Source organism: Gorilla gorilla, chromosome 22 (genome assembly GCF_029281585.2).
Source record: "Gorilla gorilla gorilla isolate KB3781 chromosome 22, NHGRI_mGorGor1-v2.1_pri, whole genome shotgun sequence".
NCBI lineage: Eukaryota > Metazoa > Chordata > Mammalia > Primates > Hominidae > Gorilla > Gorilla gorilla.
The window spans coordinates 16,827,296-17,115,653 of record NC_073246.2 but is presented as its reverse complement, the minus strand read 5'-3'; the positions used below and the strand labels follow the sequence as shown (position 1 = coordinate 17,115,653).

At 37.3% G+C, this 288,358-nt stretch overlaps 1 protein-coding gene across 7 annotated transcripts; it reads left to right on the top strand.

The window, feature by feature from the left end:
- The first annotated feature begins 56,897 nt into the window (after positions 1-56,897).
- Positions 56,898-273,792, top strand: NRIP1 (nuclear receptor interacting protein 1). 7 transcript variants are annotated; one of them, XR_010132420.1, is made up of 5 exons: positions 57,908-58,171; positions 79,347-79,426; positions 108,132-108,254; positions 265,378-265,544; positions 269,634-273,792. XR_010132420.1 is itself a non-coding variant. In XM_055373974.2 (4 exons), exon 4 carries the CDS (start codon positions 154,737-154,739, stop codon positions 158,211-158,213), a length of 3,477 nt encoding a protein of 1,158 aa, XP_055229949.1. In that variant the 5' UTR covers positions 56,898-57,179; positions 79,347-79,426; positions 108,132-108,254; positions 154,403-154,736; the 3' UTR covers positions 158,214-161,692. The 7 variants fall into 7 exon arrangements, 6 of the variants coding, with proteins under 6 accessions (XP_055229949.1, XP_030861086.1, XP_055229945.1 ...); XM_055373974.2 differs by lacking the exons at positions 57,908-58,171; positions 265,378-265,544; positions 269,634-273,792 and adding exons at positions 56,898-57,179; positions 154,403-161,692; XM_031005226.3 differs by lacking the exons at positions 265,378-265,544; positions 269,634-273,792 and adding an exon at positions 154,403-161,692 and having other exon boundaries at positions 57,911-58,171.
- The last annotated feature ends 14,566 nt before the right edge of the window (positions 273,793-288,358 follow it).

Genomic DNA, 288,358 nt, shown 5'->3' with positions numbered 1-288,358 from the left:
TATTATTTCTATTTTATATTATAGATGAGAAAACAGAGCCTTCAAAATTTAAGTTATTTGACTGATGTCCCACAGCTAGTAAATGGCACAGCTATCATTAAAACCCAAGTCTTACTGCCTCCAAAGCCACTCTCTTATAGACTGCAACTTTAACTGGTTTCATAATTGATTCTTAAGTTTCTAGTTCTATGACCTTCACTGTGCCTAGCTAAGCCATCACAGACCATGTGCTATTACTATCCCTCAAACATCTCAAACATCAGCCAGCCTGTGGGCATATATATTTAAGCAAGTTGGAAACAGCCAAGTTGGGTACCCCTTAACAGGCATGTTCCTCATGCCTTATTTGAGGTTGATAAATCACCGATATCTTTATCAACTTAAATGATTCCAATGTCCTCTCGAAAAGAGATGACCTTACTAAGTGTCATTTCTTGGTAAATAAAGCTCTGCTGCTGTTGACTTTTGATTCATCATCACACTGATATTTAGTGTCAGTGAGGAGTATGCTGGCCCGGGCAGCAGTCTTGAGCTCTTACAAAAGGAAACAGGTGGCTGGTCACTTTGGACATATTCCCTCTGGCAGAGGTAGGGAAGCTGCAACTTGTACTTAGCATTTTAATTGAGGTTGGCGGTCGGCAGAACTATTACACTTTTCTCTTTAAAACTCTTTTCAAATGAGTAGAAATCAAAATAGAAAATATTATAACTTTTTCCTGTGTCATGTACATTTAACTTCTTCTGATGAGGCTTCCCTTTTTTTACTCAAAAATAGCATTCCCATGCTCTTGAGCTAATAGTCATCAAAACTAATGCACACAGGTGTTTAGCAGATCAGGGAGAGTAGGTGTTTTTGTTAACTTTTTAAACAACTTCCCCCCACAATCACAAAGCTCTCCAAATAGAATCTGCTGACTTCAATGGCAGGGTCAGTGTTACAGTGACTCATTGCCAGATAGAACAAACAAGCTCAACAAAGCCTGCTTCAAGATGTAAATGCTGTTTCCTTGTTGCTGGGAAAAGCTCTGTTTTTCACAAAATAGAGCTAAAAAGTCTGTATTTGGATCCTGCTGAGTCTCAGATATCCCTGGGTCTCAAGAAATCCCTACACCCTCTAACAACTGTTTCCCCACCATTCCTCTCCCAACTCCTAGAGTGCACCAGATGCATTCAGTTCCTCAGTGAAAACGCTCCTGAACCTGATCCAGTCCTGCTCTAACCCACGCCACTTCCCAGAAGCCAGCCTTGCCAAGGTCTCCAGTAACATACTCACTGCCAAAACACAATGGCACTTCTCCATCTTGATGCTCTTTGACCTATGTACAGAATTTGACACGGCTGATAACCAATTATACAACTCTCTCTTCTTGGCTTCTGAGCCTCTTTCCTCATTTAGTCTCTGCCTCTCATCTCATGTGCTTTAGAGGCCCTTCCACCCCTCATTCCATTGGGCTTCCGCTTTCCATGGGGCTACCCCCATTTCCTTGCCACTTAGCTGTTTACTGCATGGCTGCCTCACTGACTGCAGAGGCCATGCTTCACTCATGTTAGAACCCCATTGCCTAGATAGTGTTTGCAAAATAGCATGGACTCAAAAAAAAAGTTGAATGAATGCACATATCTCATAGGTCAATTTCTCTATTCACCTCAAACCTGCACTTGCATCTGGCTGTGAGACAAGTTGCATGACCAACTCCTATTACACAGAAATTTTTCCTCTGTCTTTAACTTTTACCACCTCCAACTTCTACGTGTCGGCAAAGAACACATAAATAATGAAGCTCCCAAATAAAACTCCTCATGACACTTGGTTGTTTTTCAATTTCTATTTACAGTTCCCAATTAAATCTGTTTTTTTCACTCATGACATTTTTTGAATCTGACTTGCCTTCCTTTCAACACTTCGATGGATTTTTGCAATATTTGTGCAAAATAATTTTTTAAAGTACTCTGTGTTCAATTGGTATTTTGTATGGTAACTATTTGTTCTGATGTATAGCAAAGAGTAGCCAATTAATATTTGTTGAGTGATAGCTGTACAAAAGAATTTGTGTATTATTGCTTAATTTGATCATTAAGGTGGTCCAACAAGTGAATTTGTTGTTTCATTGTCTTTTTTTTTTTTGTCATTTTCATGACCAAATCATACTAACTTGGAGGATATAATTGGAAGTAAGGCAATGTATTATTTCAATGTAACATTACAATTTGACTTGTTAAACTGTGAATTTTGTCTTATGATGGTTTATGTGTAATCCTCATTCCCTGTTTGGATATGAATCTCCCTAGAATCCCAAGTTACAGCATTGATTTCCTGTAAGTGTTCAGTTCTTCTGCCAAAGTTATCTTTTTCACCTGTCATTTTGTGTATGCCAGATTTTTTTGAGGCCATATAATTTTTTTAATTTGTCCTATAATTCATATGTTAGATTCTCTCACTCAATTGCAAAGTATTCCTTTATAATATTTTTAATGCCATACTATAACCATTTTCTCCCTTCTTCTTGAATACCCTCTGAATGAATCACAGTCATGCCTGCTGAGGTACAACAATTCCATTTATGCTTACTCCCCTCTTCCTATCGCTATTTCACTTTACATCTTCTCCCATTGGATGGATAGATAGATAGATAGATAGATAGATAGATAGATAGATAGATAGACAGACAGATAGATAGATAGATAGATTGATTCACTTCTCATATATATTTAAGAATTTTTCAATATATTATGTTAGCACCGAGAACTTACTTCATAATAAGAGTTAAGGTATTTTCTTTCTATCCCCTCATTATAAGTATATATCTTCCACATTTGTAATGGACCAAAAGTACTTATATTTGAACATTATTTTATTTGTGGTTTACAACATTTTCATGCATTTGTCTGTATCATTGTCATTAGCCCCTTATTTTAAGCTCCTAAAAAGAAGAATTAATAATTTGTTAAACATATCCTAAACATTGTCTAGCACTGTACTATGGGGATATAGGCAATTAAAACATTATTTCTGAGCCTACTAACAAATTGTCTAAAACTATGTATATATCTAAAACTATGTAAGTATCTGAAACTATAAAAATCCATTCTTCCATGTTTCACTGGCATATTTATTCAACCTTGCTAGAGGGAGTAACATATAAAAATGGACCCCTTTCATTATTCAATGGATCTTGTTAGATCAATAGTATTTCCCACTTAGTAAAATGTGATGTCTCATGATTTTTCATAGCAATCTGTATAATTGGAAGAGATTCACTTGATTAACATAGAAGAGTGTAAGTCATGTGAGACATCATAATGAGATACCCGAGAAATCTCTGTTGATATTTCTAACCCATCTGAGTTTCCAAAATACATAATTTTAGGAAACGAAAGAGAACACTTTAAAAAAAAATCCTCATGATGCTTATTGTTTCTTCTAGTTGATTATTTCAGTTATAAACCACATACATTCCAAATTTCTTTCTGCTTGCTACAGCCACACTCTTTTGCCCAACATTTTAAAACTTTGATAAAATATAAATGAGCAACAGCTTCCTGCAAACCACAAATTCTCCTTCTTGTTTTGCTTTGTCTAAATGTTCTTTTTGAATGCCCAAAGGACTTTCTCTTCCTGCTTGGCACAGTCCTAAATTAGTTTCAATCACATTATTCTTACATTCAGTGTATGTACCTGCATTATGATTCCAAGGCTAATCGTGCCCTTTAACCATAGTGTGCTTATCATCAATGCTTCAAGGGACTACAGTCTGGCCTTGATCTTGCTCAGTTCACCAAGGTTGCTTGGGGGTAGATCTATTCACTGGCACAGTATTGGTTTCATGCCTATGACAACTCAGAAATCTATTTCTCAACCAAGCCAGTGATTTCTAACAGTGTTTTGTTTTGTTTTAATCATATTTGCAAGTTGGTGCTGATACAAAGGTGTGCATTCTTTTTTTTTGAGACGGAGTCTCGCTCTGTTGCCCAGGCTGGAGTGCAGTGGTGCAATCTCGGCTAACTTCAACCTCCGCCTCCTGAGTTCAAGTGATTCTCCTGCCTCAGCCTCCTGAGTAGCTGGGATTACAGGTGCACACCACCATGCCCAGCTAATTTTTGTATTTTTAGTAGAGACAGGATTTCACCATGTTGCTCATCTGGTCTCAAACTCCTGACCTCATGATCCACCCACCTCGGCCTCCCAAGCATTCATTTTTTTTTTAGACAGGGTCTTGCTCTTTCACCCAGGCTGGAGTGCAGTGGCGCAATCATGGCTCGCTCCAGGCTTTACTTCCCAAGCTCAAGTAATCCTCCCATCTTAGCCTCCCGAGTAACTGGGGCTATAGGCACATGCCACCATGCTGGCTAATTTTCATATTTTTTGTAGAGATGGGGTCAAACTCCTGGGCTCAATGGATTTGCCCACCTTGGCCTCCCAAAGTGCTGGAATTATAGGCATGAGCCACTGTGCCTAGCCATTTTTTGTTAAACTATTCAGTTTAAAGCAAGCAATTCTTTCTACCAACTCGTCTATTGTGACCTAAAAATTCAACCCATGAGCATCAACTAAAAATATTTTTCTGCCTTTATTTTTAAGGTTGTATGTCTTATTTTCAATGTCTCATTAAAATATTACAGTGTTTTGTTGAAATAAATGAGTAAATTTTCACCATGCTTATGGCTTGTTCCTGCTTTTGTCTTCTAGCTAGGAGAAGATACCCTAATGCTAGGTTGATTGATCTGCAAAAAGTCTGATTATAAACCTTTGTTTTGTACAACATCCCCACTGTCTACAGGGAGTAGTGCAGAGACACTCAACTGTTCCTGAGCTATTCTAGCGTTACTATACTTCTTTTGTGAACAAACAGATCTCCTTTAAATAATTATTTGTGATCCGCAAGTTTGCCTTTATAGCTGGAGCCCCAACTACTTTCTATGCAGTTTGTTAGTTTTTGTTTTTGTTTGTATATTATTATTATTATTATTATTATTATTATTATTATTTTTATTATTTTAGAGACAGGATCTCAGTCTGTTGCCCAGGCTGGAGCACAATAGTGCAATCATGGCTCATTGTAGCCTCAGCCTCCCAGGATTAAGCAATCTTCCCACCTCAGCCTCCCAAATACCTAGGACCACAGGTGCGTAACACCAAACCTGGCTAATTTTTAAATTTCTGTGTAAAGACAGGGTCTCTCTATGTTGTCCAGGATGGTCTCAAAGTCTAGGCCTCAAGTGGTCCTCCTGCCTCAGGCTCCCAAAGTGCTGGGATTACAGGTGTGAGCCACTGTGCCCAGCCTATTTTCCGTGTTTTTTTCAGGGCACTAGCCTAGTACCTATCCTCTCAGCTGAAAGGCTTTGCCACAAACACAGCTGCCTTAACACCAAAGATAACTAATATTCTCCTATGTTCTTTGAAGTTTCTGGTTCACAGCGTCTTGCCTTAAGTCTATGTAAATCCGAAACAACTAATTACAAAGTAAAAATAAAAAAAGTATCAAAGCCTTAATTTCACATCATGTCTGGGAAAAATATGTTTTCATGAATTCTACTTTTTATAGGCTAAATTCACCCAAGACAGTTTTCATGTGAAGACAGCACCACAGAAGTAGAGAGGTTTTAATTCAGAACGTGTAAGTGACTAAGCGCAATCACCTAAAACAGTGGAGGCAAGGGTTTTCTTGACACCCATCACGGGTCTCACTGCCTTATCTAAAAGCTTACATCTCCAAACACTTCAGTTCTATATCAAGTTTTGCTACTTTCTAATGAGCTGGATGACAGAAGCCAAGTCAGCTAACCTCTTTTGTCTCAGTTCTCTTTCAGTAAAATTGGGGGATTGGACCAGAGCAGCAACCGTCAGTTCCATCTGGCATGTCTCAGGGCAGAGTATGGCATTCCAATTCTGGCACAAAGTGCATCGCCAGACCCCTAGGTTATATCTTTTATCATGAGCTGCAACAGCCAGAGAAAGTATGTGGCACAAACGTGTCAACCTTCAGGTGTGTTACAAGATATAAAGAGGTTGAGAAGCTCTGAAGAAGATGACCTCCAAGATAGCATGTAATTCTTCCACAGAAAGAATAAAACATTTGAATAAAAAATTGAATGGTTTTCTTTCAAGAGACTGAGATTCTAGAAACTAAATCTGGGGTTATGTCACATATCTTGGTCTGTAAGCCTGTTTACACTGCTATAGCAAAATACAATACACTGGACAGCTTACAAACAACAGAAATTCATTGATCACAATTCAGGAGACTGGGGAGTCCAAGCTCAAGACACCAGCAGATTCCGTGTCTGGTGAAACAACCATCTTTTTGCCGTAACCACACATGGCAAAAGTGGTGAGGTGTCTTTTCTTTTTTTTAGACAGAGTTTCGCTCTTGTTGCCCAGGCTGGAGTGCAGTGTCACGATCTCGGCTTACCACAATCTTCACCTCCCAGCTTCAAACGATTCTTCTGCCTCAGCCTCCCAAAGTAGCTGAGATTACAGGCATGTGCCACCATGCCCGGCTAATTTTGTATTTTTAGTAGACACAGAGTTTTACCATGTTGGTCAGGCTGGTCTCGAACTCCCGACCTCAGGTGATCCGCCCGTCTTGGCCTCTCAAAGTGCTAGGATTACAGGCATGAGCCACTGTGCCTGGCCAAAAAGTATATTTTTACAGAACAAACTAAGGAGTCTGGGTTTTATCTGATAGGAATCATTGCCATTGTTTATTTTTATAGTATTTATTTTTAAATTCATGAATGTTCTCTTCTTTATGACTACATCTGCTTTCTATAGACAGAGGAGCAAATCAAATGGAGAGCCACTTTGTGCCTTGATGGGCTTTATTGTACACATTGCATGGGCTTTGTTGTACAAGAGACGGGAGAGAGGTTTAGCTGAATGACTCTGAAATATAGGAGAAGAATTGGGAGTTCTTATTTAGGAAGGAGATCAGAAACAGAGAAATGAAATACAGGGAAGACCCAACAAGATAAAGAGAAGCAAGAAGTAGGTTCATAAACAAGAATAGTGAATGTCCACGGTGTAAGGGAAAAGGAAGGCTATTTTAAGAGTAATTATCTCTCTGCTCCTACAGGTATATTTAAAAGCCTGGGGGAAGGTTTTGGTCATGAGCAAGCCATGGAATTGAGGGAGAGGAAAAGTTTTTGCCAATTTCTCCAAGTCAAGTGTGTGAAAGGAGACACCTAATCTCTGCTTATAGTAAGTTTTCTAAATCAGACATTGGCATGACCAAATTATTTTTCGACAGAGAACTTAGCAGCATGACATTTGACACTGGGGGGTGATGAGGCAATCATCACTTTGAACCTATAGAAAGTATTGTTTGAAGCAAAGATGGGTGTCAGGAAGTGCACCTACGTATTTGGGTTACTAGATCTGAAAAATGATGCTTGCAATAGACAATATAGAAGGGCAAGGAGGGAGCAGGAGGGGTGAGGAGTTAGTTTAGGAGTATGCTGACTTTGAAGTCATTGAGCCGGAGCCCGCTAAGAGATTGTGTATATGGCTAAAGATGGTTTGTCATCAACAGTATGAGATTTAGTAAGACAAAAACATAGACAGTACACATATTGCCTTTTATTGAGTTATGTGGTTCTCTTCCACTCTCCTTCCACCTTTCCTCCCACCCTTTCTTCCTTCTTCCCTGCTTCCTTCCTCCCTCCCTTCCTCCCTTTATCTTTTTCCTACTTCCCTTTCTATCCCTTCTCTTTTGGCAATCAGTTATTAAAGAAAGTAAAAATGTTCCACTGTTTGCAACTTTTTCTAAAATATATATTTTATTATTTCATACACACACACACACACACACACACACACACACACACACACACACATAAATATATATATATATTTGAGATGGAGTCTCACTCACTCTGTCGCCCAGGCTGGAGTGCAGTGGCATCATCTCGGCTCACTGCAACTTCTACCTCCTGGGTTCCAGTGATTCTCCCACCTCAGCCTCCCAAGTAGCTAGGATTACAGGTGTGCGCCACCACGCCCGGCTAATTTTTGTGTTTTTAATAGAGACAGTGTTTCACCATGTTGGCCAGGCTGGTTTTGAACTCCTGACATCAAGTGCCACCAATCTTGGCCACCCAAAGAGTAAAATATATTTTTAGAAAAATATTTTATACCTTAATGTGAGACTTGATGAAAACAATTTGCTCTCATATATATTAAATGAGTTGTTACAGTTTTGATATGGTGATATCTGTCTCAGTTTATAATTTTTATTGTTAATATTAAAAGAAAATTACTTCTGTCATAAATATTTTATAAACATCATATTTCTCATATTCTTTCTGTCTTAAGGAGAAATTATTCTTAAAGCTATTCCTCTAACCTTATCCACTCATGTTATTTTTTTCCCTAAAGCTGTCTTCTTTTTTTTCTATTCTATTTGCTCTCCCCATATGAATTAGGGCTTTCCCAGGTCCTCTTACTTTGAACTACACAAATGTAAATAGCCGATTGGATGATGTCACTCTGCATTTATGAAGCTTTAATTACTTTTTGGCTCTGTTATAGTCATTTTAAGGTTATGTAAATGCTCCATTAGGATCATTTAAAATTTAATTTATTAAGCCAGTTATTTTCTATACTTAAAGAAACATGGAAGAGTTTATGAGAACCATTGTCAAAAGGAGTTGAAACATACAACATAATTATTGCTTCTTCTTTAAGTTATACAAGAAAAATATTTTATTAATGTATTTTAATGAAAAATTTTATTGAAAACATTTGAATTTGCAAAAGCAATTAGAAATCATTTTAAATTATCTTTCAGAAATGAGATTATTTCAAAGACATGTTTTTTTTACATATGATATATACCTATTGGAAAGATAATACAATTATGACAATTACTAGTAACCAAACTATAATGCTTTTATTAAAAACATAGTAACGTTTAGTGAAAAGAGCTAAAATGCAGAATTTGGTGGCAGACAACAAAGATTAAATGTTGTTAAATAAAAATAAGGTTCACTATCATAGTATTAATGATTTATTATGGAGGTTAATGTTACTTCCACAGAAAGTTTGACTTTTAAACATTATATGTCAATACTTTTTTCAAAAAATTTATTTCAAAGTACGCATTCCAAACATTTTTAATACTAAAAATTCATATTGATTTTTTAAAACCTGAGAAGACATAGGGTTTATTACAATATTTTTATCTCTTCAAATGTCTAACTAAAATGTTTTTTAATTATGTAATTGAATCAAAAATAGGAAAATTGATTATTGAGATAATTTTTTCTAACGTAGATTTTGAGATGAATTTATTCTGAAAAAAATAGAAAAATGGTAGTCACTGCTTAGAAGTTACGTTTAACCTTAGTTACAGTTACCTTTACCTTAGAAGTTAATATCTTTAGAATAGCTAAATTTTGAATATCATTTATTTGCATTATAGATTTCATCTGAAGAACTCAAGGGTTTTTTTTAATATACATAACATACACGATATAGAAATACTTATTGAGACAACAGATACTCACAGAATACCCAGAGATAAAATAATGGAAGTGGTTATTCCCATTAAAAAAGGGTCTTCAAGAAATTTTCCCAAAGTCTCTGTAGTACAGATGAAGCCAGTAGTTGAACTAAAAAAAGAACATATGCAAGTAGTCCAGTAGAGTGAGCCATTTCTAAGACCACACTATTTTCAAAAGTTTTAAAGGATATCTAAAATTCCTTTTGGATATTCTGGTAGGGAGGTCTCACCTGTTGCTCAGTGGTGAACGAATTCTCCAGAGTGCAATGTAGTGTCTTACAACGAGTACCTCTTCCATAAACTGCTCCCGAAAACGTCACTGCCATTGGAGCTCGCCCTTCCTTCTCACTTATATATTTATATGTGTCACTCAGCCTCCTTCCTTCTGCTTGGAAAGCTATCAAGAATTTTTATCTTAGGAGTCAGTTGCCAGTTCTGTTTAATGAACAAGTCAGCAGGATTCTTGAGAATCATGAGAGTACTGTTGTCAGTGCCCTTTTTCTCAGATGAAGAGTGCTGTTACCTCAAAAGCTAGCAATTGGGAAATAGAAGTGATACAGCCTCAGGGCCCAGCTGGCAGCCTATATACCTGGGTACCCAGACATTCTGTTTTAACTATTTATTTAAGTCTATTCACATGTATATAGGTTTATTGATACCACAGAAATCACTGAAAACATTTCTCTTTTGACTTTTATATTCCCTACTCCAGAATGTGAATACTGGAGGTATTGAAATGTTTTGGTTAGCCTCCCAAGTGAAGAACATAAATTCACAGTGCCTTCAAACATCTTCTGTTGTTCCATTCTTCCCTCTCTCCCTCCCTCAGGATATTAGCATATTTTGCAAGATGGGGTTCAATTCCACTTAAAATGATGGGATTAAACAGTCAGCCCATCTAATGAGTGGAACCTATATGCTCTTAGAAGCATAGTTAAATTTAATCGGATATTAAGCCATAAAATTAATAGTTCTACATTTGGAACTAAAACAGATTTCTGAGTTTTATTTGACATTTTAAGAGTGACTTAAAATAAATATATAGTAGAACACCAGGCCCATTAAACCAAAATATTTTGTAGTCATATATTACACTTTATGGTTTTACAGTATTACAAACTGCCAAACTATATTTCAATTTTAGTGTATTTGCATATTATATGTAAAATGATAGGAAACAAAGAAAAGAAAGCATTTGGAATATAGGAAGAAGTGATTATGCCACGAATAAAATGTACTGCTTACGGATTGAAGAAAATATATGGAGCATAGAGTTGATACTGTGGTGAAGCTTTTTGGAGGTCAATCATCTCTTAAATTATAGTAAGAAATTCTGGATTTTTCTATATCGACTTCCTAACAAATGGAATCTGTATATATTCAGATGGGCTATACCTCCAATTCTTTCTATGTTATATAGAAATACCTATATAGTAGGTATACCTATATAGAAATGTAGGTAGAAATATAGGTATACTATACAGAAATACCTATATAGTAGGTATTCATATCACTGCTTTGCTTCCCAACTGTCAACGAAAACTTATTCATACCTTCACGGTTTTCTAGAGCAATGTAGACTCTACCTTACATTTTTTTATGGTCTCTGGAGAAACGTTTTTGTTTTGTATTGTATTTCATCATAGCGGTGTGTAGAATTATCATCTGAGGCTCCATGATTCTCTCAGACATAGACTGAGAAAAGAGTATAAGAAAGATGTAAAAGGAGTCCATCTTTTTCTATTCGGATCTAGGTGAACACGCATTGCTTTTCACTCAAGCTCACTCCGTACAAATTGTTCTTCAATTTGTTATTTTCACTTACCATAATATCTTAGACATTTTTTCCATTTCAGTACATACAGACCTAATTATTTCTTTTGAATGACTAAATAGTTTTCTATTACATGGCCACACCACAGTTTATGCATCTAGTATCCATTTTAAGTTGCAATTATTTTTCTCTATTATAAAGAATGTTACAAAGAACATCCTTATACATAAATCTGTTCACACTACAAGTATAATTGTGGGATATTTTCAGCAGTAGAATGGCTAAAGAGAGGCTATATGCATTTTAAATTTCGGTATATTATTACCTAATTGCCTTCCAAAAGAGTTGAACCAATTTCCATTCCCACCAACAGTATTTGACAATGCCTGTTTCCTCACATGCTTTGCAACACTGAACGCTCTCAAACTCTTAAACCTTTGCCAGCCTGATAGGATCTCATTTTATCCACAAGCATTTTTGCTCACTAAAACAACCTGGAGGGAGTTCAGCAGAAGACATGTCACCAGTTACAAAAGGATATGCAATACAGCAGGAGACAAATTATATGTCATGAAGTCTCACAGTCAAAAAATATATCTTGAAAGGTCCTTAGAGGTCATATGCTTCAAATTTTTAATATATTATTAAAAACTTACATCTTATGAACTCAACAAACACATAAATAGCCATTGGAGGATGACAAGCCACTTATGTTCATTTCACAGTTAAGAAGACAGAGATCCAGAAAGCTAAAAAGACTTTCTAATGTGAGAAAACTGTGTCCAGGAAGTACGTGAGCTATAACAATTGCAGATACACCATGATTTTCAAGGCAACATGCAGGAAATGCGGGAATAATGCGGCTTTATATACAATATGATGTTGACCCTAGTACAATAAAACTGGCTAATTTATTACTTTACCAGTGGAAATCTCTTCTAACTAGCACAGTAATAATTGGGTTATATAGCTGATAAAACATTAACTGCTGTTCTTTCTAGTTTTTAGATTTACAGGTATTCGGTATTCAATGTATTTTGTTCTAATTATTAGAAATTAATCATAAGTGTCCATTAGATTTGGAGCCCAGGATGTAAATTTCCAAAACAATCCCCTATTTTCCCATATGCAAACAGTTTATTGCAAAAATACTAACAGATGCAGGAAGGGAGAAGGAACAGAAAAGAGCCAGGATTCGACAGTCTGATTTAAACAGGGTAAGAACTGTTGTGGGTCTTCTGCATTCCCATTTTTTATTACAACATGAGTATTTTCTGATGTTGTTAAATATTCCCTCAATACTTAATTTTAATGCCTGCAAAGAAATTTATTAATTTATTAAATTCCTCTTCAGATCATTTCCATTTTTCTATCTCATAAATAATGCAGCAAATAATCCTGTATGTAACTTTTTGTCTACATCTCTAGTGAATATTTTAGCAGAGATCCCTAGAAGTGGGCTTATTGGTTCCAAGGATATACAAAACTTATAAGAGGCTGGGTGCGGTGGCTCACACCTGTAATCCCAGCACTTTGGATGACCAAGGCAGGCAGATCGCTCAAGGTCAGGAGTTCGAGACCAGCCTGGCCAATATGGTAAAACCCCATCTCTACTGAAAATTCAAAAATTAGCCAGGTGTGGTGGCACACAACTGTGGTCCCAGCTACTCAGGAGGCTGAGGCAGGAGAATCATTTGAGCCCAGGAGATGGGGGCTCCAGTGAGCAGAGATTGCGCCACTGCACTCCAGCCTGGGTGACACAGTAACACATCATCTCAAAAAAAAAAAAAAAAAAATCTTTCTTTTGAGAGTCCGAATGGCTTTCTTCAAAGATTAGTCTCAATTAAAATACCTATCAAGACTGTATTGCCATGTTTATTTCACCTGAACCCTCTAAGGTTTGAGCATATTTATTACATTGAAGAGTTTTTGGAAGAAAATATATGGGTAATGATATTATGTGTTTTCCACCCCACCACTACCCCCCACTTTTCAAGCTTTATATTTTGTTATTTTACTTTTACATTTAAGTGGAAGAAATTTGGTTGGACATCTATGATTAAGGAATGCAATAATTGCACAGCCAATAAGTATTAAGGGTACTTACTGTACTACCTAGGGTACCCTTAGCTGTACTACCCTAGCTCTGTGACAGGAAATCAGTCAAGAAATGTATCAGCGTGAGGGCAAGTTTCAAAGAAGAATAAGCTCTAGATTATACCTTGAAGGATTTATAGGATTCTGATTGGCAAAAAGGAACTGAGACAGCAAACTAGGAACAGGAAAACATAGGCAGAGGCCCAGAGGTTCAAATGAGTATAATATCCTGTAGGAAAAAACTGTATTGATAAGTTGGGTTAAATCGGATAGGGCTGATTTTATTCTAAAATCGCCTTGGTGGTTTCCGCCTTTCACTTCACATAACGTGGAACTCATACCTTGCATTTGGTGGCAGACCTGTGACTTGGATCAGAATTCTCACAGCCCGTTATGCTATATGTCTGCTGATTTAAAGAAAACCCAGTACACTCATGCTTTCTTGATTTGTTTTTCTACGTTCTTCATCAACACACCAGTAGGCAGAATCTTCCTTAGATTGCAGAATCTGAGCTGACAGTTTTCAATTTGGTGCTTCCAATAACATTCTTATGCTAAATATAAGTCTTTTCTGAGTGAACAGAGGGAAGAAAGTTTTTACAAGCCTGTTTTTAGAATTATGTTTTAATTAGCTGTCCCAAGTATAGAGTACCCCCAATCCATCTGCAAACTAGTATTCAAATCTGACCACCTCATTATGTGCAAACAGTTAGATTAAAAAATGGAAAATAAAAGGCAGCCATCTGGATACTGATATAACACCAAAAGTCAGAGTCCTTAAAACACTCCGTGTTTACATTCAGTTTCCTCTTATTTATTCATTCATTTTTGTACTTTTATAGTGTACACCCAGAAAGGATTTGTGGCTTTGCATAATTTGGCCCCCAGCAAGCCTCATTTTGTGTGTCTTTTTTCCCATTCCTTAAAATGCATTAGGGTACAAAAGTGTTAATGTCAGCTTTATCTGTAATAGCCCTAAACCAAAAGTAGCCCAAATGTCCAGAAATGAGTTAAACACGAAGGCACCCATGCAATGAAATACCACTCAGCAATAAAAAAGGAACAAACTATTGATAATACACAACAACTTGGATGGGTCTCAAGGACATTATGCTTAGTGAAAAAAGCCAATCTCAAAAGGTGGCATACTGTGTGATTCCATTGATATAACATTCTCCAAATGACAAAAATCCATCTCTATGATAGAGAACAGATTCGTGGTTACTGGGGGATAGGGACAAGAATGAGGGGTTGGTGCTTCTCCAAAAAAAAAAAAGCATAAGGGAGATCTTTTGTAGTGATGAAACAGTTCTGTACCCTGATTGTAGTGGTGGTTATATGAACCTCCACAAGAGGTCAAACTGTATAGAACTATAAAAACACACGCACGTGCACACACACACACACACACAAGCACATTGCATGTAAAAGCTGATCAAAACTGTGTAAGACTGTGGTCTAGTTACTAGTATTGTACCAATGTCAACTTTCTGGTTTTGATATTATACCATAGTCATAGAAGATGCCACCATTTGGAGAAACTGGTGAAGAGTTTACAGCACTCTATGTGCTATTTTTGTCATTCCCTATAAGTCGATACTTATTTCAAAATTAACTGTTTTTATCTTAATGCATCAGGGTCTTCACCCATGTTTTCCCCTCTGCTCGGACCATCAGTCCCTTGCCTCACCCTTTGACCCTTGCCAGAAAAGTATTCCTTGTCTCCCCAAATTAACTTTGTTTGCCACTGCCGTATGTTCTCAAGGTACTTCACATTTCTTCTTCTGGTCCATCACAATAGCTATTACATAATTCCACTGGTGTAACATAAGATTTAACCTGCCCTCCCCAGACTAAATTTTAAAAGGCACACCTTTGTGTTCACCACTGTGTCATTAGCACCTGGTGAATTCTCTAAAACACAGTAGGTGCCCAGTCAATTTTTGTTGAAATAAAGACCAAGAATGACAGAGCACATGAGCAAGCATTTCTGTAAGTCATAGCTGGAGAAATTTTGGTTGGAATATGAAGATGAGATCATGGAGAAAGTCAGCACATAGCTAATAAGTAGTTCATCACATTTTACACAGATGTCTGGAACCACAGAGTATAAATATTAATGCACACCATGCAAGACAGTCAGTTCATTTAAAATCGATCAAAGGTGGTTATTTGATTATTTCCATCTTGTCAAGAACATTTTGACTACTTTATTTGGCACTGGTAAAATGCAGTCTACATCCATCTTCTCTGTTCTCTGGGGTATTTCCCCAATAACACACATTAGAACAAGTTTGATCATGAGGACATTTCATGTAAAGCTACTTGGGAGTCTGGTTTTCGGTGGCTGTTATTGCCATGGGGGCCTAGATAAAGCATCAAAGAAACAAGTGATCACTGATAGTCTAATGGTTTCCTTTTCCTTTTCAACTTCTCTCCTATCTTCTTGTGGAACCTACATCTATCAACTCAAAATATTTTATTATTTAATACTTTCCTCTGGTTGTTAAATACCTTCACTGTGCCATGCATTCATGTTCTCTCCCCCTTCACACACACACATACACACACACACACACACACAATTCTCCCTCCTTCCTTTTCTCCCATCTCCAATTCCTCCGTGTTCAAGTAAACCTATAGCAGGAAGAATCTGACTACACTGATTAAAGTAGTGAAAAGCATAATTCCCTAAAACAGGGCAGAGAAGATATTTTTGAATAGAGGTGGTGGTTATCTAATCCATCTCACTGTCCACACTCCCCCATCAGACACCAGAAGAACAGGAAACGTGGGAACATGGCAGCTCATTTCTGTAATTTTTCCGACCCTTCAGCCACAAATCAAATGAGAAGTCTAGGAGACATCTGGACATGCAAAGTTTTGCAATGCTAATGTGCATGTTCTGGAAGCAGGCACACAAAAAGACGAGTATGTGATCTCAGTCTCTTTCACGAAATTAGTCCAAAGATACATAGTGAGGATAAGGCTAGTAGCAGAAACCAAGTGCCAAACAGACCTGGGGAAATTCTATAGGAAGCTGAAGTCAAGGAGGGCATCGAAATATTTTTAAAGTAAGTTCTTAAATAGGAAGATTTTATTTTACTTTATTGGTGGTTTAGAGTAATTAGATAACAATGGCCATTACATACTACTGCTTTCTCAGATATCATTATTTTAACATCATCAACTGAGCATTTTGTGATATATATTTGTTTTGTTTATGAGAACTGTACAATATTTTTATTTCCAACTACTTGCATAGTCATTTCAGACAGTAGTAGAACCTGGTAAAGGCTAAAGTTAGAGTAACAACATTGTTGAATCAAAACAAATTTGCTGGCCAGGCGCCGTGGCTCAGGCCTATAATCCCAGCACTTTGGAAGGCCAAGGTGGGTGGATTACTTTAGACTAGGAGTTCAAGACCAGCCTGCGCAAGGTGGTGAAACCCCGTCTCTATCAACAAAAAATAATAATAAAAATAAAAATTTGCCAATTAAGATTTTCCAGAAAATTCTTTTTCCTCCTAGAATAAAAAATATCCCTTTATGTTTCATTGTTCCTTGGCATTTTTCTTCTGAATGTGACAAAGATTACATTTGAAAGTATTGCCATGTACTGACCCACTGTGGTAGCAAATTAAGGAGAAAGGAATAGACTATATTCCTCTGTTTTATTTTCTGCTTTCGATTATATGCAAACCTCATCACTCCAATTTGAAGGCACGTACTATTCAAGCAAATTAATCTATTTTCAAATATAAACCACCCATCTGTCCCTTTTGCTCTCCTTTAAGTTGTTTTGGAACTTACTATGGAAAACAAAGTTACTAGCTTTAACCTATGTAATAACTACCCATGAAAAAGTAAGCGTCAGATACAAAAAGAAAATGAAAATTTCAACATCTGTTCTACTGCATTCATGGCACTCATTATCAGAGCCAGAAAATTATCACAGCAATAATAAAAATACAGACTCCAGCAAATGGATTGTGCTCTAAAATTTTATTTGCCAGTAGGTTTGTTTAGAGTATTAACACTTATAATAGAGATAATGTTCTATGTCATCGTTAGGGCCCTCAGGCATTCTGTGGATGCCTATTTAGTCCACCTCGAACAGAATCACGGGAATCATTTTACATAAATGTGGTTCGGGTTCCGGGATGAAAAGGGAAGAGGAAGAAGAGGGGGTGAAAAAGGAAAAGTGTATTCCCATCTATTAATACATTACAGGCCTGAGCACATTTTAAAAAAGTTCACCTTTGACCTCCTCCCACTGCCCTTGGGGCAGCCCTTGCCTGCACATTGATAACTTTAGTTTTCGGTTTTCAGGCTCTTGGCACCCTCGCAGTTTCATGAGACCCACATTAACGAAAGCTGGACACATTTGTCCTCAAGAACCACATGCTCCATGGAAAAATATTACCTACCGATTGATTAAAAGACCCGTTCTTTCAGGTAATGTTTATTCACTATTATATCCCCTGGCATATATTAGGTGGTCAATAGATATTTGTTGAGTGAGTAAATGAGTGAGAGATCACTGGTAAGTCCATGTGAAAGAGGAATTTCTAAATTAGGGGGAACCTACATTTGCATTGGTTTGGAGTTCTTAGCTTCATTGGAATTCATCCATAATTAATTTTGCTTTCGTTGCATTGTAGGGAGCTCATATGCAAAGCTATTAATATTATATTATCCACATTTTAAAGTGGAAATTTAGTGGCTTTCTCAAATTCTTTTGTCATATTAATAACCGTAATAATAGGTAACAACACATATATCACTTTCTAGGTGCCAAGCACTTTAAGTGCTTTTTATATCTTAATTTATTTAATCACCTCATTAACCCTAAGTGTATGTACAATTACTATTCCCATTTTAGAGATGAGCAAACTGAGGCACAGAAGATTTTTCAGACTTTCCCAGAATTCACACAGCTATGTCTAGCAGTCAGACTCAAGCCTGAGCTCCAGGTTTCTCTGCTATCTTTAGGGTGATCCTTCCCAGTGACCATTATGTCAGACAAACAAGCTGTGTTCCATCTGTCAGAAGCGGTGGTGGTGTAACCACTGTAATTCTGACAATCCCCAAACAATAAGAGAAGTAAATAAATAAATAAACTAACAATAAGAAAAAAGAAAGTGGTAGAGTCGTGTGCAAAAACGATTGCTGTCATGCTTTTTAAATTTCTTAACATTTTTCTAAACACCAGATGGAATTAAAATTTTCTCACCTTTACAATTGATAATTAATATAGGAAAATTTCCTTTGAAGTGATTTTTTTTAATATTGCCCACTTATGTGTCATCAAAGTAAGCTGCTTGGAATCATGACTAGTTAATTTTTTTCCATACCGGTTATATCTGCATGCTTGGTCTAATATTGAGATAACTGATTAGCTTTGGACTTGACTGTCAAAACCAAATCGAAACTTGCACCTGACATTACTACATACTTTTCAACACATATTTTTTTTCTTTTGTTTTAATCCCTGGTCACTTGCAGGCTACATAATGAAATAGAATAATCGTTTAGTGGAATCTTTCTTGAAAATAAAATGATTTGGTGACAAAACCCAGAAACCGCAAATGCTATATATTTTTTCTGCAACAAATTCCTTTATGTTATTTACCTCACTACATACCATCTAAGTCAACTTTTCAATAATCTTTTGGTAGCATCCGTAACCCTCTTACTGTCAGTATATCTTTTCCTTTTTTAATTTTGGTGTTCTACTTTCTCTCCGTATGAAAGAAAAATAACTATCCACTCAAGCCCAAACAATTATATTTAACATACTTTTTTTTTTTTTTTGCTATTTAAAAAACACTGTCTATTCATTTTGGAACCTGGTCTTACCTGTTGGCTTAATAATTAGCTTCAGTGCTTCCTACCTGATACTTTTTCAAGTCACAGCTCAATTCCACATCACACTTTTTCTATCCTGAGAGATTCATATCAGTTTGCCGATTTTCTTTTTAGAGTTTAATTTTTTATGACATATAATAAATCAACTTGTGGACTTTTAAAAAGAATCCTAAATGCAACAATAAACAAAAACAACGTATTCATAAGCGCAATGATGACCTAGCATAATTTCATAAACCTGAGTTCACAGAGCTTTAAAATAAGAAAGCAAGAAATTGCATAGTTTCTCACTGGATTTAGAAACATTGGCCTACCAGTAATCACTCTTGAGTTATCCAAATATTAGTGTGATCTTCAATTTAGGTTGTACAGTGATGTCTCTCATTTCTCTTTTTGCCAGTTTAGTATGAAAACCAAAAGCTATAACAAATTGATTTCGTCTTCACCAGTTTTCCCCTTTACAGCCTTAGAAAATGTAATGTATAATCTGGAGAAAGTTTCCTGAAGTGTTTTCTAGGATAAAAAAAAAAAGACAGGAAAACCCATGCTAAGAAAAGGAGAAAGGAAAATTGTATTATACCCTGTTTCCACTACTTTCTGTCTCTTAAAGGCCGATGAATGACATAAGGAATGCACCTTATACACTGAAGATCGAGCTCACAACCACACATAGTACAATGTGGATAACTGGCATTTAGTTGATGAATTAAATCAGCGTAGATACATAATCTAAATGAGTCCAGTGGCTCTTGGCTAAGATGTTTATTGCTTGGAAATCTGCAAAACTTACACTTCACCTGGTCTAAAGGAAAACAATCAACGAATTTGACCTCTTCATCAAGTGAGATGCTCATATAATGGGTTATTCCACTTTATTTACTCTCTGGACTCATGGATCCTTGAGCCTTTCTTTGATTGTGCTTAGTTGGCAGCACTTTTGCATCACTATTCTGAGCAACAATATGTATTGAACACCTACCGCAACAAATGAAAGTGTGGAAGATTAATCTAACTATGGACTGATCACAGTATATGACTGAAATGGCCTCACTGGAGGGGCTTAAAAAATAAATTGTTGATAACAGCTTGTTTTACCTGTCAAGTCTAGGATACAAACTCCTCCTAACTAAGATATCTAATTAATCAATTGTGTGCTTTTTAACCCTAAAATGATATGTTGGGTGCCTTCTATTTCAATGGATGAATCTTTGGCATTGTTTCAGTGTTGGGTCTGTTTAATGAGTAAGCAGTGAAATACCTTTGGCTGATAGTGTCATCTGTGATAAGTGTTATGGTATTTTTTTTGTTTTTGTTTTTGTTTTTTTTGAGGCGGAGTCTCGCTCTGTCGCCCAGGCTGGAGTGCAGTGGTGCCATCTCAGCTCACTGCAAGCTCCACCTCCCGGGTTCACACCATTCTCCTGCCTCAGCCTCCCAAGTAGCTGGGACTACAGGTGCCCACCACCACGCCTGGTTAATTTTTTGTATTTTTAGTAGAGACGGGGTTTCACCGTGTTAGCCAGGATGGTCTCGATCTCCTGACCTCGTGATCCGCCCGCCTCGGCCTCCCAAAGTGCTGGGATTACAGGCATGAGCCACCGCGCCCAGCCTGTTATGGTATTTTAAAATGTAATCAGTAAGAAATAATGAATCACATGCTTCTAAAGAGTAACTATAAAATAAACAAAATTTAAAAATCAAATCAGAAATTTTCGTGTCACTAAAAGGTTAGTGTGGAAAGAGCTTGAACTCAAATTAAAGCACCTATTTAAAAGTAGGTGTAAGCACTGAATGTTGTGAGAAAGCACTGAGTTTTTGTTGTGGCCCACGGGACAGGTGGACCAATCTGTTGGCCTGGATGTTGACCTAGGCCCCCGAGGACCGTATGTATAACTGTTAATAGTGAAGTTTGAGATTAAAAGAAAAACACCATAAATGAAAGTCACAAACTGAGGGTGTTGAAGAAAAGAGATGTGTTTTTGGAGGCAATGACCTTTTCAAGTTCGAGGATTTGTTTATGTGTTTGTTTTGTTATTACTGCCTCATATGTCAATACGCCACATTAAAACAAATGTTTTAGTACTCAAAAGAGTGCTTAGTGAAAGATGAATGGTGTATGAGAATTCATAAATTCCTCATTAAATGCAAAAAAAGCAGCCCAACTTTTGAATGACAGTGTTTATAATACTGGACTTGTATAACAGTAAATCTTTTATTCCTGTCTTTTGGGTTTTAATTCTTAGTCTTGGTTATGAAAATGTAAACTGGGCAATTTAGAAGTCCTCAAAGGAGTAGTTTTGTTTTTTCCCATCTCTGTTTTTCTATATTTATATAATAAAATGGAAAATATTAATCTGAAGTCTAATCAAAGACACAGCACAAAAGTCTTCCTAAACTGATAGCCATAAAATTCATTTCATTAGCTACAGTTGAATTTGTGAAACATTTTCGTTGGTATCTTGGGCCAGTCTTCTTAGTATTTGATCTAATGGAAGTAAGTGGACATTGGATCCTGCAATAACCAAAACTTTTAGGCTCGCAGCAAGACACTGCATCATGTATCTAAGTTTTGTAAATGAGTGCTGTTGTTTGCAAGGTGAAGTTTGGAGAATATGCACAGCTCAGAGTGGCTTTGCATGCATGAGGCAGCCTACCAAGGGTATGTAGCAGGTGATGAAAGCCATCCACATTTTACTATCCAAGTGTCAGCCCAGAAGGCAAGTTGCCTTTTTCTAATTCATCCACCCAGAGAGGCCCTCTTGCTCTGAATGATCTGTCCATAGGTCAAATGTGGTGCCTTTAATAATGCATACACAAAGATATTTTGCCAATCATGGCCTTGGATGGATGCAAATAATCATTTCTAATAGAAACACAGTTCAAAAATGCTTGTCATAAAAATAACAACACCTCCTTTGCATTGAAAATATGGTAAATTTTACTTATTATTGAAAATTACAAAATAAATTTTGGGGTTTACAACTATTTAAATCTATTATATTTGTCCATATGAGATAATATAACTAATAATAATAACATTACATATTAACAAAATGTAATTGACATTTTTATGTAAGTTTATAATTTGATAATTTTAAAGGTTACTCTTGGGAGATCAAAGATACAATAACCAACAAGGGAGGCAATTAAGAGTAAAATCCTGAAAGCCAGGCCTGGGTTCATATCCTGGTACCACTTCCTGCTGGCTTGTCATCTTGGACAAGGATTTAATCGCCCTAAGCCTGATTCCTTATCCAAACATGGAACTCACAACAGCACCCACTTTAAAAATACTATAGGTGTTAAATAAGGTAATCCATACAAAGCACCTAGCAAGCACTTAACAAGCACTGAATCAATGCTGGCTTGTAGTAGTAGTAGTAGTAGTAGTAGTAGTAGTAGTAGTAGTAGTAGGCAGGTGATAAGCAGAATATCTAAAATGGTCCCCAAAGATACCCTGTCTTCATCTCTAGAAAGGCAATGAGTGTTCACTCCCATGATTATGCTATATTATATGGCACAGTTGACAAGGAAGGGAGATGATCTGGGTAAGCTTGATCTAACCACATGAGCCCTTAAAACTAAAGCACTTTCTCCAAGAAGTGGCACTTAAAAAGGTCAGAGAGATTCAAAACACGAGAACCAACTCATTGCAGCATTGCTGGCTCTGTGATGGAGGGAAGCACATGAGAAAAAATCTGGAACAGTCTCAAGGAACTGGAGTAGCTCCCAGCTGAAAAGAGAACTGGAGAAATGGAGACCCGAGTCCCACAACCACAAGAACTAGATTTTGTCAGCAACCTGCATGAGCTTGGAAGTGGATTCTTGCCCAAAGACTCCACGTAACAGCCAAGCCACTCAACACCTTGATTTCAGCTTTGGAAACCAACCAAACAGAGAACCTAACAGAGTCTGCCTGGACTACTGAGCTTTATAAATGTGAGATAATAGATAGGAATTGTTTTAAGCTGTTAAGATTATGATAATTTGTTACACAGCAGTAGTAACTAATACAGGCAGTCTGAGGGGTGGCTTGATATCTGGAAAGGATGACTGTTCTAATTGCTGGGATGGATTTTCAAAAAGAAAGGACATTTTTGTGTTCACATGGACAGAAATCTTATAGGAGAATTTTAATCCATAAATAGGAGCACTAAAGGGCAATATTTTGATTTTCCTAACAGCATAATACAAAGACCATTTATTATAAAAATCAAGTGTCAACCATTCTGAAGATAGATGGCTGTGCTATCAGTGGCCAACAAGAATAACAATAGGGATTACCACTAGAAATCACTTTTCAAAATAAGGGCATGGGATAAAACTTCACTCTGAATCCCTATGAAAAGAATCAATTCTTTTGCATTTATATATTGTTTGTACTTGTCAAATATGCTAAAAGATAGAATAAGAAAGTTATTACATTTGTGGTAACACCTAGAAAATTACTTCTCAAGTATACTTCAACACAGGGAACAGCTAATACTTTTGATTTGCATAGCGCTTTTTTTTTTCTTTTTGGGAGCTGCCCATCTCCCTGATGGCACAGCTTACAGACACAGTCTCTTCTGCCAAAGGGTTGACACATGGGTTCATGCTGGCCAATCAGAATGCCCCAGACTTCTACACAGAGTGACTTCTGTTCATGGAGGTTGGTTCAGAGCTATTTAGAGTGGCAAAACACTGTCAGCCAGGGGATTAATCAGAAAGAGAGAAGAAGCACGTAAACAAAAGAGAAATATCCTTAGTCTCTGTTGGGTAAAAGTTGATGGCATCATATATCAAATTCTTAATTATCTATCCACTGCTTTATCTAAGTTATGTTCTCTTTTTAAATTTTTTTCCTGCAATTTGCTTTTTAGGATTTCAATAAGCATTTATCAGTTTACTTCTTTGTGAGGTTGGGAAAGGACAGAGAAAGGGAAAAATGTATATTTTTTGCATGGCTGTTTTTGGAAGGGTGGTAGATTGGGGAGCAATAACTTGGGAATTATCTGTGGATATTATACCCAAGTATTATTTCTACATCTCATTTCAAAGTAACTTGAACTTACCAGGTTACCCCTTCATTTACTCAGTGAAAAGACTCTTCAAATTATGTATATTCCAGAGAGCAGAAACTTGGGGTTCAGCATCTCTGTAGGATGTGATTTGGTCACAAGTGAGGTGACTAGCTAATTTGGCAAATTGCTATTTGAGCTTATTTTCAGTTGTACTTCTGCTGAGAGAAGAAAGAACAAGCAGGCGAGCAGAGAACATACTATATGCATCACTGAAACTTATTGCTTATCTTTATTGCATTTCAGTAAATGCTCTTTTTTTTGCTGTTGCCAAGTAAGTCATCATATTTTAGTTCTGCACTGAATCCCTCGGCAGGAGACGAGATTTGAATAGATCCAGAGTGCAGGAAATAAAAAGAATGCAAACTCTGGCTAAAACACTCCTCTCCCCAGGCCCTCTTCCACTGCCTTCATTGGTAATTTGCACAATTCATACTAATCCATATAAAACATTTTATAGACACAATATTAGAATTTTATGTTAAAATTTTTAGCTAATCAAAAACATATCTTTCTCTGTTCTACTGATGTAAAAATAATGCGCTGATTGTAAAAAAAAAAAATTACAAAAATGTGAGAAAAAGAAAAAAATTTACCTAAGGTTGCACCTCTTGGAAACCCATGAACATTTCGGTAACCATCTCCTAACATTTCTGTGTTTATATAGACCTATCTATATGGTATTATTTAAATATGATCATAGTCACATGATTTTTTTAAATTTCATGAACAATTTTATTTTTAGATATTATTTACCTCCCCTCCCTTTTCCTTCTTCCTTTTCTCCACATCTTTCTCTTAATTAAACACTTGCAAATATATATACTTGCAAGTATATAAACATGCTCACTTGCTACCAAAAACAATGATGCAATCAATACCTTTATATGTCGGTGCTTTCATTTCATTTTTATTTTATTGTATTTATTTATTTATTTTGAGACAGAATTTCACGTTGTCGCTCAGGCTGCAGTGCAGTGGCACAATCTTGACTCACTGCAACCTCTACCTCCCTGGTTCAAGTGATTTCCCACTGCAGCCTCCCAAGTAGCTGGGATTACAGGCTGGCAGCACCACACCCAGCTAATTTTTGTATTATTAGTGTAGACGGGGTTTTGCCATGTTGGCCAGGCTGGTCTCGAACTCCTGGCTCAAGCGATCTCGCCTTGGCCTCCCAAAGTGCTGGGATTACAGGCATCAGCCACTACTCCCGGCCAGTGCTTTCATTTTTATAGCAAAGTGTCTCAAAGTAGGATTATTGAGTAAGAAGTTCATACAGCAAAGTGTCTCAAAGTAGGATTATTGAGTGAGAAGTTCATACATGTAGGTCTAAAAACAAATATATTTGATGTGAATTGATAGTGCCAAAGTGTTTCCCAAGATAACCGAAGCAGTTCACATGTCTACAGCAATGTCTAAGGGTGTCCTTTTTCCCACAACCCAACTGGCAACTGGCCGTAAACCATTTGTTTTTATAATTTGATGATGTTATCTCCCTTACTACTAATTTGGTTCATGAAATATATTTTCCCAAATTTGTTGGTCATTTAGATTTTCTAATCTGTAAAATGCCTACTCATTTCCTTTACATAGTTTTCTCTGGGCCACCTTAATTTTACATTACCGTTAAGACCCACAGTGATGGTTATTTGACGAGCCTGAAGGATACTGTGATTCCTATGTTTGTCTTTCTGGATGTTATCTTGTGTTCTCATCACTCCTTACACATGGCACCATTGGCCAATTGCTGCTTTTCAACTACGTTTATTCTCTCACTGAGGGCCCTGCAAACCCTCCTATTGGGACAGCTTGTTTGGGTGAAAATGATTTTCGCTTCCCTTGGCTGTGGAGACTTGCTCTGTACCAGTAGTCATGAATAGATTACAACGCTTTTGGGAAGAAAAGGATTATTTGCTGTATTTAACATTATATTTCTTATTTATCTGACTATGCATTTGTAGTACAACAGAAAAATAATTTCTTTCCCCGAAGTCCTAGAATAAGCGGTGAATATTTCCTTGATCCATTCCCAGCCTGGTGGTCTTCGGTACTGTCAGTTTGTTGCAAATAGACTGTGTAGAAGACATTGCATGACCCAGTTCTTTTCATTTATTCCAGGTCATTGGTAACTAGATGAATTCTAGTTCTGTAGAAAGTTTAGTATTTGTGTAGACATGGGTTATGCTTCAGGTCTATAGCTTTGTTTGAAAGTGTTAAGTTTCTCAGCAAAGTAGGTGAAGGCTTGAGGGTTATACGGGCAAGAGAAATATGTGTATATTTAGCTCTGTTTGTACTGGCAAACTTCAGATCACAGATCTGGCTATCTCAGCTCCTAGCAATGTGTGGCCAGCCTTTACCTGGGCCTATAATCATACTTGAATTTTTGCTTATCTGTGAAATAAATGACAATCTGTGCCTATAATCACACTTGAATTTTCATTTAATTTCATTATCAACAGCAAAACAGTTGAGCTCCTCTTCTGGGGAAGAAGCTCACTTCTTATCTCTCTCTCTTTGTCTTTGTTACTACTTTTCTTATTGTTAAGATTGGGGCAAAACCACTGCTTGTTCCTGTGCCTATAATCACACTTGAATTTTCATTTATCTGTCAGATGCCTCATTCTCATCATTTCATTCAAGATGGGCTTCATACCCACTCTCTTACTGACATAACTAACAACGTGGCTGATAAATATTCAGTCTAAATGCCAGATTTAAAACAATATAGCTAAGACAAGTACATCAGAGCTGGAAATATAATACGCTCTCTCTTTCTCCATGCTCTCTTGCAAAAGGTGGTACACACATACGCTGACAGTGGAGCAACTTTTAAGAAACTTGGAGCTCTGCACCAGAAATAAAATGAGACTGGTTTGTCTCTGAAGCACTCAGGTATGCCTGTGAGTCACAGAAGAGCCTGCACTCCTAGCTACATACAGCATGTGGCACCTGAATCCTGAAGCTCTCCTAATTTACTCATAAATCTTGCTTTTCTTGAAGCTATTCTTTCCCTTGAAGGGATCTTTTAATTACCATCTTCTGGACTAACCAACCAAGCTGCAAAACCCTTAAAGCAGCTGAGAGAGTCCTCCTTCCACAATTGTCCTGCAGCCTCAGCAGGTTTCTCTGCCTATGGAAGCAATTTCTTTCAGCTACTTCCTGCCAAAGCACCAAACTGAATGGAGTATGTTGTTTCAGATGCCACTTCATTATTATCCATAAGAACAGAAAACTTTAAAGGGAACATTTTCAGAATCTGAAAATTGACATAAGGCTTTTATTTAACACAAAACAGAAGATACCACAGGCCCTTTTGGGTTAATGATATCCTTTTCTTCTGAGAGATAATCTTTTTTCTTCTCTAGCGTGGTGTGATGTTACTATAAGAAAAGCCATAATGTTATTTGTTACGCACAAGCAACCATGAGTTTCCTGTGTTCTGTCCACACTCTTGCTGTGTGCCCCTCCTAAGTAAAGGCACAGTACAATCGTAAATGGCCAAAAATAAAGTAACAATACCCAATATTAAACTTCAGTTCATGAGCACCCTACTCTGACCTTCCAAGAAACAACCATGTTGCTGCTAAGTACAGATAAAGAAATTAAAAAATTGTAAATAAACGTGATTGTGTTTTTTCATGGTTTCGTCAGTATAAGCTGTTAATACAAGGCTGTATTGTCTCCCAATGAGATGCAGTCAGCTGAGTCCAAGTCTCATTCCCATTAAAAAGTTGCACCAATCACTTGGAGGTTTAAGCTTGGTGAAAGGTGGTGATTACAGTTTCTAATGAGTCACTGCACCAAACTTAGTCATGAAATAGTAGAGCTAGAAGAGGCTTGTAGATGAGATCCAACTTTTCTGTCTCCATGTTAAGTGAATGAAACTATCTAAGGCTACATTTTTCCAAAGTATATTTTACAAAACACAAGCCAAATGAGATACTCTGCCAAAAAGAAGAAAGATTCTGGAAAACATGGAGCTTCACAATAAATATTATAATATTAAAAGTTTTATTATGACCTTTAGTATAGAAAATGATTTAACTTGGTTTAACCTAGTGTTTCACAAAAGGATTTGACCGCAGAACCCTATTTTCCATGTGATCCCTGTTAACATTCCATGGAACCACTTTGAACAATGTTGGTCCTATGATTGTAATTGCCAGAACTCTCCGCAGGAAATTTTAAATTGTCCTTCGGAGAGCCATGTCATTCTCTCAGAAACATTCAGCATTAGTTTTGTTTTCAAGAGAAATCTTCCTTTTGGAAAACTGGTTTATGACTGAGAAAATGGAGATCCCCCGGATCCTGTTGTTTTGGAGGGAGTGTGATGCTTGTTACACAGCTGCCTATTATTTCTGTAGATAGCAAAACAGCTGAGCTCCTCTGCTGTGGAAGAAGCTCACTTCTTACCTTTCTCTGTCTTTGTCACTACTTTCCTTATTGTTAAGACTGGGGCAAAATCACTGCTTGTTCCTGAGCTGCTCTCTTGGTTCTCTCTATTCCTTGAACCACATGTGAGGCAGACTACAAGCATGCACGGGCCATTGGGTAAGCATCTCACCTGCTAGACCCAGCTCTCTCCTTGATTGGGCCCTGTATTAAGATTTGTGGAGTTGAGTAGCAGAAGCAGAGCTGTGAGTGGAGAAAAGGAAATAAGCAAAGCAACAGGAAACCTTACTTGGATCTCAGGCCCAATTTGCACCCTCTGACATAGAAACCATGACTCTTTGGGGAAGGAAAGTTGATTATATCCTTGATTTCTCACCTGGTCGCTTTGACCTGTTTTGAATTTGGTTCTAGAAATTTGGAAACCAGAAGTCAGGAGAGAAATAATGAATTGGCTCCCTCAAACCCCAGCACCTATTATCCTTATGATACCCTTTTATCCATTGAAAGTGATTATGAGGTCACCCTGCAGCAATTTCTTCTTCAGCTCAAATAATTCCAAGTTCTTTTCCCTTTTGTTCCTCATAGGTCCATTTGCCAACACTAATTATTTTTGTTGATCTTCCCTGGTTCATTTCCAACTTTCCAAATCACTTAAAAAATATAGAGCCCCAAATGGGACAAAGCCTTCTGTGGACCTGGCTTAGTTTTAGCTTCTAGATGGTTTGCTGGCCACTGCAGGATGTTATGCTTAGTAGTATATCCCCATGTTATATTAGCTTTCATAACAGTAGACTGGCACCAATGACCCTATTCTGTGGCTTCCTATAATCTGTACTCCTGTACTGTGAGGATGCTTAACAACCATGATATCATGACGGTGGTGCCAGCTAAGCCTTTCTCACTAAGTAGTATTGATATTGCTCATCTCTATCTAAATGCTTCATATTATATGCTATTCATATTGGATCCTAGTGGGTTTCTTTTTAACCATATCTCAAAAATATTGTTTTTTTGACTTTTCCTTGTAGTGCAGCCTAGGAAAATTTCTTGTTCATCTAAACACCTCCAGAAGATTTAGTCAAATTTACAAATTTACAAATGCTCATTATAATCTTGAGTTTGTTACTAAATTCCTACATATTGCATTGCATTGCTAATACATGCTTAATGTTGAGATCTTTGCACATATGAAATAAGGAATGCTTACTTTACAGCACTTTGCAGTTTGCAAATTGCTTTTACAATACATATTCTCTTTTGCTTATGCACTCAACAAATATTTACTGATGATGTGTCAGGAATTGTGCTAGGCACTAATGGGATAAAGGAGAATAAAACATAAACAACCTCAAGAGTTCACAGTCTAGTGGATGTGATGGGAAAATTATATTGCAATACCAGAGGCAAGTGCTGTGAAAGAGGAGACTGTGCTTTTTACATAGTTGGAAGAGGGTTGCAGGAAAAGGAATAGGTGAATGAAGTTCATGGAAAAGGCAGCCCACTGGGCTGCAATGGAGGGATTTGAAGGAGAGCAAGCCTAAAACAAGAAATAAGCGCAGATTTCAAAGGCCTTCATATGCTGACTGCTAATCCAGCATATTAACTCACTAGGTAGGGTATGTATTATGGCTCAGTTTTACAGACGACAAGTTTTGGGACCAGAGAGACATACAAAGCAAATGTTACAAGAAAGAAAAGATCTCGTATTTGGACTCCCAGACCAATTCTCTTTCTACATAAAATGTCTGTTATAAAAGTGAATGGAGGACTACAAAATGTTTATTATTTTAGTGTCCAATTGTCTTCTAAATTTTTTTATTAAAACATGTTTATTATAGGACACATGCAAAATATAAATAAATGAAGAATAAATAAAAATCATAAGGTAATTTTTGAAATATTTCCTCTGTCATTTGCACATATAAATATGCAAATATATTTTGTTAAATTTTCATTGTTATGTATATTCCATTTTGTATTGTGATTTTTTTCTTGAACAAAATGTATCGTGAATATTTTCCTCATGTAAATAAGTATGTTTCAATATTATGCCTTCTAGTTTTTTTAAGAGACAAGTTTTCACTCCATCACCCAGGCTAAAGTGCAATGGTGCTATCACACTTCACTGCAACCTCAAAGTCCTGGGCTCAAGCCATCCTCCTGCCTCTACCTCCTGAGTAGCTAACACTACAGGTACATGCCATCACACCTAGCTATTTGTTAACGTTTTCTTTTGAGGATGATGGTCTCACTATGTTGCCCAGGCTGCTCTCAAGCTCCTGGTCTCAAGTGATCCTCCTACATTGGCCTCCCAAAGCACTGGGATTATAGGCATGAGCCACCACACCCAGCCCAATACTATAATTATTAATGGCTGCAAAGTATTCTATTATTTGTAACAATTGTAGAATGTTCCATTGTATTGCAGTAATGACAATAATTTGTTCATTTCAATATTGTCAGACATTTAAGCTGTTCTAAGTCTGTATTATGAATAGTACTGTTGTGAACAACTCCTTCACATTTCTGATTCTTTAGAATAAGGAATCACAAGGTTAGAAAGTTATGTGCTTTTAAGGTTCATGACACTTATTGGCAAATTGTCCCAATTTGCAATCCCACTCGTAGTGAGCAAAGTGCCAGTTTTACCACTGTTGCCAACATTGCGCATAAAATGAGCAACTTCTTTTTTGCCAACAAATAACATTTGTCTTATATTCTTTGCTAACTTTGTGTGGGCATGTGTGCCAGTGGTAACAGGTTTGAAAATAGGGTGTCTTAGGACCCAGAAGAATGTAATTTCCAATAGCATTTGCATGAAACAACCTGGGCCTTTGTATTTCTGGCCATCCTGGGGCACTGTGGGAGATGTCCACCTGGCATAGTCAGACAGACAAAGACTAAGCAAAGTCCGTGCCATTCACACCTGGCTTTTGACAAGTGAAAGTGTCAGTACATATGTACTCTCCAGTCCTGAAGAGATGCCAATTTCGTGTGACAGACAGTAAAGCTTTTCCCCACCATTTCCCAAGTTTTCTCAATTTCCACCTTCCTACCTTCCCCCCGGCACCCCAAAACAAATGCTTAAGCTCTTCTCCCTGACATTTACAGTAGAACTTTTAAATAATATTTAAGCACTTTAAAATCATAAAACATTTCAAACATACAGAAAACTACAGAGACGAATATAACAAATATTTGTTTACCCACCACCCAGATATAACAAATGTTAATATTTTGCCAAATGTGCTTCTGAAATTGTATTCTTTTTAAGAACTAGAATGTTAGAGATATTATTGACATCTCTTTATATCATCCCTCATTCTATTCCCATCCCTCTGTGCTTCCCTCCCCACCTCCTCAGGGATAACCATAATCCAGAAGTGATATTGTTTTTAAACATTACATGAATGGAATCATCGTGCATACTTCCGCAATTTACCGTTATCATTCATCATGACTTTTTAGTTTTGTCCATATTGTTGCCTACACATCTAGTTTATACCTTGTAACTGCTGTACGGAATTCTATTATACAAACACATCATAATTAGTCTATTCTCTCATTTGTAGTTACTTAGGTTCTCCAAATTTTGCTATTATTTATTTTTTGCTATTTTTTCAATTTTTTGTTATTTGTTATTTGCTATTTTTATTGTATTTCTTATTATTTGCAATAAATTTTTTATTTATTATTTGCTATTATTTATTATACAATGCTGAGATGAACACCATTAATATATTTGGCTCCTTTTTTACCTGACTGAGAATAGGACTGATGGTTATAAAGAATGTATACCTTTAACTCGAATAGACATCATTAACTTCCAAAGCTGTGGTGCCAATTTATATTCTTCCAATGGTGTGTAAAACTCCCATCTTCCCATGTCTTCCCAACCCTTGTGTAATGTAACCTGATGATTCATTAAACTTGATACCAGATCATAAGAAACTGAGAAATTGCGTTTTCCTTCTCTTGAGGGGAGGGAGGGATTAAACTTCCAACAACAGTCCCAGAAAAGAACCACCACATTTCATTTTTCTAATGCAGAAAAAGACAAAACCATATATATATATATATGTATATATATACTGCTTCCATATTAAAATAGACTAAACTATCATAGCCTTTGGCAGATGTTTTAATGTTCTATAAACCAGGTAACAGTAAAGGAAAATGCTAATTCTTTTTTCCTTTTATGGGTCAATCCACTTACTTCTCTCTTGTATAGTATACGCAGATTGAAGATTCTTTGTTGGGCACTAAAGAGAAAAGAACGTTTTGCTTGGAAAGAAGAGTTGTTTTCTTACTGATATATAGAGTAATCAAAATGAAATGACATTAGAAAGTCCCCTCACTCTGGTCCTGGCCAGATGACTACAATTAAGGAGACAATAGAGCCATTAAATATAATAAATATGAAGATTAGGATGTAAATATTTGGTTATGGCTGCAGAATTATCAGATATGTAACTCTGGAGCAGTCTTCAAAAATGATGTGAATTCTAAATGGAAATGCTAATATTCCATAATAAATACGTTAAAAATATCGTGAATACTTTGATGATATTACACAGACTATATAATTAGATTTTTGAAGACTACTTAATAAATATAGGGACACGCCCATGACACTGTATTGAAATTTTTTTAAAGGAGTAAAAGAAAAATAATAAACTATATTCGTAATACAATGCATATACATGCACATACATATCCATGTATGCAAACAGATAAACATGCATAGAGAAATGCGATAGATAGGAGACGTTTGTTTGTATTTACATGTGTGTGAATATGTTTATGTGTTAGAAAAAGGTTAGGATAAAAAACAAAGTAAAATATTAATGGTCATTTTATGATTACAAGTAAATTTTTTTTTAATTTCTCCCAAGATTTGTATACAGTTGTTGTATTAGTCTGTTCTCATGCTGCGATAAAGGAATACCTGAGACTGAGTAATTTATAAAGAAAAGAGATTTAATTTACTCACAGTTCTGCATGGCTGGGGAGGCCTCAGAAAACTTACAATCATGGCAGAAGGCAAAGCAGAAGCAGGAACCTTCTTCTCAAGGTAACAGGAGAGAGTGCGTGCCAGCATGGGAAATGCCAGACACTTATAAAGCCATCAGATCTCGTGAGAACTCACTCACTATCGTGAGAACAGCATGGGCGAAACCATGACACGTGAGGATTATGGGAACTACAATTCAAGATGAGATTTGGGTGAGGACACAGCCAAACCATATCAGTTGTGCAGATATTACTTTAAATAACTTTAAACATGTGTATGTAAGAAAGAAATGAAGTTACAGATAGATTGAATGGTTAAATGTAATTTAATAGTAAAGGCAATTTTGCATTTCTTTGGCAATCTGAGAGAAAACTAGCTTACCTGAAATCTGTACTCTATAGTCTGCAGTTATGAAAACCAGAGACATTTTGGTAATTTAAAATGAATGGATGTAAAGTGTACCTTTGTCCTGTGTTTATATGAAGGAAGACCCAAGGGGAAAACAGCTGACTTTGAGATTTTGTGGTCTTTTCACTGAGTCATTCATGTTGAATAAGTTACCAATGTGATTAGCTGGTCATGACTGAATGATCAAGACGGCATAAAAAGAGATTTGACTAAAAGTAATTGATCCAGTAGCCACCTATAGACACAGAATCAATTTCAGGGTGAAGATAATGAGAAAATCAAGGGAATACTTGCGTAATACCTATTTAAATATGCTTGGGAGCAATAATAGACAATCCTGATTTTTCAATATAGCAACTACTCTATTTTAAACTGGCTATTTATTTATAATACTTCGTGGTAGTTAATGTATTTTTGTAGTTCTAATTTTGACAGGTGGCTTTAGTTTCATTTCTTCACTGATGAGTGGTTGCAGATTGCTAATTACTTCTGAACAAATAGCATCTCTCCTCTCTTCCCTCCCTCACTACATAAACCAGGAGAATTCTCAGCTGGGTCACAAATGCCATGTCTTCAAAAATTTCCTGTAAATAAGGGAAAAAGTATTGCCCTACATTTTTTTACTTTTATTGACATTGAGATAATTTTTGTTCACAAAATTTTCATTTCTGCCAACTTTAAGTGAAAGATTACATTAGCCAAAACTGAGTCAAAATAGTTATTCATAAAATGAAACAGGCTGAAAGTCATGATAAAAGTTATCTCACCTTGGATGAGAAAGAAAATGCCTCAACAGATGAACACACATGAACTATTGTCATCAGTAACATATTAACAAGCATTAGTATGCATTAACAAAATCACAGCATCTTAGAGGTAAGAAAGGAATTAGACATTATTAATTCAATTCCCTCCTCATTTTTCTAGATTAAAAAACCGAGGGTAAAAAAGTGGCCTTCTCAGATTCTGGCCAATAATTTCTAAATCTCAATCTACTCTTTTTTTAAAAACAAATCCATTTAAAAAACTGTGGGTGGCTATCCATTTTGTTCAATTTGCATATGAAATCCTGGGCACTCGGCACCAAGCAGATGCCACAATCACATAAACCAACAGGGCTTATTGGAATAGACACCTCTCTGAAAGATCTTCTAACCTGGGGACCTTCTGGCCACCCAGTCCACAGTGCAACTGACCGAGACAATTTAGTCTGGACAGTAGGTGAATCTCATGATGTTAAAACAGAGACCACGTTAAAGTCAGTTGCTTTCAGAAGGGCTTCTTTAATATTGGAGCCCACTATAAAATTGGTGATTATTGTATGTCATTAGGAGAGGCCAACTTTTATGTGAAAGATCTATTTTGTTGATTAAATGAAATTCTTTTTTGTGCCATTGGGTCACATATAACATATGCCCAGCCAATTATTTTAGGAGTAGTTGAAGATTTCTCTTTTCACAGTAATAGTTTTTTTGGCAATCAATAGAGCTTTGAAGAACCATTTTTCTTAATAATGACCTACATCTTTTCTATAGCTTTTTTTTTTTTTCACCTCCAAGATGGATAGAGCTGGGTCATGGAAAAGGGTGATCAAACATGCCTAACTGTAATTTTTCCAGAAAGATCGATGGTTTTGCATTCCAAAATGATAGCATAAAACAATAGTTTTTAATAACTTAGAATGACTAAAAACAAATATGGGTTTGACTTGACAGAAGTCAAATAAAAATATTGATACTAAAGAAATAGTCATCCTTTTTCCAGGAAATTTCATCTCCTTTTATCTTACTCGATCAATAAGATAAATTTAAGCCTTATGATGGTCAATAATCTAGCCAGGTAAAAGACTCAATATTGGATATTTGGGGGTTTAGTTTCAGGTCTATTTCTGATGCACTAATTTTCTATAGAAAAGTTATTTAACTTTTAATAGCTTTATAAGTAAACTGTTAGCTTTTAGCTACTAATGTGTTTTATGAAAAAATACATTTATGAAAATAAACACTTGTACTTACAGATGATTTTTTGCTTCCAGTTTGAGCTCAGATTAAAATATATAATTCAGGGTGTCTGTTGACCTGCTCTTTTGTCCTTAAATGCAATTTACACTGAGTGGTATTATGTCCTGAAATGGTTGAAGAACTTGTGCCGAATGCTTAACTAGCAACCCGTTGTTGACATAAATAATACTTAAATTAACAATTGGATTAAACATCTCTGCCAATCCTGTGTGAGCATCATCACCCATTCTGTCCACAACCACTGAACCTTGCTGACCTAGCCTCTCCCCAGCCTTCCAAGATACCTGAGGTCATAGCCAGTCTTTATGCCTGGTACCTAAGGACTGTGGCTCTAGATGACAAAATTGAAAGGTTAAAGAGTGCTGGCTGCATGCAATGTCTAAGGTAGAAGGGGTGAAACTATGATCACGGGCATCTTTGTATGCAGGGGCCCAATCTAAGAGCCACCCAGCCCGCTGAAGAAGAGAGCAGGCTAGGCTTTGTTTATATTCTGGATGGGGGTGTGGTGGGGGGAGGCAAATGTTCTGCACCCTACGGAATTAAAGGTGGAGTGGAGTTGCATCCTATTCTGATCTTGATAGATTGAAAGGCATCAGATAACTGCTTTTGCCAAACACTGATCCAGTAGACCTAGCAACTGCTCCAAAACCAATCCATTCCCATGTGATAGGCAATATCTTGGGGGCTCCAAGGTGGAAAACCTGGTAACACAAACTGGGAATCAGGACAACTCTGTGCAGGTTCTTTTGCCCATATACAAGTGCCTGTTCAGCAAGAATCTTCACTTTCTAGGTACTCAAGATTATATAGAGACATATTCTGTATTGAAAACTCATTAGGCCCCATGGTACCCCTTTTGAAAAAGAGCGGAAAAATCTGTTTGTTTTCCATGTCTGCCAAACCATTATGAGATCCTCTTTGAGGATCATCACCTATACCAGGATTATCTTTATAGAGGTTGGGATCATCTGACTCCATCTGACTTTTGAGTCTTTGCAGGCTAAACATTTGATATGAGAGCATGGCAAATTGACAACAGTTTTCCGAACTTTTGAATGCACTATAATTCCATTAAGTGTCCCAAGAGGTGATTCTACAGATTCTGAACCAAACAGAATCATAAATGTTGACATCTTCTTGATACATATGAGCCCATTTCATCAATTCTAAACATCAGGACTGTTCTAAACATAATACGAATATACGATCTCTGCACTAATGCCAATAAAACATATTAAGTTTTGAGGTGCAATTTCTAGAAACACAAGTATCATGGAAAGGAAGGGTGATCAAGGATGTTTAACAATTTCTATGATTTTCTACATACAGTGGTTCATGCCGTACTTTTTCACTCTGACCACCCCAATAAAGATATCCGGAATTAAAATGAGTAATCTGGTCCATGAATGAACCTATAGCATCCTAACAGTTGAACAGTCTGATTCTTATGTTGATATCACCATTGAAGCTGATACTTAAAGAGCATCCTAGCAAACAAAATCTCCATGCCCATATCTCTAGAAACTTTGTTTCACTTGAAATCAATACTGCTCAAGGAATAGACAATTCTGGCAATCGATTCCAAATTTCAGTCACGTCTTCAGGCAAGTGATGACAAGGCATCTAAACACTGCGGACTAGGAGAGCCAAACCAACCAGAATACATAGGTGAAATGGACTATGTTCTTCAAATGCTTCAACCTGCAGAAGGTCTCAGTCCTGAGCAGTCAGCACCACGAAGATACCAGATCACACAAACCAGCAGGGCTCAGTAGAACAGACACCTCTTTAAAAGCTCCTCTGACCTGGCAACCTTCTCTCCAGCCGGGCCATACTGCAGCTGACTGAGACCATTCAGTTTGAGCAGCACATAAATGCCTAATTATGTCAGTGCCCAGCAGAGGTACTACCCAGAATCTTTCCCAGACTTTACAGGATCCCTATTATCTTAGAGAAGTGGCAGCATATCCCAGCAGAACCATTAACAATAGCTCCTTATTCTAGGCATGTCCTGGATTCCTGCCCAACCCCTGGTCTACTGTTCTGCTCTTTGTCTCTCTGGCTCCTTTTTCTAGGTTTGGTATCTGTAACCCTTATCATTTGGCAACTCTCCTTTTTTGGCATTTTGGCCTGAGGTTCCTTCTCACTGTAGAAAAATGAGGGAAAGAAACAAAAAGCAAAAATACAAATCCCACTTTTCCTTTTGGAGATAATCACTGTAAGCATTTTAGTGACATAACCTTCCATATACATATTCCAAGTATGTAGATCAGTGTTTGGAAAAAGCAGCTATCTGATGCCTTTGAATCTACACACACACACACACACACACACACACACACCCCTCTGGATATGCTATACATATGACATCACACACGTAAGGTGTGTATCACAGTGAATGGCATACACTAAACAGTCAGTAAACAGGACCTATTGTTATATTTCTGATTTGTAACTTGCTTGCACCACTCAGCCACATATAGTGAATATGCTCTGTGTTAATGAATATTTTTCTATACCATTATTTTTCATGGATACATAGGATGCGCCGTAATTGAATACTCTATTGTGGGACGCATTGTTTACACTATTCTGCTATTATAAACACAGTTACAACAAACTTTATTCTAGCTAAATTTTCATATTCCAGGATAAGTTTCTAACAATGAAATTGCTGGGTCAAAGAGTTGGCAAAATTAAGATCTTTGATATAAAAGTGATAAACTCACTTACAGACAATGAGCTTACACCAGTTTACATTTTCCCATAGGCAGTAAATCCAGAATATCAATTCATTTATTTATTCTTTTATTCAACAACTGAATTTCAGGACTATAATAAATGTCACAGGTATTTTGGGGACCAAATACACAAGATTCTTACTCTCTGGCGTATACATTTAAAAAGGAGATAATAAATATCACAGCAATCAATGACAGAGTTTAAAAAGTACCATAACTAAAAAAAACAAGGTGCTATTAAAGGTGTATTGGTTACATATCATAGTGAAACAAATTAGCTCAAAGCATGGTGGGTTAAAACAGCAAATATTATTATCTTACAGTTTCTGAGTGCAACTCAGCTATGTCCTCTGAGAAAATTAATACGTATATTTTAGAGGATGACATGGGAGGCCTTAGTGAAAGACTAAATGTGGATGAAGCAGAGAAAGAAATCAGAAATGATGCTGAGGTTTCTGTCTTCAGCAATTGGCCATAGGCATTATCGATTTTATATTGAAATAACAACTATTTCATTGTTGTTATTATTTGCTTATTTGATAGGTAGCAATGATTTTCTCATTTGAATTTGAATTTACATTTCTTTTCATATGTTTATTCCGGGGGCCAAGGGGGTGTTTTGGCTTATTTTGTGCCTACTGTCATAGCAATTACAATACTACTCTTCAAAATGTCCGAATTTATATTAGAAACCTGGTCCTCAACATCCTTGTTTGTAATTTAACCACTAGAAATTTCTGACATATGTTAATAAGTGAAAAAGTAAGGTGCTTAATAATGTGTTACTAGGTATGTATATAAAAATTCATTTATGTTTGTAGAGGTACACATGTTTGCAAATGCTAACATTGCCTGTAGTAGGATACATAAGAAACAGGTAACAGCAATTTTTTCTGGAAAGGAGAACTGGGTAGCTGAAGGACAGAGAGAGACTTACCTTCCCTGTATGCCTTGTCTATCTCTTGAATGTAGCACCATATGCAGACATTATGGGTTTCAAAAACTGCATTCTACTAACAATAGGTATATATGATGGTTTTGTTGAAGTAAAAACATGACAGATTTTAGTATCCATTCTATTGTTGTCTAATGGCTATTTTATCAAGTGAAAAATATATATCCAAAGGCTTCCAGAAGAAGTTATTTTAGAATCTGCTGGCTCAAAAACATGGACTGTATTATTGTAAGAATCGATTATAAAAAGTCATTATTGGTGAAAGGCAGCTGCTAACCTGAGACTATTGGTAACAATAGTGTTTTGCCATGTGTATCAGTGTCCTGTTTGTGTATTGTATACACCTGTGTATCAATTATTTAGCGCTCACTATTGAGCTTGTGCATTATCCAGCCTCTTTGATTCACATCCTTAGCTCCTCTGCCGCCTGCCTCTTAATCATTTTCCTACTCAGTAACAGCTCCAGTGGGCATGGTCATAAAGAGGAGGCAAAATTCAAATAAATTTATTTGTTATTAATTGCACAAATAAAAAGGCTTTATGAAGAAAAGGTTGAGTAGAGTAATTAAGATGTTTCAATATTTTTAATTTATTTTTTTCTTTTCATTCCTAATTCTTTCACATCTGTGCCCTCTACTTACTACAAAACACTGACTTTTCTCCTTTGCTATCAGAAAAATAATATTGTCTGTGTAAAGGAGTACTTAGATGCTAACTGGCCACTCATTCAACTTTTCAATATTTATCCCCAAATCCAGGTAACATAATATGAAGAAATGAATACATTAGCAGATGTTGAAATTAGATGTTTCAGGACAGTAGCCAAAGAAAACAATGATAACAAAATTTAATAATATGTAAAAAGGACAAAGCAAAATGTAGGCATGACCCAAGAGTAAATATAAAAAAGCCAGATGTAAGATGACAGCTTCAAAGCAAACAGGCCCAAAGAAAAACAGAGACCGAATGTTTAATATGCTTGTTAAAAGAACTAGAAAGAGAAAGAGAAAATATCCAAACGTATGAATAAGTAGGATGAATAACTGAAATGGTGCTGTTTAGTAGATGCCACTATCCATTCATCCTATTCTCATAACTGTTTCTAGCTGATCTATTTGGGAACCGGCTCCTCCAGTTTCAGTTCTCATGGCCCCTGTGGAGAAAACACTACCATGACTCCAGAGGTGGCCTGTAAACCAGAACTGGCCAATCAGAGCATCACACTTTCCTGGCCACAGTAATTGCTTCCCAGTGAGCTCATGGCCAAGTCAGGCCAATCAAAGCCAGTGACATTGATTTTGGGGAAATTTTATATTGTCCTTATGAGGAATATCATTTGTCCTTTTCTGCTGGTCTAGGAATTTGGGGAATTTAAAGGCTGGAGATTTCTGCCACTTGTCTCTGTGAATGAAGCTGAGAATGATGCTAACATACCAAGGGTGGAGAGCTAAGTCTACCACGAAGAGGACTGAGAAGAAGCAAAACCAGGGTACTGCTGGAGCTCTTGCCTACACCAGCCCCACATGAAGCCATCCCTGAAATTCCTGGACTTCTCACTTACGGAAGCAAATCAGTTCAATTCCCATTCCCCAAACATCCAGACCAGTTTGAATTGTTTGGTTGTACATAGAAGAGTCTTAATTAATAGGTTTTACTCACAGAAGGCAATGAGAGTAAGAAAGATGGTCTCGTTTTTGCCCAACTAACCAGTAGATATAGGTAGAGATAGTGTCTTATGGAGATAATTTGCCACCCATTCTCTATGAAGACCCAAGTTAGTTCTGGTAGGGCCATGAGGAGCATCCTCTCTTGTTGGGCAGGAAATGCCAGTGGTTCCACTTTTGAAACTTTTGAAAGTGGTACAACTCAATTATTTGTAGGAGATCTCCAAGAAAATATCTGACAATAGCTTATCTAAAATTCTGTAACGAGAAAATATTAACCTGTAAAAGAATGTAGATTGGAGACAATAAAATGATGAATAAATTTGGGGGGCAAAAAGATGGGACAGTGAAATTAAGAGTAGAACTGTAAGAAATCCAAAATTATTTCCATCCCTAATATAATTGAAATCTCTCGACCTGGCAGTGTAACTGATTCTTGGAAAACGCGGTAAATTTCACTGTGACATTGAAACTCGCTGAACTGAAACACTTCGCTTCCATCACACTTTGAAATCATCATCCTAGACTCGAACTTTTGGGAAAAGTTGAATAAAATAAAAAACTCTGAGTCACTAGCATGATAGCTCAATGCCAGAAAACGATGACCTCTTCAGAAAAATGGGACAGTGATATCAGTTTGCAATGGATCACTAGGTTTTGCTCAGGGTGGCAAGTTTTTGTGCACTAGCCTGTAAGCAAGATGCTTCTTGCTTGAAATATGAGACCAGAACACTAACAATATTATAAACAAACCTATGCAATTAAGGCCTAGTGCATGACTGGAAGCAGAGATAAGCTAATAAGATTATGAAGCAGCTAAATAGATCCTGAAGCCATACAATGACATCATGAAATTTTAGAAGATACAGCTGGCTTCCCATGATATTTTTGCAGTTGAAAATATGTAACATCTGGTGCTTCACTTATCATTCTTTGCTGAAGTAGTCGTCATCTTAAGTTTCTTTTTATCATGTAGATATGTTAGGTTTAAAAATAATGTTTAAAAAATTGATAGCGCATTCCATCCCAAGTACAAAAATAAGTAAAAATTAGTTACTGTTACCAAAACAAATTGTTTATAAGAATGGGCAGTGCCCTGCATCTTTGTACTCCTAATCAGTTTTTTATTCTTGATGCACAATTAACTCAGAGAATGATTGTCTCTTATCAAGTATGGGACATTCAGTCATTCATTCCTGCCTGTTTTCAGTATTGGGAGATAATGTAGTATACAGGTTAAGAGTTATGGCACTGCATGTAGGTTTCTTTGGTTCAAATCCTAATTTTACCACCTACTAACAATGCAAGTTAGAACAAATTAGTTACGCTCTCAAGGTCCAGTTTACTTATCTATCAGATAGGAATAAGAGTACTATTAAATGACACAATATCTGTAAAGTATTTTGTACCATGTCAACATACATAAGCCCCAAGTAAATACTATTTACTGTTAGTCACTCATTTAAATATTTATTGACACCTATATGTGGGGTCGGAACTGTGCTAATCACTGAGAATACTTGGTTAAAAGGAGAGAAATAGTCTGTTAACAATGAACTGATGTGTAAGGATATTCACTTACATTTTACTTGTTTAATAGCAATCTGCTAGAGTTCCTTACCCTCAACTAAGAAGATTCCTGGGAGACTATTTTCCTAGAATTCAGTGTTAGGGATGAGGAAGGATTTACCCAGAGAAATAACATTAAATAATAAAGTTTACTAATAAAGAATACATCCTAAAAGCACACGATTGCTGTTACTGTCAAAAATTTAATTCTAGGTGGTGCTGTGGGAAGAGGCATGGGAGTGTATTTTAGCATTCGAGTCTGCTCCTCACGGAAGGACCCAGGCCAATGTCGCTGACTACTCCTCTGACTTCACAACTATTACATCTTTTCTGCTTGTTCAACCCCTGCCACTGTTATGGCTGCTAACAGTGTGTCCTCGGCTGTAGCCCGTGCTCCTCCTGTCATGGGTCAGCGCTTCAAATGCCGCCTCTACTGACACTGCCTCTTTAGCTGCTCCCAGATTTGTCAAAAGTCCCTGCCTTCCAGGACCTGACAGTCCAACCGAGTAAAGGGCATCTGGAAATGTGACCATATTCAAGCCTGGATGAAATGCTAACAAAGAAGTATAAGAGAAATATTATACCAGAAGAAAAGTTTTATGTAGAGAGTGGTATTTGGCCTGACTCTCCAGGTAGATAAGAATATTTTTATAGACAAAGAATAAAAGGAAGCCCATCTTGAGCTATGGTAATGGAATAAGAGACTAAAAAGGTGATCACTTTGCTCTTCTTTTAATAGTGCAAAAACTCAAAGCTAATGAAGGGTTGCAACATAATGATCTAGACACATATGTCTTCTGGAAGGGCATTTCAGGTCAGTTCTTCCAAGTATACATGGACAACTAAGGCTTTGGTTTTGCAGGATGCAAGACAAAGCTGAAGGTATACTTTGTGTTTGTGTGTGTGTATGTCCACTAGTTACTTGCCTAATTGACTATGAGTAGTAAATGTTAACATGAAGCACATTATGTGTGTGGAGTGCAAGAGTGCTGTGTGTGTGTGTGTGTATTGTATACATATATTTGCAAACATACACGTACATAAAATTTAAAACAGTAATTTAGAAACAAGAACCAATTTGAATTTGAAAACACTTAGTCTAATTTCTATAAAACAATAGTATGTCGTGATAAGTTATTTCTATTTTCTACTGATATTACCTGCTGGATTTATTTTGTTTCACATGCCAGCAATATTATGTTTCACATGAACTCCCATAGGCTAATCAAAAAGCATTTCTACAGTTTTTGTACATTAATTACTAACTCTGTTTTTGGTGACTTGACTAATACCACTAATCCTCATTCCTCACCTGAGCCTTATGGCCATAGTGCCTTTGATTCAAAAGATATACACAAATGAGACATGATGAAATGAGACAGTTCAGGCTCATGGTATTTAGATATGTCAATGAGAAACCTTTAATGCCATCAAAATAACGTTTCTTATCTCTCCTCACCAGAGGAGAACACAACCAAGCATGAGAAATGCATATGTCCAGGTTTTAACAAAGAGCCCATTACCATAGTAGACTTAGCTGTGCTCAGTTAACTCGGAAGCCTCAGAATACAGGCAAATGATCCAATGAGTGCACTTTATTGCCAAATGTTGTCCAAATTAAAGAGATTATTTTAGCAAATGTTTCATTAGTGTTTGACTTAACAGACAAACCACTATTTTCCCTGTGAGCATGTTTTAATCAAAATGGAGAAGGCAACAGATGCTGTTTGATAGTTTTCAAATCTATACTAAAATTTCTCCCACCATCAAATATATTTCAAGTTCTTTTAAAGGTGATATTAAGAATGCTTATGCCCAAATTATATAGCTCAGTTCACTTCAGAGCTTTCTTGCTATTTTATGTCAATTCTCTTTCACTTATCTTTCAAACAAGATTAAATTATACATGCTTTAAGCATACAATGCGTCGAAATAATGAGCGTCAGCCTGGCTTGCTGGAAAGATTAATTAAGTGCATCAGCTCTTTCCTGGGTAGAAAGAAGCTGTAAATTTGATTCTTTGATGCAGGATTGAGCTACTCCCCCAAAAATTAGCTGGAAAAAGTGTTGGTCACAGGTAAGGCTGTCCTGAAGTTAGAATATCTTGTTCACATTATGTAATTAAAGAAATTTGAAAAAGGCTGACTGGCAAAAAATGACTCCTTTGTCTTATGAAGTGTCTCAAATTCCCAATCTTCAATTCACTCTGTATGAATTTTCTAAGGACTCTTCTGAGGAGTCTGACAAAGTAACTTGCCAATTAAATAGCACAGATCTGTGTATTTGAACCATTAGTGTATCTGTGTATCTGGAAGACAGCAGGCTTCCAGAAGAATGAATAAAATCAAGGGTTTTCATATTTGTTCAAGAAATGTAACATTTGTGGAAAATTTTTTATAATACCTTGAAATGTTGCTGTGGTAAATGAAAAATGATCATGTTTTGTGTAAATTCAATACCATATGAAACAAGATTCTATTATCATCAAATGATAGCAGAAACTAGGACTAAACAAAAAATATGGAAAATTTTTGATTTAGAAGACCATTTGATAGTTGAATTTTTCCTGCAAATTGAGAAAAGATGACTGTTACTTGATTTAAAAACAGAAACTCTTGAAACAACAGTATTTTGGGGGACATAGTTTGTGAACTGTTGGATTAAATTTTTCAATCAGCAAGGACAAGTGACAGAGAGACTGAGAGTTGCAATGTAGGTTTATGAATATCTAAGAAATATGATGGGAAATAGCATAAATTGGGGTGCTCCAAGGATGCAATTCATTAGTGTGCATTACTTTTATGGCAGAAATAACATGAATTGGTGGAAAAAGCCTTGGATTATAAATAAAATACGCCAGTACTATCAAGCATAGTACCAAATCTACTGTTTGTTTTCTTTGTGTCATTGGGAGCAGATTACTTAATTTGGAGGACATCCAGTACCTTGTCTGTAAAATAAGAACCAATGACTACCTAACTTGGCTTACATTATGGTAATGATAAAGAAACATAAGGTCTGCACTAATACTTTGGAAGTTATCAAGTAGTGTCATATCTCTTTAATTGTATGTCATACGCCGTTGATTCATCATTTGATATTTTAACATCTCGGAAATGGGAAGGTGTCTTCGTGTCACTGTCTGTGGGTGTCATTTGCTAGTGCATTTGCATCAAAGCCTGTACAGTGGAGATCAGCAGCTTGGAAAAAAATTTACAGACATAGTAGAGGAGCACTCTTTTAAGGCATGCTGCATCAACAACACTGCTTGATGGCACAAAAGAGTAAATTGTGTTTTGTTAAAAATAAACATTGATGATGAAGTCAAAAAGTGATTCTTGTGGGACAAGCTCAATGTGAACATGTTTAGGAATATCTTAAAGAGTGTGATTCACTCATATTGTCCTTTTATTTTTATATATGAGTGATAGAGGATTAAAAATCTATGTATAAATAAGTTTAAAAGGGCCCTTTCAATAGGTATAAAATTAGAATTCTATGTCATAAGAAAGCATTGCACCATTATTTGGTTGGTTCCAATCTTCTTTCTTAACAGTACATGAAACAATTGATGGTGCATTAGAGGAAAAAGATTTGGTCCCTAAATATACAATGTTATTATGAAGTTACTGGGCATTGCACTAAAAGTGTGTTAGAGAAAGGGCATGTATTGGTACCAAAGGTATGGTTGGCACATTTCACAACATTATTTAAGGCTGGCCTTGATACCAAGGAAGAGACTATGGAAATGACAATCACCATCACTACTAGACACCTGAAAAATTCTCACGTTCATGAAAGCTATGTTATTAGAAAACGATTTTTCAATGCCTATGAAAAGGGAAAGAAAATTACAAGAAGAAAGAAAAATAAAACAATTTTACCCCATGTGAGGAAATCTGAATTTACTTTCAATTGACAAAATACAGTTCTAGCTCTATATATTGACACATTGAGAATCAACAAAACTTCCCGAAAGGGAAATACCACCTGTAAAATATGATTTGATAATAAGATGTTATAGTAAGTATATAAACGCTAATCAGCGATGACCATAAGAAAAAAGCACACTGGTAAATTCATCATTCATGATCTAGTTCAAAAATCATTTCCTTGAAGGAAGGAACCTTCCCTTCAATCCCCTATATATGAACCAATGCCTCATTTCCCCATAATATTCATCTTTATGCCTGTATTAAAAAATACATCACAGTAAATATTAGCTGTCTCCTCCTGTGGTGCCTCAAAGAATGTATCCATGGTTTGTTCATTTGGCATCAAGAGAACTTGATACACTGTGCCACAGGGTACTTGTAGGCACCAGTAAATAATTAGTGAAAGAATGAATACGTTTAATGTATTTTGTATATAAGAATCGCAAGCATTAATTTGCAAGCAAGCAGTTTGTAAATAAGATTAATGATGCTGTTACAATATTACAAGTCTTAATTTATGTGGTGTAAAAGATAATAACTGTACTGGAGTCATTAGTTTATTGATCTACCACACTCGTCTTACCCTGCTAGTTTTACCAGCCCTATTCGCAGGCTTGGGAATGTCAATCCTTTGAATTAAGTGAACTTGCCCTCACCTCCATTCAGTATCACTGGTTAGACAAGGGCTGGACACCTGACCATAAAAGAAGTAGTCCACTGGCTGGCCAAAAGTCAATCAAATTTTCTCTTTGGAGAATTGAACCAATAGGGACTGAATAAGTGGAGAAAAAATGCACATTATTGGTGGAGCACCAGTATGAAGAGCTATGGTCTCCTGAGGATTGATGGGACAGCACTTCCTTGGATTTTATGAATTAGAAGTTCCTTTTCTCTCAAGTTAATTGGCATAAGTCGCTCTTCCTTACAACCAAAAGTGTTTTATCTACTTATCCAAGAGTAAGCACATTTTTTGTATCCCAACAAAATCAATATATGATATACCGGTTAACAGTGTTAGCCTACTTTCCAAGAACTAGAATGCAGTGAAATACAATTAATGCAAAATTTACCCAAATTTAATGATCATTGGGTGAGTTATTGATCATTTTACAATCTACAATACTTCCTGTGCTTCAGAAACTTGGGTTTTGCTCTCTACTGGATATTTGACCTTTCCTGCTCCCTTAATTTCATGCCACTTTTAGCTCCAGCTAATATTTTTCTCTCACCACTGAACAGTTCTGATCCTCAGGCATAATTATTGCCACACTTCACTGTTCACTATTGCTCCACAACCATGTTCCACTTCTGTGTCTTCACCAGGGAAGGGCCTGGAACAAAGACATGCACCTGACTATGAAAAATTGTGGAGATGAACTGAGCAGTTATTGATTTATCTGCATATGGAGATATATATCAAACATTTCTGGAATCATATTAGTGGCTTTAAAATAGACAGGTAGGCCAAACAAACTACAACAGCAAGAATGCTGCTATGGCTTAGATATGGTTTAAGTTTGTCCCTATCAAAATTCATGTTGAAATTTGATCTCTAGGCCAGGCAAGGTGGTTCATGCTTATAATCCCAGCACTTCGGGAGGCTAAGGTGGGCAGATCGCTTGAACCCAGGAGTTCAAGACCAGCTTGGGCAATGTAGCAAAACCTCGTCTCTACAAAAAATACAAAAAAGTTAGCGGGGTGTGGTGGCATGCGCCTGTATCTTAGCTACTTGTGGGGCTGAAGTGAGAGGATTGCCTGAGCCCCAGAGGTTGAGGCTTCAGTGAACCGTGTGCCATTGCACTCCATCCTGGGTGACAAAGTGAGACCCTGTATCAAAAAAAAAAAAAGGAAGGAAGGGGACAGAAAGAAAGAGAGAAAGAAAGAAAGAGAGAGAAGAGAAGAGAAGAGAAGAGAAGAGAAGAGAAGAGAAGAGAAGAGAAGAGAAGAGAAGAGAAGAAAAGAGAAATTTGATCCCCAGTGTAGTGGTGCTGGGAAGCAGGGCCTAATAGGAGATGTTTGGCTCATGGCAGCAAGTCCCTCTTGAATAACTTGGTGCCATTCTTTTGGTAGTGAGTTTTCCCTCTGGTAGGACTGGATTAGTCCTCCTGGGAATGAATTAGTCCCCAAGAGAGTGCTTTGTTATAAAGGTGAGAAGCTCCTCAGGTTTTGTTTCTTCACACGTTTTTGCTTTTCCTTTGACCTCTGCCATGTTATGACGCAGCATGAAAACCCTCTCCGTAAGCCAGGGCCATGCCCTTAAACTTCCCAGCCGACAGAATTGTGAGCTAAATAAGCACCTTTTCTTTATAAATTACCCAGCCTCAGGTATTCTGTTATAGCGACACAAAACCGACTAATACAAACGCTCAAACCAAGAAGAATCCTACAGAGAAAAGGAAACATAGTAAGTCAATGTAATTCATGCTATTTATTAATTTTACTATATATTTCATCGTAACTTTTCTCAAATTTTAGTATGTCAGTTAAAATATAATGAAAACTCAAAAATAAACCTTTGGCCGCTGTGCCAGATACTGCAGAATGACACACACTAAATACTACTCTAATCTCTTCCTAGTATACTTTCCAGGTTACTGGAAGGCTGAATATGACATTTCTCAGACTCAGGTGAAGCTAAGGTTTCACATGTGACCTGGTCTCCACCAACAAAATGCACCTACATAAGACATGGAAGCCGGATATGAACATTGTAAGGCAGAATCTATAGGGCTGTTTGGCAAATAAAGTGGTTGGTTGAAGTGTATGGTTATTCTGTAGAGTTTTAATGAAGGTTCTAGTATTTAGTCTGTATCCTTATTGGTTCCATGTGGCAGATGGTAGGTGAGTGGAATTTCCACACAGCAGTCCCTTTGTGCAACTGGATGTTTCTCTCAGGTATTATCCAAGCCTGGTTTCTGGGTCCTAGAAGAAATGTTGTTAACTATTTTGTTATAAAACACGCACACACACACACATTCTGCCTAAACTAACAAGAGTAAATTTTGTTTCTGTAACCAGTAGGTACAAGTAATGGTATGCTGCATGGTACAAGTACCACTGATTTAGCAGAAAGATTTGGGCAGTGTGTGATAGGGCTCTGTTTTTAATGTGGTAGCAAACTATTTGGTTAAGCTGCCAACTGCTTACCTTGAAAAGCAGACTCTTTGCTGACTGAGGCCATAATGTTAAGGGAAATAAAAGATAAATTCATAGTGTTTGTAGGTGGTGGTATAGTTTTGCTATTTTCAGTAAAGTCTTTTGAGTTAGGTGAACTCAGAGTAGAATCAAACATTCTGAAAACAGAGGTGGAAGGAAGCAAAGATTTTCTAAGGGAGACATTCTCTGCCGATACTTGCTAACAACTGATGAAGAGTCCAGTGATATGGGCCTTGCAATGTTGAAAAAGTCATCTACTCTGTACTTGAAATTGAAGAAGTTTTAAGCTGTGGCCATGTAACTGCAGGCTTAGCAGGAGGTAAGACTTGTGCTTTGTCATAAAGCAGCAGTGATATTGTTAGCAAGAGGTGATAAATTGTATTGCCTCCCCACCTAAACCTATTATTTCAGATGATCTCAAGGTAGACACCATTAATTTAAGGGCCAGAGGGATGGGCAGAGTACAGAGCCCAGTAAATAAAAACTGAGAATCTGCAGCCTTGAAAACCATGTCTGGGCAAGACTTTTGGCTATGGTAACCTGTACAAGGAATGGAATGGAAACAAATCAAGCCTGCTAAGTGTCTGAAGAAATTAACATCCCAAAGAAATCCCCAACTTGGTTTGCAATAATCTCATTGTTAAAACTTTAAATTAACCCCTGTGCTGAAATATTTCAAAATCCAAGAGGTCTCCAAGAAGGACAGCCTCCCCCGTGTCTGTCTCAGATACATTTGTTGAGGAAAACTGTCAAATGTGAAACTTCAAAGGCAGATCCAGGAACAGCAGAGGGCAAGGCACGAGGGAGAACATTCAGGAGAAAGAATCAGAGGCTACCAGGTTGGTCAATCAAGGGACTTCCTGTATTGCCAAGGAAAGGAGTCCTGGCTATTCCTGCTTAGTAGGTTTTGATAATTACTATGGAACGGTGACCAATGTGTGTTCCTCATTCTTCCTTTTCCAAATGGACAGATTTATTGCAATGATCTTGTTCCTTCTTCATGGTTGAAAATGTAAATGTGCTGTGGCTGAAAGCACGCCTGTTTACCAGCCTTCAAGGGGCCTCATCGGGGCGTCCTGGGAGTTCTGCATATCAGCCAGAATTCTTAAGCAATAGATTTGATGCAGTAACCGAAGACGCTTAAGTCTTGTTCCCTTGAGGGAGGCAGTGAGCCTGTTCAGTGTATGGAAACAAGGACATGCAAGTTGGTTTAGGAAACCAAAGAGGCAGACCACAGGCAAAAATGTCAATTGCCTGCTGTGGTGGTTTTAAAATCTGTTCACAAATTATTTGCTACTCCTCCCTTCAAGATGACTTCCCATTTTGAGTGTGGAATGAACTTAGGGACTCACTTCTAATTAATAGAATAAAATGGAAGTAACCATGTGTGAATTAGGAGACCAGATCAGAAAGGACACTGTGGCTTCGCTCTCACCCTTTCTTGGATGGCTTGCTCTAGTGGAAGTTAGCTGCCACATCATGAGGATACTCAAGCAGCCTGAGGAGAGGCCCATGTGGCAGGGATCTGAGGCCTCCTGTCAACAACCATGTGAGGGTGCCTTCTTGCAATTCGATCCTCCAGACCTAGGCAAGCCTCGCATGACCACAGGCCCTGCCAACACCCTGACTGCAGCCACATGAGAGACCTTGTGTCAGAACCATCCAGCTAGGCTGTTCCTGCATTCTTTGCCCCCAGAAACTATGAGATAATAAGTGTTTCTTGTTTTAAGCCACTAAATTTTGAAGCGATTTGCTATGCATCAATAGGGAATAACAATTGAGTGTTCCAATGACTCTACATGCTTACCAACACTTGTTTTCATCTTTTTTTTTTCTATTATAGCCATTTGCCTTGAGTGTGAAGTAGCATCACACTGTGGTTTTGATTTGCACTTCCCTAATGGCTAATCCTATGGAGTAACTTTTCATGTGCTTGATGTACATCTTCTTCGGAGAAATGTCTATTCAGATACTTTGCTCATTTTAAAAACTGGGTATTTGCCTTTTTATTATTGAGTTATAAGAGTTTTTTATATAGTCTAGATATGGGTCCCTTACCTGATATATGATTTGCAAATATTTTCTCCTATTCTATGGGTTATCTTTTCATTTTCTTGATGGTATCCATTGAAACACACAAGATTTTAAGTTTGACTTCAGTCCAATTTATCTATTTTTTGTTACTCATGCTTTCAGTGTCATTGCTAAGAAGGTTTTGCCTAACAGAGGTCACAAGGATTTACTGCAATATATTCTTCTAAGAGTTTAATAGTTTAGTTCTTACATTTAGGTCTACATTTCATTTTGAGTAAATTTTTGTATATGATGTGAAGAAGGAGTCCAATTTCATTCTTCTGCATGTAGATATCCTAGCACCATGTGTTGAAAAGATGATTCTTTCCACCGTTGAATTGCATGAAATCGTGTGTGTGTGTGTGTGTGTGTGTTCAAATTCTTTGTGAAAAGAAAAATTACACGAGATTTTCATGTTTCTTAAACTAATCTAAAACAGATAGGTCAGTGTCTATGTCTTCTTTTGAGAGCCAAACAATTATACAAATAGTAAGCATACATCATGCTTTCTTTGTATCTTTCTTCCCTTTAGAACCCTGAATTATTTGGAAAAACAGATGTGTACTTCACTTTTCTTTAGTTGAAGTCTATCTAAATATATCTCTAAAAATAATAGGATCATGTTTTTACTGAATTGATTCATAACATGGTCCTATGTTTGTGAAATCCCTTAAATGAAACTTTCGTATGCATTTACGACAGGACTGCCTAATGAGAGCTGCATACGCCATTTCTACATAAAAGGAAAGGTTTCATGTAATATTTACTCTCAATCATTTAGACATATCAAACTGACACATTATTAAAACTGACAGGTTTTCCTTGCTTCGTTGGGACTTCTTGGCTTTTCTAACCCTTTAAGTATACTAGACATTTTCTTGTTTTGAGACGGAATGAGACGGCATCAACCACATATGCATTTCATTAAAGTATCTGCCTTTTCCTTGCACAGGTTTGGCTACTTGTACACAATCATTCTCCGACTTTTTTTTAAAAAGATACAGTTTTCAAGATTCATTTTAGTGTAGAAAATGAGTGCCCTGGATTTGCCAGTCTTCGGCACTCAAATCCCAATGAAACCAAAAGGGCTCCAATCTCATTAGGGAAAGCTGCACAGTAACCTGCAGAGAGGGTGTCTCAGCATCTTCCGGTCAGCTCTTTAGACCTTTCTTGGTACTCAGGGAGCTGCAGCAAATCCTTACTGCAGCTTCAGGTAAGTGACTGCCTCAAACAAAGGTCGGGGTGGTTTTTGTCATCTACAAGTAACTGGGTATAAAAGAATTAGAGAGCAAAACCCTGGACTTTTACAGCTAGGAAGATGCTTGGCAGTAACTGCATAGAAGAGATAGCTTCATATTGTAGAGAGAATTTTTTTTAAAGCTTAGTCAACCCCAAATCTATAGCGTTTTATTTCTGCCATAAAGACAGTTTACATTTACAGTCCACCACCACAGTTAATAGAGATAGAAGTAGTTGTAACTACAGCATCATTAATGAAGACACAGTACATAAAATGCAAACTTTGCTGATTCTCTAATTGGCGTAAAAGTCTAAACACAGGAAGGTGGTCTTTATAACCTAGCATAATCCAACACTAATAATTGGCATAAGCTTTTAGAGTTAACAAGATTTAGATTTTCCTCTTAAGAAACTTTTCTTAAACTATATTATTAAATATTTCCTACATTCTCTGGAGCTGCACTACCGGATATGGCAGTTGTTAGCCACATGCGGCTGTTGAGCCCTGGAATAAGACTAGTCCAGATGAAGATGTGCTATAAATGTAAAAGACACACTGGATTTTGAAGACTGTAAAAGATTGTAAAATATCTAATTAATAATTCTGTATGTTGTATAGACATGAAAGGGTAATTTTTGATGTATTGGGTTAAAGTGCATTATTATAATTAATTTTACCTGTTCCTCTGTACTTTTGAATATAACTACCAGAAAATTTAACATTCCTTATGTGGCTCACATTTGTGGTTCACTTTATGTTTTTATTGGTCAGTGCTGCTCCAGAGGCTAAGGGACTGTGGTTAATAAGGTAACTGCAGTGTGGTTCCATTTGTCTGTGATCTATTATATTACACATATTTCCCCCCACTCAGGTGTCATAGTTCACTCCATAGTGTAAATATGGGCTCAATACTTCTCAGTGCATATTTTTGTCTTCTCATACCTCTCTACTGTTAAACAGTCTATGTCCTCTCCTGAGAACCCCTTTTCCCACTTTGCCTACATGGCTAATTCTTTTAACCTTTTAATGGCCAGCGGAAGCATTATTTCCTCTGCAAAATGTTCTCTGAACTCCCTTACATCACAGCCAGGACCCCAAGAGAAAGATACATTCTGTCCTCTGGGGTAAGACAGTATGTTGGCCAATATCTACTGAATGTCTGTTGTTTGCTGGGCACAGGGATAGGTAGCTGGAAGTCCCCAAATGTGAATGAGAGGGATATGGACCCTGTGCCTGTACTGCTTGCATTCTACAGTGGGATACAGACAAGCAAATACCCACTAACAAAACGGTCTTTGAAAATGCTATACAGGAGAGATTTAGAGAACACACCAAAGGCTACAGAACCAAAGGCTAGAGAACACACCCAGACTACATCTTTGTGGCGGAGAGGTATACTGAGACTGAACTAAAGGCATGTGATCCCACAGGAACCCTGGATATAAAACAATAATTAGGTGTTTAAGTATATAAACCCAACAGCATTGTTTTCACATCACAAATGATTCAAATGAGACTTGACTTCAAAGTACAAATTACCAAATAGGCATTCTTATATTACATATAATGCCCTAGTATCCTTGCAATGACTCTGTTAGCCAGGAAATTTAGGTATTGATTTACTTAAAAAAACAAAGAACAACAACAAACAAGTCTCCACATAATTAGCATGATTAAGTGAAAACGAATTCCACAAGAGGTGTGCAATTTACTTAACACTCATGCCACTATCAAAAGAGTTCAGGATTTCAGTGATTGGATTTTTGTGGGGTTGAGAAAACAGAATAAGAAGAAGTGAGCAGCTTTGGGAAGTCACCTAACATATAGTAGTGGACTTTTTAACAACAATGTTGGAGGGCTGGAATATTCTCGGCTTGTTGGGCAATCTCTGTGGTCCAAAACCTGGTTAAGAAGTAAGAGGAATGTATTTAAAAGATAGACTTGAGTAGTCCAAATATCTTCCCCAAAGTCGATGCACTAAGGTGTGTGTGCGCCCTACTCCTTGGTGAGCCCATTAGTCCCTTACCCAGAACCTATTAAGTTTACTTTAGACAGAATTGTGACAAGTGAGGCTATCTGGATTCCCAGTCCGCACTAGACTGGAAGTTACCAATCAGAAGATGAGGAGAATGTTAGTGGCAGCTATGGTAGTAACAGTAAGGACAACAGATTGTCAGTTAGTGAAGGGGGAGAGAGAGAAATTACAAAAGGCAGAGATAATCACTAAGTCATAGCATCCTAGAGTCCTTCGGTGCAGCGACTGATTAGCTTTTGTACCTCCTGGGAGCATCCCTAACACCTAGAAAGAATATAGAATAAGAACTGGATATATTTACTGAATCCGCTACAACCTACTACAATAATTACTTTTAATAAAATTGACATTGAATTGTCAAGAAAATGCTAAATGACGTTCAACAAACTGCTTAAGAGAAACATTTGCAATACATTGTAGAAAAATCTTTGTATAATGGTTAAAAATAATTTTCATAAAAAAAAGTTTGACCCCCACTAAGGGCCAAGCTCCAATTATGCTGGTCATCATTGAATTGAAACGGTTTGCTTTGCATCAATTCTGAATAAATGATGCACTAAAAAACAGCAGACTTTACTAATTTGCCTAGAGCAGATTTTGAACTGTGGTATATGCAAATAATATGGTATTATATTATATGAAGTTTATATAAAATGGCAACAGATTGCATGGTTCAATCACTGGGGCGATGTAAAATAATTGTTTTAAAATGTGCCATTGCCACTAAGGAAAACATTGGCACTATGTGCCCGGCACTGTGCTAGGTGCTGAATTTATTAAGCATTAATTTGAAAAATTGCTTTCACTTTCAAGACTGTGACAGTATTCTAAAACTCTCATTCATATTTTTAAAGGTTAAGTGAAATTTGCAATACACAATACAGCCATTACATAACAGGCACAGAATACAGTTTCATGACTTGGATAGTTTTTGTTTTTTAAGCGCATTAGCAACTTCATTTCCAAATGCTATCAAATTCTTCAGGATATGAAAACCTACATATAAGAATGGAGTGCCTCATCGGCTCATTTGTCTTATGTAATAAGTGTTTTAACACAGGCATGCCGTTTCAGAATTTCGGGTGAGACTAAGCTGTACTTTAGCTTTTTTGTGTCAAGCAAAAAACAATTTCAGCAACAACACTCGTTTCCCCTGGTAATTTTTTTCATGGCGAATTACTAAATGTTAGATGCTCAGGTCAAAAAGAAACCTGACATCTGGGGAGGTGTTGAGGGGGTGTTAATAGTTCTAGTGAGATGTCTGGGGAGCGTTGAGGATACGATTTTTCAAACAGCAAATACAAGGATAAGGGGAAATTATGGTTTCGTATGACTCTCTCCTCCCTCCACTTTCTCCTTTCAACAATCTGTAGCCCCCCCAATTTAGAGGCGGGTTCAGTGAGATTAGGCTGCAGGAAAACGAGAGGCTCCACCGCGCTGCCGCCCCGGCCTCGTGATGTAATTGTTATTTCTTATTCGGAGACTGAACCGAGGAGAGCTGCTGAAGAAGTAGCAGCCCTGCTCCTTTTCCCTTGTCTTGTTGGGTCAGATCCTTCCCGGGGATGATGCAGATTGGCTGACAGACTCCGCTGGAGACTTCGCAGTGACAAAGCAGCCGAGGATTAACCCTGCTCCTGGGTCCTACGTCTGTCCAGGGAGCTGAGCGGGGCGCTCCTCAGGTCTCCTTCCTAGTTTTCCTCCCAGAGTCGCTCCACACGAGTGCTGGGCGCCTACTACGTGCTGGGCATGGGGTCAAAGTGACCCAGAGTTCGCGCCCGTGCCCCCCAACATTAAAGCAGGACACACAGATTACAAGGAGATAGAAATTGGGGGTGGGTGGGTGAAAGGGGGCCCAGAGAGCGCGTGTTGTGGGGTGAAGGGGAGGAGGTAGACGCTTAAGGCAGGCGGGGACCCTGGAGCGTCTGGGGCGCCCCGGCCCCCAGGCTGTGCCCAAACGGGAGCATTCGGCCTGGGTCCCAAGAGCGCTTTCCCGGGTCCCCAGGAGGAGCTGTCCAGGCGCCTGCCTCGGTCGCGGGCAGCTGGACAGAGCTGGGAGCCCTGGGGACGGCCCGGGCGCGCCGTGCAGCCCCTCTCTCGGGGACGCGGTCCTCTCGTTGCCTCCGGGTCTTGCAGTCCCGTCTGGGCCACCCGGAGAGCAGGCGAGGAGGAAATCCACGAAACAGAGGGGGTTCCGCAGCTCCTGTGAGCCGCCCGGATCCGCGCGGCTTCCTCCTGACCGGGTGACAATGGGAGGGAGGGGGAGAAAAGGGTTAAGAAACTTGGCTGAAGAGCTGAATGGCGTGGGGCGGCGAGGGGAGGGACTGGGCCGCGGCGGACTCGGCGGCGGAGGGAGGAGCGCGGCTGCGGGCGGGCGGGCGGGCGGTGAGCGAGGCGCTCAAAGTCAGCCTCGCAGACATTGCAGCAGAGCCCCGAACTCGGGAGGCGGCGGCGGAGGAGGCGGCGGCGAGGCGCAGGGACGACCCGGCCCCACGCCCGCCCGCCACCCGCGCGCGCCCGTCCACCCGTGGCCTCGCGTCCGCCGCTGCGCCGTAAGCGCCGCTGGTCGGAGGGAAGAGCTCGCCGGGGCGCCGGGCCAGGACGGGGCGGCAGGCGCCTTCGCGGACCGACCAAGCCTGACGGAGCCGGAGGCTGGGAGCCGCGGCGGCCTGGGGTGAGTGACGGCCGCGGCCAGGGCGCCAGGAGTAGCGGCCGCCGGCGCCGCCGGAAACGGCCCGGGAGCGCGGCCCGCGTCGGCTCTGGCTTGGCGGGCAGGGCCGCGGGGGCGTCGGGGCGGCGGGGAGGGCGCGTTTCCGGGGAAATCCTGCCTCTGCTGCCTGGTTCGAGTCTCCGGGTTCTCGCGGGGGGCCGGGGCGGCGTGCCGGCAAGTTGTGGAGTGGCCCCGGGTCGGCCCGCCTGTCCGTGCCAGTTCTGGGCAAGGGGGCGGCCGTCGGGTGGCCCCTGCGCGGGGCCGGACACGGGGGCACGGGGGGCCGGGTCGGGGTTGCACCCGCTCGCTTGCCCTCTCGGTCCCGAACCCCGGGCACCGCTCGCCTCGCCTCTCTCGGTCCTGCTGTCCAGCCGGATCCTGGGCGGCGCCTTTCGCCTGGGTGCCTCCCTGCTCCTTGCTCGCTGGATACCCGGCTGGGAAAGTGAATAGGAAAAGGGACAGCTCGCCCGGCCCCCACCCGACCCCGGGCCCGCTCTGCCCGCACTCGCGGTCCCCTCCCGATGGCGAGGCTCACGGACCCGAGGCCTCAGCCATCATTTTACCAGGAACCAGGGGCCGGCTCCCATTTAGGGTGAGCCCGGTGGAAGTCCGGGAGGCTGCCTTTTCTCCCTTCTTCTGTGTCCACCTTATTACGATTGAATATTGTTTTATGAAGGTTTCCGTGGACGTATTCTGCAGACCCTCCCATCCCTTCCAGAGTAGTTTCCCAATTTTAATCAGGAGTTGGTGTTCAGTCTGAAGGAACAAAGGAACCAACTGTGTCTTAGAGGCGGACAGGCTGGGAGTCTGTGACACATGTTGATCTCTGAAGCATTCCAGGAGTTTCTACCTTTTATCACGTCAATAATTGGCTGCTGAAGGTAGTAAAAGAAGTACGGAATGATAAGCACTTTTGCGTTTTAAAAATATTTTTTAATGGCACATTTTACTTTGGGGAAAAAAGACGTTCTTAGGCACAAGGATTTTTAAAAACCCAGTTGGTGGAACTGAGTTGGAGTTTGTTTCTGGTATTGTAAATGATTACATGTGGGATTGTGAAGGAAATTGTGTCCTTAGAGGAAGAGAAGCCATCTGTAGGTGTCCATAGTAAAAATGGTTGTCGGGTTATATGTGATGAATGCTCTTTCTGTTTCTTGGGGGAATTTGTGAAGCAAGGGGCTTCGGTAATTCATTCTTTAAAGTTATGAATTGCATTGAACCTGCTTATTAGTGAATCATAGGTTTAGTAAGTGGGTGGCATTATTCAGTGTTTAATCATCAGTTTTCCACCTTTGTTGAAGAGACAGTGAAATAATAGACTTTTTAAACAAATGGTGTTTCATCTGCCTGGCCCCTAAGTGTCGGTTGCCGCCTGGAGTATGTTGAAGTGTTTTTCACCTTCCAAGTAAGTGAGTTGCTCTGGTTTTGCCCAGCAGTTCGGTAACGTCGATAGGGTTTATTTGGTTCAGGGAGCACTGGCTTCATCACCTACAGTAACTTTTTTTCTGCCTGGGCATAGTTCCTAGAGACAAAGAAGGAGAATCAATTAGTGGAGCGGCTACTGCCCTGCAGGTTGTAGGATTGGTTGCTCTAGTCTGTTTCATACTCTGGTGGAGAAGGACCTCTTTCCAAACTTACCTTTAAAAGTGCCCTAGGAGTGTGAGTAAAATATACATCAGAACATAACAGAAAAAAAAAAAGGACTGTTCGTTGTTGATTTTATTCAAATGAGTTAGTTGAAAAACCAGGTTTAATGCCTGTGGGAAGTTAGTTGAAAACCAGGTTTAATGCCTCTTTTATATGCATTTCTAAACTCTGCAGAACTTGGATTTTGCTAATTTTAACACCCTAAAATATTGTTAACTTTGCACTAAAGAAGTGTGTGAAGAAACTAAAGGCTTTTCTGACTCTTGCAGTTATAAGTGCAAAAACATCATGATAAAAAATAACCTATACCACCACCTAGAGTCTGTTTGTTAGTTTATTGCTCAGGAAGTTTGCTTAAATTGACATGTCTGTTACAGTTCTGATATAGTCGAAAATGATTAAGAAGTACTAGCTTTCAAAAGGCCATCCAAGAGAACAATTATTTAAGTAATAAATAGCAAGTGCCAATTTAAATTATCCGTGCCACCTTTAGAATTGAAAATTATGACATATCAAGTTGAGTGGGCTATTCTCCAAAAGATGTTAATTCAGAAGATTTTAAAACGGAGTTTTCAGTTTGTGTGCCAAGGCAGTTCTGATTGCTTAAAGACTTCTGCGTTGTTATCAGAGGTTCAATAAATCTTCCAAATCAGATGCCATTAGAACTTTTTGAAGTCCAGATGAAACAAAAGCAAAAATACAGGAGAGCATTACAACTACAGAAATTCTGGAAATTCAGAAGTTAAGAGAGAACGCAGCCCATGACAGAGTTGTGATTCAGAGATATGAAAAGTAAAATCAATGTGAATTAAAGTGATAATCTGTTTTGCTGGTAGTTTATATGTGATAAAGCAGTCTATTAAATGAGAGACCTTAGGGAGGCAGCTTTGTTGCCATGTGGCTTATCACATTGTCCATGGAGGAAGTAATGTTCCTCCTTTAAGTGGTGTAGCCTGAGAGAAAGATGGCCTCCAAGATCTTTAATTAAATACCAGTTGAACAGAAAGAACTAGAGCACTGTATTAATTCTGTCAAACATCACTATTTTAGAACATTGAGGACAACTAAAAATGAATTAACGCATATCTGAAAGCAGAGTTTGATAGAAGGTGACAGATGAGGCAAAATATGCCAATCTAATGGAACAAATAAGATAAGGAGATATGCCATCCTTGACTCTAGAAAGATCAGAGGGAAGAAGATTATTGTTAATTGCACAGATTCTATTGCAGACCAATGCTAGAAGACAATGACATAGAAGTAATTTTAAATCAGAGTGACTTAGGATATATGAGGTTAAAGGAATTTGGCTTTTAATTTTAAAACGTAAAGAATGTAAGAAACTTAAAAGCTCATGTTCTAACTGTTGTTTGGGAAAAGCAGTAATAGTTTGGTGTATCAGGTTAAAAGATAATTTTGCTCAGAATGAGTTTAAAATACCAAATTTTTGTCAAGGAAAACATTATTCACTTTAAATTGTGCTAGGGTCAGTTTTGCTTTTCGCATTTGAGATTGCTTGATACAATTAGTTTTTAATGTAGGTTAGTAAGAGAAGAGGAGTTCTAGTCCCTTCCCTACCATTTCCCTCCCTCCCTTGCCCTCTTCCCCTTTTCTAAAATAAACAGTGTCTAGATCTTTGGATATTTTCTTCCATGAAAAGTGCCTTAGTTGCAGCGTTCCTTCTTGGCTGTGGTTGGGGAGAAGTTTCTTCACTCTTGTACTTTTCCCTTCTGCCCCTTCAGGTGATTGATACACAATCAGAGTGGGTTTTGTTCTGTGTGTTTGTTTAATAATGATTTACTGTTACACGGATGAAGACTGGGAAAAAGCATTTGCCATTCTAGCAAAGTCCTGTATACCCATGTCTTCCAACTGGAGAAATATTTTCATTAAAATAATCTTGACTACTGTTAAAAAGTCAAAGAAAATTTTCAACAAGATATGCTAGGGTCTTGCAGGATATGAGTTTGAATCTGTGAACTAAAAAGGTTCAAGTTGCATTTCCTTAAGTTGTAGTTTTTTCAGGGACTTTTGCGGGAGGGGGAATGAGCAAGCTCATCCTGTAGTATTTAGATAACACAACAATTAGAGAAATGTAACACCACTATGGCCACTAAGACTTGAGAAGGTAAAAACCAGGAGTGTCAGATGGTGAAACAGGCCATTGGAATGGAACTGAAGATTATGTCGAGAGGTTGGAATGAACAAAAAGTAAATGGAGGAGAGAGATCTAGTTTCTGTATCCTGTTTGCGTCTGATGCTGAAGCAGAGACATGAATTGCTGATGGTAATGGATTCTATTCTCTTTTAGGAGGCCAGCAATATTATATAAATAGTGGTTGTTTGAGGGAGAGAAACGACAAGTTCCCCTTTTGTGCATGTTCACACTTTGTTTTGAATGTCTCTGAGATATCTTTAAAGTAGAGGATCAAAATTGGGTACCAGCATGGAATCAGGAGTTATACTTTGGAGGAAAATGAATTAATATTAGATCACATTTTCTTTAATCTTTTAAGATCTGGAATTTTCCAAGGGTCTTCATCAACAGGGAAAACCGTGTTCTGAGTGCTAAAGTTTGGGTGGTGAAGTGGATAATTCTTTTATAGGATCTCTGATAAAGATAAACATGTAAATAACTGCAGAAAGAATGCTTTATTTAAGCACATTACCTATGATTCATGGTAGGGGGAAAATAGAGACCACAGAAACTCCTGAAGTCTTATCAGGGTTTCTTTGCAAACTATTATATGGATGCCCATCTGTTGTTTTTTCTTGAAATTCAGTGTTCAGGTTGATGGATACTGAATGTATAGGATTGTGAAGGTTGGAGTTTGTTTAAAACAGAACTTTCCTTTTGTTTTACTACGAGTTATGAAATGCAGTTTTAATTTGTTGCAATAAATATAGAAACTGAGATGAGTAGGAATTTATACTAACTTTTCTCACTGTTATGGTGCATACTCTATATCATGAACCTTGACATTCAAATTGATCCCTACACTATCTTGCAAATATTACAAATGAAGAATTACAAAAGTTGTGGTATTTTAGCTTATCAAAATGCACCCGAAACAAAATAGTTTTCCTTAAGTTCTTAAAACGGAAGAATAGGAAAGAGTTAAAAATAAATGTGATACATTTTATCATTATATTAGTATTTTGTTGAAATTAATACCTTGAATCATGCTACGGATAAACATTTAGCCTAGAACTCTAAAAGTAGTATAATGTGAATCAGATTTAAAGAATTGAGAAGGCTGGCAATTCAAAAATAGAGGAAGAAAACACTCTTTGGGGTTATGAAAAAAAGGATCCTCTTAGTATTAAGATTTTTTAAAAAGCTATACACAGTTTTAAGATAGATTGTTCTTGAAGATAATGGGGCAAATAATTACCTGCTAAACAAATTATGAGTCCTGTGATTCTTTTTTTGGTTGAAATAATTTCAAGAACTCCAGCATATGTTGCAATTTTGGCTAGAAAGGTGATTGTGACATACATCCATTCATCCATTCTCCCTCTCTCCTTCCCTCCTTCCCTCCCTTCCTTCTTTCCACTTTCAATACATAGGGCTGGGGTAGCAATAATAATAATAATAATAATAATAATAAACAGTTTTGTAAAACTTGATAATAGAATTCTCTGACAGGGTTAATAGTTGTGTTTGAAATTCAGAGCTAGCATGGTTCACTCTCCCCAGAAAATAAAATTTTAACTTCTTACACCTCAGGGAATAAAAACTCTAAATTAAAACCCATCTTGCCTCTTTAACTTTGTGTCACTTAGCAAAAATATCTTTAAGGATGGAAAGAAGAGACCCCATGTGCCTTAAATTCCAAGTCACTGTGTGACTAAGCTCAGAGTTTCAATAAATATTAAACTAGAATCCTGCTGGGAATTTGAGTCATCAGCTTAAGCTACTCCTGGGACCAAGACAACTCTGGTTGACCTGATGTTGGTGTTTATTCAGAGCTTTGGTGGAAAGGAGCCTCTCACCCTTGGACTTCTAATTAACAAAGTCATTCCTTAGTCACTTGTTAAGTGATAGAGCTACTCCTTGTTTTCAGGCCTGTAATTTGCTAAAGGATTGAGCACAACAGAGAAACTAAGGAGTTTGGAGCTTCTGCTGTTTAGAGTCTGCTTTCATTATTTTACTTTTACTTTCTTATCTAGCTATGTGAGGGTACTAGGTAAAAGTCTGGTGATTTGCTTTAGATACTTAAGAGAAAAGCTTAGCTGTAGTCACATGCAGTGACTAAGATGGCTTTCCTTATAGTTACATGTTTTTAATAGTTGAGTTTGCCTGTGCTCTTCATAACATGTGCACATGTTAAATATGTTACTGCTTTAAAAAAGCATTTCATTGGTAAGATGGGGAATCGTTTATGTACAATATTGAAATGAGAGTAGTATAATGGTGTGTTTGGTAACTAACAGGACACAATCAAAATTTGAGAATTAGAAGTTCAGAATGAAAAAAGGACTTCTCTCTTGAGGAATCTATCTAGAAGTTGAGAGATAGCAAGTGTTTAACAGAGTGTGATGATTTCTGAGAGCATGCTTTTAAAGATTTTTTTTTAATTCCTGAATTTCTGAGTTTATATTATAATAATCTATAATACAGCAATAGATTTATACACTGGAAAAGAAACAAATTAAGGGAAGGAGAGAATACACAATGACATGGAGGACATCAAGAAAATATGTTTGGAAACATGTGAAACTCTCCAAATGGGAAATAAATATTCTTGAGAGAAATTAATCACAGTTGCAGTTTTTCTCCTAAACAGACTGTTTGCACAATGGGTTATGTAGGCTCAGGTTTGATTTTTGAAAAACATGTTAAAAAATAGTATTCCTGTTATTCCACGTTTATTTTTCGAGTTTAGGTTCTGCTACTAAATCAAGATGATACAGATAAAAGGAAAGCCCTTTTATCTCCCCCGGCAGCATCTGTTGAATAAGGGGGTTATATTTGATTTCTAAATTCTAAAATTCTGACTATACAGCAGTATATGCCGTTGTTGACAGTAAACAGTAAAGATTTCAAGCCTGTGGTTTTAAAAGAAGAAGAGATGATTGGGTAGAAACTTGGAATATTAAGAAGTTGTTTAGTTCCTTGGCTGTTGCCTTTTCCTGTTTTGTTGGGAGGGGGAGCAGGGAAAGGAAGAGTATTGAACTTTTTGGGACAACCGTTTTGTGCCAGACATTGTACTGGAAGCTTTACACACATTTTGTCTTTTAATCCTTCCAGTTCCCCTGTGACATATAGGTATCATTTTCTCTAGTTTAGAGATAAGGAAACCTAGTCTGAGAAATGCAAGAATAGTTAACTTGCCTGTGGTCACATGGCAAATTTCATTGATAATTTGATTTTCTTAAAGAATATGCCATTGTTTGAAGAAAAAACCAGTTGCCATCTGATTTTCAGGAAGCCGTTAAAAAACCTTGCTCCCAACCTGGTAGCCATAAAACTCATGCAGCATTTGCAAGCCTCATAGCCTGGATTCTCCAAGACCAGGCTCTCTGGGAAGGCACATTGTTGCCAGTCGCTTATGCTAGTTCTCAAAGCGCTGATGTCCTGCTGCCTGCATCGCACTGGAGGGAAATGTAGTCACCAAGGGCTGCCGCACAGGCTCTTTTCCCTCCAATGCTAACTCTTCTGAAGTGTATCACAGAATTACTGCAGTGTTATTTGAGGCAGTGAAAGCAACTATGTTTCTTTATATAATTCATTGAAATAGCTTGTCATGGTCTTAACCTGAGTGTTCCCAAGGCTGGTTATGTTTGTCCACTTCAAGGAGCAGTTGTAGCAAATTCAGAACCATAGCTCTTCCTGGTTGAAAAGTTACAACTCTTGACTATTAACAGTTCTGAACATGATTTTTTTTTAATTACCCTATCTTCACTCACAACAATTTTGTTAAAGACTATCCTGTGCTGATCAACTGGTCTCTGAAATACAAAGAGGAAATTAACAATGTATTTGTGAATTGGAAGGAAGTGGAAGTAGAGAGATGAGGAGTAGCTGACTTTATTTTGAGAGTAGACTGTGTCAGGAGGGAGATTGTTGAGTTGGGGAGCTTTGTGGCACATAGTACATTTTTAAGTACATACCAGGTACGTGCTTTTATTGTTAAAGCCATAAGAAATGGAGTTATGAGCTTCTCCACCTCCTTTTACTTACCTCATTTAAAATTTATGGAATTTTGAACCTAAAAGATTCAAGCTGAGTGGTTCCCTGTACACTGAAAGGTATAGTCAAATTGAAACTATATTGGAGACACAAAGATGAATAATAAGACGTGTAAACATAATATTTTCTAGGGTGCTTTGGATTTTGAGTTGCCAAATCACGTTGGAAAAGCAAGAGATTTGTATAAAAGCTGCAAAGGAAACATCTGTGTTTTGTTTAGAGAATACGTTATATTTTGGCCAAATAAGAAAAAAGAGAAATTGTCAAAGTGAACAATATGGGGGGAAGAATGTCTTTCTAAAGATCAGAATGAACTTATATTATTTCCTTAACTGATCCATGCTTTTTTAAAAAAAAGAATTAAAATACGCTGAATCTATGTGATGCCAAATATAAGGATTGAAAACAGTCTTTTTTAAATTTACCATCTGATTCCTTTCCAATATCTGGATGTTTGCTATTATTGTGGCAAGACCCATTGTTAACTGTATTGCTAAAAATCTACTTTTATCTATCCTGGTAATACTTGACTGACCTGAGTCAAAGTCACATTTTCTTCCTTTTAACTTTGAATTTCTTTTGCTTGGGCTTTCACAAATTGAAGTGATTTCATAGAATCGTTAGATTTTTCAGGTTGGAAGAGAATTTGATAAAAGCTATGGCTGCTCTGGATTTAAGCACACCTATCTTAGAGGCACCTTGTCCTCCCCGCATTTGTCAAACAAGTTGGTTTTTAGATGCGTCTTTTGTATGGAAGAGCACACAGTTAGTGTAGACTATAAATAAAATAATGATAAAATGCTACCATTTAGTGCTTATGTGCCATTTTCTTTCCTCTTGGGTTTCCTTCTTTATTTCTGTTTTGTCTTTACTCTGTTTTCCTTTTTATTTCTTAATATCTCATTCATCTTTTTTTTTTTAATTGTCAGGGGATCCATGTGATACAATGGGGTCAATAATTACTTATCTTCCTGTAATTTTTGTTATTGCTGTTAAGTTAAAATGCCCAAAACAGTTACTATCTGCATTTTACAGAGGAAGAAATTGAGTCCTTAAGAATTTAAAGACGTTTTGAAAGTCATTCAGCTAGCAGTTGGGTAGACCTAGGATGGTCAGTCAAATCTTGATTTATTTCACACTTTTTTGTTTATTTTTGTCAAAGCAGTCTCAGAAAGAGGGGTTTGTGTACCAGGTGTTAAGGAATAGTTAATAACCTTTGGTGATGGATCCTGCAGTAAAATCCAAGCTAACCCCACAAAGGGATCTATAATAATAATAACTGGGTCTTGAGACATGAAATGAGAATTGGCTGGCTGCATCACTTTTGTTCTAGTACCGTATTTTCTTCTCATGGTCTTCATAAAAGTCTTAGGATTTGTTGAATATTCTAGTACTGGAAATGTAATTTCCAGGCTGAGAATTTAAAAAAAGAATAGTACAGTTATGTACATGTTCATGCAGTGGCATTGTTGTACATGTTACATACATTTGGAATTTTATTTAAAAAGAAGTAGGGAGACTTGCTGTTTATTTGTAGACAAAGAGAGCCAGATACCTTTAGTTGACCAGAACACTCACAGGCCAGCTCTACTTTTTACTGATGAGTAGTATTCCAACACCGTTAATGTAGATGGTTGGGTCTGTTGGTTCAACTGGAAACATATCTCAAAGTTTATGGACCCCATTCCTCTATTCTCTTGAGAAAGGTAACAAATAAGATGAGGGGGCACTTTGTGGACCAGTGGTGATAATGTGCCATGAACCAAGTGCACGTTGGTCTACACCCCTAGAAAAGAGAGCAAGAGAGAAGAAACCTATGTATAGACCTTTTCATGGACCACACACTGGCCACGTTCCTGATGTTGGTGAAACAAATTGGAAAGGAATATTCTCCCTCATGGGACAGTGGGCAAGGGAGTTTGTAGGCTTACTTCTGTCCCCAAGCCTCTAACAAGATCAGATTTTCTTTCACAGTTTTGTGTACGCCCTGATTGTAAAAGTTAAACTTGTGTTATAGCTGTCTTCCTTGGTAGAACTCCATGAATAGGAGCTTATTCATCAGTGTACTGTTGGTCCTGTAAGTGTCTGGCACACAGAAGGATGTCTATAAGCATTTGTTAAATTGAACTGTACCAGTCCCAACCACTGGCAAAATTTGGCACAGCAGTAGAACCTTTATGTATTTATGCATAGCAGTTGTTAATTATTATGTGTAACTTATGAATAATGGAAGCTCTTCCACATTTTTTCTTTAGTCTGTTTAAATTAGGACTTTTAAAAGGAACAATATTTTTTCCTTAAAATGTATCTTCTTCTTTCCAGGCATACTAATTATGAGGGAAAAAGTGAAACTGACTGTTAGTGACATTATAATTAATTGGTACTTGAAATAATTTGTTTTGTAATATTACATTTCATCAGTAATACACAAATTATATTAGAAAACATGTTTAGGAAAATCTTTGGGGGCAACATTTTTTTTGTAAGGAAATGAATAAAAATATTTCTGGAGCCTACTAGGCAGTTTCCTTAGCATCACTTCCTGTAGTCAAAAGGACCCACCAGCTGGGCACACTTAACTGCCTTGGATTTGACGGCTTGGTAAGGTGGAAATCTTAACATTTCACATCCAGAGTTAATTATGGTGTGCAGTAACCTTAAAAGTTAAGAGGGTATCAAGAACAGTTGATGATTCAGAACTTGGTAAGTTGTGGGATTAAGTAGTATATGAAGCCCTTCTATGTTTTAAAAATTAGGATTTGCTCTTCACTAAAGGTGAATTTCCTGACTCTTTTCTAAGAGTCATATTCAACTACATTAATAACTGCTGGTAAGAGACAGGAAATAAAATTATTTTGAAATGGAGCTCAGAGATTTCTAGACGAGAAATTTATTTTAAAATGCTAATAAAAAATAAATTATATGGATATATATTTATAACACTGATTTTTAACAGATGCTCTTAAAATAACTTTAACCTAGTTTCTTGCTTTGTGAAGACAAAGTTGTTTGTTGTTTCTTTTTTGTTTAACAAAGGTAACTTTATGAGTATTTGACAGTATATTTCTTTTGGCTCATATTTCTGTGTATTCACCTGCTTGTAAATCATAGCAAAAAGGAACAAACTAATGGACTAATGTATGAAGTAAAAGGGCAGAAAAATGAGCACATTTACTATTTATGCACTATGTTCTACTGTGTGCTTTCCTCCAGCACTTACTTATCCTGAATTCCTGAACAATTTTTTCCCTCATTGTTCATTGGTGTCAGTCGGTATGTTATAGAAATGTGTGAATTTCTATAAATTAGTTGTGAGTGTGAATTTCCCACTGTTGGTTTCCTCAGCAGACACCCAAACTTAATTTCTATTTCATGAACTAAAAGTTGTAGCTAAGGCATGACGTCTGATCAAAATTAACACTATTATCCTTTGCAATGAAAAGGGTGAATAAAACTAAAGTTGCTGGTAGTTGCCCCTGATACAAGTGTTTGCTTAGCTTTGACCATACATCGATCTATTTATTTTACATTTTACACATCCATGGGTATTCCTCCCAATAATGCCAAGGAATGCTTTCCTTTGCAGGCATCATTCTAACAACACAAACACATTCACTGTGAATTTTAAACTCTCGTTCTCTTTTTTCCTCCTTTAATAAATTATCTCATTGAGATTATTCATTGTTTTGGCAGTACTCTAAATGATCTTGCTTTTGCAAAATCATCGTATATTCTGTTTAATGGCATGTTACTTTAAAACTGTAAAGTTTAGGGTTACTAAAGGCAAAAGCTGACAATATTTGTTAATATCGAGAATAGGTAAAAATGGGCCTTTGGGCAGTCAACAAAAGTAAAAATAAAATCTGACTTTAAATCTTTTGAAAATCTAAAATTAATATGGATTTCTTTATACCAATCAGAAATTCAAATTTTGTTTTATGTTACTGATCTTTAAGTTGTTTATGTGTCACAGTAAGAGTGGTAGGAACCTTTTTTTTAATTGTATGAAGTAAATGGAAGGAAAAATAACAGTATACATCACTGTGGTAAAACTAAAATATCTTTAATGATAGCATGTTACTTTGAACTACGTTTTGTTTTATTTTACAGTGAATTAGGAAGTGTTTTTCGTTCTGTTTTTTGGAATTCTGGTAAATGTGAACAGCAATTCGTATGCATATAGGTGTAAAAAAGACGTATTTGAAAAGATATGCTGCTTGAATTTGTCCAGTGAGGATAAGTAGCAAGTTGTAATTACCTTCTGTAGTTTAAGTCATTGGCTGTATTGAATACTTCAGTGAAGTATCGGGGGGGAAAATTGTGGTTGTACATACTACCTTGTGAGTGTTGCAGGATTTAGTAGTTCTCAATGACCATTGTTACTTTTAAAAAGGAAAAAAAGTAGTGAGGGGATAGGATAGGAAGTTTTGATGTGTGGGAGGGGAAAGGAATCATTACTTCTCAGCTGCTGAAGTCGCAGTTTATTTTGTTTTAGGCCTCTTTGCATAGCATATTCTAGAGGATGGCGAAGGATAATACTTCGGGGTGAAAATGTTAGTATCCTTAACATACTTCCGGGTGGTTTAACTATTAATCAGAAGCACCACGGAGATTAAAGAATTGGAGCTAGGGATTAGATAGGTTTTAGTGAGGCTTTGCCACGGAAAAGCTATGAAATGGGTGAGTCATTCAACATCTCCTTGCTTCAGTATCAGCGTTACTTCGCAAGTGAGGTTTTACTTTCAAATGTATTGAGTATCAGGGTGAATAGAACTTAGGGCTGAGAGGATGTCCCTTATGATTTTTTGAGCTTGGCATTTAATATTTTACAGCAAAGTTTTTAGCTTAACATAATTGAACTTGTACTAGATAGGGTTAATAGGCTAGAACAAAAGGTCAAAGCATAAGGCATTAGGCTTAATTAAGGGAGAGCAGGAGTGGCAGGAGTGTGTGACAGTTAAATGGGTTTCCCACAGACTAATGTCGGTTACAGTGCAACCATGCCTCAACTTAAGTGGGTTATTTTGTGCAAAGGGCAGCAGTGATTAGCAGTTTGACATGCCAGACACTTCTGGCCAATCCCATCTGTTTTAGAGGTTAAAAAAGCACACCTTTATGAGCTGATGGATTGATTTGTGTGCCCGTCTGGTAAAGATTAGAAGTCCAAGGCCAATGCAGTAAATGTCAGTTATAGAATATTATACTTTCTTGGTTGGCTCATTGTTTTAACCGTCAACTGTTTTATAATGGGGGATAAGTGCTGTTTATGGTGTTGAATGCAAGATAGGTGGGGGAACAGGTGAGGGAGGAAGAAAAATGTTTCCTAGATGGACTTGTGAATCAAAATATTCTGTAGCAGGTGTTCACATTTTAAATGGAGTGTTTTTGACCTGTTCCTTACAGTTTCAGTCACATTGTTCTTTTCTGAGTGTTAGCAACACTGCCAGTCCAGGATTTAATTTTCCATACAGAATTGGTAGGTTTGTTTATTTAGGTACCTCTTTTTAAAGGTGTAATAATTTTTATTGACCGCCTGAACAAGGGAAAATAAAATGAAAATGACACACACACACGCGCACACACACACACGCGAACACACACACAGAGTTCTGTGTTCTTTTATGTGGTCAGTCAGGTGCATGTGAAAAGGAGACACAGGAGGGGCTCAGGAAAACAAAGTTTATTATACTCATGAGTTCTCAGAGGCACAGCATGCCATTCAGGGCCACATGAGAAAGCCCCAGTGTTGGTCTAGGGGCCAAAGGGGCAGGAGCTAGAAGAGAGACCAGGTTGCAGCCATTTCTGGAGTATCTGTGGGAAAGGCAAGGCAAGGCGGGTAACCAAGTTTAGGATTAGCTAGTTTGCATTAGCTGTAGGTAAATGCTACTGCTACTACTACTAATAAGCCATAGGTGTATAATAATAGTAGCTTTGAATAAGTTATAGGTATACAGGCTCTAAACTAAGAGTGATCCCTAGTTTGCCTGCTAGATACCAGGCAGGGGAATATTGCCTCCTAGGTGTATGGGTCAGGTAGAGGAGGTATGGCTGTGGATTGGTTAGTTTGCATGTGAAAGGCACGCTGAGTCCTTTGCCTTCTCTAAGCATTGGCTGGCCCCTAGAGGGGCAATCTCTTCCCAGCTAGAAAGGAGTCAAAACCATCATAATATACAGAAAATAAGAAACATAAACAATACACACATATGTACTTGCTTTAAGGGTAGGATTTACTGTGGTCACGTGAGTTTGAAGTGTGTTTGAACTTAGACTCTAACCTATTTCTTTCTTCATTGAAAGTTGTTAAGTGCGATGCCATTAATATAGTTCATTTTCAGTTCTGGATTGTAGCTCATTTAAAGATACACAAATACTAGGTTTTGGTCATAGAAATTGGCTCCAACATATTCTGAAATTCAAGGAAAGGAAAGATCCCAATATTATGTGTATGAAATCTTCAGATATTGTCCTCATAATCAGTGAACTTAGGAACATAAAGCATTGATTGATTCTTTTGGGATAGGCAGAGAGAGAATGTTTGAGAAAAACAAAAGTTATCTTAACAGAAGATTATATTCTTCCTGAGGTTTGAGTTTAAATAGAAATGTAGCCAAGAACATTGGAAACACATTGGAAGGTTCTGATTGGTCTCAATAGCTTATCCTTGTCAAAGAATGTGAACCAAAAATTGCCTGTTACCTAGTTACACACATTATATATTTCATGTCTGACCCTGAATTGTTTCTTATGGAAAGAAAATTAAAATACCAAGATGTGGTCACTGAAAGTTATATGTAGATAATAATAGGAATTAGTATTTTATTATGTATATGTATGCATTTATTTTAAAACTAAGCTAATCCAAAGTGAATTGGCTTAACTTATAAAAAGACATTGAGAAATTTTATTTCTCATTTACAAAGGACAAAGTGACATCATGTATTGAAGTTTATTTAGGAATATATTAATTAAATATATGTCCATCCGTGTGTTCTTTGTGGAGTAGCATCACTTGAAATGATTTGGATCTAATATAGATTTACGTAAAAAAAGGTTTTGCCCTTCTCTATAGGGAGAGAAAGTGAAGAAGCATAAATTTTATAATATTCTTGCTTCTTTTTCATTAAATCATTTGCAAGTTGCAAAAGATTGGCTTGAGTAGTGTAAAAGTGCTTGGACAGTAAATTAAATGTGAGAGATTTACCTAATTTAATGGGTGGAAACTGCTTAAATGAATCTTTTGGTGATGTTGTATTAAACCTGAAACAAATACTTCACAGTCTAATATTATAAACATTTAAAAAGTACCCTAAATCCTGTTCTTTTGAGTTCCTTCCCTTTTCTCCGGTAACTTCAAGTGCCAATAATACCTTGTTTGTGTTACAATTGCATTTTACAAAGCTAAAGGGAAGTAATTTGTAGGGTTAACTTTTTTGTGTGTGTGTTTTGATATACTCTTGAGGTTTTGGAGAATACACATTATCCCCTGTAATCTATGATTGTTAATCTGTCAATCTATTGTACCTCTTTTCTTTTATTAATACAGTATTATTGGATTTGAGACATGTAAACTATGCTTCTCTAAGCAAATTAGTTGAATATATTCTTGTTTAGGTTATAAAAAATGAAAGCAGGAACTCTTAACGTACTTGGCATCCTGTGTTTTAAATTCTTGTCCTAAAACTGTAGCTTTGTAAACTGAATATTAGGTGTTAGAAAGTTTATAAGACAATGGGAAAATAATGGCCCTATATTGTATTTTGATTCTAAATGCTATTAGGGTATAGAATTGTTCTTTATTTAGGCAGATTAATTTTAAGAAGAAAACCATAATATATGATGGACTTATTCAAATATATATTTTAGTGTTATTTATATATTTGTAAAATGAATATGTGTGTGTGTGTATGTATTTATATGATATATTTTAAATGGAGATGTCTACACCTGTTGATTGCATTAAGCATTTAGTATCCCCTAATGAAGGATGGAAAAGGTGCTGCCACACTGTCTAAGTGGATCATTTCTCCTTGGTAAATTACACACATTTTACTTTTTTGTATTCTGTGACCTTGCAGTCAGTGACTTCAGCCCAGAATAGTTTCAAAGTCATGTAAATGAATGCAATTAAGGTATTGCCTATCATCTTACATAGTTCAGATGGAACCTTATTGGATAGAGAGGTTTATTTGCTTTATGAGAAAGGTCAAAATAAGGTTAAATTTTATTACATAAAATGATTTGGTAATGTTTTTATTTAGCTCCTAAAAAAGTAATGTCCTAATAGGAAATGATAATGCTTTTTTTTTTCCTTCATCACCTGGAGGTCTCTTCAGGTTCTGTTTGTTTTTGTCTGATAGTTATAAACTCTATTTTGAGGAGATGCCTTCTGTCAACTAAGATTTTGGGAACATCCTGCCTGTAGTTAAGATTCTAGGCATCTTTGACTTATACACTTAGGTGACATACCCTGTTAATGATGTAGGGTAGCTTTGGTTTTGCTGATGTGTAGGCATACTTCATTTTATTGTGCTTCACTTTATTGCTCTTTGAAGATAATTTTGTTTTTTTACAAACTGAAGGTTTGTGGCAGCCCTGCATTGAGCAAGTACCATTTTCTCAACAGCATGTTTTCAGTTTGTGTCTTTGTGGTCATGTTTTGATAATTCTCACAATATATAAAACTTTTTCATATTATTATATATGTCATGGTGATCTGTAATCAGTGATCTTTGATGTTACTATTGTGATTGTTTTGAGGTACCATGAACTGTGCCCATATCAGCCGGCGAACTTGTTCATTGTGGTCTGACTGCTTTACAGACTGGCTGTTCCCCCGTCTCATCTCCCTTTCCTTGGGATTCCCTGTTCCTTGAGACACAACAATATTGAAATTAGGCCAATTAATAACCCTATAATGGCTAAGTATTTAAATGCAAGGAAAAGTTGTAGGTCTCTTACTTTAAATCAAGAGCTAGAAAAGGTTAAGCTTAGTGAGGAAGGCATGTCAAAAGCCAAGCTCGTCTGAAAGCTAGGCCTCTTGTGCCAGTTCACCAAGTTGTGAATGTAAAAGGAAAAGTTCTTAAAGGACATTAAAAGTGCTACTCCAGTGAACACATGAATGATAAGAACACAAAGCAGCCTGATATGGTTTGGCTGTGTCTCCACCCAAATCTCATCTTGAATTGTAGTTCCTATACTCCCCATGTGTCCTGGGAGGGACCCAGTGGGAGGTAATTGAATCATGGAGGCAGTTACCCCCATGCTTTTCTCGTGATGGTGAGTTCTCATGAGATCTGATGGTTTTTTAATTTAATTTTATTGATTTGTTTATTTCTGAGAAGAAGTCTCGCTCTGCCGCCCAGGCTGGAGTGCAGTGGCGCGGTCTCAGCTCACTGCAAGCTCTGCCTCCTGGGTTCACGCCATTCTCCCGCCTCAGCCTCCCAAGTAGCTGGGACCACAGGCACCCGCCACCACGCCTGGCTAATTTTTTGATTTTTAGTAGAGATGGGGTTTCACCATGTTAGCCAGGATGGTCTCTGTCTCCTGACCTCGTGATCTGCCTGCCTTGGCCTCCCAAAGTGCTGGGATTACAGGCGTGAGCCACCGCGCCCGGCCGAGATCTGATGGTTTTATAAGAGGCTTTTCCCACTTTGCTTGGCACTTCTCCTTCCTGCTGCCTTGTGAAGAAGGTGCCTTGCTTTCCCCTCACCTTCTGCCATGATTTTAAGTTTCCTGAGACCTCCCCAACAATGCGGAACTCTGAGTCAATTAAACGTCTTTCCTTTATAAATTACCCAGTCTCGGGCATTTTTTCCTAGCAGTGTGAGAACGGACTAATAGACAGCCTTATTGCTAATATGGAGAATATTTTAGTAGTCTGCCTAGAAAATCAAAGCAGCCATAACATTCCCTTAAGCCAAAACCTAATCCAGAGCAGCGCCTCACTCTAGTTCCACAAAGGCCGAGAGGAGATGAAGAAACTGCAGAAGAAAAGTTGGAAGCTAGCAGAGGTTTGTTCATGAAGTTTAAGGATAGAAGCTGCCTGGATAACGTAAAAGTGCAAGATGAAGCAACTAATGCTGATGTAGAAGCTACAGCAAGCTTCCAGAAGATCTAGGTAAGATCATTGATGAAGATGGCTACATTAAACAGCAGATTTTCAGTGTAAATGAAACAGCCTTCTGTTGGATGAATATGCCATCTAGGACTTTAATAGCTAGAGAGGAGAAACCAATGCCTGGCCTCAAAACCTCAAAGGACAAACTGACTTTCTTGTTAGTGGATAATACAGCTGGTGACTTGAAGTGGAAACCAATGTTTGGCCATTCCAAAAATCCTAAGCCCCTTAAGAATTATACTAAATCTCTTCTACCTATGCTGTATAAATGGAAGAAGAAGCCTGGATGACAGAACATCTGTTTACAGCATGGTTTGCTGAATATTTTAGGCCCCCTATTGAGACCAACTGCTCAGAAAAAAAAGATTCCTATTGAAATATTACTGTTTATTGACCACACACCTGGTCACTCAAGAGCTCTGATGGAGATGTACAAGGAAGTTAATGTTAATTTTCATGGCTGCTAATACAACATCTATTCTCTAGCCTGTGGATCAAGGAGTAATTTCAACTTTCAAGTCTTACTATTGAAGAAATACATCTTGTGAAGCTGTAGTTGCCATAGATAGTGATTCCTCTGATGGATCTGGGCAAAGGCAATTGTAAACCTTCTGAAAAGGATTCACCATTCTAGATGCCATTGAGAACATTTGTGATTAATGGGAGGAGGTCAAAATACTAACATTAATAGGAGTTTGAAAGAAGCTGCTTCCACCCCTTATGGATAACTTTGGCGGGTTGAAGACATCAGTGGAGGATGTAACTGCAGGTGTGGTAGAAATTGCAAGAAAACTAGAATTAGAATTGGAGCCTGAAGATGTGACTGAATTTGTATAATCTCATGAGAAAACATGAACGGATGAGGAGTTACTCCTTATAGATGAGCAAAGAAAGTAGTTACTAGAGATGGAATCTACTCCTGATTGAAGATACTGTGAACATTGTTGAAATAACAACGAAGGATTTAGAATATCGTGTAAATGTAATTGATAAAACAGTGGCAGGGTTTGAGAGGATTGACTCCCATCTTGAAAGATATTCTACTGTGGGTAAAATGCTATCAAACAGCATTACATGCTACAGAGAATTATTCTGTGAAAGGAAGAATCAGCCGATGTGGCAAACTTCATTGTTGTCTTGTTTTAAGAAATCATTACAGAGACCCCAACCTTCAGCAACCACAAGCCTGATCATTTGGCAGCCATCAACATGGAGGCAAGGTGTCCACCACTGAAGAGTAAAACTCTCTAAAGATTCACATGATTGTTAGCATTTTTAGCAATAAAGTATTTTTATACTAAGGTATGTACATTGTTTTGACATAATGCTTTTGCACACTTAATAGACTATAGTACAGTGTAAACATAACTTTTGTATGCACTAGGAAACCAAAAAACTTGTGTGACTTGGTTTATTGTGATATTTGCTTTATTTTAGTGATCTGGAATGGAACCCACTATATCTCTGAGGTATGCCTTTATGTGCTTAGAGACTTGTATTAATGCCTGAGTACCATGCTGGTTGGTATAGGACGTCAGACAACGACACTAGAGTCCCAACTCATCTGGGTAGAAAGGACACCTACCACCCAACCAGGCTGATTGTCTGGGCCGGGGGGATTAGGAGAGCATTGAAATAAGATACTGGAGGAGTCTTACTGATGAAGAACTGACAGTGAATGAGTAGATGAGAGAGAGAGTGTGCATGTGTGTGTAGTAATTAAAGGCATGTATTTTTCATTGTAGTTGGTCCATATAAAACTACCGTCTTCTCTTTTATATTTGTACTTAAGCCTGGCATATTAATTGATTAAGGCTCTGTGATTAATTGATGTCATTTATCAGACATTTACTGAGTATCAGCTGTATACCTTGCACCATGCTGGGTATTGAAGGCTCGCAGACACAGGGAGAATAACAGTAAGCAAGATACAGACTAAGTGACCTACAGGTATAGTGGTGAAGAGCTGGATGTTGGGGAAGTGTTACTTTAAGCAATTTGTTATCTTTAAGTGGTTTTAAGGAGATTGAAGGGCCCCCAGTAAAATGAAATGAAAATGAAAAATAGCTACTTTATTTTGGGAGGTTAGAATTCAGGTTTACAGATGTATTTTTATTCAAAGCTATAATCTGTGAGAACTGATCATAGGTTATAGGCTAGGAATTGAGAGTTCTAGAAGTGTAAGTCAGATCTAAGTGGCGTGGCTGATAGAAATGGAATGCTGCTATGGTGGTATCAGGGAGTTCGCATGGTGCCTCCCTTATCACCGCTAGCTTCACTGTCCATTGGCCTGTTGACCAAAATAAATTTTCCTCAGCCACCACAATGTTAAATTGTTTGCTACATCTCTTGCTGGCCAAAAACTTTGATCCACTCTTTTGTTCCTGAAAGTATGAACTTTTCCACGTCAGTGTCATTCTATATCTAGTATGGTTCTAATTCTGAGTTTAACATTTTCTGTTCCTAGTGGTACAGAAAAGAAATGAGGTGTTTCAGACTCTGCACTGACTGTTAAATAATTCTAATACTTTTTCTCCCAGAATCCTCGACTGAAATTCCTCTTTATCTTTGTCATTAACTTTTTACATCATTGACAATAGGGACAATCTTTACAGTAAAATAAAAACAGATGAGTAGTGGGCCGGGTGCGCTGGCTCCCGCCTGTAATCCCAGCACTTTGGGAGGCTGAGGCAGGTGGATCACCTGAGGTCAGGAGTTTGAGATCAGCCTGGCCAACATGGCGAAAACTCGTCTCTACTAAAAATACAAAAACTAGCCGGGCGTGGTGCTGGGCACCTATAATCCCAGCTACTTGGGAGACTGAGGTGGGAGAATTGCTTGGACCTGGAAGGCGGAGGTTGCAGTGAGCCGAGATCACGCCACTGCACTCCAGCCTGGGTGACAGAGGGAGACTCCACCTCAAAAAACAAACAAACAAAAATTGGGTAGTGTATTTTGGCAAATAATTCTGTAATGAAAGCTGTTTTGTTACATGTGGTCAACAACTATGTCCAAAGAAAGCATGTATCATGAAGAATATGAATACTTTTTTTTAACCTTGTAATACATCTTTTTTGTTGTTTTTTGAGATGATTTAGTTAGTAGTTAAAATTCCATTGTAAAACAAATCTTTGAGATAAGGTGCACTTGAAGTAACACTTATTTCTCTTAATTTTCAGGAAGTGTTTGGATTGTGAGCTATTTCAAAACTGTTCTCAGGACTCATTATTTTAACATTTGGGAGAAACACAGCCAGAAGGTATTGTCTTTTGTCTCATTGCCCCACTTTTAAAAATGTTATCAAGCCTTTCCAATTGTAGAAAAGTAAAACTGTTATGCCACATTTTGTTATTTTTCTTTAGCTTTTAGATATGGATAAACTACCTTGCCATTTGTCACAAAGAAGGTTATATTTCAATTTTGGTAAATCAAAATTTTGTGTAAGCGAATAAAACGTCTGGTTTAGAGTAAACCAGTTTTACCTATTTTAAACACTGAGGTATTTACATTTTACTTAACTACTATAGAACTATTTTAAAGAATGTCTTGATTTGAAAATGAGATACTTAAAGTTCCTTTTTATCTAAGACAGTGTGAAGTATACCTGAAACATTCAGGCAGTCTTAAAAGTCTTCCTGCCTATGACAGCTCTACCTTCTAGTGTAGGGATCAGCTGCCATCTGCATTTGGATCAGTCTGTCATCAGGGTCTGTGGACAGACTCAGTTAGGCCACCTGGTTTTGCCTCCGAACATCCATTTGCGAAATTCTCTCTTTGCATTATCATTTGTGGATAGATTGGTATAGCATAATAATTTATCTGCTTGTAGGCCCAGAGTGTCAGGACATGTGACATATTACTAGGAAAGAAGGTTATGTTAAAATTATCTGTTGAGAAACTTACTCACTTTGTGCTTTGTCTTTTGTACCTTATCTTAGTCCATTTGAGCTGCTGTAACAAATACCATAGATGGGAGGCTTATAAACCATAGAGGTTTATTTCTCACAGTTCTGGAGGCTGGGAAGTCCAAGACCAAGGTGCCAGCAGATTTAATGTCTAGTAAGGGCCTGTTCCTCATAGATGGCTGACTTCTCACTGTAACCTCACATGGGTGGAGGTGGCCAGAGAATTATTGGGACCCCTTTTATAAGGGTACTGATCCTGTTCATGAGGGCATTGCCCTCATGATCTAATCATTCAACAAAGGCCCCACCTCCAAATTACCCTCGCATTGCAAATATGGTTTCAATTTATGAATTTTGGGGAGACACAACATTCAGGCCATAGCATACCTCATAGACCACATATGGATATGCCAGCCAATTTGACTAATGTCAGTGGTGAACATAGTCTTCTTGATCTATATCCAAGGCATCCTTCTTAATATTCGACCTTATACCTCCTCTGTATCTTGTGTTTTCCTTCTCAAAAACTTTTGCCAGCTCTCTTGCTTGGAATAGAAACAGATGAAGGAAGGATGCGTAAATACATTTAATAAAATAATGTATTTGGTAAGATTGTAGTGAATTGGCCACCTTCTTTGACTGTAATACAGATGTAACTTTATTAGCTGAATATTCATGATTTTTATTCATATGAAATAATATAAAAATTGGTTTTTACCGATTTTCTTAATCACTGTCAAGCAGTGTGAATTTCTAGGGTTGGTTGAATACAGTCTTTTAATAAGTCTCCCCAGCATGCTGCATTGAACTTTTAAAATGGAAACTCTGTGTTTAAGATTATTATTTATTGGCAAACCAGCATATTCTTCCTCTTCTTGTCGGTTACGGGGGAAAGGCAAAAGCAAATAAGAAATGTAAATAAGCAAATTAGGTCTGTGAAAGAACTTGTAAATGAACCCAAAAAATTAAATTTAAAATATACTTTATCAGTAAAATAAATTATATGATCAGAAACTGGATTTTATGGAATTCAGAGTTATCTTTTCAAATTAAAGATGAGAATGAACTATTATAAATATTTCGTATAAACATTCACACTTAGCTATAAAGATGGAAGTTATAATTTTAATGCTAATATGAATTATCAATTCATGAAAGGTTATCATATCTCAAAATTAAAGTTATGTTTCAATAGAGTTGATAGTTATTCTTATTAAAAAGAAACTGCAAAGAAATTGAAAGTTTAGCTGAAGGATTAAATCGACAAATTCCCATGTATATTCAAGATAGGAATTAGTTTTAAGTAATTATTTTGAAAAGAAATAATGCATAAGGTCCTTTTAAGAAGAAGTTTCTTATTTTTATACAAAACCTCCTGAAGTGTAACTTCATGTAATCAAATAGACACCCTTATTTGCTAGCTTGATTGTTGTTTATGTAAGTATAGTCTGAGTAACTAGCACCCTACTCCGGAAAGCTTATTGTATTTGTGTATTTTCTAATCGATCCTGCCTCTACCTAACAGGAATAGTCTTTGGCGTCTTTTATTATAGATTAGTTTTGCCTGTTTTAAACTATATAAAGTTGGAACCATGTCGTATGAACTCATCAGTGTCTTTTTTTTATCAACATTATGTCTGTAAGAGTCATCCATGTTGTGCATGTTATTTGTTTTTTCCCCCTAAATTGTCTATGTTCTATTCTATGATTATACCACCATTTATCCATTCCACTGTAAGTGGACATTTAGTTTTCTTTCGAGTTTGTGGCTGCAAATAAGGCTGCTGTGAACTTTTTTGGGTCTTTTGGTAGAAATAAGCCTTCATTTCTCATGAGTACAGTGTAAGCATGGGAGTGGAACTGCTGGGTGGTGGGATGTGCATGCGTTTAGAGTAATAGGTACTTACAGTGCTTTTAAGAATATTTAGGAAATGTCAATCAGTGTGTCTTTTGTTAATGGTAGGTTTTATAATTAGAGAGACTTATTTTCCTTTGACTTAATGTAAACTCCAAAGTTGTGTCTTAGGAGTTATTTAAATTTTCCCATCTATTAAAAAATAAGTTACCTATTTTCTGATTCCATTATAATATGTATTTGGCTCACAGAACCTGGGTTTGTTCTAACCCTAGTGAATGAAACTAGGACACAAAACCCTCCTCTGTGTACTTATGATCGTATGATTGAAATACTGAAAGTGGATTTTGAAGCAAATCAGGCATAACATATATTGAAGGCTTTTTTTATTAGTTGAATATTTGGACACCTCTTTGAATATTTAAAGTAATAGATACTTTTGAGTTACAAAACACTTATTTCAGCATTCCTGACAAGTGTTTCTTGTGACCTTTGTGTTTTTATTATTCTAGTGATTAAAATTGATATTATTCATTCTAGCATATAAGTATTTGAAAAATTAATCTTTTTCTAGGTCTTTCCTATAGAGCAGTGCTGTTCACTAGAAGTATAATGTGAGCTACATTATGTAAGTTTAAATTTTAAATGTTAAAGTTTCTGGTAGCTATGGTTAAAAGTAACTGGTGAAATTAATAATATATTTGATTTAACCCAGTATCTGCAAAATGTTATCCTTTCAATGAATAATCAATATAAAATTATGAGATATTTTGCATTCAAAAAGAATGTAAATCTGTACTGAATTTTTGAAAGCTGGTGTGTGTTTTGACGCACAGCTCTCTGAATTCTGACTAGTCATCTTTCAAGTGCACAGTAGCCACATGTGTCTAGTGGTTGCTATATTAGACAGCACAGCTATAGAGTTACATTTTGGGTTTTTAAAAGACAGTGCTTTAGTCAAGTTCAGGACTAGTTAAAATTACCCTTAAAAATCCAGTAGAAAGGTGCTATGTCAAATGCTGAAGTACTGTCTTTCAGTAAGTTTCAAACAGCCTATTTTTCCTTCTGTTTTGGAATAAGTAGCATTTTCTTTGGTTGAACATCAGATAAATCAATTAGCCAGTGTTTAGGGGGCATGTTGAATGACAGATACATATCTTTAAACTAAAAAATCAAAATCTGTAACAGTAGATTCGTATCTTCCATCTTATTCCAGCTTCTATTATATTAGGTAGAATTTTACTTTTAGGGGAAGTGTGTTTTTCTTTTTTCAAAAGCATGGCTGGCTTAATTGAATGTGATAAATTGCTGTATGCTATAACTCCACCATATTTAATAAAATAGGGAAGTTTACAGATAGTTTGTATGTGTACATATAGATGTGCCTATGACTTCTCATTACTTAGGATATTTAAAGGTTACCTAAATTTTGAGGGTTAATGTTTCTTCATGTTTATTTTTGCCAAATGGGATAAATCAAGACTATAAACCATCTCACATTAATGTGGGTTTGATTTTGCCACCAAATTGGGTTTTAAAGCTTCTTGGTATTCAAAATTGGGAATGTTGATAAGGGACTATTGACCTGTGAAAACAGTCAATATGGAAACTTATTGTGGAGGGAATAGCCCTTTGAGAAATAAATGGCATAATCACACTTTAGTGCTTGTTTTAGTTCCCAGATCTGGGATACAGTGGTTGTTTTATAGCCCTACCCCCAGCACATTTTTGATAATACTACCTCCACACTCTTAAATGAAATTGGTACTCTTTTTGACACTCAATTCTTATTGGGTAGTAAGAAAAGAAAATCATTCCTCTGCTTAAAAGCCTTCACCTCACTTGGTATAGAACTAAAATCCTTGCATTAGCTGAAAAGGCATCTTCTCAGTGAAGCCCACCCTGGTGACCACACAATTCAAAACGGAAGCCTCCTTTCTTTCCTCTCTCCTTTATGCTGTTCTCTTTTTCCAAGCACTTAACACCTTTAAAAATACAATGAAATTTGTGTTTATTTTTAAAGTGTAGTTTATTGTTTAATCTTTCTAAAATTGAGACTCCCTGAAGGCAAGAATTTCTGTTGCATTCATTACTAATAAATCTGAAGAAGCTAGTCTGAGGCTGAGCATCTAGAAGGACATACCTGTTTATAGATTAGTTATTTATTGAATGCATGGAGAAGATACACATTTTTTTTATTTCTGAAAATTTGCCTTTATAGGTTTTCTGGGGCAGGGAATATTTAAAGGAAATGAAAACAAAAATTGTAAGTTATAAGCGTAAGAATACATTTGGATGATTTGAATAATTTGAAAGTAGTTTTTTTCATCAAACTGACATACACATCCCTTTGAAAGGTAATATGTAAATATGAAGTTTTCAAAAAATAGAGTTTATTATTATGGTCAGGTAATTTTTCTTATAGGTATAAATATGTGTTTTTTTCATTTGGATAATAAAATTGAGAAGTACATTTATAAAAGATTTCTTCTGTTTCTGTAAAATATAGGAGACATACATTATATTTTGGTATCTTAGTATAGATCAGGCAGAGCTCAAAAGGTTTTGGAAAGTAATTTTTCCAAATTTCCTCTTTGGAAAGATAAGTATAGTTTGGCTTTCATTTTATACAGGTGGTATCTAATTGTAGTTCTCAAAGTTTTATTTTTAGGTCAACTACAATAAATGTTTTTAAAATAGTACAAAACTTTAATTAAAGACATATCAAGTTATGGTATATGGTACCCTAGAATACATTCAAAGGGGACATTATAATGTTTATTACATTGTAGGATAAATATGAGATGATAAATGTGATCAAAGTCTTTCCTAAAAGTCTATTGGCAGGTTCTTGGTTTTATATTACACCTTTACATATTTAACATTTGATTGCAGTCAACCCTAATTATGACTATGTCAATAATCATTTTCATTGGAACAGGAAGAATTATAAGTTTTGGTTTCTTTGTCTTTCCACTGCCATTTTCCAAATTCAGGCTTTATTACGTTCTGATTATTAGATAGTTATTAGATAGTTACTGCAGTAACTTTCTATTTGGTCTTTTGCCTTTTAGTTTTTATTACCCAATACATTCTACACAGCAAAGTAAAACTTTCTGCAGAAAATTATTATTACCCTGAACAAAGACCTTTGCTCACAAGATAAGACAAGTCCTATTTCTACCTGGTTCCTTGCATATCTCATGATCAAATATTTGGTTTGCCCCTTCCTTAAACATGTTAATTGCACATTTCTTATTCTGCCAGATTATTTTTGCTATCTTCAGCTCAGATGTCTTTTGAACCCTACTAGTTTTCTTTTACCAAAAGGCCATCCATCCTGTGATTTGTATGACCACTTGGACAGAAGGGAACATGTGCTACCATCTACTTTCTCATAGTGGTTGATGAATGCCATTCACACTGCCTTTATTTTTCATAGCGTTTCATTCATCGCTGCAGCAAAATTATAAACTTCTAGATGGAGGGGGTTGTATCTTTTATAAATTTGTGACTTACAAAGCACTGAACTTGATGCCTCCCACATATAGGGTGATAAAGTATTGGGGAAACAGAACTCCAGAGTATGTCCTGATATAATTTTAAAGCTTAGAAACGATCAAAAAAGATAAAAGTTCATCTTTATTATATTACGCAAGTTACTTACATTTGTGCAACAGTTTTTTCATGTGCTTTGTATGAAGATGAGATGATAACGTGTGTGTTAGAAATTTACAGGTTGCAAAGTGTGATATGGGTAATTATGACAGTACTCAGACTTTATTTTGTTGAATATGTACATTTCTTTGACTTAACTTACTGTGATATGTAGAATGCTCTTTTAATGTTCCTTACCTGAATAAGCAAAATTTCTTTAATATGTTAGAACAAATTTTGCTTATTATTTTGCTTACATTTTGCTTATTATTTCCTTAGAAAGTTACTATAGACTTAATATTCTTTGCTGTTCATCAAGAGAGAAAATACAAACGCTTTTGGTGAAAGTAATAAATTACCTGCTTAGAATGTAACAATTTCAAAGATAAAAGTTTTGTTAACTTCCCAAAATTTATCCTTAGTTTTTCATATTTAATTCACATTGGGGTAAAGTATATTTTTTAAAAAGAATCATTTCACAGATTTCCCTAAATTTCTTCAAGATAAACCCAACCTTTTCAATTCTATTTCTTAAGAGTATTTTTAAAATATTGCTAAATAGCCTGCCTGGCTAGTGGAGATTCTAAATGGGACTGAATTGGGGATAGTGACTTTTTTTTAATTTGATAAGGGCATGGTTCTCGTGCTAAGAACAGTATCTAAGAATGAAATAAGTTTGACTTTCAGAGATATCCCCCCCTCCAAAAAACCCCCAAAATCTGAAGATCATGTATATCTGGGTAGTGGGTGTAAATTTAGTTCACAGAAAGAAATGGTAAAAGGTTAAATGAGGAAGTGAGTTTCATAGAATCAGCAGCATAAACAAAGATGAATTCTGTAATCATACATAGACCCTGAACATTTGGGCTGACTGGTTTTATGTATTTAAATGCTGAGATGTTGGTGACACGGAGTAGTAGCAGAAACTGAATTTGGGAGGAGGAAATGATTATAGTTTCTCAATCTTCCTTACTGTAACAAAATATGATGTGCAATTGGGATACCCTTTTGGCAGCTGAATAGGTTTGGGAAGTTAACTTTATTGGCCATCTAGATTATGTGGGCAGCATACACAGCCCTTTATTATCTAGGGCATAAAGTTTAGAAAATATTCAGTATTTTTTTCCAGTGTAGGTTAAAAAAATATTGATCTTCTGGCTTTATTCATATCACAAATAAAAATTCTGAAAGACAGCCTGTTTATTGTCATAGAAATGGATATAACCTCCCAAGGAGTGTTATTAAAGTTACTTTTGTAAGTGTTTTAAAAACATGGGCATGCAGTTTGTATTAATAGTGATACTCCTCTACTGAGTTACTGCTAATTTGCCATTTTCACAGTAATTTCAGAAAATAAGAAATCGTTAACATTATTGTATTATTTAAATACTCCCATGGATTTCTATTAAGGATGAATAGCATCATTACAGTATTTGTTAGAAAGTCATATACATCACGATGCCTGTAATCCCAGCACTTTGGGAGGCCGAGGCGGGTGGATCACGAGGTCAGGAGTTTGAGACCAGCCTGGCCAGCACAGTGAAACCTCGTCCCTACTAAAAATACAAAAAATCAACCGGCTATGGTGGTGCACAACTGTAATCCCAGCTACTCAGGAGGCTGAGGCAGGAGAAATGCTTGAACCCAGGAGGCAGAAGTTGCAGTGAGCTGAGATCGCACCACTGCACTCCAGCCTGGGCAACAGAGCGAGACTCTGTCTCAAAAAAAAAAAAAAAAAAAAAAAAGTCATATACAATTTAAACTTAGTCTGGTGACCACAGAAAGCTATTTTCTTGGTTTTAAACCTTTTATTAGTGTAACCTCTCTTCATCTTGGTTACTTTAATGTAAAATGAGAATTATACAGACTTTATTTTTATAGCAACATTGTATGAAAGGAATAAATGTGAACTATTTAAATTGGCTCAGGCATTTAGGCTTGTTTCTGATAAACTTATCACATGAATACTACTTATTACCTTGTAAACTTGTATTTTAAAAGAAAACATTTATTTGAGATATAAGGATTCCTGTTTTCTTTTCAGAAAAAGCAGAGGTAATTGTGATTTTTTAAAAAAATTTAAAACAAAGGGTATATTTCTCTTTTACCTCTTGAGTAGGCATTAAGAGCAGCTACTGTCACAGCCACAGTTAAATAGAATAGTATGGAAAATGATGGCTTTAGAATCCTAAGATTTATATTTGAGCCCTGCATCTTCACATATACTCTTAGTAAATCATTTAACCTGAGCTTCAGTTTTTTGATCTGTAAGATGAGGATACATCTTACATCATAAGAATATTATGCAGAATAAATGAGGAAATACATAAAGTGCATTGATATCAGTGTAATGCTATAGAAAGATAATGTGTTATGGACAATATTGTTAATTCTAGTGTATTTTTCAAAAGAAAGAAAATAGGTTTTTGGATGATCACTGTTTTACTTAATCGCATGTCCTTCTAATTAGAACCTTTCTTCCACACATTTTTATTTTTATTTTTATTTTTTATGTTCATTTACTTTTAAGAGTTTCCACAAACCTCGGTCCATGCTTTTAGGATTCCTTTCAAGTTTGAACCACTTAACATCTGCCACCTACTGACCTAGTTCTTTCCACTTCCTCCAGCTCTCCTCTCCTCGTACACACTTGTGTATTATGTTTGTTGGATGATTAACCTGTCTTTCATTTCATTTTTGCAAAGATCTAGATCAATACTGGGTTAGGAAAAACAGTTTCTGAATTTGTTTGAACTATAAAGCAAGGTGGTACATAGAAGTCAATAATAATATTCATTTCCCCCCGCCCCCAGGAAAACAGTTTTCAGGGGAAACAATTAGTAAACTCCCACATGGACTTGCTTTTCCTTTCATAGTATGGCTGTGATAGGTTTTAAAAGTGATTTCTGCCTACATATCCAGGTTAAAAAAAGTTTTCAGTATAAAGCATGAGTTTGGAAGTGACTCACCACATATGGAACTACTTCAAAATGCATGCCCCTTAACTACTATTTGAATTTTTATAGGTTTGTAGTTTTGCTGACTGCAAGAAAATAAAAGGCTCAGTGCCAGTTCTTACTGGGTCAGGATTTATTTTAAAGTACCAACATTTCCTCAGCTTTTTGATACCTAAAAAGTCCTAGAGATTTTCCTGCAAAAAGTTTTAACAGGCTTTATTCCAGTAAGGGAAATTCAGAGTGTTTATGCTGTGGTAGTAACAAAAGCAAGGGATTTGTTGAATTTGCAATAGAAATTGCCAGAATCTAGATTACCCTAGGAACATATTTTTATTTAAAGAGTCTAGTGGGGTCCAGCAAGGACTTGTAATTATATTTGTGTCTTTAGCATAGCTCCAGGAACAAGAAATTTGATGAATGATTTGTAAACAGATGGTTAATTTTTCATGAAATGATCAGACCAGGTGACCAAGGCAATTGATCTCACACTGTTGAGGTTTATTGGGGAGCGATTGTGGAATGCCTTACTGTGAAACACACTGACTTGAGTTTGAATCCTAGATTTACCCCTTAACTGAGAAAGTCACTCAACTTCTCAGCCTCATCTGTAAAATTGGATAGTATCTATTTTACAATTAATGATTAAGTGAAATAATGTATGTCTTAGCAGTATTGTAACAGGTATTTACTAGTGTCTAATTAATAAAAGTTAATCATGATAACTGACAATAACCCACTCGATAATTGTTTTAAAACTTACGTTCCATGTTGAAAGTCACCATTAGAGTATAGAAGTATACTTCAGGCTACTTAAAATCTTTAAGAAACTGCATTTCAGCCAAAGTAGTGTTTATGGGTAAATGGATTGAAGTTGACACAGGCTGTGATGTGGTGGTTTTGAACAAGACCAGATAATCTAGGTATGAACCCCAACTCTGCCACTTACTTACTATTGTTGACTATGGGCAAATCACCTTACCTCCCTAAGGCTCAGTGTTCTCATCTGTAAAATGGGAATAACTTCATAGAGTTATTTGAGAATTACCGTATAGGAATTAAGCCTGCGTTAAGCATTTTAACGCAGTCCTGGCACATAGTATGCAGTATTTTTTTTTTTTTTTTTTTTTTTTATTGAGACAGAGTCTTGCTCTGTCGCCCAAGCTGGAGTGTAGTGGAGCAGTCTGGGCTCACTGCAAGCTCCGCTTCCCATGTTCACGCCATTCTCCTGCCTCAGCCTCAAGAGTAGCTGGGACTGCAGGTGCCCACCACCATGCCCAGCTAATTTTTTGTATTTTTAGTAGAAACAGGGTTTCACCATGTTAGCCAGGATGGTCTCGATCTCCTGACCTCGTGATCCACCCGCCTCAGCCTCCCAAAGTGCTGGGATTACAGGCGTGAGCCACCGCGCCTGGTGATCATTTTAATTTTTCAGCTTTCTCAGTGGCCCATTATTTAAAAGAACCATATTTGAAATCAAACAGACTACTTTATATTTTTGTAAAATCATTTTTACATCACACACATCTTTTGGTCCTTCTGTGGCTTCAGACTTTTAATTCCAGTCTTAACTCACCCTTCTGCTGCATCTCCTGCTTCATTTCCTGAATGTAGTGTGACCAGGGGAGAGCAGAAGGAAGCAGGGATTGGATCTGAGATCAGTAGACCTCTGTAGTCAACCTTACAATGAGCAGACATCCTCTCTGGACTAAAGTCCTTAGTTAAATTGATTCAGTTGCTGCTTTTTGAAGTTTTACCAACAGAATAACTTTAAGCCTTTGTTTACTATTAGAGAATATGGTGAGAAGGTTTTTGAAGGAAATCCCTACTTTTTTTCAGTGACTTCGAATGGTTTTTTTTTTAGGGCCATCATTCATCCAAATATTTTTTCAAAAATGACAGCTACTAAAACTACTGATAACTAAACAATTACTGTATATTACAGATACTGTGTTAAGGATAGAGTTAGGTTTATCCTATAGGAAAGTTTTAAAAAATATCTTCTATTTTGGTCCTATTATGTCTACAGTAAGTTACTTGATAGTACAAGGAGTTTATTAGAATTTTCAAAGTTTTTAAGACTTTTATAATGAGGCAGTGTGTGGTTTGTTCGGTGGTTGTAGTGAGAATTTGAAGAGTTCTTGTTTTGGATAGTCATAGTTCTGGCTTTGTTATTAATGGCTTGGCTTTGAGCTAAAAATCAAAACCCTTTGACTCAAAATTACCCCTTTGGGTCAAACTATCACTGACCTACTTACTTCCTCCACTTTGAACTTAGGATTACTTCAGAGATGAGTGGGAGCATCTCAGATGAATGATGGTGTCCTCCAAGCCCCTTCCAGAGTATATACACATAGAAAGGGAATGTGGTGATCCTCCGAGTGCCTTCCAGAGTGTACACACGTAGAAAGGGAATGTGGTGTCCTTTGAGCACCTTTCAGAGTGTATACACATAGAAAGGGAATGTGTTGAACCTCCAACCACCTTCCAGAGTGCATACACCTAGAAAGGGAATGTGGCGAACCTCTGAATGCCTTCCAGAGTGTATACACATAGAAAGGGAATGTGGTGATCCTCCGACCGCCTTCCAGAGCGTATACACATAGAAAGGGAATGTGGTGTCCTCTGAGCACCTTTCAGAGTGTATACACATAGAAAGGGGATGTGGTGATCCTCCGAGTGCCTTCCAGAGTGTATACACATAGAAAGGGAATGTGGTGAACCTCTGAACGCCTTCCAGAGTGTATACACATAGAAAGGGAATGTGGTGAACCTCCAACCGCCTTCCAGAGTGTATACACATAGAAAGGGAATGTGGTGAACCTCTGAACGCCTTCCAGAGTGTACACACATAGAAAGGGAATGTGGTGATCCTCCGTGCGCCTTTCAGAGTGTATACACATAGAAAGGGAATGTGGTGAACCTCCAACTGCCTTCCAGAGTGTATACACATAGAAAGGGAAGGTGGTGAATCTCTGAACACCTTCCAGAGTGTATACACATAGAAAGGGAATGTGGTGAACCTCCAACCGCCTTCCAGAGTGTATACACATAGAAAGGGAATGTGGTGATCCTCCGAGTGCCTTCCAGAGTGTACACACGTAGAAAGGGAATGTAGTGACCCTCCGACCGCCTTCCAGAGTGTATACACATAGAAAAGGAATGTGGTGATCCTCCGAGCGCCTTCCAGAGTGTACACACATAGAAAGGGAATGTAGTGACCCTCCGACCGCCTTCCGGAGTGTATACACATAGAAAGGGAAGGTAGTGATCCTCCGAGCACCTTCCAGAGTGTATACACATAGGAAGGGAATGTCGTGATCTATTTTAACTTAAATCATCATTTCCTGAATTTATTTGGCCTTGGGACCTCCCGTCTTCCCTCCTTACCACCCATCCTCCTCTCTCCCTCCTTCCATGTTTTCCTCCCTCTGAGTGAGCACTTATTCTGTAGAACATTGTTAAATATGTGGTCATTGGGAGCATAATTTTACCATTTAACTTATTAGAACTCTATATTTGTACTGCCTTTGCTTTGGTAATATGTTTATTTTCAATTCTTAATTAAGAGGAAACCCTGTTTGTAACATATTATTCCTATGAGAAAATATGATTTCCATTGAAATATCTTGTTTCATTGTCATGTGACATGTTGTCTAGGCATGCAGCATGAAGAAAGGGAAAACCCCTGACTTCTACCAGATGAATCAATCCAACTTCGTGTTAGTTTGACTTAATCCATTGTGGGAAACTGTGTGAATATTCGTAAAAACTTTTCTGTGTTAATAAAAATATAAGTAATAGAAGGCCTTACTACAAGTAACGTAAACAGTAAAGGTGTATCTTCTCACTCAACAAAAAATTTGGAGTATTGGCAGTTAATGAATTGTCATAATGATCTTATTAGTGTCCCACATGGTATTTTCTGTTTTCTACTCTGCCATCTTGAGTGACTTCGTGATGTCACTCCTCACGGTTGGAAGATGGCTATTTTCCCACATTTCCTTGTCACCTTCACTGCTCATAATTACATCATATACCCATGCCTAAGCCCTGCCTCTTACTATCAGAGTAGACATTATTTGTCACAAGTGGCTTTACTTAATTGGGATTCACCTTCTGAGGGGAAGAGGGTGAGTTTCTACAGGCGAATAAGGAAGAGGACAGTGTGTTTTTGAGGAGGTCACTGCAGTGTTTGTCACAGCTGGTGAGGATATGAGTTTTGCTCATCTCTGCAGACTCTCTGGTGAGATCACAAAGTACAGACATGTTTATTATTTATTTATTTATTTGTTTTCCTTTATTGGAGACAGGGACTCACTCTGTTGCCCAGGCTGGAGTGCAGTGGGGTTAGCATAGCTCACCACAGCCTCAAACTCCTGGGCTCAAGCAATCTCCTGCCTCAGCCTCTCAAAGCACTGGGATTATGGGTGTGAACTATGCACCCCACCCAGTCATATTTATTGAGTGCCTGCTGTATTTCGGTTATTCTTCTAAGTCCTGGGGATAGAACAGTGAACAAAAGAGAAAAAAAAATTGCTACCCTCCTGGAGCTTACATTTTATTGGTGAGATAGACAAAGCAATTCAATGTATGGTATCTTATTAAGTGCTAAATAAAAATTGAAGCAAAGAGAGGAGAATGGAGGGTCTTGAGGGCAGGGGCAGGGGAGATGTCCAGGAAGTTTTAGATGACACCCAGGGAAGGCCTTACTCGGAGGGTGACTTGAGTAGAGGCTGAGTCAGCATGGGAGCGAGTGATGCAGCCCTCTGGGAAGGAGAGTATTCCAGTCGAAGTTCCTGTGGCTGGAGTGGGGTGAGTGAGGGAGGGTCACAGGAGATGAGGTCGGAGGGGGAAGCCCCTAGAAAGTTTTGAGCAGAAGAGTGGCCCAATATCATGTTTTAGCAGAATCACTTCAGCAGTTGTGTTAAGTAGACCAAAGAGGTGTCAAAAACAGAACCAAGGAACCCAGTGAGGAGGCCATTATGATAATTCAGGAGAGAAGGAGATGACTTGAATGGGGACAGTGAGAAGTAGCTGAATTCTGGATTCTGGATTCCAAGGTAAAGCCTGCAGAATTTGCTAAAAGATTGTATGTGGGTGTGAGAGGAAGAGAGGCATCTCGGATGGCAGCCTGAACAGTTGGAAGAATGGAGCTGATCTGAGATTAGGAATAACAGGGACTCAGTTATTGACATATTAAACTTGGAATGCTTGGAGACCTCCAAATGGGGATGTCAGATAAACACTTGTTTATATAAATACTTTTTGGACCAATGTATATTTTTTAAAAGAATGATATTGACCATTAATAATAGGAAATGACTTTTAAAAGAATATAATTTCAGTAATAACAATAAAGAATAGGAAATAGAAAAATTAAGTGTTATATGGAGTGGATATTTTATGTTCCATTGAACAACACAGGGAAACACTGGAAGTAATTTTAAAATAAGAGTATTCAAATAAACATTTGTACACTGTACATTTGTTTAGTGCCTACGTTAGTGTTAAAAATTGCATATTAAATCTATTTATTCTTTGAATCACTGCCTGATTTTCCAACCCCAAACCTTGTAAAAAATATACATACAAAAAGAAATACAACACAAGGACTAATGGTGTGGATGTAGTTTTATGTCTGTTTCCTCTGTAACGTGAAGCAATGATCCTTCTAAAGGAAATGTGTTATTAAATAGGCGATCTTACCCCACTCCAACTTCCTCAGTATTGTGTAGCCTGTAGTTAATGTGCAAGCACATCATTAAAAAGAAATCCAAGCCCAGAGAAAGAATCAGTACAGTATATCTTATGTGAGTTTATCAGGATGAATGGCTTCTCACTCCCTTTCTTTTGAAGAGGAATTAGTGTAAGATGTCTTTTAACGAGATTATTGTACTCATTTGCATTTAGCAAGAATGCAGCACGTAGCTAAGATTTTCAATCCGTGTGCATTACATAAAATGCCAAAAAGGCACCTTATAAAGTACCTTTCACATGCTAGATACTCAAGAAGTATTTGGATAGCAAATTTGATTTAGAGTATCATTCACATTTCTAACTTATTTAAAATATTTTAAGTATTATACTGCATGCAGTGGTTATTGCTTAACTGTGTGCTTTACCTGTAATGCAAGGTTGTTGAGAAAATTGAATTGTATTTTTTTTTAGATGGAAGTACCATATAATAAATATAAAGAGTTATTTATTGTGCGAGTAAACTTTGCTCTTTAAGATGGATTAAGTATTTCTCATCACAGTTTTGGCTGTCATGGTGAATATATGATTGCTGGCCTGTGTGACCAAGTAGAGAGAAAAAAGCCCGTTTAGATTTAGAGGGAAAATGCATTTTGTTAAGAACCTGAAGTGTATTGAATTACTCCAGTTTACCTATTTCTCATGTTAAGTAATTTTTGCAAAATGACCATCTTTCATCAGACAGTTCTGAAGTTTGCAGTAATTAAGTAAGCAAGCATTTATGTTAGCTTTATTTGAGACCAAAGTGGTGGTAGATATGAATTAGCCTCATTCTTTGATTGACCAAGCTGTAAGTTTTTATCTGCCAGTCAGTTTTTCAATTCTTTTGAGTGTATCTCTTTATATACTCCTTTGGTTTTGTTTCTAACAAGGAGAATAAAGAAAATCTGTCACCTAACAGTTAACATTTGTTCATGTGTGAAAATTATTAAGATGCTTACCTAAACAAGATACTTGTCAAAGCTCTGATTTGCCACAATATAGCCACTTGTTTTCTATTATGTAAGTAACCCTTGGTATAAACAGGAATGTATTTGAATTATGAGGCACAATATGACAGTGATCTGCCAAGAACCTACCATCGAGCATAGAATCAGACTTAACTACCACAGCTGAATCTGTCGGTATGTTGCTGTCCTTGCCCCTGGTGTCTTGCAACCGCTTTCTTCAATTTTGTGTTAATCATTTACTGCCTTTTAAATAATACTGGTTTTTACATTAATCTTTAAATAATATGTTGCTTTATGTTTTTGTTTTGCGAAAATGGTAGCATTCTGTATGAAGTCTTCGGATACTTGCTGTTTCAAATTTTTTTTTAATTTAGTTTTTGTGGGTACAAGTGTATATATTCATGGGGTACAGAGATGTTTTGATACAGGCATGCAATGTGAAGTAAGCACATCATGAAGAATGAGGTGTCCATCCCCTCAAGCGTTTATACATTTAGTTGCAAACAACCCAGTTACACTCTTTAAGTTATTTAATATGTACAGTTGTGAGACTTGTTTTTTCAACTTACATTGGTTTTTTGAAATTTATTTATACTGCTGTATGTAGGTATAGTTCATTTATTTCCACTCCTGGGCAATATTCCATTGTGTGTATTTATTTCTTCCCCTCTGTGTGGACATTTGGATGGTTGCTGGGTCCTTTCGTTTGTTTGTTATTGTTTTGTTTTGTTTTTGATATACCTATGTTGATATACTTACATACATATATAGGTGTACTTATATTTACACACATATGTATGACTATTATAAGCATTGCTGATGTCAACGTTCTTTTATATGTGTTCTGAAGAAGATGTGCAAGACTCTAGGGTATATACCCAAGAGTAGATATGTAAAGAATGCTCAATTATATGAAATAATATGAAGTTGTTTCCAATGTTATCAGACCAGTTTACATTTCATTAATAATATATCAGAAGCTTCTGTTGAGCTACATCATTGTCAGATCTAAGAATTGTCAGACTTTTTAACTTTTTCCAAATTAGTAGATACAAAGTGGCATCGTATTATGATCTTGATTTACTTTTCTGTGTGATAATGAATGAGGCTGAACATCTTTTCATGTGTTTTTTCATCATTGGTGTATTATTTTATGAAATTCTTATTGTGTCCTATGCCCATTAGGTACTCAAAACTGTTTTTTTATGCATTTGTATTCTACATATTTTTAATTTTAAAGTAACACATACAGAAAAGTTACACGTACAATACAGTGGAATTTTTTCCTCTGTTGACTTATTTCCCGTGAATAAACAAGTGTGTGTTTCCCAGAAAGAAACAAGACCTTGTCCTGGAAACCACAACAAAACCATCAAAATCGTTGGTCATCACTACTATCTAATCCTCAGAGCTCATTCAAGTTTCCAAGTTGTCCTGATAATGTCCTTTTCAGCAAAAGGATTCCATTTAGAATCACACTTTGCATTTTACTTGTCTCATCTTTTTGGTCTCCCACAGTCTGGAACAGTTCTTCAGTCTTTGACTTTAAAGACACTGGCATGTTAGAAGACCATGTCGGCCCGTAATTGTGTAGAATATCTTTTCCTTTAGGGTTGTCTTCTGTTTCCTCATGATTAGATCCATGTTATGAATATTGAGCAGGAATATCACAGAAGTGATACTGTGTCTTCTCTTTGCATCCTCTGCGGTGGCATACAATTTCATTTTGACCCATTACTGTTGACTTTTCACTGGGATTACTTGATTAAGATGGTGTCTGCTAAGTTTATCTACTGTGAAATTACTCATTTTCCCTCTGTAATTAATAATAATTTTGCATGCAGGTGCTTTGAAACTATGTAAAATCCCTTTCCTGATCACAGTTTTAGTTAATTTATTTGTGTCAGTGTGTGCTTATGAGCCCGTATTTTATTCAGTGAGCTGTAATCCATTACTATTGTAACTTATTTTGGTGCCCATCTTGTCCCTGATTTTGCCAGCAGTACCCCCTTCAGTATCTTTTTGACATGTCATCCCTTGATCATACTGATATCTCTAATTTCATTCCAATCCTATAGGCTTCAATTATATTTCCTTCCCTTTTTGTACCTCCTCTTATAATGAGAAACCTGACTACCATGATCCTTAGTGTTACTTTATTTGATCATTCTCCCTGTATGTAGTCAATCTGCCATTTCTCCTGTCCCTCACCCTGCCCCTTAGTTTTACTTGAGCCTCAAAGCCCCTTTATGTGGAAGCCGTTCTCACCCCACATCGATTTCTACATTGCACACCACAGTGCATCTTTTTGTGGACGCCCTTCTGCTCCAACTTGGGCATTGATACCCAGTGCAGGACCACTCCTGTGCAAGGACTTCTCTGTCATCCTGCTCACCTCAAACCACCCTTTTCTTAATTTATTGGATGCAAAATGGCATCTTATTGGTCTTGATTTGCTTTTCTGTGATTGACAATAAGGTTAGACATCTTTTCATGTGATTATTCACCATTAGTGTATTCTTTCGTGAAATGCGAGTTCATACCTTTTGTACATTATATACTTAAAACTTTACATTAAATACTTTTATGTCTTAAATTTTTTAAAATTTTAAAATAACACATACAATAACAAGAACAATACAGATCTAGAGCTTTGGCTGGAATTCCCCATACCACATCATTTCTTCCACTCCACAGTGACACCCACCTCATCCTGCTTGAGCTCTCTGACCCCTCTTATTAGGGCTACCCCCTCTCTATTTTGCCCATTTTTAATTAAAATGTTATAGGACACACACACACAGACACACACACACACACACACACACATTCTGGATACCAAAGTTTTGTGTGTGCGTGTATATGAGACAGAGTGTCGCCCAGGCTGGAGTGCAGTGATGCGTTCTCAGCTCACTGCAACCTCCGCCTCCTGGGTTGAAGCAATTCTCCTGCTTCAGCCTCCCTAGTAGCTGGGATTACAGGTGACTGCCACCACACCCAGCTAATTTTTGTATTTTAGTAGAGACGGGGTTTCACCATGTTGGCCAGGCTGGTCTTGAACTCCAGACCTCAAATGATCCACCCACCTTGGCCTCCCAAAGTGCTGGGATTATAGGCGTGAGCCATCACACCAACCCCCAATGTTTTTGGCAGTGTATTTTATGGTGTTGTTCATTTTTCATCTTCTGTTGTATTTTTGATGAATGAAGTTTTCAATTTTAATGTATTTGAATTTATTAATCAACGCTTTGCGTATAGTTAACCCTTTCTGTGTCTTAAGGAAACGTTTCCTACTATGAGATCATAAAGATATCCTCTTATATTTTGTTTTAAAAATATTAAAGACATGCCTTCTCTATTTAAAACTTTAATCCCTCTGGAATTTATTGTTTATATGTTAGACATCAGGAATCCACTTTTGCCTCCACGATGGGTAACCAGTTGTTTCAACACTATTGAATGATGTCTCCCTTCTCTGGGGATCTAAAGTGTAACTTTTGTCAAATATTTTCTCTGTGTGATGATCTACTTCTCCAGCAATCAATTTGTTTTTCTCTTTTCCAGGAGCGCACTAGCTTAATTATTAGAACTTTATGATAAATTTTGGTATCTGGCAAGGCAAGTTTCCTACTATTTTCTTTTGGTGGTAGGATTTTTTCTCTTTCATGGGCTTTTGCTGCTCCATGCAAATTTTAGAATCAACTTATTAAACCTTTTACATTTTGATAGGCATTGCATTAAAGGCATTTGTTTAATTTGGGAAGAATTGTCATTTTACGATACTGAGTATTTATATAATAAACATGGTGTGTCATTCCATTTATTTGGATTATTTAAGTTTCATTGTTAATGCCTTCCAATATATTTTATTTATATTGAGCATGCAGTATTTACAAGTTACTTTTATTCCTAGGTATGCTTTGCTGTTGGATATTTTTTAAATGTTGTTTTCTATTTGTTACTGGTGTACAAAAATAGTTGATTTTATTTAAAAAAAGTATTCTAATATTTAGCCAGAATTAATTGAATATTAACAAACTGTTCTGATAAATGTGACATAACTTCAAAAGCACACAAGTAAGATTAGAGATCTAGGTTTTTACCCTGAAATTACTTTTGATGTTTTAATAAGTATTAGGTGAATAGTCATTTTTATAGCTTTATTGAGATATAATTTACATACTATAAATTCACCTGTTTAAAGTGTTCAGTTCCGTAGTTTTTATGTTCACATAGGTGTGTAACCAACACCACAGTCTTTTTTTTAACAGTTTCATGATCTTAAAAGGAGCTCCACACCTGTTAGCTGTCACTCTCCATTTCCATCCCTTCCCACCCCAGCCCTAGACAACCACTGATCCTTCTGTCTAGATTAATTTGCCTATTCTGTACATTCCATAGAAGTGGGATCACATGTGATTTTTAGTGATTGGCTTCTTTCACTGAGCGTAATAAAGTTTGACTATGTTGTAGCATGTGTCAGCACTTCATTCCTTTTTGTGACTAAATAATACTTCACTGTATGGATTTATCACATTTTATCTACTTATCAGTGGATGGACATCAGGTTTTTATTTCCCTTCTGTATATACACAGGAATGGAATTCCTGGGTCATGTCGTAACTTGATGTTGCTTTTTAAGGAGCTGTCTGTTCCCCTTAGTGGCTACACTGCATTTTACATTCCCACCAGTAGTGTATGAAGAAGGTGGATAGTCATCTTAATTCTACTTTTGCATTCTCCAAAGAGTAATTGTAATACATTAGGTTTATCTTAAAGTATGATTGTTATTTAAAATAATGAGAGAAGTGGCAGCGTATTTTACATCAGTCTCATTTTTTTCTTCAACTTTTATTTTAAGTTCTGGGGTACATGTGCAGGATGCGCAAGTTTTTTACATAGGTAAACATATGCCATGTGGTTTACTGCGTAGATCAACCCATCACTTAGATATTAAGCCCAGCATCAATTAGCTATTCTTCCTGATGCTCTCCCTCCCCCCGCACCTCCCACCCAACAGGCCCAGTGTGTATTGTTCCCCAGAAGTGTGTCCATGTATTCTCATCATTCAGCTCCCACTTTTAAGTGACAACATACAGTGCTTGGTTTTCTGTTCTGCGTTAGTTTGCTGAGGATAATGGCTTCTATCCATGTCCCTGCAAAGGACATGATCTCATTCCTTTTTATGGCTGCATAGTATTCCATGGTATATATGTACCACATTTTCTTTATCCAGTCTATCACTGATGGGCATTTGGGTTGATTTCATGTCGTGGCTGTTGTGAATAGTGCTGCAGTGAACATACATGTGCATGTGTCTTTATGATAGAATGATTTATAATCCTTCAGGTATATACCCAGTAATGGGATTGCTGAGTCAAATGGTATTTCTGCCTCTAGGTCTTTGAGGACTTGCCACGCTGTCTTCCACAATGGTTGAACTAATTTACACTCCCACCAGCAATGTAAAGTATTCTTTTTTCTCCACAGCCTTGCCAGCATCTGTTGTTTTCTGACTCTTTAATAATCACCATTCTGACAGGCATGAGATGGTTATCTCATTATGGTTTTGATTTGCATTTCTCTAATGATCAGTGATGTTGAGCTTTTATATCTATATTTGCTGGCCGCACGAATGTCTTCTTTTTAGAACTGTCTGTTCATGTCTTTGTCCACCTTTTAATGTTTTTTTTCTTGTAAATTTGTTTAAACTCTTTGTAAACTCTGGATATGAGACCTTTGTCAGCACATCAGACTCATTTTAAATAAATTTATGATTTTGTATGTAATATATCATTTTTATTTTTGTTTTTCATGGCTTTATTTAGGTATAATTTACATGTATCAAGCAATTCATCCACTGCAAGTGTTCAGTTGGAAGGTTTTGAGTCAATGCACTCAGATGTTGCAGCCATCACCACAGTCCGGCGTTAGGACATTTTCATGTCTTCACAGAGTCCTTCACGCCCATTTCCAATCTCTGCTGTCCTCTCCTGCCCCAGGAGGTGATCTGCTTTCTCTACATACAGTTCAGCTTTTTAAGACATTCCATATATAAATGGAATCATACAATATAGATATCTTTTTGGAATCATACAATATAGATATCTTTTGTATTTAGCTTCTTTCACTAAGCATTAAGTTTCTGAGGTTCATCCTTGGTGACGTGAATCATTAGTTCATTCCCTTTTTTTGTTGGTTACACTTTATGCTTGCCTTTAATAGTTGATGGGCATTTGTTTTGTTTACAGTTTTTGGTTATTATGATTGATGCTGATATCACCATTTGTATGCAGATTTTTTGTGGACATATATTTTCATTTCTCTTAGGTACTCCAGTGTAAAATTAGTGGGTCATTGCAAGGTTATACATTCATGTATGTTTTAAACTTTTTGAAAAACCACCAAACTGTTTTTCAAGTGGTTATGCCATTTTTACATTCTCACCAGCAATGGAGGAGAGTTTCAGCTTCTTCCTGTCCTCCCCAACCTTTGAGTTTTTTCAGTCTTTTTTTTTTTAATATAGCTATTCTAGTGAGTGTGTAATGGATTCTCATTGTGATTTTACTAGTATTTCATGTCTTTAGTGGATGACAATGAGCATCTTTTTATGTGTTTACTAAACATTCACATGTCTTCTTTGGTGAAGTACCTTTAAATCTTTAGTCCATTAAAAACAATTTGGTTAGTTTATCTTATTGCTGACTTCAAAGGGTTTTAAAATATGCTGTATAGTATATCTTCATCAGTTATATGATTTGCATATATTTTCTTCCATTCTGTGGATTGTCTTTCAATTTGATGACATTCCATTTTTCATTTTTTTAAATGGATTATGCTTTTGTTTTCCTATTTAAGGAATATTTCTGTAACTTAAGGTCATAAGAGTTTATCCTATTCCTTCTTCTAGAAGTTGTGTTTTAATTTTTACAGTTCAGACTATAATCCATTTTGAGTTATTTTTGTATGTTGAGAGATACAGGTTTACACTTAATTATTTATTTTCACATATGGATATCTAACTGTACCGCACCATGTATTAAAAAGACTATTATTTTAATTGCAGTGGCATATTTGTCGAAAATCAAATGACTATGAATGGGAGTTTATTCTGAACTCTATTCTGTTCCATTGTCTATATGTGTATCTTTATAGCAGGACCAACACTGTTGGTTACCATATAGATTTATAGTATGTTTTGAGATTAGGTAAGTTTAAGTCCTGCAGCTTCATACTTTTTCAGAGTTGTTTCACTATTCTTGGTATTTTATACTTTCATATATATTTTAGGACCAATTTCTAGAAAAAGATTACCATGGCATTTAGGTAGATCAATGTAGGGAGAATTGACGTCTTAGTAATATTGGATCTTTCAATCAACTGAATCTTTGTTCCAATAAACAAGTCTTCTTTAATTTCCCTCAACAGTGTTTTGTAGTTTTGAGTGCACATGTTTTACTCCTGCCTCTGCTTCCCAAAGTGCTGGGATTACAGGCGTGAGCCACCGTGCCCAGCTGCATTTCTTATATACTGGCAACAAACCATCCAAAAATAAATTCCATTCAGCCACAAGAGTAACAAAAAGAATAAAGCTTAAGAATAAATTTAATGGCCAGGTGCGGTGGCTTATGCCTGTCATCCCGGCACTTTGGAAGGTCTAGGTGGGTGGATCACCTGAGGTCAGGAGTTCAAGACCAGCCTGACCAACACAGTGAAATCCCGTCTCTACTAAAAATACAAAATTAGCCAGGCATGGTGGTGCATGCCTGTAATCCCAGCTACTTGGGAGACTGAGGCAGGAGAGTTGCTTGAACCTGGGAGGGAGAGGTTGCAGTGAGCCAAGACTGCATCATTGAACTCCAGCTTGGGCGACAGAGTGAGACTGTGTCTCAAAAAAAAAAAAAAAAAGAAAAGCAGTTGATTGTGGATCTTGTCATAAACCTTTCTGAACTTTTTTTTTTATTATTTATTTTGGGTTTCTTGTAGAGTCCTTAGAGTTATTGGCAAGCAAGATCATGTTACCTGCATATAAGGATAATTTTGACTTCTTTTTCAGTCTATCTTTATATTTGTTGCACTGAGTAGACATCAGATATCCTTGTCTTCTTCAGATCTTAGGTGGGGAAAGCATTCAGTCTTTCACCATTAGTATGATATTAGTTGTAGGCAATTATCTTAGAAAGGAAAGATTGTTTTAACACTGAAACAATTAATATAATAATTATATATATTATAAATATAATAATATATTATTAATAGACTAAAAGACTAAAAACCCACATAAAAGAGTAAAAACTCACATAATTATCTCGATAGATACAGGAGAAATCATTTGACAAAATCCAACACATCAGTGATAAAAGCAAACAAACAAAACTCAAAAACTACACATAGGGAGGAGGGAATAGCAGCTGTATTATATACTACAGCTGTATAATAATTAATAGTGGAAGGTGGAATTTTTTCTCCGTAAAATGGGGACAAAGCATGAATGTTTGCGCTCACCACTTCTTTTCAACACTAGACTGGAAGTTCTAGCCATATTTTTTCTCATTGTAATGTTTATGCAGCCTATTTTGGAGCATGTGGAAATATTAAGGGAAAATAACCCCAACTCCTTTTCCTACCATCTAGAATATCACTGTTATCATTGTGTTCTCTGTCCCTTCAGTATGGTGTGTGTGGGGTAACACATTAAAAAACAAATTTGAGATCGTACTTTATGCTCACATCTCTGACCTAATTTGTTACCATTTTTTTCCTTGCTCATTACTACCTACTTTGGTCATCTCTCAGTTCCTTAAGCAGGCACGTCCTTTGCATACACTATTTCTTTTATTGGAAATTCTCTTCACTTTATTCTTTGTATGACTAGGGCCTTCTCAGCTTAAATGTCATTTTCTCAGAGAAGCTTTTGCTTTTCCTTATCACTTTATGTAAAGTAGCTTCCTCTCTACCTCTTGCTTTGTTTGAAATCTTCAATTATTTTATTTTCTGTTTGCTTCTTTCCTGTCTCTTTCCCATGGGAACTGTGTTCGTCTTATTCATGTTGTAATTCCAGCACCTAGCATAGTGTCTAGCCTTCTAATTTGTTTAGCAATTTGTTCAACTCAGATGAATAGTATCTTGCTTTCTTATCATTGTATTCTGATAATTTTACCACATTATTAAATAAATGGATGTCTTTGAAAACATCCATTTTAAAGATTGTATAATATTTCATAATATAATTACGATGAAGTTATTTAAAATTTTATTCATTAGACATGCCTCTTGTCATGATTCAAAACACATCTGGCATATTCAGTTTCACTGACTTGAACTGAAGGCTAATTTACTCACTTATTAATATAGGAAAACTTTAAGTATTAATGTTAGAGTAGTTTATTTTATGTTATCTTTTGTTGGTTTTATTTAAATATTCTTTTAATTTATCTTTTGTGTGGTCATATATTTGTCTCATAAGGACAATGTCTTAATAGAGACCAACCATTAACATAAACAATTCTAGAATGTGACAAAATATCAAATACACATTGTGGGCTTGGAATACTTTTAACTTTTTACATGGAAAATGTAGGCTCATTAAGTTCATATGCTAGTACCAAGTATTTTGCATTACCTGAATTGAGACCATTGTAGATGAACAGTAGTAGAGAAAAATCAGAATTTATTTTCCAGAGAACTGTCAAGGCCCTGTCTTTTTCCAAAATACTGGGATTTGAATTCCACCTCAGTCTCTTATTGGCTTTGTGATTTGGGGTAACTTAAATCCAGTTTCCTCATCTACAAACTGGGGATGATAATAATCACCTTACAGGGTTTTTTTAAGATTATATCTGTAAAAGGCTTATTGTTATGTTTGAGACATAGTAATTGCTCATTAAACTATAGTTATTACCTGTTAAGTCTCTTAGTTCTGGGAGTGTTGGTAAGAGTAGTAGCTGTAAGGATTCCTCATGGTGTCATCAACAGATAATGACCAGTTCATTAATAATGTTTCTCTAAGTTGGGCATCGTGGTGCACACCTGTAGTTCCAGCTACTTGGGAGGTTGAGTTGGGAGGATCATTTGAACCCAGGAGTTTGAGACCAGCCTGAGCAACATAGCGAGATCCTCGTCTCTAAAAATAAAAATAATAATGATAATAATAATGTTCCTCTAGAGATATTTCCTTTTACCCTTCTCAGGAGTTGGTGGTTTTCTTTATAGAATATGCCAGTTTGTAGGGTTTCTTATCTATATACCTAGACCAAAAAAAGATTTAGCCCGCAAGTTCACATTTTAAAGTGCTAGTAATCAATTTATAGATTACTATTTGCAGCATTCTCTTTCCTTCCTTCCTTCATTCTTTTTCTTTCTTCTTTTCTTTCTTTCTCTTTTCTTTCTTTCTTTCTTTTCTTTCTTCTTTTCTCTCTCTCTCTCTTTCTTTCTTTCCTTCCTTCTTTCCTTCTTTCTTTATTTGACGGAGTGTCGCTCTGTCGCCCGGGCTGGAGTGCAGTGGCGTGATCTTGGCTCACTGCAAGCTCTGCCTCCCAGGTTCACACCATTCTCCTGCCTCAGCCTCCCGAGTAGCTGGGACTACAGGTGCCCGCCACCACACCCAGCTAATTTTTTTGTATTTTTAGTAGAAATGGGGTTTTACCTTGTTAGCCAGGATGGTCTCGATCTCCAGACCTCATGATCTGCCCATTTCGGCTTCCCAAAGTGCTGGGATTACAGGTGTGAGCCACTGCGCCCGGCTAGCGTTCTCAACTATAGTTATGGTTACTTTCTTGTTCCAACTTTAAAATAAAAGGTTATAATCTTTTTTCAAGAAGGAAAAAAGGTAATTGAAAACTTGAACAGTTAAATTCTACTGGAATTTCAGTGAGTTGGTAGATAATGTTGATAACGGGAAGATGGGCGTGCCTTGAGTATTGCTTCAGAGACTGGGGATTGGAGACTTCAGAAATTACCAAGGTCCCTACCACATTCTAATAGGAGTACTCATGTAATTACAAATATGGTTATTGTTAAGTTGATGTGTGAATCACATCCTTCTAGGTATATATAATCAGGGCAAGTGATTGTTTCCTACTCTTCTTAGAATTCCTATCTGAATTTATAGTCAAGATTTGATTGAGTCCAAGATCTATAATTTGGGGCATATGACTTAACCAGCCCTGCTCAGTATCTGTTGCTCCTCTATGAAATGGAATCTCTGCTCATTTCACTGAGTTGTGAAAATCAAATACAGTCATGTCCATGATAGCATTTTGTAACTGGTAAAGCATTACTCAATTAACGATGCTCCCATTTATGTGTCAGACCTGTCTCTTTCCCACAGCTATTTAGTAGGGTGCTGCTGGTGGCCGTGTGATAGCTCAGAACTACATCTATATTGTGCACTGCCTCTTAGGAGTTTTATACTTGTATTAGGGAGTGGACAATTTTAGATTTTTTCCTATTTGCATCATTTTATTTGTGTTGTTTGTTAGAAAAGTAATATGAACCTATGTATTTACTGTAGAGAAATTAGAAAATGCAAATCAGCAAAAAGAAAAAATAATAATTACCTCTAAATGCAGAAATAATTACTGCATTTACTTTTGTTTAAAACAAAAATTCAATTATGCTGAAATAATGTTGTTTCCTGTTTTTATCACTTATATAGTATATAATTTCATATAATTTAATTTTCTTGTATAATATTTTAATGACTACATAATATTCCATGATGTAATATACTGTAGTTTATTTAACTATTTCTAATTTTTTCATTTTGACATTTTATGGCTGTATACAGTGCACTGCACAAATATAATAATATGTATTTTGAACATCCTTATGGCTAAATATTTACACCTATCCTCCATGATTTTTTTAATTAGGATAAATCTTAGACATGGAATTGCTGCATCAACGGACATGTAACATGTTAAGGCATTTAATTTTTGTTAGAGTTTTATCGAGGTATAGTTGATGAATAAACTGCACATATTTAAGAAACAATCTGACAAATTTTGACATGTGTGTACACCTGTGAAACCATCACCACCATTAAGATGACATTTCTTTGTAATCCCTCCCTTGGGCATCCTTCATCCCCAGGCAACCCCACTGATCTATTTTCTTTCACAATAGATGAATTTGCATTTTCTGGAATGTTATCCAAATGGAGTCACACAAAATATGTTTATTTTTGTCTGGCTTCTTGCACTCAGGGTAATTATTTTGAGATTCATCCATATTTATTTTCTGTATGTGTTGTGTGTATTCTGTTTTGATACTGAGTAGTAAAATTATATTGTATGGATATACCATATGATTCATTCACCTATTGATGGGCATTTCAGTTGTTTCCAGTTTTTGACTATTAAAAATAAATCTACTTTGGGCATTGTGTAAATCTTTTTATGGATATATAGGGCATTTGATATTTATTACCAATTTTTTTGCTGCAAAGATTACATACTTGGTATTTTGAAACTGAAAAAGTTCCATATAAGAAAACTATAGCTATTCTTTTTTTTTTTTTTTTTTAAGAAATACACGTTTAGGAGGATTTATAATTTTTTGTATGTAAATTAATTAATTTAGCACAGCACGCTAAGAAATTTGAAATTAACAAAGGTTAATAAACACATCCTAGCAACTGTAAACCTTTTTCACAGCTTATTTTGTTGAAGCAGCTACTTTTATCGATTATTACCTGGAAAGCAGAGATCTATTGCTTTCTGTTAATGAACGAGCATTCATAAACAATTGATATTTTTCTGTCAAATGACTACTTTTGCATTGAACTTGAACAAGAAAAGGTAATGGGATAAGTTGAACTTGATCAAAAGGTATTCCAGAATCTGGTTTGGAATAGATGCCAAACTATCTTTTCCCTCTTGTTAAGATGCACACTTGACTGAAGGAGGACAGGGAATCTGAAGACTCCGGATGACATCAGAGCTACTTTTCAACAGCCTTCTCAATTTTCTTTCTCAGAAAGCAGAGGCTCAGAGCTTGGAGACAGACGGTGAGAATATTTTTTTCCTGAGTTCTTAAGGCTTAATCATTATGACTTTAATATATTTCAGACAATTCTTTCTCGGTTATAAATTAGCTTATAATTCAAAATATGTATTATGTACTTCATCTGTGCAAGTTATTTCATCAGGCAATGTGGTTTAAAAAATGAAAGAGATACAATCCTTCCTTTAAGGAACTTATATGGAAAGAATAAATGTAGATAAATAATGTAATCAAACAGTAAAAGAGGTTAAATGCTGTAAGAGAAATGGAGAAAAATATTCTTGAGAATTCAGTGTGTAGATTACTTCTGGAGAGAGGAATTGGAAAGCTTGAAAGAAGAAATAGTATTTTTGTTGATAACACTTAATTCGATTTATCAAACACCAGAGAAAATGGACAGTTAATACAAATCCTAAAATAGCAATCCCTGATTTCAGATAAAAAGTTAATTACCGTTTTGAGGAAAAATAGAAGCATGTTTGATTATTGTGTGTTTATTATAGTATAGGCCAGTGATTACTTTTGGAATTATTAAAATTCCTCTTACAAAGGAAAGAGCATTATTAGCATTTCTGAGAAATGATAAAGTAATTGGATTAAATTAACACAAGTAGGTGGGCAGAGCAACAAAAAAGACGATGAGCGAGTGGTTAATTCTACTTGGATTAACACTCCTGTTTTCTAGTATAGCTACAACCTAAATGAATTTGTCATGTCTTAAGCTCTTGGACCTTATGCTGCTTATTTCTGGGAAGGAGAAATCCAAGTGAACTAGGTAAAGGCATAATGATTGATTATTGTGCTCATAATCAGTTGTGAATAGTTCAGTTTCATCTAGCTAACTGAAAAACTCTGGTCAGAGAGAGAGAGCAGATACAGCATGCTGAAATTCACCATGTTTTATCTGACCACAGTGTTTCAAAAAGGGAATGGCAACTTTGAGCCAAATTTGCTCTTTACCTGTAGGCCTCATATGGATAATCCTAACTGCTTTTTCTTCACTATTCTGATAATGTTCAGAAAACCTAGTAATGAAGTTATTTTAATCACCCACTTAAATGCTTAGCTTTTCTTGTAATTTCATCAAGAAAATCTTTAAAACGTTATTTTTTAAAAGACTGCATAAAATTACTAATAATTATTTGGTTGCAAGTCACTTTTCATATATTCATTTATTTTTTTACCTATAATTGGAATTTAAAATCAATGACGCAATTATTTGTAAATACTACAATTTTTTTATTCAGATATAATTAGGTGTTAATCACTGGTTGGCAGTCTGAAATCTGCTTTTATATTTGATGAAACAGTTGATATTGAACCCCATTTCTGAACTTCTAATTCTATTAAAATTAACATTATAATCATGCATATTCCTGTGACCGCCCCGCCACAAGATATGATTGGTTTGTTGTTGTTCTTAATTTTCAACACCTTTGTTTTACCACGTAGCCAGAATGATAAGCAATGCTCACTGGATTCAACTAAGAGTTGGATAAGTAAATTATAGGTAGCCATCTGGTAAATATACACAGCCAATGAGTTGTTCTTAGAAAATTGTCAAATTTAGATTTTTCTTCCATATTAAAAAAAAAGACAGCCAGGCATGGTGTCTCACACCTGTAATCCCAGCACTTTGGGAGGCCAAGGTGGGCAGATCACGAGGTCAGGAGTTCAAGACCAGCCTGACCAGTATGGTGAAACCCTGTCTCTACTAAAAATACAAATATTAGCCAGGTGTGGTAGCACGTGCCTGTAGTCCCAGTTACTTGGGAGGCTGAGGCAGGAGAATCACTTAAGTCGGCAGTCGGGGTTGCAGTGAGCCAAGATCGTGCCACTGCACTCCAGCCTGGGTGACAGAGAAAGACTCCGTCTCAAAAAAAAAAAAAAAAAAAAAAGACATTATAATGTATAGTGAACAACTTTGAAAACTAAAAATTTATAAAAACAAATTACTAGTAGTGATTTTCTATATTCCTTTCACATTTTTTAAATGTTTTTAGATTTTAAAGATGATTATGTCAAATGTGTTTTTTCTAAAACATGTTGTGTTAAATATGTTTTCCTTTTAAATGAACAGTCCATGGTCAAATAAGCTTGGGAGATGTTGGGTCAAAGTATAGAATGTCTTTTCAATATGCCTTTCATTAACCAGTGGACTGTGTCTCCAAAAGGAGGATCTGGTATGTCTCAGGAGATGAGTATTTGACAAGTTGAGGATTCTAAACTAATGTTTTATGAGGTTTTTACTATAGTTTGTCATACCCTGCAAAACACTCATGTTATATTTTTAAGTATAGTAATTTTTTTTGACTGAAAGCTCAAAGATAATGATTGGGAGGAAAAAGGATGTAATTAATTGAATATTGCAAACTAAATAAAGAATGAAGTGTTTAAAAAGCCTTTTAGTGTCTTAGGCCATGTTTCCCTTGCTCTTTTGTTAGCTCCTTCTTTTGAAAGAGATACAATTATCATATGGAGTAACTAACAAAATGAATTCACCCTTTTTTATATTTTATAGGACTTTATATACTTTCTGTGTTGTTTATCTCAGTGTATATTTCTTAGCTAATTTTGATAAAATTGCTGATACAAAAACAGAGAATATTTTGGGTAGTGTTAACTGAATGATCATAAATCAATTTAGCTTAAACATTTGAATATACTAATTTTCTCTAATGGAATTTTTATTGTTATATGTCATGGTTTTCCACTAGGACGAGTTCTCTATTGTACGTTTTTCTAGTTTGATTAAATTTTTGACAACTATTGTAGTAGAATAGATGTCTTGAGTTTAAAACTTTCCTGTCAGACATAAAATATCTATGTAAAATTATTTTTTAAAAAAGGGCCAGTACTCTGGGCGTGGTGGTTCACACTTGCAGTCCCAGCACTTTGAGAGGCCGAGGCGGGCGGATCACGAGGTCAGGAGATCGAGTCCATCCTGGCTGACATGGTGAAACCCTGTCTATACTAAAAATACAAAAAATTAGCTGGGCGCCATGGCGGGCACCTGTAGTCCCAGCTACTCGGGAGGCTGAGGCAGGAGAATGGCGTGAACCCGGGAGGTGGAGCTTGCAGTGAGCTGAGATTGCGCCACTGCACTCCAGCCTGGGCGACAGAGCAAGACTCCATCTCAAAAAAAAAGTGCCAGTACTGATGAGCTGGGTTACGAGGTTGGTAAAGTAGGCTAATTGTATACATGGAATGCCTGTCCAACTTCATAAAACACTCCTCAAAGTCATATTTTTTTTTATTTGTTTAAGAAATAACTCTTTGTAAAATGTGTTTAAATTTTCACACCAGATTTTTAGTAGAAACATGATGCTGGTGAAAGAAAGATCAATTTATAATCTGGGTGAGTTGTCCTAGTTGGAATTAATTGCCGTAAACCAATTTGGCCTTCTCACTAGTGTTTTCCTGGCCTTGTGGATAACCCTGGTAAGAAAATCTGTATGCTTGGCTCAAATGAATCATTGTTAGTTTCCAGCATTGCTTCCATCCACTCTTAATTCCCTTTCTCACAGCCAGCCATCTTCGTTCAGAGTCTTATCATTTCTCATCTGGAGCTCTTGTGCTGGCAGGCCTCTTTACTGACATCCTTGTTCGAGTCTTTCACAACCACCAGATCTTCCTAAAACTCCAGCTTACTTGTGTTACTTGTCTGATCAAAAATAATGTAGCAATTGCAATAGCATAATGAACATAGAAAAGTAATAGACCTTCCTTAATCCTAACTTACTGTTACTATGGGAAACATTAATACAATTAACATTTTTTAAATTTGATATCTTTAAAGAATTGACTTTTCCTTAAGTCTTTTACTTAGTATCTTAATTGATATAACTTACGTTGTTTGGGGAGGAAGATCCCTACTAGACTAAGCCTCCATATCAACTCAGATTTTATAAAGTCGCTATATGCGAAGCCTCCATATCAACTCAGGTTTTTTTTTTCCTCTTCCATGAAAGGTTTCAAATGAAGGAATCAAAATAATTTTAAAAGTGTTGATCAAACTGTCAATACACCTTCTCTTCTTACACAGACCCTGGTCTTTTTTCACTGAAATTAACTGTTGTGAACCTGATAGTCTCCTTGATTCTCTGCTACATTTGCCCTTCAACAATGTGGCCTGTGGTTTGCATATCTGAAAATTTTCTGATTCTAACGTCAGAGCTTATGCATTTTATTTAGATAACTAGAATTTCTTCATTCTGGATTAGAGGTATATGAGTAATTTTCAAACCTCGTTTGCTTCCTTTTTGCATTTATTTATTTAAAAAAATGTTCATAGTACAGTCTATGTAAGCTTCTAGCTTGAAGCTTTGTCTCCTGCTCTTGCCGCCCGTCTCTGCACCTCCTCCCCACCTGCCATCTTCTAGCCTGTCCTCCAAGCTAGTACTTCTCAAAATGTCTGCAGTAAAGGCCAATAATTTGTCTGTTTCTATTTTATTTTTTTTAGTAACTCACTTTTATTGTCTTTTTAAAAAGCTATATGACAGAAGTTTTTAACAAGACTACAAAATCTAAGTCCACATCTTTCATCATTAAATTTAATTATAACTTTTATAGAACATGCCATCAAATTATTTTGTCATATTCTATAAAAGTTTGTCATTACTGGCAATTTTTATTCTTGGAGGTGATTACTTAAAGTTTCTAGAACATAGTCTATGCCATTGTGCTTCCTGGACTGGGCTTATTGGTCCTCCTACTTTCTGAAGAATACTGAAGCTTCTTTTCTAATTGAGAAAGCCTTGTTTGCCCCTAGTCAGTTCACATGCAGCCTCTGTAGAGAAGAACCTTCACTAAAAATGGTGTTCCCTGTCTTACCACTCAGTCTTCTTCCAAAAATTGTGTCTTTCAGTGCTTTCTCCACTTTGTCCATGCCTTCTTTTTAGTAGCATCTCACTATGTTGTTGATCTGTTTTTTCCCGATGAGATTGTGAGGCCACTAAGGGCTGGTTTATCACTTAGTTATCCTTATAACTTCAGCTCTCAACAACATAGCAGCTTCTTTATAAATATTTGTACATTTGTTACTCCTTGTATGGTAAATTCAGAATAATAGCGACTCTAGAGATGGGAGATTTTTCATATCCTCCTTAGTTTACTCATCTTTTCAGAAAGTTCTTTCTTTTCTTTCCTCGTCTTGGTCTTAGGGACATTCTGCACAGAGAACAATATTTATCTGCCATAATTATAGTGGAAATTCTTGAAATTAGAAGAGATTATGTTTGAAGAAAACCAACATTGTACTTTTCAACTATTAATAGCAGCAGCTTTCAGACTTTTTGCTTTCAAGACAACTTTATATTCTTAAATTATCAAGGACCCAAGAGAGCTTTTATTTATGAGATTCATATCAACTGATATTTATCATATTAGAAATTTAAACTGAGAAAAAATTTAAAACAAGAGTTAACACAAGGATGCATTCCATGTATATAGCCTCTAGACAACTCTACTGTACACTTATGAAGGAATGATACCAAAAGCCAGATAACATTTAGTAGTATGAAAGTAGTCTTTTCCTCATGTGCCTCCTGAATGGGTCATGGCCACCCCTGGCATCCTTGGACCACCCTTTGAGAACTGCTGTATTACGGCAATTCGCTTGTCTAATTGCGAACAGAATCTTCTATATTTTTATTCCAATAATGTTAACCTTGCTTTTGTGTTTGTAGACTAATAAGTTTTTTTTTAATAACTGCACGGTGTATCATATTACCCACTTTTCTATTAATGTCTAGACCTAGAATGTGCTGAAACTTACTGCCAGCGTTGGCTTGGCAGCTGTAAGACAGAGATGCTTACTCAAGGAGAAGTCATTTTATTTGTGGATACTCAGTAAGGTCATTCCTAGTTTTGCCTTGTCAATTTCCCCCCTACCCCGGCTTTCAAGTCCTCTTTATGATTTGTGTACCTTCTAATACTTCTTCTACGGTGATTCACCCAACTCCAGAGGTTTCAGAGGTTTGGTCGTTTAAAAAAGTTTCACAAAATGAAGTTGATGTGTTATTTTGCAGGATTGAGTAGGCTTCCCCTCAAGTCTTTCGTTCTCTCCTTTGTGTGACCTTCCCCTCCGCTTGCCTCAACCTGATCCCTGATGCTGGCGGTCCTTTTCTGAGAGTACAGTCTGCTCTCTGGCAGATATTTACTTGGCCCTGGTGACTCCTGTTCTGTTTTACTCCCTACCCTCTTACCTTGGCTGATACTCTGTTAAATTCTTTCTGAGGTCTTAGCGGGACAGTCAGTCTCTAGAGTATCTGACGACGCTCTTCAAATTACATTGGTGCTGGGTCTTCCCTGAGGGTTCTGGGAATGCGTTGTGTACCTTTTAGCTGGATCGGAATACCAAGATGGCTGCTAGTTCCGACACTTGATTTACTGACAGCTTCATACTGTTTTTACTCATAAGTCTTTTTATTGTGTGATGATGTCATGCAAGCTGGAATTTGAGGACTTGATATCATTATGAGTGATCATCTAAAAACGTGAAGCTGATAGAATGTTGGGTAGTTTTTATTTTTTAATTCTGTGTCCTAAATGTAGTCGGGACTCAATAAATGTTTGCTGAGTTAATTTTTTTTCTCATTAGCGTTGGATAGAACTCTTAGCTCCAAGAACCACATTATAATTTAAGTCGGACATCTCTGTCTTATAGCCAAGGGAAATACGCTCTCACACTGTTCTGAAAAGGTACATGTTACTGTCTTAGTAAGCAAAACCCTTACCTAATACTTAATGAAGGTTGATAGTTCAAAGTACAAAATTCAGACTTCAAACAGGATCTGATTCTGACTCTTTAAAGCACCCCTGTAAGAATTACTACTTTTTTGAAACTTTGTAGAAATCATTTTTTTAGCACAGTGTTTATCAAACCTAGGCTTGAGATATAGTAATTATTTTTATCGTTTTTATCTTTGATTCAATAAAGTTGCTATGAAATAACACCCTATCTTATAGCACTGTTTATGTTAAACAAATTGGTTTTTAAATATTCAAAGCAGCCTTCATTGTTTCCAGAGCTGTCTTTTTCTTCAACTCTCCTGCCTTTGCCTTATTTTGACCATGGCAGTGCACTAACTGATCTACAGTTTCTTCTTCCCTCCAAGCTATCAACAACTCCCATAGCTTCTGGTTTTGTTTTTCTAATATGCTTTTAATAATACCATTGCTTGTAAGGAAACCCACCAGATAAAGGCCAGCTTCTTGGCATGGCCTTGATTCAAAGTCCTTGGTCCCAGTTGCATTTCCAGCCTAATCTCCACTCCCATTGGACTACCACACTTCCTGTGTCACACTCAGCTCTTCCTTGCCTTTGAGTGCTATTTCTGGACCCTAGAATGGCTGCCATTCTCTTCTGCCTGGCTAACCCTTACTCATTTTTTAACCATCACTGACCACCACCTGCATGTGTACATATGAACTAAAAACCTAGTTACAGCCTATCTGTGTTCCTAGAGCACTTTTTACATATTTCAGTCATTGCATTTAGCACAGTATATACTCTCTCTCCTTTGGCACAGAGACTAAGGAAGAAAATCACCGGCACTGTGCACTCTCGGGTCTTATTTACTCACTAGGTGTTATTACTCTGTCCTTTTCCTGTCCTGTTTAGGAAAACATACCTGAATCCAAGTGAGTGAAAGTGTGGTTATTACCCAAGTTATCTTGAATTTATTTAGTCTGGTTTTTTAAAGGGGAATAATTTGCAACCTCTTAGACCTTATTAAATTCTGTACTTAACACTAAATACTTACACTAAATACTCTTTAGAACTAATCATGACATACCTTATATCTGATGATGACAAACCAGCATGTTATAGATGGAGACACACTGATTTTAGCATATATTGTGATTTAAGCATTACAGCTGTTCGTTCCACCAGACTATTTATTTCTTGAAAGCCAGGACTATTTTATTCATCTTTTTCCTTTTGTTGTTCTAGAGTAATGATTTAAACATTTGCCTACTTTAGCTACTAAATTAAATTTTGAGAGCATTGCCAGGGAAGAATCAAACACCCTCTACTGGCATTAATACTTTCTCTTTTGGCCCATGCACTGGTAATGCTAAAACATCAAATGTCATGCTGATGTTTTTATAACAAGACCGAGATTACTTTACCTTGTTTTACTTGTGTTACTCACTATTCTAATGATTTTTTTTTTCCATCTTAAGAATGTATTCATCATGTTGGGAATAAGAAATTTAGTAAACATGCTATAATGTAATTTTCCTTACCTGTAATTTTAGTAAGCTATATGCAGTATGCATGAAGTTTGTGACTTAACCAACTAAAACCATGTATTTTTTTAAAAAATAAAAATTCTAGAGATAAATATTGATGGAAATATTTTGTAGTCTTAACCTATCACTGTGCTACAAATCTGAAAGATACAAATAGAGCTTTAAGTTTTACATTCACTACACTGAAATATAGTCAAGAAAGAATTCGACCTGAATTCTTTAATAAGCACAATGGAAGGGTTGTTTACTTTTGAGAACTAATAACTGCCCCATTCTTTGTGATTGTCTGCTTACATAATTTGTTATGAAAGAATGCTTCTAGGTAAACCCTCTCTCCAGAATGCTGGTGGTTTGTTCTATTCTGCCTGGGAAGGGTTAAGAGGAGACAACATCCTGTCAAAGACCTTGTTTTTAATTTTGCTTCTCACACTGGCACAGATCCTGCTAAGAGCAGCCCAGATTAGTTCGGAAAACCTTTGAAGAGATTTAAGATGTCCTTCAGCCAGTTTGAAGGTTTTTGTCTTGCAAATCCAGTACAAGGGCGCCTGCAGGCATCTCGACCCTTGCTGTGCTGCTGATGCAGCTCAAGGTCACACTAACCCGCCCTGTGACATTCAACAACAACAAAAAAAATTATGCGGTGAAACTGCCTCAGCGTTCAACCAACCAACAACTTCCTTTAGTGAGGAACTGAGGAAGAAGTCTTTTTTACCCCCCTTTTTCTTCTTTGGGGGGCTCTGTGAATTTTTGCTGTAGGAAATAATCCCGGATTTCTGGTGTGTGTGATGACAAGGTCATTTCTTAATTAGAACACATGTAAAGAACAAAGCTAAATGGCTTCAAAACAGCTTTGTAGTTGATGGAGAGGATTTAAATTATTTAAAGAGATAGTCACCCATGTATGATGGAAGCTGAATTCTAAAGGCATTAACTCCTTCATTCCTATCTATTTGTCATTGCTTTGAATTCCTTATGTCTGACTTTAGAGGGTTGCATTCTAAACTTAAGAGAATTTATAAATGCCCAGTTTTTAAATGATGAAATATAATTTATAAATCAAATTTTCAGATAAACTTTTCAGGGAGAAGTTTTCTCCCCATGACATCTATCTCCTAGAAACATTATCACATGGCTTGACTTAGGAACTAGGAATTACACACTTTTCCCTCTGGCAACTGTGATTTATTTATAATGTGTTGGAGGTGGGTGAGTAAAGTGCTTCTTTATTGCCTCACCTTCTCTCTTCCTCACTTTTATCCATTTGTGATTTAGAAGTCTAGTTAAGCAATTTTCTCCTGCCTCTTTAGAAATAACAGCACATATCATTCAGGTTTCTCAACTTTCAAAGAATTGATGTAGGAAGACCATCTTTTTTCTATGGAAAAAAAAAATTAATCTTAGTTAAAAATGGACTTTAAGAAAGTTGTTTCTGAACATGCATGACATTTTAAGGCACAATGAAACCATGTCCATGAACACTCAGTAGCCATATTGGATCTGCTCCCCTTGGTGGGGCTTGTTTCCCCATGTTCCTCCTTAGCTGCCTGCGAATGTTAACTACCAAATAAATTAGTTGGACGAAGTCCAAGTGCATTGGCTTTCTGTGCTTGAGACTTAATGTGTATCACCTCTGCAGGATTGGAGCAGAACGATCTAAGAGAGTAATTTTGTGGTTGATATTTTCTTTATGTGTATTATGTATAGAAGCACACATGGCAGTTATTTTTTTATCCACAAAATGACATTGTGTAGAGAAAGTTACCTTCAACATTATGATATTAGCAAAGCAGTTTTCTCAGAATTTATACCCAGTTGCTTTTTGACTGAAGTAGAATCAGGACAAGTACAATATTTTAAGTGTGATGATTTAAACTGATATTTTGGATTTTGTGGGCCACACTTAAGAAATTTGTTTGAGGGGATAACATGTTGGACTGTGTGAAAACAAGTTAGAATGAACTAGACTTATTATTCTGAAGGATTTTTCTCCTATTGAGAAACAATTTTGGGGGTCCATGAAATGAAAAGGTGTGTATATTAAGATACATATTTTTAGGTATGGGTATTTTAAAGATCTCAGGTTTGCAAAAAGAAAATATTGGAGGGGAAATCTATATGTGAGGAAATGGTTAGTGTGATTCATTGCATCCTGCCCTTGCCTGGAGTCTGGTGTGCCCTAAATGTCATGTATGACCCAAGCTCACCTGCTAGTAATTTCTAATTTACTGTCCTAATTCATCGATTTGTTATCACTAATTGTTCTTCATTTACTTCTGTGTAGTTTCCAGTACCTAAAGGGTTGAAAGGTTGCTGTAATTGGCACCCGCAGCTGCTCTTTCTTTTGACAGGGGATAATTTTGCAGCCTATGCTTTGTGTGACAGCTGCCTAATTGGGCATTCTCCCCTTGTAGCAAGCCTGCCTCCTCCAGCCTCCCTGCTGACAAATGGTGGTGGATTATAGATGAGGACACGCTGACCCGTTCGACCTTGCTGAGACAGCGGGGAGGGGCCTCCTGCTACTTGAGGGAAGCTTTAGGTCATTTAGAGGACAAGGTCATGAGCCAGGTGGAGAAATGACATGATATCACATGACAGTAGCCTGATGACACGGTCAGTGTGTCAAGGACAAATGCATCAGTATCGATTAAACATTATTGCAATACTTCATTGAGTCCCTAGTATTTCTTAATTGTTCCTACTGATTTTTTTTAAGAAATAGAAAAAGTGCAAAATGAGACACATGTATTTTAGCAGTGTTAAAGCAGTTGTTTACATGAAAACAGAACGGCTTAGGATGCCTCCTAATAAGTTTCTTCAGTTATTTAGAATATTTTGTTCTTAATTTTTGCTTAGTTTGCAGCCCCTTAACTATCAATACTTTTCAAGAGTTATTTGAAAATTAAGGCAGGCAAATTAAAATGTGGCAATGTATGTTGTTAAAAACTATTTAACAACTTCTGTCATTCGCCTACTCAATGACTAGCATACCTTTTCATATTTTGAATAAAAGAAAAATAAGCCAAGTGAAAATGTCTAATTGAAAAGAACACCAGAACTCTAGATTTATAAGATTAACAATACCACCGTGATGCCATAATTATGAAGTGTTAAAGGTGCTTTTTAAATAATTGTTGAGACCTGAAAATATTTTTCAAATAGCTTGGGATTATTCATAATGTAAATACTTCAAGATACATGAAAATCTTTTGTATGTCTTATTACTGGTAATGCACATACTTTTCTTGGTAAAGTAGACTTGAGCTATTACAATATATTTTTAAGTGTAAAATCTGAAGAATCCATGCAGTCTATTAACCCTATGTTAATACCTGAAATGATAAATTCATGTAAAACTGCGCTGGATAGTACAATTAAGAAAAATGCCTAATTTTAAAAATGGTTAACAGTTGAGTACAAAGAAGACTGATCATGATTCTCGTTTCTGGAAAAACAATTGTTGGGCACTGTTGAATCTAAGTCCTCAGTTCAACAGGAGGTAATTTTATGCCCCTGAGATTAAAAAAACGAGGCATGGTAAAGTGTGATGAATTAGTTCACCGAAGTAGACACATCTGTATTTTCATGGCACGTGTGTGTGCGTGGGTGCGTGTGTGTGTTTAATTTTGACCATGCTGTGCATGTGTTTAGCTGCTCTCAAACCCTGACTCAAGCTTGGTGGAGGTTTAATCCTGTGCCCTTGTACACGTATACTTGATTAGTAGTTGTGGTTATCTCAGCAGAAGACATACCGCCCTCCTCCTTGTATTGGTCGGGACCTGGGCATTAGGGAGTCAAGGCAAAGGAGAAAGAAAAGAGATTTTACATTAGTATTCTATGAAAGCCTTACGGTCTGCAGAACAAATTGATTGCTCCGGTGTACCTGTGCTTGGCACCACTGCTGTGAGAGAAAGGTAGGGCTGTAATCTGTTTTATTGTATTGCATATTGTGACACTCCAGGAATATTCAACATGCGCTCTTTCTAGGGCACGTGCTGTAAGTCTAAGTAAAGAAAAAGGAAATAAATGAATGGAGAGTATGTGAGAGCAGTGGGCTTCAGCTTTGTTTACTTCAGTCCAAGAGAGTTCATTCGAATAAGATAATTTTACTGAAAGCGTCACCAGGAACATAACCTGATTGATAATGAAACCCTGTAAAGTGTTCTGAGGCACTAAATCTGCTTCCCTGCTTGAAACATGTGAGGCAGAGATGAAATTCAAGCTAATACTGTAAGATTTTAACCATCAGATGGGAGCAGTCATGGAGGTGGTTATGGACATAGTTTAGAAAATTATTTTAAATTATCTTCAGTACATTATATTCTTAAAGATCCTACATAACATGGTGCAAAGGAAAGAGATTTTCATGAAAAAAAGAAAAGAAGTGGCCACTACACCACCTTGAACTATATTAAGAAATTAAGAAGTGTGTTGTTTACTTTATTCTTCTGCTAGCTTGATTTGCATAAACATTATACTGTTTTATTCTGTTGTAGAAAAGGAAATTGCACATTTCTTATAGTTTTTTTTTTTAATTCTGTGATTGTTACTCAAATAGAGACTTGTAGTGTACAATTTGGGATATTTGAGGTTACTTAATATGAAAGGAATAAATGCTTTAACATTTTATAAAGTGATTAAAATATCTGTGATAGGAATTAGACTCCTGGGCATTTTTAGGCATTCTTAAAATGTGGTCATAGCTGCACTTTTTCGGTTGTGTATAAATCTGTACTGCAAGGGAAGAAAAGAAATTCCTCTTGTCCAAGCCTCTTGCCATATGTGAACTGCAGGTGCCCTTTTCCCTCTTCTGTCCCCATCCTGATCCTTCGATTACAATCAGAACACTTGATTTAGGAGAGAGAGGAAGCAAAATACCTCATACTAATACACTGATGAAATGAAAGTTGTTTCCTATTGTTTACTTTTGTATTCTTGAAACTAGTATGTAGCTTTACGTTTTTTAGATTACATTTCACTTCCATTTAAATGTGTGAATAAGTGTTCTGTATGTAGTAATTATACGTCCTGAAGACATTCCGGAGATCTGTATAATCACAAGCTATAGACATTGGTCTAGACTGGCTTGCAGATACTTTTATAGAAAATGACCAAGTGAAGAAGCATTTTTAAGCACCTGTCAGTAATAAATATATCACTCTGTGACATAAAACATTTATTAAAATGAACTATTTGAGGTCATATTGTCTATAAAGGGGATGTTTTCAAAGAACTTTTGAACTCCCTTACAAAATTCAGACTATTACATTTTGTTTCAATTGGATATAGGCATCAAAATTATTTCTACTGTGTTTTTGTACACCTAGTTTTGTGGGTTTTTCTCTATTGAAAAAAACATATCAGAAATTGTAGAGGAAAAGTAAACTATGGAACTAAAAATCAGAATATTTTATTTTTCAGAATTAAACATGTTCTTTAAACTCTTTTTTACTTACAGTTTTTGATTTCGTAATTACTTTACAAATTTTGAAGATTTTAGAATCTTTCACTTTCTCAAAAGAAATACATGGCATGCACATGGTTAATAATTAGCCAAGTAAGATGGGGAAGTTAAAATAGGTTACCAAGTAGAGAAAATTGATATTTTCTTTTTTTTTTCTTTTCTTATTTATTTATTTTTTGATGGAGTGGAAGATTGTTTTAACAGGAAAGGACTATATTTTGTTTACCAAAGTATCCACAATGCTTAACACTGTACCTGGCATATAATAACTGCTTAATAAACATTTGCTGAACACATGAATAAGGAATACTCAACCACCCTCCCCTCTCACCCACCCCGATACATTCCTTTCTTCTCTCTTGGCTATTTGTGGTTTCAGTTTGTGCAGTGTTCATGGTAGTGAGTTTTTACATGAGTTGCTCTTTTGAAAGTACTCTAGGTATTGAAGGAACAGGAATCTCTCTGAATCGTGTTTATGGAATTGTTTTCCAGTCAGAGTAGTTCAAATGACTGAGTCTTAAAGTGTACTTCTTCCAAATGTGTGCTTCGAGTTCTTCTTCCCTTCAAATTGCCTCTATTCTTTCCCCTCATATGCAGATCTACTGTGTTGTTGAATTTTGTTAAGCTGTGAAATCTAATTCTTAGAGTTTCATCTTGTCAGTTTAGGTACATCATGCTTATTAACCAATATCAACAAATTATTTTAAACATCCAAGAAAATCACCAGTTAATTTTAGTCAGATATATCTAGGTACATTAAACTATAGAGAAAACAAACATTTGACATGTTATTATGGCTATTAATTTAAGCCATGAAATGGAAGACATTCATGAGAACAACTTTATGTGGGTGATACTTCCCTAAATTCAGTAAATGAGCATGCAGTGTTACTTGGTATCCAGTGTTAGCTAGGCTTGGACTGGAGTTCTTGAGCGGTAGGAACCTTAGGAATTATTATAAAGAGTTCGTTTAACTGATGAGAACACTGGGCTTTAGGCAAGTTCCTACTTAGCCACTGTTATAAAACTGCTTAGGACCTGAGCCAGGGCTAAAACACAAATCATCTAGCTTTTAAAAAAGTGATTTTTTTTTAACCTGGTATCAACTCTTTGTTCAATTTTATGCTTCTGAAATAATAATTGTTATGTTTATATTAGCCAAATTTTATTCCTGTAGCTGCAGTAAAGTTTATAACCAAATAGAACATAAATCAAAGCAAACTCACACACACAGAATTTTCAATTGCTCCCTATGGATGTGGACTCAGTAGACTTCTATGCCAAGAATGGGTGAAAACATATTTAGTATTATGAAGAAAGATATTAAAATTTGAGAAGAAAACTTTACATAAAATTACAGTGGCCAGGCATAGTGGTTCACCCCTGTAAGCCCAGCAGTTTGGGAGGCCGAGGTAGGAGGATTGCTTGAGCCCAGGAGTTCAAGATCAGTCTGGGCACCATAGTAAGACCCTATAGCTACTAAAAATTAAAAAATTAACTAGCTACTTGGGAGGTTGAGGGGAGAGGATTGCTTGAGCCCAAGAGTTCAAGGTTGTGGGGAGCTGTGATTGAATTACTGCACTGCAGCCTGGACAACAGAGCAAGAGCCTGCCTCTCCCTCTCTCTCTTTCTACGAGAGTTCACACTGGAATAAACTTGTGAATACAGTTGACCCTTGAACAATGTGGGGATTAGGAGTCCCAGCCACTGTGCAGTTAAAACATTTGCGTATAACTTTTGACTCGCTCAAAACTTAACTACTGATAGCCTACTGTTGACCAGAAGCCTCACCAATAACATTAAAACGGTTGATTGACATGTATTTTATATGTTATATGTATTATATACTGTATTCTTATGATAAAGTTAGCTAGAGGAAAGATGTCTGAAGAAAACCATAAGGAAGAGAAAATATATTCACTCTTTGCTAAGTGGAAGTAGATCATAATAAAGGTTTTATCCTCATCATCTTCACACTAAGTAGGCTAAGGAGTTGGTGTTGCTGTCTCAGGATTGGCAGAAATGGAAGAAAATTTGCTTATAAGTGGACCCACACAGTGCAAGCCAGCGTTGTTCAAGGGTCAACTGTAGCACATCACAAACACGTTATATAGTCTGTTGATATTTGATATCTGTGGCAGTGTTTTCTTTAATAATATAGTCATGGCTTTGCAGAGGAAGGCAGCCAATTGAGTCTCTTGCCATGTGGGGACTACCAAGGGGCAATGCTTGCCTCCTTCAGTGATAATTAAATGCTGACTTTTCAAGAAATTCAAGAAATATTCTAATTCAGATTGTTCATGGAGAGATTAGACTCCTGGGGTTGGAGCTGGGGTTTGCAGATAGGTCCCAGCGGTACATGTCAGATAAATATTCAGGTTAAAGACTGAGAAGGTCCATCCAAAATTCACATGCCTAGTTCAAGGTGCTGACAGACTTAGCTGTAGGTGGGTCAGGCCTTCAACCACGTGGGCTACATTCATGACTTGGTTTTATTTCCAGTAGAGAAATGAACAAGGAACTAGAGAAATGATCAGAAAGCCAAATTGACCAAACACAGAGATACTGGAGAAACTGCTAGACAGTAGCAGGGTGGTTTGGAGACGTGGCTGTCTCATGCTCAAAATTAAGTTTATAAGCTTACAAGTCATAGGGATGGTGGTAAAGTGTTTCTAACCCTTTCCCTCCAATTACTGGAAAATAAATCTCCAGGCCTGGTTCTTTAGTTCAACAGTTGGGCAAAGTGTGCAAGCAAATTATTTCACCTCTTTACACCACAGTTTCACCATCTGCAAAATGGGGATTATTTTAGTGTCTTCCTCTTTAGGTTATGAGGATTAAATGAGAAGACAAATGTATAATACCTGGAGTATATACAAATTATATATAAATTGTATATATAAATATATTTATGTGTATATATATAAATATAAAAATATATTTTTTCATATATATTCAAGGATAATATAAATAATATATATAATGATTATTTTTGTGGGTTTGTGTGTCTACGTGTAAGATTACCATGTCTTCTACTGACATATTTTTTTATCCTGCTGTTAATAACAGATGACTTGACTAGGTAACCATAATATGGGAGCTGTATCCAACCATTTATGTCTATTTTTTACCTATTAATTTATTCTCAGTTTTTAAGCTAGATAATGGTCTGTCACTTTAGTCATATTTTTTCCTCTCCCAAAGTATATATTCTTTGTCATGATCAGTTATGTGATTTTTATTTGTACCGAATTTATTAAAATATGTATCAAAAACTGCATACTTGTCAGTGATCACCTTTCCACTTAAAAGTATAATATGTCTGAAGGAGCTGTGAATCTCAGTTTAGAATTATAATAAATGATTTGGAAAATGAGAGTTAAGAGCAGAAAAGGTAAAATTTAGTTTGTTTAAATCTTAACCTTTATCTTTCTTCAAATATCACTCATAGTTTCCTGACTTTTTTCTCCCTTTAATTGTAAAAATTTCTTGGCGTTTAAAGATTTTTTGTAGATCTGTAGGAGACTGGGGTGATCTGACTTTAAAAGTCTGGATGCCAAATGAATAGCAGTTAACACAGTGCTTTTCTCAGGAAGGCAGGAAAGGGAGAAATATTCGAAATGCCTTATGATTTGATTTGAGTTTAAGTAAAGTTTTATTTTTTAATTGGATAGTACTTATAATTTTTAATAAAGTGATTTATTTATCTTTATACAAGTGTCTTGAAAATAAGGATTTTTCAAAAATTATATCATGTAAGCATCTTTATTTGGTTTATAATTTAAATAATTATATATATTTATTGTTTTCTTGTGCGTATATTATGCTCCCAGTTGTTTCTGAATATTATGTTAGAAGTGGCCAGAGAGCAACTAAGAGTAATGATGTGCATTTATTATATTTAGCAAAAATTCAGTATCTCAGATATGCCCATGGTGAACAGAATAAAAGTGGTCCTTGTTCTCATGGAGCAATAGTTATAGTCTAGTGGTGGAAAACAGGACATAAACAAATATTTGAAAAGCAAGGAAAGCAAGCACAAAAAATGACAGAATGAGAGAAGTCCTAAGACAACTGTGATCTCCGAGGTGCTTTGCCAGGGAATAAATGGGGAGACTGTTTGCCTAAAGTCATTGGGAAAGACGTATCTTAGCGGGTGATATTTAAGCTGAGTTTGGGGAAGGAGGCAAAGGAGCCAGCCATAAGAAAGCCAGAAAGAACTTTCTCAAAAGAGAGAACCACTCACACAGATGCCCAAAGACCGGAGAGCACTGTTGGTGTTCTGGGATCCAGAGAAGTCTGTGTAGCTAGAGCTGTACTGTCCAATGAAGAAGCTACGAGCCACAAGCCACATGCAGCTTTCCGGAATGGAGGTAGTCTGTAGGTGTAAAATACACATCAACTTGGAGGAAGGACTTAGTACTACAAAAAGAATGTGAAGTATCTTAAGAATTTTATAGTGATTTCATATTGATACCATGGTATGTTTCGTTAAATAAAGTATACTCAAATTAATTTTACTTTTTTTTCAACTTTGAAAAAGTGTGGCTACTAGAAAATTTAAAGTTGTATTGGTGGCTCCCATTACATTTCTGTTGGACATCGCCTGGCTGGAACGTAATGAATGAGCAAAGGACTAAATGATGCGAGATAAGGTTGGTCAGATGCACTGGAGCCGGTTGATGCAGAGCCTTCCAAACCATAGAAAGGAATTCAGACTTTATTCTTAAGTGAAATAGAAACTATTATGAGTTTTTAGCCAAGAGATTTACCTTTTACAAAGAGCATTGGCTGTAGTGTGGAAAATGTGTTGGAGGAGGGCCAGTTAGGAAGTGAGTACAGTAATACACACACACACACACACGCACACACACAGCTAAACCAGTTATCACAACAGTTGTCAGACAAATTTACATTAAAAATAGTCTCTCTAATCACCAGTGAGTTTCTCAGTCTTATTTGACAGAATTTCCTAGGCTATAGTTTTACATATATAAGAATTCTCTTTCTTTCATATTTATGAAATATTAAAATTCTTACAAAATTAAATCTCTCACTCTCCCAGAACACTGTAATTCATGGAAGTTTAACACGACTTTAAAATCATTTATAGCTTTAAAGATTCTGAAGCGTTTTGACAAACCTACATTTCATAATATTTTGTGGTTCAAGTAACTGATGATTTATTGGAAGCTACTGACAATCTCAGATCCCATAGGCCTGCATGTACATTTCTCAGAAGGCCTTGTATCCCAGGTTTAAGAACCTCCTCATACAGTCCAGCCTGTAATCTTCCCAGCTATTCTCTGCAGTAGGACTCCTTCTCCCTCTTTTGTAAATGAAGAAACTGAGACTTAATTAAATGCAAGCTGCCAAGGTTAATACTGATAGCAAATGACAGTCTCTAGGCTAAAACTCAGATCTTTGACATATGTCTTGTGATTTCTGCTTATCTAGTTACTCCTTTTATTTAGTATGTATGTGGTTGTCTGCATGAATGTGAGTTACATTTTCCATTTGTTTTATTTGGATCAGAAGCTATATTTGCAATACCATCATTTAATGTGTATGAAATTGGAATAATTATTACCCTTTGGGTTTTTATTGTTACTTATACTACTGAGTGATGGCAAAAGGTTTTGGATTTATTTTGTAGCACTGATAAAATACAAGGCAGGTGAGTATAGGTTTTTGCTTTTACTTCAGAGGGAAAAATAAAATTTGTTTGCTCTAGAATACTTGAACTTGTTGAGTACTTAGAGGATAGCAGACACAATGTTAAGTGCTTTCATTTTTTTTACAGCCCTGTTAAATAGTTAATATTATCCCTAGAATCTCAGAAAAGTTACTGCCTGAACCTAAGATTCAAAGCCTGGCCACCTGACTTTAAGGCTGGTTCTCTTAGCTTCAGTGTGCTGTCCACTTTTTTAAGGTATCTTTGAAACAAAATGTCTTCACAAAATGCCTGTTGTATATCGTTTGCAGTTGACAACAATGTTTTTCACTGTAAAAAGCAAAGTTCATTTGAAATTCCAATGAAAATTTCTATTTTTAAAAAATTGTTTCTTGAGTGAAATTAAAGTCGATCCATGTCATATCACTCAGAAGGCTGATCCTTTTCAATAAGCCAATAGTTTTATTTTCTCTAGTTAAATGAAAATAATAAAAAAGTTAGATAGCACTCAAGAAAACTCTCTGTATAGCATAAAAATCTTGCAATTTGCATGTAATCCCAGCATTCTGGGAGGCTGAGGTAGGCGGATCACTTGAGGTCAGGCGTTCGAGACCAGCCTGGCCAACATGGCGAAACCTCGTCTCTACTAAAAATACAAAAATTAGCCAGGCATGGTGGTGCACCCCTGTAATCCCAGCTACTCAAGAGTCTGAGGCATTAGAATCACTTGAACTTGGGAGGCGGAGGTTGCAGTGAGCTGAGATCGTACCACTGCACTCCAGCCTGGGCGATAGAGCAAGACTCAGTGTGCGCCCCCACCCCCCCCCCAAAAAAACTTGCAATTTGCCTTTAATGGTTGGTTTTATAAACAATAGGATAGAGGAATCAATAGGCTTATTGTGACTAAGCAGTGTCATATGATTGAAACTACCAAGGCATAGTAAAATGTATAAATACATGATCCAACTGTAGATGTCAGAATCTGTCAGGAATTGGAAATACCAGGTACTTGGTACGAGTATTATACTGAAAATTGTTTAAGATACTTAAGTATCAAAACATTTTCAAAGTAGTACTACTTACTTTAGTTTCCACTATAGTGCTTGATTTTGGAAGGATAGACTTTGCCTAATTAATATAAGATATTAAAATAATAATGTAAATCATGATCAATACTACAGATATAAGTAATACAAAGAAGGAAAAAGGTGAATTAACATTTCTTGAGGACCTCCTGTGCTGGATTGGATGTTGTATATACACTGTCATTTTTTGTTTTTTTTGAGACATATCTCTCTCTGTTGCCCAGGCTGGAGCACAGTGGCATGATCTCACCTCACTGCAGCCTCAACTTCCTGGGATCAAGCGATCCTTCCATGTCAGCCTCCCGAGAAGCTGGGACAACAGGCACGTGCCACCACACCCAGCTATTTTTTTATTTTTATTTTTTTAGAGATGGGGTCTTGCTGTGTTGCCCAGGCTGATGTTGTCATCTTTAATTTTCACAACTGCTCCATTAAATACATTGTTATACATGTTAAACTGAGGCTCAGACACATTTAACCTGGGGTTACAGAGCAAATGGTTGACCCCCAGTGTTACTGATTTTAAGGCTCATGGTATCTTTTAGATATGAATATGGAAGGGATTTTTGTATAAATGAAGATCTTTCAGAAGTGAACTGTGGAAAATCTGACTCGTACATTTAAATTGTTGAGGTTGACAATTTGTGGATTGGAGTGGTATCTAGTCCTCTGAGTAACCAATACAGTAAAATAGTTTATGAAGTCAAGTATAGGAAGCTTCTCAGCCCTGATTTTTTTTTTTTTTTGTCATTACTGGTCTCGATTTTAGTTGGTTGTGTGTGATCATCTTTTATCTCCAGACTCACCACTGATAACACAAAGGTATAACTACATAGCCATGCAAAATACAAGGTTTCCTTTTGCAATTGCAGAAGTGCCTTTCATGTCAACATTTTTTTGATAATTAAAAACTGATTATTGAACAGGTATTTTAAGGTTTAACCATTTTTATCCCTTCTCTCTCATAAGTTTGCTGAGATTTGACAAGTATCAGCTATCCAATGACCGTTTTTTATTATATAGTTAAAAGTAGAGATGCAAGGTAAATTTTTATTTAGTTGTTCTGATGTTTAGATTTTAATGTTTGTATGTGTATGTCTTAATCTTACCATTTATTCTTCCACTTTGCTAGTTATGCAGGACTCCGCTTAACCCTTTTATTCTGAACATATGGGACAGCCAGTTCTACTTCATAATGTTTATGTTATTGAATAACATTTTTGGAAGAAATGTATTGCCAAATTTAGGGACTTTTTTTTAGTGCACTGTAGATGTTTTTAGCATATTGAAAGAATATTTTTTCTTTCACTTGTGTCACTTCCTAGGAGTATTCCTACAGTATACATATTTCTGGGGGGCAGTGAGCGGGAGGACATCTTACCTGGTAAATCAGTTTTGCTAATTATTTTGTAGCAAACCCATCTTTATAGTTAGACTTTTTGGGGGGTGAGGGGAATAGTTTCAGTTTTTTATTTTAAAAGCTTGAATAGCATTCTCTTATGTAAACGGAATGTAGACACTTAACTGTTTTCATCAATATGTTATAAACTACAAAACTCACTTGGACTGAATTGGTAAGTTACATTGTTTAAGTGATATCCTTGCTTCTGTGGTTTATTTCAGATGTAGACTCTGCAGGGGTTGGTGGCTCACACCGATAATCCCAGCACTTTGGGAGGCCTGGTGGGGGGATCACTTGAGTCCGGGAGTTCAAGACCAACCTGGGCAACATTTCGAGACCCCGTCTCTATAAACAAACAAACAAACAAACATGTAAAATTAGCCAAGCATGGTGGCACGCAACTATAGTCCCCGTCTATTCCGGAGGCTGAGTTGGGAGGATTGCTTGAGCCCAGGAGTTTCAGGCTGCAGTGAGTCATGGTCACACCACCACACTCTGGCCTGGGCAACAGAGTGAGACCTGTCTGAAAGCATACAAAACAAAAAAAGACTGACTTTCTTTGGGCTGTGTATAATATTTAGAATAGAGGAGAAAATGTTGGTCAGAGAAAGGGGAAAAAGAAAAAAAAGATGAAAGGAACGCAGCTTTTTAATTCTGGATGAGGTTTCTTGCTATCTCAGATGTAAATAGACAACATTTTTAGTCATCTTCCAATTTAATACTAGGAAGTCTTTTGACAAATCTTTGTCATATGCCTGGGTGTTAATAATATTGTGGGGAAAATGAATGGAACAGTGACCTTGTTTCCTTTTATTTCTTCCTTTCTATACAAGAGTATTTTATTCCATTTACTTTTTGAAAATTTGACATTATTTATGCAAATAATTTTATTTCCTTTTTATGGCCATGATATTCTCTAAAACTCAATGGCAAAAATTCTGGAGTGAAACTTACAAGTCTCCCTTTTTGTGGGTAATAGGGGAGGTGAAGTAAGGCATCTTATTCTGTCAGGAGTGGAAATGCATGCTTCTGCCTGAAAGGAACATCAGTCCTACAAGATAGAGCAGAGGAAGAAAGGCAGAGTCATCATGTTTAGCTGAACTAACAACATTCTCAAAAAGGCCTTTAAAATAAGGAGGTAAAATAACTGAAGCCCAGGAAAATGCAGTAGAATCTCAAAGAGGATCTTATTGAGCTTTCTGTTTTTAAATGAATAGAGTGAGGCACAAAGAGAAAATAACACCTAGAACATTTTTTCTTCTTCTTTATCTCGTAGCCCCAGAGTTCCAAAAGTTGGTTTGCATGGACAGATTCAGAGTAGTCCCACAGAGCCCAGGTCCTGTTAATAAGAAGAGGCATGTTACATGATATGCACAAAGAAAGTGAGAAGTAGTTAGAACTACAGCAGTGGAATCTTTTGCCTCTTTTTCTTAGCCATCACTCCATGGAATAATTGTTGTTCCTGACTCCTTCCTTTAGGCAGTTGTTGTCAAGACATTTTGGGCCAGGGCTGTAATCTAGGACCAGGAGCCATCAGAGTTTATTTAAGAAGAAGTAGAGACATGCGGCAACCTAATAGTTGACAGCAGCAAATGAAACGAGAAGCACGTAGAGCCCTTAGGTACAACTGGCCTTACCTGACCTAGGGTAACCCTTCTTCCCACTCAACTTCACTAATGAACTTTGCAGGCAGTGTGATGGCTACTTATTATTAGATGCTATGTCCATTTATTATTATAAATACAGGCATATGATGCTAGAAATGATAGAAGTTAGCTGTATCAGGGTCCCTTTATCTAATATTTTGCCATCTAGCCCTCTGAGGAAGAACCATCTGGTCTTTGTTTGCTGGCCAACTTCAACATATCCATCCACCCAGTCTTTGCATTAGAGTTTCACTTTAGGAATTCGTTTTCCATGTCTGTTCACACATATAGCTTGAACACCAGCATCTCTTTTAAGATTTCATTGCCTCTTGGCTGTTTCTTATTGTTGCCCTCTGGCTCTTACCTTCTTCTAGTTAATAGTCATAGTACCTAAATTGTGTATTGGGAAAAGACATTCCCTCTACACTGCCTCATTAATTCTTATCCTTACTCAAGTCTCTTCAGCCTTGCTCAAGGCTCATCATCTAGGGCTTGGACAGCCCTAGTCTGACCCAAACTTGGGCATTAGTATTTGCATTGCTTAAAAGTTACCCACCCCGACCCTCCCTAGTACACAGTTCCCAGCATAAGGAATATGGTGGCATTATGTCAGTATCTGAATGCCAGCAATGTTCATGAGTAAGACAGGTAGAAATACATTCAAACTTGAGAAATAAAAGATGGAGAAAAGAAGAAAGTAAACCATGTAAGAGGAGGGGTGGAGGGAGGCAGGAAGAGAGAATTGTTGAGAGGGAAAGAATACATGCTCACATTCTGGAGCGGCTCTTCGGCTAGTGGCGCTAGAATCGTGACTGAACCCACTTGACGGATGCACATCTGATTCTAGAGTATTAATTAGGAAATACTCTTCCACTTAATAGTCTAGATTTATTGTCATATTTACAAATTTACAAAGTAGGAGAAGTGGGGAAAATGGGCGAGGAAATAAGCTACCTATTCTCTTTCATGTTTCTTTTTTTTCATGATTAATAAGACCAGTATTTTAGTTTCATTTTCATGTGAAAATGACAAGTTTTTGTTTATTTTCTAGTGGCCCTAGTCTAATTGAATTGTTCTTTTTGAATATGAAACGTCTTTCTTGATAACCAAAAATTTCAGGCTCCCCTCCTCCTCACCTCCACACACACATAGACTGTATATGTTCATGTATATTCCATGACTTTGGAGTCAGGGAAACTGCTTGGCTAATATGAACATAAAGATTTGTCTACTTTTAATTTTAATGGAATAGAGGAAACATGATAAAGCAAATTAAACTGTAAAGTTCTTCAACATCAGTAAGTTTCACACAGCTGCAGGGATAACTTGAGGAAAGGACATGTTCAGCCAGATGGCCTGTGCTGGCCTCCTTCCCATTCCTGTGAAAGATATGTTATTCACTCCCAGGGTAGCTCAGGGAAGGAGCTGATTATGGAATTAAAACAACCAGTGTCCAATTAACCCCTGTTTTGGTCAACGTTTCCTACACAGTTTGGATAATTGGCATACTTTAGTTTCATCGAGGGAGGCAGTTGGTTTATTGGTTAGTGCGGGCCCCTCGGAATAAGAAATATGAAATTCTCTTGTTGGTTCCGCTCCTACAAACTGTAAGTATGACCTTGGACATCTTATTTACCTCTTTGTGCTATTAGCTTTCCCCATTTGAAATTCAGAGCCACATGTTGCTCTTTGACCATACGTAAGGTAAAGGCACCATAGGAAATGTGAGAAAAAAGAGCGTTTGCAGAGTTCTTCAGGACCATGGATTAAAATGTGCAGTTTGTCTTATATAATGTTACTGCAGTATCTTAGGGGTGGTGTGATTACAGGGAACAGAAGCCCCTCAACAAAGCTCAGGTACAGGAGGACTTGTTAGAGGCATGCAGCGAACTCTTCAGGAACCTGGTGATCGGAGTACTTTGCCCCTCCTGAAGCTGGAAAGCCATTCATTCAGCACCTCCCTGCTGTCCCTTCCCTCTCCTCTCCTCTCCTCGTTTTGCCTCCCTCATCTCTGCTTCTCTCTATGTGCTTACTTCAATCTTTTCTCTCAGAATACTGAATCCTCTAGGCACTAATCTGAAATGTGGCCTCATGAAGTCCACTCCAAAATGAAGCTTTCTGTCTGCCTCTCAATTCCAGATGTCAAGAGTGGAAATGATTGGTCCATTAGTTAGGTTCCCAGTGTTGTTCCATTCTCCTGAGGTCTGTGGTTTGGGTATAGGTTCTTAAGAAAAAGGTTTAGGTAAGGAAGAAATTATATGCATCTTTTGTATATGAAATTACTTTTTGCTTTAAGTAAACCTGTCACACAAAATTATGAGTGAAAGAATTAATTACCTAGATTATTTAATTATTTTACAGATCCAAATGCTTTTTCTTTAGTTTTTCAGGATATATATATATATTTCTTTAGTTTTTCAGTATATATATATATATACTGTCTATCTATATTATCTATCTGTCTATCTATCTGTCTATCTATCTATCTAAAGACAAAAGACAATCCTAACCCTCAAGGAGCTTTATATAGGGTGACTAGTAAGTCAAAAAAAATTTTGTTTGAGAAAGTTCTCTGGGCTGAAGCTTTGTCTGTGAATAATAAAACAACATTCATTGAGTGCTTAGAAAATGTGAGATATTATACTGTTTTACATGTACCTTTTATTTAATACAACAGTTTTATAAGGTAAATAATATTATTATTCCTTTTACAGCTGAAAAAACTGAGCCTCGGAACAGTTAAGTAAATCGACCAAAGTGACCCACCACTGAATAGCAGAGTCAGGAATCCAGAGACTGTTCTTTTCACCACAATGCTTTGTGGCCTTCCTAATAAAAGCAAGAGACTGACACTGGCAGAGACAAGATTTTAGAGTGGGAAAAGTAATCCAGAATTCTCAGAGTGCTGCATAAATTTTGCTTTACGAAAAGTTTTCAAATCCACATTCGTTACAGTCTGTGGCAATTGAATATGATAGGAAAGACTGTGTTCCAGAAGACCTTGACGTGGTTTTGGATCAGGCATTTACTGGACAATTAACCAACCACTCAGTTGTTCTGAGCTTTAGTGCCCTGGTAACATGGGAATGAGGATAAATAATGTATTAACCAACCCCATGAGGAGAATCAAAGACAACTCTATCCTAGTATTTCATTTGAGGAAGGGTGAGTATGGCTTAAAGCACCTGTGATAAAGCAGGGCTTTTAAAATGTAAAATACACTTTGTAGGAATCAATGGTCAGCGACAAGAGCTCCCAGCAGGTTTTATACACTGTTTTGGCCAGTCAGGAATTTGTAAAGAATTGCATCTCTGCAGCACCCACCACAGACTGGCCCCAGGAACATTTGTCTTCCTTTGTTTGCCCTTTGCTAAGCCCCTGTCAACAGTGGTTTTTAACTATCTTCTCTTGGCCTTAACAAGGTGACAGACCTGGTCAGTGGAACCTGGCGGCAGTTTTCTAATGTTTGAAAGGTAACTGATGGATTAGCCTTGTTTTCTGTGTCCCCAAAAAGACCAATAGTCAGACTAAAACTCAGCAGATTATAGCTCAGTGCAAGGCAGAATTTCATACTGTTGGAGTTATGCTCTTACTGAGCAGCGACTCTGTGGCTAGGCTATGTGAGCATTACCACATTTGTTCAGCCCAGGGGCTCTATGAAACAGGTATTAGTGCTTTTGCACGTTTAATAATGATAAACTTTCAAGAGTAGCCAACTTTCCCATGATCAAAGAGTTGGTAAATGGTAGAGCCAGAAGAAGTTGAACCCAGAGCCATCCGTCTCCAAAAGACCACCTTGGAAGACAGTTCATGGTCACTAGAGGTTTTTAGAAATAAGCTAGATATCCAGAGATAGCAAATGGGTTATAAAGGGGATTAAGCATCAGACAGGATGATTGATTAGGCAGATGACTTTTCAACTGCCTCCCAACCTTTAAATTATGATTCTGTCATGTTTGGAGAATTACTTTACATGCCATGCTATTATGAAAACAATAGCCAGTGGCAAAATTATTAGAGGAAAATAGATTTCACCTCATAAAAATTAGCTGCTCTTCCAATTGGATACAAGTTCTTTAAATTTGTGTAATCTGGTATTATGAAGGATAAGATGTTTGTAAGTTTAGTTTAAGTCGTTAGTTCAAATGAATAAAATATATGCCAGAAATCTCCATTTTCTAATTATAGACAAGGAAATTTGATTTGATGTGTCATATATTTAAAACAAATACCTAAACAATTGCCTAAATAAAAGAGTGTCTTACTATGCATTTTAGAACACTGGGTTTCTAAATCTTATCCATTCACAGCAAAGTGAGATCTTTTCTGGACCCACATGACTTTTTAGCCTTCTCAGACCTGAGAAATGTTATTAAGGTTTAATACTATGCCATAAGGCAAGAGTGGATCTGAAGCTCTTTGAAAGAGGTCAAAGGAGTGATTTTTCTTGATTTTATGTTTCTACTAATGGCAACATGCTAATATGGTAAAAAGTTGAAAGCCGTGGCAATGACACGTGGAGTCATCTTGCATCAGTATTCAAGACTTATTTGGGTAATGGTTGTTGTTGTTGAATTGGTTTTTAGTTTTTCAGGTTTCAGTTATTTAAAAGGGAATTTCACTACTTTTTTCATAATTAATCACTTTAGTTAAGATACTGTTTTGATTTAGCCATATTCATTGAACATTCATACTTGAAGCTCTTCAACAAATACAGATTCAAATTAAAAAGATCATTCCAAGAATAGCTTTGACCAATTTGATTTAATCTTTATCACACATTTAAAGGGCTCAAATTCTTTGGCATATAATTCTTATCTGCTTCAATGATTGATTTTTAAAATGGGCACAGAGAAATAGTTTAATTGTGGTTGATACTGTAAAAAAATAAATAAAAAGCCTTTCTTGCATAAAGGCTTACTTTGCCTATTTCATTGTAACTTATTTTTTTAGAATGAATGTCTGGTTTTAGAGACTAAATCTTTTGATGTGATACTTCATTTCTTAATATCTCCATCAAAAGAAAATGTAACAAAGTAGTATTTTAATGTTAACTGGGTTTTCATCTTTATCTAGGAGAGGTGATTTGAAAAGGAAAAATGATGAAAAGCTTGATGGAACTGGTATTTTGAAGCATATACTCATTCTTGATATAACCTAAATCCATACCAGATCTTACTAACCTTGACATGGGAAACAGCAACTAAAAGAAACCAAATTAGTATGATCAGTTCTTCATAAACAAGTGGTAAAATAAAGATCATCTTACAAAAACTTTAAAATACTCTAAAAATATGTATATTTTTAAAATGCTTTGCCAGGCATGGTGGCTCACGCTGGTAATTCCAGCACTTTGGGGGGCCGAGGCGGGTGAATCACTTGAGGTCAGGAGTTCAAAACCAGCCTGGGCAACATAGCGAAACCCCGTGTCTACTAAAAATACAAAAATTAGCTGAGCATGGTGGTGCAGGCCTGTAGTCCCAGCTACTTGGGAAGCTGAGGCAGGAGAATTGCTTGAACCCAGGAGGCAGGGGTTACAATGAGCCGAGATCATACCACTGCACTCCAGACTGAGTGGCAGAGGGGAGACTCTGTCTCATAGATAGATAGATAGATAGATAGATAGATAGATAGATAGATAGATAGATAGATGATAGATGATAGATGATAGCTGGCTTAAATCTTGTGGGTTTTCTACCATAATATTAGTCACGCATGTTTTCTAAACCCACAGAACTCTCTGTAGGATAAAATACTTTTTTATTCTTTAATTGTGTGCCTTTTTTGTTAATTTATATTCCAGGGAAAAAGATATATTGGATCTGAAACCATCATTTTAAATAACATTGTCATATCATTTTAATTCTCCTGTTCCCATAGAATTATGACAGCCCACTCCTTATTTTGCAGACCAAGGCTCCAAAAGGTTTACTTGCTGTTTACAGCATGTTCTACTAGGAATGCTGCCTCTGCTAGGTGCTAAGATGTAAAGATGAAAAAGACATAATTCTTGCCCATAAGGAGTTTATACTCTCATGGGGAACCGGGCCTTAACAAACCAAAACACAGGCATACCTCAGAGATATTGCAGGTTCAATTCCAGACACGGAAGTGAAATGAATACCTCAGTAAAGCAAGCATATTTATTGGTTTTTCAGTCCATATAAAAGTTATGTTTACACTATACTGTAGTCTGTTAAGTGTGCCATAGCATTATGTCTAAAAATAATGTGCATACCTTAACTTAAAAATACCTTATAGCTAAAAAAATTACTAACGATCCTCTGAACCTTCAGAGTACTGTAATCTTTCTTCTGGTAGAGGCCTTGCCTCCATGTTGATGGCTGCCGAACAATCAGGGGGTGGTTGCTGAAGGTTGGGGTCTCTGTAATGATTTCTTAAAATAAGACAACAATGAAATTCACCACGTTGACTGACATCCTTTCATGGAATATTTCTCTGTAGCATGTGTTGCTGTTTGATGATAGCATTTTTCCCACAGGAGAACTTCTTTCAAAAAGAGAGTCAATCCTCTCAAACCTCCCACTGCTTTATCTACTAAGTTTATATTTACAGAATATTCTAAATCCTTTGTTGTTTTTTCAACAGTGTTCACAGTCTCTTCACCAGGAGTAGATTCCATCTCAAGAAACTGCTTTCTTTACACATGTGTAAGAAGCAACTCCTCAGGCTCGGTGTAGTGGCTCATGCCTGTAATCCCTGCACTTTGGGAGGCCGATGTGGGAGGATCACTTGAGCTCAGGAGTTGAAAAAAAAAAAAAAAAACCTGCAGCAACTCCTCATTCATTTATGTTTTATTATGAGGTTACAGAAATTTACCCACATCTTTAGGCTCACTTCTAGTTCTTTTGCTTTTTCTACCACATCTGCAGTTGCTTCTTCCACTGAAGTCTTGAATTCCTCAAAGTCATCCATGAAGTTGCAAATGTTGATATTTGACCTCCCCTCATGAATCATGAATGTTCTTAATGACATCTAGAATGGTGAATCCTTTTCAGAAGCTTTTCAGTTGACTCTGCCCAGATCCAATCAGAGGAATCACTTTTGATGACAGCTAAAGCCTTAGAAAATGTGTTTTTCCAATAAGATATGAAGTCAAAATTACTCTTTGATCCATGAGCTGCAGAATGGGTGTTGTGTTACCAGGCATAAAAACAACATTAATCTCCTTGTTCAACTGCAGCAGAGCTCTTAGTGTACAGGTACATGGCCTGTAATATTTTGGAAGGAATTTTTGTTTTTGTCCAGTAGGTCCCAACAGCGGGCTTAAAATATTCAGCAAATCATAGTGTAAACAGATGTGCTTTCCTCCAGGCTTTGTTGTTCCATTTATGTAGCAAAGGCAGAGTAGATTTATTGTCATTTTTAAGGGTTTAGGATTTTTGGAATGGTATATGAGCATTGGCTTCAACCTCAAGTTCCAGCTTCATCAGCCTTTACCAAGAGAGTCAGTCTTTCCTTTGAAGCTTTGAAGCCAGATATTGACCTCTCTCTAGCTGTGAAATTTCTAGATGGAATCTTCTTCCAATTTAAGGCTGTTTTGTCTCCATTGAAAAATCTGTTGTTTAGTGTAACCACCTTCATCATTTATCTCACTCAGCTGGATCTTCTGGCTTTTCTTGCTGAGCTTTTCTGTCAGGATTTGCTGCTTCCCTTTGCAGTTTTATTGTTTTCTCCCTTAAATCGTTTGAGCCACCTCTGCCGCTTCCTCACCTCTCTCAGTCTTCATAGAATTGAAGAGAGTTAGGGCCTTGCTCTGGATTAGGCTTTGGTTTAAGGGAATGTAATAGCTGGTTTGATCTTAAATCCAGACCACAAAAGCTTTCTGTATGTCAGCAATAAGGTTGTTTTGTTTTCTTATCATTCATGTGTTCACTGGAGTGACATTTTTAATTTCCTACAATAATTGTTTTTTTTTTTTGCATTTGCAGTTTGGTTAACTGGTGCAAGAGGCTGAGCTTTTGGCCTGTCTTGGCTTTCAACATCCTTCCTCACTAAGCTTAATCATTTCTAGCTTTTGATTTAAAGTGTGAGACATGCAAAACACACAGAGGCCATTGTAGGTTTATTAATTGATCTAATTTCAATATTGTTGTGTCTCAGGCAATAAAAAGGACTGAGGAGAGGGAGAGAGATGGGAACAGCTAAGTGGTGGAGCAATCAGAACATACATATTTATTAAGTATGCTGTGATACGGGCACAGTTCATGGCACCCCAAAACAATTATAATAGTAACACCAAAGATCACACATCACCATAGCAGATAGAATAATAATGAAAAAGCTTGAAATATTGTGAGAAATACCTAAATGAGACATAGAGCTACAAAGTGGGCACATGCTGTTGGAAAAGTGGTACTAATAGACTTCATCAACAGGATTGCCACAAATCCTTAGATTGTAAAAAAAAGAAACCCACAATAATGGCAAAGTACAATGAAGCAAAGCACAATAAAATGACGTGTGACCGTATAGTTTTGTAAGCAAGATGATTGAAAGATCTACTGAGTGCTGTGGAGTCACAGAGAGGAACAACTACCCTCAGGCTATGGAGTTCAGTGAAGGCTGCCTAAAGAGAGGATGAGTTGTCAGCTGAGACTTACAGAATGAAAGAGATGTCCTAGTTGTTTAGCTTGACTGTAAACAAATGGGGCTTATTACAGGATTCTGTATGCATTTTTAAGTCTGATGTATTTTTCCTCAAAAGATGAGGATGGTAAGGATGATATGGGGGGAAGGGCACTAAGCAGAAGGTTCTTTATTCTTCTTACTGCCCTGTTTCTCCCCTGCTGTCTTATTTATAACCTCTTGTTTAATGACAAGAATTTCTATAGAACAAATTATATATTTTATATAAATGTGATAATTGAAAGCAAGGGAAAGACCAAAACACAAAGCAAAATATAAACAGTGGGAAATTCTGATGTAAAGATTTAAGTAACTTAAGAGTTGAATGAACTAGGACCGGGCATCATGGCTCATGCCTGTAATCTCAACACTTTGGGAGGCCAAGGCAGGAGGATCTCTTGAGCCCAGGAGCTTGAGACCACCCTGGGCAATACGGTAAAACCCGTCACTACAAAAATCAAAAATTAGTCAGGCATGGTGGTGTGTGCGCCTGTGGTCCCAGCTGCTCAGGATGCTGAGGTAGGAGGATCGCTTGATCCTGGGGAGTCGGAGGTTGTGCTGAGCTGAGATCGCGCTGCTGCATTCCAACCTGGGTGACAGAGCGAGACTCTGTCTCAAAAAAAAAAAAAAAAAAAAAATCAAATGAACTACTAAATAGTGAAGAGATCAATATAATATATATGTACCATTCCACACATCATTCTATCTCAAGACAAAAAGCAACAGAAAAATGATGAGAGATTTTCATTAAAGATTTTAGTTTTCAGTGTTAAAGTGATTTAATTTTATTAAATGATGCTAATAGTAGGAAGTAAGTAGTTGTTTTTAATGTTCTTTATTGTTAAGAGAACAGTTGTTCTGAAACATTTTTGGTCCAACAATTGAAATCACAAAAGCCCTGACCCATGTTCCCTAGACCGCTAATCTGCCTCTGTCTCCTCAGCACACCGGAGTCATCCTCTAAAGCCTCCTGAGTCTCCCCAACCTGGGTCTGTATCTGACTATGAGTGGCAGGTGCCATGCCAAGGAGCATGTGTCACTGTCCCTGCTGCACAGGCAGAACGTGCCCTAAACCTGGAGAACAGCAGAACTGGTTCTCAGATTAGCATTTACTGGCTATTGTTCCTGAGATTAGTACTTCAGACACTTGGTTGTATGGATAGATGGGCAAATAAGAGATCAGGGTAAAGCACGCACCGCAATTTCTTCAAACCATTTAAAGTAAGTAAGTGGCCTGCTGATGGTGTGCTAGTAGCTTCATTTTACGAGTTGACATACATACTTTAATGTTACCTGTGAAAATTTAAAGACATAGAATTTCTGCAGGTACATTGTGCATATAGTATTTTTGGTTTTGATTCCTTAATCCTGTAGGATGGGACCTAGTCAGATTTATTGACTCTTTACAGGTATCACCACCATGTCTGGGTGCTCATGGATTGTGTCTGTAGTGATATTTCTCTTCCACAGCTTGACTGGAAACTTCTTTCTAGATATCTTTGTGTTTGGGGCCTGTAATGACTAGAGTGATGTCATATATGTCATTTCAATAGTATTTAATTTGATAATTTGACGTAATTTTTCTTTTTTACTTTATTTTTGAAAAACTAGCAATCTTTCTAGGATAGTAAATTTTGGGTTATTTTCATGCAAAGGTATTTAATTTATCAAAAATATGAAAAACCACTAATTGAGAACATTTACATGTACATATAGCATAAGTAGTTTGCAAATTGTATAAAGCTACAGCAGGTGGTACTTGATTTACCAAGGAAAGCTTTTATAGTGTAAATTTACCCCAACAGCTTTGTGCATCCTTCAAAATGATTTCTTGACCAGAATGCTTCAGTAAGAACGTTGATCACATAACTCTTGGTTTCATAAATGTAACTTAAAATAAATTTAACATCTTGTTTAAACAGCTAAAACAAAAGGCATGATTTTGTTAGATAATTGCATATATGTATGTATTTATTTATTTTATTTATTTTTATTTTATTTTATTTTATTTTGATACGGAGTCTCGCTCTGTCACCCAGCTGGAGTGCAACGGTGCGATCTTGGCTCACTGCAACCTCTGCCTTCCAGGTTTAAGCGATTCTCGTGCCTCAGCCTCCTGAGTAGCTGGGATTACAGGCTTATGCCACTGTGTCCACCTAATTTTTGTATTTTTAGTAGAGACAGGATTTCACCATGTTGGCCAGGCTGGTCTTGAACTCCTCCCGCCTCAGCCTCCCAGAGTGCTGGGATTACAGGTTGAGCCACCACATCTAGCCTGCACTAATATATTTAATAATATATTCCTTTAAGAATCACTTTTTGTTTTTGTCATTGTTGATAACTAAAGTTTCTTTTGATCCCTGTGATTTGAAAATTGTTGTGGAAGACTATGGATAAATTATAAAACTTCTTTTGTTGAAGCAGTGACTTACAAGTTAAATCTGTGTTTTTGGGAACAAGTGACCCAAGGCATTGCAGAACATACTACTAATTTCAGTTTCAGATGGGTCAAAAGCTTGGAATTGTGAGAGAGCATTATCTATTCAGGGAACTGCAAGTTAAGTTAATTTTAAAATTGTCACATGGCAATGATCAGTTATAACAAGCAAACAAAAGTGCAAGCATATATATATACATGCACGCAAACACATAAAAATTCACAATTCTGGCCGGGTGCAGTGGCTCACACCTGTAATCCCAGCACTTTGGGAGGCCAAGGCAGGTGGATCACGAGGTCAGGAGTTCAAGACAAGCCTGGCCAAGAAGGTAAAAACCCCGTCGCTATTAAAAAAAAACACACATACTGGTTTCTTCTCTTATTCTTGATCCAATGCAATATATTTAACAGAACATACTTTATAATAAGAAGTGCATGAAGATCTTGACTTCAAAGACGGGGAACATTTTTAAAACAGAGTATATACTATGTGGGTAAGTGCAGAGTGTCTAAGTGTACTAAAAACCCTAGGAGCTTTGATCAAAAGCCAGCTGGTTACATCAGTTCTGTTGGTAATCTTTCTTGCTGATCTGTGACCTTGACCTTGTGCTTGTGTCTGTATGTCAAATCTATTTTAGGGATGGGGAAACCATAGTTGAGTTTAGTAGGATTGATGCTCCCATCTCAAAGGATATCCCTGCATATATACTATAAACACTCAAGCAATTCCAGAGGAAGAAAGATCCATTTTCCATTACATTTCTTATTTTGATAGAGATTGGAAAATATTATGCTCTTGAAAACTGATAGAAAGCACCAGTTACTCCAAAGAGCTGTTGAGAAAGGTGAGAAGCAAACACTCTCTGTTAATTTTGTATTTACACTCTTTTCTTATACTTATGTGCTGCCAAAATAATTTGTTAATGATTATTTTGTGTTCATTAAGAAAAACTATTGTTTCTTTGATAACAGTAGAAGGTAGTGAATAGACATTAGTACTAATCATAAATAGGTATGTACTGTCTGTGATATAATAATTTTCTGGAGCTTTAAAAGTTGTAGGTAAAATTAACTTTATTTAACAATTTTCCAGTGTCAGTATTTTCAAGACAGAGTGAAGCACAGCATTCAGAAATGTATTGTGTTTTTGAAATAGAAATTGTTTGGCAGTTTAGCTCTTTCTCTAGCTCCTTTGTCTAGATCTTTGATTTTTAACTTAAAATCTCCAACTTTTTCATCTTAATTTTGTTTAAAAATTAAATGTTTTTAAGATTAACTATAGAGGCAGTGTAAAATGAATAGCAAATTTATTGAATCCGATTCATATACCTAGGCCTTCTGAGGAGAATTCAAAACAAAGAAGCCCTTCTTTATTTTGCCGTATCAATTATGGGGTATTTCTTTCTGTCACCAGAACAGTTATTTCATCTGTCTCTTTTATTTGTGTCATCAAAGATCTTAAATCTTTGTGATTATCCTCCATTTTATTCAGTATATAGCTGTTATGAGATAAGCAAAAGTTCCAATTTGAATATAAGTTCATATTTAGCTTTTAAATAAACATCTGTTTGCAATTCTGTGACCCTACAGAAGAAAGTTGTGAACATAGATAACTTTTGGGGCATTAGGTGGGTTGAGTGTGTGGCTATTTCAAAACCATTTCCTTCCCCCGGAATTTATTGAAAAGACAGTAAAACATATTGGTCAGGGCTATTTCCACAACTTTATGACAGCATATCATCTTTCTCGTTAAAATGCTTGTCATTTTCATCAGCTATAATTTGACAAATTACTTGGAATCATAGGAATAAAATTTTAGATTTAGAGGTGTCCTCATATACATGTGTCCTTGCGTTGAATGCTTGAGTTACTCACGCAGGAGTGCCTCCTAATGAGTCTTTTTTAGTTGGGAATGTGAATGACACTATTTTACTCCTATGGAAGCAGCTGGCGAGCAAGTTAAAGCAAATGGACCTAGAAGTTAGGAGCAAATATGGCCTTGGGCCAAAAAATTAAGTCCTTCAGGTTGCAGTGGAGAGCAGCCTGGGCAGCTGTTTTCATCACCGGTGTCTCTGGTGTCCATGCCACCTGTCTCTGAGGAGTATCTGCACCTAAAATGAGAACCCCCGGGAGAGAGCAAGAAACTCCTCATTTCTCGTTTCAAATGTTGAGGCCCTCAGTTGAGCAAAATGTATTTAGATAATTATTTTTGGCATCTGTTAAATTGTATGACCACACATCTACCTTTTCATAAAGATAATACTTCAAAGAAAGTTATTATCTTGGAATTCAGATTCCCTTAAAAGACATATATTAATTTTGATTCATTTTTTTTCGAGTAATTAGAAATATATTTTAAGAAATGAAACTTCAGGCATATTCTTTTATTGTCTTATTATTCCCTGCTGTGAAATGTCAACACTTGAATGTTTCTTTTATTCCTTTTTAAATGTTTTTTCCAATGACTTTTTATCTTTTAATTGATAATAGAGGATTCACTGTTGTCTTCTTAAGTGAAACTTCGGGACCCATACCTAAAATGTTACTTTTCCTTTCTTTTTATGTGAAATTAAGTGTTGGGTTTTACGTGTTTTAACTTTTCATTGGCCCTTGGTTTGGAAAGCTACTTTCATCCCTTCGGATAAAATGTTTGGAGTTGCATCCTGTTGGTAAATTGTTTTTGGCTTAGTGTTTCTCATTCAGCTTTTAAAACTTCCTTTCAAAGCCCTGCTTTGGAGAACAACGAGAGTTCTCCGAATACCTGGATCTGTATTTTTTTTAAATAAAAGAGTCAATAATTAGGACTTTGGCATCTTCTTAGTATGTACTTAGATATTTTTCTTCTAATATTTAATGAAACATATTAATGTTTTTCTTACCATTTGTATAAAAATACACCTGAAATTATCCACAGTGGAATATAGATAATATTATTGTCCATTAGGAGTTATTCTTGAATGACATAATTAAGTAGCCCTTTGATTACTTATGCATTTTGAGGAACCAGGCAAAGCCAAGTGTCCTAATGGTGAAAGCTGCATTGTAGAAATCCCTTTAAATTCAGTACTCAAATAGGTATTACTTGATATTGCAGAACAAATTGGGGGAGATCTCATGGACACAACTGGAAGTCATGAGGTAGTCCTTAGATATAATTTAAATGGCATACCAAGTGAACTCGTAGATGTTTAATCATTTAAGTGTGTTTTTAATGGAGTATTTAATTGCAAGTAAGATACTGAATCCTTAAAAACAGCTGGAGAAAGACCGTTGTCATTATTTCTCTATTCTCAACCAAAAATAGTCCTACATGTAAGAATTCTGCCAGATGCATTCTTCATTTAACTAAGTAAAATTTTATCACTTGGATTTTATCATTTTAAAGTGTGTAGAAGTTCCACAAAGTTTCCCTTTGTTTAATAAACCATTTCCAAACAGAAAATGTAAAACATATTGCAATGAAAATAGTTTTAACTATTTTAGAGAATCAATATAGCACCCATTTGTGAACTGTTAGTATGCACAGTATTTACTACTGTCTTTTATTTAAAAAGCTCTAAAAAAATTACCTATCACTTAGTTCTGTACTTTTCAGATACTTATAAAAAAAAGTAAATGTAGCTCTTTTTAAAATATACTGTGTAATTCAAGCATTTTATTAGATATTTCATTAAACTAGTTTGTGTTGAAACTTAGATCTTTCCCCAAATCAATCTACGCATATGGTGAATATTCCATGGAATTTTTTCATGGTTTAGTTTGATTTTATTACTTTCTAAAATAATTCTTTTTCACCATAATAATTTTTTCCACCACATGATGTAGATCAGTAAAATCTTAACTTTATAAACTTTAAAGGATTTTTATGCTTATAAACAATTTTAAATTAATAAAAGGAAGATTCTGTTTATAATTTTAACATTGTTAAGTAGTTGGACATGAATTTTATTATCATGAAATACATTAACCTTTGGTATACTATCAGGGTTCTTTGGACTCAGTTTTAGTTTTCAAATGCTTTTTTAAAAAATATATTTGTAAGTTGTAGGAAGGATAATACCACATTTTTTAAGTTTTAATGAATGTGTCCTTAATAGACTCAAACATAGTACCTTGCTGTTACTATATGTGTCCATTGGAACCTTTTAGAAGTCAAAAGTACATATGGAATCTTAGTGATCTTATTTTTTCTGTATCTTTAAGTATTTTGGCATTTTACCATTTTGGCAATGAATTTATTATTTATTCCCAACTGTCCTTTAAAAAAAAAAGGCTAAAATAATAAAAAGTAAAAATAATGAAAGTGTCTAGAAGGATGATGCAATACTAAAACAAATCATCACTGTTATACCATCATTCTATTCCTCCCCTCCCCTCCCTTTCTTTCTTTCTCTCTCTCTCTCCCTTCCTTCCTTCCTTCCTTTTTTTTTTTTTTTTTTAAAGACTTAGTGTCTTATTCTGTCACGCAGGCTAGAATGCGGTGTACAGTAACTCAGTCATAGCTCACTGTAACCTCAAACTCCTGGGCTCAAGTGATCCTCCCACCTCAGCCTTCCAAAGTGCTAGGATTACAGGCTAGCCACTGTACCCAGCCCCATCTTCAGTTTTCTTAGAGCCCATTATACTACATTATCTTTCAAGAATGTAAAAAAATAAAAATAAAACATCTGGAGACACTCTCTTTATAGTCTTTCCCTTTTGTTTTAAGTTTTTATTAAAAATTGATGATTCAGTATTTTTCTGTCTGTAATGTCAAAGAGGAAAGTTGACATACGAAGATATTTCACTTAGATAAACCAGAAGATGAATGGAAAAAAACTGATGCTAATACTTTACACGTGAATGATTATGGTGCTATTGATTATATAAGCAATACCACTGACTGTTGTCTTCAGATACATCCTAGATGAATGTTTCCTTCCTTCCATCCGTTCGTCCTTCCTGTTCTTTCTTTCCACAGCAGGGTCTTGCTCTGTCACCCAGGCTAAAGTGCACAGGTGCTATCATGGCTTACTGCAGGCTTGACTTCCCCAGACTCAGGTGATCCTCCCACCTCAGCCTCCCAAGTAGCTGAAACTGCAGGCTGATAACATCACACCCAGCTATTTTTTTTTAATGTTTTTGTAAAGACCGGGTCTCGCCATGTTGCCCAGGCTGGTCTCGAACTCCTGGGATCAAGCATTCATCCTGCCTCAGCCTCTGAAAGTGCTGAAGTTACAGGCATGAGCCACTGCGCCCAGCCCCTAGGTGAATTTTCTCAAACACAGAGATCAATGAGTAACAATATAGTTCAAAAATACAGTTCTCAGGACAAAAAGTAAGCATAGTATTTTCATACAGTTAGTTATTCATTAGGAAAGACTGCATTGCTCGGTATTCAACACTCAAGTGTTTTGTGGCAAAAACTTCAATGGCTCTGTTTTCTTCAAAGGGTGTGTGACAGTATTCTTTCATCTTTTATGATTTTTGGAACACCAAATTTATTTGAAACTGTTCGTAAGTGGACAGATACTTAAGGCAGGTGTTTGATAGAGGAGATTGTAAAGAAAGAGATGATACAGAAATGAAGTAATTCATTGGATTGATCATTGTAATTGCTGTTAATCTAAAAATGAAATATATTGGGCAATTACGAAGCAGAAATTTCTGTCATCTTTTCAACATCATTATGAGCTATTAAAATTATCAAAAGTAACACATTTTGAATTCTTCAAGTACAAAAAGAAGACCCAAGAGTCCTTTTAAACACATACCTGAAATCTGGAATCAATATTTATAAATATTTCCAGGTTCATCCATGAACCTGTTGATGAGCTGTCAGTTTCAAAGCGCCTTGTCCTTTTCAGATGTATACTCCTTCAAAACTAGGAAAACAGGGAATGAAGAATTGAATTATAATGTTATGTTTAAATTCTTATGAAAAAAATCAGTGAAGTTGTTTTATGTCATTTCTTTATTCTTATTGTGTAAATTATTCATGAATTAACTTAAATATTAATAAAATGTCTTTTGGACCCAGATGATAAATGATGATGACTGTTTTTCTTGGTGTACTGAGGACTAAAATGAACTAAAATTGTAAAAGAGCCAGGTGTGGTGGTTCACACCTGTAATCCCAGCACTTTGAGAGGCCAAGGCAGGAGGACCACTTGAGGCTAAGAGTTCAAGATGAGCCTTGGCAACATAGTGAGATCCCCATCTCCACAGGAAAAAAAAAAAAATCAGCTCTGCATGGTGGCACACACCTGTATTCCCAGCTGCTTGGGAGACTGAGGTGGGAGAATCACTTGAGTCCAGGAGGCTGAGGCTGCAGTGAGCTGTGATCTCACCACTGCAGTCCAGCCTGGGCAATAGAGTGAGAACTTGTCTCAAAAAAAAAAAAAAAATTATGCGAGCTGATTTTCACTTAAGATGATAATACTGAAATCAAAATTTAGTACTTCTTGGTATCCTGAATGTTATACTGAATTTTTTGTTAAAATTAACCATTTTTTCCTCAAAATTTTACAGAACCACTCTATAAAAATGACAGCCAAGTTGAAACAAACATCACTCAGTTAGCTTTTATTCTATTATTGTGTAGGTTTTACTTTTTTCTCGTTGTATATATGCATTTTTAGTGTTCATAAAAGATGTTTCTTCACTTTGCATGTCATATCTACCAACCTAATGTTTAAAGGCAGGCTAGTAATATAATCTACTTAGTTTATAAACTAAGTTTTTCCTTCTGGCACCTCATGAGAGTTGCAGAATTTATGATGCCTTTATTTGTTCTTAGTATTTTTTCCCTTTTTTTTTCTTTTTCTGTCCCTTTAGTATTTTTACTTCCTTTGGTTCTTCTCTTCCGCCATAAGCCAAATTCTAGAAAAGTTCTGTTTTCTTTACTTAGAAGTTATTTAACAAGTATATACCATACAAGTAAAGTCTCTCCCTTACTGTGATGAAAATGTTTAATAACTTTAAATAGACACATGCACAAGCTCTAATGAAATCACCATCAAAATTAGGAAAATAACAAACCAGAGGATTCAATATTTTATAAACAATTCCAATTTCAAAATATACATTAATTGCAATTCTCTGAAGCAGGGGTTCCCAACCCCCAGGCCAAGCCTGTTAGGAACTGGGCCACACAGCAGGCGGTGAGCAGTGGGCCAGCAAGCATTACCGCCTGAGCTCCGCCTCCTGTCACATCGGTGACAGCATTAGATTCTCATAGAAGTGCGAACCCTAGTGCAAACTGCACATGTGAGGGATCTAGGTTCCCCACTGTTTATAAGAATCTAATGCCTGATGATCTGAGGTGGAACAGTTTCATCTCGAAACCATCTCCACCCCGCTACTCCATGCAAAAATTATCTCCCATGAAACCAGTCCCTGGTGCCAAAAAGGTTGGGGACTGCTGCTCTAAAGAAACCTAATTATTAAATGTGTGTTGACGTTTAGGTATTTGTAACTAAATATACTCAAGTATACACCTGGCAACATTCTTAAGTTATATTTATATAAAACCAGGCAAGAGAACTATATGTTGGAATTTCATGAATAATGTGGTTGTCTTTCACAAAAAGAAAATGAGTTAAGCTAATATTGAATAACTTAAAATAACATTTTAACCTTAAAACGTCTATTTATTAGGTAGTAGTCATATTTTACCTTAATACCCTAAATCCATAGGTCCCAACAAGCTGTACTATTTAGTATCGTGCCTCATTTTCTTTTTTTGCTATATTTCTCAATTATATTCTATACTATAGAAATAAAAAGGCAAGGATTGGGAAAGGTGAGAAGGATTGTTAGTGATTTCTCCCTCTCTAGTTTAAGAGATAGAAAAGGAAGATATCTAAAGAAATTTGGCTCACTCTGCTCCCTGAAGAGCTTTCAATAGAAGGAGCTAAGTGCATTCAGGCCTTAAGGGGTGTAAGAATTCCTGCTTTCCTAGGATAGACACTTCATTTTCTGCTAGAACAGTGGTAGGTGTTGCTGCTGTGTCACCTGAGGCAGCCTCTCCAAGTGACCACAATCTTTGATTTACAGATTTATCTCATTTAAAAAACAGGTCTCCATAAGAAAATCCTTTTTCTCCACTGCTTCATGTAATTGGTACGTTTTATAAGGATTTTTTTCCAAGAAATTAATGAAAAATAACTGCCTTGACGTAGAATATTTTGGAAGCAATTATTCATCTTCCTTTTAAATCTATTCTAAATGTGTTACTGGTCCACTTCTCTAGAAGAAAGTGTGAAAGCTTAGTGCATACACATAGTGACTTTTATCCATACTATGGTAACCACATTTTCTGAACTAAAAATGTTTGTTTTATAGTTTTCATTTAAAAATCTTAAAACAATCTTTGGAAGATTTTTCAAATCACATTTAATTTTTTAATTTTTTTGTGCTTGGTGATATAAGAGTCGTGAAAATGTGAAAAGTAGCAGCATGAGGAGAAGATATTTTTATTATTAGAGATATTCTAGAAACTTAAAGGTGGACATTCACCTTGCCTGGTTCTCTAGATGTTGTCTATCACATCCCTTTTTAAAAATGAACATAATTCACCAATCCTAAGACAGATCTCGAAGCAGATTGGGAGTTCAGTAAGAATATGTTGCATTGATTTAAATGAAATAAACAATTGAATATTTAGAATGACCTTCTCCTCGTCATTCCTTTAAGTGATGAGCTACAGTGTGTGGTTTCAAATTTGTGATTCGAATTATTTTAGTATCTCATCTATATATTTTTTGAGAGTGAGAGAATGTGTGTGTTTGACTGTCAAAATCCCTTCCTTCCTACTGGGAATTTGGTCATTGAATAACTTAATGTATCCCAAGATCCAGTTATCTGTTGACTGTGTTGCACTGTAGTAATTATAATTAGCACAGTCCTCAGACCCAAGGAGCTTAATAAAATTATTTGTATATGTCATTTTCGTTCTTGAAGTTAAAAATTGTTTTCATATGTAAGAAATGATTTTCAACCTGAGAAAGCTGATTGCCAAAAAATGGATTATTTAGAGATGATTATTCTTAATATCTGTCATCTACTTTCTCTGTGAAGATAGGAAATAAATGGTAGAGAGGTAAATAAATGGTAAAATACAGTGTTAGAGCTCCTTTGCAAGGAAACTGTGATAATTCCTTTTTAAATCAACTTGCAAATCTGCTTTGTAAATTCAGAAATGTGTAAATTCAGTCTTTTTAAAGCAATGAATAATACTTTGCAAATTATATCATGCACAGTAAAAAGTAGAAAGCAATAACAGGAGTAATATGAACTCAAAGATGTTCCTTATTTCATTCTTATTCTTAAAGTATGTTTTATGGCTGTTTACAAACCAGTTTTCAAATGACTGGTATGATTTTGACTTTCTTGAGTCTACCCAAGAACAAAAAGGTTGGCAGTGGTGTGGAGAGAAATACAGTGGACTTGCATATCCCATTAAATGGTTGTTAAATGTCTTAACTAGTTGAGAATTAATTGTATATTAGCAGTTGTTATTTTTGTTTTGTTTGTTTTGAGATAGAGTGTCATTCTGCCACCCAGGCTGGAGTGCAGTGGCACGATCTCGGCTCACTGCAACCTCTGCCTACCAGGTTCAAGCAATTCTACTGCCTCAGCCTCCTGAGTAGCTGGGACTACAGGCGCATGCCACCATACCCGGCTAATTTTTGTATTTTTACTAGAGATGGGGTTTCACCATTTTGGTCAGGTTGGTCTCAAACTCCTGACCTCAGGCGATCCACCCACCTCGGCCTCCTAAATTGCTGGGATTACAGGTGTGAGCCACCGTACCCGGCCATATTAAGTTTTTTTGAGAGAATTAGAAAACTGTGTTTCCTCAACTCCAAGATGTTATCAGTTGTAAAATGTACCCGTATGTTTTATACCACTAAGAAAGAAAAATAAGCCTCCAATTAAGCAACATGCCATCAATTGTAAAATATAACCAAAGGGGGGAAAAAAGTAGTGTTTAGCTGGGATACCTCCCTACTCCCTGAAAAACAAGTCAGGGTTTTATTAGTAAAGGAAAATGGGAGAATGGATATTTGGTGGCAGTCATGATAACCATTGCATTTCTATATCACTATTAACCTCTTAAAATATCCATCTTAAGTACATTATGGCAAAGCTTCTTAAAATGGTGGCATTGGAATCTCAAGAAAGTCTCTTCTCATCCTACTCCTTACACAGTTGAAATTAATTGTTGCTGCCTCCTTTCTGTATCTTTTTCTTTGGCTATCATTTCTTATCCTTTTAATCAATAAATTCAACAATTTGATACAATCAGATAATTATTTCCTAAAGTTTGACTTAGCGTTAAGCATTGTACTTAAAAAGCTACAGGGTAGTCTTTCAATTAAAATTTATCTTTTAAATTCCATAGAGACCAAGGTATTTGTTGATAGCTTCAGGTCTGATAACTTGAACAAAATGTTCTGGCATCTTGAAAAACAAACTGCATGGAATTTATTCCAGCTTCTCTTCCAAAGGTGTAATGGCCCCCCTTCCTTAGGTCAATTTTGACACTTACCTATCAAGTTTTCAGAAATGCAATGAGTTCTTGCTTATTCTGTTGTGTATGTGTTAGTGATAGGAATTTTTTTGGTCTCTTCTTAGATAATAAATATCATTGGAATATTTTTCAAACTGTGACTAAAATGTCTTTGGCATTCTCCATTGTACTTTTTATATATGTTTATGCCCTCCCTGTCTTCTGTATCTGTAAGGAATGGACCTGACATTAAGACTTCTCCATAGAGCACATGAGTAAGGATTTACTAACGAACTACATTAAACCCTTGATAGCCCTGAACAAGCATCTAAAGAATCACTCCTCTCTGTCTTTAATAAGTCATGGTAAAAAGTATGGGTAGGTAAGTTTATGACTGTATTTTAATGTTTATGAATATGATTAAGATGATCACACTTTGAACAGGCTCACAAAATAATCTTCAACTTGTTAGTGGTTTCATTTTTTTGAAAACGGAAATTCTAAAAATTACTTATGGAATGTCTGGTGTTTGGGGGATGATGTCAGAAATGAATCTGTTCTGTTGGCCTCAACCCCACATCAGACTCATCAGAGTCTGCATCTCTTTTCCTTTTTCTGCACATCTACTTTTGTTTCTTCCTAAGTGCCCAGTAATGTAAGGAAGCAAGTTCTAGTTCCCCTATAGAGCTATAAAGCTATAAAGGAGACTGAACATTCACATTACTTTGCAGAAAGGTGCTTATGAAAATTCAGAGACTTGGCAGCTTTGGAAGATGGCTATGTAACATTAAAGTATGTTCTCTTCTCTAATGATTTGATCATTTTAACAGTATGGATTAACCCACAGGATTTCCAGTAGACATTTTCAATTGAATAGGAACGGCAATAAAACAAATTACTAAAGTGACTATAATCCATGTATATGTCGATTATTTATATGTAATATATATATACACTTACAGATGCTATATTATTTTGCTTGTAGGTATCATAACATGATTCTAGTTCTGCCTCCTTAACTATTCTTATTTTTATTTTTTTTAGAACACTGATACTTGCATTTAATGGGGAACAAAAGATGAAGAAGGAAAAGGAATATATTCACTAAGGATTCTATCTGCTTACTGCTACAGACCTATGTGTTAAGGAATTCTTCTCCTCCTTCTTGCGTAGAAGTTGATCAGCTCTGTGATCAGACTGCATTTATCTTGTCATTGCCAGAAGAAATCTTGGACAGAATGTAACAGTACGTCTCTCTCTGATTGCGATGGAAGGTGATAAACTGATACTCCTTTATTAAAGTTACATCGCACTCACCACAGAAAACCATTCTTTAAAGTGAATAGAAACCAAGCCCTTGTGAACACTTCTATTGAACATGACTCATGGAGAAGAGCTTGGCTCTGATGTGCACCAGGATTCTATTGTTTTAACTTACCTAGAAGGATTACTAATGCATCAGGCAGCAGGGGGATCAGGTACTGCCGTTGACAAAAAGTCTGCTGGGCATAATGAAGAGGATCAGAACTTTAACATTTCTGGCAGTGCATTTCCCACCTGTCAAAGTAATGGTCCAGTTCTCAGTACACATACATATCAGGGATCTGGCATGCTGCACCTCAAAAAAGCCAGACTGTTGCAGTCTTCTGAGGACTGGAATGCAGCAAAGCGGAAGAGGCTGTCTGATTCTATCGTGAATTTAAACGTAAAGAAGGAAGCTTTGCTAGCTGGCATGGTTGACAGTGTGCCTAAAGGCAAACAGGATAGCACATTACTGGCCTCTTTGCTTCAGTCATTCAGCTCTAGGCTGCAGACTGTTGCTCTGTCACAACAAATCAGGCAGAGCCTCAAGGAGCAAGGATATGCCCTCAGTCATGATTCTTTAAAAGTGGAGAAGGATTTAAGGTGCTATGGTGTTGCATCAAGTCACTTAAAAACCTTGTTGAAGAAAAGTAAAGTTAAAGATCAAAAGCCTGATACGAATCTTCCTGATGTGACTAAAAACCTCATCAGAGATAGGTTTGCAGAGTCTCCTCATCATGTTGGACAAAGTGGAACAAAGGTCATGAGTGAACCGTTGTCATGTGCTGCAAGATTACAGGCTGTTGCAAGCATGGTGGAAAAAAGGGCTAGTCCTGCCACCTCACCTAAACCTAGTGTTGCTTGTAGCCAGTTAGCATTACTTCTGTCAAGCGAAGCCCATTTGCAGCAGTATTCTCGAGAACACGCTTTAAAAACGCAAAATGCAAATCAAGCAGCAAGTGAAAGACTTGCTGCTATGGCCAGATTGCAAGAAAATGGCCAGAAGGATGTTGGCAGTTTCCAGCTCCCAAAAGGAATGTCAAGCCATCTTAATGGTCAGGCAAGAACATCATCAAGCAAACTGATGGCTAGCAAAAGTAGTGCTACAGTGTTTCAAAATCCAATGGGTATCATTCCTTCTTCCCCTAAAAATGCAGGTTATAAGAACTCACTGGAAAGAAACAATATAAAACAAGCTGCTAACAATAGTTTGCTTTTACATCTTCTTAAAAGCCAGACTATACCTAAGCCAATGAATGGACACAGTCACAGTGAGAGAGGAAGCATTTTTGAGGAAAGTAGTACACCTACAACTATTGATGAATATTCAGATAACAATCCTAGTTTTACAGATGACAGCAGTGGTGATGAAAGTTCTTATTCCAACTGTGTTCCCATAGACTTGTCTTGCAAACACCGAACTGAAAAATCAGAATCTGAGCAACCTGTTTCCCTGGATAACTTCACTCAATCCTTGCTAAACACTTGGGATCCAAAAGTCCCAGATGTAGATATCAAAGAAGATCAAGATACCTCAAAGAATTCTAAGCTAAACTCACACCAGAAAGTAACACTTCTTCAATTGCTACTTGGCCATAAGAATGAAGAAAATGTAGAAAAAAACACCAGCCCTCAGGGAGTACACAATGATGTGAGCAAGTTCAATACACAAAATTATGCAAGGACTTCTGTGATAGAGAGCCCCGGTGCAAATCGGACTACTCCAGTGAGCACTCCACCTTTACTTACATCAAGCAAAGCAGGGTCTCCCATCAATCTCTCTCAACACTCTCTGGTCATCAAATGGAATTCCCCACCATATGCCTGCAGTACTCAGTCTGAAAAGCTAACAAATACTGCATCTAACCACTCAATGGACCTTACAAAAAGCAAAGACCCACCAGGAGAGAAACCAGCCCAAAACGAAGGTGCACAAAACTCTGCAACTTTTAGTGCCAGTAAGCTGTTACAAAATTTAGCACAATGTGGAATGCAGTCATCTATGTCAGTGGAAGAGCAGAGACCCAGCAAACAACTGTTAACTGGAAACACAGATAAACCGATAGGTATGATTGATAGGTTAAATAGCCCTTTGCTCTCAAATAAAACAAATGCAGTTGAAGAAAATAAAGCATGTAGTAGTCAACCAACAGGTCCTGAACCAGGGCTTTCTGGTTCTGAAATAGAAAATCTGCTTGAAAGACGTACTGTCCTCCAGTTGCTCCTGGGGAACCCCAACAAAGGGAAGAGTGAAAAAAAAGAGAAAACTCCCTTAAGAGATGAAAGTACTCAGGAACACTCAGAGAGAGCTTTAAGTGAACAAATATTGATGGTGAAAATAAAATCTGAGCCTTGTGATGACTTACAAATTCCTAACACAAATGTGCACTTGAGCCATGATGCTAAGAGTGCCCCATTCTTGGGTATGGCTCCTGCTGTGCAAAGAAGCGCACCTGCCTTACCAGTGTCCGAAGACTTTAAATCGGAGCCTGTTTCACCTCAGGATTTTTCTTTCTCCAAGAATGGTCTGTTAAGTCGATTGCTAAGACAAAATCAAGATAGTTACCTGGCAGATGATTCAGACAGGAGTCACAGAAATAATGAAATGGCACTTCTAGAATCAAAGAATCTTTGCATGGTCCCTAAGAAAAGGAAGCTTTATACTGAGCCATTAGAAAATCCATTTAAAAAGATGAAAAACAACATTGTTGATGCTGCAAACAATCACAGTGCCCCAGAAGTACTGTATGGGTCCTTGCTTAACCAGGAAGAGCTGAAATTTAGCAGAAATGATCTTGAATTTAAATATCCTGCTGGTCATGGCTCAGCCAGCGAAAGTGAACACAGGAGTTGGGCCAGAGAGAGCAAAAGCTTTAATGTTCTGAAACAGCTGCTTCTCTCAGAAAACTGTGTGCGAGATTTGTCCCCGCACAGAAGTAACTCTGTGGCTGACAGTAAAAAGAAAGGACACAAAAATAATGTGACCAACAGCAAACCTGAATTTAGCATTTCTTCTTTAAATGGACTGATGTACAGTTCCACTCAGCCCAGCAGTTGCATGGATAACAGGACATTTTCATACCCAGGTGTAGTAAAAACTCCTGTGAGTCCTACTTTCGCTGAGCACTTGGGCTGTGCAGGGTCTAGACCAGAATCTGGGCTTTTGAATGGGTGTTCCATGCCCAGTGAGAAAGGACCCATTAAGTGGGTTATCACTGATGCGGAGAAGAATGAGTACGAAAAAGACTCTCCAAGATTGACCAAAACCAACCCAATACTATATTACATGCTCCAAAAAGGAGGCAATTCTGTTACCAGTCGAGAAACACAAGACAAGGACATTTGGAGGGAGCCTTCATCTGCTGAAAGTGTCTCACAGGTCACAGTCAAAGAAGAGTTACTTCCTACTGCAGAAACGAAAGCTTCTTTCTTTAATTTAAGAAGCCCATACAATAGCCATATGGGAAATAATGCTTCTCGCCCACACAGCGCAAATGGAGAAGTTTATGGACTTCTGGGAAACGTGCTAACGATAAAGAAAGAATCAGAATAAAATGTACCTGCCATCCAGTTTTGGATCTTTTTAAAACTAATGAGTATGAACTTGAGATCTGTATAAATAAGAGCATGATTTGAAAAAAGCATGGTATAATTGAAACATTTTTCATTTTGAAAAGTATTGGTTACTGGTGATGTTGAAATATGCATACTAATTTCTGCTTAACATTAGATGTCATGAGGAAACTACTGAACTAGCAATTGGTTGTTTAACACTTCTGTATGCATTAGATAACAACTGTGAGTAGCCTATGAATGAAATTCTTTTATAAACATAAATAATAGGCATAAATTAAAATGTAAAACTCCATTCATAGTGGATTAATGCGTTTTGCTGCCTTTATTAGGGTACTTTATTTTGCTTTTCAGAAGTCAGCCTACATAACACATTTTTAAAGTCCAAACTGTTAAACAACTCTTTAAAGGATAATTATCCAATTAAAAAAAAACCTAGTGCTGATTCACAGCTTATTATCCAATTCAAAAATACATTAGAAAAATATATGCTTACATTTTTTCACTTTTGCTAAAAAGAAAAAAAAAGGTGTTTATTTTTAACTCTTGGAAGAGGTTTTGTGGTTCCCAATGTGTCTGTCCCACCCTGATCCTTTTCAATATATATTTCTTTAAACCTTGTGCTACTTAGTAAAAATTGATTACAATTGAGGGAAGTTTGATAGATCCTTTAAAAAAAAAAGGCAGATTTCCATTTTTTGTATTTTAACTACTTTACTAAATTAATACTCCTCCTTTTACAGAATTAGAAAAGTTAACATTTATCTTTAGGTGGTTTCCTGAAAAGTTGAATATTTAAGAAATTGTTTTTAACAGAAGCAAAATGGCTTTTCTTTGGACAGTTTTCACCATCTCTTGTAAAAGTTAATTCTCACCATTCCTGTGGTACCTGCGAGTCTTATGACCAGGATTCCTTAAAGCTGAACTCAGACCACTTGCATTAGAACCATCTGGAGCACTTGTTTTAAAATGCAGATTCATAGGCAGCGTCTCAGATCTACAGAACAAGAATCTCTGCTAAGTGGACCTGGAATCTTCCATCTGCATCTTAACATGCTCTCTAGGTGTTTCTTGTGTTTGAGAACCATGACTTATGACTTTCCTCAGAACATGAGACTGTAAAACAAAAACAAAAAACTATGTGATGCCTCTATTTTCCCCAATACAGTCACACATCAGCTCAAAATTTGCAATATTGTGGTTCATATATTACCGTTATGTCTTTGGAAATCGGGTTCAGAACACTTTTTATGACAAAAAAAAATTGGGTGGAGGGGATAACTTTCATATCTGGCTCAACATCTCAGGAAAATCTGTGATTATTTGTGTGTTCTAATGAGTAACATCTACTTAGTTAGCCTTAGGGATGGAAAAACAGGGCCACTTACCAAACTCAGGTGATTCCAGGATGGTTTGGAAACTTCTCCTGAATACATCCTTAACCTTTATTAAAACCATTGTCCTAAGAACAATGCCAACAAAGCTTACAACATTTAGTTTAAACCCAAGAAAGGCACTAAACTCAGATTGACTAAATAAAAAGTACAAAGGGCACATATACATGACAGAATTGTACACAATCACTCCATTGGATCTTTTACTTTAAGATAGTGATGAAAAGTACATGTTGATACTGTCTTAGAAGAAATTAATGTATTATTGAAGCCACATGGGGTTTCAATTGTGAAACAGGTCTGTTTTTATGTTCAGTTTGTACAATCCACAATTCATTCACCAGATATTTTGTTTTCAATTGTGAACCAGGTTAGCAAATGACCTATCAAAAATTATTCTATAATCACTACTAGTTAGAAGGATATTGATTTAAAATTGTTCTACTTGAAGTGGTTTCTAAGATTTTTATATTAAAAATAGGTGTGATTTCCTAATATGATCTAAAACCCTAAATGGTTATTTTTCCTCAGAATGATTTGTAAATAGCTACTGGAAATATTATACAGTAATAGGAGTGGGTATTATGCAACATCATGGAGAAGTGAAGGCATAGGCTTATTCTGACATAAAATTCCACTGGCCAGTTGAATATATTCTATTCCATGTCCATACTATGACAATCTTATTGTCAACACTGTATAAATAAGCTTTTAAACAAGTCATTTTTCTTGATCGTTGTGGAAGGTTTGGAGCCTTAGAGGTATGTCAGAAAAAATATGTTGGTATTCTCCCTTGGGTAGGGGGAAATGACCTTGTTACAAGAGAGTGAAATTTAGGTCAGGGAAAAGACCAAGGGCCAGCATTGCTACTTTTGTGTGTGTGTGTGTGGGTTTTGTTTTGTTTTTTGGTTGGTTGGTTGTTTTCGTTGTTGTTAACAAAGGAATGAGAATATGTAATACTTCAATAAACATGACCACGAAGAATGCTGTTCTGATTTACTGGAGAATGTTCCCAATTTGAATTTAGGGTGATTTTAAAGAACAGTGAGAAAGGGCATACATCCACAGATTCACTTTGTTTATGCATATGTAGATACAAGGATGCACATATACACATTTTCAAGGACTATTTTAGATATCTAGACAATTTCTTCTAATAAAGTCATTTGTGAAAGGGTACTACAGCTCATTGACATCAGTAAGGTAGCATTCATTACCTGTTTATTCTCTGCTGCATCTTACAGAAGAGTAAACTGGTGAGAGTATATATTTTATATATATATATATATAATATGTATATATATATATATTGACTTGTTACATGAAGATGTTAAAATCGGTTTTTAAAGGTGATGTAAATAGTGATTTCCTTAATGAAAAATACATATTTTGTATTGTTCTAATGCAACAGAAAAGCCTTTTAATCTCTTTGGTTCCTGTATATTCCATGTATAAGTGTAAATATAATCAGACAGGTTTAAAAGTTGTGCATGTATGTATACAGTTGCAAGTCTGGACAAATGTATAGAATAAACCTTTTATTTAAGTTGTGATTACCTGCTGCATGAAAAGTGCATGGGGGACCCTGTGCATCTGTGCATTTGGCAAAATGTCTTAACAAATCAGATCAGATGTTCATCCCAACATGACAGTATTCCATTTCTGGACATGACGTCTGTGGTTTAAGCTTTGTGAAAGAATGTGCTTTGAATCGAAGGGTCTTAAAGAATTTTTTTAATCGTCAACCACTTTTAAACATAAAGAATTCACACAACTACTTTCATGAATTTTTTAATCCCATTGCAAACATTATTCCAAGAGTATCCCAGTATTAGCAATACTGGAATATAGGCACATTACCATTCATAGTAAGAATTCTGGTGTTTACACAACCAAGTTTGATGCGATCTGCTCAGTAATATAATTTGCCATTTTTATTAGAAATTTAATTTCTTCATATGATGTCATGAAACTGTACATACTGCAGTGTGAATTTTTTTGTTTTGTTTTTTAATCTTTTAGTGTTTACTTCCTGCAGTGAATTTGAATAAATGAGAAAAAAATGCATTGTCTCTGGTTTGAAATGACTGTTATTTTGTGGGCTTTCTCTGGTTTTTAGGTTTTCCATAAACATAAAACACATTGCTCTGAATATAACAGTGATCTTCAAGGATGTTTTGCCCTTCTTAGAAAAATAAAGGCGACAAAAAAGAAGGTGGCTAGCAAGTTAGTGCACTAGAAACAGGGTAATTAAGGCATAACTCAAAGTGACAATCAGCCTATAGCCTTTCTCCCGTGATTGAGTGTGTAACTAGTTGATCACTGTAAATTTTAAAACTAGAAAATAGTTTGTGCAGTATTCAAAATTAATGTTGACTATATGTATATACATACACACTTCATTTTAGGATAAGACTTTATCAGAAGGCTTTTATCCAGTTTTTAATGGGTGTGGTTTATTTTAAATAAAAGAAAAAGGAGTTTAATAATTTTCCAAAAATGAATGTGTATGTATGTACACGTGTATACATGTTTAAATATATGCTGTATGTGTATAGGTAATGAGTAATTGATAAGCAACATACATATGTAATAAGTATTAGAGACCAGTGGATTCCAAGAAAAAAAAAAAAAATTTGTACCCTGTTAACAGCTTAGGAATTTTTATTTTTACAAATAATGATAATTTATGAGAAAGACATTTTCCCAAAGAGGAATTCTGTTTCCTGGGACCCAGATAGGTATATTATAATCCATGCAGCTTCTCTCTTAATAGGTTTATAAATGTCTAAAAATGTTCAAGTAATAAAAATACTTCCTGCTGTTCTACATTATTAAAATGTTGAAAAATTGCATCTTGCTATTTGTATGATAACAGAATGAGAGATGCACAACCATGTCTTCTTTTATTTATATGGTGAAAAACCCTGACAAGTGCATCAAGTAGTGAATTGCCCAGGAGGGATTTTTATGAAGAGAAGCACCAGTTAGCTATTCTTGATTATAAAATAGTGCCTGTGACTTTAATATGGAGGGTCTTTAAAAATCAATTCAGATTAAAATCACTCATACTATATAAGGTTCTATTTCAAGCTTGTTAGTGTGGAAAATCATCAACAAAAGTAATTTTGAAATTTATTTTCCTACCACTGGTATCACTCAACTATGACCTGTTTGGCTGTAGGAAATAGGTTTTAAATGTTCATTATTAAGCATACTGGTAATTTTTTTGTTTATTCCATAAAACTTGTATCTAATACTACCTCACCTTATAAGGGTTGGTAGAGGAAGCTATTGGCATTTAGCATCATTTAATACTCCAATTCTCTATAAGTGGCTGGTACAACAATATCTACAACATTTTTCAGATTCCATCTTCATAAATAAGTTAAAGACTCTCAATCTAAAAACCAAAATTTATGTACTTGAGTTGGAGGCCGAATAATAGGAAATAGAGTCCCATAAATTCCAGTCCTGGGGAGGTGCTGTTGCACTTTTGATGTCCTCTTATGAGTGTCTAAAAGTATGCATATAAACCTTTTAATCAGTAAACCAAATTTTGAAATAGTATACCTTTGCAGTCAGAAGAGAATTTTTGAGACATTCAAAAGTCTTCTTACAGCCTTTATGTTGACACAAAGTCCTAGACAACCTTCTGCTTTCCCTCTGTTGCCTTTACCAAACTTCGTTTAGTATGTGTTCCAAACCTTAAGAAAAGCTGCAATCCTTTTGGAATATTCATTTTCCTCACTTTAGCTGAGAAACATTCACCTCTGAGATCACATCTGGAAAAGAAAATGACCTAACGTTTTATAGTTGTCATAGCCCACAGTTTTGGAAAGCTATGTGAATGATGCCACACAATAGAGCCGCAGTGCAGGTACAGTGCATTGTCTGAGATTGTATTTTCCCTTAGCTAATTGATAAAATAATTCAAGAATAGAACCATGGGGTAATTTTCTTATCATTGGAAAACTACAATTTTCTCCAAAGGCCGAAGGGTTGCCTCTGGCAAACGTTAATAGCTAATCTTTCCACAAGCCAGCTTCAAGTCCTTAAAAGACTTTTAGCACCAGGTTGGATGTGCTAGCTAGCCTCGTTACATTTTACATCGTACCTGGCCATTTTGCTTCTCTGCCCATGTCTTCTGAGTTTTCTTACGTTCTTGTTTGATTCACAGTGGCGTCTTTGAGTATATAGAAATGCTTAGGTAAACTGGGAGAGATCCTGTTTCTCTCCCCTTCATAATTTTGTAGTCACTTTCAAAAACCAAAGTTGTAATACAAACCTTCGCCACTTCCGCAACTTCTAAATCATGGCTTTCTCCTTTCAATTACCTTACTTTTGGGGGGGAAATGTCCATTAGAAAAGCACTTAGAGTGCTAATAGCCTAATGTGGATAAAAATGGGCTCAATCCAGTCTGTGGGAGAGACTAAAGTATGGGAATAATACCAGTGGGTTCAATGCTGTAACACACACTGATCAATAAGCTTTAGATCTCTAGTGAAGGCCTTTCTCTCCCTTTTCCCTGATTGCTTTCCTATAACGAATAAATACTTTTTCTCACAAGACCATACCTTTGAGTTTGCTACCTACTTCCATTACATTTCCGACCCCACTTCAACAGAGAAAGTGTTTCTTTAAAGCTGCAGTGGCCTTTCCCTGTGTCCATAAAAATCTGGGCTTTTGTCCATAGAGCTCTTTGCTCTTTTCTGCTTTTCTAAGGGCAGTTGACAACAATGTGGGGGGGAAAAAAAACTTCCATTCCCCACCCCCAACAACATCCACAAAGAGATTTTTATCTCCTAAGTGGAGTCAAGAATGGGGACTTACACATGGCTAAACTCTGGGGATAGTCTGACCAGAGGGTAGATGAATTTAGGGCTTAGTGGGCTCAAGCATGATTACCTGCCCCTACCCACACTTTCACCTCCATAATAAAATCGACCTCACTTTACATAGTTCTGTGCTAATAAAGATAATCATGATAATCTTTCCAAAGTAAGCAGTAGGGATGGTCTTTTAGATCCCTTTGGAATTGCTTGCATCCCAGAGAATTTTGTGCCCTTACTACTAAAGTCAGGTCTACCTGCCAAAGAATAGACAGCCCTCTGAAGGGGAGATTTCCTGCTTGTAGTTCACTCTGGAAAGGCCTGTTCTGGGGAGACTGAGATGCTTAAGGGTGAAGTTCTGGCCTACTTTGACTATTATAGATGATATATACCAAGAGTGTAGCAATCAAAAATCACTCAGAAAACAGGCAGGCCTGAGTCAGAAGCAGCAACTCCTTCTACTTGCATTTCTGGCCTGGGCAAGCCATTGACCCATTTTTCTCTTTGGTTTTCACAACCCAGTGTCTCCTAGCTCTCTTCTTAATGCTAATTTCATCTGGTCTCATAACAGATTTATTTTCCCATAACTGCCGATATTCTGCCTTACAGCTGTCTCTTCCTTCATTACATCTTGAGCAGAAACAGCCATCCCTATGTCTTCAAGCACCTCATACTGTATTCCAAGTTCCTTCTAATTGTCTAGTTGTCTTCTGTTTCCTACCACTCATGAATATCCAGCTTGTCAACCTATTAGCTAAATTTCAACATGCCCCAATCTTGAATTCAGTATACAGCCATTCTCCCCAATTTGTTCTTCTATCCCTTTGTTGGAAATTTACTTATTTCTAAAAATGTTGGTCCTCAGCAGATTCTTCTTATGCTAGCCACTTTTTGAAGACTTTCCTAATCTGTAGCTTACAACCCATATCTTTTGCCTTAACCCAGAGCGTTATCATGTCTTACCTCAGTTATTGCTCTAGCATCTACTTGGCCTGCCTGCTTCCCCTTCCCAGTTGTGATAATAGCCACTATTGCTAGAGCAACCATTCTAAAATACAAATCTGTTAAATCTGCCTAAAATCCTCTGGTGACTTTTTATGGCTCATGAAATTGCACACTCACTTGTCTTTAGGGGCCTGGGGGAGTAGTAAAGAGTGTAACGCTTCTGGTGGGATACTGTAGGAAGGGGTGGCTCTACCTTAAATGGAGGAGGTAAAGTTATTCTAATTCAAATATTTTTAAAACAAGAAAAATCCATGTGTTAGCCGAACAAAAGTGATACAACTATTAGTGTCCAGTGTGAGCCCATGGGGTTAATTCTGTGTCCTCCAAGCTCCTTAGACTTCTGGCTCTGCCTGCATTTTCACCTTTTCAACTCGTTCTCCTACCCTCTAACAGCATTCTGTGCATCATCACCAATCATTCCATATTCAAACATTCCCAAATAAGAACTCACTATTTCCTGAGTGCTCCTGCTTTCTTGGCATCAGTGCCTTCAGTCACGTAACATTCTCTGCCTAAAATACCTCCTTCCTTTGCTCATTCTGAACCTAGTAAACTATTCATCTTTAAAACTTAACACATTTACTTCCTCAAAGAAGCCCTCCCTCCCTAATTCACTATTGTAGGACAGAGTGTGTTTCTCAGCCCTTTGCAATACCAAATGCTTATTGCACTTATTACAATGGTTAACAACATACTTTGTAATTTTGCATTCCTTTTAAAGACAATAAAGTGTATCTTCTTAATCTTACATTCAGTGAGTGCCCAGTATATATCTTTTTTTTTTTTTTTTTTGAGAAAGAGTCTTGCTCTGTCCCCTAGGCTGGAGTGCAGTGGTGCAATCTCGGCTCACTGCAACTTCCGCCTCCCGGGTTCAAGCCCGTCTCCTGCCTCAGCCCCTCCAGTAGCTGGGATTACAGGCGTGCACCACCATGCCCGTCTCTGACCTCAAGTGATCTGCCCACCTCAGCCTCCCAAAGTGCTAGAATTACAGGCATGAGCCACCTGGTTCATATCTTGATACATAGCAGTTACTCAACAAATGTATGCCAAATGGGAGAATGAATGAAAGGTGATCTCAAACAAAAAAATGAAAGGCTCCCCTCCCTGTCTGGAAGGAAACTAAGTAATGTATAATGTAGGGGCGCAACCACGTCCCTGAGGCAAGTCCCAGCCTCCCTAGTCACCTCTAGCCTAGGGCTCATGATCTATCTGGGCCAGGTCAGACATTCTCTCTTCTGCCTTCTCAAATCTCCTGCAGAAATATGATCTCTACTGGGAAAGTCCTGATAAGAGAAACTGGTTCTTGAAACGAGAATGGGAACTTTGCAGATTTTGCCAATAAAAACCTAATTACCTGCTGAAACATACCTTCCTCCAAACAATAGCAAGAGCATCTCAGAAGCTTTGCTTTTATCAGGGAAGCTGAAGATAGTACTGCGGTGAGCCTGGGATCAGAATTCATGGTCTGTCCTGAAAATCAGCCAATGAATATATCATGTTTCATAGGATTGCATTCTTCTGAACTATCCAGAATCAATCATAGCAGAGAATATACTCTCCTGCTGAGTATGGTTCAACTAATTCCTTACTGATAATACCCTCACCAGCATAGAAGCTGGAATTAGGCTATTTCAGATCCCCAAGGAAATCCGGGTCCGTGGCGGTATGGAAATGCAAGAAACCAGTGTCACTTATGAACTTGGCACGTAGCATGAGTGCGCCTTCAGTAGAGGGCTTTGAGGGTGGCAACTTATCTATGAAGACCAAACCACCGGTTTTTGGTGATTCAGTGGGTGCTTAATAAAAGTGTATTAAATTGATGTGAAAACAAAAGCTTATCTCTTATATCAACTTTGTATCACTATTTCCTGAGTGCTCCTGCTTTCTTGGCATCAGTGACTTCAGTCATGTAACATTCTCTGCCTAAAATACTTCCTTCCTTTGCTCATTCTGAACCTGGTAAACTCCTGTTCATCTTTCAAACCTAACACATTTACTTCCTCAAAGAAGCCCTCCCTCCCTAATTCACTATTGTCAGACAGAGTGTGTTTCTCAGCCCTTTGAAATACCAAATGCTTATTGCACTTATTACAATGGTTAACAACTTACTTTGTAACTTTGTATTCCTTCCGAAGGCAAGAAAGTGCATCTTCTTAATCTTACGTTCAGTGAGTGCCTAGTACATACATTTTTTGTTTTTGTTTTTGTTTTTTAGACAGAGTCTTGCTCTGTCCCCCAGTCTGGAGTGCAGTGGTGCCATCTCAGCTCCCTGCAACCTCCGCCTCCTGGGTTCAAGCACTTCTCCTACCTCAGCCTCCTGAGTAGCTGGGGAGCTGTGCTGATAGTTATGATTTCCTTTTATTCTGATGCCAGAAATTAATGTAATCAACATTTTATTTTTTAACTATTACATTTTATTTGCCCCCCTCAAAAACCTCATTTCCTATCCCCACCCCACCCCAAAGAGAGAAAGTAAGGTCTGGGTTGATATCACTCTTGTTATATTCTAGATCATTCCAGATGGCTCTGAACAATGTAAATATAGAGCATATCCAGGATGAGGAGATCTGTTTACAGTGGGGATGGAATAGTTCCTCTTCCCTCACCAAGAAATACTGAGAAAGAGGACTCATTATGATCTCTACCCAATATGAGGCCATGCTTCAAGACTGTATTTCTCAAATAAAGGGGGCATTTTCAGGTGGGTATCTATGGACTTAGAAGGACCATGGAGACAGCTAGATGTATTTAGCAGGAGGACAGAGAAGTTCGAATTACAATGTCCCTAGCTTTGCTAAGGAAAGGGGGATCTTCCCTATGCTGTTCTCTTCCTATAAGCTCCTTTCTAGCTTAAGGAAACCAAGAAGACTTCTAACTTAACTATATAGAGGATAGTCATACTTTTTTACTCTCATGGAAGACAGGAAGTTTCTTGTGAGTCTGCATATTTAAAATAAAATTTGTTTTTCTCAGCATCTTTCCCCCTTGGGTAAGGTTGTAAACTGGTAGAATTGGGATTTGAAACTATGGACTACAGAGAGATAAGAGGCCTTATCAACCACGTTCTCCCCCCTCTAAACCAAACCAAATAGCAACCTAAGAAATATACCATCAAACATCATGCCTAGGTACCCAAATTGCCTTAACAATTAGAAAAAAGAATATGCCCTTTTGTTCTTATGGCCTGCCACATCCCCTGGGCAAAATTTCTCAGCCACTGCTTGAGATCTGGGGACAGAGATAGTGGCCTACTTCTCACAGAGTGACACCCCTGCTTTGGAAGCAGGGAGCTGGGTAGAGACAGTTGCCTCTGGTCTTTTCAGCTTGTTTTTCCAGTGGGGAACCTCTATCCTATGAGTGAGCAGGGGTGAAGGCAATGACACTCAAGTATTCTTGGCCTGGCACACCTAGAGTGGAGGCAAGAGAAGGCGGGGGTGGGTAGAGGAAGACAGCCCCTGATTTCCAAAGAAATTTGCCTGGAATTTAGCCCCTGTAACATGGAGCTTCACAGGGATGAGAAATTCCTGCCAATCCCAAAGAGATACCGTCATCCTTAACTAGAGGCTGAGGAGGGAGAACCTCATCTTCCTGGCCACACCCGACTTGAGTGGAGCTTCATCACATTAAACTGTGAGGGAGAGTAGGAGCAGGCCATGGCTCTAGTGCCATGGACTCTCATTTTTCTTATCTAGATTTAAGAAATTTTCTTTATTACTGTTTCTTCATATGCCATATCACATTAGCAAAACAGACGGTTTGGTTTTGTTTTGTTTCGTTTAATTTTTTTGAGACAGAGTCTAACTCTGTCGCCCAGGCTGGAGTGTAGTAGCAAGATCTTAGCTCACTGCAGCCTCTGCCTGCCAGGTTTAAGCGATTCTCGTGCTTCAGCCTCCCAAGTAGCTGGGATTACAGGTGTGCGCCACCACACCTGGCTAATTTTTGAATTTTAATAGAGATGGGGTTTCCCTATGTTGGCCAGGCTGGTCTTGAACTCCTGGCCTCAAGTGATCTGCCGGTTTTGGCCTCCCAAAGTGCTGGGATTACAGGCATGAGCCACTGTGCCTGGCCTGTTTTTTTGTTTTTGTTTTTTTAAATAATTTTTACCAGTTATATTGTTGCACTTGAGTGGGCGTTAGCAGGGTTCCTCACACACTGCAAACCTCCTTTCCACTGTGAGGCATTTTGAAAGATCGGCTTTGCCATTACAAAAGTGATTCTATCCTACTTATCTCTGATTACCAAATAAATGTATACTGGAATTAACATTCCTGCAGGGTAACTTGCTTAAGCAGTGTTTTGATGCAGTATTATTTCTGTCCATAGGATGGCATATTTCTGGTCATGAAGACAAAATCACTTACAGTTACTTTTCAAGACTATTCTTTCTTACCACAGTTTACCTTAGTCTTTTATGCTCTTCTCTCCAAGAAGCTCATTCATTTTTTTTATGTCCTCTTCTGGATAATATCCAAATGTATGACCCTTTGTGTGAGTCGAAGTATTCCACGATTAAGCCTACCAGACCAACCCTCAATTCAACAACCTGCCACCACTTACCTGTTCACTTTGTAATCATGTAAATGGATCTTTGGTATTTTGTTAAGTTAAAATATCCTTTATTTGCTTTTCTAGCTGAATTTTTGAGCAGTTTTAGGTTTACAGAAAAGCTAAACAGAAAGTGCAAAGATTTTCCAGATACCCCCTCTTCCAACTCCCCTGGTTTCCCTTAAATTAACATCTTGATTAATATGATATACCTATTACAACTGATGAACCAGTATTGATACCTTGTTATTAACTAATGTCCATAGTTTACACTGGGCTTCACTCTTTGTGTTATACGTTCTATGGGTTTTGGCAATAGAATAGTTTCACTGCCCTAAAACTCCCCTGTGATTCACCCATCCCTATCTTCATCTCTACGATAAGCCCTTGACAATGGCTGATTACTGCCACCAGTTTTGCCCTTTACAATACTGTCACGTAGTTGAAATCATACAGTATGTCGCCTTTTCAGAGTGACGCATCCACTTAGTAATGTGCATTTAAGGTTTCTTCCTGTCTTTTTGTGGCTTAATATCTCACTTCTTTTTATTACCGAATAATATTCCATTGTATGGGATGTAACACAGTTTGATTATCCATTAGCTTATTAAAAGATGCCTCGGTTGCTTCCAAAATTTGACAATTATTTATGAAGCTGCTACTAGTGTTCAGGGTTTTGTGTGGAGATAAGTTTTCCTTCACTTGTTTTTGATACATGTTCAGAGGCTGGAAGCTTACCTTCTAGTAATTTAAATTTCCTACCCCTCTGATGCTCAAGAAATGTTTAACCATCATTTCCAAGCCCACCAGGTTCCCCGAATGTATGAATCCAGTGAAAGACTGTGTGGTGGTATCACACAAGTCTAAACTCTCCGTGACGGAGAACCAAAAAAGTTTATTTAATTTTTTTGATACCTGCCCATCTTGGGTTGGCAGGGGACACTGTTCCACCTCATCCTCTCTCTGGTGCCGAAGGTGATGAAGCCTCCACTATCTGTAAATGTCACTGTTTATCATGGCAGAGGGGAAAGAATGTGGTGAATGGAGCCCTAACTGTTAAAGGACCAAACACTTCTCCTTGCATTGCACTAATCAAAGTACTGGTCGGCTCAACCTAAAGGGGATGGAAATGTAATTATATAATAGGCCTAGGAGAAGAAGAATCAGAAACGTTGGTGAGCATTCATTAAATGTCTTCCTTTAATACTTGATTTTCTGGAGCATAGAACACTGATCTTTTGATCACAAAATTAAATTTGATTATATCTTAATGTTTGCTTTCCCTCTTCAGACTATGGACAATAGGCTAGATGCGAAAATTAAGGGCTTAAGGGCTCAAACAATATTTACCAATCTAAAGAAAAAGGCTTAGTTTGTAAAATAAGCTCTATCTGCATACTGGAAGGAAGATGATGAGGCCTAATAAGGGATTGATGGAGTTCGGTACTGCTGACTTCGTAGGACTCAAAATGAATGAGGATGAGTTCTTTCATCTAGGCTCTGTATAGCAACAGAAGGATGCTTGCTTATAGTATCAGATAACTGTATACCCATATACATTTACTGATTTTATTATTTCAGTTTGTTTATATGACTAAGTTCTTCCTTTTAAAAAAATGAGATATTCCATTTAAACCTAAATATATTCTAAAGCAAAGTTCAACTCAAAAGAAAATTTGGGGTTGTTTCAATTCATTTAATTTCCATTGAATTCTTAAGCTAAATAGCCTTTCCCCCCCCCAGATTTAGCGGCAATTTCTGATTTACCAGCACTCACATTATGAAAATCCTTCCTGTATTTATGAACAGCTTCTAGAACTGGAAAATCACTCCTTTACTGCTCTATCCTACGAAACTTCTCCTCTTCCTTATAGAAACGGCCATCCTTCCGAAAGTTGTCCCTGCTCTCTTTTTTCTCATCTATCTTATCTCAGCATCAGTGTAGTCAAGGATCAAGGCATGCTTCAATCCCTCCCTGTGCTATTTCAGCCCTCTTTCAACAGGAGCCAAAATTGCCCGTATACTGCTGCTTATGTTTCTCACTGCAAGAGAATTCTCCCAAGCCCTCATCTCCAACTTCTGCCTTTCCCCTTTCTCTTTTTCCTGAACCTTTTCAGAAGCTTCTCCAAGGTTTTCATTCTCCCTTTCCCAAGACCTACCTCTAGGACAAAAAAGATGCTATGGAGAGGGAAGAGGGATCATGTATGACTATGGCAATGAAGAGCATGAAGATGGCAGAGAGATTCTTGCCTGGAGGATGACACACATTAGCTGCAATTTCCAATCCATTTAAAGGAGAAACCATGGAACGAGAATACACTAGGAAGCAAGACTTTGGAGTCAAAAGCCTGGTATTCGAGGTCCAGATCCACCACAGACTAGCAGTAAGCTTGTCTGAGTCTCAGATTCTTGGCCTGAAAATGAGTTTTGTCCCCTTTGCCCACCAGATTATTGCCAGGATTACATAATATATTACGTATAAGGGTGTTGTATTAAGTGCTGTTCACATGCTCTCTGTTCTAATAAGTCAGTTTGTATTTTCACTCACAGCAAATATATTTGATCCTAAAATTTATGATGAATTCCAAAAAGCACATGGAGAATAAAAATGACCCATAGTTCTACCACCAAGATAGAAAGAAAATTAGTTATTTCTATTTATATAAAATATTACTACTTCCTTCTAATGTGTTTATGTGTTTAGTTATGTGTTTAGTAATTATGATTTTGTGTTTAACATTATCAGGATTACGCTTTGTATATAGCTTGTGTCCTTGTGTGACAGGCTCTATTTTCCAAAAATGACCAGACAATATTTCTGGTGTCAGAACCTTACCTCTGTGTAAGGGGTGGGGTCATATTTTACCTCCATCTAGAACTGGCCAGGCCTTGGGACTGCCTTGGTGAATGCAAGGTGACAAAAGTGGCATTACCTGGCTTTAATGGTCAGGTCATGAAAGGTGATACAGTTTCTGTCTGGCTTTCATTCTTGGGACACGATTCTTGGAACCCAGCCACTGCGTTGTGAGGAAGGCAAGGTCACATTGAAAGCCTAGGTGTAGGTGTTCTGACAGCGGTATCCATTGCTGGACATATGAGTGAGTGAGCCTTCAGATGATTCCAGCCTCTGAGCTGCTGCAGTTGATGCCAAGTGGAGAAGAGAAAAGCTGTCCCTACTGAGCTCTGTCCAAATTACAGATTCACGAGCAAAACATATTGTCAATATTTCACTTCAGTGTTGTATGCACATTTTCTCATGTCTCTAACAATTTTACATCAACTTAATATGGTTGCATAACATTCCATCATGTGGATATTCTATAATTTGCATAAACCTTTCCATGTTGTTGCATATTTAAGTTCTCCCTTCTATCTTTTTTTATGCTATGGTACATAATGTGGCTAAAAACATCTTCGCAACACATTTTGAGTTTTTGCATTCTGATTATTTCCATAGAATAGATTCTTAGAAGACAAAAGTAAACTATTTCTATACCTCAGTTATGTTTAATTAGCTTTAGTGGCTCACTAGAATCAAAATTGTCTTAAGTATTATTATTTCTATAGAAAAGTGATGTAAGATCCCAACTTTAAACAACTGACTCACAAAATTTTGAAACACCATCCTCTTCCAGAGTCAGGAGCTTATTTTTTGCATTGATTTCTGAATTACAGGGTCAGCATGAAATTTTTATTGAGGGCAGTTCTTTCTATCACAGCTTGTACTTCTTATCTTCTGTTTCCCTTGGCTTGCTTGCACCCCAGAGGAAATTTGTTTTTATTAAGACAATGCCTTCACCACCTGTGGTAGGCTGAATATAGTCCTTAAATGGATGTCCATCTCTTAATACCTGGAACCTGTGACTGTTACCTTAGATGGTAAAATATTGTTTGTAGATATGATTAAGGTTAAGATTTTCAGATGGGAAGATTACCATGGATTATTCAGACAGGTACCAAATGCAATTACAAGTCTTTATGAGAGAGAGGTAGCAGGGAGACTTGACACAGACAGCAGAGAAAAAAGCAATGTGACCACAGAGGCAGACGTTGGAGTGATGGGGCCACAAGCCAAGACACGTTGGCAGCCACCAGAAGCTGGGAGAAGCTGGAAACGGGTTCTCTCTGAGAGCCTCTGGAAGGAATGTGTTCCTGCAGACATCTTGATTTTGGCCCCGTGTAACTGATTTTGGACTTCTGGTCTCCAGAACAGTGAGAGAATAAATTTCTATTGTTTTAAGCCACCAAATTTATGGTGATTTTTTACAGAAGCCCTAAGAATGTAATACATTACTTGCTACTGCATGGGAAATAATGAAATATGAAAAAGTCCAGTTTAATTCTCTAAATTCTGTTCCTCTAAATGTCTTCCTAGGGTAAGTACAGGCTTCACTAAACGTGCACAAAATATGTTACAGATCTTTGTCTTTTTTATGTGCATGTGAAAATTTTAGTATCAAGTATTTCCTGTGGAGAATAATAAAGCAAAGAGAAGATTCTTGTGCTTGAGGTGTTCATATTCTAAGTTGAGACGCACACACACACACACACACAAACAACTGGAGCAGAATACAGAGGCCTGTGTTTTTTCCAAGTTTACCTTGAGGTATACACTTTGAAATACATAGGAATTCAGAGCACATAAACATGAAAGTGTGATGTGAATCTTCCCCCTTTGAAGATGTAATTGCTGTCTTGGAAAGGAAAATAATGAGGAGTCAGAGATAATAGGACCCCAAAGATCTCAAAGAAACAGGTTAATCTCACTGTGGATCCTAGCATGTCATAAAATATCAGTGTGCACGAGCTTCTCTTTCCCTTCCTTGGTTAAAACTGTCCCTTTATTGTCAAGGTCTAAAAAAAGGCAAGACATAACGAATGAATCTGCAGTGATGTTTGAAAAATATGCCCTGACACATTTGGAACATACCCACTGTTCAAAATCTGCCGGCTAAGAGAAGCTGATGAGAACCCCTGATGGCCCATGGGGAGCCCCGTCCAGGTGCCTGTTACCTGCTGTGGTCAGCTCTGCCTGGGGCCAGCATGGAGCCAGGGTATCCAGTTGACTCTCAGCTTTATGTAAACATCAGACCGGGAGGCACCACTGCTGTTGATGTCAACATGAAGGGAAGGTTGTGCTGGCTGAAGAATATGACAAGCCCTCTTTCTTTCTCATCCTCTGCATTAGACTTTAGTTGGGTCTCTTCAGCAATGAAAGCATCATACTTTTCTCTATGAAGTGCCTTGACTTTGGTAGTTTTCATGTATCTCTTCATTTTGAATCGGAAAAAATCCACTCTACACACTCTCCCCTGAAGCTCTGAACAAAGAGAGACTTAAAATTATCCCCTCTGTTGGTGTATGGATTTAAAATTGAAAGGACAGTTTTAAGGTTGGCCAAAAGTCCTGCATTCCATCACCCCATGGTAAACTTTAAATGTATTTACACCTCCATTTCCTTCCTAATGGTGGGGGAAAAAAAACCTGCCAGATTTTATTTAGCATGCATCATTTTTTTATATTGCAGTATATTCTGAAATAAATCATTAATGTGATTATAAATAACAAAGCATAGGACAAATTTTCTAGGAATGAAATAAGTCAAAATGGAACAATTGATATTATAAACCATAGACAAAGCATCCACGATCTATGGTGTAGACAAATTCCAGTTAGAGCCAAAGCAATTCATACATACATTCATTCACTTAACAAAAATATTTATTAGCACCCACTCTACAGCAAGGTCCTAGGAATACAATGAGGACCAAGACAGATCTGATAGCTGCTTTTAGAATTTAAAGTCTAATTCGTTTAAAGACTAATAAGGGGGACAGACAAACTGCGATTACCATTTTGTGCTCTGACAGGGTGCAGTAGGAAAGCACCTAACAAATCTGAGAGGCAGTCGAGCTTTCTAGAGGAAATAATATTTTCCTTGGAACATCAGACATGGAAATAGCATTAGCAATGGTTTGGAGACAAGAGAGAACCTGAAACATTTTATTTATTTATTTATTTATTTATTTATTTATTTTTGAGACGGAGTCTTGCTCTGTTGCCCAGGCTGGAGTGCATGCAGTGGCGAGATCTCGGCTCACTGCAACTTCCGCCTCCCGGGTTCAAGCGATTCTTCTGTGTCAGCCTCCTGAGTAGCTTGGACTACAGGTGAGCACCATCACACCTGGCTAATTTTTGCATTTTTAGTAGAGACGGGGTTTTGCCATGTTGGCCAGGCTGGTCTTCAACTCCTGACCTCAGGTAATCTGCCCATCTCCATCTTCCAAAGTGCTGGGATTACAAGCGTGAGCCACTGTGCCTGGCCACCTGAAACATATTAAAAGAACTGAAGTAAGATTACAGTGGCTCAGAGATAAGGCTGTAAAGGTAAAAGGAGACCTCTTTACCTCTGTCTTGTAAATAAAGACTATGGAAGTTATTAAACGGTGCTGAGCGGGTTGGTGATGTGATCCAATTTACTCTTCAGAAAGAGCTCTGTCTACAACGTAGAAAATGACTATTGGAGCTATGCAGGAGAGTGGTGGTGTAGCCAGCCTAATGGTTGTGACAACAAAGAAGCAGATAAGGGATATTTAGGAGAGATATTTGTCAGCCTGGGTGATTGAGAGGCCAAGGGGTGAGGAAGGGAAAGGGTGAATCAAGGATGGTTCCTAGTTTACCAGACCGATCAAGGAGGAGGTGAAGTTAATGAACTCAGTTTCAGACAATTGGATTGGAGATATCTAAGTTATGTTCAAAAGAAGATGCTCAGTAGAGAGTTAGGTAAACAGCTTATTTCAGGAGAGAGATTTGAGCTAAGGAATAGATTTGAGAGTCGTCAGCATACAGTTGGTTATTGAAGCCAGATCGTTCAGAAGCCTTGTAGGTTAAGAAGAGATGACGACCTAGCTAGCACAGAACACTGAGAAATATGATGTTTTCAGGGATGAGGAGGTGTGAACACTGCTGGAGAGACTACTAGCTAGGAAAAAGTTGGGAGAGCATGTTTCATGAAAACCAAAGGAAAAGAGTGTTCAGAGAAGGATGGAGTGAGCACAAGGCTTGTATGCAGCCTTAATCTGTGGTGCACCTGGCGTGGTTGACACCCAGAGCAACTCTCTCCACCATATGGTGAAACCATTTTCAATTATCATCATGCAACCATCTTTGTTTTCTTGATTTGTTCTTTAATTTTAAAATGAGTACAATTTTAAAAGAATGAATTTCAATTTTAAGGATATTATTCAGATTCAGTACATTATTTCACATATGAATTAAAATCTGTGCTTAACAACCAACTCAATAATGAACATCTCACAGTTTGCACTCTTTCACTGTTTTCAATTTTAAATACAAATAAAAACTCCTAGTGGTAACACAATGACAGAATTAAAATAACTCAATTTTTGTTTCTTTGTCTTTACAGTCTCTGTGCTGTCATTGTTTATTTTGAATCTTCTGATTAAACATAGCATGTTTACAACAGGGTGTGTAGTACAGAGATGGAAACGTTAACTGTGCTCAAAGCAAGCTTGACTGACTCTGAATCATTATGAATTTACTTTTGAAATGAACACGCATGCTAAGTCCATGTGTGTCTGGAGTAGACTATGTAACTGCAAACTCCTGAGAATAGCTTTCAGGTATATATGATGTTTATTAAAGGATAAGTAATACAAGTGTTCTTATTTGAAGTTGGCATACATACCTATACAATGTGACATAATATATGCATATAATAATATTACTAAAATGTAACAGTAAGCATAGCAATTGATTAGAACTAAGATCAACCAAAGGGTTTCGAGAGGAGTTTTTTATACTAACATTGTTTGGAATTGCTGGTGCATTGTGATAATAGAAAGCCGATCAACTTTTATCAGTTTTTATTACTGTCTTTAAATCGTTTGGGGACAATGTACTCCCTGTTGCCTGCACCTGACATGAACTCTCATCTCCCACCCTTTGGTACAATACTAGCCTAGATGATAAGTAAAATGAGGCCTGAAAATTACCCATGTATTGCGTTGTAATAAGGTTTATTGGTAATTTTGGCAAAAGCAGTTTCAGAGGAGTGATGGAGGTGAAAACATATCACCCTTAGACGGTGACTTATTTCACCAGTCTTAATTCTTTCAACCCCCTGGCCACTCCTTGTGCCTTTCCTTTCATCTCTGCCTACTCTCCAGGCATATGGAACTTTCCACCCTTCCCCAAGCATAGCAAGACCTTCAGTGCTTATTTGCCTTCATAGCTACCATTCCCTCTATGTGGAATGCCCCTTCCTCCTGATTAATTCCTGTCTTGTTCCTCTACCACTTCTCAAGGCCAGTGATCCAGTGGAGGCTTCCAGCTCTCCTAAACAAAGTTACAGATAGTCCAGTCTGCCCCCAGTCTCCTTCTCCATCTCTGGCAAGGCAAGTACCACCTAGCTGTGCAAAGCGTTTTATCTTTCTCATCTCCATTATAGCATCATGCCTGCCTTTTCTACTCATTAAGGCTTGTTGGCTGAATAAATGGGGATGCAAGAGTAAGAGATTCAGTGATTTAATAAATGAGTAAGTGAATACAGTTAAAGAAAACCTAGGACCTTCCATTCCATTTGTGTAACCACATGAAGGCCAAGTGGGTTGGTGGCAGTGTGGTGAAGAGCCACAGTCACAGGTAAAGTTGGTCATGGGCAGATGATGAGCTAAACTAAACCTGAAAATTATCATACCATCAATAAAGCCAATCAATATGTGGTCCTAACTCAGACCTTTCAGCTCTAGGTATGTCACCTCTAGTAGGATTTCTCTAGCCCTTCCACAGGGTTTCTTTTGCTCCATAACCTACAGAGGCATTTCAGTTCTGTAAGTGAAAGGAGGCAAGACTAGATTTCTACAAGAATAGTTTTGTCAGCTCAATCTAGGAAATCAGTTGAGCAAAGTATCTGGTATTGTTGCTTTAATCTCTGCTGGTTGCCCAGGAAAAGGTCTGTTGGGTTTTCAAAATGAATGATTCAGATGCAGCTAAGTATTTACATTTGTTTGGAAAAGGCTGAGATTTCAGGATGTAATTTGATACAAACTTTATCTCCCAGTACCCAAGCCTCTCCTTTCCTGCGCTTTGTTACCTGTTCAATGACATGAAACTAGGTGGCCCTTGATACTCTAAATAGCTCTAAGCAGGTCATTGTGGGCTCTAAAGTCAATCATTTGCTTGAGGTCAGAAAGGAAAACTGGTTTGTTACTTTATTTCCTAATGCTTCAGATTTAGGAAGAATTAGGAGTTTATTATTTTCCTCTACACTCCTCTCACCACTTTCTTAGTACTTTTATTTGTTAAGTTTAAAATGGGACATCCATATGTCTCAAGCACAGACAATGTGAACTTGGAAGGTGTTCTTGATAATAGAGCTGCTTGAGGCTGGCATCCTGGATGCAAAGTTGGGTTCTTTATTCGGAATATTTGTTGTCAGATTGAGCCAGTGCTGCTCCCAGCCTACTTAGGCTTATTCACTTTGTCTCCAACAAGAGCCATTTAAATATTTACAGTGCAGTAAGGTTCTCTTCACTGAGTTCAACTGAATGAATAGTTGAATAAATAGTGAAAGATCAATTTCTGTGAAGCAATAGTAACATTCAATAACATCTTTTGAAGTGTGGTAACCTTTATGACTTTTAAATATTAGAAAGTCTTAGCAATGTACAGCTGGTGAATCAATGTGCCCTTTTGATAATTGAGTCATTTTCCGGGTTAAGAAGCTCTAGATGGAACAGCTGTCCAGTCAACAGTAAAAGCTATGCTCAATTGTGTAAACACTGACTTTTTCTTGTCCAATCCCTACCCCTACCCCCTGTGAGTTTGCTGATACATCTCTAAGCACTATTCTCTACTAGGGCCTATTCAAATCTGGAAACAACTTTTGTTATTTATTAGCAACTCAGGCAGACATGGACACAGTAAGGTCAGGATGAGAATAATGGGATCTTGTTATTTTGTGATAAGTATGTGGCAAGGGAGGATATTCATGCTAAAATGAAACTCAGGAAATGCAGTGATGTAATAGAATGATCTAGATTCCAGTCCTGTCTTGGCCATTAAAGCTACCACGTGACCTTAGAGGAATCAGTTAAGATCTTTGGGACTCAGTTTTCTCATGATTAAAATGAAAACATTGGATTAGATCAATGGTCTTCAACTGTGCCCCTAAAAGCTGTAGAGTGTTTTAGGACATATTAGGTGAAATATGATTTGTCTTCTCTGTATCTTTTCTGCAGCTTAGCTTCCTTAAGGGCTGGTGTAAAACTTTGCCATAATTTTTCTTTACTATGTAACTGATGGACTTACATTTTATCACCATTTATGGTGGAATTGAGGTTCTGCCTTTCACCTACCCCAATACCACTCCCACTGTCAACCTTATGTCTTTCTTATTTGGCTTCTCCTATCCAAGGAAAAACTCAAGAACCACCTCTTTATACCTTTTTTTTTTAACCTACCCAGCTCATTTAAATTATTTATTTTCCCTGTGCTTCAATGAAATGAGCACTGCATAACCACGTTTATCCTGTTCTACCTCTCTCTGTATTATTTTTGGCTCAAAGAGTAGATTGCAAGTTTCATGAGAGCATGACTATAGCAGCCTCTTAATTTTGCCTCTTCACTATCTTTTCCCCTTAGGTACAACTTAATGGAGTCCCTGGCCATTATCGCCAAGTTAATAATAAACTCACGTTAATAATTTCAGTTTCAAAATATCTGCCAAGGATGGCCACCCTGCAGGCTGCAACCCTTTATAGGAAATAAAGCTCTCCTTTCCAAACGAAAAAATAAAATGAAATAGAAAATTAAAAATTTGCCGGCCAGGTGCGGTGGCTCACACCTGTAATCCCAGCACTTTGGGAGGCCGAGGCGGGTGGATCACGAGGTCAGGAGATCGAGACCACAGTGAAACCCCGTCTCTACTAAAAATACAAAAAAAATTAGCGGGGCGTGGTGGCGGTCGCCTGTAATCCCAGCTACTCGGGAGGCTGAGGCAGGAGAATGGCGTGAACCCTGGAGGCGGAGCTTGCAGTGAGCCGAGATCGCGCCACTGCACTCCAGCCTGGGCGACAGAGCAAGACTCCATCTTAAAAAAAAAAAAAAAAAAAATTGCCAAAAAGTAGGTTGTAGTTGTTTAGATTTGATCTAGAAATTTTGCAGAACAACTTTCAAGATTCCATAGCATTCCATAATTGGTTATTTTGAATTCCCAAGATAAAGATACTATTAAATGTGAATATGTATGTGTGCCCAAGTTTAATGTTGGCATATCAAATTGGGTGACGTGCTACGAAGTACAGGTACCAGTGAGACAAAGGTGCTTCCTGACAAGATAATGCATAAGTCTAGATAGCATTTTAGTTTTCCATTATATTAGGTGAGGTTGGGCTATAGGAGTAAGGACAATGATGCTGTAATAGCACTTTTCTTATGTGCATTAGATACATTTATTGACAACTTTCAGCTTATAATGAATTACATTTAAAACTGCAGGAGGAGAAAAGGTTTTTGCAAGCTTTGAAAAGTTAAGTCTCTGAAAGAAGGGGCTCATTAGCAGGTCTTTCTCCAAAAATGTCTAAATTATACATTAAATATGTCTGCCTATTCCCCCATTTACTGATCCAAATGTAGGGCTTCTTTCTGAGACATTTAGTTTTTGTTTTTGTGTGTTTCCATTTGTGGAATATTTTTACATTTCTGAATTTCAACAAATATTTAAAGATTACATATTAAATGCTAAGTTTTGCATGTGCAATGGTGTTTAAGATGATTATGGTCCCTATTCTCATGAAGTTTTTCTTATTCTGTTATAATATTCATGGAATTTATAGAAATGTCCACACAGAATGCAGTGAGCTAGAATATCAGAGTTTTCGATCTGGAAGAAGTCTATAATGTACAGATGATGAAGCTGAGGCACAGGATGGTTAAATGATTTGACCTAGGTCATGCAGTAGCAGACGCAGGGAAGGAATCCAGGATTTTTAACCTTCTGTGCTTCATACTTAACCACAGTGTTAGAGTTGGTTGAGAAGAGAAGAGGGGATGGGAGGAGTCTCTTAAGTTGATTAGCTAATTTTCCAGCAGGACAGATACAGTTTTAAAGATTAAATCAGATGAATATATAGAAATTTAAACAGATCTTGACACTGACCTTCCTTGTTTTCAGAACCTGTTTCAATGGTGCAACCTAGCAAAAATAATACGCATCTCATGCAGACATGTCCCATTATTGCAGAATTGTCCTTACCCTCTCTAAGAAGGAAGGTAGAAATCCACATTCTGGCTGTTACTGTGGCACTGAAAAGGTGCCCATTACGGGAAAAGCCCAGTCTTAATTCTGGTCCACTACCAAGAGGAAAAAAGTATGAAGTATGTTTCTGTCACTTCACAATCTTGGTTAGAAGAAGTCTCTCATACTGAGAGATTTTTAGAGTATAGTGGGCATGAGTATAGACCCTGGAGGCTGCCTTCTGAGTAGAAAGCTTGACTTTCTACTTACTGGTTGTATGAACTTGAATAAGTGACTTAACCACTTTGAGCCTTAGTTTTGTTGCCTAAAAAATGGGAATCATGGGCGAGGAGCGGTGGCTCAAGCCTGTAATTCTAGTACTTTGGTGCTAGAGGCAGGTGGATTGCCTGAACTCAGGAGTTCAAGATCAGCCTGGGCAACACGGTGAAACCCTGTCTCTACTAAAACACAAAAAAAATTAGCTGGGTGTGGCAGTGTGCACCTGTAGTCCCAGCTACTTGGGAGGCTGAAGCAGGAGAATTGCTTCAACCCGGGAGGCAGAGGTTGCAGTGAGCCGACATCCCGCCACTGCACTCCACCCTGGGCAACAGAGTGAGACTCCGTCTCCAAAAAAAAAAAAAAAAAAAATTGAGGGGGCAGTTCCAAGATGGCCGAATAGGAACAGATCCAGTCTATAGCTCCCAGTGTGAGCGTGCAGAAGATGTGTGATTTCTGCATTTCCAACTGAGGTACCGGGTTCATCTCACTGGGGCTTGTCAGACACTGGAGGCAGGACAGTGGGTGCAGCCCACCGAGCATGAGCCAAAACAGGACGAGGCATCGCCTCACCGGGGAAGCACAAGGGGTCAGGGAATTCTCTTTCCTAGCCAAGGGAAGCTGTGACAGATGGCACCTGGAAAATTGGGTCACTCCCACCCTAATACTGTGCTTTTCCAACGGTCTTAGCAAACAGCACACCAGGAGATTATATCCCGCACCTGGTTCGGAGTGTCCCACGCCCACGGAGACTCCTACATTGCTTGCATAGCAGTCTGAGATCAAACTGCAAGGCAGCAGCGAGGCTGGGGGAGTGGTGCCCGCCATTGCTGAGGCTTGAGTAGATAAACAAAGTGTCTAGGAAGCTCGAACTGGGTGGAGCCCATCGCAGCTCAAGGAGGCCTGCCTGCCTCCGTAGACTCCACCTTTGGGGGCAGGGCATAACCAAACAAAAGGCAGCAGAAACTTCTGCAGACTTAAATATCCCGTGTGACAGCTTTGAAGAGAGTAGTGGTTCTCCCAGCATGGAGTCTGAGATCTGAGAACTGACAGACTGCCTCCTCAAATGGATCTCTGACCCCTGAGTAGCCTAACTGGGAGGCACCCCTCACTAGGGGCAGACTGACACCTCACATGACCGGGTACCCCTCTGAGACAAAACTTCCAGAGGAACGATCAGACAGCAACATTTGCTGTTCAGCAATATTCGCTGTTCTGCAGCCTCTGCTGCTGATACCCAGGCAAACAGGGTCTGGAGTGGACCTCTAGCAAACTCCAACAGACCTGCAGCTGAGGGTCCTGACTGTTAGAAGGAAAACTAACAAACAGAAAGGACATCCACACCAAAACTTCATCTGTATGTCATCATCATCAAAGATCAAAGGTAGATAAAACCACAAAGATGGGGAAAAAACAGCAGAAAAGCTGAAAATTCCAAGAATCAGAGCACTTCTCCCCCTCCAAAGGAACACAGCTCCTTGCCAGCAACAAAACAAAGCTGGATGGGGAATGACTGACGAGTTGAGAGAAGAAGGCTTCAGATGATTAAACTTCTCCGAGCTAAAGGAGGAAGTTCGAACCCATCGCAAAGAAGCTTAAAACCTTGAAAAAAGATTAGATGAATGACTAACTGGAATAATCAGTGTAGAGAAGTCCTTAAAGGACCTGATGGAGCTGAAAACCATGGCACAAGAACTACGTGACACATGCACAAGCTTCAGTAGCCGATTTGATCAACTGGAATAAAGGGTATCAGTGATTGAAGATCAAATGAATGAAATGAAGTGAGAAGAGAAGTTTAGAGAAAAAAAAGTAAAAAGAAACAAATAAAGCCTCCAAGAAATATGGGACTATGTGAAAAGACCAAATCTATGTCTGACTGGTGTACCTGAAAGTGACGGGGAGAATGGAACCAAGTTGGAAAACACTCTGCAGGATATTATCCAGGAGAACATCCCCAACCTAGCAAGGCAGGCCAACATTCAAATTCAGGAAATACAGAGAACGCCACAAAGATACTCCTCGAGAAGAGCAACTCCAAAACACATAATTGTCAGATTCACCAAAGTTGAAATGAAGGAAAAAATGTTAAGGGCAGCCAGAGAGAAAGGTCGGGTTACCCACAAAGGGAAGCCCATCAGACTAACAGTGGATCTCAGCAGAAACTCTACAAGCCAGAAGAGAGTGGGGGCCAATATTCGACATTCTTAAAGAAAAGAATTTTCCACCCAGAATTTCATATCCAGCCAAAGTAAGCTTCATAAGTGAAGGAGAAATAAAATCCTTTACAGACAAGCAAATGCTGAGAGATTTTGTCACCACCAGGCCTGCCCTACAAGAGCTCCTGAAGGAAGCACTAAACATGGAAAGGAACAACCGGTACCATCCACTGCAAAAACATGCCAAATTGTAAAGACCATCGATGCTAGGAAGAAACTGCATCAACTAACGAGCAAAATAACCAGCTAACATCATAATGATATGATCAAATTCACATGTAATGATATTAACCTTAAATGTAAACGGGCTAAATGCTCCAATTAAAAGACACAGACTGGCAAATTGGATAAAGAGTCAAGACCCATCAGTGTGCTGTATTCAGGAGACCCATCTCACGTGCAGAGACACACACAGGCTCAAAATAAAGGGATGGAGGAAGATCTACCAAGCAAATGGAAAACAAAAAAGGCAGGGGTTGCAATCCTAGTCTCTGATAAAACAGACTATAAACCAACAAAGATCAAAGGAGACAAAGAAGGCCATTATATAATGGTAAAGGGATCAATTCAACAAGAAGAGCTAACTATCCTAAATATATATGCACCCAATACAGGAGCACCCAGGTTAATAAAGCAAGTCCTTAGCGACCTACAAAGAGACTTAGACTCCCACACAATAATAATGGGAGACTTTAACACCCCACTGTCAACATTATACAGATCAACAAGACAGAAAGTTAACAAGGATGTCCAGGAATTGAAATCAGCTCTGCACAACGCGGACCTAATAGACATCTACGGAACTCTCCACCCCAAATCAACAGAATATACATTCTTCTCAGCACCACATCACACTTATTCCAAAACTGACCATATAGTTGGAAGTAAAACACTCCTCAGCGAATGTAAAAGAAGAGGAATTATAACAAACTGTCTCTCAGACCACAGTGCAATCAAACTAGAACTCAGGATTAAGAAACTCACTCAAAACCGCTCAACTACACGGAAACTGAACAAACTGCTCCTGAATGAATACTGGGTACATAATGAAATGAAGGCAGAAATAAATATGTCCTTGGAAACCAATGAGAACAAAGACACAACATACCAGAATCTCTGGGACACATTTAAAGCAGTGTGTAGAGGGAAATTTATAGCACTAAATGCCCACAAGAGAAAGCAGGAAAGATCTACAATTGACACCCTAACATCACAATTAAAAGAACTAGAGAAGCAAGAGCAAACACATACAAAAGCTAGCAGAAGGCAAGAAATAAGTAAGATCAGAGCAGAACTGAAGGAAATAGAGACACAAAAAACCCTTCAAAAAATCAATGAATACAGGAGCTGTTTTTTTGAAAACATCAACAAAATTGATAGACCACTAGCAAGACTAATAAAGAAGAAAAGAGAGAAGAATCAAATAGACACAATAAAAAATGATAAAGGGGATATCACCACTGATCCCACAGAAATACAAACTACCATCAGAGAATACTATAAACACCTCTACGCAAATAAACTAGAAAATCTAGAAGAAATGGATAAATTCCTGGACACATACACCCTCCAAATACTAAACCAGGAAGAAGTTGAATCCCTGAATAGACCAATAACAGGCTCTGAAATTGAGGCAATAATTAATAGCCTACCAACCAAAAAAAGTCCAGGACCAGACAGATTCATAGCTGAATTCTACCAGAGGTACAAGGAGGAGCTGGTACCATTCCTTCTGAAACTATTCCAATCAATAGAAAAAGAGGGAACCCTCCCTAACTCATTTTATGAGGCTAGCATCATCCTGATACCAAAGCCTGGAAGAGACACAACAAAAAAAGAGAATTTTAGACCAATATCCCTGATGAACATCGATGCAAAAGTCCTCAATAAAATACTGGCAAACCGAATCCAGCAGCACATCAAAAAGCTTATCCACCATGATCAAGTGGGCTTCATCCCTGGGATGCAAGGCTGGTTCAACATACGCAAATCATTAATGTAATCCAGCATATAAACAGAACCAAAGACAAAATCACATGATTATCTCAATAGATGCAGAAAAGGCCTTTGACAAAATTCAACAGCACTTCATGCTAAAAACTCTCAATAAATTAGGCACTGATGGGACATATCTCAAAATAATAATAGCTATTTATGACAAACTACAGCCAATATCATACTGAATGGGCAAAAACTGGAAGCATTCCCTTTGAAAACTGACACAAGACAGGGACACCCTCTCTCACCACTCCTATTCAACATAGTGTTGGAAGTTCTGGCCAGGGCAATCAGGGAAGAGAAAGAAGTAAAGGGTATTCAATTAGGAAAAGAGGAAGTCAAATTGTCCCTGTTTGCAGATGACATTATTGTATATTTGGAAAACCCCATCGTCTCAGCCCAAAATCTCCTTAAGCTGATAAGCAACTTCAGCAAAATCTCAGATAGAAAATCAGTGTGAAAAAATCACAAGCATTCTTATACACCAATAGCAGACAAACAGCCAAATCATGAGTGAACTCCTATTCACAATTGCTTCAAAGAGAGTAAAATACTTAGGAATCCAACTTACAAGGGATGTGAAGGACCTCTTCAAGGAGAACTACAAACCATTGCTCAAGAAAATAAAAGAGGACACAAAGAAATGGAAGAACATTCCATGCTCATGAGTAGGAAGAATCAATATCGTGAAAATGGCCATACTGCCCAAGGTAATTTATAGATTCAATGCCATCCCCATCAAGCTACCAATGACTTTCTTCACAGAATTGGAAAAAACCACTTTAAAGTTCATATGGAACCAAAAAAGAGCCCACATTGCCAAGTCAATCCTAAGCCAAAAGAACAAAGCTGGAGGCATCACACTACCTGACTTCAAACTATACTACAAGGCCACAGAAACCAAAACAGCATATAAAGACCACGGAACAGAACAGAGTCCTCAGAAATAATACGACACATCTATAACCATCTGATCTTTGACAAACTTGACAAAACGAAGAAATGGGGAAAGGATTCCCTATTTAATAAATGGTGCTGGGAAAACTGGCTAGCCATATGTAGAAAGCTGAAACTGGATCCCTTCCTTGCACCTTATACAAAAATTAATTCAAGATGGATTAAACACTTAAATATTAGACCTAAAACCATAAAAACCCTAGAAGAAAACCTAGGCCATACCATTCAGGACATAGGCATGGGCAAGGACTTCATGTCTAAAACACCAAAAGCAATGGCAACAAAAGCCAAAACTGACAAATGGGATCTAATTAAACTAAAGAGCTTCTGCACAGCAAAAGAAACTACCATCAGAGTGAACAGGCAACCTACAGAATGGGAGAAAATTTTTGCAATCTACTCATCTGACAAAGGGCTAGTATCTAGAATCTACAAAGAACTCAAACAAATTTACGAGGAAAAAACAACCCCATCAAAAAGTGGGTGAAGGATATGAATAGACACTTCTCAAAAGAAGACATTTATGCAGCCAACAGACACATGAAAAAATGCTCACCATCACTGGCCATCAGAGAAATGCAAATCAAAACCACAACGAGATACCATCTCACACCAGTTAGAAGGGTGATCATTAAAAAGTCAGGAAACAACAGGTGCTGGAGAGGATGTGGAGAAATAGGAACACTTTTACACTGTTGGTGGGACTGTAAACTAGTTCAACCATTGTGGAAGACAGTGTGGTGATTCCTCAAGGATCTAGAACTGGAAATATCATTTGACCCAGCCATCCCATTACTGGGTATATACCCAAAGGATTATAAATCATGCTACTATAAAGACACATGTACATGTATGTTTATTGCAGCACTATTCACAATAGCAAAGACTTGGAACCAGCCCAAATGTCCATCAATGATAGACTGGATTAAGAAAATATGGCACATATACACCATGGAATACTATGCAGCCATAAAAAAGGATGAGTTCATGTCCTTTCTAGGGACATGGATGAAGCTGGAAACCATCATTCTGAGCAAACTATCGCAAGGGCAAAAAACCAAACACCACATGTTCTCACTCATAGGTGGGAATTGAACAATGAGAACACTTGGATACAGGAAGGCGAACATCACACACTGGGATCTGTCGTGGGGTGGTGGAAGGGGGGAGGGATAGCATTAGGAGATATACCTAATGTTAAATGACGAGTTAATGGGTGCAGCACACCAACATGGCACATGTATACATATGTAACAAATCTGCATGTTGTGCACAGGTACCCTAGAACTTAAAGTATAATAAAAATAAAATAAAATAAATAAAAAATAATTGAGGATCATGATAAGGTTGTTGTAAAGATTGAGTTAATATACCTAAATCACTTAGAATGGTATCTGGCACATAGTGAAATCTGAGTAATTGCTATTTTTAAGTAATCACCAGGATTTGTGCAATATAGATTTGCATGCAGGTAGATATTAATAAGGCATTCTTGTGTTTGTATGTGTGTGAGTATGCATGTGTGTGTCCCTGTGCACATGATAGATCCAGTGTTTGAGACAAAAGAAAATATGAATTCCCAAATGTATTCATTTATTTTTTCTCAAACATTCTCATCTTTCCATCAGAGAGCTCTGATAAAGGATACATTTATTATGTACTATTGGCTTACACCACAAATTAGTAGGCCTTACTCTAGAGTTTCTGCTTTCCTTCTCTGTACAGCAAGGGATCTCAAAGTTTGCTATTGTCTGAGATATAATGCTGAAACTCCTATTCCCTGGGCTTCTCTGACAGAAAGCACACACCCAAGTCCTCATGTCACCCCATTATATTAGGCAGCACCACTACCTATACGCTCTTGTTCTCATTTGCTATTGTTAGTAGAGTAAATATTCGGGCACATTAAAAGGGTCTTGCTAGAAGTATCAGCAACTCAGTTTCCAACCTTACCTCCTTTTTCTCAAGGCCTGGATTCCACATATAAAGAACCTTCTGTTACAGGAGGTTTCTCTTACTGTTGGATCAAACTGAGTATTTGCTTGTTCATGCAAGTTCTGTTTCTCTGTCTTATTAAGTAAAGTTAAGCTCTTCTCGGAGAGGAAGTGCTAGAACTGAGTGTTGGGTCAATTTCATCAACACAGTCCCGGGAAGACACCACCTATTTCTTAGCTTTATTAAATTAAATCGACTGGGGAGCTTTTGTTTTTCACTCCACATGGATTTGATGACAAATGAGGCAAGTTATAAAAAGACTGGAAAAACAAGTTTTGCCACTCATGTTGTATGTATTAATAATATCTGTGAATATTCAGTTAGCTAACAGTTAAATGTATTAAAATATCAATAATGGTGTGACGATAGCTTCAATAGCGTATGTGTGAAGCAGCACAGAACTTTTAAAAATTAATTTGAATTATGTCAATGAGTTTAAAAAAAAACTCCAGATACAATGTACTTAAATGAATAATATCTCTGGGTACCCCGAAGGGTTAGGTTTTTTTTCAAGACCACTGTTGTCCCAGGATACTTCTTTGGACCAATGGAAGAGAGAGAAGCTAGTTTTGTAAATGGCTGTGTTTTATGATTTGATGCTAATGAAACTGCTTGTGATTTTCCTCTTCTGAGCTTGTTTTTGTGTCTAAATGGACTAGAAACTAGTTTCTGCACATTATGATACATTCCTCATCCAGTGGAATGTTTTTCATTCTGGAATTTATACCGGAATGCACAAGCTGGACATTTGGATAATCTGGACAACTGTGCTAGAGCCCAAGCCTCCAATTATGGCTTGAATTGGAGCTTTTTAGAGCTTTTTGTGCACTGTAGTGGAGCCAGTGATTGAACTTAGCTTGAAGAAAGTTGAAGAGATGTGACAGCCTGTAATGGATAGATCTAATAATCTTTAACTTCAGAGAATTGTAGATTGTCGGAGAATTCTTGGCATTGTGGCAAGATATAGCATATATTGTAAAATAATATACTAATAGACAAATAACTAGAAAACACTTTAGCAGAGGTAGTGCATTCTTGGCAGAAAATAAATGTATTTGGCAACCACCACAAAGGCACAAGAGAAAGCCTGGAGGCTGATCCTTTCAAATTTGGATGTTTTTCTAAGATCCATTTTTTAATACTATGATTTAGAAGATATAGATCTTACACTTCTAATACTTACGCTTACATTTTTAACACATTTTTAAAAATTTGTATTGTTCTATTGATATTTAAGATTAATGATTATCTGCTTCCATTTCCCAAAAAGTAAAAATCTTCTCTCACCTTTGATTTTTTCTTCTTCATTAATTCTACCATATTTCATACTGAGTTTATCTGGAATTTTTGTTCCAAGTGTTTATTATGTTTTGGTTTAGTGTTGCACATCAACAATTATTTAGGTTTTAGTATGAATTTGCTTATTACACTTTTGTATATTTAGGACTACGTGATGTCCTTTTCTGGATTCGTTACTTATTTTTTGCTGTGTATCCTCAAGTAATTCTTTCAGAGATTGCTTAGCTGGAGGCTTTTCTTGTCTGAATATGTATTTAGAATCTCTTTCACTCAAATGCTAGTTTGGCTGGGTATGGGATTGTAGGTTGAAAATCATCACCCCCTTTAATTTGGAAGATATTAATTACTTCTAGTACTGAGTTGTCTTTATGAGGAGTTATGCTGATGGCAGGCTGACTTTTCAGAGTTTGATTTTTTTTTCAAGTTGTTTTTCTCTGAGTTTATCCTTGAAATTCTGAAATTTCACAATGATGCATGTAGCTTTGGCTCTTTTAAAATCTGGCTTAGCACTTTTAATTTGAAGATTTATGCTTTCTCCAGATCTGAGGATTTTTTGGGGTTGATATTTATTTGATTATATACATCCTTGCATTTTCTCATTTCTTTCAGTCTGGAATTCCTATAATCTAGATTTGGGAATATCAAGATAATACTCTTCATGTCATTTAACTCTGCACTTATAATTTCCTTTCTTTTGTCCATCTGTTCTATTCCATGTGAAAATGTTTCAGCTCAATCTTTCAACTCACTAATTCACCATAAAGTATGTATTGCTGCTATTATTGCCTACCTATTGAAATTTTCTTATTTTTTTAATTCAGAGAAGATAGAATTTTTAAAATTAAATTTTGTAGCAGATACTTCTACATAAAGGAAATGTTCTTTCAAGTCTTTCAACTATTCATATTTATTCTAAGTCTTTTTGTTAACTTTATTAACTCTTTCTAAGAAGGGGGTGGTCATTCTTCTTTTTGTTAATGCCTAGCTTCTCTATTACTGACTTTTGTAAAATGTTTAGCACATCTTGGCTGCCTATAGCTTTGTATTTGAGAGTCACCGCTTACTTGTTCTTTGCATTACCAGAATCTATCCCCAACAAATGGGGGAAACATTTGGAATGGAAGCTTATCTTTCAAATGTGGAAGTTCTCATCACTCCTGGAAGTGAGTAGCTACCTAGCACTGTAAGTCTTCTCCAACATCAATATTCTTCTCTAGCCAGTTGTTAAAGCCCACATAGTGCAAAAGACAGGAAAGAAAGAAATCAACTCGTTTGCTATTCCAAAAGGAGCCTTCCAACTAATTACACTTTAAATGTTTGAGGGTTCTCTCTTAATTTTTAAAACTTCTAATACTGGACTTGGGGACTTTCAAACCTCCCCCTTCAACAACAGGCTTCTTCTAGGTGTGTTCTAGCCTATAGTTTCATTCAGTTATTTTGCTAAAGGCATGATTGTATATGCTGTCTGTCTCTCTGAAATTCACAAAATTTGTGGTTCGTTGCTTCTATTTTTAATAGGCATAAAATATTTTACTCTGTGTGATTTGGAGTGAGAGGGAAGATATAAATGTATGTTTAGTCTATGAAATTTCAAAAATCATCCTTATGAGAAGAACTTACAAACGTGAAATATATTTGCTCCAAGTTCAGGAGGAACATTTCAATTCATGAATTTATTTAGCCTTCAGTACAAGAATTTACAAATATGGTCAGAGTAAGGTATATATCACAAGCAATCTTGGACCACACATATTTTCTTAGGTCTTATTGTGAGACAATAAGGTAAAGGGAAAGTGCTTTCAATTCTTTTTTTGACCTTATACTCTTTGTTGAGATATTTTTTCCTAGCAATGTTCTCATTATAAAAAGTTTCACCACAATAAAAGTAGAATCTCCTTCCAGCTTACTGTAATTGGTGGAGATATTAATTTTTAATGGAGTTCTCATGAGGACAAGGATACACCCTTTGGGATCAGGTGGTGGTTTTATCCTTAGAGAAGATGAAGTCATTTTGAATATAGAGCATCACTTCACATGCTTAATGGGATCATTGACCAATAACTTTCTATCAGTGACCTGACTTGACTTCAGTGCTGAGTTGTCTGAAATATATGCAAGACTGTGACATTTAATTACAACACATTTTTTAGAAATAGCATCATTACATGTTAGCCACTGGATCATGTACTTTTGGCAGTGGATATGGGTTAATTTCAACAATGCAAACTTCTTTTTTTAAACCACAGTTACAGAGAGAGTACAGAAACTCTCTGTGCTACTCTGTTCAGCTACAATACTGGATTAATGAATGTTAATCCATTGCATGGCTGATAAAGTGATGCTGAATATTAACTCCATGGTATTCGCTCTTCTTTTTCTTTCTTTTCTCATCTACCTTTCACGCAGTCTATAACACAGAGGTTGTGAATTCACATGCTGTCTTTCAGTATGTTTCTGCATTAAAATATCACATGTCATGAAGTTCTGGAGGTCACTAGAAAATTGCAAATAATAAAATTATTTCAGGAATCTATATAATTTTTAATTTGATCATGTGCTCCCACTATCCTTTCTAATAACTCAGGCTGATTTAATACTGTCTTATTTTTAAAAAGATAGACCTATAGAAGAAAAATATAATTAGTTGCTGACTTGGCATTTGGTTCAACAGTACTGAATTCAAAATGTTAATGATAGAGACAGATTGAGCTGGAAAGAGTATTTTATTTTCTTAACAAATTTGACTTTCACGTGCAGTTCAACTAGAACACATATGCTTCTCCTATATGCATGTTAGTTGTTTAATGTTAGGTCACTCCTTAACACACATGGAAGTAGTGATTCTTATTCTATTTTAGTAATGAGATGAAAAAGTTCAGTGAGTTCATTCAAGTTAGACAATCGGTCATTAATAGGTCCAAGGTTAAAATTCAGAAAATCTGGCATGAAGGCAAAGAAAACTCCCCAGTGACCAAAAATCTAGTAGCGAGACTATAAATAAAAAATAAAGAGATGCCCCATGGTTCAGAAAACTGGAGGCTGGATGAAAAGAACAAATGAATCTCCAGAGTACCACTGGTGCTAGGATTCCAACACACTACTGAAGAGAAATTCCTGATCTCATTCTCACATAATGTAAAGCCAGTAGTAAACTGAATCTAACTAAACCTGTGAAAATGTCCAAACACAGCTTTACTCTAGGTTAGATTGATTCGGTTCAACAAACTTACAACCAGACAGAAGAAAGGACATAACTTTTCTGTGGGAAAATATTGTTTTTCTTTGGTCATTACTATTCCTTTATGCACTATACAATAAATAAATAATATAAAATACATAAATAAAATAAATAATATAAAATAAATACATAAAATAAATAATATAAAATAAATAAAATATTTTATATTTATAAGTAATATAAAATAATTATTTTATATTTTATAAATAATATAAAGTAATATAAATAAAAAGTTTGACAAGTAATGAAAGAAGAAAATATAATCCATGTTAAAGAGAGCACACAGTCAATAGAAACAAATGCAGAGATGTTCCAGGTGTTGGAATTATCAGACAGGAATTTTAAAATAATTATGATCAGCATGTGGAAAGGGTAGATAATGTATGTAAGTAGATTGGCAACTTTATCAATGAAATGCACATGTTTTGAAAGTTAGTTGGAAATGCTAAAAATGAGATACATAACATGGGAAAAGAAGAATTTGTTCAATGGGCTTATTGACAACTGAGCTGAGCGAGAAAGAAACTGGTGAACTTAAAGACTGATGAGTGGAAAATATCCAAAATGAAACACAGAGAGAGATGTTTTAAAACAGTGAAAATAATGGAAGAGCATTTCCAAGACCTGTGGGCCCAAATCAAATGATCTACCATATGTGTTGTTGGAGTCCCATGAGAGGAGAGAAAGAATGAGGTAGAAGAAATATTTGAAGAGATAATAGAAGAGAATTTTCAAAATAAGTGAAAGACAGCAAAGAAGTGTAATCAACCCTAAGTGAAGTATATAAAAAATATCTTCACCTATGTACATCGTGGTCAAATTACTGTAAACCCAAAATAAAAAGCAGTATCTTATAATAGACAAAAGTGATAACTACATGTAAGGGAACAATGACAAGAATAATGGCTGTCTCGGTATCAGAAACAGCAAAGGCTAGAAAATAATAGAACAATATCTTTAAAATGCTAAAAGAAAATATTGTCAGCCCACAATTCTATTTCCTATAAAGACATCCTACAAATATGAAGATAAAATTATTTCTAAAAGAAAAATGATTAAATTTGTCTGTGGCAGATTTATACTACAGCAAATACTAAAAGAAGCTCTTTGGACTAAGAAGGAGCTATACCATGTGGAAGCCAGGATCTACAGGAAAGGGAATAAAGCACCAGAAAGGGAAATATATGGATAAGGATAAATATTTGAATAGCTGTCATTGCTTGCATTCAACATTGTACTGTGACTTCTAGTTAGTGCAGTGAGGCCAGAAAAAGAAATGACACACTAAAATTAAAAATAAGTGAAACTATCATTATTCACAGATGACGTGCTTGTGTGTAGAAAACTCCATGTGGGCCCTGCACGGTGGCTCACACCTGTAATCCCAGCACTTTGGGAGGCCGAGGTGCGCAGATCACGAGGTCAGGAGATCGAGACCATCCTGGTTAACACGGTGAAACCCTGTCTCTACTAAAAATACAAAAAAAATTAGCCGGGTGTGGTGGCAGGCACCTGTAGTCCCAGCTACTCGGGAGGCTGAGGCAGGAGAATGGCATGAACCCGTGAGGCAGAGCTTGCAGTGAGCTGAGATCGCACCACTGCACTCCAGCCTGGGCAACAGAGCCAGACTCCGTCTCAAAAAAAGAAAAAAAAAAAGAAAACTCCATGTAATCCACACACAAACAAATAACTACTAGAACTAATAAGTGAATATAGCAGTCTCTGGACACAGGGCTAATATTCAAATATCAATTGCATTTCTAATTACTAACAATAAACAACTATAAAATGCTATTTAAAATATTGTCCACAATAGCATCAAAAACCCAAAATACCTAGAAACAGGCTCTTTTGAAGTGAGTTAGAAAGTGCAAAAGAATCTAGACTAACCAAAATAATATTGATAAAGAAGAACAAAGTTGATGGATTTACACTATTTGATTTCAGGACTTAATACAATGTCACTGTAATCAAATGAATGTGATGTTGGCGAAATAATAGATTGATGAAGTAGGATACAAAATCCAGAAATTGGCACATACAGATATATGTGATATATACACACGTATATGATACATACATACAAACATACATTGATATCTGACCAGAGTGGCAAATTAGATTAATAAAGAAAATATTTTCTTAAAACAAATGATGTGGGTGGGCACGGTGTCTCACGCCTATAATCCCAGCACTTTGGGAGGCTGAGGCAGGCAGATCTCCTGAGGTCAGGAATTCAAGGCCAGCCTGGCCAACATGGTGAAACCCCATCTCTACTAAAAATACAAAAGTTAGCCGGACGCTGTGGCGGACTCCTGTAGTCCCAGCTACCTCGGAGGCTGAGGCGGGAGAATCGCTGGAAACTGGGAGGCAGGGATTTTGCAGTGAGCAGAGATCTCGCCACTGCACTCCAGCCTGGGCGACAGAGTGAGCTTCCGTCTCAAAAAAAAACAAAACAAACAATCAAACAAAAAAAACAAATGATGCAAGAAAGATTGGCTATCCATTAGAAAACAAAAAATGATCTCTGATCTTACCTCACCCAAAACACAAAAATTATGTAGAAATAGATCATAAACTTAAATATAAACATTATAATCGAAAAGCTTTTTGAAGAAAATAAATAATATCTTTGTAACCCTGGGGTATGCAAAAATGTATTAGAATTTAAAACATTTCACCTGTCAAAGAATATTTGATTTTCAATAAAATTTAATTTCTGCTCATTAAAAGAAAGTGAACAGGCAATCGACAGACTTTGAAAATTCTCATCACTTATTTTTCATGAATAGGTCATATCCAGAATATATAAATAACTTTTACGAGTCAACAATAAAAAGATAAACAGCTCAGTAAAAAATGGGCCAAAGTCTGGAAAGACACTTAGCAAAAGAAAATTTGGGAATAAGATATCCTACATAGGATGAGGCTAATGAACACCTGAAAAGCTATTCAACATCATAAGTCATCAGAGAGATGCAATTTAGAATCATAATGAGTTAGCATTTCACACTCACTGGAATGGCTAAGACTGACGACACCAAATATTGATGAGGATATGGAGAAAGAGAAATACTAACAAGTCAGTAGAGTAAAATGTTACAACGATTGTGGGGAAAGGTTTGCCACATTCTTAAAAGTTAAACATATTGTGTCTCAGGAATTCCACTCCTAGGTATTTATCCAGGTGATATGATCACATATGTCTACACAAAGTCTTATATAAGACTGTTCCAAGAACATCTGGAAACACTTAAATATCCATTTCCTAGAAAATAAGTAAGCAAATTGTGGTATATTTATACAGTTAAATATTACTCTGTAATGAAAAGGAATGAGCTAGTGATAACATGCAACAGTAAGAACGAGTCTTAAAAATATATATTGGCAAAAAAAAGAGCCAGATGTAAAGAATATATACAGTATATTATGTTCAAAGACAGGCAAAATTGTCTGTGGCAATGGAAATCAGTACAGTGTGGTTTGACTGAAAAGGAGAAGGAGGAAAACTTCCGGAGTGATTGAAACGTTTTGTATCTTGTTTTGGGTGGTGCTACATCGGTGTATACAACCATCAACACTCACGCAGGGAACACTTAAATGTGTGCATTTTATTGTAATTTTAAAATTACCCGATTCTAAAAACTGAAAAAAAAAAAAAAAGAAAAAACCAATCACAGCAATTTTAAGCATTTTGACTCCATATAAACTGTTATTTTGGAACACTTGGTTTTCATCTGATAAGTGTGTTTGAAAGCAATGCTATGGTAACGAGTGTAGGATTTACCAAGAGAGTCTGTGGTAGGAGGAAAGGGTTAGGTCAGCAACACCTGTTTCTGGCACTCTTCTGACGAGACACCAGATTGCCTACTGGCTTCTTCCAGCTTTCCCGAGCACAGGGAGAGTGGCAGCAATACCAGGGAGCCTTATGCTTACAAGATGGACACCATATGTTTTCACTATCGCTTCGTAGCTGTTCTCATCTGTCCCTTTTCTTTGTCCTTTTAGTATCTGAGGTCCAGTAACCCTGAGAAATTTAATATGAGAAGACACCATGAATGAAATATTAATATTTTAAAATTAAGTACAAAGAGAAGATTGCCTGTGAGTGGTTATTCTCTTCAGTTGTCCAATAGCTGTTATTTATCAAATTAACATGAAAACATTCAAACTCTCTAAAAATGAATAGCTTTGCTTTATAAGGAGAGTTGCGAAAACTTATTAAGAACTCCTGCACTTATTATTTAAAGATACCATTTACACGTGAGAGTAATTATAAATGAAATATATTAAATGTCCGAAAGTAGCACCATGTGGCAGAATTTTCAGGAAAAGAAATCGAATTAGTACTGGAAGAAGACATTCAAATAAGAGAACCACGTTTTCAAGGTAAGATTGTGGTGGATTATTGAGCCGGGTTTTTGGTTCTTTAAATTGATGAGATTAGGATTTAATCACAAAATAATTTACTTATAACCTGAGATTTCAGACTTTAGCTGCTGAATATAAAATGTACACTTCTGACTTCCGTTTTTTCCATTTGTGTGATTTCAGGAAAATTTATCAGTAAAACTTGGTGCTTTTGGCCAGAGGCATCTGTTTTGCAATTTCTAATCCTGCAGGTATTTAAAATGCCTGGAGAGGAGGGTGGAAAGATTTGTGTGTGAAGGGTGACTTTAGGAAGGATGAGCAGAAGGGGTACCAAATTTGAGTACTGGTTCTGCAGTTTTGAGTGAGTTCTGGAATTTAATTCTAAGTAAAGCCCAGAGCAACATTGTCTTTTTGAGTACATTTGTTTTTTTCAAAGTGCCCCTTGTTTGTGAAACTAATTTCTTCTCAGCCACTAAAAATTATTGCTTGCCTTTTGGGCCACACAGTATAGTAATAAAACAATGTAATTTACTTATGAGGAATAAGATGCACATGTATCTTTAACGCAGCATTCAATGCCTACAGTTTCAGAACCTCGGTGAAGGAGTGAAGAGCAATCTGTATCGGTTTTTCAATCTACTCCACCTTTGGTGTGGGAAATTCATTTCCCCCAAAGCCCTAGGAAATAGCTTCTCTCTCCTACCTGATACATAGAAATTACTTCTTTTTCTCATTATTTTATCATTTTACCCGATCTCCTACTCTCTCTTTCTGACTCCTACTTAGTTTTTAGCCCACTCTCACTTTGAACTTTTTGATGTATGTGATTATAACTATTTATAATGTTCAGCTTTGGATCAGTGTGTGCTTAGGTGGTTACAAAATATGCTGCACCCAAGAATAATTAGTAAAAAAAGATTAATGCCACATGAAAATAAATATTATTTGGAAAAGAAGTATTAGGCCAGAAAGGTTTCCATGTTTCAGTTGAAAATAAGATGTGATGTGATTCAGATGGAACAGAGTAAACAACTTAAGCAACTGGAGATGTTGATATCAAACCATCTTAATTTTTGCTCTTCTTATCCAGCTGATGGGACCAGCCTCTCCTACTGACTTTGGAAGCAGCTTTGGTATGTAAAAGCCTACATAAGTCACATAGCTTGCATTCACGCACTCTATATTCCTGTATTTCTAACCTTTGGTAAAGCAACCTTTTCCTTCTGCTGTCTTCTCAGGAGCATGGTTTGCCAGGGGTCACACACTGAGATGACTCTGGTGTTATTAAGCCAGTTTCCCACTCCCCAGGCCCAACAAACTTTTACCCAGTTCACTGTGGCTTTTAGTATATGTGTAAAGCTCTACTTGTTAAACGTCAGGAGTAGAATAACTGGTTTTAACTGGTTTTGTACTTGCAAAGCTGGAGTGTGTTTATCTGTACTTTGTCACTCTGCATGATAATCTTCTTTATTATTCAGGTACTTGTGAGCACCAAATATGTATATGGGAGTTATAAAACTCATTGATTGCTTCTCTGGTTGCCAAGGATATTGGAAGGCAATTCCTTGAGTTCCTTTATTTATTTTCTATCAGAGTTTGTTTATTATTCATGGTTTTCTTTGCTTCTGAATTACTTTTATATTCCATAAAGCCTAATACTTCTCGAAGTGAAATTTCAAGTTCATCTTCTTTTGCTGCTAGCCAACTAAAATCCTAGTGAGCAAGAATAGATGTGAAACTTCTGCGAGCAAAAATACAGTGAAGCTTGTTCTCAGAGTATTTGAAGTCTTATTAGAGCACTAACTTGGTTATCTCAGACCTGTGTTTCTTGTGAATGCTGTTTGACTGGTGATACTTTAGCAGCCTGGAAGGAATGCCTCCCAAATCTAATTGAGCTGTTTTTTTGCTTTGGCCTGGCCTATAATAGTCGGAAAATATTTTGGGTACTACTTCCCTGATGGTAATTCTGACCCACTTATTCTATATCAGCTTTTGTTGCCATGAAATGCTGCAAATATTTGAGATATTCTTTACAATGTTAAATATATGCTATATTTGGCCACGTTAAATTTTTTATTGTCTATACTCAGTACATTTTTCCTCTTGTGAATCTTTCAGGCAACAGTAGGAACATAGGTTCATAGATTAAAAGAAACATAAGAACTTAGGAACATAGTTGATTAAGAATACTATTAAATGAACTGGATATATTTCCTTGACCCTAGGCTACTTGTAGTAAACCACTAAACTAACATGAAATAATAAATGACAATGATGAAAATGGCCTTCTATAACACCACTGTCAGAAACTTAAGCTAAATCTTGAAATGGTACTCAAGAGAAGTCATTCTCAACCACAGAGGAGGGAAAATGGTGAGGAACGAGGGTTTTGTTCCCCCAGTGGACATTTGGGTATGTCTAGAAACACTTTTGGTGGCCACAGTTGGGAAGAGGGATGTCAACAGCATCTAGTGGACAAAGACCAGGGATGCAATGCTGCTAAACATCTCATAACGCACAGCACAGCAACCCTCCCACCCCCATCCACACACACAGCAAAGAATTATCCAGTCTCAAATAATAATGCTGAAGTAGAAAAACCCTCCTCTAAAGACCACTTCACAGAGAAATGACTTCCTTTTATGTGTTTTGGGAAACTAGCTACACTACATGCAAGTATGACAGCAAGGAAACTTAGCCCGTAAGTCCACTACCTTATTGCAGCCATGTCTATTTCCATGCCAAACTTTGACTGCTTACTGAGTGTTTCCACCTTTTTACAGTTGTAGCATTCCCACCAGGTTTAACTTTGGTATGGTTTGACTTTCAAAACATATGTTCTACATTTTATAAAATAAGTTAAATAGGAAAGACATAAGAGTCAAGCATAAGCATAATTAAGTTGAGAGTCAGTGGAATAGACCTGCTAGACTTCTGGAACGGACTTCTCTAGACTTGAGAAATTTGTGACCACATTCTACAACCTAATATCATATTGAACAATTATTTTAAAAGCTACAAAACACCTGGGTCAGCAGTCCTTCTCAATGAGCACAGTGGTAGGGAGAAAACATTTGCATAAATAAGTTTGGCTGGCGTGATATAATTTAAAGCCTAATAGAATGGTTTTATAACAACTTTAGTTTCTGAAACTTAAGGCAAAACATTATTTTACTGTGTTTGCTATCAAAGATTTCTCATACAGATAATCAGAAAAAATTTATAAATATTAATTGTAATTAAAGAGCATGAGAACTTATAAACAATATTTTGAAAAGGAGAAAAATATTTAACAAAAATAATGATTATTATATAAAGATTATTATAAAGATTAAAAAAATTTATAGATTATTAAAATTCTTGCCAAAGCATCTTTCAGAACAGACCTTTGCATAAAATATTGAAGACATAGCTTAAAGAAATCTCATATTTTGAAGTGATATCTTTTAAGAAGTTTATGTGCAAGTTAATTGCAAGTATTTTGCTTAATTATTCAATGCTGAATTAAACAATATGTGGAATATTTGCTTTTGCTAAATATAAAAGATTGGATTCTATAGAATTTTTGCTTCCATTTTGTTATGAAAATACACACATTCATGCATTCTCGTATACACAGATAATATAAAACCTATGCTTTTTGTCAAGAGTAAAATTCAGGATATTATTAATAACATTACCTTTAATGGCAAAAACCACAATTACTTTTGCACCAACCTAATATAACTTCTGAAGGTAAAGACAACAAAACTGTCTCAAAGAAGACTTGACTGTATGAGGTATAGCAAAATTAATAATTCACAAAAGGTACATACATCCAGATAAAGTTTCTTCAGTACCCACCTTACCTGTTTGTGGGATTTCCCAATTTAATTGTCTTTCTTGTTGTTAAAATTTACTTCTGACTTACTTTTGTTTATTTTGAAATCAAGTTTACACACAAAAGATAAAGATACTTTACCATATGAACAATCAAAAATATGTGCCACAGACAATTAAGATCATTGTTGAAAAGAAACTCCAGATCATGTTTTGAACAATGCCAATCTCATTAGAATAAATGCACAACTTCCCAAATGGATACTGTAAAGGCAGCAACACACACTTGGATGTGTGAATTATATTTAAAAATATCATGCTTAGTTTATGCATTATAATATTGCTAGCAGTGGTTTTCTTTCTTGGGATATTTACAGACCAAGGACTTCCTGGTTCTCTACCAGTAAGCGTGCTTGCATTCATACACACGTGTGAGATTTAGAGATGACACTTCTGTTCTAACTAGGCCAATATAATATTGTGATGCCTTGGAAACGTCCTTAGATATTTGTTCTGAAAAAGAGGATGACACCAATTCAGATGCCATGGAAGCAACGGAACCAGATTATCTAGTTTGTGTTTAAGATACCAATCTAAACAATCTGCTGTATTTAACTGAGCAGAATTTGGCCTGTGTAAAAAATATGTAAGCCTCATATTTTTAGCATGACAAAAAACAGAATGGACTCAGAAGACTTTGGATTTGAGAGTAGAGATTTTCCTCTATTTAAAAATTATTCATCTAAATATTTTCAAATTGCTTAGCATAAAAATACTTTTCAGTGGGAGGTGGAGCAAGATGGCCAAATAGAAGCTTCCACTGTTTGTTCCCCCTGCAGGAGCTCCAAGTTGAACAACTATCCACACAGAAAACCACCCTCATAAGAACCAAAAATCAGGTGAGCAATTATAGTACCTGGTTTTCACATCCTACTAAGGAAGAGGCCCTGAAAAGGGTAGAAAAGGCAGTATTTTTTAAATTATTATTATTATTTTACTTTAAGTTCTGGGGTACATGTGCAGAACGTGCAGGTTTGTTACATAGGTATACACGTGCCATGGTGGTTTGCTGCACCCATCAACCGGTAATCTACATTAGGTATTTCTCCTAATGCTATCCCTCCCCTAGCACCCCAACCCCCGACAGGCCCCAGTGTGTGATATTCCCCTCCCTGTGTCCATGTGTTCTCATTGTTAATCTCCCATGTATGAGTGAGAATATGCGGTGTTTGGTTTTCTGTTCTTGTGTTAGTTTGCTGAGAATGATGGTTTACAGCTTCATTCATGTCCGTGCAACGGATGTGAACTCATCCTTTTTTATGGCTGCATAGTATTCCATGGTGTATATGTGCCACATTTTCTTTATCCAGTCTATCATTGATGGGCATTTGGGTTGGTTCCAAGTCTTTGCTATTACGAATAGTGCTGCAATAAACATACATGTGCATGTGTCTTTATGGTAAAATGATTTATAATCCTTTGGGTATATACTCAGTAATGGGATTGCTGGGTCCAGTGGTATTTCTGGTTCTACATCCTTCAGGAATTGCCAAATTGCCATCTGTCTTCCACAATGATTGAACTAATTTACACTCCCACCAAGTGTAAAAGCCTTCCTATTTCTCCACATCCTCTCCAGCATCTGTTGCTTCCTGACTTTTTAATGATCACCATTCTAACTGGCTTGAGATGGTATCTCGTTGTGGTTTTGACTGGCATTTCTCTAATGACCAGTGATGATAAGCTTTTTTTCACATATTTGTTGAATGCATAAATGTCTTCTTTTGAGAAGTGTCTGTTCATATCCTTCACCCACTTTTTGATGGGGTTATTTTTTTCTTGTAAATTTGTTTAAGTTCTTTGTAGATTCTGGATATTAGCCCTTTGTCAGATGGATAGATTGCAAAATTTTTCTCCCATTCTGTATGTTGCCTGTTCACTCTGACGATAGTTTCTTTTGCTTTGCAGAAACTCTTTAGTTTAATTAGATGCCATTTGTCAATTTTGGCTTTTATTGCCATTGCTTTTGGTGTTTTAGTCATGAAGTCTTTGCCCATGCCTATGTCCTGAATGGTATTGCCTAGGTTTTTTTCTAGGGTTTTTATGGTTTTAGGTTTTATATTTAAGTCTTTAATCCACCTTGAGTCAATTTTTTTATAAGGTATAAGGAAGGAGTCCAGTTTCAGCTTTCTGCATATGGCTGGCCAGTTTTCCCAGCACCATTTATTAAATAGGGAATCCTTTCCCCATGCTTGTTTTTGTCAGGTTTGTCAAAGATCAGATGATTGTAGATGTGTGGTTTTATTTCTGAGGCCTCTGTTCTCTTCCATTGGTCTATGTATCTGTTTTGGTACCAGTACCTTGCTGTTTTCATTATTGTAGCCTTGTAGTATAATTTGAAGTCAGGTAGTGTGATGCCTCCAGCTTTGTTCTTTTTGCTTAGGATTGTCTTGGCTATATGGGCTCTTTTTTGATTCTATATGAAATTTAAAGTAGTTTTTTTTTCTAATTCTTTGAAGAAAGTCAATGGTAGCTTGATGGGGATAGCATTGAATCTATAAATTACCTTGGGCAGTATGGCCCAAGGTATGATTCTTCCTATCCATGAGCATGGAATGTTCTTCCACTTGTTTGTATCCTCTTTTATTTCATTGAGCAGTGGTTTGTAGTTCTTCTTGAAGGGGTCCTTCACATCCCTTGTAAGTTGTATTCCTAGCTATTTTATTCTCTTTGTAGCAATTGTGAATGAGAGTTCACTCATGATTTGGCTCTGTTTGTCTGTTATTAGTGTATAGGAATGCTTGTGATTTTTGCACATTGATTTTATATCCTGAGACTTTGCTGAAGTTGCTTATCAGCTTAAGGAGATTTTGCGCTGAGATGATGGGGTTTTCTAAATATATATTCATGTCATCTGCAAACAGAGGCAATTTGACTTCCTCTTTTCCTATTTGAATACCCTTTATTTCTTTCTCTTCACTGATTGCCCTGGCCAGAACTTCCAACACTATGTTGAATAGGATTGGTGAGAGAGGGCATCCTTGTCTTGTGCCAGTTTTCAAAAGGAATGCTTCCAGTTTTTGCCCATTCAGTATGATATTGGCTTTGGGTTTGTCATAAACAGCTCTTATTATTTTGAGATACGTTCCATCAATACCTGGTTTTTTTTGAGTTTTTAGCGTGAAGGCATGTTGAATTTTGTCGAAGGTCTTTTCTGTATCTATTGAGACAATCATGTGGTTTTTGTCATTGGTTCTGTTTATGTGATGGATTACGTTTATTATTTGCATATATTGAACCAGACTTGCATCCCAGGTATGAAGCCGACTTGATCGTAATGGATAAGCTTTTTGATGTGCCGCTGGATTCAGTTTGCCAGTATTTTATCGAGAATTTTCACATTAATGTTCATCAGGGATATTGGCCTGAAATTTTCTTTTTTTGTTGTGTCTTGAAAAGGCAGTCTTGAATTGCCAATGCCGCTCCTACCACATTGCCTGGTAGCAGCCATGTGGCTTGGAGAGAGAATCTGTGCACGTTGGGGAGGGAGAATGCATTGATTGTGGGACTTTGCACTGGAACTCAGGGCTACCCTGTTATAGCAGAAAGCAAAAGGGGGCAGAAATCAGCCAGTACCCACGAAAGGGAGCATTTAGACCAGCCCTAGCCAGAGGCAAATCATCCATTCCAGTGGTCAGAACCTGAGTTCCTGCAAACCCCACCACTTTGTGTGCTATGGGGTCCTAAATAAACTTGAAAGGTAGCCCAGGTCACAAGGACTGCAATTCCTGGGCAAGTCCTGGTGTTGTGCTGGGTTCAGAACAGTGGACTTGGGATGCATACAATCTAGTGAGACACCAGCTGGGGAGGCCGAGGGAGTGCTTGAGCCACCCCTCCCCCAGACCCTGGTAATGCAGCTCACAGCTCCAGGAGAGACTCTACTTGAAGAGAGGAGAGGGGAGAGAAAATAGCACTATGTCTTGCAACTTGGGTACTAGCTGAACCACAGTAGAACAGGGGACCAGGTAGAGTCCTGAGGCCCCTCATTCCAGGCCCTATCCCTGTTGACATTTGTAGACACACCTTTTGCCAGAAGGGAACCCATTGCCTTGACAGGAAGGACTCAGAATGGGCAGGATTTATCACCAGCTGACTAAAGAGCACTTGGGCCCTGAATAATCAACAGTGGAAGCCAGGCAGTACTCGCTGCAGGCCTTGGGTTAGGCTCACAGCTATGCTGGCTTCAGGTGTGACCTAGCACATTTACAGCTGTATTGGCCACAGGGAGACTTTTTTTCTGTTTAAGAAAAGGAGAGGAATGAATAAAGGGGACTATGTCTTGCAGCTTGGTTACCAGCTCAGCCACAGTGGGATAGAGCACCAAGCAGGCACCTGGGGTCCTTGATTCCAGGCCTTGGATTCTGGATGGCATTTCCGGACAAGTCCTGGGCCAGAGGGGAGTCATCTGCCCTGAAGGCAAAGACCCAGGCCTGGCAGCATTTACCACAAGCTGACTTCAGAGCCCTTGGGCCTTGAGTCAACATAGGAGGTAACCAGGAATTACTTACCACCAGCCTGGGGCAGTGGTGGCCACTGGGAGACACTCCTCTGCATGAGGAAAGGGGAGAAGAGTGGTAAGGGCTTTGTCTTGTGGCTTGGGTGCCAGCTCAGCTGCAGTAGAATACAGTACCAGGTAGATTCCTAAGATTCCTGACTCCAGGCCCTGGCTCCCAGACAGCATTTCAGGACCTGCCCAGGGCCCCAGGGAACTCATTGCCCTGAAGGGAAGGACACAAACCTGGCTGAATTTGCCACCTGCTGATTGTAGAGTCCTTGGGCCTTGAGTGAACATAGGCGGTAGCCAGGCAGTGGTCACTGTGGGCCTTGAGTAAGACCGAGTGCTGTGTTGGCCTCAAGTCTGATCCAGTTCTGTATCAGTGGTGGTGGCCACAGGGGTGCTTGTGTCACCCCTCCTCCAGCTGTAGGCAGGTCAGCACAGAGAAAGAGAGAGAGACCCAGTTTGTTTGGGGGAAAGTAAGGGAAGAGAGAGAGACTCCATTTGTTTGGGGTAAAGTAAGGAAGAGAACAAGAGTCTCCCTGGTAATTCAAGGAATTCCTCCAGATCTTACCCAAGAGCACCAAGGTGGTACATCTATGAGACTTCAAGAGCCACAGTGCTACTGGCCTTGGGATGTCCTCTAAATGGAGACATGGCTACAGTGACCAAAGACTTAGATCATAACACTCAAGTCCCTTTGAATTATCGGAAAGCTTTCCAAGAAGGATGGGTACAAACAAGCACAGACTGTAAAGACTTTAATAAATACCTAAATATTGAGTGCCCAGATACCAATGAACAACCACAAGCATCAAGACCACCCAGAAAAACATGACCTAACCAAACTAAATGAGACACCAGTGCCCAGTCCAGAGAGACCGAGGTATGTGAACTCTCAGACAGATGATCCAAAATAGCTGTTTGTTTGGGTGCAGTGGCTCATGTCTGTAATTCCAGCACTTTGTGAGGCTGAGATGAGGACTACTTGAGCCCAGGAGTTTCAAACCGGTCTGGGCAACATAGTGGGACCCCATCTCTACAAAAAAAATTTTATTAATTAGCTGGATATGGTGATATCATATGTTTGTGATCTCAGTGACTTCAGAGGATCAGGCAGGAGGATTGCTTGAGCCTGGGAGGTAGAGGCCGCATTGAGCCATGATCACACCATTGCACTTCAGCCTGGAGGACTGAGTGAGCCCCTGTCTCAAAAAAAGAAAATAGAAAAAAACAACAAAATAGCTGTTTTGAGGAAGCACAACAAAATTCAGGATGACACAGAGAGGGAATTTGGAATCCTATCAGATAAACTAAACAAATTAATTAAAATAATTAAAAAGAATCAAGCAGAAATTCTAGAACTGAAAATGCAATCGACATACTGAAGAGTACATCAGACTTTTAACAGCAGAATTAATCAAGCCGAAGAAAGTATTAGTGAGCTTGAAGATAGGTTATTTAAAATACATAGTCAGAAGAGACAAAAGAAAAAAGAATAAAAAAGAATAAAGTATGCCTACAAGATCTAGAAGATTGCCTCAAAAGGGCAAATTTAAGAGTTATTGGCCTTAAAGAGAAGACAGAAAGAGAGATAGGGATAGAAAGTTTATTCAAAGGTATAATAACAGAGAACTTCTGAAATCTAGAGAAAGATACCAATAATCAAGTACAAGAAGGCTATAGAACACCTTAATCAAAATAAGACTACCTCAAAACATTTAATAATCAAACTCCTAAAGGTCTAGGATAAAGAATGGATCTTAAAAACAGCAAGGGAAAAAAAATAACATAAAAAGGAGCTTCAATATGCCTGGCAGAGAAGTTTCTCATTGGAAACTTCACAGGCTAGGAGACAGTGGCATGACATATTCACAGTGAAGAAGAAAAACTTTTATCCTAGAATAGTACATCCAGTGAAAATATCCTTCAAACATGAAGGAGAAATACTTTCCTAGACCAACAAAAGCTGAGGGATTTCAACACCAGACCTGTCTTAAAAGGAATGCTAAAAGGAGTTCTTCAATCTCAAATAAAAAGGATGTTAATGAGCAGTAAGAAATCATCTGAAGGTACAAAACTCACTGTTAATAGTAAGTACAGGCCAGGCAAGGTGTAATCTCAGCATTGTGGGAGGCCAAGAAAGGAGGATCACTTGAGCTCAGGAGTTTGAGACAAGCCTGGGAGACATGAGGAAACCCATTTCTACAAAAAACATCTCTACATAAAACACAAAATCCATCTTACTAAAAATACAAAACCCATCTCTAAAAAAACACAAAAATTAGCCAGGTGTGGTGGTCCATGCTACTTGGGATGCTGAGGTGGGAGGATTGCTTGTGCCTGGGAGGCGGAGGTTGTAGTGAGCCAAAATTGAGCCACTGCACTCCAGCCTGGGAGAGTGAGACCCTATCTCAAAAAAAAAAAAAAAAAAAAAAAAGAAGGACAAGGACACAGTAAGACAAAATATCATCAATATCATCACACTGTAATTGTGGAGTGCAAACTACACATACGTTGAGTAGAAAGACCAAAAGATGAACCTATCAAAAATAAGATGTACAAATTTTCAAGACATAGACATTATAAGATCTAAATAGAAACAACAAAAATTTAAAAAGGAGGGATAAAGTTAAAATGTAGAGTTTCTATTAAGTTTTTTTTTTTTTGCTTGTTTGTTAGTTTGTTTATATAATCAGTGGTAAGTTATCATCAGTTTAAAGTAACAGGTTATAAGATATTCCTTGCAAGCCTCATGATAATGTCAAATAAAAAAACCTAAAACAGTTACACAAAAAATAAAAAACAAGACATTAAAACATACCACCAGAGAAATGCACCTTCACTAAAGAAAGATAGGAAGGAAGGAATAAAGGAATAGAAGACCACAAAACAATCAGAAAACAACAAAACAGCAAGAGTAAATCCTTACTTATCAAGAGTAACATTGAATGCAAATGTACTAAACTCTCCATTCAAAAGACATAGAGTGACTAACTGGATTAAAAAGCAAGACCCAATAATATGTTGCCTACAAAAAAGATACTTTAACTACAAAGATACATATAGAATGAAAACAAAGGGATGGAAAAACATATTCTATGCCAATGAAAACAAAACAAGAGCAGGACTAGCTACACTTATATATAATAAAATAGATTTCAAGAAAAAAATCTATGAAGAGAGTCAAAAAAGCTCATTAAGTAATGATAAAGAGGTCAATTCAGCAAGAAGATATAACAATTGTAAATATATATGCACCCAATACTGGAGTGATTAGATATTTAAAGCAATTATTATTAGAGCTAAAAAGAGAGATAGACCCCAATACAATAATAGCTGGAGACTTCAACAGCCCACTTTCAGCATTAGATGAGCATGTGGACAGAAAATAAAGTAAGGAACATTGGACTTAGTCTGCAGTATAGAACAAATGGACCTAATATTAACAGATACTTACAGAACAATTTTTCCAGCTGCAGAATACACATTTGTTTTCTTAGCACATGGATCATTCTTAAGAATGGACCGTGTGTTAGGACACAAAACAAGTCTTAAAAGATTTTTTAAAAATGGAAATAATATTAAGCACCTTCTCTGACCATAATAGAATAAAACTAGATATTAATAACGAGGAGTTTTGGAAACTATACGAACACATGGAAATTCAAAAATATGCTCCTGAATGACCAATGGGTCAATGAAGAAATAAAGAAGGAAATTAAAAACTTTTTTGAAATAAATCACAATGGAAACACAACATACCAAAAAGCATACCAGAAGCAGTACTGAGAAGGAAATATATTGTTATAAGTGTCTACATCAAAGAAGTAGAAAAACTTCAGACAGCCTAATGATACATCTTTAATAACTAGAAAAGTAAGAGAAAGTCAAACCCAAAATTACTAGAAAAAAGAAGCTCAGATATAAATAAAATTGAAACAAAAAATACAAAAGTTCAATGAAATTAAAAGTTGCTTTTTGAAGAGATAAACAAAATCAACAATCCATTAGCTAGACTAAGTAAAAAGAGAAGAGTCAAATAAATAAAATCAAAGATGAAAAAGGAGACATTAAAACTAATACTGCAGAAATTAAAAGGATCATTAGAGGCTACTATGAGCAACTATATGCCAATAAATTGGAAAATCTAGAAGAAATGGATAAATTCCTAGACACATAAAGCCTACCAAGATTGAATCATGAGGAAATCCAGAATCTGAACAGATCAGCAACAAGTAATAAGATCAAAGCTGTAATAAAAAGTCTCCCAGCAAAGAAATGCCCAAGACCCGATGGCTTTGCTGCTGAATTTTAGCAATCATTTAAAGGAAAACTAATACCAATCTGATTCAAGCTATTTCAAAAAGTAGAGGAGGAGGGAAAACTTCCAAACTAAATCTACAAGGACAGTGTTATGCTAAAATCAAAACAAGACAAATATACCTCAACAACAAAAAAATGTATAGGCCAATATCCCTGATGAACATTGACGCAAAAATCCTCAACAAAATACTAGCAAATTGAATTCAACAACATATTAATAAAAATCATTTATCATGACCAAGTGGGATTTATCCCAGGGATACAAGGATGTTGATACACAAATCAACCTATGTGATACATCATATCAGCAGAATAAAGAACAAAAACCATCTGATCATTTTAATTGTTACTGAAAAGTCATTTGATGAAATTCAATATCTCTTCATGATATAAATTCTCAAAAAGCTGGATATAGCAGGAACATACCTCAACACAATAAAAGCCATATACAACTGACCCACAGCTAGTCTTCTCCCAAATAAAGAACAACCAAAAGGCTTTCCTCTAAGATCTGGAACAAAACAAGGATGCCCACTTTCACCATTGAATAACAATACGATGTTATTCAGCATCGTACTGGAAGCACTAGCTAGAGAAATTTGACAAATGAAATAAAGGGCATCTGGATTGAAAAGGAAGAAGTAAAATTATCCTTGTTTGCAGATAACATGATCTTATTTTTAGAAAAACCTAAAGACTCCATAAAAACTATTACAATTGATAAGCAAATTTAGTAAAGTTGCAGGATACAAAACCGACATATAAAAATCAGTAGCATTTCTATTTGACAGCAGTGAATAATCTGAAAAAGAAATCAAGAAAGTAATCCCTTTAACAATAGCTACAAATAAGATAAAAAGAAAACTAGGAATGGCCGGGCGCAGTGGCTGACGCCTGTAATCCTAACACTTTGGGAGGCCCAGGCGGGCAGATCACGAGGTCAGGAAATGGAGATCATCCTGGCTAACATGGTGAAACCCCATCTGTACTAAAAATACAAAAAAGTAGCCAGATGTGGTGGCAGGCGCCTGTAGTCCCAGCTACTCGGGAGGCTGAGGCAGGAGAATGGCGTGAACCCCAGAGGCGGAGCTTGCAGTGAGCCGAGATGGCGCCACTGCACTCCAGCCTGGGCGACAGAGCAAGACTCCATCTCAAAAACAAAACAAAACAAAACAGCAATAAAAACCTAGGAATAAACTTAAGCAAAGAAGTGAAACATCTCCACAGTGTAAACTATAAAACATTGATGCAAAACATTGAAGAGGACACACTAAAATGGAAAGATTGTCTATGTTCATGGAATAGAAGAATCAATATTATTAAAATGTCCATACTACCCAGAGCACTGTATAGATTCAATGTAATCTCTATCAAGATACCAATGAATTTTTTTTACAGAAATAGAAAAAATAATTCTAAAATTTATATGGAACCACAAAAGACCCAGAATAGCCAAAGGTATCCTAAGCAAAAAGAACAAAAATAAAAGACTCACATTACCTGACTTCAAATTATACTGCAGAACTGTAGTAACCAAACCAGGAAGGTACTGGCGTAAAAATAGATACATAGACCAATGGAACAGAAGATAAAACCCAGAAATAAATCCATATATCTACAGTGAACTCATTTTTGACAAAGATGCCAAAAGCATACACTGGGGAAAGGACAGCCTCTTCAATAAATGGCATTGGGAAAACAAAATATTCATACGCAGAAGAATGAAACTAGATCCCTATCTATCACCATGGAAAAATCAAATCAAAATGGATCAGAGGCTTAATTCTAAGGTCTCAAACTCTAAAACTACTAAAAAAAAACATTTGGTAAACTATCTGGTACATTGGTGTGGGCAAAGATTTCTTGAGTAATACCCCACAACCAGAGGCAACAAAAGCAAAAATGGACAAATGGGATCACATCAAGTTAAAAAGCTTCTGCACAACAAAAGAAACAACCAACAAAGTGAAGAGACAACCCACAGAAGGGAAGAAAATATTTGCAAACTAGCCATCTGACAAGGGCTTAATGACCGGAACATATAAAGAGTTCAGACAACTCAATAGGAATAAATGTAATAATCTGATTTTAAAATATGCAAAGGATCTGAATAGACATTTTCTAAAGAAGAAAGACAAATGGCAAATAGGAATATGAAAAGATGCTTAATTAACATCATTGATCATCAGAGAAATAGAAGTCAAAACTACAATGAGATACCATCTCACTACAGTTGAGATGACTTTTATCCAGAAGACAGGCAATAATAAATGCTGATGAGAATGGGTAGAAAAGGGATCCCTTGTACTCCTTTGGTTGGAATGTAAATTGGAACAACCACTATGGAGAATAGTTTGGAGTTTCCTCAGAAAAACTAATAATAGAGCTACCATAGGATCCAGCAATCCCTCTGCTCTGTATATACCTGAAGAAAGGAAATGAGTGTATCAAAGAGCTATCTGCACTCATGTTTTTGCAGCACTATTCACAGTAGCCAAGATTTGGAAATATTCTAAGTGTCCATCAACAGACAAATGGACAAAGAAAATGTAGTGCATATACACAGTGGAGTAATATTCAGCCATAAAATATGAGATCCTGTCATTTGCAATGCCATAGATAGAACTGGGAGACATTATGTAAAGTGAAATAAGCCAGGCACACAAAGATAAAATGTGCATGTTCTCACTTATTTGTGGGAGATAAAAATGAAAACAATTGAAATCATGGAAACAGAGAGTGTAATGATGGCTATGAGAGGCTGGGAAGGGTGGTAGGGTAGAGAGGTCAGGGTGGGGGTGAGGGAAGGAAATGGGGATAGTTAATGGGTACAAAAATATAGTTATATAGAATGAATAAGATCTAGTGTTTGATCGCACAACAAAGTGTCTGTAGTCACCAATAATTCATTGTACATTTGAAGATAATGAAAAGAGTATAATTGGATTGTCTGTAACACAAAGAAAGGATAAATGCTTAGGTGATGGATACTCTATTTACCCTGATGTGATTATTAAGCATTGTATGCCTATATCAAAATATCTCACATGCCCCATAAATATACACACCTACTATGTACCCACAAAAAATAATAAGAAAAAAAGAACAGAGAAAACTTTCCTCTTTGCTGTGACAATTGAAGATTTATGGAGCACACAAATTGTCTTCTAAATTAATTTTCTCTTTCTGTCAATGGAGTCATCATTTTTCAATAGATATTCTTCCTTTTCTTTTCCTTTATGGCCGTTGTGACCTTCATTCAAGCGTCCACTTTCCTGTCTTCTGTCTCAGCTCCCACTTTGCCAGTCTTCAAGTGGGTCACTCCTCGGCCTGAGTTGCTCCTGAGTCATCTCACTATCTTGTAGTGCATCCAGGATCATGAGCCAACTCAATATTTCTATTGAAAACCTCAGTTTTTCCACTTGCAAATTTCTTGCACTCTATATGCCATGTATAATACCAGATGATGTAAAATTACACTAGTAAAATAGATTACATTTTCTTATAAACCACTTTAGCCCATCTCTTTAATATATAAAACCTACCAGTTCTCTTAGCAGAGTTCACAACTGGTGTTTATTCTATCATTTTCCTCTCTTCTTTCTATCCAAGCCCATTCCATCTGCTTGACAAGATGGAAAATCTTTCTGTTTTCCATTATTTCCTGTGAACAATATCACATGTCATTTTACCTAGCCAGCACAAAGTTTTACTCCTAGTTCAGTACATTTTTATTCAATTTCTTTGGCAAGCTAGGAAGAACTGTGACATTCTTCTTACTGAAAAATACAAAAGCCTAAGGTGTAAAGGTTACTCTGTATCTCATCTTTATTAACTATTGTAATCTCATGTTCCAACAGAGCAAATGTAGATATAGACTGTGATCTCTGCTTAGCCTAAACTGAGAACAGCTTTATGGATTCGGCAATTCTCCCAGGCATATATTTGCATGCCTGATTTACATTTGGAGAAGGAAGAAGAGAGGAGAAAGGGAACATTTTATATCTGAAGGCCCGATAGGGCTCTGAGAGATGAGAATGTAGGAAATGCAGACGATAATATGGTATTGACTTCCTGGAAGGGGTGAATGAATAGTTCCGAGTCCTGTGAATTCAGGAGCTAGACATATTTTTTCTGATTTCTGGATGGAATCCAGCATGTGCACAGCAAGGAAGATTGAAGGAAAGACAGTGCCATGATGGTGCCACATTGCTGTGTAGCACTGGGGACACCAGGAGCTGTCCTGGATAAGGTAATATTCTTTTATTTATTTATTTATTTTGAGATGGCGTCTTGCTCTGTCCCCAGGCTGGCATGCAGTGGCACGATCTTGGCTCACTTCAAGCTCCGCCTCCCAAGCTCAAGTGATTCTCCAGCCTCAGCCTCCTGAGTAGCTGGGATTACAGGTATGCACCACCGCGCCCAGCTAATTTTTAAATTTTTAGTAGAGACGGGGTTTCACCACGTTGGCCAGGATGGCCTCGGTCTCCTGACCTCGTGATCCGCCCCCCCTCGGCCTCCGAAAGTGCTGGGATTACAGGTGTGAGCCACCACACCCGGCCGGTAATATTCTTCATGATCAGTGGACTTAGACCACTTATGTCCCACGAACCATGGCAAAAAAACAGACGTATTCATACCAGCACAACCAGCTGTCTCTTCACCAGTAAAGTCATTCTCTGGAAAGTGCCAGAATTTCTTGGGTGGTGGGAGAAACTTTTCCAATCCTAAGGTTTTCTAGAAGCAGGGAGCAGAAAGAAGTCTGTAACTTTGTGGGCATATATTAATGTGCTTTCATTCCAGTCACAAACTGAGGCTTGATGACATTGGAGTTTCATGAATAAAAAAGGAAAAAGATAGTGTTTCATCCATTACATGGAAAAAAATAACTAGAAAAATCATGTCAATCTGCAAATATTTACGACTGGGAACATAGTTTTAAAAACCTCCTTTCTTTGTTTTCAGTGACACATGATTTGAAGCCAGAAACATGTGGTACATCCAGTATTCTCAGTGTGGAATTAGATTCGGTTTTCTGGATCCAACAATTTTAGTAGTTCTAAAACTTTACAAATTTCTTTTGTAACTTTCATAAGTTGACTTCTTTATTTATGGGCCAAATTTGATTTGTTGTATGGAAAATTATAGATGTAATTTGGGATCTCTCTATGCATATATTAAGCAAGGCATAAGCAACCCTTTTGACTGTAGCATAAATACCTCAACATATCTGACCTTAGGAGAGTTTGTTTGCAGTCTTATGGCTTGAGAACCAGCAAGAAACCTTAAAAATCTATTGGTCAAACTGTTTTGCTAAATCTTAACAGAACAAGTATTCCAAGAACAGAACTACTAGACTTTTCTTTCTTATAGGTGATGAGGTCACCGAAAGTCCCCTTCAAATTTCACTTCTTCTTACCCTGTGGCTCTCTTATGCATGACTTTTGATAGGTTCCACTCAGAGGTCTTTGGTTCTTACCCAGATACTCTGGTTGTAAGGAAGGACTCAAGAATCTATCTCCTCATCAAGCATGTAACTTGGCACCTTTGCTTAATGAGGCCTTCCAGAAGCAAAGTACAGTAAGGCCCTGGCAGCATGGTTAGTGTGGCTTCACCACAAGTGACTCATCTTGTTTCGTCTTGTTCCAAGTATTCCTGGGATGCAGGTTTGGGTGTCCTATAGCAAACCATTATGTGAGATTACCTAGATCATTCACATTACTGTGGTGTGGAAATTAAACACGGTACTCAAGGGCCGGTGAGTAAAACAAAAAACACTCAGCAGCCAATGCATACTGGGGGTTAACTTTCAGTCAGTGGAGCCCTTAAACCATTTCAACAAAGCACTAAAAAAAAAAAAAAGAAAGAAATAAAATCACTGGGCAGTTTGAGCAACTATATGGAGAAAAGTTCTGTTCAACCTTGCCCTTGCATTGTGGATATGAAATAACTACATAACTAATTCTTTTAGAACTTTTCCGATGGTACTTGTGCCTTATATACATGCTACATTTGCTAAATTCACACAAAAGCCCTATAAGACCGATAAAAATTTCTTTTCAACAAATATTTCAGTTGTTAGCCCAAAACATTCTCTTTAAAATTATAGATAGCGTTCTTATAATTCTTACTTTGGTTGATAACAACTTAAAATTTTTGAATTATAAAATTTGAATTGAATGGAAACTCACAGAAACAATACATTAATCCTTTGTCTTGGAATTTCTGTGAAACCCTATAAAAGTATGTGTACTCTCTTAGGGTCACCAAATGGCTGAAATGATTTTAAAAAATGACTTTTAAGCCAATGTTTATGTTATCCAAAGCTTGGGAAAGACAATACTAACAAATTCCAGTGGAAAAAAAGAATGTATTACTGAAAGAGAAGAGTTTGAATTGGGCTTTTTAAGTCATAAGGAAGATAGGCCAGCTCAAAGTAGTTTAATTTAAGTGAGAGAACGAGGTCTCACGGGAATCCAGATCAAACTGAACACCAAACCTACAGGACTGAATCAGCCCTTCTCTCAAAACTGACTCATCTCTCAAGATGTCTCTTTCAAGGGCTATGCTTTTCTAATTTTTGCTTTGTTTTGTTTTAAGACATGCTCTTGATCTTTTGCTCAGGCTGGAATACAGTTGTGGGATCACAGCTCACTGCAGCCTCAACTTCCCAGGCTCAGGTGACCCTTCTACTTTAGCCTCCTGAGTAGCTGGGACTACAGTCACTGGCTGCCATGCCCAACTAATTTTTTGGTATTTTTAGTGGAGATTGGGTTTTGCCATGTTGCCCTGGCTGGTCTCCAACTCCTGGGCTCAAATGGTCTGCCTGCTTTGGCCTCCCAAAGGTTTGGGATTACAGGTGTGAGCCACTGTGTCTGGTCTTGGATGTTTCCTCTTAATCTGCTTTTTTTCTAGTACTCTGTCTATCCCAACTGACTGCTTCTGCTGATTCATTCATTATTCACAGAGCCCAGATGGCTGCACCTATCCTGATTTTTTCATGGCTTCAGCCTCAAACTTTCCTTTCATGAAAGGAAAACAGTTCATTGGACATAGCCCTTTGAATCTCTTAGAACTGATTCCTAAGAGGGAGAATCTGATTGGCTAGGCCACAGGAGTCACCGATTGCTGTCTTATCTGTGGATGAGCCATTTGGTGGGTCATTGTTTTCCCTACATCCAGTCAGCTGTGGCTAGGAAATGGGATGGATCACCTTTCACACAACATGCTTGTTTAGACAGAAGTGGCTACAAGCACAGACACCTTAAATTTCTTACTATTACCAAGAATGTTGTAGAAATGATTTCCTTAACAAAGTCTTTTCTGCATTTTGAGAAAGAAGGTAATCACATCTCACCCTTTACATGCTTGATGCATGCTGGATAACAATCAATACTGAGAAACAATTTGAAATATAGGATCCAGGGTTTTTACATCCTGGAATTTAATAAGTTCCATCTTATTAAATTAGCCCTGTGTCTCCGTCATAAAACCATCTGTGTTGCTCTGGGATGCTCAATTTTTTATTAATTTTTATTATCATAATTGAAGCCCTAGAACTTTGGCAGCATGTGTTACTGGTACAGGGACACTGGTTACCAGAGGGCCCCAGTTGTTGGTTAGATAGTGCTGTCTGCTTGGTGACTTGGGTATTAGTGAAGCATGGCCAGAAGTGGGCAAGCATTTCGGAAAATGTACATAGCCCCATTAAAATGCTGACTTGAATGGATTACCAAAACCAGGTTTTGTAGATCAAATTCTTCTTTCGCTTGCTTCTGATGTTACATGTTAAGGCTATTTTCAAGATATAGATGTTGCTGAGACCTAATTCTTTTTCTCCCCTACTTTCAGAAGTGTGAAGAACAATTTAAATTTTCTGCCAACACTTCAGACAGGTTTTTGTTTTTGTTTTTGTTTTTGTTTTTGAGACAGAGTCTCACTCTGTCACCCACGGTGGAGTGCAGTGGCATGATTTCGGCTCACTGCAACCTCCGCCTCCCAGGTTCAAGCAAATCTTGTGCCTCAGCCTCCCGAGTTGTTAGGATTACAGGTGTGCATCACCATGCCTAGATAATTTTTTTTTTTTTTTTTTTGTATTTTTAGTAGAGATGGGGTTTCACCATGTTGGCCAGGCTGTTCTCGAACTCCTGACCTCAGGTGATCTGCCCACTTCGGCCTCCCAAAGTGCTGGGATTACAGGCATAAGCCACCGCACTCAGCCCAAACAGGTTTTAATTTTTAGCCCATTATGGGTTTTGGAACTAAAATGTTGGGGATTTATAACCATAAAGGGATACGGACTTTGAAACCTGGGATCCCTTCAAAAGAATTAAAGGCAAAAAAGAGTTTGCACCAGGGATTTATAATGAGGATTCTAGCAAGTATTTAACTCTGATGGGCTTGTTACTGGTTGCATTATGATGTAGTATTCCCATTGTAAGTAGACTTAATTATAAACTATAGACCTATGGACAATCAGCCCTATTGAATAATCCTATACAAGGATACTTTGATTATTGGTGTTGCAGGCCTGCCAGCTGTAAACAAATTTAATAACTGGCTGAAGGATTTCTTGACATCCAATGATAAGACTTCATTCTCCCAGTACTTTCTGAAAACGGAAAAAAGTTATAGATACATAATACTGCCAACTAACATTGAGTACTGATAGGTGCCATATTCTACGATGAGTGCTTCATGTGCTATATTTCATTTAATCATGATGAACTCTCATGGGATATGTATTGTTATCACTCCCTTTTTATAGATGAGGAAAACATTATGTAGAGAAATAAAGTATGTGCCTGGGACAAGACCTAGAAGAGAACTCAGATATGAGCAGAGGCATTTTAGTTCTAATTATAATTGCTTCTAATACCTAACTATGCTGTATTGACAACTGGCTCCCATCCTTAATTAAGGCTAGGAAAGACCTATGGATTATCCATTCCAACACCCTAATTCAATAAATAAGGAAGGGGCCCAGAAAAGGGAAAGGGCCCTGTTGAAGTTTAACCAGTTAATGAGGAGTAGAAGTAAACCCAAGTTTCTTAATTCCAAGCCCAGTATATTCCCTGGTATGCCAAGGACTCTTATTGGATACAGTTTCCTAGACACAGCGAATTGCTCTTATATGAGTATATTTCATGGGGTTTTACAGATTCTGAAATAATTCAAAAGAACTGTAGAGACATGAGTTCTGGGGGGAAAACGTTGATATAGAGATTGAGATTTGCAAAGTTTCTTTCTTTTTTTTTTTTTTTTGAGAAGGATTCTCGCTCTGTCTCCCAGGCTGGAGTGCGGTGGCGCGATCTCGGCTCACTGCAAGCTCCGCCTCTGGGGTTCACGCCATTCTCCTGCCTCAGCCTCCCGAGTAGCTGGGACTACAGGCGCCCGCCACCACGGCTAGCTTATTTTTTGTATTTTTAGTAGAGACGGGGTTTCACCATGTTAGCCAGGATGGTCTGGATCTCCTGACCTTGTGATCCGCCCGCCTCGGCCTCCCAAAGTGCTGGGATTACAGGAGTGAGCCACCACGCCCGGCCGAGATTTGCAAAGTTTCTTTGGAATGATTTTAAGAATTTTTAAAATTTGTTTTAGTCATTTTTCTTAAAAATTGTTCTCATTGTTTTCTTTGAAAATTCCTAAGAGCAGCACACATTATAGTTAGAAAATTTCTAGGATATATATATCCCAAATGAGAACTTTATGATTATATTTAAAGAAAAAATAAAACCTCTACAACCTAATTGTGAATAATCGAAACCAGGGATTTATAATGATAATTCTAGCAAGTATTTAACTCTGATGGGCTTGTTACTGGTTGCATTACGATGTAGTATTCCCATTGTAAATAGATTTAATTATAAACTACAGACCTATGGACAATCAGCCCTATTGAATAATTTTTTCGGGTCAAGTCTCCAAGACTACCAATATTATTAAGAAAACAGTTGGGTTTTCTCGGAGCTTGCAGTGAGCCGAGATTGCGCCACTGCCCTCCAGCCTGGGCTACAGAGCGAGACTCCGTCTCAAAAAAAAAAAAAAAAAAAAGAAAAGAAAACAATTGGATTTTCTTGCTTCTCTTTTGTTTTCTGCACAAGGTTGATACAGTTTCTATCATGTGGGAGAAGACAGAGAGGTAGGAAACATTGAAATGTCATTTGTGGAAGATACAAATCGAGTGCTTAGCATCATTCTCCAGGATTCTAAACAAGATTCACCTCTTCTAAAAGCACTTATTTATTCATTCTCTCATTCAAGCTTTCATTTACTTATCAAGTATTTATTGCATGTCTAATATGTGCTGGACACTGTGCTAGATGCTAGAATTACCTCTCATCTCTAGCCTGTGTAACATTTAGGAATTGTTCTACACAATTTAGTACATGAGTGAATATAAGGCAGTATATAGTTATGTGTCTTGTTTGCTAGCCTTGTACCTCTAACTGGATTATTTGTTTTCATGAGCAGGGGCTATGGTAATTTGTATTCCAGCACAAGCTGGGTGTAGATCTAAGAAATAAGAAATGTTCTAGTCCTGGTTATGTTCCAATATTTTCCTTTGCTATCCTGCTGTCAAGATTAAAACTTTGGGAGTGATGAGGTTTAAACATTGCTGAAAACAAAGTCTGATTATAGCTACTTAGAGTGGTAGAACTCTACTTTCCCTTCTTTCTCATTACACTGCTTTCTTCTTTCTAGAAAAAAATTCTCTTTTCCTTGTCTTGAAGTTTGAAATGAGTACGTTATTTAAGTAAAAATAATATAGTCATATCTAGAATCTGACTCTATAAATTATGTTAAATTTTGTCTTCAGAAGAATTTATTCTAGTATTGGAAAGATGATAGTAATTTTTTGTGCCATACTTTAGATAATGGAATTTGGGAAATTCTTTGCACATAATATTCATCCCAACCATTTATAATCTTTCATGGAGATTTTCTTTCTCTTCATTATAAGCGGACATCTGTGTGGAAGTCATGCTGAGTACAGGGAAGGTGTGAGGGGGCATGGATAAGGGGCCAACTGCAAGAAAAAGTCCTGAGGCCAATTGTTAAAACTACAATCACAACAGATATATCCAGGTTAGAATTTCAGCCACTGTTGAAATTACTTATTCATTAAATACATATGGAGTATTTATTATGTCCTAAGCACTGTTCTGAGGATATAGTAGTAGTCAAGATGGGAAAAAGTTCCTTTCCTCATGAAGCTTACCTTCTAGAAGATGAAATTATAAAGCCTTTCAGAATATGACACATATTTTGACGACTATTCCAAAACCACATTTAATCTTTAAAAACTGCAGAGTCCTCCTCCTATGGGCATTTAATGTCTGATCTGTTTTTAAAAATTACGTGTGTGATTTTTATGCACATCTCACATTTATTATTTTATTTACTAGGTACTATATATACTCCTTTAAGAAATGTAGCTTTAGTGTGATCCAAAGAATATCCAATCTAGTATCATCTAATGATTATACTAGAATTTTCTTCAAAGCTTTTTGTGTTGGGTTTTAACTTCTAGTCACATACTTAACTAACACTTGGGAAGTGGGAGTGGGGGGAGGACAGTAAGTTTCTTTAAAATTAGATGCCTATTTCTTTTAGATATATCTTTATTTTTTATTTTTTAGATCTTGGGTTTAGACTTATTTGCATGCCTGAAATAAATGAAATGAACTCAGAATCTATAGATGGAAATAGTGTCAGTGCTACTGGTACCCAATGTTCTCTGTAATCTAGATTTTTAAAAATTTACCTTTGCGTCATTGGGTGATGCTGGGTTTTCTCTTCAGTTCACTGTCTCCAGTGACCTTCTGTGTAATCTGTTCCTCCAAAGCTTTTGTGATGGGAACACACAGCATGCTGTGTTCCACGTCATGTCAGTCATTACTCTTTGACTTTACTTGTGTTCTCAAGTCAATATGTTCCAGATTAATGAGGCATTTGTTCTTAATCAAGAAACTATTTAAGAATACACTTTTAATTTTAATGACTTGTTTATGATTAATTGTTTCAACATGCCCTTCTTATTCTTGAGGATACTTCAAAGTTGCTGCCTTTTCCCTGAACAATTCCCCAATGTCCGCGTACTGGTAGTTGCTATGACCCAGTATCCTCAAGACTGATCAAACTGGTATCGATTTTTTTTGAGAAAATCATACATAAGTCCCCTTAATCTAAAAATCACTTTGAATAATAATAATATAAAGGCAGCTGTTAAGTGAAAATTGAAAGGTTACACATTATATATTTTTAATGTTTCCCTTAACTATATATCTAATGTGGTCATATTGTTTTATGAGGAACACTCTTAGAAATAATTTCTGAAGTAAACTCATTTCTCAACTGATCCATGTGCCATTAACTGATTTAATTAAAATTTACTGTTGATTTATGTTTCCTTATTTAAATAACCAGCAAGTTTGTGTCTGTGTGAGTGCTTTATTTGAAGCTACAAAATTAAGGGATTCATGGCCTCTTAATAATAAGAGCTAACATTGTTGAGTGCTCATTATCTGCCAGGTTTTGTTCCAATTCCTTTAAATCTATTAACTCATTTACTATTCTCAGCTACCACTTGTGGGGGCCCTGTTTTCATATTATTTTACAGACCAAGAAACTGAGGCACAGAGATGCTAAGTAATTCACTCAAGATCCCATAGATAGTAAGTGGCAGACTGGAGATTAGAAACCCAGCAGTCTGCCTCCACAACCCAAAGTCAAAGTCTACAAAGAGAGTGTAGAAAGTTCAGGTGAGAAATGGAAACTAGGATTGATAGAAATCACTTTGGAATGTCTTCTATGTCCCTATGATGGCTATGAGCATCCGAAATGATACTACTGGCCTAGTCATGTTGGGCTTGCTTAAGTAACTCACCTCTTTTTGGGTTTCAGAACATATTTGCTCCATTTTAAAAGAATAAATATGGCTCACGTAGCTTTTAAAATGAAGATTCAATATAATTCTGTTCTTGACTCCACTTAGATTCCATGTTTTAGAATCATTTAAAGTTCATTATTGCTCCTAGTGTAAACTCTAACGGGAACGATGGGTTTAAACCTTCCTGCCACTGAAGACAACATCCTAGAAATGGAAAATTAGCCAGTCAGATTCATTGACAAGAAATTAATGTGTGATTTTTTCTTTTCATAAGTTCATTTTTCTTTCATAAGTTACTTTCTACATGTTTCTGACAAGTGCACTGACCTTTTTGAGGCTTAACCTTGCATTTGATAAGTTTAGATGGTAGGAATTTTATTCGTAAGAACCCATTGGCTTATATATAACAGAATCCAATTCAAACTAATTTGAGCAAAGTGGAAGATTTAGAAGACTCAAAGGTAGAAATGTAGCTGGACTTGAGATAACATTAGAAACACAGACTCCAGCACCATTAAGAATCTACATGGCTCCCACTTCTGTTACTTGCACACACACACACACACATACATACACACACACACCCACCTTTTTTTCTTTCTCTTACTTTTTCCCCTTTTCTGTTCTACATGACTGGAAATTCAGTTACTGATAGTTGACCTTTTAGTTTTATACATCACAGTTCAGAGACCCAATGTATGCTTGTCACTTCTAGATGCAATATTCCCAAAGGTGAATTCCAGTTTTTTTCCGTTTGAATCAGGTGCCCAGCCTGGACTTATATGCTTTAGCTAGGAAATGAAGTCTGGGGAAGGGACTGTGATGAGGTCATCTTAGGTCTAATGTCTACTGTTGAGCCAATTAACTGTGGCCATAGGACACCTTCTGTGATAACCGCACAAATGGAGTGAGGAACACAGGCACTTCCCAGATGAGGGTCCTGGACAGATAACTCCATATATGTCTGCTATGGTTAACTCCTTTCTAAGCAGAATAATATGCCCTTTTCTCTCTTTGACCATAATATATAGGACAGTGATAAGTCTACTGTTTTGTGTCTTTCTACTGTTTTGTGTCTTAAAAAGATGAAAATTTACAAGGAAAAAGAAGCTATTGAACGTATTTTATGTACATAGAATTACAATGAATACAATCTGATAGGTATAAAAGAGAATAATATTTAGCCCCAAACCTATTGAACATATATAGATTCTTTTATAAAAATCTTTGTCCATATTTTGTATGTAAATGGATGTATGTGTCGTTATTAATTGATTAAAATTGAGTTTGGGGTACACGATTGATAAAAGTGATACAGAATAAAGGAAGCGCAACTAAATTCTGGGTGATTGCCAGTGTAACTAAATAATACGTAAGAAAGACTTGGGGCCAGGGAAAATAATAATATTAGATAAGACATAATTTGGTATTAATTGGATATGGTGTATTAGTAGATAAGAAGTGAAATCACACGGAATCTTTTAGGAAAGTTGAAAACCGGTATGAATATGTAGCTTGAGTCTTAGGAGAACCACGCTATGCTATATATATATATATATTTTTTTTTTTTCTGAGACAGGGTCTCTCTCTGTCACTCAGGCTGAAGTGCAGTGACGCAGTCACAGCTCACTGCACCTCGACCTCCCACAGGCTCAAGCGATCCTCCCACCTTAGCCTCCCAAGTAGCTGGGACTACAGGTGCATGCCACCATGCCCAGCTAATTTCATAAAATATTTTTGTAGAGATGGGGTTTTGCCATGTTGCCCAGGCTGGTCTCCAACTGCTTAGCTTAAGCGATCCTCCCATCTCAGCTTCCCAAAGTGGCTCCCCTCCCCACACCCCACTCCCTGGAAGACCCATTCTCTGCTCTTCTCTGCCTTGCCAGGCTCTCTTCCTAGCCAACTCTGTTTGGGTTCTACCAATTGAAGCCTGACTCACTGGACAAGAAATTGGAGAGTAGGAGGAGAGGGAGATCAGAGTCTTTCTTGCCCCCTCGCTGCTTCAGTGCCGCCTCTCTGGAGATAGCTGTGTCCCTCTCTGACCTCAGGTCCTGTGAGGAGGCTCCACCCAAGGTCCAGCTTTCAGCAAATTCTTTCTTCCTCTTACCCTTTCAGCTCTAGAGGGGTAATGCCTTCCCTCTGTTGCTAGTCTCTGGTGCCTAACCTGCCCTTTTTTGTTTCCTTAATCCTGCCAACACTTCTATCCATTGTTCCTTCATTAAAGTCTATTCATTTGAAATCTGGAGGGTAAATTATTTTTGCTGCTGGAACCCTGACAATTTACAAGTGAGAAAATTGAAATATATATATAAATATATATAACATATATTTATTTTATTTATAAAAACATGAATATATAACATATATTTATTTTATTTATAAAAACATAAATATATAGCATATATTTATTTTATTTATAAAAACATAAATATATAACATATTTATTTTATTTATAAAAACATAAATATATAACATATATTTATTTTATTTATGAAAATATAAATATATAACATATATTTATTTTATTTATGAAAACATAAATATATAACATATTTATTTTATTTATGAAAACATAAATATATAACAGATATTTATTTTATTTATGAAAACATAAATATATAACAGATATTTATTTTATTTATGAAAACATAAATATATAACATATATTTATTTTATTTATGAAAACATACATATATAACATATTTATTTTATTTATGAAAACATACATATATAACATATATTTATTTTATTTATAAAAACATACATATATAACACATATTTATTTTATTTATAAAAACATAAATATATAACACATATTTATTTTATTTATAAAAGCATAAATATATAACACATATTTATTTCATTCATAAAAACATAAATATATAACACATATTTATTTCATTTATAAAAACATAAATATATAACACATATTTATTTCATTTATAAAAACATAAATATATAACACATATTTATTTCATTTATAAAAACATAAATATATAACACATATTTATTTCATTTATAAAAACATAAATATATAACATATTTATTTTATTTATAAAAACAGATATATAACACATATTTATTTTATTTATAAAAACATAAATATATAACACATTTATTTTATAAAAACATAAATATATAACACATTTATTTTATGAAAACATAAATATATAACACATATTTATTTTATGAAAACATAAATATATAACACATATTTATTTTATGAAAACATAAATATATAACACATATTTATTTTATGAAAACATAAATATATAACACATATTTATTTTATGAAAACATAAATATATAACATATTTATTTTATGAAAACATAAATATATAACACATATTTATTTTATGAAAACATAAATATATAACACATATTTATTTTATGAAAACATAAATATATAACACATATTTATTTTATAAAAACAAATATATAACACATTTATTTTATAAAAACAAATATATAACACATATTTATTTTATAAAAACACAAATATATAACACATTTATTTTATAAAAACAAATATATAACACATATTTATTTTATAAAAACATAAATATATAACACATATTTATTTTATAAAAACAAATATATAACACATATTTTATAAAAACATAAATATATAACACATATTTATTTTATTTATAAAAACAAATATATAACACATATTTATTTTATTTATAAAAACAAATGTATATAACATATATTTATTTTATTTATAAAAACATAAATGTATATAGCATATATTTATTTTATTTATAAAAACATAAATGTATATAACATTTATTTATAAAAACATAAATGTATATAACATATATTTATTTTATTTATAAAAACATAAATGTATATAGCATATATTTATTTTATTTATAAAAACATAAATGTATATAGCATATATTTATTTTATTTATAAAAACATAAATGTATATAACATTTATTTATAAAAACATAAATGTATATAACATATATTTATTTTATTTATAAAAACATAAATGTATATAACATATATTTATTTTATTTATAAAAACATAAATGTATATAACATTTATTTATTTTAGGATAAATATATAATATATTTATATATTATAAGTATAGTAATTATATAAGTATAGTATAATTATTATATATTTTATGTGTAAAACATATAAAAATATATTTGTATTTCTCCACGTTCCCTCACTTGAAAATTATCAGGGTTCCAGCAGCAACACTAATTTACCCCCAAGATAGTAAATGAATAGACTTTAATGTGCTGTATAAACATGTTTTTGGTCAGTGATGGCCCGCTTATATGACAGTAGTTGCATAAGTTAAAATGGAGCTAAAAAATACCTATTGTCTAGTGACATCTTGATAATCCTGATCCTGTGTAGACCTAGGCTAATGTGTATGTTTTTGTCTTGGTTTTTAACAAAAAAGTTCAAAAATTAAAAAAAAAATTAAAAATAGAAAATGGCTCGTAGAATAAGGATATAAAGAAAGAATTTTTGTACAGTTGCACAATGTGTTTATGTTTTAAGCTAAGTGTTCCTACAAAATAGCCAGAAAGTTAAAAACAAAGCTTATAAATAAAAAGGTTACAGTAAGTGAAGATTAATTTATTGTTGAAGAATTAAAAAAATAAATTGAGTGTAGCTTGGTGTACAGTGTTGATAAAGTCTACAGTAGTATAGAGTAACATCCTCGGCCTTCACATTCAGTCACTACTCACTCACTGAATCACCCAAAGTAACTTCTCATTCTGTAAGCTCCATTCATGGTAAATGCCCTTTACAGGAGTACAATTTTTTTTTGTCTTTTAATACCACATTTTTACTGTAGCTTTTCTAGGCTTAGATACACAGATTCTTACCATCATGTTACGATTGCCTACAGTATTCCATACAGTAACATGCTGTACCGGTCTGTAGCCTCGAAGCAATAAGCTATACCATATAGCCCAGGGGTGTAGCAGGCTATACCATTTATGTCTGTGTAAGTGTACTGTGTGATGTTCACAAAATGATGAAATTGCCTTAGGATGCATTTCTCAGAATGTGCCTCTGTTAAACAAGGCATGCCTATGTATGGAGAGAGACTTCTTTCAGTATGCAATTGTGGAGGCTGGTAAGTCCAAAATCTATAGGATGGGGGCAGGCCAGCATGCTGAAAATTCTTAGGCAGGAGCTGATATTGCAATCTTGAAACAGAATTTCTTCCTTAGGGAAACTTATTTTTGCCCTTAAACCTTTCAACTGATTGAATGAGGCTCATCTACATTGTTGAGGATAATGTCCTTTACCTAAAGTCAACTGATTATAGATTTTTTAAAAGGTTAGTCCGTGATTATAGATATTAAACTCACCTGCAAAATATCTCTATGGCCATACCTAGATTCATATTTGAATAACTAGTTACTACAGGCTAGCCAATTTGACACATAAAATTAGCCATCACACCACATAGTAAGGAGAGCTATTGCTTAAAGAAACCGAGAGGAAAAGTAAGCTCTTTGAGGAGCAAGAGGCAGATGTAGACTAGGAAGGAACCAGACTTGGGTGATGAGAAAGAGAGATCCTGTATAGGATTTATGTTATAATACATTTATGTTATAATACATAAAATGCAGAATGATTCTTTTCTAAATTACTATCTGTCCAGATATAATGTGGGTAGGACAAAACTTCATATTTTTCCCAATGTGGCTTTGTGGCATTCAAGGCTGTGGTCAGTGCTTTACCAGGGAGGAAAGCTAACAGGAAAGCTCCCTTCCTGCAAGTTCCCTGGTGGCAGGAGGAGTGATGGGGACTGTAGGCACCCTGCCGTTGAAGCTGTATTGTACCCTACTCTCAAAAGGCTTATAATTTTGCAAAGGTGACCCGTCATAGTTCACAAAAGATGAGAGAACAAGGTTACGGTGTGGGCACTCCATTTCTGTTCAGTACCTTTTGTTTCCTCTCTGGAGTTTTTCATGGGTCCAGCATCATCTGGCATCCCTCCAAGGCTGTGGTTTTATTTTTTTACTCGTTCTTGTCATAGGGGTTATATGTTGTAATTTGGACTCTGGTATGCAGTTCATAGTACAGCATGTGTTGTAAATACAGTCAACAAGCCTTTATTGAACAGAAAGTACTTTGAGCATTGTGCGAAGAGCCCTGAACTAAGTATTTTAGTTGGGAAAGATCATTGATTAATAGCATAGCTCTAATCTTCATGGGCTACAGATTGTCCTCCCTGTCAGCACCATGTTGGGTGGCAGAAGGTTGTGGACCAAAGCCTAGGAGAGTTTCAGACTAAACTTAAGCCAAAGCTGTAGACCCACATGAGTCTAAAATCCCAGGAGGGTACCACAGATGAAGGCCCTAGGAACACAGATTGAGCCACAGGAATCAGGAAACAAACAAACAAAAAGCAGTTATAATTAGCAAGGCACAGAAGCAAGGTAAGGAAGCAGGTTTAAGGACCAGGAAATAGGAAAGAGTGAGAAGAACTCTGTAGTCTCAGAGCTGGTGATTCTGAGAGTCTGAAACCAATGTTAGCGTGACTATTTTTAGGTTTAGGAGAAAATAAGTATCCCTGGCTGGCTCAGGGATTGAGTGGCAGAGAATAGATTGCATCCTCAAGTTTCCTTTACAATTCTCTTGGCCCCCATTCGGTTTTAAATGGAAGCCACATTTTCGTCAGAATATTTTAGATAAGCTTTCTTTGGAACTCATCTGAACTGTGACCCTGGCTGATAATCTGCCCTACACCTTAGAGCATTTTCTTTCTGAAATAGCAGATGTTTCTGAAGTAGTTTATACCATCACTCACAGACTGAGAATAATTGAGATAATGGATGTCAAACACTAAGCAGTGTGCCTGCCACGTAGTAACCATTCAATAAATGCTAGTGATAATTATCATAGGATCAGGTGCTCACCATTTCTTTTTCACTGCTTGCTCCCACAGAGTGTCAATCATGTGAGAGTCAATTGCTTGTGACTCACACATACTCCCTAATTATTTAAAAAATGCAGGTGAAATTACATTTCATTCCAACATCAGATTCCATGCATGCTATAGCTAATCTCTTCTCTTTGGCCTAAGCATACACTATACATGATTCTAATTTCTCTAGCTAGTTTCAGATCCAAGAAAGCATTTGTTTCTTCATTTTCAAACCTTTTAAAAGGGCAAGTGCATGGTGTATCTCTGTATTACTTATCAATTTTAAGCTTGGAGAGGTAAAAATCTCTATTCCTGCAGAGTTGATGGGGGCCTGTCAAGTTTCAATTCTCAGATTCTACTTGGCACCATCATCGGATTTTTTTCCCCCAACCAGTATCCGAGCACCAAGACAAAGTTCATTTGTCTGAATTCTTGGGATTTCTCTTGGTTTCCTTTAAACAAAACAAAACAAAAAAAACAAAAAAAACCATAGATACTGTGTTAAAAATTAGACAATCTTCAGGAACAGCTGTTATTTTAATGGTCAGAGTATATGTCCTCATCAGTCTCTGCTGTTTCACACCTTACTTTCTCCAGAATACTTAGATAAATTCCATCTGGCCTGAGGGTTTTATTGCACTTTGCTTTCTTTGATTGCAGCAATATTTTCTTCACTGGAAGCTCTAATCTCTGTCATCCTTTTGAAAAACATTCTCAGAAATTAGAATTTCCCCATCACTTCCTAGAGTTAAGTGCTGCCAAAGAACCAAACAAAAACCCTCTCTGGGCTTTGGTTCCTCTAACCTTATCATTCCTTCCTGACCTCCTACACTAGCTTGCAGCAGTTTATATGCTAGTGAGTCTATTATCTGGCCAAGCTGGACTTCTACTTTAGAAGTCTGCATTTTGTGGCCAGGCGCGTGCTCACGCCTGTAATCCTAGCACTTTGGGAGGCTGAGGTGGGCGGATCACGAGGTCAGGAGTTTGAGACCAGCCTGACCAACATGGTGAAACCCCGTCTCTACTAAAAATACAAAAACTAGCCGGGCGTGGTGGGGGGCGCCTGTAATCCCAGCAGGAGAATCACTTGAACCCGGGAGGCGGAGTTGTAGTGAGCCAACATGGCGACTCCTTCTAAAGAAGTCTGCCTTTTATTCATAAATGCCTTAACATTCTCTCTCCTCCTTCTAAAAGTGGCTCTGTTCAGAGTTTGTTTGTCCATTTGGACTATTTGTTTTGAAATATTCAGTTCTCCTTTTTCCTGGCTGTCTACTTTTAATAAGTAACCCGTTAATTTCTTGGATTGATATTTTGGGCAAGAAAAACTAGAGGATATTGAAGTTCGTTTTGGCCTTAGGAGTCTGTGATTCTGTAACTGTGTTCAGTTCATATCCTTTTATTACTTCTTTCCAAATAGTCTCTGTTAAGTGAGAATAGCGCCATTGGTATATTTTGCATCATAATGCTGGATCATCTCTGGATTTGGATATTGGACCTGCTAGTGGCATGCTGCTGGCAGAGTTGTTTAATTTCAGTCTCCTTGTTCATAGAATGGAAATAAAGAAATTATCTGTTCCTTGATGTTATGAAAATTAACATATATTATACACTGAATTATAAAACAAAATAAGCTTAGAAGGTGTCTGGCACATTATAAGTGTATAATAACCGTTAGTATTGTATTATTACCCTTCGTACAGTAGATGTTAGGTTAGTCACAATATCAAATGCCACCTATCACAAAGCTGATGTCTTCAAAGAGGGTAGAACAATGTCACGGAGAGATATGAAATGCACTTTATACAAATGTTAATAGGAGATTAGATGTATCTCACAATATTACCAAACATAAGCCATGATCTAAAGAAATGTGGGAGAAGCTTTTAGACTTAGAAGACATGAAAGCAAAAATAATGCATGGGAAAGCCATTAATAGGCAGCAAATTTTTCTAAGACAGCTCACCTCATACAACGTCTTAATAATTTCATCATTAAAACCCTCAGTGAAAATGTATAGACTTAAATAATTATTTGGATAATGTGAGAACATTTCTCTCCTCCTGGGGTATATCACCTTACTGAGTAATTTTTTCTAATAAGACAAATAGAACATTTTGGCACCAAATCAAGAATTTTGTCCCTTGGAGGCCTGGAAGCTCATGGAAAGAAGTCATACATATCCACCTGTGTCTATTTTTGCCTACTGTCCCTTGGCAGGGGATCTCTGGTTACATGGAGCCATGTGTCCTGAATCTTGAAGTTGGTCTTATTCCAGCATGGGTAGAGTGAAAGAATAGGGTGTTGAGCGTTTTTAGCTGCCCCAAATGGATTAATCTGAATCTTAAAACTTATTCCCTGGAGGGACAACCATTATGGGGACAATCCATGGATTTTGATTTCATAAAATGTACATAGTCAAATATACATAATTAAGTTATATAATATAATAAAAATATACTTAATTATGTATATTTGACTGTCTATATCATCAAAAATATAAAATCGAGGCTATCAGTCTGGACTACAGGTCTAGGCTAATCCCAAAATTGGCTTGTATGTGTGACTAGGTTCTTAGCATACTGTGAGCTTTCTTAGGAAATCAGATTGGAGGTGACCTGAACTGAGGTGGGGCTGTCTAATCTTGCCCCAAAGCTGAGCTAATAATTTCTCTTGCCTGTGGTTGGGACTACGAGGCCAATAAGTTTTGGGGCACTTTCTCTACCTCTTTCCATATAGAGCTTCTTTATCTGATATGAAGACCCATAATTTGCTCAGAGAATGAATTAGAATACATCCATTTGCAATTAAAATGTAACTTAAACAATTGCTCTTTAAAGTTGCCATCTATATAAAGCATAAAGTTTCCCTGCCTTGAGTTGGTTTTTCTTTCTTCAGTTAATAGAAGGTTTAGATGCTAAGGATGACTATATTAGTCAGCTCACGCTGCTATAATAAAATACATAGACTGTTTGGCTTAAACAACAGACATTCATTTCTCATAGTTCTGGAGGCTATGAAGTGCTAGGTCAAGGTGCCAACAGATTTGGTTCTTGATGAGGGCCCTCTTCCTGGTTTGCAGAAGGCTGTCTTCTTGTTGCATTTTTATGTGGCAGAGAGAGGAAACTCTGATGTCTCCTTCTCTTCTTATAAGGTCATTATTCCCATCATAGTAGCTCTGCCCTCACCTCCTAATGCCATAAAATTGGGAGTTAGGGTTTCAACATATGAATTTTGGAGGGATACAAGCATTCAGTTCATAACAGTGACCATGAATGTTTAATATTTGTCTGTGTTAGAAACTTTGAAATCTTTTCCAATACCAACTTTGAGGCTTCTATATTGGGAATGAAAGGGTGCTTGCTTTCCCGGCTACTTTGTGGGCATATGACCAGTATTAATATTTTAATTAAATATTGTCTTTGGGGGTTGCATTGATGTCTAAACAAAACTTTCTCTTTGCAGTGTTTAGAAACGACACCACCTGGTATTTAGGCTATAGGGTGAACACAGATGTCTAAATATAGTTGTTGAAACAGTCCAGACCTATCAGAGTTACTGGGTGGATAATTACAAAGTTATTTTGGCTTGGGCTTCTTTTCATCATCTTGCTCTGCTCAGTTCTGGGGTATTGCTCTCATCTGCATGGTTGAAGGTGGGAAGGATTGTCTTCGGCCAACCGTGTGTCTAGCTAGAACTCTATTACTGGAAAGGCAAGAGCTCCTTTGGGGGAAATCAAGCTACCAAAATGTGTATTTGTTGTTTTCCTGTAATGAAAAGTGGCAATTACATCTGCCATTATTTCAGAAGGACAGATGGACTTTACTAGTAAAGCAGCTGGGATGTCCTAGCTGACCCGCTAATGGAGTTAAAAATGGCTTTGTAAGGAACTCTTTGTACCAATTGGTTCCCAAACTGTCTTGTGAAGAAATGGAGAAAAAAAGTTTTGTATACAGGTATCTGGAAATGGGGGTAGGAAACAAAGAGGTTGGGGAGGCATTGATTTCTTCCAGCTGGCCTGAGTTACTCCCATTGAAAACAATTGAGAGCAGGGTTAGGAGCAGAAGCTGAAGGAGCTATGTCAATGAACAATTAAACTAGTAGTGATGAGAACAATGGAGACGAAAATAATAATATCCATATCATTTGTTGAGTGCTTACTAACTTCTGGCACTCTGCTCAGTCACTGGTATAACAATACAGTATTCCATTTAATTCTAACAATAATTTTATGAGGACGGAATTATCATTTCCATTATATTAAAGAAGGGAAAAAGTAAAAATTCAAGTTCAGAAAGGTTTTCTATGTTGCTAAAAATCAAAAAGATGCTAAGTAGCAGGGACAAATTTGAAATCTGGACCTAATTTTAGAGCCAAATTCGAAAACACCAAGTTATGTCTGACCCACCAGTAACAAAGTGCTGCTTGAAAGCTGGAGGAAGATTGTTTTCTTCCTATGCTTTTCAATACCTTTCCTTCTCCACCTCCCTTCCCTTCCTCCCACTCCCTTATCTCTTCCACCCCTGTAGGAGGACTAGTGTCCTCAGCCTTGGAGCTCTAGAGCTGACCACAGAGGATAGTGGTACTCAGGGTGGACTATTCTCAGAGAGGGACCCAGAACAGGGACTTGGTGAGGGCGTCTTTGAGGAAGAGGCCAGGGACAAAGAGGCCAGGGCTTATTTCTGAGCACACATGAGCTTTCCTCTTGAGACTTCCTGGAAGTACAGAAGACCTTAAGAAGGGCCCAATTCCTGGAAGATTTGGGTGCTAAGGTTGATGTGATTTCACTGGCCTTCCCATGCTGATGTGGCCCAGAACCATCTAGCTACACTGGTAACTGCCATAGACTATGCATTTGCCAAACTTTTCCCAAGTGCTTCTAGATATGTAAGATATAGGGACAGGATGAGATGGTGCCTAAAATTCCTTTTAGCACGAACAAACCTATGAACCCATAATTTTTTTCCAAATTCCAGCTGGAACTCAAATCGAGAGAGGAGGAGCAAATTGCAAATTCTTCTTCTTCTTCTTCTTTTTTCTTTTCTTTTCTTTTTTTTTTTTCTTTTTTGAGATGGAGTTTTGATCTTGTTGCCAGTCTGGAGTATAATGGTACAGTCTTGGCTCACTGCAACCTCCGCCTCCCAGGTTCAAATGATTCTCCTGCCTCAGCCTCCCTAGTAGCTGGGATTACAGGCACCCACCACCATGCCCAGCTAATTTTTGTACTTTTTCTAGTAGAGATGAGGTTTCACCATGTCAGTCAGGCTGGTCTTGAACTCCTGACCTCAGGCAATCCATCTGCCTCAGACTCCCAAAGTGCTGGGATTACAGGCGTGAGCCACCGCGCCCAGCCGGAGCAAATTCTTTTATGCTGATTATGATTCTCTGAAGAAGACCTCAAGGCCAATGTGACAAAGGGGAGGGAAGAGCAAAAGGAGATTTGGCTCAGGGCTAAGCAATCATCTAGAAAGTTAGCATTTTGAGACACAACTTGACTAGAATGTTTTGCTTCTATTTATTTATCTAGAAAATCTTAACATGACTAAGGAAATCATGATTGTCACTGTTTTTCCTGGGCACCCTCCCTCCCCTGGCCTGGAGTCCCTAATTATGTGTAATTGGCTCAGGCTCCTGGGCCTCATAACTTCTTAAAGATGCATAAGAGGAAGTCATTCTCTTTCCTCAATGATGAGTATAGTGAGAATCCCCATAAGTGATAAATAGATGAAGGAATTAATTTACATAATCCTCTTTCTATCTGTCCCTCTATCCATCCTTCCATCCATTTATTCAATAGTCGTTCATTTAGCACCTCCCATGAATCAAATACAGTATGCATACTGGAATTAGCATGTCCAGAAAAAGACATTTTCTGCCCTTGGGAATTTCAAAAAAATTCAAGAGAAGTGCTATGGCTTGAATATTTGTGTTTTCTCAAAATTCACTCCTATGTTGAAATCCTAATACCCAAGAAGATGGTATTAGGAGGTAAGGCCTTTGGGATGTGATTAAGTCATGAGGGTGGAGTCTTCATGAATGGAACTAGTGCCCTTATAAAAGAGCCCTGAGAGAGACCCCTTGGCCCTTCCACCATGTGAGTATACAGAGAGAAGGTACGATCCATGGATCAGGAAACCAGCCTTCGCTAGACATGGAATCTGCTGGCACCTTGATTTTGAACTTCCCAGACTCCAGAACTGTGAGAAATAAATTTCTGTTGTTTATAAGCTACACAGTTTATGGTATTTTGTTACAGCAGCCTAAACAGAACAAGATAGTAAGTGGCAAAGAGATAGCAATGTGTTAACTGCTTTGATTGAAATTGAATGGTAAACCAAGTTGTATGCATCACAGAACAGGAGTAAAAAAACAAGCCTAAGTTGTGTCTTTGCTTTCTTCCTTTTTTTATAGAGTCAGAGTCTTGCTCTGTTGCCCAGGTTGGAGTGCAGTAATACCGTCATGGCTGACTTGCACCTCAAACTTCTGAGCTCAAGCAATCTTCCTGCCTCAGCTTCCCAAGTAGCTGGAACTACAACTGCAAGCCACTATGCTCAGTTGTTTTTAATTTTTTTTATTTTTATATTTATTTATTTATTTATTTATTTATTTATTTATTTATTTATGAGACGGAGTTTTGCTCTGTTACCCAGGCTGGAGTGCAGTGGCACGATCTCGGCTCACTGCAAGCTCTGCCTCCCGGGTTCATGCCATTCTCCTGCCTCAGCCTCCCGAGTAGCTGGGACTACAGGCGCCCGCCACTATGCCCAGCTAATGTTTTTGTATTTTTAGTAGAGACGGGGTGGTTTTTATTTTTTTAGAGACAGGATCTTGCTATGTTTATCAGGCTGGTCTCAAACTCCAAGCCTCAAGTGATCTTCCTGAGTCAGTGCCATTATAGGCATGAGCTACTATGTCTGGCTCCAGGTCTTAAAGTGTGAGTATGAATTCCTGGGGGATTAAGAGGAAAGGCATTCCTGGAAGCAGATATATAGGATGGTATGGGAAAAGGTTTGCATGACACACTTAGGCAATAGGAAGCACTTTTACATGATTCAGCACACAAGATATTAATGAAGATAAAGAAAAAGATTGGTTGATTTTACAGACACGTTGGTGTAATATGCTAAGAAAGCTCATATTATCATGAGGATAATAGAACTGCTGAAACAGTTCAGGTGGAAGAAAACTTATTCCTCAAGAGAATGATGAAAAATAAGGTGTTCTTAAATTGGCAATCCATTTGTGACCCCTAGTGCCAATGGTGGCTTCTAACATCTATTCCCATTTCACAGTGTATTGCTGTGCATTGATTCTCATCCTTAAGTTCTCATCATCCCCAGTATCACCTGGGAACAGTTAAAAACCTTAATGACCCAACTCTACTCCATTCCAGTGAATTCAAAATTTCTAGAACTGAGACCTAGACATCAAAAATATCTTAAAGCTTCCAGGTTATACCAACTACAGCCAAAGTTGAGAACTGCTAACTTAGTGGTGTGCTGGCAAGAAGAGCATGAGACCACTCTAGTGTATACCCTGCTAAGTCTCAGCTCTCCTGTGCCATCCTTTAGGATATACACTGAATCCCTTTTCTGTCAGGTTTCAGTCTATATTTCTAAAAAAGGACTTCCTTGAGAATGGTATGGGAGTTCGCTTCCTCAAATAGATCAGAATTTATTGTTGGAGGCAGAAAAATTAGCTAAGTGTTACAATACTGTAAGATAGTTACTCTGGTGTTAGTCTTTGCACAGATTGCTGTGGAAGAGACACTTACATTCAGAGAGGCAAGGGGAGGTGAAGTGTGTAGGAAGAGAAGCACTGAGGCGGAGTACAGGGTCCCGGGGATGAAGGACAAGAGGATTATTTTAGGTGGCGGGATCAGAATGTGTAAGGCACAAAGGCATCAAAGAACATAGCAAAGACTCAGGGTTCTCCCGGCGCTTTGTTCATAGTATTTCTAGTATAGTCCCCACATTGTCGTGTCCAGTTCATTGTGTACAGATTTAGTACTATTTCTATCCTATGAGGACTTTGAGGGTACATATGCCCAGAACACAGACAGCATGGCAGCATGGTCCTTGCTATATAATAGCCTCTCATGAATTAACCTGTTTTGCAGGGAGGAAACAAAAAAAGATTTAATAGAGAATTCAGTCAGACAGAAGGTTGGAAATAACTAGCTTGAATATCATGAACTGACTTAAAGATTAAAAGAAAAGGAACATAAATATTAATGGGGAAAAGATGAATTGAAACCAGAAGTTTCTCATGAATGTCATACCAGCTTAAATGTCTGAGTAGTGTCCAAATGAAATGCAGTGACTTCCTTTTGGTCAGCATCCTAATCAATATGATCAGGTCTCTCAAATTGTATCCCATACTTCGAAGTCACACTTTGATTCATAGGGAATTTCCATTCTTCCTTACAGCTGTTGAGAGGGGAGTTCTAACAAGAGGAAGTAGCTCTGTGCACCTTCCTCACTTCCTTCCTGGCTGTGTCATTCCTGGGTCTGGGTCACCAGCTGCATCCAGGAGTCCCAGAGGGTATCATGAATGTTACTCACAGTGTAAATGGATCTAGAACACAACTTACTTAGAGCCGTATCTTCTAGTTTTGATTTGTGTTAGAAGTGATCACAAAGTCATTTAAACTTAAATGACACTGTCGAAACTGACATGAGTGAAAAGTATTTATTATAAACGTGTTCATTGTATATCTTAATTTCAAGGCTCTTACCGTTTTCTGTGCTTAAGTATTCTCTAATGAGAATCTTTACAAAAATTATTAAGGTGGGAAGCAAGTGGTATTATTCTCATTTAGATACGGTGACAAAGATGCTTTCTTAAAAAGTTTTTAAACAAATATTGAGTCACAGGTAGGACTTGTTTAAACAAGTGAAAGCATTTCCAATAAGTACACATTGAAAAAAATGGACACATGGGTTGCATGAAATAACAGCTTCATGTGATCATCTCAGGGAGTTTTCCTAAGCATGCTGATTGGATTGGGTTAGTATTCGGTCAATGGCTTTTCCATACTTTTAAAGTTTGCCATCATTACTTCAAGAAAGTGAGTCTTGTCGCTATTATTAAATACTTATTTGGAGCTCTGTAGCTATTTATTTCACTTCTTGTTTGAGCTTTAACACTATGAAGATCTCAGATATTTTCCATTCATTATTCATATGAGGTTCATTGGATACAGTCATCCATTTCTTTATTTTCTCTGCATCTGATATGGTTTGGTTGTGTCCCCACCCAAATCTCATCTTAAATTCCCACGTGTTGTGGTGGGTTGGGGGGACCTGGTGGGAGGTCTTTCCCATGCTGTTCTCATGATAGTAAATAAGTCTCACGAGATCTGATGGTTGTATAAGAGGAAGTTTCCCTGCCCAAGCATTTTTTTTTTTTTTTTTTTTTGCCTGTGCCATCCATATGAGACATGCCTATCACCTTCCGCCATGATTGTGAGGCTTCCCCAGCCAAGTGGAACTGTAAGTCCACTAAATCTCTTTCTTTTGTAGATTGCCCAGTCTCAGATATGTCTTTATCAGCAGCAAAACGGACTAATACAGCATCCTCTACCATTGTCAGCAAACTCCTCTTAATTCTGTAGTACTTTATATCTCTGATTTAAATCACGTTTGCTGTTCTTGAATTCCTGTTTGAGCAAAACAAATAAACAAACATAAATGAGGTAGAATTAGTTGAAGAAATTGCCTTAAGGTAAGGCTCCAAATCTGACTATTTTAAAATATCTTAGGTTTATCTCTTTTAGATATGCCAATCTCAGGGCAGAGTTAGGTGAGGAAAGAGCTTATATGACTGCCCCTTCTCTGAGATTCAAAAAACGAGAAAATAAATTCTGTTGTTCAATTCTAAGACAAGTGGAAAAGATCAAAGACTTTATTACAGTTTTTTTATTTTTATTGAGCAGATTCACTTGGAACTTTGGCTTGCATGTGGAATGTTTACCTTTTAATAAGTGATCTGTTTAAATGTGGATCAGAGAACAAGGGTTTCTGTTTTACAGTTCAACTTTTGACCTTGGGGGATGAATGGGTGGAGGCTAAGAGGAAAAGTCCACTGTGTTTCTGCTGAACTTTTTACCCTTAAGAAAAAAATGAGCAAGTTTAAAGTTCACACAGTGCACAAGAGGTCTCCGCTGGGGATTTCTGGTATTATTAACTTCCTGACCTCAGATAATTAAAAAGGAAGAGCAGAGCCACCTCAGACTGTGACTCAACTTTGAACTTTTAACCTCCCAAGTAAAGTATTTAAATTGTAAATGGTAGACCCTGGAAGCTTTCTTATTGCTATTAACTTCCTTCATCCTTGGTCACAAAGTTATAATCTAGGCCAAAAGCATAGCCTGATCGTTCCTTTTTATTTACTTAACCTCTTTTAACAGAAAGAACTGAGAACACTATTTACCTAGAAATGACAGGTATTCTGGTGAAAGAAGTTAAGCTTAAAGGGTCATTGAATTTTGGAGCTAGAAGCAACCATAGATTATCTGTCCGGTTCCCTCAGTGTGGAAAGAGAATACTGAGAACCAATTGGTTGAGTGACTTCCTTAAGATCAGATAGTTAACAGGAGAACAAAAGAGCATCTCTAATTCATTAGCTGTATTTGTTTCAGTAGAAGAAGGATTAAAGCATGATTGGGGTTAACGAATATTTCCCTATATTGCATAAGGGTCTAGAGGATCTGTGGCTTCTTTTTCTTTTTTTACATTAAAATTCATGAAGTAAAAAAAATCACTAGATAGGGATCAGGAGATCTGGGTCGTAAGTGGCCCCTTCGCCCTTATTTATTGTGGAACCTTAGGAACTCATTTAACTTTTCCAAGCTGTGATTTGCTTTGTTGTAAAATGAAATACAGTTGGGAGGAGGTAATAAGCAGCTGAGACCCCTTTCTGTTATAACGTGTTTTGGTTCAATGGTATTCTTGCCTTAAGAATTCTCACTGCAATTTATGTTTAAACCTGAGCAGATATACAATTATAGGCAACATCTGTTTTTTTTCTTTTTTTTTTTTTAATAGAAGATAAAGCTAGATGGCTGTGGTTTTAGGGTAATTGGTTATATCATGCTAAGCTTGACATCGATGGTAAGGTTCTCCTTATGTTAAAACAAAAATCCCAAAGGAAGCTGGAAATATAATGTAAGGAGGAGTGAGGGACAGAAAAAGGAAGAACAAAAGAAGCCTGACAAAGAAGAAGGAAGAAGAAGGGATGATCAGGAGGAAAGGCATCAGAAAGGAGGGTGACGGGGATGGTGGCCCCTCAGTTGGATAGGGACTCAGTCAAAGCTTGTCATACTGACAAAGCCAATGAGGACATTGTGAATCTGCCAGAGTCACATGCTGTTAATACCAAGGCTTGGATAGGCAGCTCCCACTGGCACTGGTACAACACACAGCACGCGGGACAGCCAGTGATCGGTGGGGCCCACTCTTCCCTCCTGCTGTTTGCTAACACCTTTATTGCCTCCAGTTAGTTACTCACACCACTCTCATTCCCATCTGTCGAGGAGCGTTCCCTTCCAACATTCTGTCCTCCTTCTCATATACGAGAAAAAGACCCTCCCAGTGTGACTGCAAACTGCAGAATGATAGTGAGCTCTGAAATCAGGCAAGTTTGGAGTGGGGTTAGCAGTGATTTTCTTGTTTCCTAGTCCTAAGGAGTAAGCAGGTTGGAACTACAGGATGCTACTCGGGACCCTTCTGCAGACACAGCTGGAGGAGAAGGAGAGCGAGATGGCTGTCTGGCTGGAGGCCTGTTTGCACTGCCTGGAGGCAGGACATCCCATTCATGGTCACTGCCTGTTGAAAGTGCCAAACAGCTGTATTCAGCTTCCAACACATTACAGATGTGAACCCACCCATGTCCTCAACCACTCTCAGTGGCTTTCAACTACTTTGCGTCTGCTTTACAATCTCCTCTGCCTGCTCTTCCTTGTCTGAGAGTCAGTCAAGACAAGGGATTACTGTTTGAGCAAGGGACTGCACTGATATGAATGTCTGATTAGGCAACCGAAGTTGCAGACCAGTGGGCTGTAAATAACTGGTAATTGGGGTTTTTGGTGGACAAAATTACCTAGTTATTTTCTCTGCCCGCTAAGTTCTATTCATTCACTAAATTCCTCCCACATTTTCTACTCTTGAGTACATTCTTTCCGGTGTAGATGTACAAAAATGTTAACCTCCAGAGCCCCTGAAGAGGGAGGTCAGAGGTCACCAAGCAGAGCGTGACTGTCATCATGAAACACATCATACTGTCCCAATGCCACTTACCTGCATCAACATCTACAAAGGAAATAAAGCGCTGAGTTTTGTCTGCCAGTGAGCCCTGCAATGAAAAACATCACAATGCAAATATGTTGCACTTATGAAATTAAAAAAAATCATAAGGTTTATGTTGCTCTTCTCAGTGATGAACTAAAACAAATTCCAGGTGGCTCAATTCAGGGCAATGATGATGAATCTATTTTTTTATTTACTTATTTTTCTTTTCAAAAATAATTTGTACCTCAAGGCAATGAAAGAACAGAAAGTTAAGCACAACTCAGAGAGCCAGTGCCAAGTAATTCAGTATGTGAATTGTCTGCAGTGAGGACTTTCATTAAGTCAGGGCCAATAATCCCCCATGAAGGTGGGAGGATCAGAGTGCTGGGAAGGGACAGCCTAGTACCTTGCCCTGTTTCTTAACTGGCCCAGCCCCACCCAAGATAAGTGGAGGAGCAGTGTGCAGTAAGTAGCCTTTGCTGACTCTAACTAACTATACCCCCAAACTGGGATAAGGCCATAACCCCAACTCCACTGTGAAGCCAAGACCTCGCCTCCAGAAGCAGCCAACGCTGATGAATTCTCTGCAGTTGCCTGTTTTCCCTGGCAATATTACCTCTTTTGGCACGAACATTTGAATTGATGGTAAAACTGAAAAAAAAAAATTAGCAAAAATTACACCAGCAAAAAGCCCGTTTTCTGTTTCCATCTTCTGTATATTTATAAAGTAGATCTCTACATATTTGTCTGGTATTGTTCCTTTGGTTTGATGCACCCAGCTGGCAAGAATAAGTCATCTTTGGGGCTTAAATTTAGTAGAGTATCCCTGCAAATGCCAGGAGCTCCAGAGCTCTTAATGGAGCTTTGGCAGCCAAAATAGCAATAATTGTACAGCAGGTACAATGGGAGTGGGAGGCCGGTTGTGCAAGGAGCTGTAGTCTTCTCCCTTCCTTGTCCCCAGCAGTCCTGAAAGTGAACTAGTGTCTCAATGAGGTGTTATTTTAGGTTACAACTTGTCACACCTAATGGAAATGACACTAACAAGCAGGCAGATGCCAGTTGGAAATTTGTTGGTATCTAGGGATGGCAATTGTTGGCTCATTTATTCATTCAATCAGTCATTCAAATAACATGTATCATGCCCATCAAAAAGATGTGCCAGTCTCTGGAAACAGGAAACTCTTGGTGATCCCTGAGATATAAAAAGATGAGTTAGGAATTATTGCTGCTAAATACCTGTTTATCCAGTACTGCTAGGCAGAGGGCATGCCCTTAAAAAGCTCTAATAATTTGTGAAATATTGCTTCATACTCTGAAGCTTTCATTTGAAAACCAGACTTGATTCTTCTTTGGGAGGTCCAAAGAGACTGGCCCACCTTATTCCTAAGGGGAAAATTTGTATACCCTATAAATTTATAGTAGCTGTATGTATGGGCCTCCCTTTTGTTTCCCCTTGACCACATCAAATTGAAGGGAGTACAGCTGGGCCCAAATTTTACTAACTTGTGTATGAATGTCTACTGAATGCAAGATATCATATAGAATAAAAGATAAACACAGCCTTCCTTGACCTAAACAGAGAAAAACCTTTTCATCTATAATTGTAATATCAGGGTAATTCTGGTAAGGACTATAGGAGAAAACAGACAATTTATGGTAAGTTATAAGACTCTGAGAAAGAAAGATTATTCATGTACAAAAAAGATAGATATAAACCTACACTGAAAATTACATAGATAAGAAAACACACATGTGCATTATAAATGCTGAAATCCAGCTGAAACAAGAATATTAAAAATTGAGCAAGGGAAATGGATTAAGCTAATGTGGTGAATAATAATTCATTAGGCTCTTGGAAATGGTAGTGTTTGTATTTTTTTTTTCATTAAAGATTCCAGGAAGCCAAAGACTTCTGGGTAATGTTCAAATCATTGGGAATTGATCTGACATTTAATGGCAAAAAAGTTGAATGTCTAATGCCAAAACAAGGTCAGTGGGTCAGGAGACCTCCATTACCTAACCTGGCTGACCTCTTTGCATGACATATCAGAGTATCGATCAGGGTTGTGAGACAGGATTGGGCAGAGAGTTCTCTACCCCTCTTTCACTGTTCTTAAAAAGTTGGGTCTAGACAGCTTATTGTAGCCTGCTATGATCTGTATTTCTGTCTGATCTCAGTGAAAGGGTCTTGCTCTGTCTCTTGTCTTCCTACATTTATTTGGCTGTACTCCTTAGACAAAAGTCTTCTTAGCATTCTGTATCAAGAGTTTAGTCATTGAAGGTCTAAACATACTCCAGGCTTTCCTCCTAGGTTTTGCCTTCAAACTTCATTGATCTTCAAACTTCAGTGATGCTACCAGAATGACAGTCAGTTTTGATGTTTTTGAGCCATGGCTCTGAATGGTCAAATGAAATTTTCTGTCTATATTGCTAACTCTGCCTTTATTTTAGAGACCCATTATTAAAAAAGGGGTGCCAGCTTAACTAGGACATATGTCCTATTCTTACTTATGAATATTGTCTGTTTGCACTCTATCTGAGGGCTGATTGCCTTCTCAGTTTCCCTGTTAGTCATTATCTTTTATTTGATTATGGAAATGTTGGGCACTGGCTTCATAGGCCTAAACTAAATCCTTCTTATATTTAGCAGTGAAAGACTCCTTCAATTTGGTTTCTAACACTATGCAACTACATAATGATTTTAGCCTTTCCAAATGGTGTGTGTGTGTGTATAATATATATTTAATACATTTCTATATATAATATATATTTATATATAAAAACAAAAATTATATTTAATATATATTTCTTTTTTCTTTTTTTTTTTGAGATGGAGTCTAGCTCTGTCACCAGGCTGGAGTGCAGTGGCACAACCTTGGCTCACTGCAACCTCTGCCTCCCGGGTTCAAGCGATTCTCCTGCCTCAGCCTCCAAAGTAGCTGGGATTACAGGTGCCCATGATCACATCCAGCTAATTTTTGTATTTTTAGTAGAGACAGGGTTTCACCATTTTGGCCAAGATGGTCTTGATCTCCTGACCTCGTGATCCTCCCACCTCAGCATCCCGAAGTGCTGGGATTACAGGCGTGAGCCACCGTGCTCGGCCTATTTAATGTATATTTCTATATCTATTATATATATCTACATCACAGATATATAATGTATGAAATTTCTATATCATAAACATAAAACGTATATTAAATTATAGATATATTAAATTTATTCTGATATATTATAGATATATTATGTAGAAACATATGTTTATATATAAGAAATATATATTTAATATATTTTAAAATATTACATATAGAAATATAATTTATATAATATATAAATATATACATATCTAAATATATAATAATTAGATATATTTAATATATATTTCTAGATACATTATAGATATATCAAGAAATATATATTAAACATATATAATACATTTCTGATATATTTATATAACATATATAGTATATATTTCTTATCCTACCTCTGTGAAACAGAAATATATAATAGGTCATAGGAGTACCCTAATACTTCATTAGGCTTTTATAATGCGTTCCCATTGGATATGACTAATGTAAGCTCTTGGAATAGTTTGTTCTGCAAAGAACCCAGGACAACTGATTATTGGACCTATATTTTATCTTTATGTTCTTACTAAGACTATAACAATGCTTAAAGGGTGTGGTAGTGATCTGTGCCCTACTTATTCCACAGTAAGTTAGAATCACAACTGGGACACAGCTGCCTAGCCACAGACTGTTTTCCTGCTCCCTCTGCAGTTAGGTGTGGCCATGAGACTAAATAAGCTCCAGTGAAATGTGAGCAAAAGTGATGTCCGTCATTCACACCTTGCTTTGAAAGTTCACATGCTCTCTCCTATAGCTCTTTTTTCCTTCCCATGGACTGAAATAGTGATGACGAGAGAGACCTTAGAAGCCACGTATTGAAGATGGCGGCACTAGCCTCATTCTAGGTTGGGTTCCTGAGTAGAGCAGAGCCTCCCCCAAATCCCAACTCCCCAGCATCCCAAAACACACACACACACACACACACACACACACACACACACTGACCTGAACCTCCAGCTTAGACTGTTACTTTAGAGACAAATCTGCTTCTATTTTATCTGAGCCATTACATTTTGGGGAATATTTACTTTAGTAGTTTAGCCTACCTAATTAATATAAATGGCTACTTGATTTTACTAGAAAAAACTGCAAGAGCATTCAAGCCAGGGTTGGTGATGAGACTGAAAATTAGCCTTGTTCATGAGATATTTGAAGGGGAGAGGAATTGTTAGAATGGGAAAATAATGAAAGAGAAGTAGGTCAAGGGTGGAGAAAACAGTATGGAGATAGGAGTTGTACCACAGAGAGACGTTCACACTTCTCATACATAAAAGTGAAATGAAAGCATTAAAAAATAGAACCAGACATTTGCACCCACCTTTTTTTCAAATGTAGAGACTTTATGGAGTATTCTGAACTGATAGGGTATCGCCAGGTAATGAATTCTACATTCTTTGTGTTTGATTCAAGGTAAAGAACAGTTTTGTTCACTATAGTGAATCAAACACTAAATTAATAAGAGTTCAAAGATAAGCACTGGAGAACAGTTACCCTCTACACGTATTGCAGAAAGTAACCTCCGTATTTTCTTAAGCCTTTTCCAATCAAATTGTGTCTTTTCTCTTTAATGCTTGTCACTTAGATCTTTATCTCAGTAGGTCATCTCAAAAGTCTTGCATGCTAGAATCCAGAGAAATATAGAGATAAGCATCACCAACATTTATTGATGAAACAACTACTTAATAACCTCCAGAGGTGCTCACACATACACAGCACATGAAAATAGTCCAGATAGAAAGTTTAAAGGGATTTCACAGTAGAAACCATGGAGATAGTGTGTGCAGTAACCCATAGTCATTGCTGCCCTCATAGTATCTGATCTGAACCTGGCATAGCTTCAGAAAAAGCCAGGTGTTCAGGCTAAAATGAGAATGAGAAAAAAGGAGAAAGTTGCTTTCTTCTTGTGTGAAAAATAGGGCATGAACATTTTATAGTTTGGTAGTAGAACCAGTTGTACGAGTTCTGCACTCGCCCATAGGGCTTAGCCTGAAGGGAGAAAAATATTTGTATTCAAAAATTACTTTAAGACTTATGGGAAGATATCTAAAGTTGGTGTATAGAATAAAGAACTGAGATTACAGTTGTATATCTGATTTGTTGGGAACACGTTTGAAACTTGAACTACTATATTTTAAAAGTTTTTTTTTTTGAGTGACAATTTCCAGTTCTGTTTTTGGCATGAGGAAGTGATACAAGAAAGCTTCCTACTTTTGCACTTCTTTGTGTGTTCCCTTATTATTAAGTTTTGCTATTAAGTATTCATTTACAGTGTTCTGCCAGATAATTTATTTTAGATGTCGAGACAAGATCATTTGTTTATTGGATCCAGGTATTCTGCTATTCTTGGTTTGAAGAGGAAGTAGCTTTAAGTAAGAAATTCCCACACATTATTAATATGTATGCCCCTCTAGGTGAGTATGTGTAAGAGAGAGACAGACCCACAGCTAGAGGCAGAGAATGGGACACAGAAAAAGGAGACAAAGAAACCAATGGTGTCTCAGGTAATAAAATTATTTGCAAAGTTATTGAATAATGATATTGCATTTGCACATTGTACATTACCTTTTCTTTCAAGTTTCAGTATCTCTCAACAGTCTAGGTGCTGTATGGCTGCTATTGCAGATGGAACTGGGGGAAACAGAGCAAGAGACAGATGAGGAAAAAAGAAATTATATGTATGTTTGCACGTAGAGTTCATCTCCTTTATTCCTCTCTCCTAGTTCAGTTAGTTGGAAGGATTCTGGTACTGTTTCTTTCATTTAACAACTTATCTGCTTTGACAAAGACAAATCAACTTCGACTTTTTGTGGCCCTTAGGGAAATATTCTATATCTATTGGTGAAATGGATTGATTTGATTAAAGCCACTGTGCAATCTCTGCTGAAGAAAGAAAATTATATTTTCCTTCACTGAATATTGAAGAAGAGAAAACATCTGAATAAATATTTTATGTTATATTTGATTTTAAAGAATGCATATGGAGAGGGTATAGAGATTGCCTTTAAACTTCAAGTTTGGAAATAAATACATATACATATACATACATGTTACATATTTATGGTGGGAAATATGAGTCAAGTTAAAAGGACTTAATAACTGAGTGCTTTTATCAGCAAATTAAAGTTTTCATTACACTTAATCAAATTTTTGTGAACTGCAGCAAAGTGTTTTTTCACCCCTACCCTCCCTCCCTCTCTGTCCCTCCCTCCCTTCCTTCATTTCTTCCTTTCTTTTCCTTCCTTCTTTTGAGGAGCTAAAATAAGTTTTTTTTTCCTTAGCATTTTATCTTAAAAGTCTGGCTATGTAGTGACAGCTGGCTTAAAAAGATACCCTCACATCCTCTTCCACAAGAACCTCTCTGATATTTCAAGTCAATCCTGTGCAGAAGTTTTGAAGTTCTAAAACAATCACAAAGTTTTATTGTTTCTCAAGACTCTCCAGGACTATGAGAACTTAGGTATTCAAGAAAGGCATTTGAAAGGAACAAGAAGTACAAGTATTAGCTTTGTTCCATTCAAGTTAGGGTAGCTGCATTGCTACTATTTTCTTCCAGGTAAAACATGCTTCTCTACGTTTTTTCCTATCCCCTAGTCCCCAGCATTGTGGACTGCGAAAGTATGTGACCATCCTATCCACAAGCAGTGCAGATTTTTGTTAAGAAAACAGAGGAACATGTCATTGACTTGTTATTAACGAAAGGAGGCCGTTGTCAAAATAAGAGACAATCTGAGAAAGAAGGGGAAATTCAGCCTGTTGCCACATCACTCAAGGCACGGCTGTACTTGGCATAAAAATTAAAGGGAAATGAGTTGAAAATGAAGACTTGTTACATTCTCTTTTGTAGTCAGTTTTTCTTTCAGCCTCTCCCAGGCAGGAGAATGTGTTTTTTCCAAACAAGGAGCAGCAGGGGTTATCTTTTTTTGGACAAGCTAAAATCTGTCTCCTTGTCAAAGGAGACAGATCAGGTCAAAGAGGACTCACCTCCCAGAAACAGAGTGCAGAAGCTTAAATTCTGGTTCATGACAAGAACAAAGGGTTCTTGAGGAGGAAGCAAAATGCCGTCTCACTTGCTGGGCCACAAATTGCAGCACTGATTTAAAAATTATACACATGGCTTTTCTGAGCCATGCCAAAACCCTTTTCTCATTTTAGTGTCACTACTGGTTAGTTTGTTTGTTATGTGTGACATCTTTTTTTTTCCTCTGAGAACCATGAAACTATGCAAAGAATAGAAAGATCACAATATGGTCTTGTGGATGTCACTGCTTGAAAAGCAAAAATGCTAGTGAATTAACCATGGTTAGCAGGGATTAAGAAGAGTAAACAGTCTGAAGCAGAATGAATGTGATTGCAAGTGTTTTCAAAGGCCTTTCCTCCCCCAACTTTTTTTTTTTGAGAAGGAGTCTGGGTTTTGTCACCCAGGCTGGAGTGCAATGGCGTGATCTCAGCTCACTGCAACCTCTGCCTCCTGGATTCAAGTGATTCTCCTGCCTCAGCCTCCCGAGTAGCTGGGATTACAGGCAACTGCCACCGTGCCTGGCTAATTTTTTTGGATTTTTAGTAGAGACAGGGTTTCACCATGTTGGCCAGGTTGGTCTCGAACTCCTGATCTCAGGTAATCAGCCCACCTCGGCCTCCAAAAGTGCTCGGATTACAGGCATAACCACCGTGCCTGGCCAACATTTTATTTAAAAAAAAATCAAACCTACAGAAATTGCAAGTATAGTAAAATAAGCAGTCATACGCCCTTTGTGTAGCTCTATGCTGATAGGATAGCCACTATCCACATGTGGTTACCAGCCACTTGAAAAGTGGCTAGTCCAAATTGAAATGTGCTATTCTACGTGTCTTTCTAAAATATAACTAATTCCTAATGTTTTCTGAAAAGTGAACATTTTATATGCTTCTAAACCAAGCATATAAAAATTGAATAAATATAAACCACATAAAACGATTCAAAAAATATACATATATAAAACATATATATTTGCATATAAAGACTAGACTCAGAGATATGTATCTGTGTTTAAAAGTTTAAAAGCCAACAGTCAGTGACTTTGAGCCTTTACGGTTATGGATCTGTGGGTGTAGTCCTTATATGCAAATATGTGCTTTGTATATGTATCCACATATAAATCTTAGGTGCAGGTCTGATTATTTTCTTGGGATAATTCCTAAGGAGTAAAATTACTAGGTCAAAAGGAATTAACAATTCTTAAATACTTGATTCACATTGCTAAATAACTCTCCAGTAAAATTGTGTCAAACCAAAGTCTCACATGATATTTGAGAGGGACAAGTTCATTTGCCAACGCTAGTCATTATGCTTAAAAAACATCTTTCTCAATTTGTAAAGAAAGCTGCATCTGGTTTTATTTTGCAAGTGAGTATCAACTGTTTTGTATTCTTTTTCATTTGCTTTTTTGTCTTTTCATTCTTCTATTTGTGAATTGGCTGTCCTCATTCTTTGCCCACTTTTCTCTGAGGAAAGTCATATTTTTGCTTACTGATTTTTTTATTATTATTAAATATTTTATTTTATTATACAGTAATGCTTCTAAACAGGTTTTCTTTTGACTTTTGATTTTGTGTATTTATTTATTTGAGACAAGATCTTGCTCCATCACCCAAACTGGAGTGCAGTGGCGCCATCCCGGTGCACTGCAACCTCCACCTCATGGGTTCAAGTGATTCTCATATCTCAGCCTCCCAAGAAGCTGGAACTACAGGCACCCACCACCACGCTCGGCTAATTTTTGTATTTTTTTAGTAGGGTTTCACCATGTTAGCCAGGCTGGTCTTTAACTCCTGGTGTCTTCCACCTGCCTCGGCCTCCCAAAGTGCTGGGATTACAGGCTTGAGCTACTGTGCCCAGCCTGATTTTGTGTATTTACTTCATATAAATTTTCACAAACTGTGTAGTAAATCTATCAGCCTTATTCTGCTTGGTAGTGGTTCTCAAATGTAATGTGCATCAGAATTTTTTGGTGTGCTCTTTAAGACAGATTCTCAGGACCTACCCTCAGGGTATAATAAACCTGGGTCAATATCCTTTAATAATCAGAGTAACAATCCTTTGGTGTGGCCCTGGCAGCTGTTTACTAGCAAGTACCTAGTTACTTCTAGATGAAATAGTTAACAAACCACACTGTGAAAACACTGTTTTGGATCAATACTTAAAAAGAGCTTCTCATAGTAATATCACATAAATAGCTATCTATATTTTCATGTATTAAATTCTACCCTATGTAATGTAAAAAATTCAGTTTGTCAAATTAAAATTATTTGTAAAAATTTGTTTACTGGAGTTGTATTTAATCTATAAAACAATTAGAGGAGACTTCACATGTGTGCAATATTGTGGCTTCCTATACTAAAACATTATATATTTAGACTTCTATTTATTTATACATTCTTATATTGGTTTTCTTTAGACTTTCTCAGTTGTCTTTATATAGGATGTACATATTTCCCAAGCTTATTTTGGTACTATATATTTTTAAAATTTCTATTATAAATCATAAATGGAATATTTCCCTAAACTCTTTATACATGACAATCGCTAGTGTACGTGAAGGCTAGCTATGTCTTACTCAGGTAGAACTCAGACAACTATTCAACTCTTATAGTCTCAGAGTTTCTAAGTTGGTTCTCAGCGTCTGCTGAAAGACAGTCACATATCATCTGTACATAATGTTAAATTATCTCCTTCTTTCCAAAGTTGTATTTTTCTTTTCTTGCCTTATTGGCAAAAACTTCCACAGTAACAAAATATATGATGTTGGCAGGCATATTTATCTTGTTTCTTGCTTTAATTTTACTGCCTAAAACATTTTAACATTTAACAATCATAGTTAATTATGATTCTAGTTATTGATTTAAGATAAATAGTCTTCACATTAAGGAAGAATCCTACTTCTTGGTTTTTACAAGTTTTACTAGATAAAAATGTTAAATCATTTTTAACAAAAAGCCTTACCTTGTCATGACATTTTCTTCAGTTATTATTTTGGAATTTATCAAAGTGGTCATATGGTTTTCCTTCTCTAATCCATTGATGTGATAAAAAATTCTAGTGACCAATTTCAAAATTGCTTTTAAAAAATGAAATCAAAAGTCTTGCTATGGTTTGTTATTTATTAATATAGTAGCCCACCCACTTGTCAGGATATACTGTGAATAATTTTTAAATGCTATTTAAATTATTTATCTTTTCCAATTGTTTACTATTTTTGAAAAATAGCTCAGACTCAAAGTCACCATTTGCTGTTCTGATTTGCTTTTTGAGTGGAAGAGAAAGGAATGGCGCTACAGCTAGATTCTAGGAGTCCTGGATAATCTTATGTGAGTCAAGTGAAAGTTCTCAGTCACATGTAGAAAAACGGTTGAGATATTCCCTGGGTTATAATTTTCTAGTATTGTATCATAAATTAAATAAGTCTAGGGGCTGGGTGCAGTGGCTTATGCCTGTAATCCCAGCACTTTGAGAGGCCGAGGTGGGAAGATCACCTGAGGTCAGGAGCTCGAGACCAGCCTGGCCAACATGGTGAAACCTCATCTCTACTAAAAAATTTGCCGGGTGTGGTGGTGCATGCCTGTAATCCCAGCTACTCAGGAGGCTGAGGCAGGAGAATCACTTGAACCCAGAAAGCAGAGGTTGCAGTGAGCCAAGATCATGCCATTGCACTCCAGCCTGGGCAACAAGAGCAAAACGCTGTCTCAAAAAAATTATATAAATCAATCAATCAATCAATCAATCAATCTAGGGTTTTATTTTGTGGACTTTATCAGGTTTTAGGGTCATGGTTACTATATATATATAGTTCTGAAATACATGTTAAATTATAGCTTTCACCATAGTATATACAGGTGATACGCAGATATTTATCAGATGGATAAAGATGGTCCTGACTTCTTTAATGTGGTACCATTTTGATACTTTAGCAGTGAGAAATATCCGTAAGTAAAAAGAGTTTCAATAGTAGTCTGGGAGTCTACTTTTTTAGTTTGTAAAGTTTGTATTTAGTCTTTTTTTAAACTGCATTTTATATTAGACCCTCAACTTACCAATTCCCCCAAATTGCATGGCTCAAATACAGCTTTTCTGTTTTTATATAAAATGCCATTTTTCTGGATGCCAATATGCAGAAAAAAAATTTTTCTTTTTGAAGTTATAGTTCGTTTTTGGATGCCTTTATAATAGCAGGCTGGATTCTATCCCAATGTTGTAGTTTTTAAACATTGTCAAGATTGTCACTTTCAAATCAAAATTTATCATTGCTTTTTCTCTATCCATTCGTGAAACAAGTTTCATATGAAAAATTATAAGTAAATAAAAAAACAAATATTTTTTCCTGATAATTCAGAACTTTATTATACTGTTAAATTTTTCCAAAGCAGGATAAAATTTAGTTTAAACCTGCAAAAGAAAGATCTTTGAATGGTGAGCAGAGGTGGATCCCTTCCTGGTGGCCCCAAAGGAAGACACTCCCTACTTTGCTATGGTGTCCTCATTTTACTCTGATCTGTAGTTTCCCATAGGCATCTCTGTCCAGCTGGTTTCCTTCTCTTCACCTGGGGTGAAAGAGGGAGAGGGAAAGGCTTGTTCCCATACTGTTTCCATTTGGAAGCAGTCCTGGGATGTAGAAGATATCAGATTTCACTGCCAGCCAATGAGAAAGGAAAGGGAAAACATGCCAATTTTGTCAGAGTTTTCAAGACTTTTCCAACTCACTTTAAGACAGGAATTCACAAAGATGTATTTCTTGCTTTTAAGAATATTATAAAGCTACAGGAGGTGACAAGTCTCATTGCAGAACTCCTACAGGAAGATTAGCCTTAGGGATATAGAAAAAAGAAAGTTTACTGATATGGTTTGGCTCTGTGTCCCCACCAAATCTCATCTTGAATTGTAATCACCATAATTCCCACATGTCGAGGGTGGGACGTGGTGGGAGGTGATTGGATCATGGGGGTGATTTTCCTCATGCTGTTCTCATGATAGTAAGTACATTCTCACGAGATCTGATGGTTTTATAAGGGACTTTTCCTGCTTCACTCATTTACTATTCTCTCTCCTGCTGCCATGTGAAGAAGGCCCTTCTGCCTGCTTCCCTTTCTGCCATGATTGTTAAGTTTCCTGAGCCCTCCCCAGCAATGCAAAACTGTGAGTCAATTAAACCTCTTTCCTTTATAAATTACCCAGTCTCAGGTATTTCTTTTTTCAGTGTGAAAATGAGCTAACACAGTTACTAACTTTGAAAGAGTGAGTGAGCCTTTTGAATATTATTCACTTTGGTGTGCTGCAGGAAAACACCGGAGGTTGACCCATGGAGACTTAGAGAGGTTCAAGATGTAGATATGAACTGGAGCAGCCCTCACATATTTGTGGTAGTTGATACTACAGGATGGCTTGAGGTATTTCAAGGATATCAGGCTGCGCATGCTGGTGCGTGCCTGTATCTCCAACGCTTTGGTAGGCTGAGGCAGGATGATCCCTTTAGGCCAGGAGTTAGAGACCAGCCTGGGCAACAAAGCGAGACCTTATCTGTAGGAAAAAATAAAAATTAGCTGGGTGTGGTGATGCACGCCTGTAGTTCTAGTTTCTTGGGCACCTGAGGGAAAATGATCACTTGAGTCCAGGAGATGGAGAGGCTGCAGTGAACCTATAACTGTGCCACTGCACTCCAGCCTGGGCAACACAGAGTTAAATCCTGTTTAAAAAAAAAAAAAAGGAAATAGGAGATGAGAGGCAGTAAAGAATCCTGTGATCCTATGAAATCTGTAGCCAGGCTTCTGGAAAAATATGGTGTATGGAACCCTGTGGACAAGAGCATTTAAAAAATTGTGGTAAGTGCAGAATAAAGCTTTGGTCAGTAGTAACTATCAGTTTCCTAGGGCTGCCATAATGAAGCACCATAAACTGCCTAAAATCAAAGAAATTGATCACATCACAATTCTGGAGGCTAGAAGTCTGAAATCAAGGCATCACCAGGGCCACAGTCTCTCTTACGTTTCTGAGAGATTCTTCCTTGCCCCCTTCTTAACCTCTGGTGGTTTCCTGGCAATCTTCAGTGCTCCTTGGCTTGCAACTGCCTAATTCCAATCTCTGCCTTCACTGTCACAGTGTGTCCTCTCTGTGTATATGTTTTCAGATGGCCATCTTCTTAGAAGGATGCCAGTAATATTGGATCAGGGGCTAACTCTGCTCCAGTATGACCTCATTTCATCATTAATTACATCTGCCACAACTCTGTGTCCAAATAAGGTCACATTCTGAGATACTGAAGGTTAGGATTTCAACTTGTCTTTTTCGAGAGGGACTCAATTCAACTCATTACAATATCAAATGTTATACAAAGTATGATGGACACAGGGAAAAGGTCATTATATTTTGCATTTAGGAAATGATTGGTGACTTTTGGAAGAGCTGAGATCAAGGTAAAAGCCAAGTTCACAGCAGTTGATTAGTGGTGTGAAGTGGAGAAGTGGACAGTTAGCTGTGAAAGGCAGAGGGAAATAACTGAGGGTGGCACAAGAGTGAGAATATAAGACTTTCTGAGAATCAATAGGTGGTCATCAGTACATAAGGAAAGGGTCTTGAGTCAGCAAGGATGCCAATCTAATAAAGCAATATTGGAGTAAATGCCCTTATCACGCAAAATGACATTTTAGTGAATAGACTGCATATATGATGATGGTTCCATAAGATTATAATACCATATTTTTACTGTATCTTTTCTATGTTGAGATGCATAAATACTTTCCATTGTGTTACAGTCATCTACATACAGTAGCATGCTGTACAGGTATGTAGTTTAGAAGCAGTAGGCTATACCATCTAGGTTTGTGTAAGTACACCATGATATTGATGTTCACATGATGAAATTGCCTACTGATGCATTTATCAGAACATATTCCCATCGTTAAGCAATACATGATTGTAGTTACTAAAATCCTACTAAATCAGGATGTATTTCCTATTAATATAAACTTATAAGCAATTTTAATCAATATTAAACACTAATACAAATATAGGTTTATTAGAGTGAATATATATGTAAATATAAGATTTTTGATGCTTTGCACTGTTTCCCAAGGTTCATAATATTATACAATTACTAAAGCTAGCAAGGTTATCATAAGACAAAGGGCATTTACAGTTTATAATCTATTTGTTTTTCTTTCAGAATCTAGAAAATAATTTTATTTGATTTTTCTGTAATTAAGTAAAATGCTGTTTTATTAAAATTTAATTTCCCCCCAAAACTTTCTAAAATCTGCAGATCTCTGAAAAGTTAATAATTTCTCTGCCAAGCATACCTCCTGTATTTAAGTATTTATGAGCATGTGATAAATGTGTACTCTAAAACACAAATAGAATGTGTTTTCTTACGTATTAATGAATATTTTGATTAATTAAGCAGATATTAGAATTGCACATCACTTCAGGGTTGTTTGATTCAGAATAGCATCTGGTTTCAGTGATAACGTGAATCATGAAAACTACTTATAAATGTGCTCTTGTGTTCTTCTCATAATCTCCTGTGGAAAGTAAACAGGAACTGTTAAAAATGTACCTAGCACTTCTCAGGGGCTCCTGTTCTGGCTTGGTCCAACTCTGGTCATGCAGGCATTTTTCCTTTTAAGGACAATTAAGTCCTATCTTTGCAGGCCATAGTGTTACTCATGCTCGGGGAGGCCACAGAGCCGGGAAGAGGAGCACTGAGCCCTGAGCCCTGAGCAGGTTCAATGTCGCCCCCGTCAGGAGCACCGCTGCAATGGAAAGCTTCAGTTACCATCAAAGGGATGCAGTCAGGCCAGAAAGAGAACTGCTATTTTCAAATACAAATGAACAAAACTACAAAAATGACAGAGAAGTCTTTGTTCTCTGTCTAAATGTGAGCCCCAAACAAATCCTCCCTGATTTAATGTGAAGTTTCTGGCCTGACCCCGACACTCTCCCTGATGTGCCTTCTACACGTCTGTGAGACAGCACTGTCTGTAACAGTGTGTGTCAGGTGCAGGGACTTTTCCAGCTGTCTCATGACTGTTAGGCAATATTGCCTTTTCCTGGGACTTTCAGCTGGGCTGGCTATGGTCTTTTTTAGATTTAGCTTTGGGAAGCTGCCCCCTGCTGGGCTTCGGTTGGTGTGAATGGCCTGGACTTAGGAAGGGGCACTGCTGTAGTTGGCCCTGAATGGACCCTGGACTTTGGAGCCTCCTGGATGACACAGTTGCTTACCCTCGTGTTATCAATCTGAAAAACCTCATCGAGTGATACATTTCCAATCTCCTGACTGTCCTGTGACTTATTCGATGGTATTAAGCAAAGCTCAGGTCAGAAGGATTGTCATAAAATTGTTGACTGGACTCTTTCTCAGGAAAAGTTTAGCATGTCCTGGCAACTTTTAGGCTCACACCACTAACTCTGAGAGGTCAAGGGTTTTATGTAGAATGGTAACCTCCTTAAAATTGAGGTTTTGATAAACAGAGCTACGCATAGCAGACTCATCCCTGGTCTTACAGAGAGGATGTCAAATGGCCGAACCATGTGCTTTCTCAAAGTCAGTGACAGCAGAGATGAGGAAGGGGTTGATGATGTAAGAGAGAGCTGGGACAAAGGCCAAGTCAATACCAAATGAGTTGTCATTCTCCCTATGCTTTTCATACACACCCAAGCGTTTCACTCGGGAGATACCAGAGCAAAAGGAAGATAAATGCTACATGTAGTTCGTTCTGATATAACTGTCACTAGCACATGGTGCACACGCTCCATGAGAACACTTCTGTTTCATTAATCACGCTCTTTTGAAAATGTGACTAAATGTAAGTGATGTCAATTTCCAGTGCTGCTTTTGCTTTACAAGTAGGCTTTGAGGATTTAACCATATTTGGTAGATGCTAATATTTCTGTGTTGGCCATGAGAAAGATTATTATAGTACGCAATGTAGTAAAATATTTGTCTTATGTAAAGAGAGAAATAATCATTTTTATTTACATTCCTGTGCAACTCGGGTCAGTCTGCCCTAAGGAGTTTTATTTTCTAAAGAATAAGCCTATGAAATGACTTCATCATAGATTCAAGTAACAGCGTGAAACAAACACAGCCTCGGGATTTTTGCTATGTGTAGTCCCCTTAATTTTCTAGAATAAGACAAAAGACTGTTGTAAATAATTTTGAATAAAACTAGGATTTGTTATTTAATTTTAAAGACCTCCTAGAGTTTGAGATAATCAAAACAAACTTATTTTGTGCTCAGATTAAGAGCAAAATAACAAAACTAATCTACTAGTGATAGACTTTTAAATGCAAATTTAAAACAAGATACATATCTTTCAAAGGATGATTTTCTTCTTGTCATAAAAGACAAATTACTGAAATGCCTTTAGCGATTTATATTTGTATATTGCATTTATAACAATGATAAATCTCAATTAACAATAGAAGGTTAAATTATGTCTTAAATGTAGGAAAATATAGGAAAGGTAAGGATATTTTTATTTTTATTTTTTTTAAGGAACAAATAGGGCAGAAATTACAGAGGCCAGCAGGGGGCTTCTTTTAGGTTTCTTTCCCTTTCCCATAAATTAAAAGCTAACCTAAAAATATAGTTTACTCTTCAGTTTTATAAATAAGGAATAAAGAGAAAAACAATGGCTGCTAAATTTTCATTGCTTCCACTAGTTTAAACAAGACACGTTTTACTTCTCTTTAGTTAATTCCTCTCTCCTGCTTACTTCCCTTCCTACCACTATTTTTTCTCAAGACCTGTAAAGTGATCCCTGCAGTCTGGATTGGCCGGTGCTGCCTCTGCCTCCATCCTCAACCAAAGTTCTATCTTTGCAAACCTTCCAGGGAGGATTTTAATGATGAACTCCCCACCAAATAGAAATGAAAAGTAAATTAAGAGCAAAGAAGCATATTCTATTTTGATGATTTAAATGGTAGTTATAAAAATCTAGTTGCACTCTGAACCTCCTTTTGAGAGGGACTTTCTGAAATCATGGGCTTGAGTGTAGTAGTATAATAGGCGGTGAATGGCCACGTATCATGACATTTTAAAAGAGTGCTGTGTTTTCCCAAGAATTTGAGAGTTTGTGAAAGACCTCCAGAACTAGTAGGCAGATTCTGACTCATTTTGTAATATAGCTCCAAATTATCTTTCCATCCTTTCTTACATGCATAAGAAGTGAATGTAAGAACCATAATTTTTACTTCCTTTTTGTGCCCATTTTATAAAGGTAGGCTCAAAACCTTAATGATAGAGCAGAGCAATTCACCAGAGAGTGAATTAAAGGCAAAATTGTGATAGTCTGTGTTATCCAAGTGAAATCTCAAGAGAAATTGAAACTGACATCATGTAACTTTTTAAAATAAGAATTAGGTGCTGACAGAAAAAAAAGTGGTATATCTGTAACAATTTTTGAAGTTCCAAGTAAATAAAAAGTCAGGAATTCCAAATTCAATATGTAAGACAAAAAATTGTGTTAGGATTTTGTTTTAACATTGATATGGTTTGGCTGTGTCCCCATTCAAATCTCAACTTGAATTGTATCTCCCAGAATTCCCACATGTTGTGGGAGGGACCCAGGGGACGGTAATTGAATCATGGGGGCTGGTCTTTCCCGTGCTATCCATGATAGTGAATAAGTCTCACGAGATCTGATGGGTTTATCAGGGGTTTCCACTTTTGCTTCTTCCTCATTTTCTCTTGCTGCTGCCATGTAAGAAGTCATTTCACCTCCTGCCATGATTCTGAGGCCTCCCCGGCCACATGGAGTTGTAAGTTCAATTAAACCTCCTTTTCTTACCAGTCTTGGGTATGTCTTTATCAGCAGTGTGAAAATGGACTAATACAGTAAATTGGTACTGAGAGTGGGATACTGCTGAGAAGATACCCAAAAATGTGGAAGCAACTTTGGAACTGGGTAACAGGCAGAGGTTGAAACAGTTTGGAGGGCTCAGAAGAAGACAGGAAAATGTGGGAAAGTTTGGAACTTCCTAGAGACTTGTTGAGTGGCTTTGAACAAAAGCTTGATAGAGATACGGACAATAAAGTCCAGGCTGAGGCTGTCTCAGAGGAGGAGATGAGGAAGTTGTTGGGAACTGAAGCAAAGGTGACTCTTGTTATGTTTTAGCAAACAGACTGGTGGCATTTTGCCCCTCCCCTAGGGATTTGTGGAACTTTAAACTCAAGAACGATGATTTAGGGTATCTGATGGAAGAAATTTCTAAGCAGCAAAGCATTCAAGAGGTGACTTGGGTACTGTTAAAGGTATTCAGTTTTATAAGGGAAGTAGAGCATAAATGTTCAGAAAATTTGCAGCCTGACAATGTGATAGAAAAGAAAAACCCATTTTCTGGGGAGAAATTCAATCCAGCTGCAGAAGTGTGCATAACGAGCCAGGAGCCTAATGTTAATCCCCAAGATAATGAGGAAAATGTCTCCAGGTCATGTCAGAGACCTTCATGGCAGCTCCTCTCATCACAGGCCCAGAGGCCTAGGAGGAAAAAGTGATTCTGTGGGCCAGGCCAGGCCTAGGGTGCCCATGAGGTGTGCAACCTGGGGACTTGGTGTCCTGTTTTCCTACCGCTCCAGCCATGGTTGAAAAGGGGCCAATGTAGAGCTCGGGCTGTGGCTTCAGTGGCTGGAAGCCCCAAGCCTTGGCAGCTTCCATGTGGTGTTGAGCCTGCACGTGCACAGAAGTTAAAAATTGAGATTTAGGAACCCTCACCTAGATTTCAGAAGATGTATGGAAATGCCTGGATGCCCAGGCAAATGTTTGCTGCAGGAGTGGGGCCCTCATGGAGAACTTCTGCTAGAGCAGTGTGGAAGGAAAATGTGGGGTTGGAGCCCCCACACCAAGTCCCTGCTAGGGCACAGCCCAGTGGAACTGTGGGAAAAGGACCACGATCCTTCAGACCCCAGAATGGTAGATCTACTGATGGCTTGCACCATGTGCCTAGAAAAGCAACAAACTCTAAACACCAGCCCATGAAAACAGCTGGGAGGAGGGGCTGTACCCTGCAAAGACACAGGAGCAGAGCTGCCCAACACCATGGGAATCCACCCCTTGCATCAGCATGACCTGGATGTGAGATCAGTAGTCAAAAAAAGTAACTTTTAAGCTTTAAAATCTGACTACCCTGCTGGATTTTGGACTAGCAGGGGCCCTGTAACCCCTTTGTTCTGGCCAATTTCTCTCACTTGGAATTGCTGTATTTACCCAATACCTGTACCCCCATTGTATCTAGGAAGTAACTAGCTTGCTTTTGATTTTACAGGCTCATAGATGGAAGGGATTTGCTTGTCTCAGATGAGACTTTGGACTGTGGACTTCTGGGTTAATGCTGAAATTAGTTAAGACTTTGGGGGACTGTTGGGAAGGCATGATTCGTTTTGAGATGTGAGGATGTGAGATTTGGAGGGGCCGGGGGCAGAATGATATGGTCTGGCTGTGTCCCCACCCAAATCTCAACTTGAATTATATCTCCCAGAATTCCCACGTGTTGTGGGAGGGACCCACGGGGAGGTAATTGAATCATGGGGGCTGGTCTTTCCTGTGCTATTCTTGTGATAGTGAGTGAGTTTCACGAGATCTGACGGGTTTATCGGGGGTTTCCACTTTTGCTTCCTTCACATTTTCTCTTGCCACCACCGTGTAAGAGGTTCCTTTCACCTTCCACCATGATTCTGAGGCCTTCCCAGCCATGTGGAACTGTAACTCCAATTAATCCTCTTTTTCTTCCCAGTCTCTGGTATGTCCTTATCAGCAGTGTGAAAATGGACTGATACACATATAGAAAAAAATGAAACTTTGATTGTTGGAATAATACAAACAGTGCAGCACAGACTGGCTTAGGGTCATGTTTCCCAAACTGGAACAAATGGCAGTGGGATATGGGTTATTGAAACCACAGGATGAGCCTACAGCTTATTCCTCTTGTGCCAGTTTACATGTGGACTGGGAATAAAAGATTAGAAATTCCAAATGCCTTTATGCTATCTTAACAGGGTCACGTTATGACGTAGAATATAAAATGATTTTTGTTATGGTCTGACATTTATGTCCAAATATGTTGAAATCCTCACCCCCAAGGTGATTGTATTAGAAGGTGGGGCCTTTGGGAAATGATTAGGTCTTGGGGGAGGAACCCTCACAAATGGGATTAGAGTTCTTCCAGAAGATGCCAGAGAGAGACTTCTTACCCCATCCACCGTGTGAGTGCATAGCAAGATGTCATTGATGAGCCAGAAAGTGGGCCTACACTAGACAACAAATCTGTCAGTACCTTGATCTTGGATTTCCCAGCCTTCAGAACTATGAGAAATAAATTTCTGTTGCTTATAAGCTACCCCATTTATGACATTTTGTTATAGCAGCCCATACAGACTAAGGCAACTTTTAAAAGATGAGCCTTCAAGACATTTTGAATATGTAAAGGTCTGCTATAGCTTGACTCCTCTAGGAATATCAGTTAAATAAATGCTTCAACAGCCAAACTATGAGATTTCTCGTCTTGGCAGAGTGGTTGATTGATGTGACCTCTGATAAGTCAGTTAATTTTTCATGCATTAGTCAAATTGCTCATAGCTTTTAACTCAATTGAGGAATTATTAGAAAATTAGAATTATAGAGTTGAATACTATATTACTTTAAATGATTTGTAAAGTATAAATGTATAAACATCACTGTAAGTGTGTTCATTCAAAGTTTTAGAATCTACCTCAGAGGAAAAGAAGAGAGGGGTTGGAGGCAGAAATATCATGACCTACTGCAAAAACATAACTGTGATTTATATGTGCTTACATAGCTTTGTCCTTTACCATACCTTAGTTCTCAGGGTTATCCTTCAAAACAGGGAAGAAATGCATTTTTATTACTGGGTGATTTAACCAGTGGCCAAGATTATGACTTATAACCTTGAATTTTAAGACTGTCTATGGGCATAATTTGAAGATGAAATTTAATAGGGTTCCTCTAGAGTCCTAAAAGAAGTCAATAAGGGAAGAGGTCTTTTATCTAGTAGTGGTTTATAAAACAGTTCCTGGGCATGACATCACAGTGCAATGTACTTGGTTCAGATTACTCCTCACTATCTATCAGTACAACTACACCAAACAAAAGATGCCCTTCGATATTATAATGGGTCTCTGATGGGCATTAAAGGAAATGTGTAAAAATAAAACCCCCAATATTCTTTCTTTTTAAAAATACTATATTACTCCCCTTTTCTCCCCATTCATGTTTCTTTTGCTCTTACTTGAATGAGAATGAGAAGTGAAAATGAATGTATGTAATCAGGCATTCATCAAACATAGTTATCTGTTGTATTTTCCTTGCTTGGTTATTATATTTTGAAAAACTTTGACAGAAAAATGTTAAGAGAAAAATGCATGAAAAGTAGATCAGTCAGTTGTAAGGTACTCACTTTTAATTAAAATATATCTGATCTTTTTTCAAGTGTGGGCCTTTCATATCTAATTACACAAAGACTTATTGGCAGAGAAGAGGTAGTTGATTTTCTTTCTCTTATATTCCCTCCTCACTCACAGTATATTTTCCAGTATTTTGTGTTGGATGCCTCTTTTAAAAAACCTATACTCAAACAATTATCTGCTGAAAAGCAACTTTAAGATTATTGTAAGGTGATTATACTAATGGATCTAATTTTCCATGCCTCATGCCTTTCTATTTCATGCCCTTTGGTAGTGACCTCCCCATTCTTATTCTAAGTTGGCTACATGACAAGAACAATGGGATTTTAGTGGAACTGATGCAAGCAGAAGCCTGAAATGTGTTTCTGCATTTCTGCTTTCTTTTGTAGACTCCTGCCCCTGCCACGAGAACACACCCTTTCCAGTTTGCTGGAGAAATATAAGAGAAGTCCAGTGAAAGAGAGCTGAGTTTCCCCAATGATGCCATCAAGATGAACTAACTACAGTTAACCAGCCAGCTGATAGCAGATGCATGAGTGAGCCCAGCTGAGAGCAGGTGAGCATGGCCCAGAGCAGCAGAGCTGCTGAGCCAGTCTCTGAGTTGAAACAAAATAATAAGTGGTTGTCTTCAGCCATTAAGCTTAATTTGTTGTACAGCGATAGTGTATTGATACAGGATCATTTGTTCCAGAATTCCCATATTAGAGATGAGAATACTGAGGCTGGGGATCTACATTTTCCCCAACTTAACAGAGCTACCAAACTCCCCAGATTTTAGAGTTGACAACTCTACTTATAAGTTATATAAAAGTCAGAGCACCTAATTATTGACAAACTTCTCAATCCTTACCAGCTAGTTCCAGATGATAATGTGTAAACAATATTTCCTGGAATTATTTTGATTAGTATTACACTTAAGGTTAAAGATTTTGTCAAGCCTAAGCATTACAGAAATTGTCATTCATGTGAAGTTATTCTCTTGTGCAACAGAAAAGCTTCATTTAGTGTGCTGAGTTTGTAGCTGCATTTGATGCTTAATGGGGTTAGCCCCGTGAAGCATATTGCAAGTGTCCTCTAGAGACTGGACTGGTTTCCAATTGATTTCAAGTTGCAGTTCAAATTGTTGTCTTTCACTAATAGCAACTACATTGTGTCAATTGATGACCTCGCAAAAACTACTGTAAATAAAATCTTAAACTTTGAAACTACAGTAAAGGTTACTCTGTAATGTACGTGAGACAAGCAATCATGAATTAGGAGGGTTTCCTTTCAATTATGAGTCAAGCTTCAGGATCCAAAATATAGAGCTTTTTACTGAATTATAGCTCATGGCATTGTATTTGGATTGAGAAGTGTAGAGATTCAGAATGATTTTCTCTTCTAATAGTTTGCTGTTTAATGGGAATTTTTTTTATTAAGCATAAATCTCATTTTCTTTAAAATACTTTAATATCCTAGTATAGTAGATTTTTAACAGTCTAAAAGTTTTAAGCTTTTTTTATTTTGGTCTTGGAGATAGACAATAATTAACACTCCTTAAATGCATTTTTCTTTCTTCTGATGATGACTTGCCTTTGAGGACCCGGTTCAAAACATACAGCACTGAACTGATCCACTCTGATTTTCATTTATTTATTAAGTGTTTGCCTTTGTGCCAGTTTTGCAGTGTCATCAATTGGCTACAATAAATCTATATGTGCTCTGAAGAAAGTTGATTTCTTTAGTCTTCCTCTCCCAGACTGTTATTTTTTCTGTGTGATAAGCTTTAAAGGACTTAAAGGGATAAAACGTAAAGAAATTGTTTTGAGCAGAAAAGATATGCCTAATAGTTTAAAGACCTATGTTCTTCTGTTACCCAAATTCAAAACAACCAATATGGCTATCGTTGTGATTATTATATTATTCTTAGGCATAAGTTATTGAGTCTTTCCATGAGAGAGCAATTCATCTTAACATAGTCTAAATCTAATAACAATATTCAAGTATTTATTTCAGATCACTTTTCCCTCCTGATTAGATATCTTTCTCCTCAAATGTTGATATTCATTAGGAAGAAGAGACCAAAGACATAGAGTTCTTTCTTAAGAAAGTGATAAACTTCTGTTAGGTATAACTCACCTTACACAAAGGGTGGATTGCTGTAAACTAAGGTAGAAATTAGATTTTGTGTGTGTGAATGGAGAAATCTGTAAACACATTTTGGGGACATATTAATGTCTAGATTCTAGAGCAGCTCCCTTTAAAAATAAATCTCTCTTACAAAATTTCATTCTTAAAAATCAAAAAAATTGAATCTACATTTTATTATTGCTAAAACCATTTACTCCAACATTTTAATTTTCCTTTTTCTCACTATTCTTGAACCTATTAAAAGAGGAAAAAGCAAACATGTTGGAACAACATACAAAATAAAGAAAAACAAAAACAAAAATCCCGAAGAAACAAAATGTCTAGTGTCTTAATTATATGCTGCTACGTAATAAATTACCCCAAACTAAATGACTTAAAACAGCATACTGAGTATCTCACAGTTTCTGTGGGCTGGAAATGTAGGTGAAACTTAATTGGATTTTCTGCTTAGGATCTTCCACAGGCTACAATCATTGTGACATCTGGGACTGAGGTCTAATTTTAAGGATCAACTGTGGAAAGATCCACTTGCAAGCTCACTCACTTGGTTGTTGGCATAATTCAATTCCTTGCAGGCTCTTGGTCAGAGGGCCTCAGTTTCCTGCTGACTGTAGGCCAGAGGCTAACCTCAGTTTCTTGCCACCTGGCCACTTCTACATAGCAGCCTGCTTCATCAAAAACAGCAAGAGAGAGAGAATCTGCAAGGAAGAGGAAAGTCAGTCTTTTGCAACTTAAGGACTGAAATGACATCCCATCACTTTTGTTACATTCAATTCATTAGAAACAAGTCATTAAGTCCAGGGCATACTCAAGGGAAAGATATCACACAAGGGTATGAGATTATATAGGAGGCAGGGATCAATGGGGCCTGTCTTAAGAGTCCATGTATCATAGAGTGGTCAGTTGTTAATATTTTAATATTGTCTCTCTTTTAGGGAAATATTTAAAAATATTTTGCTTATCTATCACATTTAATTACATATACTATGCCATTACAGCCAAATGTGAATATTGTAAGGTACATATGCAAAAAAATTACAAAAAATTTGCATGACATGGTTAAGCATCCTCTCTAGAGTACTCTAGCAGGGTTGGTGTCCAACTGTGTTGGGAGCTGTTTTCAGATTTTGCCCTACCTGTACTTTGCTGTCATCTATGAAAAGAAAAAGTGGGTTATATCTTTCCGCTGTTCTGAAGTATGCATCAAATATGATAAAGAAAGCAATAAAACTGAGAAATAAAGAGATGCAAGGCTCAGCATGATTTGTACTTGCAACTTTGGAGAAACAAATTTTTCAAATTCATTGATTGTGTATTGCATTGCAATAACTAGAGCTGTAGAAAGAGTTAATATTCTTTGCATGACATCTAAATGTGAAGAATTTCAGATATTGAGAATTCTCTGTAGTTAACAATATAGGCTCTGGTAACATAAGGAGCAGGTCATTTCAACACACACTGGCACACAAGAGCAGATCTGGAACTATGAAAGAGAGGAATCTAGACCCATCAGGTAAGAAACATTTCTTTCCACCTTTTCTCAAGATTTTCATGGACTCCCTAGTATGAGGCTAAGGTAGACATTAAAATGTCAAATTCAGTGCTGATTAAAATCCTGTTCTTCTTTCCCTTCAGGCTTATAGGAGGTTACACTTGTCAACTCTCTGTAGTTTGCAAGATTATATGACTTTCTGGCCAACGGATAATGAACAGAAGTGACATGTGTTACCATCTAGACTGAAGTATAGAAGAATGGGTCTGAGTTCTCCATATACTTTCTTCTTCCTGCTATGGTGACCAGTGATTTTTCAAACAGTAGAATCTATGTCTACCTGAGTTCTTAAGTGACTATATAAGGAAAAGCCCTGCCACTGACCAGTGATGGACATGTGGCATGTCTAAAGTGGTAACTCTTTTTTATGTTAAGGACCTTTATCTTAGTTTCCTATTGTTACTATAACAAATTGCCATGAACTAAGTGGCTTAAAACAAAGCAAATTTATTATCTTATAGTTGTGGGATTGAGAAGTTCTAAAATCAAGATGTTGTCAAAGCTGTATAGTGCTACTATATGCTCTTGGGGAGAATCTATTTCCTTGCTTTTTGCAACTTCTACACTATACCAGTATTCCTTGGCTTGTGGCCCCCTCCTTCATCTTCAAAGCTAACAGCATAACATCTTCAAATCTGTGTTTTCCTCTCCTTGTCTCCCTGTTTGCTACTTCTAATTTCACATTTTCTTCTCTCGCTCTGACCTTCTTGCCTCCATCTTATGAGGACCTGTGTGATTACTTGGACCCACCCAAATAATCCAGCATAGTTCCCCATTCCAACATTCTTAACTTAATCTGCAAAGTCCCTCTTGCTAAATAAGGTAACATAGTTACAGGTTCTTGAGATTAGGATATGGACACCATTGGAGACTATATTAAGCCATTCTGCATTGCTATAAAGGAATACTTGAGACTGGGTAATTTATAAAGAAAAGGGGTTTATTTGGTTCATGTTTCTGTAGGTTGTACAAGCATGGCACGTGCATCTGTTTGGCTTCTGGTGAGGCCTCAGGAAGCTTACAGTCATGGTGGAAGGCAAAGAGGGAGCCAGTACATCACGTGAACTCGTAGAGTGAGAACTCATTCACTACCATGAAGACAACACCAAGCCATTCCTGAGGTATCAGCTCCCATGACCTGAACATCTCCCACTAGGCCCACCTCCAACATTGGGGGTCAAACTTCAACATGAAATTTGGAGGGGACAAACATCCACGTCATATCAGATATCATTATTTAACCTAACATATCCTTGGAATTAGGGGTTGATGTGTTACTGCAGCATAGTTTAATGTATGCTGAGGAATATGGAAGCCACAGTAAGTTAATACTAAAATCTCACTGGACATTAACTATAGAAGTATGCCCAAGGTAACTATTTAGTAGACATAATCAGCCTCAACTTTTTGTTGTCTTCATGAGGTTGCAAATTATGGAACTTGCTTATGAAAGTTATATACAAAATGCACAAAACTGAGAATTGTCCGTCACCCTCTGGTTTCTGGTTTCTAGGATTTCCAGGCAAGATAAACACCAAATGACACCGAAATATGATCTATTCCTATTTGGGTATTTATATATCACACATTACATGTGATGAAGTTACAACATAACTTAGGATATTAGGTATAAGATCTGAAACAAGTGAAAATATCTTTCTAAAGTATATCTAATGACAGCAATAATCACATTTTATTTATCAGATTGTTTTCTATCTGGACAAAAAAACTTAATCTATTGATAATACCTTATGTGGTATTACATAGCATAATTACATAATGTAATTACATATGTTCAGCTGTATTATTTTATGTTCTACTAGGTGGAATCTTATGGAAGTTTTCATTTAAAAAAGCAATTATTTTTGTGTACATGTCTATATAAGACATAAGCAGATCAAGACAGATGATTAGGATATACGCAGCAAGACTACAATAAAATTTTGTGGGTTTGAGTATTATCTCACATATGAGAAGAAGCTAATGGGTATGGAGCTTGTGCTAATATTTTATTATTTCAACTCTAGAAGATCATGTACTCAACCACTGATTTATTCATGAATCCATCTATTTATCCTTTCAACATTCCTTCACTATCGACTAGGATGATACTGTAGTTCATCAATAAGAATATATAGGTTTTGGAGAGAGATTGACACCTAAATTTCAAACTCAGCTTCACCACTTACTAACTGTATTGAGCTAGGTAAACACAGCCTCTCTGCCCCTTAGTCAGAGGTAAGCATGATAATAATGTTTACAGTTAAGGATTATTGTGAAAATTAGTGATCATGTACATCAAACACTTGGTGTGCTGTAACCATTCAACAGATGATAATGGAAACTCTGGTTGTTATTTGCCAGAAATCAGGATGCGAAGATGGAAAACACATAACTCCTCCCTCTAAATAACTGAAGTGGAAGCAAATGACTACAGTGTAGATTAGAGTTACCAATAAGCTATGGATCAGAGGGAAGAGAATGATTTAGTTTTTGGGAGAGTCATAAAGGGTCTGCATGATAGATGACTTTTGAGATGGCTTAGAAGGAGTGAATTGGGTGTCTGAAAGAGGAGACATTTTAATTAGGAGCAATATGTGTAGTTATACGACATATTAAAGGAGAGAGAGAATAAAAGAAATCTTAAGTAATTTGGTTTATCTAGAGCACGAGGCTTTTCAAAACTCACTTTTCGGGTTTCTCAAAGAACTTAACACAGATCTACCATTGACCTGGCAATCTGATTTCCGGTATATACCCAAAGGACTATAACTCGCTCTAACAGAAAGACACATGCACCCATATGTTCATGCCAGCACTATTCACATTCACAAAGACATGGGATTAACCTAGATGCCCATCAATAGTGGATTATGAAGAAAATGTGGTACATATACACAATGGAATACTATGCAGCCACAAAAGAAAATGAAATAATGTCCTTTGCTGCAATGTGAATGAAGCTGGAGGCCATTATCCTAAGCAAATTAATGCGGAACAGCAGACCACATACCCCATGTTCTCATTTATAAGTGGGAACTAAACATTGAGCACACATGGATACAAAGATGAGAACGTAGACACTAGGGCCTACTTGAGGGTGGGAGGATGGTGAGGGTAAAAAAACTACCTATCAGGTACTATGCTCACTACCTGGGTGATGAAATCATTTGTATACCAAACTCCAATGACACACATTATACCCATGTAACAAACCTGCACATGTATCCCCTGAGCCTAAAATAAAAGACGAGAAAAAAAAACTCTTCCCTTCCTCATCATTCTGTTCTTTGAAGAGTCCAGTGTGGCATCAGTGGGCCTAAGAATCAGAAAAGTCGTCCACTCATTCTCTAATGCCTCTGCTGTACTGAATATATATATCCTAAATACATAGCATCTACCACTTTTGTAACCTTTTTTGTTTGCTTTTCCTCTCTACTAGGTTGTAAATTTCACAAGTTTAGTGACCACCATTTATTCATCATTATATCTCTGCCATTTACAAGAACACATATTAAGTAATTATAATAAAGATTTCTTGAATGAATGAATAAATCGTGTGGCCATGGTAGAAGATTAGAAGAAGTCTGAGTGAATTAGCTAAGCAAAAGATTTTATTTTGTTCTTATGTTAGTAACAGAGAGACATATTCAAGGAGAAGATTGAGGAACCAAGACAGTAAAGTTTACAGTATCATAACTGTCCAAGACATGAGCTCAGGGAGAGTGGTGGGGATTGAGGGGAAAAGACAGATTCCAGACATATTTATGACTTAGAATGAACAAATCTTGGGAATTGTTTGGTAATGAGCATAATTGAAATTACTGCTGGATGACAATATTTAAAGAAACATTCCATTTTGAGCATGTGGAGTTTGAAGTTCCTGTGGAGTACCTATCAAGGAACAGCTGCAAATATTTTATAGGAAGACTGAAGAGTAGCTAGTGTTAGAGAGAAATTTAGGGACATAGGTGAGATTAAAACTGTGAGGATGGTTGAGATCACTCAAGGAAAGTATATGCAGACTGAGAAAAGGAAGGAATCAAGGAAAGAATTATGAAGAAAAGGAGAAAAATGAACTAGAAGAACAGATTAAGAAAGAAAAATCAGAAAGAGGAAAACTTGGAGGATTTCGTGTAATTGAAGCTAAGTGAGTTCCAGGAAGACAAGTATCACTAAACAAAAATAAAAATAAAGTTATTTGAATTTTGAACCACATTTATTGAAAGGAGCAGCTAAGAAGCTTGTAGTAGCCTTAGTTGCCACATTTTTTTGTAGTCGTAAAGGAGAAGCCAGTTTAAAATGAGTTCAGTGGCTGGGTGTGGTGGCTCATGCCTGTAATCTCAGCACTTTAGGAGGCCAAGGTAGTTGGATCATCTGAAGTTGGGAGTTCAAGACCAGCCCGACCAACATGGAGAAACCCTGTCTCTACTAAAAACACAAAATTATCCAGGCATGGTGGTGCATGCCTGTAATTCCAGCTACTCTGGAGGCTGAGGCAGGAGAATCACTTGAAATGGGGAGGCAGAGGTTGCGGTGAGCCAAGATTGCGCCACTGGACTCCAGCCTGGGCAACAAGAGTGAAACTCCGTCCCAAGAAAAGGAAAAAAAAGAGTTCATAGACAGTTGTTCAGAAAGGAGTGAATACAGAATCTTCTTTCTAGAATATTCTGACCTGAAAAATGAAGATAGGACAGTTATCAAAAGGTCAGGCAGGGTAAATGGGGATCATTTAAGTATGTGAGAGCCCCAACCATATTATGGCCTGAGAGAGAAAGACACTGGAGAATAAGTGATTGAAAACACCAGACTAATATAGGATTATTAATGGAGCAAAGTTTATGAGGCAATTAGGCAGGATAAGTGGAGAAAATGGTGACAAAGCTCTGTGCTGCTCCATATGCTTGAAGGAGTAGAAAAGATAATTGTACAATCAACAGTGGTTATCAAGTGGTCGTAATATGCTAGCTATGTCTGTAATTGTTTAGGGCATTTATTTGGAGGCATGGCTCACTTTTTCAGCAAATATTTATTGAAGTTGTTCTATGTAGCTAGCACTGAGACAGGTTCTTTCACATTTACAGCATAATTCAATCTGAGGATAGGTATTTTTTTTAATTGTACTTTAAGTTCTGGGGTACATGTGCAGAACATGCAGGTTTGTTACATAGGTATACATGAGCTATGGTGTTCGCTGCATCCCAACCCGTCATCTACATTAGGTATTTTTCCTAATGCTACCCCTCCCCTAGGCCCCCACCCTCCGACAGGCCCCGGTGTGTGATATTCCCCTCCCTGTGTCCATGTGTTCTCATTGTTCAACTCCCACTTGTGAGTGAGAACATGCAGTGTTTGGCTTTCTGTTCCTGTGTTAGTTTGCTGAGGATGATGGTTTCCAGTTTCATCCATGTCTCTGCAAAGGACATGAACTCATCCTTTTTTATGGCTGCATGGTATTCCATGGTATATATGTGCCATATTTTCTTTATCCAGTGTATCATTGATTGGCATTTTGGTTGGTTCCAAGTCTTTGCTATTGCGAATAGTGCTGCAGTAAACATACACGTGCATGTGTCTTTATAGCAGAATGTTTTATAATCCTTTGGGTATATACCCAGTAATGGGATTGCTGGGTCAAATTGTATTTCTGGCTCTAGATCCTTGAGGAATTGCCATACTGTCTTCCACAATGGTTGAACTAATTTACACTTCCAGCAACAGTGTAAAAGCATTCCTATTTCTCCACATCCTCTCCAGCATCTGTTGTTTCCTGACTTTTTAATGATCACCATTCTAACTGGTGTGAGATGGTATCTCATTGTGGTTTTGATTTGCATTTCTTTAATGACCAGTGAAAATGAGCTTTTTTTATATGTTTGTTGGCTGCATAAATGTCTTCTTTTGAGAAGTGTCTGTTCATATGCTTCACCCACTTTTTGATGGGTTTTTTTTCCTTGTAAATTTGTATAAGCTCTTTGTAGATTCTGGATATTAGCCCTTTTTCAGATGGATAGATTGCAAAAAAATTATCTCATTCTGTAGGTTGCCTGTTCACTCTGATGATAGTTTCTTTTGCTGTGCAGAAGCTCTTTATTTAATTAGATCCCATTTGTCAATTTTGGCTTTTGTTGCCATTGCTTTTGGTGTTTTAGTTATGAAGGCTTTGCCCATGCCTTATTTTATCCCAAAGAGAGGTTTAACTGTGAGTCAGGAAGGCCAATGTGGGCATAAACTTTGGGAGGAAAACACCTCAGAATTTATTCAAATTAATTAATCTTAGGGTGCTTCTTCTTGTCCTGTGGGTAGGCTGGCCCATAATTCAACCTTAGGAAATGACATATCCACGGTAATTTGTGCATTTGTAGGTGTCGTGGTGGTGGAGGGTTATGTGGAATGTTTATGTTTGTAGCCATAGGTCGCAATAATTGCCTCTGCATTCCATATTTAGATATCAGCTTTGGAAGGCTGAAGTGTCAGTTTTATCAGCCTAGTGCTAGAAATCCAATTCATACTGGCAAGGTCTATTATAAAACATAGATATCTATAATGAATGATGTATGTACCATAAAGATGAAGGCCAAGCCTTCTCATTGTTGGATCATAATTCTTCCCAAGGGGCCACAGTCATCTTCATATCAGATTTAGTTCGAGCATGAAATTTGAAAGTTCCAGTTTATACAGAAAATTTTGTAATGATCGTGTTGGAACAGTAGGAAACATTAATAAATTTTGTCATTCTATCCTTTTGAAAGGAATTAAATACAGCCATTAGATAAGTATTCTATTTCCTAAATACTTTTGGGTAACACAAGTTCTTCTGATTCCAACTCTTACTTTTTCAGTGGTCTATGTAGATAAGGAGTTGACTTTAGTTTACTGAGTTTTATTATGCCATATTTATTTATGTAATGTCTAGTCTATAGGCTTGTTTTAATACCAACTAAAGAATGCCATGTTTCTCTTGACCTTCTGCTCTTTCTACATTTTTCCTTTGTTCCACTTCTTTTTTGTCTTCAGCAGGCATCATTATCTATTTGCTCTCTTTAATTCTGCTGGTCCCCTGCCGTTTTTTGGAGAACTAAATGCTCAACCATTGTCTGGGAAGAAAAAGTTTCCTCTCCTTATTTAAGTTCAGTGGTTGGGACCCCCAGATTAACCTGACAAAAGACAGACTAGCAAGAGAAAACAAAATCAGAAAGTTGATTCATATGCATGTGGGAGCGCACAAAAGAAGTGGCTCGCTAAATGGCTAAAGGTAGAGGTTTATGTACCTCATTTAAAAAGAGAAGGAAGAGAAAAGACTTCTATGAGAAGAAAACATGAATTTCTTTAGGAAAGACAAATGGATTTTGGAGGAACATATGGGAAATACAGTTTATGATAATGTGTATGCAGGTGTGTAACAGTAGTTCATTTTCACACTGCTATAAAGAAATGTCCTAGACTAGGTAATTTATACAGGAAACAGTTTTAATTGACTCACAGTTTCACATGTCTGGGGAGGCCTTAGAGAACTTAAAATCATGGTGGGAGGCAAAGGGGAAGCAAGAACCTTCTTCAATTCTTCACATGGTGGCAGGAGAGAGAATGAAGAAGGAACTTCAAACACTTACGAAATCATTAGATCTTGTGAGAACTCACTCATTATTATGAGAATAGCATATCTCATGCCCCAATGATCCAATCACCTCCCTTCTTGTTTAAAAGAGGAGCAGAGCATAAAAGATTAAAACATTTGCAGTCTGATGACGTGACAAAAAAGAAAAACTCATTTTCTGGGGAGAAAGTCAAGCCAGCTGCGAAATTTGCATAAGTAACAAGGGGCCAAATGTGAATTGCCAAGGCAATGGGGAAAATGTCTCTGGGGCATGTCAGAAGACTTCATGGCAGGCCCTCCCATCACAGGCCCAGAGGCCTAGGAAGAATAAATGGTTTCCTGGGCCAGGCCCAGGGCCTTGCTTCTTTGTGCAGTCTTAGAACTTGGTGCTCTGTGTACTAGCCCTGGCTAAAAGGGACCAACATAGAGCTCAGGTCATTGCTTCAGAGGGTGCAAGCCCCAAGCCTTGGTGGCTTCCATGCAGAGTTGGGCCTGGGGGTGCACAGAAGTCAACTCTGCATGGAAGCCACCATTTGGAGGTTTGGGAACCCCCACCTATATTTTTCAGAGGATGCATGGAAACGTCTGGATGTCCAGGCAGAGGTGTGCTGCAGGGGTGGAGCCCTTGTGGAGAACCTCTGCTGGTGCAGTGCAGAAGGGAAATGTGGGATGGGAACTCCCACACAGAGTCCCCATGGGGGCACTGCCTAGTGGAACTGTGAGAAGACAGCCACCATCCTCCAGACCCCAGAATGGCAGATCCACTGGCAGCTTGCATCATGCACCTGGAGAAGCTGCAGACACTCAATGTCAGCCTGTACTAGCAGCTGGGAGTGGGGCTGTAACCTGTAAAGCCACAGGGACAGAGCTGCCCAAGATCGTGGGAGCCCACCTCTTGAATCAGCATGACTTGGATGTGAGACATGGAGTCAAAGGAGATCGTTTTAGAGCTTTAAGCTTCAATTACTGTGTTGCTGGATTTTGGACTTGCATGGGGCCTGTAGCCCTTTCATTCTGGCCAATTTCTCCCATTTGGAATGGGTGTATTTATCCAATGCCTTTACTCCCATTGTATCTAGGAAGCAACTAACTTGCTTTGATTTTACAGTCTCATAGGTGGAGGAGACTTGCCTTTTCTCAGATGAGACTTTAAACTTGGACTTTTGGGTTAATGCTGAAATGAATTAAGACTTTGGGGGACTGTTGGGAAGGCATAATTGGTTTTGAAATGTGAACGAAACATGAGATTTGGGAAGGGTCAGGAGTGGAATGATATGGTTAGGCTTTGTGTCCCCACTCAAATCTCATCTTGAATTATAATTCCCATAATCTCTAAGTGTCAAGGGAGAGACCAGGTGTAGGTAATTGAATCATGAGTGTGGTTTCTTTCATGCTGTTCTTGTGATACTGAGTGAGTTCTCTCCTTATCTGATGGTTTTATAAGGGACTTTTCCTCCTTTGCTCAGCACTTCTTCCTGCTGCCTTATGAAGAAGGTGCCTTCCTTCCCCTTTGCCTTCCACCATGATTGTAAGTTTCCTGAGGCCTCACCAGCCATGATAAACTGTGATTCAATTAAACCTCTTCCCTTTACAAATTACCCAATCTTGGGTATTTCCTTATAGTAATGTGAGACCAAACTAATACATAGACCCTTGATCTTGGACTTCACAGCCTCCTGAAATGTGAGGAAATAAATTTTTGCTCTTACTCAGTCTCAGATATTCTATTACAGCAGCACAAAACAAAGACATTCTATTACAAGGAGAACAGATTATTATTAAATTTATGCAAATAACTATATTTACAGAAAAATAAAAATACTTAAAAGTATCCTCCAATTTCTGACAGGATTAGGTAGAGAGAAAAAGATAAATGCTTTATTTTTGTTGACAAAGTTTAATCTACTAAATTAAAAAAATAAATTTAAATTCAGGAGGTACATGTGAAGGTTTGTTACATAGATATATTGTGTAGTGGTGGGGTTTGGGCTTCTAGTGTACCCAGAACCTGAATAATGAATATTGTACCCAACAGGTAATTTTCCATTTCTCATGCCTTCTCCCAACATCCTCACTTTTGGAGTTCCTAGTGTCTATTATTTCCTTCTGTGCATTCATGTGTACCCATTGTTTAGTTCCCACTGATACGTGAGAATGTACAATATTTGATTTTCTGTTTCTGAGTTATTTCACTTAGGATAATGGCCTACATCTCCATCCATGTTGCTGCAATAGACATGATTTCATTCTTTTATATGGCTGCATACTATTTCATAGTGTATGTATAACACATTTTCTTTATTCAATCATCCACTTAGGGTAGACACTTAGGTTGATTCTGTGCTTTGCTATTGTGAATATAATCTACTAAATTGTTTTGATTTCTAGATAGCTGGAGAGAAAAGGAAAGGGACTCCTTATATCCAGAAAACAGAATACTAAACAGCTAGCAATATTTTGAGCAAGAGTCACAAGCAAAATCATAATCATTTTTCATCAGTTCATTCAATTTCATGTAATTTTTGTTTTGCTTGATCTTGGGTTAGTGGTTTTATGACCTATCAGCATCTCCATAAGTTCTGAATTTTCTTTTACTTAGGTCAGTGGTATAATCTTAAAATTATTTAAGTGATGTCATCAGAAGCCTGTACCACAAAGAATCTGTCACAGTCCTTTCTATGGTTCTCTGAGGCAGTCTCTTTTGTTAAAGACACAACACTTTATGGCTTTTACCTGATTTTTTTTTAATTGTTTCTTTACATCTAAGGAAGAAGATTTCTAACTAAGGTAGAAATCAAAAGATTTCTATGTTCTAGGGCTTCTGGATTTAGAGCTATGTGCCAATTGTTTGACACAGGTTTTGGGATGAGACCCTCCTTCGGAATACATAGTTCCATGTTAGTCCAAGCAGACTTCAGAGGGAAGGCTTCTAAAATAACTCCCATCAGGCCCTGTATCAGACATTTTTTATGCTGCTGATAAAGACATACCCAAGACTGGGAAGAAAAAGAGGATTAAATGGACTTACAGTTCCACATGGTTGGGGAGGCCTCAGAATCATGGCGTGAGGTGAAAGGTACTTCTTACATGGTAGTGGCAAGAGAAAATGAGGAAGAAGCAAAAGCAGAAACCCCTGATAAACTATCAAATCTTGTGAGACTTATTCACTATCACAAGAATGGCATGGGAAAAACTGGCCCCCATGATTCAATTACCTCCCTCTGGGTCCCTCCCAAAACACGTGGGAATTCTGGGATATTCAATTCAACTTGAGATTTGAGTGGGGACCAAACCATATCACGCCCTGAATACCAGCCTCCAAATCAGCCAACTTCTGATTATTTACAGGAAGGCCTAGAAAAGGGTCTGGCCATTTGTTATGTTGGTGAGGAGAATTTTTTTCAGGGGGCCATCCGGCTTGTGGCACAACTACAGAATAACTGTCAGTGGAAGGGTTTATGGTCTGTGTGGATTTCAATTTTTGTTGTAAATGTGATTTCTGCTGTTTAATTTTGCCAAGGGATCCTTTTAGGCTCGCCATGATACTCTTCTTATTCTTTTAATTTGATTTTTCCATAGGTACAAACAGGTCATTTGTTTAGGGGGGAAGCTCTCTAAAAATCCTTTTAAATATAAAAGCTTTTTCCGATCAAAGGATCTGTCATCTGGCCATTCATGATTTAGGATCTCCAAAGGTATACCTGTTGCAAAATGTGACTCAAAAGTAGTAAGACTTTCTGTGGCTTAACAGTGGACACAAGAGGCATTCCCAGAAAGGGTGCAGAACATACAGCCCCTGGAATCTAAGGTCATTTCTCAAGCCACTTCTATAAACACCACTTCTAAGTCTCTGTCTTTCTGTGATGAAGCTGCTGAAAATTAGCAATGGTGGATAGAATGCCAGCAACAAATGGAATGCCCGGGCTACCCAGATTTTTATCCAACTAACTACAAATTCTTGGGATCTCAATCTGATGTTTGGCCATCTCTTAGCACAGACTTGGCAACCTGTACTCCTGGCAGGCAGAAAACCAGAGAGAGAGAACTCTCTTACTAAATCCAAGCCAAGCTTTCAAGACACAAAACAAGACAAACAGGGCACAACGACTATCCCTGTGAGCAAAAGGATCTATAACAAGAGTACGCCAACTAAAAGTCACAATACCCAAATAACTATTTCCCATAAGTGTTTTCTCCAGCTAATCTAAATATTGTAAAGAAAAGACGATGATATGGTAGTACTGGGAAGGGAAGACCATGGTCCCTTTAAATGATACTGAAGGGGAGAGGGAAGTGCGGTGTGGTCCCTGGCAAGGGCTCTACTCCCACGGACCTGGGTGAGGACAGGCACCCCTGCTTTTGTGCCCAAATGTTGCATTTTCCGAGACCACCCCGGCCTGCCATGACCCCATCCTGAGCCTATAAAAACCTGAGACCCTAGCGGGCAGACACACAGGCAGCCGGGTGTGGAGAGGAGCACATCAGCGGAAGAAGACACAAGCAGCTGGACGGAGACAAGACGTCGAGGGGAGCACCTAGCAGAGGAGCATCTAGCGGAGGAGCACCTAGCGGAGGAGCACACTGGCGGAGGAGCACCTGACGGAGGAGCACGCTGGCAGAGGAGCAGTGGAGGAGCACGCTGGTGAAGGAGCACCTGACGGATGAGCACGCTGGCGGAGGAGCAGTGGAGGAGCACGCTGATGGAGGAGCACCTGGCGGAGGAGCATGCTGGCGAAGGAGCACCTGGCGGATGAGCACACTGGCAGAGGAGCAGTGGAGGAGCACGCTGGTGGAGGAGCACCTGGTGGAGGAGCACGCTGGAGGAGGAGCATGCTGGTGGAGGAGCACCTGGTGGAGGAGCACCTGGCGAGGGAGCACACTGGCGGGGGAGCACCTGACGGAGGAGCATGCTGATGGGGGAGCATGCTGGCAGAGGAGCACCTGCTGGAGGAGCATCCGAAGGAGGAGCACCTGGTGGGGGAGCACCTGGCGGAGGAGCATGCTGGTGGGGGAGCATGCTGGCAGGGGAGCACCTGGCGGGGGAGCACCTGGCAGAGGAGCATGCTGGCGGGGGAGCGCAGTGGTGGAGGAGCACCTGGCCGAGGACCATGCTGGCAGAGGAGCACCTGGCCGAGGACCACGCTGGCAGAGGAGCACCTGGTGGGGGAGCAGGCTGGCGGAGGAGCACCTGGCTGAGGACCACGCTGGCAGAGGAGCATCTGGCGGGGGAGCACGCTGACAGACGAGCACCTGGCCGAGGACCGCGCTGGCAGAGGAGCACCTGTCGGGGACCATGCTGGCGGGGGAGCACGCTGGCGGAGGAGCACACCAACAGATGCCGGCAGGCCATGGGCCAACCAGATGAGGGGAGTTTGGCCAGGGCAGTCGGAGGAGAGCCCAGGCTGCTGAGTGGCCCAACTCCAGCGGAAGACTATCTCAGTTCTGGCTGCCCCATCAGCTGAATGCTACTTCCACTCAATAAAACTTTACACTCATTCTCCAAGCCCACGTGTGGTCCAATTCTTCCACTACACCAAGGCAAGAACTCAGGAAACAGCCCTCTGTCCTTGTGACAAGGTAAAGGGTCTAATTGAGCTGGTTAACATAAGCCACCCGTAGACGGATAGACGGCAAACCTCTAAGCACCCTCTGACACACGCCCACTGGCGTAAACATCCACTGTAAACATCCACCCCTAGACACTGCCGAGGAGTCAGAGCCCCACAGCCTGCCCGTCTGTAAGTTCCCCTAGAGGTCTGAGCAGTGGGGCACAAAGAAGCAAGCCACACCCCCATCACATGCCCTGTGAGAGGATCAGGGAACTTTTCCTGTTTGAACAAAGACAAGTTCTTACTGCACGCACTCAACTGGATGCTGAGCAGAGATCAGCAAGGAAATTTACCTTTGCTGGCTTGGTCAAGAGATCCTGAGATCTCAGCTGCAGCCTTCAGAGTGACTGGGGAGTCCCAACCATCCCATCTTCGTTGCCAAAGTGTTGCGGAGGGAAAACTATTCTCGTACTCACTTTGGTTCCTGGCTTGGAGGCCTGCAGATTAAACTGACAAAAGACAGATTAGCAGGAGAAATAAAAACTAAAGTTTATTTATATATGCATACGGGAGCACACAAAAGAAGTGGCATCACTAAATAGCTAAAGTTAGGGTCTTATAGGCCTAATTTAAAAGAAAAAGTGAAGGAGAGAGAAAAGGCTTTGATGAGAAGAACATGCATGTTTAGGAAAGACATACAGATTCTTAGGGGAACAAGTGGGAGAAGTTGTGGTGTTATTTATGCAGGTGCAAGCGGTCTTTTTTTAACCTTTTCGTAGCGTCAGACTCCTTCAGAGGGGTATTCATGATAGTTGAATTATTTTGAAAGTTTCTACTTCTAGGTAGATAAGGAGAATTCAGAAAAAGACTTCACAGTTGTATATCCTGGATCTCTCCACCACAATCCTATTACAGCTGTTACCCATTTTCACTTCCAGGTTTGCTATATACATAATACATTTGTATACATAAGACATAATTCCAGAAAGTCTCATAACTAATGACAGTGATGCTTTATGTATTAAATATAGCATATATTATGTATATATTTAAGCCATGGGGGTAGTTGAACTAATTAGGTGTTTTAGTTATATTTATTTCTTTTTAACGCATTACATGCCGTAGGGAATGTGTGAAAGAAATCAGAAACTATGGCTTACATTTCAGTTTCTCATGAAGCTGTGTAATCTCGAGTCTGCTCTTTGAAAGTTGTTTTTGTATTTGTTGGTGAAATGAGAATAATAATAATCTTCTCGCAGGATTGATGAGATATAAGGAGATAAAAAAGATGAAAGAACTTAGCAGACTGCTTGGCGCATAGTAGGCATCCAATACATTTCAGTTGAACCTAAATCTACTTGAATCCAACTTCCCACGATGGCAACAAACTAACCTGCCTGTATTTTCTCTGGTTTCCATTCGATCCTTGTCTTACTTGTAACATAGTTTAATCATAGCAGGGATGCACTAATGTATGCTACTTTTTTTTCACCAAACATTCGATATATCATTATTGTACATTAGCACCATGTTATTAGTTTTAAGGTCACTATGCCATGCTGTCACTAAAAATCAGTCAAGTGGAAACACACAGTCATTTACAAGCACTAGATAGTAGTTTGGCAAGGTGGAAGCTTATACTTTTAGGTCATAAATTAATAGCTAAGTTAATCTTCCTTTTTTAATTAAGAAAAGTCAACCAAGCATAAATGTTGATTAAACAGATCATGGTACCAAAAGCAGCATATAGGTAATATATGTTACACAAATTCCTCAGCCTGTATCTCTCCATGAAGAACAAAGAAGAAATCAAGGTGATTATCTAAAATATATAGGCATAAAATCTAATAAACAATTTTTTATCTCAACCACATCTGTGATTTTTTTGCATGAATTATCTGTTTAATTCCTTCAACAATCCACTTAGCTCTTGGAAGTTTCATCTAAACCCTGTTACTGTCAATCATTAAAAATGATACTTTTTCTCTTCACTATTTTATACATGTGAATATTGAGACAATAAATGTCAAAGTGACAACTAAGCTCCTTATAGGAGATACTGAGAATAAAGGCAAAATATGAAAACAAAATTTCAAACTGCTCACATTATTTTGCTGGGGAATTTTCCTGTTGCTCTTGATCAATATTTCTTAGTCTTGGGAAAAACCTTAGGGAACCAGCATCCTAAATTATTTCTATAGGGTGTAAATTCATCTGCTGTTCCTCAAAATAAGTTATTTATTTTTAGAGAAAAATCAATGTTGAATTTGCAACTTTATCAGGTTTAAAGGCAGGTTAAATTCAGTGACAAAAGTGTTGTTTCTCATTTATATTCTCTATGTATTTGAATTCAGGTATCTGTGAACCTCGGGAAATCTTTGCTTTTTTTCTCCCACCTTCCTTCTGGTCTTACAGTCAGAGAGGAAAGGGATATAATGTTTATTGTCTAAGTGCTAAACATAAATTGAATCATTTAATGGGCTCGGACCTAAAGAAAAGAAATAGACTTCCCAAAAGAAAGGAGTCATATTGTTTCTCTCCAAGAACAAAATGGCTTGTACTCTATTCATTGGGTATTCTACTCCATTTGGTAAGTGCTCTTTTCCTCTTGCTTTCAGTTTATGTTCAAACATCTACATGCATTTATCAGATTGCCTTTAGAGACTGCCTGTGAGGACAGGCATTTGCATTCACTTTGAACGATCACAGCATCTTGGTATAGCAAAGATTCACACTGCTACGAAAAGCAGCAGTCTCTACTTAAAGTATACAAGTGTCACTTGAAATCTAAGCTCTTAAATAAGAGGGAGGACATCTGGCCTTACTCGTTGTGCTCCTTATATTCCCACAGTCTGCAAACTTGCAGAAAATTTCCTCAGCAAGTAACCAAACAACTAGGAAGTATAATAAAATGTACTCACTAATGGTGGATACTCACTAATGTACCCACCATTGATTAAAAAAATGTAAAGTAAACAGTACTGTAGTTTAGTTTAAAGTTATCAATTGTGTAATGCAAAGTTGGAAGAGTTTAGCAAAGTATGAGAAAGGGTTAAGTGAAGAATATTTTCAGAGGACTTTTGCAGAGTTTCTAAAAGTATACAGTGGTTTAAAGGATATATAATTCTGACTTATTCTTTACTTGAAAATGGAATGAACTTGGCTCCCCTCAAGCCAGTCCCAATCAGATCGTATAAATGAAGGCTTTTATTGTAAATTCAGTTTTCCATCAAGGATACTATTTTCCCAGATACTTACGTGACTTTCTTCTTTATTTTCCTTTCAAGTTCCCACTCAAATAACACCTAGATATAATAGAATCCTCACTGTCCAGGAGCACAGTTTTGTTCTCACCCTCCCTTGTTATTATTTTCTCCTTAGATCTTACTACCTGTATGACATATTGTGTATTTATTTGTTTGTCTCTGGTCTTCCTCTAGAATGCAAATGTTATGAAAACAGGAAATCTACTGATTTTGTTCATTCTTTTTTTCCAGTGCCTACAATAGTTCCTGGTATGTAGAAGGTATACAATAAATATTGGCGGAGTGAAGGAACAAATGGGATTTGCTTGATTCTGCTGCAAAAGACTAAGGAAAAGACATAAATGAATAAATAACTAGTAGAATGTTAACACAGTCAGAAAAAGGACCATTTCTTTTCATTTGGATGTCTCAAATCTATCTGTTGTTGTTGTTTTTGTTTTTCTGGCTGGGCTTGAAATGTAGGCATGCAGCCAGGAGGCTCCATGCTGACTAATGAGATAGAGATACCAATTTAGCCTAGCAATATTCATACATTCTATATGCATTCATTTTTCTCTAGTGACTTTTTAATATATTTTGGTGAAGATATTCCCAAGATAATGAAGATATGTTGAGTGGGCATTAAAAGTGATGAGTCTTTTTTTTCCATTATCAAAGACAAATACAGGTGTGTAATGTATGCAGAGAATTCGAAGCAGGGAAAAAAATGAGGGAATCCAAAATAATGAAAAGAAATTAAAGCTCTCCAATAATTGAAAGAAAGGCCAAACTGAAAACATAAATCTCCAGACTCTGCAAGGATTTATACTGATGTGGGGCGTGTGGACCAATGGCTTTCATGATGTGATTCATTTTGAAAAAAGTGTCATTTCCATTGCCAAGTAGAGTTCATGGTTTAGTGAAAATTTCATCTTCAGTCTAATCACATGAGCCAAATTCTGGCCCTATATATTCTGATGTGAGGAATGAAGTATTTCTAGTTTATTTGTGAGATTCCAAGCATAATATCCAGGAGGGTTAGTCACATTACAGCTAAGGTAAGATTTTGTTATATTTGTGTTAGTCCTTATTCTAGGCACTGAAATTTCCTTGTAACATTACTTGAAAAAGCATACGAACTATTTAATGAAAGAATGCTTTGGCTCTGCCCAAATGACCAAGAAAGACATCAACTCACTTATTACACAGTCTTGATGGTCAGACCAAAAGGTACGTGATTGTCAATTATTTTCAGCAGAGAATCATAGAACAACAAAGCAGGGAAGAATCTGAATAGGGATTGGACTTTAAAGAACAAGTATCATTGATCAATTTAAAAAAATGGTCATGGGCTGGGCACAGTGGCTCACACCTATAATCCCAGCACTTTGGGAGGCCGAGGTGAGAGGATTGCTTGAGTCCAGGAGAGACCAGCCTGGGCAATATAGTGAGACCCCATCTCTACAAAATTTTTTAAAATTAGCTGAGCATGGTGGCAGATGCCTATAGCTCCAGCTAACTGGGAGAATGAGGTAGGAGAATCACTTGAGGTCGGGTGGTGGAGGCTGCACTGAGCTGAGATCACTCCACTGCATGCCAGCCTGGGAGACAGAGCAAGACCTTGTCTCAAAAAAAAAAATAAATAAATAAATCATGATTCAGTAAATTGAAATAGAACATGTCTTCTAATGCTAGCTATATAGTAACAATCAGAGCAAGTAGTTTACAGTTTCTACTCAAGGGTATTGATGATTAAAATGAGTCCAGCTATTTTATTGGAGGATGGGGAATCTAGATAGTAAGTTAAGCAGTAGTAGCTAATGCAACAAATACGCAGTGTAGGTCATTCTACATTTGTAGTCTGTTATATGTTGGGTTCTATGTATTATACAGTAAAATTTTACTTCAGTCTTTTTCCAAAGTTCAGGGATTGGTCTGTTTAATTCAGTAACTAATGAGTTGATGTCCAATTCTTCTAAGTGAATATTCATAGAAGTAGAGGTGAAAAAATGGAGGCCACAGAATAGGTGTAAAGTAGATACACAGATCTGCATTGTGGCGGTTCTCGTTGAGCTGATATTTAGATCAGCAGTGAGACTGCTTGGTACCATTCCAGAAGACAACAGCCATTTAGCTGGTCTTCTATTGAAAAACTATCTAATTGATCATCTGGAGGAAGAGACTAAAAGCTGTGAAGTTGAGTCAGCACGCCTTTCAAAACTCAGCAGGTGAAGTTGTCGTACTCAAGAGGAAATGTATTTTTTAAGTTTAACAAGATGGATATAAATCATAATATCACTCTCTTGAGAGATCATCTACATGTGTGTCTGCCTACAAGTGTCTCAATTATTGTTTTAGATTTAACCAGGCTTTGTTTGTTTGTTCATTTATAGGAAGTGATACATATACAAATTAACATAGGAAAATGCCACTTGTATAATGTTCTAGCTAGTATTTTCATCTGCTGTTGTCTGAATTCCCCCAAAGTGGTTAACTTCAAAATGCAAACTTAAAGCATGAAAAAAATAAACAGTAATCTGAAATAAAATACACATTTGAAGAGCTTATTCTTTTACCCTATCAGATGGTAACATGTTTGGCCAGATATGTAGAATAAGTTTTCTAATATGATATTTAATCAGTGTACTATCTTATTTTGGGTTAAATTAATATAATTATACTATTTATTTGGAATGAGATGGATGGAATTCAGAATTCAGAATAGAAGACAAAATATAATTAGGTCCCAGTGAACTCCCAACATAATTTTCTCTAACAGTCGCACATGAAAAGAAAAACCAAAGCAATATAATGCTTGTTTTCCTGAAACACCATCTGTTATTTTGTTTGAGTTAAGCTCAGTGCTCTAAAGGTTATGGATACTGTGCAGTAATTAGTACCATTATGGGGAATGTTCTTACTTCTATGTATTGGATTTCCCCAGTTTTACAATGATATAATTCCAAATTGGTCCTTCATCAGAGGTGTAACTAAATTTCTTTCTTGTTCTAAAATATAGGCAACACATATTGTGGTATCAATTTGCTTGTTCTGGAATGCAAATAAAATAGAAGCTTGTTTTGTATATTTTCTAGATAATTGTTGTTTTCTATATACCACATATATAGAGACTTTGAAGAAAGTGGTTATCAAATTATTAAATATTTATAAATTCTATTAATTTCTCTAGCTGAGAGAAATGTTTTCTTTTTAATTATAAGAGAATTAGATTACCTTCCTCAAAGAGAGGCCAACAAATTTCAAGTATTTTTATATACTGTATAAATATAAATGAAT

Bases quoted from the DNA above. Each gene is read 5' to 3' on its own strand.
- NRIP1 (XM_055373974.2), top strand. From the start codon at position 154,737: ATGACTCATGGAGAAGAGCTTGGCTCTGATGTGCACCAGGATTCTATT.